This window comes from Podarcis bocagei, assembly GCF_964188305.1.
Source record: "Podarcis bocagei genome assembly, chromosome: 14".
Lineage (NCBI taxonomy): Eukaryota > Metazoa > Chordata > Lepidosauria > Squamata > Lacertidae > Podarcis > Podarcis bocagei.
Window position 1 is genome coordinate 2,304,783 of NC_138139.1, and position 224,007 is coordinate 2,528,789.

At 44.6% G+C, this 224,007-nt stretch overlaps 6 protein-coding genes and 1 long non-coding RNA gene across 26 annotated transcripts in view; 3 read left to right on the top strand and 4 right to left on the bottom strand.

Annotated features, from left to right (window-relative positions):
- Positions 1–2,165: 2,165 nt before the first annotated feature.
- Positions 2,166–62,107, bottom strand: LRRC49 (leucine rich repeat containing 49). 10 transcript variants are annotated; one of them, XM_081170595.1, is made up of 17 exons: positions 61,851–62,107; positions 58,123–58,185; positions 55,391–55,478; positions 53,563–53,757; positions 51,705–51,795; positions 50,504–50,707; positions 45,789–45,855; positions 43,281–43,424; positions 39,365–39,426; positions 34,671–34,818; positions 30,618–30,701; positions 29,482–29,636; positions 18,189–18,426; positions 14,964–15,149; positions 10,690–10,799; positions 7,457–7,610; positions 2,166–2,848 (listed from the first exon to the last, which is right to left on the bottom strand). In XM_081170595.1, exons 1-17 carry the CDS (start codon positions 61,908–61,910, stop codon positions 2,642–2,644), a joined length of 2,256 nt encoding a protein of 751 aa, XP_081026721.1. In that variant the 5' UTR covers positions 61,911–62,107; the 3' UTR covers positions 2,166–2,641. The 10 variants fall into 10 exon arrangements, with proteins under 10 accessions (XP_081026721.1, XP_081026718.1, XP_081026715.1 ...); XM_081170592.1 differs by having other exon boundaries at positions 2,166–2,477; positions 61,851–62,006; XM_081170589.1 differs by having other exon boundaries at positions 53,563–53,703; positions 61,851–62,005.
- A 3,687-nt stretch (positions 62,108–65,794) lies between these two features.
- Positions 65,795–85,819, top strand: LARP6 (La ribonucleoprotein 6, translational regulator). 4 transcript variants are annotated; one of them, XM_081170631.1, is made up of 4 exons: positions 80,142–80,402; positions 80,788–80,835; positions 82,647–82,842; positions 84,252–85,819. In XM_081170631.1, exons 1-4 carry the CDS (start codon positions 80,368–80,370, stop codon positions 85,341–85,343), a joined length of 1,371 nt encoding a protein of 456 aa, XP_081026757.1. In that variant the 5' UTR covers positions 80,142–80,367; the 3' UTR covers positions 85,344–85,819. The 4 variants fall into 4 exon arrangements, with proteins under 4 accessions (XP_081026756.1, XP_081026758.1, XP_081026757.1 ...); XM_081170630.1 differs by lacking the exons at positions 80,142–80,402; positions 80,788–80,835 and adding an exon at positions 65,795–66,039; XM_081170632.1 differs by lacking the exons at positions 80,142–80,402; positions 80,788–80,835 and adding an exon at positions 67,524–67,713.
- A 1,805-nt stretch (positions 85,820–87,624) lies between these two features.
- LOC308573589 lies at positions 87,625–96,615 on the top strand. The gene is made up of 5 exons (XR_014002115.1): positions 87,625–87,741; positions 89,093–89,168; positions 90,351–90,429; positions 91,813–91,902; positions 96,497–96,615. It is a non-coding gene; the product is annotated as an uncharacterized lncRNA (long non-coding RNA).
- Positions 96,616–101,085: 4,470 nt separating this feature from the next.
- MAPDA (N6-Methyl-AMP deaminase) lies at positions 101,086–113,365 on the bottom strand. Of its 3 annotated transcripts, XM_081170697.1 has the most exons (11): positions 113,309–113,365; positions 112,489–112,593; positions 111,593–111,618; positions 110,742–110,802; positions 109,464–109,551; positions 108,409–108,490; positions 107,637–107,763; positions 106,459–106,539; positions 103,003–103,141; positions 102,319–102,419; positions 101,086–101,386 (listed from the first exon to the last, which is right to left on the bottom strand). In XM_081170697.1, exons 1-11 carry the CDS (start codon positions 113,360–113,362, stop codon positions 101,198–101,200), a joined length of 1,053 nt encoding a protein of 350 aa, XP_081026823.1. In that variant the 5' UTR covers positions 113,363–113,365; the 3' UTR covers positions 101,086–101,197. The 3 variants fall into 3 exon arrangements, with proteins under 3 accessions (XP_081026823.1, XP_081026822.1, XP_081026821.1); XM_081170696.1 differs by lacking the exons at positions 111,593–111,618; positions 112,489–112,593; positions 113,309–113,365 and adding an exon at positions 111,130–111,252 and having other exon boundaries at positions 107,667–107,763; XM_081170695.1 differs by lacking the exons at positions 111,593–111,618; positions 112,489–112,593; positions 113,309–113,365 and adding an exon at positions 111,130–111,251.
- Positions 113,366–115,085: 1,720 nt separating this feature from the next.
- TM2D3 (TM2 domain containing 3) lies at positions 115,086–122,601 on the bottom strand. 2 transcript variants are annotated; one of them, XM_081170707.1, is made up of 6 exons: positions 122,459–122,601; positions 120,775–120,870; positions 118,709–118,866; positions 116,667–116,841; positions 116,295–116,370; positions 115,086–115,911 (listed from the first exon to the last, which is right to left on the bottom strand). In XM_081170707.1, exons 1-6 carry the CDS (start codon positions 122,547–122,549, stop codon positions 115,746–115,748), a joined length of 762 nt encoding a protein of 253 aa, XP_081026833.1. In that variant the 5' UTR covers positions 122,550–122,601; the 3' UTR covers positions 115,086–115,745. The 2 variants fall into 2 exon arrangements, with proteins under 2 accessions (XP_081026833.1, XP_081026832.1); XM_081170706.1 differs by having other exon boundaries at positions 118,709–118,881.
- Positions 122,602–125,694: 3,093 nt separating this feature from the next.
- TARS3 (threonyl-tRNA synthetase 3) lies at positions 125,695–155,354 on the bottom strand. Of its 2 annotated transcripts, none has more exons than XM_081170555.1 (19): positions 155,040–155,354; positions 153,788–153,877; positions 147,820–148,010; positions 147,251–147,374; positions 145,944–146,065; positions 144,841–144,958; positions 143,075–143,139; positions 140,675–140,753; positions 138,118–138,264; positions 137,221–137,319; positions 136,128–136,294; positions 133,517–133,679; positions 132,595–132,732; positions 131,839–131,916; positions 131,632–131,732; positions 130,638–130,742; positions 129,843–129,915; positions 128,439–128,553; positions 125,695–127,273 (listed from the first exon to the last, which is right to left on the bottom strand). In XM_081170555.1, the coding sequence occupies exons 1-19, from the start codon at positions 155,322–155,324 to the stop codon at positions 127,125–127,127; spliced, it is 2,409 nt and encodes an 802-aa protein (XP_081026681.1). In that variant the 5' UTR covers positions 155,325–155,354; the 3' UTR covers positions 125,695–127,124. The 2 variants fall into 2 exon arrangements, with proteins under 2 accessions (XP_081026681.1, XP_081026682.1); XM_081170556.1 differs by lacking the exon at positions 155,040–155,354 and adding an exon at positions 154,067–154,085.
- Positions 155,355–158,868: 3,514 nt separating this feature from the next.
- Positions 158,869–224,007, top strand: part of TJP1 (tight junction protein 1) — a 378,072-nt gene continuing 312,933 nt past the window's right edge. For all 4 annotated transcript variants that reach the window (XM_081170487.1, XM_081170489.1, XM_081170490.1 and 1 more), the window contains exons 1-2: positions 158,869–159,226; positions 162,163–162,316. In XM_081170487.1, coding sequence (XP_081026613.1) covers positions 158,884–159,226; positions 162,163–162,316 — 497 coding nt within the window. In that variant the 5' untranslated portion in view covers positions 158,869–158,883. The remainder of the gene's footprint in view (positions 159,227–162,162; positions 162,317–224,007) is intronic.

A 224,007-nucleotide genomic window follows, 5' to 3' on the forward strand; every position in this document is an offset into this window, starting at 1 on the left:
ACAACACCCTAGTGGTCCCAGGCCCTAAGGAAGTTAGATTGGCTTCAACCAGAGCCAGGGCCTTTTCAGCACTGGCCCCAACTTGGTGGAACGCTCTGTCTCATGAGACCAGGGCCCTGCAGGATCTGATCTCTTTCCGCAGGGCCTGTTGTTCCGCCTGGCCTTTGGATTGGAGCCAATTTGATTCCCTCCGCCCCCTTTTTCTTTTTTCTTTTCCTTCTCCTGCAATGAGGCTCCATTTTAATATTTTAATGTTCCATTATTTTAATGTTGTATTTTATTTTTGTTTTTAAGTTGTAATCACTCATCTTGTTTTTATTATTGCTTGTAAGCCGCTCTGAGCCCGGCCTTGGCTGGGGAGGGCGGGGTATAAATAAAAAATTATTATTATTATTATTATTATAAGTTATTGTTGGAGTGGCATACAAAAGATGAACAAGTTAAATCTGTGATGATAGATTGGGCAAGAGACGTTGGACATCACATAATGCTTGATGATTGGGAAAGACTGTGGAAGGGGTTAAGTTCACCGCATGTACTGTGTTAAAGGAAAATATAATGAAAATGATGTATAGATGGTATTTGACCCCTGTTAAATTAGCTAAGATTTATCATAACTGTGATAATTTATGTTGGAAATGTAAGGAAAAAGAAGGAACTTTTTATCACATGTGGTGGACCTGCCCCAAGGTGAAAGACTTCTGGGAAAAGATTTATAATGAATTGAAAAAAATGTTGAAATATATATTTATAAAGAAACCCGAGGCCTTTCTTCTTGGAATAATTGGTCGGGAATTGCCCAAGAAATATGTTAAATTATTTTTGTATGCCACAACTGCTGCTAGAATTTTACTAGCTAAAAAGTGGAAAACCCAAGAATTACCAACTGTGGAAGAATGGCAGATGAAGATGATGGATTTTTCGGAGCTAGCCGACCTAACTGGAAGAGTCCGTGATCAGAAGGAGGAGGAGTATCAGGAAGAATGGACAAAATTTAATGATTATTTAGCTAAATTTGTTAAGTTAAATTAATTGGAAACAGCTTGCGGGTATTAGATTGGCTTAGGATTTTTTATAAGTTAAGTGTTGAATTAATATGTTTAATTTCAAATTGAAAAGATATAAGGATGTTAAACGATTAAGTTAAGTTTATAAGAATTCTGATTTGGAAAACCGTTAAAAGGATATACACTGAAATTTAACCAAGGGGAAGCGAGGAAGTTGTTTAACAATGTTAATAAGTATAACTTTAAAAAGGTTATGATTTATGTTTGTTTATAATTTTGTGAAAATTAATTTAAAAAATTGGGGGGGGGAATACAGTGTGTTACACTCTGAAGGAGAATTATATGAAATTGATGTATCACTGGTATTTAACTTCCAGCAAATTAGCTATGATGTACAAAAAAGAGTCTAAAACGTGCTGGAAATGTAAAGAAAAAGAGGGTACTTTTTATCATGTGTGGTGGTCATGTAAGATGATAAAAGATGATAAATGATATATAATGAACTGGAAAAAATGTTGAAGATAACTTTTCCTAATAAACCAGAAGCTTTTCTTTTAGGCATTATAGGACCAGAGATCCCGAAGGACCAGACAAAACTATTTATGTATGTGCCCACGGCCAGGCGGACTCTGTTAGCCCAGCAACGGAAGGAGGGTACAACTCTGACCAAGGAAGAGTGGCAGTTAAAATTGGTGAACTACACCGAGCTGGCAAAACTTAGAGGAATAATTAGAAACCAGGAAGAGGAGGTCTTTAATAAAGAATGGGAAAAGTTTATAGTTTATTTGAAAAGCTATTGTAAACAATTACATACATTTGTAGGATTGACAGAAAACTTGTAGTAAAAATTTGAACTATGGATTGACAAAGGATTTATAAAAAATTGAGTTATGAAAGAGATGAAGAGGGGGAAATCATTACATTAAAATCCACAATGCGGGGGGGGGGGGAGAAGTCAAAAGCGATTATATGTTTACATATTTAATTCATTTGTTTATGCAAAATAGAAAATGCAAAAATAAAATCTATTTTAAAAAAATCCCTGATTTTTTTCTTAGTATTTGCAGGATCTATTAGTACCTTTTGCTACTGAATCCTTAAGCTTAGCATTGCAGGGTGCCATTGTAACCAAATGAAAGCAATTCTCTAAAGATCAAATTTGGGGTTTACAAAAAGAATAATTTATTGATTTTTCAATCCCCCCCAATCCAGTATTTCCATCCGAGAGGTTCTGCCCCAACTCAAACAACAATAGTGCCAAATCAGGAAAACGACTGAAAGGATGGGAATAAGAGAGAGTGGGACTTTTTACCTGGTAATTTGAGTGCTCTAGCAAAAAAGAACAGCAGCATCAGCAACAAAAAACAGCCTGTAAACCACAGCACAGATACCAAGTTACCTGCATATTGCTGCTTTAAGCTGGTGTATAGACACATGGGTGTATATTTGAACAAGGAAAAAGAACTCCATCTGAAAATGCAAAAGAGGGAACATTTTACGGTGAAAATGAGGCTTCTTCAATGGAATATATACACACACATACACACTGTCCTAGAATGATGGTAATTTTTACACTATTTTAGGCCTTTGTGGAAAATGTAGGGTGGCCCTGAAGGGCAGAGGAAGCCATGTCCCTACGATTTCTGACTGGCGATCCGTTGCAGGCAGAGCTTCATGTAGGAATCCTTATTGCGAATCTCAATCACTGCGTCTCTGACGAGTTCAATGAACATCTGAGGCCAGAGCTTCTGCAAGGACTCATTCTTCATATTGATGTCAGCCGCTTCCTTCACCAAGTCTTGGATGTAGGAATGGCAGAAGTCCTTCCTGTCCTTCGCTTCCTATGCAAAAGAACCATTTTCAAGGGTGAAGGTCAGGAAACAAATTCATCCAGAGCAGCTGAGCTTAATTTAAAAAATGCCAGAGACATAAGAGTGAAACGGGCTGATATGTTGGTCCTCAGTGAACAACAAGGAACACCAAAGGATCTGTTTTGAGAGCAGGTTCTGCTGGGGTAAGAGAACACAAGTGTTTTGAGCATTGCCAAGCTCCCTTTGGCAGAAGAGAAAGGAAGCTATTTTTCAACTTATAAAGCAAGCCAAGGTAGGCTAAAAACAAAAATATTCTAGTCACTTCAGACAGCAACCTGCTGTCAAAATATTTTCCACTTCAAATGAATATACAAAATGTTAGCCCAGTTCAAATGTCAATATCAAAGCAAGGTGTGGCCATTAGTGCCATGTGCTCTCCCTTGCTTGGCAAATGTTTGTTTGTTTGTTTATTGTTTGGAATATTTATAAAGCACTAAACACTACAAAATACCACAGCAGTGTACAATAAACAACATTTCTTTGTACAAAAATACAAACAAATCTATCATCAATTTACTGTTTTCTCTTTTTACTTTTCCACGAATAATAATAATAATAATAATAATAATAATAATAATTATTATTATTATTATTATTATTATTATTATTATTATTATTATTATTATTATTATTATTATTCCCTGCTCATCCGGTTGGGGGTGGCACTGGAAACAGTGAAAAATAATTGCAACAGGAGAAAAAGAATCAAACACCAAAATGCATTTTCAAAATCTGTAGTCAGGGGGACTGTGAGGCATGTACATATCAAGCTTGCATATGCCCTTCCAGACCTTATACCAACATCTCCCTCAGTCCCAATTTCCTTTTCTCTCCATGGTTTTAAGAGACAAATAGTCAAAAGCAAACTTCCCCAACAGACCTAATGTTAATATCTTGCAAAAATCAATGTGAGCAAAAGGAAATATGGAGCGCCTCTTGTATTTCATTTTGCTTAAACAATAGCAGCGAAGTCCAAAACACATGTACTCTAAAGTAAGTCCTATTGAATTCACTGAGGCTTTCTCACAGGTAAGTAGGGTAATAATAATTTAAATATTTGTACCCCACTCATCTGACTGGCTTGCCCTAGCCACTCTGGGTTGCTTCCAACACATATAAAAACATAATTCACGCAAAAGCTATAGCTGGGTATTTGGTGGGAAACCCACCCAGCAGGTATTCAAATTCAGCTACCTGGGAATCACATTCCATCATAGGCTTCTATGGTCCTCGCACGGTGCAACAGTGGTGAATGCCTGTAAGATGTCTATGCAGGCCACAATGCGTTTCTTTATAACACATATCCCCTCTGCCCTCAAGGTCTTCAACGCCAAAGTTATAGCTCAGTTGCTCTACGGAATTCCAGTCTGGATGCCAGCGTTTACCCAGCTGGTAGAACGAGTGCAGGCAGCTTTCCATTTTAAGATTTTTGCTGTCCCACGTTGTGTACCCTATGCAGCCTTGTGTCTAGAGGGAGGTCAACACAAGGTAGAGACCATAGCCTGGGCGAGATTTCTCACATGCTGGCTAAACATCTGCCTCACAACAGATAGAGATCCTCTCCCTAGTGAAGTTTTGCTAGATCCCTTTCTTTCCCCAGGGCTACAACGGTACAGCAACTATGGAATCTTTGCGATCAATGTCCCCACCATCTGCCAAGGCTACAATAAAAACTTAGGTTGTGGGACATTGAACGCCAGGAACTAACAGCAGCAGCAGAGAAAACATGCTCCCCTCTTAACTTTCAACTTTCTTGGGCACATGAAATTAACCACAATTATCTTGAATTTTTGCTTAATCCTCAAGAAAGAAGGGCATTTTAATTCAGATCCTTCAAACCTCCTATGGAGAAGGTTCTCGGAAATGGTGGAAGGAGAAGAATTTGCCCATGTGAAGACCATCAGGTGGAAACTCTTACACATATGGTTCTTAAATGTAAACTATATGTTGATCTCTGCCAGCAGTTCCAAATGGAAACCAGAGTTAGAGGTCATACATTTTCTATTATTGGGGAATAATCAGGAGCTCACCAAGTTAGTGGCTAAATATCTTTATCTGGTTTTTTGTCGTCAAAACACATTGCAGACGTCTGATCTCCCTGGAGACCTAGAGATGTAATGTTAAATTGCTTTGCCTCTTTCATTTGACAAGTGTTTTGTGTCACTGAGAAGGCAGTAATCCCGTACTGATTTGTATGGATGTTTGTATGTGATGCCAATAAAAGGTTTGATGATGATGATATAAAAACATAATAAAACATCAAACATTAAAAACTTCCCAATACAGGACTGCCGTCAGATGTCTTCTAAAGGTTATATTATTATATAGCAAGGATTGCAGGCTTTAAAAAGCAACGATGTGTGTTTCTTTTAGTGCCACAGTTGGCAGGAATGTATTTGGATGTAACTATTAACAACACTGGTGTGTATTTCTTGAAGCGGGCAGTCATTAATCATTTGGATGCAGCAACTTCTACTGTCAATACTGTTGGAAGTCTATTGTTATGAAAAAGTTTGTTAGGCAGTGTACTTTAATATTGTGCCATAGAGCACCATTTCCCATTATTATGTATTGAATTTGTATCTCTGAATTCTCTCTCTACACCCACCCACCAGTATTCCTTCTGTGTCGGGACACATTTTTTGATCAATGAGATCTAGAAAATCAAGCAATTCGGCCTCCACTGATGAGTGGGGAGGGGAGAATCTATTGTTGTGACACTGAAGCTTTCTTGTTCAATTATTCTAATCCCCTTCTATGAAGGCTTTCCACAAAGCCCTATGACAATTGGCTCTTTGGAAGCTGCCACAATGTTTAATCCAACTGATTTATAGCCCAGCTGAAAATGTGAGGTCATGACTTGCTCCTGCAAACCACATAGAACTGTTTTTAATGGGTAGTAGAAGAGAGGGAAAATCCCTCCCAGCTGCCTCGATCTGAAAATGTAACATTAACTTGCTGCCCTCAAGGGTGAGCTACCCGTCATATTTATGATGATAGTTTGCAGTTGATGACAAGCTGAACTGGCAGTTACTCTTCTTCTTACTTGTTCCCATAGGATGTTTGGTAAAATCCACAGCAGGGGTGGCCTATGTGGTGCCCTTCAGATGCTGGACTCCAACTCCCATCAGCCCTAGCAATGCACCCATGGTCAAGGATGATGGGAGTTGGAGTCCAACAACACCTAGAGGGCTCCATGTTGGATACCCCTGATCTACAGGCACATGTGGAACATTGCCTTTCCACACACATTGCCACACACACACACACACACACACACACACAAAACCGCTGCAATTTACCAGTTGCGAGATTCCTCAAGGGACTTTATTTTGCTACATAGTCTTTTCTTGAGACGTGATGGAATCATAAAGTGAAGCCTTGTTATTAGCTTGTCTTGCATACTATTTACTGCTTCAAATCCCTGTGTTACACAGCCTCACTTTTCTTGATCTTTATAAGAATTCTGTACACATGGCTCTGGGAGTGGGGAAGGGCCTCTGTTCATAATTGACCTTGGCCATAAAAAGCACTAACTGGCCTCAGCTTCAGGCCCACCTATTAATATACAAAAGGTGGTCTCATGTCCTGGCCACATGCAGGCTAGACTACTGCAGTATGTTATGAAGTGGGCTGCCTTTGAAGGCTACTCAGATCCTACAAGTGGTGAAGAAAAAGGAATGTAGACTACCGTGCCCTCTTTTGGTGGTGGGTTGTTTTTTTAGAGGAGTTTTTACATAATGTTTTAATCTGTCTTCTATCTTCTACTACTTTTTTGCCTATATCCAGGCAATTCTAAACACAATTGCCTGGATATACGTGCTGTTGCACCCAATGGGATTTAGGACATGTGTAAGACCATACTGTTAGCCACTCAGAGGTCTCCCCTAAACAACACACATTTCTCAATGACAAACGAATTAACTGTTCCCCACCAAGGGCCCCTAAGTGCTGCAGTTGGAAAGCAGTTGGGAGTGTCTGGAGGGGCACTAAGCCTGCTGGAAATCTAGAAGGCTACCAAGGCACTTGGTGGAGTAGGTAGTAGAAGATACCATACCTTTCTCATACACTTTGGCTGCCCCCCCCCCAATCCCACACCACCAACTGATTGAACGGTGAATTTTAAACCTGGGAACTCTCTTTGCTGAAAGGTGGTCAATAAAAATAAATACATCTGTATTTGCTCATTCCCAACTGCACATCTGCACCAAATATATAACAGCAGCTTTCTGCCCGTGAAAACCTAACCTGTTTATATTCATTTTACAGCAGAACAAAGAAGGAGAAAGAGAAGGTCTTTGGGTATATCCAGCCTGTGCTGAATATCTCCATTTACAACAAACGTGCATATGCCAGCTTTATGAATATTTTTAATAGTGCTACTGCTAGGTTGCAGAGCAGGAGGTATTGGTTATGTTCCAGTTAAATCTTGAAATAAACTGTTTCACTAGATAGAAGTCAACTGTGCTGTTTGAAGCAGAAGAAAATATATCATAAACCCATTAAAAAGTAAATGAGCTACTGTAACAAAAACAGTTGGGAATTTTTTTAGTGTCTGCTCCACCTGGAACTCCTTACCTCCAGCTTTTCTGTCTGGGAATCTCTCGTGGTGTAATTCAGCGCCAGCCGACTGGCATTCTCTCCTCCCAGCTTTCGGCGATCATTGCCATCCTCACTGGCAGTCCCCAATTTCTTCCCCTTTGCTTCCAAAAGATAACACAATTGTTTCTTCCTAAGGACAGGCAAGGCAGAAGGGAGAGAGATTTACAGAGCTAAAATATTGTAGCTTGGCCATTGCCTGAGTAACCTTTCATTTGTGCTTGCCCATTCAAATTCATGGGTTCCTGGTTACAGAATATCTTGCGGCCCGATTCATGCAAGGTATTCCTCTGTTATCTCAGAACTGCAGCCCCTCGATAGATGTGTTTGACAGATACAGTGGTACCTCTGGTTGCGAATGGGATCCGTTCCGGAGGCCCGTTCGCATGTGCAAGCAACGAAATCCAGAAGTAACGGGTACTTCCAGGTTGCCACGGGACACAACCTGACAGAACGTAACATGAAGCAAACGTAACATGAGGTATGACTGTACTGTAAATGAGTCTCAGAGAGAGAGAGAGAGAAGTAGGGGTGGGGTTTGGGAAATCTAAACACATTGGTGATGGACCAAAATGAAAACTGAAAAAAGGAGTAGTGAAACTAAACATTTTCTTTATTTAATTTTATATGAATGTTTCTATCTTGCCCTTCTGGTTCCCATGCCATCACGCAGGGCAACCGACAACATTTTAAAATAAAAATACATTAACATATATATTAAAATACAAAGAATAAAAACAACACAAATATAAAAAACATAACAAATCCATTTAAAGAAACATCAGATATCAGCCAGCAAAAAATGTCCAGAGAGGAAGCCATCCATTTAACAGGGCAAGGTTTTCCACAATACTGATGCATCCACTATCAAGGCCCTATCTCGAGTCATCATCAACCATGTCTCCACCCGAAGTGGGACCCAAAGAAAGACCCTTCCTAGTGATCTTAGGGAGCTGGAAGAATAGCAGGGGAGGAGGCCGTCTCTTAGGAACTTTGGGTTCCACCCATTATTGATGACAACACACTGTAAACCCCCAGACCTCAGTGGTTCCACCAAGACAGGTGAGCCTAATTGAAGTTATGAAGCTGCTTTATCTTAACATTAGGATAATAATGCTCTATGAGCACAGCTTTGGAACTTTTGTGTTAAGTGGTTTATTAGATCTTCTAAATAAATAAAGGGAGGGTGGCTGTTTTTAATTCTGCCTTTCTACAGGAGTCATCTGTCAGGGAAGAGTTAAGAGTTAGAAGTTCCCAGTTTCCCAGATGGAGAAAGCTTTCCCCAAGGGGGGTGGAGAGCAGTGAAGCTAATAGAAGAGAGCAACAGGAACAACAGGGAGGGACAGGATGTTCCCAGGAAAAGCAAGGGTTCAGTTCTAGCTCAGAGTCGGAGGAGGGGAGATGCAAACCAGCTCTAGCGGGAAAGCGAAAGGAGCGGCGCCTTCGCCATTTTGAGAGTGGCTGGTCACGGAATAAAATAAGTGAAATAAGTGACTCTGAGGAATAATAGTTAAAGATAAGAACCTAAAAGCAGGAAAGTTGGGGAAAGAACAGTTTGTACTACCTGTGAAAGGGATATCTAAAGGTAAAGGGACCCCTGACCGTTAGGTCCAGTCGCAGACGACTCTGGGGTTGTGGCGCTCATCTCGCTTTAATGGCAGAGCGAGCCAGTGTACAGCTTCTGAGTCATGTGGCCAACACGACTAAGCTGCTTCTGGCGAACCAGTGAAGCATGGAAACGCCGTTTACCTTCCCGCCAGAGCGGTACCTATTTATCTACTTACACTTTGACGTGCTTTTGAACTGCTAGGTTGGCAGGAGCTGGGACTGAGCAACGGGAGCTCATCCCGTTGCAGGGATTTGAACCGCCGACCTTCTGATCGGCAAGCCCTAGGCTCTGTGGTTTAACCCACAGCGCCACCTGCATCCCAGGAACATAATCTGCCATCATTATGGGAAGATATTGCCACCTTGTGGTTGTAGGCAAAATCTGGAACTGAAGTCTCCAGGGAAAAGGAATGAAGAAGTCTCCACTGAAGCAGCACAATGATGGCAGACACATGCGCACTAGATTTCCATGCAAAATTAAAAAGGAAGTGGAAATTGCTGGTTTGTGTATTTGTCTGTGATCAGGAATGAAAATCATTCAAGCAGATACGAGAGTTATTCATTTATGTTGTGGGCGGGGGCTTTAAGTCCACAAACAATGCATAATTAATTAATTATGTTCACATTGTTTGACGTTTCCTTTACACTGTAATGAATGTAAGTTACATACATTAACTAGCATACTGTGAGAAAAATAACGTAGTATTTGGCAGAAACCATCTGCAGCAGAATGGAAACAGCCATTTCTGATGAATCTCTACTTGAAAGTCAACATACCAGAACAGCAGAGTTAAAGAAGGAGTAAGCACAACCTTACAGATAGCACAATTCTGAACAATTGCACCAAAACAGGATGGTCTTCATGGCAGTCAAGGGGAGATGTACCTCTCTAAGGAGGACCTTCCGTTTTGTGGGTATCACAAAAGAAGGTGGTTCTCTGCCAGGACCCTATTTGTTGTGCATCAGGGGACTTGAAGGATGATCTCTAGGGTGGAATGGCGTTCTCATGCAGGCTCATGAGGGGGGAGGCAAACTAAACAAAATCAGTCCGCCTGTCCCACTACTGTACTGTCTATTCCAAATGTCTTCAGAGATGCTCTCGTAGCCCTCCTTCAGGCAGGGGTGAAGGAAGGCTAACCGGCCCCCGGTGCTGGGTGTCAGGGGGTGGGGCAAGCCGTCCGGCGACCATGCATGTGCACCATACGTATGGCGCATGCACAGCGTCGCTACATGAGCCAACGGGCGCTACATGAGCCAACGGAGCTGCAAAGCCGCACGCAGCCAATGGCTAGCGGGTAGGCTTGTCTTTGCACGCCGCTTTGCAGCTCCCCCCTTTCCCCAGCTCGCTGTAGGCTTGGGAGTCGCGGGGGGGGGCCAGAATGTCAGCCCCGTCAGGATGGCACCCAGAGTGCGCTGCACCCGCCTTGCTCCGCCTCTGCCTCCAGGGACATCCGCAGGAGGCTTCTTTTTGTGCATACAAAGAAGCTGCCCCTCTGTTAAATTGAATGGGGAAGCACAATCCCGGGGGAGCTCTATGTGTATGCAACCAATCATAGCCTTGGCATACAAAGCAAAATGACTCTCATGTGTGTATTTATATTTACCTGCAATCTCCGAGGAATGAAAGCAGGCGGCAGTAGGGTACATCTGAAGATGCTACATATGCTAAGACACCAAAGAGATTTTCGGCCATGACCATGTCATTCTGGGTAACCTGCAGAAGGGGAAAGATGGAGGGGTCAAAGTGGCACCATCTGGGCCATGGTAATACACAATGGGCCACAGACCTCACTGCTCTGGTTGAATTCAAACATATTTTACACAGGCATCCATTTGGTGAGGTTTGGACAGCTGAAGGGCTTGTGTTAACTTACATGTTTAATTTAAGATTCATGTACTGATAGTCACTCTATCCACAATATGAACTGAGTGAGGTCTACTCTTATTATTAGAAATCTCTGTTTATTGTTATTAATGTCTTTTTTCCTTCCTCTTCTTTTCATTTTAATTCATTTTTTTCTTTTCTTGTTAAATTTTCAAACAAAGCAATTAATAAAAAGACACCAAGTGATCTCCACTTCAAAGTGCTCTCCATTTCACCAGAAAGGTTTTGCACAAGTTTCAAAAAATGACTGGGTTTGGCAGTCATGGTTTCTGGTAGCCAATGAAGGTCAGCACCTCAGCACCTGCAAAGGCAAGCAAGCATGTCCCTTCTGTACCCACAGCTGAGAGTGCAGTTTTGCAAGAGGGGAGCAGCTGGTCACCTTTGTGTGTGCCTGTTCCCCCACCTTCCCTCCAGCCCATAACAAGAGCCTAACATCCTGGTGCCATTTTGACAGAGGCCTCCTTGTATTGCTGGTGGCCTTTTCTCCTATAGTAGATTGCGTTGGTTAGAGAATTTTACTGCAGAATTTTACTCCAAAATTAAAATGAAAGGTTGCCACTGGATACTGTATTTGTGGGCTCCCTGGTTTAATAACTCAGTAAAATGTCTCCCACTTGTATAGATGCATTGCAGGGGGTGGGGCTAGTTGACCCTAGCCCCCCCCCAACTCCACAATTCTATGATTTGAAAACTGCTTTCTTTTGCATGGCCTGTGCCCATTCTTACTTAGCATTAACGAGTGTGCTGCAGCATGCACAAGTACTTTGCAAGCTTCCTCCTTTCACTTTCACAACCGCCATTGCATACAGGGCATAATTACCTCCATTTTACAGACAAAGAACTAAAACTGACTATCATTTTGCCTGACGCCGCACAGCAAGACTGCAACCAAACTGGCAATTAGTGCAAATAACAATACATAGTGTTTCAAAGCATATCACACAATCATTCTTACAACAACCGTAAGAGTAGAATTTTTATCACCTCCAGATAGAGTGGCTGGGACTTGGGCCTGATTCTATGAGCTCACTGCATTACTCATAGATCCACCTATGGAGCATCCTTCCCCAAAATAAATAAATATAATAATAATGATAATAATAATAATAATAATAATAATAATAATAATAATAATAATAATAATAATAATAATAATAAATTGTTGCTGTTGCTGTTAATTTATTTATACCCAGCCCCTCTGGCTAGGTTTCCCCAGCCACTCTGGGAGGCTTCCAACAAAGGATTAAAAATACATTAAAACATCAGTCATTAAAAACTTCCCTAAACAGGGCTGCGTTGAGATGTCCTCTAAACGTCAAGATGGTTGTTTATTGCCTTGGCATCTGATGGGAGGGCGTTCCACAGGGCGGGCACCACTACCGAGAAGGCCCTTTGCCTGGTTCCCTGTAAGCTCACTTCTCGCAGGGAGGGAACCGCCAGAAGGCCCTCGGTGCTGAACCTCAGTGTCCGGGTAGAACGATGAGGGTGGAGACGCTCCTTCATATGGTGCCATAGCCTTTATAATATCTTTCAAAAGCACGTTACCTACACACTCTCTCTGCAGAGCCATTATTCTCCCCCCTCATATTGCAGACTTAGCTGCAGGGATCCTCCAGCTCACATACCGTATTTTTCGCACCATAGGACGCACTTTTTCCCTCCTAAAAAGCATGGGAAAATGTGTGTGCGTCCTACGGAACGAATGCAGGGGGGAGGCAGGCGGGAAAAGCCCCCAAGAGCCGCACACAAGCTCCATGCGCTCTTGTGGGCTTTTCCACAGGAGGGAGAAGGGACTGACTGGCGGCATCAGTCCCTTCTCCCACCTCCCAGAAAAGCCAGGAGAAGCCGCAATCTCTTTAAAGGGGTTGTGCGGCTTCTGCGGGCTTTTGGGAGAGGTGAGGGAATCCCCCCACCTCCCAGAAAAGCCAGGAGAAGCCGCGATCTCTTTAAAGGGGTTGCACGGCTTCTGCAGGCTTTTGGGAGAGGTGAGGGAATCCCCCCACCTCCCAGTAAAGCCAGGAAAGCCCTGTGCAACCCCTCCGCCAAGGAGAGGCTGCACAGGGCTAAAGGGGAAAACAAACAGCGAGCAGAATCCATCCAGCTCGCTGCCTTGGCTTGATCCATAGCTGCGCGCAACCCCTCCGCCAAGGAGAGGCTGCACAAGGCTAAAGGGGAAGCCAAAACAGTGAGTGGGATCCATCCCGCTCGCTGCCTTCGCTTGTTCCATAGCTGCACGCAACCCCTCCGGCAAGGAGAGGCTGCACGGGGCTATGGATTCTTTAGCCCCACGCAGCCTCTCCCAGGAGGGAGAGGCTGCACGGGGCTAAAGGGGAAGCCAAAACAGCGAGCAGAATCCATCCCGCTCGCTGCCTTGCCTTGATCCATAGCTGCGCGCAACCCCTCCGCCAAGGAGAGGCTGCACGGGGCTATGGATTCTTTAGCCCCACGCAGCCTCTCCCAGGAGGGAGAGGCTGCACGGGGCTAAAGGGGAAGCCAAAACAGCGAGCAGAATCCTTCCCGCTCGCTGCCTTGGCTTGATCCATAGCTGCGCGCAACCCCTCCGCCAAGGAGAGGCTGCACGGGGCTAAAGGGGAAGCCAAAACAGTGAGTGGGATCCATCCCGCTCGCTGCCCTGGCTTGTTCCATAGCTGCACGCAACCCCTCCAGCAGGGAGAGGTTGTGTGCAGCCTGTACGCTGCTCTTTGGGGCTGCGGGGGGGGGGGAGAGATTTTTTTTCTTGAATTCCCCCCCCCCTAAAAACTGGGTGCGCCCTATGGTCCGGTGCGCCCTATGGTGCGAAAAATACGGTATTTTCTTCTCCCTCCTCCAATATGGCTGCAAGGAAGAGAGTGGAAGCTTCCACTTCCATTTTAGATTCACTACAATTTAACCCAACTGCATTTATCCATTGCATGGTTAATCTTAAGTCTGAATTGCTGAAACAAGCCAGCTCCATAAGCCAAGGCTTAACACTGGCTTGTTTCCACAGAACAGGGGTAGGGAACCTGGCTGGCTATCCGTATGCTGCTGGGCTACAAAGCAGCCCATCCTCTGGCCCTGCTGCTGACCAGGCTGGACAGTGTGAAGGGTAGATGGAGTCCAACAACTAAGACAGACTGAAAAGGCAGGCATTCATTTTGCTTGATAGTACAAGATGGCTCTACAATGTTCTCATAAATATAAGTTATGCTTAGCTAAGAAAAATGTCCAAACTGAGGTATTAGAAATTTCATGGCATGTTCTGCTTTATAAGGTCCTGAGTTACTATAGGGTAACTATTCCCTGGCTTTCTTTCTCCTCCCTCTGGGAGGTTTCAGTTGAGTTTAGTGATCCCCCCCCCCCACTCCATGGTTAATGCATGCCAGAAAAGAATTGGAAAGTAAATCTTCCCATTTGTACTCCTAGGTATATATTTCATTAGTTATCTAATATAAGCCCAGTTTGTAACAAATTATAAACAATGGTTTCCAATTATCAGTTAATTTAAGGCTTTCCTGTATGACCAATATAACCAATTAAACATACTGAACTTAACAAAAGATAAAATAGTTTTGCAAAACAAAAACAAAAAAAAAATTGCAGCACAGATCCTAATTTATTTATTTTTTGCTTCCTGACCTCCGGATTTCTTGCTTAGCTTCTACAATGACTTCATTTTTTTCTTTTTTTGCTGTTGGAATGACAGCTGGCTCAACAGACAGATCTGTCGCCTTGTGGAACACCAGAAATATGGCTCAGATAAACAACCAATTCATGTAAGCAATGCAAAAGAGGCAGGAAAAACTCTTGCACGTCCTCTGTAACTGGGGCTCCTTGGAGATGAGACAGCCCTGTTGTGGGACTCCTGCAATCATACTGAGATTGTTTTACACTGTGAATAGACCTCTCACACAAGCAATTTCTCTTGCAGAAGTGAGTCAGTGATAAGACCAACTGAACCAGCTCTAAGGTGTCTGAATGCCCCCCCCCCTTGAAAATGCTGCCTATTCTTACCTCCATTCCATTTATTTTTTGCAGGTTGAAATGGCCCAGTCTAAACATCACGTAATACTTCCACAGGGTGAAGGTGACAACTGGATTTCCTTGAGCATCAACTGTTAGCTGCTCAAGGCGGCGAAGTTGGGCTAAGGCATTGAACTGTTTCAACACAGCAAGGTTGTTCTCCTTAAATTTCAGGTGCTGTAAAGAAACAAGCAAAACAAGAAGGCAGGCAGCATTAGACATTTAGTGGAAGATACAATGATTGCAAGGGGCTGGGTGGCCATTTTGAGAAATATCAGACAGCACCAGATTGGCTGTGCTAGTCAAAGGTCTCTACTCGCTTTGACATTAGGCCTTTGCACTGAGACCCAGCACAACGTACCTAATAGGGCAATAGCCAAGACCAGCCAACCATTAGCCAGATGCTGAGGGATGTGGAGCAGACATAGCCGGGTACCACACATCCTGACCTGTGCACCAGCCTGCTGCCGTCAAGTGCAATGGGGGATGCTCTCCCATTGCCAGTGGCGAAGATTTACCGTATTTTTCGCTCCATAGGGCGCACCTGACCATAGGGCGCACCTAGTATTTAGAGGAGGAAAATACGGAAAAAAATATTCTGAATCAAATGTTGCACTAAACTATTTAAAGGAGCAAAGCGGGCGGCTCCTGTCCGCTTTGCTGCTTTAAACTGAGCCTCAGAGGAGGGTAGGAAGGGGAACCATGGCTTATCTAAGTCCAGTTAATAATGCTGAGCCTGACTTATGGCCATCAAGATTAGCCTGGCCGTCTCAGTGGAAATCTGGGGAGGCTGGGGTGGACTTTCAGTGGTCAAAGTGTGGTTGTGTCTTCCTGCCCGGCATCTATTTCCTGCCCTCTTTCCCCCCTGTACCCCCGCACCCTGCTTCGAGGGAAGGAAGCGGAGCCATGGATCCTCTGCTCGCAACTGCAGTGGATTCCCTCCACTTTGAAGCAGGAAAGTGGGAGAGGAGCTGCTTACACGAGTGTAAGCTGCTCCCCTCCCACATTGCCGCTTCAAAGGGAGCCCGGGAGGAGGGAATCCGCTGCAGCTTCCCCCACTTCCCGCAGAAGCCGCGCGCTCTTTAAAGAGGCTGCGCGGCTTCTCCTGGCTTTTCTGGGAGGTGGGGGATTCCCCCACCTCGTAGAAAAGCCTGCAGGAGCCGCACAGCCTTTAAAGAGGGCGCCGCTCTTGGGGGCTTTTCCCCCAGGAGGGAGAAGGGACTGATGCGGCCAGTCAGTCCCTTCTCCCTCCTGGAGAAAAGCCCGCAAGAGCGCACAAAGCTTGTGTGCGGCTCTTGAGGGCTTTTCCCGCCTGCCTCCCCCCTGCATTCGCTCCATAGGACGCACACACATTTTCCCTTGCTTTTTAGGAGGGAAAAAGTGCGTCCTATGGTGCGAAAAATACGGTAACTGCCAGCCAAGGCAGCTTCTGTATAAGGAGTGGATATGTCATCTCATCCTTTGCCTCAGACAGCAAATCATCTTGAGCCGGACCTGGCAATAAACCAAGGTCCTGGGACTCTTGCAGGGAGTATTCATGAGCTGGACAGGACCTTTATTAGACCCTGGAATCACTCAGCACATGCTGACACCCACATCCAAGCAGGGAGCCCACTAAACAGCCTCTGCCCAGTATACCTGAAGGAGCATCTCCACCCCCATTGCTCAGTCCGGACACTGAGGTCCAGCTCCAAGGGCCTTCTGGCGGTTGCCTCACTGTGAGAAGTGAAGCTACAGGGAACCAGGCAGAGGACCTTCTCGGTAGTGGTGCCCGCCCTGTAGAATGCCCTCCCGTCAAGGAAAGAAACAACTATCTGACTTTTAGAAGACATCTGAAGGCAGCCGTTTAGGGAAGTTTTTAATGTTTGATGTTTTGTTGCATTATTATTATTATTATTATTATTATTATTATTATTATTCTGTTGGGATCTGCCCAGAGTGGCTGGGAAAACCCAGCCAGATGGACGGGGGAACAAATATATTATTATTATTATTATTAATTATTATTATTATTACTACTACTACTGCTCACCCCTGGACCTCCTCCTCTTCTTTGCTGTTCACCTGCTCTCTCCAAGCACACATGTACAAATACGAGCAAGGAGGTAGAGCTTCCTCTACTCGCCTTGTCTCTCTCTTCTAGGCATGCAAAAGGAGCAGTGGTGGTACAGACTAGATGGCTAGAAGGCTACAATGGCTTGTTTCTGGATATTTCCATGCTTGATTGCCCAAGTTAGCGCGCAAACTTCTACTTAAACACACATGACTATGTGTGGGTGTAGTCCGGGTGCCAATTTATCTATGCAGTGATGTAATCTGCTCTTCACTTAATTATTTTCTATGGCTGAGAAGAGCAAACTTCAGTCATTCCATCATAGCAGTCATCAGCAATTGCCAAATTCTGCTTTTACAAGTTTGCCCAATCTTGAGCACAACTACTTGCCACATAATGTCTCAGGAGGCCACCTGAGAACATTCACACATTTTCTGCTACAATGTGAATGTCTGTCATCCATGGGTTGTATGGTAAATTATCTGCTGCATGTGGTATGCCACACAAATAAGAGAGACAGACAAGCTAAGTCAAATGACATCCACAAAAGGTAGAAGGTAAAACTGGTTGGCTGTGGGTTCAGGACAAGAAAAAGAAAAGTACTTCTTGCCTTGCCACAAGACGTGGCACCGGTCATAAATCAGAAAGTTTTAAAGGGGAATTATACTACTTCATGGAGAAGGAGATCTGTTCATCACTGTTAGCCATGATGGCTAAACAGAATTTATCTCTTTATCCCACCTCCAAGGAGCTCTCAGTAGTGTACAGGGTGCTCCCTCCCTCACAGCAAGCCTGTCAGGCTGAGAGAATGTGACTGGCCAAAGTCACCAAGTGAGCCTCATGGCCATGGGTCTCCTCAGCCTGAGTCAAATGGTCAAACTACTAAACCCTGGTTCCGCATTCCACAATTAGAGGCAGTGTGCTACTAAATATCAGATACTGGGGAGTACTGAAGGCAGAGTGTTATTGCCCTCATGTTCTGCTTGTGGGCTTTTCCAGAGGCATCTTGATGTCCACTGTGGGAAACAGAAGGCTGAACTAAATGGAGTCTTGGCCTGATCCAGAAGGGCATCTTGTAGGTTCTTTTCTTGAACCAAATTAGACATTTGGACATCCTGCCTCTTGTCCCAGATTGCTAAAAGATCAAGAAGAAAACTTCTTACTAGAGAATTGGGAAATCTGATCCTCAGTTTTGGCAACACTGGAACAATTTCATCAAAGTCTATGAAATTAAAGGAGATTGTGGTGATGCTCCCAGCCGTCTGTACACTCCAATTTCGATCAAGGGATTCCAGAGCTCCAGAGCCATATAGGTACACGGTGTCACCTTCTATCTCTACCAAGTGTGAATCGAGGACAGGCAGCCCTTGCGTGCCTTTGTTCAAAAGTGAATCAAGAGACCTGCAAGGAGAAATAAAACAGTCTTTTAAAGGCAAGCCCTACCGATTGAGGCAGTGGAAGACACGAGTGCCTGGCGTGCTCTGGTCCATGGGGTCACGAAGAGTCGGACACGACTAAATAACTAAACTACAATGATGTATATACAGAAATAATGCATTGAAATGAACTCACTTGCAGGATTTGAGTAAAACACTTACAATGGACAAATATAAATAGAAAACACAAATATGAGGTAAAAATGTTAAGAATAGATTAAGAATACTATTTTAATTTTAGTATATAAGGTATATAAAATTATAAGCAGAACAAACAAATATGTTATAAACCAGAAAGGGAAGCTGGGGGAAGTCTTGGGGGGGGCAGGTGTGAATTGAAATTGTAAAAAGCAATTTGAATTTTTGAATATGTTAAAACTTGTTGAAAAATCATAATAAAAATATTATTTTTTAAAAAATGGATTGGAATCCAGCCCCGAAACCAGTAGGGGGTGGTTTCAGGAAGATGGGAAAGGGGGAGTCATTGTTCATCCTCACCACCACTCCTGTGAACTCACCCCCAAACCGTGAACAGCAATCCAAGTGTCCTGTTCTAGGCTGGATGGAACCCTATGCAGAAACACTTCTGTTAATAGCTGGGGATGCACTTCAACGCTTGGTTGTATGCATCTACTTGGGGGTATAATACGGATATATCTTACATGGCTTTTGAGAGAATATATATGAAATACTTCCAACAGTAATATGCTTCACAGATGTTGTATTAGGAATAGTCTTATTAAGCTTGCTCACTACCCAGTTCTGAAGTTCTTGCTTATTTAACATAAAACATTTTTATCTAATTTTCCCTGTCAAATATTTGGGAGTATCGTAATGTACAATATGTCTAAGCACTTACTGGAAGAATCCAACCTTTGTGCCAACATTAAAAAAAAATTGGCATCAACATCAATTGGGCATATTTATAGAAATCTAAAGGAATCTAGGCACTACTCAGAGAATGTTCATTGTGCATTAAGTTTACTTTCCTTGTACTGGCTCAGTTCCTCAATTTTATCACGTACAGAGCTTTTTTAAAAAAAGAAATTCCAGAGAACAGTAGAACAATGATACTGAAAATAAGTTTGGTTGTGTTGATTTTTATAATTAAAAAATCAAGCATCGCCTCTCTGAACTTGACCTATTATACCATGACACAGTCTTTGCCAACAGGGGGCCCTCCAGATGTTTTAGACTATGGTTTCTATCAGCCCCAAACAGCATGGAGGACACCCCGTTGGCAAAGGCTGCCATCGTAAGTGTAAAGTTATGGTGGGGGAGTGACTGAAATTTTATTTTATGTTTCAGTTTGCTGTGCTACTTAGCATATTGGAGGAAAGTGTCGCATGGTCTTTCCTAATCTACGTATGATCCATGTCAACACCTGGGACCTTCTCAGTGTCTTCCCATGAACTACAGACCCTCCCGTGCATCTGGACTCCATTACACTAATGCTACTAAAAATCTGTCTGTTTCTGAATAAATATGAGATTAGACACATGCTTGCTGTATCATAGATTCTAGTTGTTCGCCCCCTTGCCAAAACTCAAGGGATTATCTTTGTTCTTTGGAAAGAATATGGGTACCGAAACTCTCTCTTGGGCACAGCAGGGAGTGAGAATGGTGTCTGGAGGGAGCAGTTATCTCCTACCCCAGGTTCCTCAGGGGGAGAGGTGCAAAGTGAAGGCAAGGGCAGATTATCACGGGGCAGGGAGGGACTTTTATAGTGGACTCCTGTAGGTCCCTCCTTTGGCCAGCAAAAGGTGAGAATCTCTGCTTATCTTCCCTTAGTCCCAGTTTCTGGGGGCCACAACAGGCTCAAATCCTGGCACTTACTTAAAGCAACAGCTTCTACCTGTATGTGCTCAGCAGTTTAATATAAAGGGGATGATCTGTTATTCTATTACCTACAGAATTCTGATTTATAGAAATTCTACAGAGATTAAGAAATGTGAGACAACGCCCTGACAAAGGCCTCAAGTTGTGGAGAGGAGACAAGCCCTGACAGCCCCCCCCCAAAGTTGGTTACTCTAACACAGGCTGCCTTTAATAGTCTTCCTTCAGAGTAAATGGTGCCATGAACTGCAGGCCCACTTACCAAAGAGAGGGAAATAATTAAAAACTCGCTGCCTGGAAAATGCCCAGGATCATTGTAAACTCTGCAAGACTGTAGCCCAGCAAATAGTTCAGCTTATTTTGTAAGTAGTATTTTTGCCACTTTATTTTGAGAGGGGAAAAGGCAGAGTGATTCTTCCAAAATCTTCTCCTATAAAAGAAAATTACAGCTTCCAGAAAGAACGTGGAAACTTATTTTACATGTTATATTTTATTATAGACAGCTTGGCTAAAGAACCACAGCGTTCACAATCAGGAAATTACTAAGAATAAACCAGCTTCACAGCCCATCCGAAAGTAAGTAAAAGAAAACTTTACACAAAGAACTTTGCTTTAACTGGATAGAGGGGGAAATCTCTTAATACTACACTAATGCAGAGTTCTTGGGGCAAGGAAAGGGGTGGAATTATTAACATTAATAGATGCTACTGTAGGATGCAATGTTTTTACAAAATAAAACTTCATACAGATGACAGATACTGAAAAAAGGCCACTATAAAATATATCAGGATAATTTGTTCCATTTTGTTGCGAAGTTTAAAGAAACTTAATGTTAGAATTGCCGTATTTTTCGCTCTATAACACGCACCTGACCATAACATGCTCATCGTTTTTAGAGGAGGAAAACAAGGGGGGGGATTCTGAATGAAACAGTGGATGTATCATTTTTGTGCCTCATGCTGTGGCCACAGACATGTGATCTGATGGTGAATTTGGGGTGACCCAATGCAAAGATCCTGAGGATCCATGTGGATCCATGCTTTGTAACCACGTTTTCGCACCATTGCGGCCCCAGGCAACAGTGGGTGCGTGATTTTTTTGGTGCAGGCTGTAGCCATGGACATGTAATGTGATCTCATGGTGAATTTGGGGTGACCCAATGCAAAGATCCTGAGGATCCATGTGGATCCATGCTTTGTAACCACATTTTAAGTGGGGAGGGAAGGAAAAACACAGAAGGGACAAGGAGCACGAGAAGGGTGTGCAGAGAAGCAGCTGGCTAAGAATGCAGGAGAGGGGTTTAAAGGGAGGGAGGAAAGGAAGGCAAAAGTTTCCCCCCACCCACCCACCCAAGCCAGCCCTCTCTCTCTCTCTCTCTCTCCCACCTGCATGTTTTCCAGCTGCCTGCGAGTCCCTAAAATGCTTCCCTGGACTCAGCAGCACCGGAGCACGGAGAGGAATTAGAAGAAAGGACTCGATCCTTTCCTTTCCCCTCTGCTTGCCTGGAGGGGAGGGGATTTGCCTGCTCTTTGTTCCGTTTGAGCAAACAGCAACCGAAAGAGAAGAGGGTGGGCAGTAAGACCCTGAGGCAGAATGCAGGAAAGCAACAGCTTCCTCTCTCACGCGATCGGATTTTTGCCTGATTTTTGCCCCTGCACTCCCACACATTCGCTCAATAACACGCACAGACATTTCCCCTTACTTTTTAGGAGAAAAAATATGTGTGTTATAGAGAGAAAAGTACAGTAAATATGCATATGGGAGGGGGAGTCAAAGCAAGGCATGCTGGGATTTATTCACATTTCTGCCCTGCTCCAGTATAAAGTGGGGCTCTGTCACTTCCTCACCTGCCTTTCCTCCCTGAATTCCACTGCTGGAGGCTTCCCCACTTGGGTCAGCTCACCTCCACTCTGACAGCTGAGCCTGGGGAAAGGGGGTTTGAATTTATCTGAATGCACAAAGTGCTTTTCTTTAAGATACTCATTTGAAACATTTCTAGAGCACCCTTCATCCAAGAGATGTTAGGGCAGGGCATAATGGGGAAGATGAATAAAGCTATTCCAGACAGATACAAAAACAACCAAAAAGTAGAACATCAACTCTCATAATGCCATAGCAAAACGGCATTTTGCCATCTTTCAGAGGCAGGATGCCATTGAATACCTGCTTGCAGATTTCCTGCCAACATAAAGCTGTGGACCCTTTCAAGTAGGCTGCTGGAAAAGATGCATTCGTGGTCTGATCCTGTGGATGCTTCTTATGTTTTTTTTAATTTATTTGCATTTCTAGCTCACCTTTTCCACCCATGAGCTCAAGGTGGCGTACATAGTTCTCCCCCTCCTTATTTAGTCCCCACAACAACCCTATGAAGTAGGTCAGGCTGAGAAGCAGGGACTGGCCCAAGGTGACCCAGTGGGCTGCATGGCCAAGTGGGGATTGGAACCCCTGTCTCCAAGGTCCGAGTCCAACACTCTCACCACGACCCCGCCCTGCTTCTCTCATGTTCTGCAGCAAAGCAGGGCACATCATCAAGGCGGGTCCCCCATTTCTCAGCCAGGACTAAGACGGAGCCAGCATTGCATTTGAGCTGTCCCGCAAGGAGGAACTTGCCATTCCCATGTATGAACTTATGGAAAGGAGTTCAGACATTTCTGCCTCACCTTTATGTCAACAAGAATTCCAGTCTCACAAAGTTTCCATTTAAGAATCCTAAAAGAAGCACTGGTGCCATTAGTTCAAAGATTTTTTTGTCTCATTTTTTTTCTTTTAAAAAAAGCTTAAATAAATTACAATTATTGGCTTTGGCAGGCATACTCAAAGCTATATGAGAAAAATAACCCAAAATAATTCCAGAAATTATCTTATGAATCATCAACAAAGTAAGAGTTAAAGAACAGTTTCTGTTAAAATAACACAGGTGCAGGCGTCAACCAGGGAAGCAGACGGTTCAATTTGTGGAGAGCTCTTCAGAGAAGCCTGTGTTTATGAAGTCTATTCATGCACAAAGAATTAACAGCTTCATTCAGCTGATTTTGCATTATCCGTTTGTTTGTTTGATCTTATTAAACTCACTGTATATTTTGAAAACATGCTGCCAGCGGGGAAGGGAGAGAGGGAAAAAATCTGGACTTAAATACCAATGAAAAAACAGTATTTTGGAAGACTGAGGGATCATATACTCTATTACAGTGGTACCTTGGGTTAAGAACTTAATTCGTTCCGGAGGTCCGTTCCTAACCTGAAACTGTTCTTAACCTGAAGCACCACTTTAGCTAATGGGGCCTCCCGCTGCTGCCGCGCCGCTGGAGCACGATTTCTGTTCTTATCCTGAAGCAAAGTTCTTAACCTGAAGCACTATTTCAGGGTTAGAGGAGTCTAACCTGAAGCATCTGTAACCTGAAGTGTCTGTAACCCGAGGTACCACTGTAACACTTTTTAAATCCAAATACTAAAATCACAAATTTAAAATACAGCACACTTACACTCTCTTGCAGCTTCCCTCCAGATGTTGGTGGGCTCACAACCCCCATCACCCCAGGAAGCAACGCCAATGGCCAGGGATGAAGGGAGCTGGAGTCCAGCAACATCCAGGTGGCTGCTGGATGGATCAAGGGAACACTTTCAGCAGAACTTCACTGGTATTTCTGTAGATGAATTCCTACCATCTATGAAAGTATAGAATCAAGGAACTGAAGAGCTGGAAGGGATCCCCAAGGGACATCTAGTCCCACCCCTGCAACGCAGGAATTTCAGCTAAAGCATCCATGACAGATGGCCGTCCAACCTCTCCTTCAAAATCTCCAAGGAAGGAAAGTCCACAACCTCCCGAGGGAGACCGTTCCACTGTCAAACAGTCAGAAATCCCTTCTGAATGTTTAGCCAGAATCCATTGGTTAGGATCCTATCCTCCAGAGGAGGAGAAAACAAGCTTGTTCCCTCTTCTATGTGACAGCCCTTGAGATATTTGAAGATGGCTATCCTATCTCCTCTCAGTCCTCTCTTTTCCAGGCTAAACATACCCAGTTCCTTCAAGCGCTCCTCTTTAAGGCTTGGTCTCCCTCCTCTGCACATGCTCCAGCTGGTCATCACCCTTCTTAAACTGCCATGCCCAGAACTGGTGCACCAGTATTCCAAGAGTAGTCCGACCAAGGCAGAGTGAAACCCACTGTAAATTTATTGTTTTTCTAAAGTAAATGTTTTACTGTGTATGTTCTACCTTTGTCCTTTCTCTTTAAGAAAATTTAAATTTAAAAAATGGAGATGTGATGGGGGTACAAACCGGATACAAAGAGATGAAGACCAATGGCCTACAAACATATTGCCTGTCACTTTAAAAATGAAACTTTCAAATGGAATGACCAACTCTCCATAACACACATTCATAGAATAAAAGTAGATTGCACAATACATGAAAACACCACAAGAGATAACCTGAATAATAAAGAAGATTGCCCAAATCAGATAGCTCATGCAGCAGAGCATAAGACTCTTAATCTCAGGGTTGTGGGTTCAAGACCCAGGTTGGGCAAAAAGATTCCTGCACTGCAGGGGGCTGAACTAGATGATCCTCATGGTCCCTTCCAGCTAAACAATTCTATGATCAGTTGCACCTGGAGATGGAGGAACTCAATTACTGAATAAATAGCAAGCCTCTGTGGTCAGACTAGTTACTTGAGCTACCTAGATCCATGTATTCGCCTCAAAACTCTCTGTAATGCACTAGCGCTTTACTTAAAGCCAATGATATCTGATGGAAAATTGTCTGTTGCTTCATTCTTCACAGAAAAATTGCTTTTCATAAGCTAATTATTAACAATGAATGACTGTCATTTGTAAATAAATCCTGGCAGTTTCAATTTTTAAAATTTTATTACCGTATCTAAAGATCTGGCACATAGAAGATGGAGCAAGCTTGTTTTCTCCTGCTCCGGAGGGTAGGACCAAAACCAATGGCTTCAAGTTATAAGAAAGGAGATTCCGACTTAACATCTGGAAGAGCTTTCTGACAGTCAGAGCTGTGTGACAGTAGAAGGGTCTCCTTCGGAAGGTGGTGGACACTCCTTCCTTGGAGGTTTCAAAGCAGAGGCGCCCGCTCACCAGTATTGTTGACGAGCAGCAGCCGCTCCATCGGCTGTCACCGCAGAGCTCCCGGGCGGCGTGCACCACGCACTGAGGCCCATCGTCCGAGGCCAGGACGGCGGGCAGGCTACGCACGCGGAGCGCCAGGCGGCAGCGCTGAGCTGGGAGCCAAGCTCTGGCTAAAGCCTCGCGAAGCACCTGTCACAATGCCCATGGTGCAGCCCAGACCCGCTGCCCACCCGCCAGCCTCTCCGCCCATGGCCGTGCCAGGTTTACCTCAGGGCATGGACAACAAGGAACTTCCTGCAGCCAATCTGAAACTGCACCAGCCTCACCTCCTGCCCAGAGGCGCCCATGGCTTTGGATTGGCTGCAGGAGCTTCCTGGAGCCAAACCGAAGCCATGCCAGTGTTGCGGAAGTCAGTCCACGCGCGGCAAGGCACCTGCGGCTTATTTTCAAGGAAATGCCACGCCGGTTTAGCTCAGGGCAGGGACTGACCGAGCAGGCGGCAGGGTCTGGGGACCGGATTTACGAGCCTGGTGGGCCGCATCCAGCCCCCGGGCCATAGTTTGCCGACCCCTACTCTATGGCATGCAAACTAAACATTTTCTGTTGTAAGTTAACTTTTCTGAAGTGAATTAACCTAATTTGCACAGAGAAATTGTCCAGTTCAACATTTTCTGGAAAACACAAATCACTGCTTATAGCAGACTGTGCTTTTGAATTGTGTGGATGAATTTGGGGGGAGACTGCAGGTGTGTGGAATGGTGGAAGACTGTGGCAAGTTGGACGGTATAGCCTTCAGCTATTCTCTTAATCACAAGATCATTTTACTCAATTTTATCTTATAATTATAAGCTCCTTTTCCTTGCTGTCATTTGCTGTTCCTATTTTTAGGGTTTTAATGCAGATTTCTTTTGGGGTCTGTGTGTTTATTTTAATGTAGTTTATAGAGAAGGAGGGGGCTGGAAAGTGAGCCGCCTTGAGGACTTCACACCAGAAGACAATATAACTTTCCCTAAATAAAGAAGAAGAAAATTCTTGATACATTACAATAGCCTAACCCTTTAATTCCTATTGCAAATAGAATTTTAAAATGCACAAACATAGAACAGCAAATGAAAAATACCCTAAAATTCCTGGTACTCTGAACGCTTATAGAGAATTCTCTGGTTTACTTTAGCAAAAGACCAAAGGTGTATACTTCTCATACTTTTTGTGGACCTCTGATTATTTAAATTCCGCCGCTACCTTTATAAACAACAGAAAGACGGGGATATCGAAAACAAGCTGAATCAAAGAGTCACAAAAAGCTTAAACTCCAATTCCAAAGGATCACTAATACCGGAGAATGCACAAAGACGCACACTAATGTTGCCTAAACCTTTGAAAGATGTTTCAAACTGATGAAACAGCCCAAATTACACACACAGAACACCACTCTGTAATATACATCAGTGTAATGGAAACTTTCTGCTGGGGGACAAAGTCTTTGACAAAACTAGTGCTCCCACCCACACTCCCCACTGCTAACAAATCTCCTCCATTCATTTTAAGAGGAATTTGACCATCCAGTTGCATAATGCCTCGGGCAGTACTTTTATCCCACATTCCATAATTAATGTTGAATGACAAAATTTAGTGGGAGTAATAGGGCATGTAATAATATTTAGAGAGAGAGAGAGAGAGAGAGAGAGAGAGAGAGAGAGAGAGATGATTACCAAACTTCCTCCAGCCAGGAACCAGAAACCAAGGTTCCACATGTGGTTCTCTGAGGGCCTCTAGTGGCCAATGGCAGAATCACATCCCACTTCAGTACAGTGGTGCCTCGCAAGACGAAATTAATTCGTTCCGCGAGTCTCTTCGTCTAGCGGTTTTTTCGTCTTGCGAAGCAACCCTATTAGCAGCTTAGCGGATTAGTGCTATTAGCGGTTTAGCGGCTATTAAAGGCTTAGCGGCTATTAAAGGCTTAGCGGATTAGCGGCTAAAACGCTATTAGAATCATAGAATCATAGAATCATAGAGTTGGAAGAGACCACAAGGGCCATCGAGTCCAACCCCCTGCCAAGCAGGAAACACCATCAGAGCACTCCTATTAGCGGCTTAGCGGCTTAGAAAAAGGGGGGGAGCAAAAAAAAAATCGGAACACTCGCAAGACGTTTTCATCTTGCAAAGCAAGCCCATAGGGAAAATCGTCTTGCGAAGCAGCTCAAAAACGGAAAACCCTTTCGTCTAGCGGGTTTTCCGTCTTGCGAGGCATTCGTCTTGCGGGGCACCACTGTAATAGAGAAAGACCATCTCCCATGGTAACATGGGGAGGGAAGCATGTGACTCTTGATTCCCTTTCTGCTCCATCTCCACAGGGCAATCTGCAGGAGGGGGGGGGGCAGGATTAAACTCTAAGCAAGATGCCCCAGGGTTGGGAAATTCTGGAACAAGAGGGAGATAGACTGAAATTGCAGAGTTTTGAGAAACTAAAAAATAAAGTGCGAGATTGGCTTCATTATTATCAGATAATGGAGGCATATAATTCGGACAAGAAAATTGGTTTCCAGGTGGAAAAATCAAAATTAGAAACAGAACTGTTAGAACCCAAAACTAAGATTTTGTCAAGGATGTACAACCTGCTGTTGAAATGGAATACTCAGGACGAAACGGTGAAATCTGTTATGATTAAATGGGCACAAGATGTTGGACATAATATAATGATGGCTGACTGGGAACAGTTATGGACCACAGGTATGAAGTTTACGGCATGTAATGCCTTAAGAGAGAATATTATGAAAATGGTATATAGGTGGTACATGACCCCAGACAAGCTTGCAAAAATCTATCATTTGCCCGATAATAAATGTTGGAAATGTAAAGAAACTGAAGGTACATTCTTTCACCTTTGGTGGACGTGCCCAAGGATTAAGGCTTTCTGGGAGATGATCTATAATGAATTGAAAAAAGTATTTAAATATACTTTCTTGAAGAAACCAGAGGCCTTTCTCCTGGGCATAGTCGGCCAATTGGTGCCAAAGAAGGACAGAACTTTTTTTTATGTATGCCACAACAGCAGCAAGAATACTCATTGCAAAGTATTGGAAGACACAAGATCTACCCACCCTGGAAGAATGGCAGATGAAGGTGATTGACTATATGGAACTGGCGGAAATGACTGGCAGAATCCGAGACCAGGGAGAAGAGTTGGTGAAAGAAGACTGGAAGAAATTTAAAGACTATTTACAGAAATATTGTAAAATTAATGAATGTTAGAATGATGTTGGATAGAAACTAAGTGGTTTTTAGCTGCAATACTATAAGGGAATATGAAAAATGGATTACTAATAGGTAAAGATTTAATGTTACAATATTTTAAGATTAAAGATTAGGATAAACAAAGAGGGGAAGGATTTGCTGAACCAACAAACTGAATTGGAATACAAAAAAGGGAGGCGTGAGGAGGTCCGGGAAACAAGCTAATGAAAAATAAGTAATGGAAAGATTGAGTTGTTTTTAATTACTTTTATTTTGTATTTTTCTTTTTTTTCTTTTTATTTTGTAATATTTTGAAAATCTTAATAAATATCTTATATAAAAAAACAAGATGCCCCAGGGTTTCACCTCCAATTTTGGGTTGTTTGTTGTCCCCTCTCCCCAGTACAAGATCCCATGCCTCATGGCTGAGGCTGCTGTTGGGCTGTAGCCTTCCCCACTTCATTGTGGATTTTCTGGATTCTTCCCCCAAGAAGACATTGAAGTCCAGCTGACTATTTGATTTTGGCTGCTAGAGCCGGAAAAAGGGGAGGAAGTAGCGGGGCAGCGGAAGCAAGAGAATTAAAGTGAAGGATTTTTATTTGCTGATTTCTTTTCTTTTCAGAAGGTGAATATAATAGCAGGGAAGAGAGCAATTCAGAAGCTATGAGTGAGACAAGGGAAAAATCAGACCGTAAAGAGAATGAATAGCAAGCTGTCTGTTTGGGATGGCAGGAAATGAAATTAGGGAAACACAGAGAGGAAGAGGAGGAGGAACTTTCCAGCTGCTCATGGGGACTTCCTGCCTGGGCGGCTCTAAGAGGCTGCGTAGCCCTTGTTGGTCAGGAAAACAAGGCCTCCATACCTGGCTTCCTCGGGAAATACATATGGAGTACTCCTGCTGTTCTGAGAAGATTCGTTGTCTTCGTTGTTTTCTTGGCTGGAAGGCAGGTGGGCAGAGCGGTTCTGTTGGCTTTCCCACTGATGGGCAATATTGCTAATGGTTAATCGTTTCTTTTCCTGAAATGAGATACAAATATACAGTTTGAGAAAAGAGTTTGCTAAAGTAAAACAAAACGGCATTCTGGAAACTAAGATCAAAGAAATGGAATTATAGCAATCAGAAAATTATGTTGATTTCAGTTGGCTATCTGTTTGCTCTCAACACCGATTATTCCATCGGTGGCTTTTAACTAAGATAGACCCCCGACAATCAGAGGCTGCTAGACCCTCAATGACAGTTGCTGGGTCGTTTGTGGGCTCCCCATAAGCCTGTGAGAAGTAGGAGGCCATGGCCTGTTCCAGAGAGGCTCTTGTGTTCTTATGGGTAAGACAGTAGGAAGCATGGGCAGACTGGATCAAATACTCTATAGCAGGAGTTCCCAGTTGGCCAAGTTCTGTGGAACCCGTTTCTCAAAAGCCAAGCCATGGACCCCCTACATTTTCAAATGTTGATATCTCTGTGGTCGTTTTTGTTATGTGAGACTGGTTCCGCCATACCCTCCCACATGTCCCAGAGCAAAGCCAGGCCGCGTCTTCCAGGCCATGCTTCCGCATGAGTCACACGACCTGCACAAGAGCATGGCACCCAAAAACAAGATGTCCCATGCCTTTGACGGGTATGTGTCTGGGTGGGTTATGCGGCCCTCCAAGACGGAACACTTTATAGGAACACAGGAAGCTGCCTTATATGGAGTCTGATCACTGGTCCATCGAGCTCAGTGCTGGAAGTACCTCTCCAGGATTTCAGACAGGATTCTCTCCCAGCCCAACCTAGAGATGCAGTGGATTGAACCTGGGACCTTCTGCAAGAAGAGCAGGTGCTTTACCACTGATCATTCTTCCCCTGCGATGGAGGATGCCATGTGGTTTGTTTCCAGCAGGGAAGGAGCAGCCATAACAAGGAGACACAGCTACCGGGGGGGGGGGGGATAAGTGAAGGGAGGGAAGGGCCCGGTTCTCTTCCATTTGCATCACACAAAGGAGGCCACCGCTTGGTACCTTCAGTAAGGTCTGCTTGTGGCTTTCACGCCTCTTCTCTTCCTCTTTTCGTAAGGCAACAGATGCCATGCGCCTTTCTTCTTCCTGGGTTAAAATAAAACAGAACACTTTGCGGTGAGACTCACGACGGTACTAGTCAAACTTTGCAAGGAGTCAGTCCATAGCAGGGTAGGGGATCTAAAAGTAACAGGGAAGTCATACTGGATTTTGTAAAAACACTGAAGTCATGAACAAGCTTTCAAGTTCCACAGAACAGTGTGTCCAGCTGCTAAGCAAAAAAAAAAGAAACAAAGTATCCCTACTGGGTAGACTGTGTAATTCAATTAAAAGAAGTCCAAGCATTCCCATATTTTCCAAGTAACAAAGCAATGCTCACAATGAAATGAAATATTAAAAGGTTCTTAATAACAATAATAAAAATATGTATACCCTGCCCATCTGACTGGATTGCCCCAGCCACTCTGGGCAGCTTCCAGAATATATAAAAACATAATAAAACATTAAACATTAAAAACTCCCCTATACATGGCTGCCTTCAGATGCCTTCTAAAGGTTGTATAGTTACTTATCTCCTTGACAACTGATAGGAGGGCATTCCACTGGGAGGGTGCCACTATCTCACTACATAGTGAGGGAACCACCAGAAGGCCCTTGGAGCTGGGCCTCCGTGTCCAGGCTGAGCGATGGGGGTGGAGAAGCTCCTTCAGGGATACTGGGCCAAGACCGTTTAGAGCTTTAAAGGTCAGCACCAATGTGCTAAGAAATGTATTGGGAGCCAGCAAAGATCCTTTAGGACCAGTGTTATATGGTCCAGGCAGCCAATCCCAGTCACCAGTCTAGCTGCCGCATTCTGGATTAGTTGTAGTTTCCAGGTCATCTTCAAAGGTAGCCCCACACAGAGCGCATTGCAGTAGTCCAAGCAAGAGATAACTAGAGCATGCACCACTCTGGCAAGACAGTGCGCAGGCAGGTAGGGTCTCAGCCTGCGTACCAGATAGAGCTGGTAGACAGCTGCCCTGGACATAGAACTGACCTGCATCTCCATGGGCAGTTGTGAGTCCAAAATGACTCCCAGGCTGCGCACCTGGTCCTTCAGTGGCACAGTTACCCCATTCAGGACCAGAGAGTCCCCCACACCTGCCTACCCCATGTCCCCCAGAAACAGTACCTCTGTCTTGTCAGGATGCAACCTCAATCCATCGACTGCAACCCAACTTCCAACAGCCTCCAGACGCTCACACAGGATGTTTACTGCCTTAACAGGTTCCGATTTAAATGAAAGGTAGAGCTGGGTATCATCTGTATACGGATGAACACCCAGCCCAAACCCCCTGATGATCTCTCTCAGAGGCTTCATATAGATGTTAAAAAGCAGGGGGGGCAGGACAGAGTTCTGAGGCACCCCACGTAAGAGCCGAGGGGTCTGAAGACTCATCCCCCAACACCACTTTCTGGACACAGCCCAGGAGGAAGGAGCGGAACCACGGCATAACATTGCCCCCAGCTGGCTTCCCCAGAAGAATACCATGGTCAATGGTATCAAAAGCCAGAACTAGGAAACAGCTTTTCCCTCTGTTCCTCGTCTACCGAGATCATCAACCATCTTCCATTATTGGAAAAACTGAAACAAGAGGCCAAAAGAAACCTGACAATTTTAATGCAGTCTGGTGTGACAGTTATGGTAGAACAGTACTAATAGTTTACAGCACAGTTGTGCGTGCATGAAAGGCATATTTCAATTTTCCACCTTCCCCCTCCCTATAAATTTTTATAAATTCTAATTGTTATTGATAAAGGTAAAGGTACCCCTGCCTGTACGGGCCAGTCTTGACAGACTCTAGGGTTGCGCGCTCATCTCACTCTAAAGGCCAGAAGCCAGCGCTGTCCGCAGACACTTCCGGGTCACATGGCCAGCGTGACGAAGCTGCTCTGACAAACCGGCACCAGAGCAGCACACGGAAACGCCGTTTACCTTCCCGCTATAAAGCGGTACCTATTTATCTATTTGCACTTAAGGGTGCTTTTGAACTGCTAGGTGGGCAGGAGCTGGGACCGAAGGACGGGAGCTCACCCCGCCGCGGGGATTCGAACAGCCGACCATGCGATCGGCAAGCCCTAGGCGCTGAGGTTTTACCCACAGCGCCACCCGCGTCCCCCAATTGTTATTGATACAAAGTACCTTTTACTTACAGTCACCAATCTAAGCATTAGACAAAGTATACATAATTTCATATCTGTAATAATTGTAAGTTTTGGTATATACACTTTGACACAACTTTGTTAATACATTCAGAAATATATATACCTCAATGCAACCATGAATGAATAAAAACTATGTTACCATAAAATATATTAAAAGGTTCTCCAATGCAAGTATCTTGTGGCTCTTAATTTTAGATTTATTTTATTCATTTATATACATCTTGGATGTTTAATAAAAAGCCTCAAAATACATTTTTATTAAGAGAAAGTTCTAGAAAGAAGAAAATCTGTATGGCCGGATAGACCCTGCATATTAAATGCAATGAGAGTATTCAGCAGGTGGTTTGTTTAAAAAAGAAAATCCTTGCTGTCAAATTTATTCAGGACATACCTAATCTGACATTTTCATTGTATTTATTTATTTGCAGCAGTTGTAAGGATGCCTGTTGAGAGATGGTAATTATAGTAATGTTGGCATTTCCAACATTTTTAACTAAGCTGTTAAATAGGCTGCTAAAAGAGCCATTGGTTCAAAGTAATGCCTGTGTAGCTGCATCATACCTTTGGGATGGAGGAATTGTTTGGTGCAAGGTTCATACAAACATCTTTGGTGGGAATGTAAGACAGCTACTAAGTTTCAGAGTCATTTCTTTCACTGTAAAGTTGAACTGGACCTATTATTTCTCTTCTGGGGAGCAAATAAAGCCATCCTCTATAAATGGTTAATGATCCATCTTCTCACAGCTGAGCAAATGGAGATAACCTTTCTCTGGAAAAGGGATCAACAATCCGCCCCTCCAAAGGTGGTATGACAGGAAGCTTTCTCTGTCACACTTACCCAATGATGTAGCCTAGCCCAAAGTGAAATAAGAAGTGACGGGTTCTAGGAAGACTAGTTCCTTCCTCTTATATTAATTCCAGTCCAGGAGAACAGGCTGTCTCTCTCTCTTAATGCCTTAATGGTGAGGTGTTTATATTCTTGACATGGGAGGGAGTTTTTCTTTCATTCGTTTGTCTCTTTCTGTGGGGGCTATTTGTATTCTTGTGTCTTTATGCAGTACAATAAGCTCACAATTTAAACAGGGATTGGGTTCAATGGTGGGTGGGATTGCCAACGCCATTTCCCCCAGAACTCAGCCCCTTTCTATTTTTTTATATTTATATACTTATATTTTTTGCCATATGTGTTAAGCTGAATGAGCACAAGTTAAATGTGTGTAAGTTGTGGGTTTACTGTACACAAAGGCTGGTTTCAAAAACAGCTTACCATGCAATTGGGACTGCTGCTTGTGCTCATTTATAATATTTATGTGTTATATGTTGGCTTTCTACTTCAGAGTGGCTTTCAACAAAAATACCAGTAAAATTAAAATGCTGAATATAAAATGCAAACTTAACAACAGTGAAGAGAAGATGCATCTTAACTAAAGTTCCCAGTGCTTATTTATGGGAAGGGGATTCCATAATTTGGGAGGAGACTGCTCTCTCCAGCTCTACCTGCCTAAATTCTGAAAGAGCCAATACCCAGAGAAGAGCCTCAGAGAATGATCTTATGGAATGGGAAACTCATACTGACACAGACAGTCCTTCTGCTGTCTTATCCCAAACATAAATTCAATGAGTGTAGACCTCACTCCTTATGGGGTTGTCAATAAGACAAATCAGAGGAGATTGCTAAGCATTTTGTATATAGAAAATAGTAAAAATATTCTTGGTAACTGTAGTAAGTTTTTTAAAAATAATAAAAAACACAAAACCTGCTGGCACTGTGAATAGTCTGGTTAAATAAAACTCCTTGCTTATTTCAAGGTTTAACCCATCACAGAGTTTTCCCCGCGGAGTTTCTCTTACTGTGATCTTCTTCATATCTAGCTGTCGGAGCTGCATCATATGGTGGAGAACAGTATGCTTGTAAAACGCCTCTTGCGCTATTGGGTTGCCATCTAGGGTGATGTCTGAAAGGGATGCAGAATCAGCAAGGCACAAGATGTCATCAAAACTAGGTGAAAAGCAAAAGGAATGGAACACAAGTCACGGATCTCAAACATACAATCATCAATTTCTATGACTATTAACCTTAAAATAACCATTATTGATATCATTCCACTAATTAAAAGTAAGCAGTAACAATACTATTCCCCCCATTAAACAGAGAAAGGTGAATTTTTGCAATAACTGGTCAAGCTTTTTTGACATATTTGGTTTTATGTGACTTTCAAACTTAATGGGATGTTTCAGTTAACTTTCACAATATTCACTGGTTTTCTGTTGTAAAGGTTTGAAATGTGTGAATTGGGTTATATCCAGATCTGCTCCTGAGGGATGTCATATCAGTTACATCTATCACTGTCATGGTTTCAATCACTCAAATGTTTATCATGGCTGAGTGACCAATAAACAAAGCACCAACGCAGTTGGGAATGAAATATGCTCAGGAGAGGGCTGGCTGTTTCAGTTGCCCTTTTTTTAAAAAAAGGAAATATATCAAAAAGTTTACATGTTTCCTCTGCACCTCTGCTTCTTTCTCCTGGACCCGCAAGCTTGTCTTTCCCATTCTCCCAATGTCAAATTTGCCCAACAACACCAATGCAGCGGGGTGGGGGCAGGGGGTAGCATAGGGCTCTCCCATGCAATAGGATCCTGAACTGAACAAAATACAAAGTCTCAGCAGTGAACGAGCGCAAGTAAAGGTAGGGGCTCAGATAATGGCAGGAGGGTGCAAAGGCCAAAGAGATACGTATGTGAGACCACTGGTTCAGAGGGGATTGAACTGCAAACCTTCTGGCCTGTTTGCTTGTCCCACTGTGGTAAGGGAGGGGGACACACCCTCAGGCATGCAGGAATGGCGGCTGTTGTTGATGATTTAAGCGGGAACCCAGAGGTCCTCCAGGTGCAGTGGCTCAGGGGATGAGGCCCAATGCCAAATGGTAAATTGGGGATGAAGTCCATTATTTACTGCTCCCGGCCATCAAATTCCAGTGCAAATCCTCTATCTAATTTCCCCAAACAGATGGCCAGCTGGCAGAGACAAAAATAAGGTATTTAAAATACACATCAGTTTTTAGTTATAGGTTTCTATCTGTTTTTAGTTTATTGTTGATTTTAAATTTCTTGAACTTTTAAAATTATTGTCAGTTCTTTTTACTGATGATTTTATTATTTTTTTGAAAACCGCTTTGAGGGTTGTTGTTTTTACAATCAGTGTATAAAATTTATGAAATAGATAGAAGTAACAGTAGAAATGACCTTCAGTTACTTTTATCAATAATTTATATTAATTGTTGTTGTTGTTGAAATTTGTATGCCGCCCTTCATCTGCTGATCTCAGGGCAGTTCACAACATAAAAATACAATAGCTCTTTAGAAGAAGCAACTTTTCTGGATCTCTCTCAGCTACACAAAATATAAATGCTTTTTTCTCCTCTGTTGTGCTAGATTAACTTTTGCAGAGAAATAAAATATTAATCTAATATAAATGAATACACTTGACCTTAAAAGCTAGGGTTGAGTGTATTAAACACCTGCTACATCTTCCCTGAGGAATCCTAGACCTTCCCGTGATTTCCCCCATAAGTGGAAAGAGGGCTGTGACCCCACTCTTGCCTCTGCCCCCCTTCCTCTTCATGCTGATGGGGGAGGAGCCCCCCAGCTCACTTTCTCTTCTTTTTCTCCTGCCTCAGTAGGGATTACCTCTTTCACCTGCACTTCCTTTCCCCTTCTGTTCTAGCAGCAGCCTGGCTGGCCTCCCCCGGCTTCCCCAGGTGCTGCCCTCGCAAGGTACCCAAGGCTGGGGCAGAGGGCAGTCACTCCTGGTTGTGCCTTCCCTGGGGTTTCAGCTTAAGCAGGTCTGCAACATATCTTTAAAAATGCTGCCATTCTTAGTGCATAATCCCTGCTTTAAAAATACTGCTTTATACACAAAAACAATGGCAAAATTGTGCAGCCTGAGGTGGAACCTTCACTACTTCAGGTGCTCTCCTGTGGTACATAGGCTCACAAGTAGGAGGAGAAATAATGCATGAAAGCCTAGAGATACAGAGAGATAGAAACAAAGATAAATGGGGGAAATACCAACGGGGAATACTGAAGGAATACAAGAGAGGGCTAGTCACAGAGAAGGAAAGATGGGGGGCCGACCTCTGTTGGAAAGAAGATTCCCTCTTTCTGATGTACACATTTACCTGGACAAACTAACCCAGAAGGAGCATGGCCAGAGGTACTACTCCTCTTCCCTCATACACACACCCTCAATTATTACATCTCTATTTGAAGTGTCAAGAACTTAAGCTTCTACTTTAAAGAAAAACATAATATTAATGAACCATCACTTTTTATTTAAGCACATCATGGCTATCTCAAAAATGATTCGCCTAGAAAGTACCATATTTTTCGCTCTATAGGACACACTTTTTCCCCTCCAAAAATTAAGGGGAAATGTGTGTGCGTCCTATGGAGCGAATGGAGCGAATGCAGGCTCCTTGGCTTCAGCAATAGCAACGCGAAGCCTCCGAAGCACAGAGGGAGCACTCCCTCCACGCACCGACCCCTCTCGCTCTCCAGGCTTCAGGGACAGCCACCTGAAGCCTTTGGAGTGCAGCGCAAGTTCCCGCTGCGTTCCGGAGGCTTTGGGTTCCTTTCGCTGAAGCCGAGAGAGTCTTGCTCTCCTGGCTTCAGCAGAGAGGGAGAGCTGCACAGCGCCCCTTCAGCGAAGCGGGAGGAGAAATGGAAGGGGTTCCGTTTCTCCTGTTGCTTCGCTGATGGAGCGCTGAGCAGAGAGGGGGAGAATTTTTTTTCCCTTGTTCTCCCCCTCTAAAACAAGGTGCGTCCTATGGTCGGGTGCGTCCTATAGAGCGGAAAATACGGCAAGTTTTGCATGTGACAACAGAATGGCAAGCAAACAGCAAGAACATAACTTGGGTTACTTCCATGAACAGAGCTGATGAAACAGTTTCCTGTGAGGTGACTGCATCCCTCTTAGAGCATTTGGAAGAGCTAAACCCTCCTGAGTCCAGCGTGACATCACAGGAGAATGACCCCTCCAACTTCACAGCACAAGAAACAGTTAGCAAACTCAGGAAAGGGCCATTTAAGTTCAGCCCCAGTCTAGACATTGCAGTTTTCTTTTTTCTAATTCACAGTCTCCCTTCCCCAAGTACAGAACTACCACCACCACAGCGGAACTTTGCTTGAGAGAAACTGGGACACTGGAAAAATGATGTTCAGTTACACTGAGCAGAAAGTAATTCTCACTGACTGCAGGGTTTACATCCTAAAGGCAGAGCAATATACCTCTGCAGTCTTTCAACTGCTGAGCCCAGCCAAACACTCCCCCCCCCAAAAAAAAAAGTCAAATCAGGGTAGGATTTATGTATCATTCAAAGTGAAACAATCCAAACCATAAAGGAGGGCGGGGCAGATTAAGCTGGAGTGTTGGTAGATGGCTGTGTTCATGTCTAAATAATGCTGCCAAATCCAATCTATGGAAGGATATGCACTGAATGTGAAGTTTAGGTTCTCAGCACTGTTGCAATACATAAACCCCTAAGTACTGAAAACTCTACCCAGCAAGTGGCACATATCCTTCCACAGTTTAAACTGCAGCCAACAAGCAACACTTTCAAAACAAAAGAGTTACCATTTTCACTTCCCCATTCCACTTCTCCAGAACATAAGCACAATAAAACAAACAGCAGTAGTTCCACGTGGTTAAATTCCACTGAGAGCAATTAAGACCCCTTGCCTGCCTCCCCCACCCTCCCAATGTGTGAGTAATTGCCGCAATCCCAGGCTGAATATCCTGCAGTGAGGAATCGCTGCAACACGTAATTGCCTCTGAGAAAGGATGTTAGACATACTAAATTGTGATCAAGGGGGAAGTGCATCCAGGAAAGAATACATTCACTAATTTTGAAAACAGGCTTAATTAAATGCTGCAGCCCAAATTATATAAAAACAGAATAAAGGAGGGGGTGGGGAGAATAAGATTCAGAAAATGCAGCTCTTATTAAGAAAAAAGGTGTTTTACTCCTGATTTCATAACTAGGTTGAAGAGTAGCATAGAAAGGAACAAGCTGCATCTTAGTAACTAAAAAAAGGATGCTCAATGACCTCCACAAATGGAAGCCTGTAACTTCAATTAAAGAGACATCAATTTACATGACAGTCTGGAGCAAATATAACAGGCTGTATAATCTAAACCCAGTTAGGGCATTTTTAAAATGAGAATAATAGTGATTCACAAACTAATTCAGATTAACATTGACTCTGCAGTATCAATATCCGGGCTTTCTACTTAAGTATGGTAATGACATATTTTAAAACAGAAGAGAAACATTTCTTCTCTGTGCACTTAGAAAAAAAGATTAAAGGTTTTGCTAAATTTTGGGTTCATAGTTGTTCTCTTTCTCATATACTGTATCATTTGTCTACCAGTCAGACAAAAGTAACCACTGGCAAATATTTAATTTTAAATGGATAGTGGTAATAAGTGAGGCACTGAGAGAGCAAACGGATTCTCTCCCCGCCCACCAGCAGTTTCTGCTTACCGAGATATATTGTTAAAGCTGAGGAAGAGACGTTGGAGGCAGGGCAAAGTATCCACATCTTTCTAGAACGAGAGAGAGAGAAAACACCAAATTCAGCATCTGAAGGACAGCATGCTCTACACGCTCTTGCTTCTCTGGAGGATGAAACATGCCTACTGCAATTTACTGTAACCTTGCTGCAGTGCCAACTGCTGTCGAACACGCGGCTCCATCCCTCTGTGGTGCATAGATCCTCTTGGAAAATAAGCTGGACTGCTTGCAACAGAAAGTGTTGAGCAAACGAGAGGGAAGACGCAGCAGCAGTAGATGCTGGCCTCTTTTTGAACAGGCTTCTCAAAAAAGGAGCTGAGGTGCTGACTCAGGGTTTCAGCTGCAGGGGAAAGCAGGCCACTATGAAACGGCAAGCAAAATAAAATCCAATTTTGTAGTCATGCTGTTGTCTAAAGCATCAAAGTGCTAACTCATGCATGCAGCTGTCCAACCAGCAGCAAGCAATACTGAAATGTGCTCTGCAGACATTTCCCTGCTTCCTCAAGTAGGTTAACGAGTTGGAGTCCCACCACAGACAACACAGAAATGCACTCCAGAACTCACAAAATGGTTATCAGTTTGTAATGCACAGCCTTTGTGGGAACACAGGGAAGGTATATATTATTATTATTATTACAGTGGTACCTCGGGTTACATACACTTCAGGTTACATACGCTTCAGGTTACAGACTCTGCTAACCCAGAAATATTACCTTGGGTTAAGAACTTTGCTTCAGGATGAGAACAGAAATCGTGCTCCAGCGGCGTGGCGGCAGCAGGAGGCCCCATTAGCTAAAGTGGTGCTTCAGCTCAAGAACAGTTTCAGGTTAAGAACGGACCTCCAGAATGAATTAAGTACTTAACCCGAGGTACCACTGTATTATTATTACTATTAACAACAACAACAATATCACTTTAACAATCCATCCAATTCTTCCATGAGTCAGAGACGTTTATTTTTGCCATTGCCACCACCAAACTGATTAGTTCAGCGGGTGAGGCAACTCTCCAACTTGCAATGAGTGGATACAAATACACCAAGATAATGTTGATAATGATAACGATGATTTATTAAATTTCTATACCACCCTTCATCCAAGGATCACAGGGCAGTTTACAATATAAAAACACAAAAATGTATAACATAGTAACATACAAAAACAATAACCAAGGGGTCTCCTTGGCTTTCAGGAGCGGGACAAATATGTGGGCCATGATATGGGCCAGTCCATGGTGTTTCTCACCCACATCATGATAGGCAAGATTGTTGATTTTCTGGAACACACAAAAACCCCTTCCCTACACAATGTGAAAAGCAAGACTCATTTTGTCATGCAGATGTTTCATTCTCACCACCACAAGGTCTATGCTCAAGATAACAAGGATTAGTCGCTTCTTAAACAATTGTCCTGAGCGCACAGTCTAGATGGCTAATGTAGCAAAAGGTAGATTCTAACAGACAATGCAGCAATTTCAATCTATTTATACCCCCAACTCTCTAGCTGGATAAACTCCCAGAGTGTCTTACAAATAAAAAAAGTTCTTGCCCTCAGGCTTATAATCTTAAAAGCTGTGATATTAAAGGGAAAAGGGTCAAAGAGGGGAAGAAGAAAACGGGCAAACTCTAATACCAAATTCTTAATGTTATAAGATCCTCAGGACCAGCTTAGAACACTGTAGTGTAGAGGAAAAACAAACACTGCCAGCAAGGAGAAAACTATCACAGCAATGAATGGCCTGGACAATTTTGTCCCTCTCTGATGTGCTGATTTTCTACTCAAATGGACTTCATGGACCACATCTCTCCATATGAACCAATCCAGACCCTGCAATCATCATCTGAGACCCTTCTTCATGTGCCTCCTCCGGGAGAGGTACAGAGGGTGGCAACACAAGAACAGGCCTTTTCTGTGGTGGCTCCCCACTTGTAGAATGCTCTCCCCAGGGAGGCTTGCCTGGAGCCTTTGCTATATATCTTTAGGCGACAGGCGAAAACCTTCTCCCAGGTCTTTGGCTAATTAAACAATTTTTTAACTATTGGGGGGGGGGGGTCTCTCTCTTTCGCCTTTCCCTGCTGTCCAACTCAGACCACCACTCCTTTTCTCTGAGCCATGCTCTTCTGCAATCCTCCTTTCCCAAAACCTCTTCCTTTCCTTGGTGTATGGATATCTAACCTCTGCTTCTCTTCCTTGCCTAGAACCTTCAGCTTTCCCTCTTCTTACTCAAGAACAATACAGTTCAGACAATGGCCGTCAGACACCTTCTGTCTGCCCTGACTTTCCATGACTTTAAGATTCCAAGGTTTGCAGCAATTCAAACATCCCTTAGGTATTGTCAGGCCTGGTCGTTGTCCTCTTCAGATCACCACACAAACGCTTCTTGTTCTTTTATAAAACTTTTTATTGCGTATTAACAAAACAATCTTATAAACGGTTCTTAACTACAGTATTCTTCCTCAACTATTCTTCCTAACTATACAGCTCCCAAGTTAAAACAGTACAACGCATCATCAGAGATCTACAACCTCTCCTGGACAATGACAGTTCTCTTTCTCAAGCTCTGGGAGGAAGACCTTTCATTGCCTACAGACAGCCACCCAATCTTAAACAACTCCTAACCCACAATAATACTACAACCAGACTTAACACGGACACTGGCACCAGAGCCTGCAATAAACCCAGATGCCAACTTTGCTGCCACATACACCCGGACAACACCATTACTGGCCCCAACAACATCACACATACCATCTCGGGACTATTTAATTGCTCATCGTCTAACATTGTGTATGCCATCAAATGCCAACAGTGTCCTTCAGCTTTCTATATTGGACAAACAGGCCAAACCTTACGCCAAAGAATAAACGGACATAAATCTGACATCAAGAATCACAAAACAGAGAAACCAGTAGGAGAACACTTCAATCTCCCAGGACATTCTATACAAGATCTCAAAGTAGCTGTTTTACTACAAAGGAATTTCAGAAATAGACTGGAAAGAGAAGCTGCTGAATTGCAACTCATTACCAAACTCAAAACCATGGAGAGACCTGGTCTGAACAAAGACATTGGATTCTTATCTCATTATACATGACTAAGCCATTTTTCACCTTCTCACCCCTTGCCTTTTCCTGTAAGACCTATTGCAGTCGTTAAGAGTCGTCAACAGGCTCATCTCAGCTATCTGCCAATCTCCCATTCCCACCACCCTTCTGAGTAATACCCCTCCCCACCTTCTCACTACATAGAAGGATCTGGCAACTTCTGTTTCAGTGTATCTGAAGAAGTGTGCATGCACACGAAAGCTTATACCAAGAACTAACTTAGTTGGTCTTTAAGGTGCTACAGGAAGGAATTTTTTTATTCTTTCTCAGCGTCACTTATTTCAGCTACCTTCTGAGCTCTGCTTCTTGGTGACCAGCCACTCTCAAAATGGCGAAGGGGCCCTTCCCTTTGCTTTCCTGCTCTTTTTCCTACCCTCCTGGCTAGAGCTGGCTTGTATCTCCCCTCCTCCCAATCTGAGCTAGAACTGAACCCTTGCCTTTCCTGGGAACAGCCGGTCCCTCCCTCTTGTTCCTCATGCTCTCTTCTGTTAGATTCACTGCTCTCCTTCCCCCCTTGGAGAAAGCTTTCTCCCTCTGGGAAACTGGAAACTTCTAACTCTTCCCTGACAGGTATATCACTTTATAGATCTCCTGCAAAATATGTATTCATAGGCTCTCTCTTCAACTGAAGACTATACATGACAATATACATTGATACCCAAAAAAAATCCACCAAAAGAAACTTAATTTTTTTGAATCAATTTGTTTTAAAATTCCAAAAGCAATATAGTTCATTCAAATTATAGCATTTTTTTCTAGAGCAAATGGATTCAGTTCACTTACCACAATTCTGATCTGATTATATCTAAGATTAAGTTCCGTCAGTGAATCTAGTCCGTTCAGGTTTTCAATGTATGTTAAGCAATTCCGGGCAAGATTCAGCACTCTGAGGTCACTTAAATGGTGGAGATTTTCTATGATAGCAATCTGTAAAAGAGAAGATGAGGAAGAATGAGGATTGTATCAGTTGAGCCCAACCCTTCTTTCCCCCCTCTAAGAATGACACCATTAAACAAGCAGCTTCTCTTCTAAGCCTGAACTGTGGAGGCGAAAAAGTGAAATGTTTATGGTCACACCCCTATGCACACTTACATGGGAGTAAGCTCCACTAAGCACTGTAGGACTTACTTCCAAGCAACCATGCAAAGGATAAGTTAATTGTAGAGCACCAACTACTTAAGAAGCAAATAACTGAAATAATAGGGTTAGCAAGCAGTACAGCTGACGTCACACAGAAATGGAGAACAGGAACAAGTGGCTAAGAATGAAGACTGGAACTCTCCAAAGATGGCTTCTTGCTAGGAGTCCCTGCAGTGCCTCCTTTCAAAAGAGCAGAAGCATTTATCAGATCAGCAGAAATCTGGGATTCATAAAGAATTCATAGAGATGTTATTTATGAACTTCTTCTGTCAGTGTTAATGGAATTCCTTCCTATCACAGCTTTCCTTCTTTCCTTTTTAAAACACACACAAACTATCTATAGATCTACACACAGACACACACACATATATGTTTTTATAAAATTATGTTAACTAAAGTAGAAACAAAGCATTAGATGAAACAGAGCTCAAATATTACAGTACGGTTTGAGCACACACAAGATTAAGCATGATTTTCTCAGCTTATCCTTCTCACTCATCCTTCCCCAACAACTAATACTCAGGATACTCCCCTCTGTACACATGAATTCCTTTTAGTAAAAAGCACCATGAATGTTAATCCCTTTTGAAGCTATCTAAGCCAGTGACCATCAATACAGTTTAAGACAGCAAATTCCATAAATTAATTATGTATTGTGTGAAGAGGGATCTTCTTCTCTCTACCCTGATCCTACTAGAAATCAACTTCTTTGGCCGGCCTTGTTGTATGATGACACAAGAGAAATCTAATCTTTCCCTATTGTTTTGAATAAATTGATGGGCAGTTTTCCATGTTTTGGTGGGCTGCCATTTCTGCCAGGCCCAGGGTTCACTGCTGCTCCCAATACTTCCTGGGGAGGGCTCTTGAGCAAGACACCTTCCATGCTTCACCTTCACCCTGTCCCTCAGCAAGTGAGCCTGCTTGTTGCAACAGGTCCAGGAGGGAACTCTTCTCCATCAGCCTCCTATGGGCCCTTAGCAGGTGCTCAACTCTGCTGATCCTTGATGCCAGCCCTGTACATGAACTGACTAACACTTTTTGGTAGTCAGGTGGGTTCTGTTGCAATTTTAATGGCAGACTCTAATCATAAGGTCACAGAAAATATAGCCATGTTCCTGGGCATTGTCGGCCAATTGGTGCCAAAGAAGGATTGAACTTTTTTTATGTATGCTGCAACAGCAGCAAGAATACTCATTGCAAAGTATTGGAAGACACAAGATTTACCCACTCTGGAAGTATGGCAGATGAAGGTGATCGACTACATGGAATTGGCAGAAATGACTGGCAGAATCCGAGACCAGGGAGAAGAGTTGGTGAAAGAAGACTGGAAGAAATTTAAAGACTATTTACAGAAATATTGTAAAATTAATGAATGTTAGAAGGATGTTGGATAGAAACTAAGGGGTTTCCAGCTGTAATGCTTTAGGAGATACGAAAAAAAGGTTTATAAATGGGTAAAAGCTTAATGGTAAGGATTTGCTGAACTAACAAATTGAAGTGGAATACAAAGAAGGGAGGTATGAGGAGGTCTGGGGAAATAAGCGTAAGGAAGATATGTTACGGAAAATTATCTGTTTTTAACTGTTTTTATGTTGTATTTTGTATTTTGTTTCTTTTTATTTTATTTTTTTTCATTGTTATATTTTAGAAAACTTTAATAAATATCTTTGGGGGGGGAGAAAAGGGAGGGTCTTTGATAGGCACAGAAAAAAGAGATGGCACCTGAAGAGTAATGAAAGGATACTTCGAGGAGAATGTGCCACCACACTAAAGGCCCAGATTCTACAAGGTCGGATGGACGTCCTAATAAGATGATATCTGATTTTGTAAACATTAGGTGTGCTCCCCCAAACCACTGGATGTGTTTTTCGAAATAAAAAGCCCCCAAACACTTTAACTCTTCAATATAGTGAAGGAGCAGGTGGTTATCTAGTCATCTGACAGCCCTAACGAAATGAATGATACACTAGACTCCACAGGCTGATGGCATAATTAACTCAATGTAAGATTCTGAAAAACTATGCAAAGTTAAGTTCCTTCAATTTAGCAAGTCTCATGAAAACAAAGGGGAGATGCAAAGCAGCACCACACCTAAAAAGCCAGCAACAGGTACCCCATGGTACAAACTGAAAAAGATTTATCACATTATACCTGATTTCCATGAAGGTCCAAGACATCAAGGCTTACAAGGTTATCCAGGTTTGATATTCTCCTTATTCTGAAACATTCAAGCATTCAAGAAGTATTTTTATTTCAAGGAGGGGAAATTTATTCCCATTTGACCCCTGCCCAGGCTTTAATCTGCTATGGGCTTCTGTCCAGCATAACCAACCACTTGAGGATCTAATCCCAAGCAGAATGCCAGTGCATCCCAGAACCTCCAGCATACGCAGGTCCCCAATGTGAAGGCAAGGACAGTGGGATTCAACCACAGATCTACCCCTGCTGCTAACGTAAATGGTAAAGCCAACATGCTGAACAGAGGCAGAAAAAAAGGGAAGACCTCCATACACCAGCTTGAAATTGTATGGATTCTGGAAGTGGAGTGCTTAGCAAGAAGGTGGATACAGGACAAGATGCAACAGCAAACTTGGGAAAACAGCAGCTTCTGAGACTTCTTGCAGTATTAAGCACTCCAATAAAGGAGAGTGAAATTATGAATCTCCTAGCAATCTGTTCCTGACTAGCACCAGGAACTCACCCTCCTCCAATCCAAGGGTGGTTAGAAGTAAATAAAGAAGAAAGCCCCACTTAATTCATAGTTACTTGTGGTTTGTCCCATATTCAGACATGCATTAACAGCCGCAACTGAACAACCTCCCCTCCGAGTTTGAGGCATCTCGAGTGTGTGGAAGAGGATCTTGCATTTCTCCTCCACTCTCACCCGGTTCCTGGTTGAGACCAGCAGGAGTGGTGAGTAAAGCTTGGAAAGAGTCTCAGAGGAAAATGTTGGGATTTGCAGGAGCTGCTCACTCCTAGGGAGGTGGTGTGCCCTTCTGCACTGCTGGGGGGAGGGAGCCTCACAGAAGGAGGACGATTTCCTCAGGCTCCCCTCACGCAAGACAGGGAAAAGCTGGCAGGGCAAAGTTGGGACTCTTTCTGAGGTTAGCTCCTGCTCCTAGACTATCCCAGCCCTGATATTCTCAGATAGTACGGAGTCTTTATCATGTATAGTTTGGCTTGCTCTCTAGCAGAGTGCAAGCTGGTATAAGATACTGTTTTTCTACTTGTTCGATGTTTTATGATGTTTTTATATACAGTGGTACCTCGGTTTAAGAACAGCCCTGTTTACGAACTATTCGGTATATGAATTCTGCAAAATCGGAAGTAGTGTTCCAGTTAGCAAACTTTACCTCGGTCTACGAACAGAAGCTGAATGGTAGAAGGGCACCAGCAGCGGGAGGCCTCATTAGAGAAAGCGTGCCTCAGTTTAAGAACGGCTTTGGTTTAAGAACAGACTTCCAGAACGGATTACGTTTGTAAACCAAAGTACCACTGTATTCTGTATGCCACCCAGAGGGATATTAATAATAATAATCTTATTCTTATTATTTTTTATTATTCAAAGCCAATATGTACATTTCTGCCATCAACTGGAAAAATATGCAAAGCTTATTAGGGTCTTGAAATATGCATGCTGTTGATTTCACCATTTTTTTAAAAAATGTATTTTTTTATTAAAGATTTCTTGGTTTACAAAAGTATGTGCAATATCTCTTTTTCCAAGTTACATTTTCTACAGATCAGTTTCATTTGTTGAGACATTAGTGTTACATTAGTAAGAAAAGTGGGAAAGAGGTGGGGGGAACGGTAATGGGGTTGGGGTCAGGAGGCAAGGTTTCTATTTTACTTAATGTATGTGCAGGGTTTTGTGTCAGCATCGCTTGTGCAGGTAATAATAATAATAATAATAATAATAATAATAATAATAATAATAATAATAATAATAATAATTAATAATTTATTATTTATATCCCGCCCATCTGGCTGGGTTTCTCCAGCCATTCTGGGCAGCTTCCAACAGAACACTAAAATACAATAACTTTTAAACATTAAAAGCTTCCCTAAACAGGGCTGCCTTCAGATGTCTTCTAACAGTTTGGTAGTTATTTTTCTCTTTGACATCTGGTGGGAGGGTGTTAGACAGGGCAGGTGCCACTACCAAGAAGGCCCTCTGCCTGGTTCCCTGTAACTTGTATGTGCGGGGTTTTGTGTCAGCGTCGCTTGTGCAGGTTCTCTTTACTATTCACTTGTGTTCCTTTGGTGGTGAGAGAGGTTGGGGTTGGCCTAGGGTGTGGTTGTTTGTGATTGGCTGTGGTGAACTCCATGTGTGAGTGGGGTGGCTGGGTGGTTTTGGATCAGGTTAGCCATATTGATTCATATGCTATTGGTGGATTCTTGTCATTGTCTTGTTGAGCTGTATATGTGATAAAAGGGAGCCACACCGGGGTGAAGGCGTCTTCTTCTATTTGTCCCCGTGTCAGTTTCAGTTTATTGGTTAATTTTTCTAGTAAGGCTGTTTCCCATACTACTTGGTACCATTGGTCCATGCTTACTCCTGACATGTTTCTCCAGTGTCTGGTTATGATGTTTCTGGCTGCTGAGAGTAGGTGGGTGATGAGTTCTTTGTGATGTGAGTGGGAATTATTGTCTTGGAAGACATTTAGTAGGGCCAATTCTGGGATGATTTCTAATACTTGCTTGGTTATTTTACATATTACTCATAAGGCTGTTGTCCAGAATAGTTGGATTTTGGGGCATTCCACCACATGTGCCTGTGGAGGTGCACCCTCTCCAGCATTTTGATGAGGTTCCTGGGTGTATTAGTGCTAATTTCCTCGGTGTTAGGTACAACCTGTGAGTTTCAGAGTGAGTTCTTTCCTTTTCGTTGATATGGATTTAAAGGGAGGTTTAGACCAAATTCTGGTCCACTGAGTGGGGTTAATCTCATAGCCTATGTCGTCTTCCCATTGTTTTTTGATTACGTCTAGGGTGTTTGTGGGATTTTGGAGTAGTATTTTGTATATTGCGGATACCATCCCTTTGCCGTTTCCCTTTGTTGTTAGGAGGTGGTTTTCGAAGGTTGTCAGGGGCCTAGTTGCTGCTGATTTTACTACTGGATTGTTTAAGAGGGCATGTAATTGGTGGTGTGTTAGCCAGGGCATTTGGGCGTCTTCTAGTTTGTCTTGTATTTCTTGTGTTGATAAGGGTTTGTTATTTTTATAGAAGTCTGTTAGGCGATATAAGCCTTTGGTTTGCCAGGTTTTTATCTGGAGGTTTTGTGCTGTGTGATGAAATAATGGGTGGTGTGCCAAGGGAATTAGTGGGGCTGGGGCTGGGGACAGTTTACCTTTCCATGCTTTAAGCATGGTCTGTATGCACCTGTTTAGTGTTGTGGGAATTTTCCTCCGTTTGGGAGGAATGGGTATGCTGTGGTGCAGGTATTTTCAATTGTGTCCCTCTCCAGGTGTATTCATTGTTTTGTCTCATCTTCTAGTATATATGGGATTATGTGACGTACTTGGTTGGCAATATAATATGCTTCTATGTTGGGGATTTCCCATCGTCCTTCTGAGGAGGGGAGGTGCAGGTATTTGGGGCCATTTACGGAGTTGGGCTGGGGGAATCCAGGTTGGGAGGGTTTGGAATAGGTAGGTTAGTTTTGGGAGGGTGATCGTTTTTATCATGGCTATTTTGTCCGAAAGAGTGAAGTTCATGTTGTTCCATCTCTTTAGGTCTTTGTTAATTTGTCGTCACAAGGGGTTGTAGTTGTGGAGCTATAATTTATTGAGGTTTCTGGTTATTTGTACCCCCTAGGTATCTGAACTTGGTGGGGCAAAATTTTACCTTGGCGACGTTAGCACAGGCATAGGAAACTCGGCCCTCCAGGTGTTTTGGAACTACAACTCCCATCATCCCTGACCACAAGTCCTGTTAGCTAGGGATGATGGGAATTGTAGTCCCAAAATATCTGGAAGGCCAAGTTTGACTATGCCTGTGTTAGCGAGTTCTTTTTGGATGTGAGGAGGGGTGCTGAAGCACATAGCTTCCAACTTTGCAAAATTCACCTGTTGGCCCGACACCATTGCAAATGTAATGAGCTCTCTGATTAGGGAGGTTGCTGTGTTTATGGGGTCTGGTGTTGACACCATTAGGTCATCTGCAAAGAGACCTAATTTATAGGTTCAGTTTCACCCATGTTGTCAGTTTACACTTCACTGTACTGTAGAAGTAGCCAAGACTTTTGATAGCACAGGTCATGCACTGAATTTGGGCAAAGCATGCCTGTGTGCGTATAATTACATAATTTGGCCCAACATTAATGGTCTTTGTCTAATAGCCGACCAATTCTGTCTACTCCATTTGCTTCTACACTCCTTCCCACTGGCAGCCCACGTTCCCACTTGCCCTGGGCTTTGTATGCTTCTGAGAAGTTGGAAGAACATACCATAATATTTTGGCAGCTGAGGTAATGACTTTTGAGGGTTCGTTTCAAGGTACACCTATGGAGATTTCAAAATCTACAGTCTGCATTCACCCCAGGTTGTGTTCTTGCTTGGGGAGCAAATTGGCAAAACTGCTATGCTTTTTCTCATATCCACAAATTCTGTACCTTATTTTGATACCACAGTCACCTCTGTATTGTCATATGTCCCAATTAGTCAGGGCTGGCTTTGACTTTGCAAGCAGACAGCTAGGTAAGTCGTGATTCCCAAGCAATAAGAAGTAGATTATGTTGCATTCCGTCTCTGCCAACCGTAGGGGGACTTATTTGACATTACAGTGAACACACCCTATGCAAGTTTCACAGAGAACACTAGAAAAGTGTTTTTTTTAAGTATGTCAAGGTCCCCTCCCTTTTTTACCTGTTATTTCCTAACAAAAGGACACGGAGGGACCTTAGTGTGGTAAGGCCGCTGATTTCCTCTATCTGATTATCATACAGATCTAAGAAAACAAGATGCTGCAAATTAGAGATATTCTGGATCCGTGTTATGCAGTTATGCTGGAAGCTCAGCAGACGAAGGTGCTCTTCTCCATCAATAATTGGGCAAACAGTCAGCTTCTGTCTAGGAGGGGGAAAGTTTTAAGAAATGTTTAGTACAGGTGACAACAAACACAGGGAATCACTTCTAATAGCAAACTCAAGCAAAGTGTTGGCATGACTGAAGCAGTGAGAAAAAAGGTAGAGGTATCAGCATAGGGAAAGTCCAAGGTTTTCAAAACCACAAAAATATCTGAAGAAGTGTGCATGCACACGACAGCTCATACCAAGAACTAACTTAGTTGGTCTTTAAGGTGCTACTGGAAGGAATTTTTTTATTTTGACTATGGCAGACCAACACGGCTACCTATCTGTAACAAAAATATCAGGAAGTCAAAAAGATTGCAATGAGGACAGAGCATGCACTGTAGCCATGAGTACCCATTAAAAGAGAAAACCAGAAAACCAGGGGGAAGTGGCAATGCAAAGGACCTGATTTCCTAAACAGGTAAACTCCAGTTCTGAGGGGACATTTTGCCCTCAAATATTCCATAGTACTTTATTCAAACTTCCGCTGTTGTTTACATCCATGATTTTTCTATCAGCTTTCTCCATCCCTGCTTTATTCAATCTTTTGCTGTTATTTTAACCACCACTTTTCCCCACCCCTCGATGTTTCTCCCTTCTCACTCCCATGCCATGTCCACTGCTGTTGTGCAACCTTCCTTCTCTTTTGTTTCCCTCCACCACCCCGACTTCATGGAAATCCAGGATTGTGATATGGCACTACAAATCCTCCTATGGGGGTTGTGCAGCCTTACCTTTTTATGTACATAGGAATAAAATCACTGAAGTTCTTAATACTAGCCACTGCTCATGATTTTCCCAGACAGACTAACAGTGCAATTCTATTCTAGTCAGAAATAAGTACCACTGAATTCAAATGGGGCTTACTCCCAGGTAAATGGGATTATGGCTGTGGCCTAAGGCTGAAATCCTATGAGTATGTGTGATATCATAACTCCTTCTATGTAAACATGTACATTACTGTGAAAAGCATCACCCACCAATTCTATTTTTACCTTTCAAGGGTCAGCCTGTCAGAATGCTGCATTTTCTCTTCTGCAGTTCGGTGCACTAGGGGAAAAGCAGTGTTCCCATAAGTGATATTATCTAATAGAAAAATAAACATTTAAAGGAATTTAACTTTAAAAAAACACACATATTACCATTTTACTGTCCAATGATGCACATGCCTAACTAGCTCTAGCAACAAACATGAGAGACTTGATGCCAAGGTTGCAATGCCAGAGTTAAGGAAGGGGATGTGCTCCTTGTGCGCCAGTCGGAAGCAGTTTTGTTGGGAAATGCTTGTAAGTGACATGGCAATATGGCACATGGAAGGAAAGTATGTATATTCTAATTTCACATCTATGCTTATAAGGTCCAAATTAGCCATGACTATACAGGAAAGAGAAGTCAGGGTTATTGTGGAAATATTATTCCTCTTGTTGGGCAGGGCAAACTATGCATCTAAGTGTATAGCTACAATCAGCAAGTAGGCCCTGTTGGTAGTTCTGCCTCTAACTGCTGCCCAGCTCACATGACAGCTCACATGACAGGGCCTTCTTGGTGGTGGTTCCATCTGTGGAATACCCTCCCTGGTGAGGCGCATCTGTCTGTCTCACTCCGCAGGCATTTGAAGGCTTATAGGCACTGGCCAAAGCAACCATGAAATTAATAACTGTGAGGGTATGTATGTTCCATTTATGATATGTGGGGTATAACATTACATAAAAACATTGATGATGATGATGATAATGTGAACCAGCATGGTATGACTCCATAGCCTTCCCCAACCTTAGGATGTTTTGCACTATAGTTTCCATTATCCCTGGTCACTGGTGACACTGGCTGGGGCTAATGCAAGCATAGACAAACTCAACCATCCAGATGTTTTCAGACTACAATTCCCACCATCCCTGACCACTGGTCCTGTTAGCTAGGGACAGTGGGAGTTGTAGTCCCAACACATCTGGAGGGCCAAGTTTGCCTATGCCTGGGCTAATGGGAGTTTGTGCCTTCTTAATGTTTCAGACTACAAGTTAGGGAAGGCCTGATTAAGAGTGTCAGACTGGGGAGCTGCAGGTTCAAATCCCTGCTCTGTCATGAATCTTACCGACCAATCACAATTTATCAGTCTAACCTGCATCATGGGATTGTTCTAAGGATAAAGCATGACTGGGGTGAGGAGATCCATGGAAGACTTAAATATATTACTTAACTATAATAATTAAATATAATACTGATGAATATAAATATTATATGAACTGGAATAAACAAGCATTGGAAGATATGAGAAAGGTGGAAAGGAAGATGCAGTGCCCGTTATGCGAAGAGGAGCAGAGGCACAGAACAGGGCTGAGATCTTTGCACAGGTGCCCAACGTTCAACCCAGCTTCATACCCAGCATGAAACCTAGCAATAATAATTGTATTATTTATTCATTCATTCATTCATTCATTCATTCATTCATTCAATTTATCAGAAGATCCAAAGGTAGTGGGATACAACTAATAGTTGTACATATTAGTTACTGCCTCAGATAATGAAGGTAGTACACAGGTATTGTGGCTAGTTACCAATGACAGCCTTACCATCCATGTATTTGTCTAATCCCCCTTTAATGCCATCCAAGTTGGTCACCCTCACAACGTCTTGCAATAGCAAAATTCCTTCTGTCCAGCCTGAATTTACCACCATTCACTTTCACTGGATGCCCCTACTGGGTTCTAGTTCTATGAATCATAGAAAAATTTCTGTTTCTCCATATCGGCCACATCATGCTCACCTCTATCATGTCCTCCTTTACCTGTCTTTCAACAGACGCCAAATGTTTGGAGGCCTGCTTTATCCACCACATCAGTGCTCATCACTTACCTGAAATATTTGGACTAGCATTATGGCAGCCCTGTTGAAGTCTGTATTTTGAAGGGTTAGGAAAGGAGGAATCTCCAAATGTTGCCAGAGAGCCTGCACCATATTTCACCTCCATGCTGGGAATATCTGCAAAATTTGGTGCTACAGGGACATACAACTTTTTACTGCGTGATAAAGGACTTAATCTTCCATCGGCTGGGGGGGAAATATATATATAAGGGTTATGACAGTGCTGCTCATCAAAATACAGAACTACAGTTGCAGTCCTCTGCACTCCTTGGCACACTAACTTGGGATGAAGTCCCTTTGAAATCAGCAGGTATGCTATAATTTATCAGCTATACGTGAGAATTTCACAAACTACCGTATTTTGCGCCCCATAAGACGCTCCGGCCCATAGGACGCACCTAGTTTTTTGGGGGGGAAATAAAGGGGAAAAAAATTATTTCCCCCCCAGGTGCGGGGCTGGAAGAACCAGGTCGGGGAACAGTGGGAAGGCACGCTCTGCCTCCCCGCTGTCCCCCGAGCTTGTGGGGCTGGCGATGGGCAGAGCTGTGCTGATCCCGGGATGGCAGGCAGCTCTGCGCCGCCATCCGGAGCGGGGCGGGACTTAGCGCCCCGCTCCGGATGGCGGCGCAGAGCTGCGCTGGTCCCAGGACCGCAGGCAGCTCTGCGCGGCCACCGGGAGTGGGGCGGAGCTTAGCGCCCCGCTCCGGATGGCAGCGCAGAGCTGCGCTGGTCCCAGGACCGCAGTCAGCTCTGCGCGGCCACCGGGAGCGGGGCGGAGCTTAGCGCCCCACTCCGGATGGCTGCGCAGAGCTGCGCTGGTCCCAGGACCGCAGTCAGCTCTGCGCGGCCACCGGGAGCGGGGCGGAGCTTCGCCCCCGGCTCCCAGTGGCCGCGCAGAGCTGCGCTGATCCCAGGACTGCAGGCAGCTCTGCGCAACCCTCGGAGCCGGTCTCCCGAGGGTTGCGCAGAGCTTCCTGAAGCCTGGAGAGCGAGAGGGGTCGGTGCGCACCGACCCCCCTCGCTCTCCAGGCTTCAGCGAAAGCCTGCATTCGCCCCATAAGACGCAGGCACATTTCCCCTTCATTTTTGGAGGGGAAAAAGTGCGTCTTATGGGGCGAAAAATACGGTACCATACTTGCTATGACCACAGTCTCCCTCCATGTGTTATAGACTCAACTTCTACATGCATAGGAGAGAGCCTACATGAGTAGAAAAGGCTCCACAGTATGGAAGTTACCCCTCCAACTCATGGAAAGAAACAGAGACTGCAGTCAGGGGCAGAGCTAGAATGATAATCTCCTATCCCCCTCATCGAGCAGATCATTATTATTATTACAGTTATTCACTGCTTACTACATCCAGTGACTCAAAGCGGCATACATATGTAAAAAGTATATACAAACGCTTAACACAACACCAAAATAATAAAACACCAGTATTTCCTAGAACATGCATGTCAAATGTGGATGATCTGTGACTTTGGAAGCCCATGCAAAAGTTTTAAGAACCTGTTTGGACTGGGGCTCCCCAACACATCCCCACTGGGTGTGTTAGCCGCCCTTTTATGTGTCTGCTGCAGGCAACATCAATGCAACAGCAGTAAATTCACAGTAACTGTATCTGCCGTGTGGATCTCAAAGTGGTCCTAAACTAGAAAAAAATCTATGGTTTGCCTGCAGACAGCTTTGCTACCTATTTCAAGAAACAGTGAGAAATTAAATTACAAATAATGAAAATATGCTACAGCTGTAAAAACATTTATTCTTTTCATGGTTGGCATGCAAACTTTAAGAAAGAGGAGTCAGTCTCACAATGTTACCTTGTTTTCCTGAATAATTCTTTTCAAGATCATGCTGCAAGAATCTGTTATGAAGATACGGCTGCTCTTTGTGTAATCTGAACTCAAGCTGCAACAGAAATTATTACAACATACCATTATACGTCAATGAGAACAAATGAGAAAGTAAGAAAAACGTGGATCTGCATGTATTGGGACTGCAATAAGGCTGCAATCATACACACATTTTTCTGGAAATAAGTTCCACTTAACTCAGTAGGACTTACCATACTTCTGAACATACAGGCATAGATAGGATTGCACTGTGACCTTGGTTTCAGATGTAGACTGGAAATTTCATATAGCAGCCCAATGATACATTGGTGTGGTTGGGAAGTTCAGTCCAGGCACAGGAAACTGGATACAGAGAACTACTTCCATATGTGGAAGGGCCATAACTCAGTGGTAGAGCTTTGAGGGCAAAATGCCCCAGGTTCCACCCAGGTAGGGGTGGAAAAGTCCCCTGAATGAGATTCTGGAGAGCCGCTGGTGGTGGTCTATGTAGACCAGGGGTGGCCAACTCCCAAGAGACTGCAATCTACTCATAGAGTTAAAAACTGGCAGTGATCTACCCCCTTTTGGGGGGTTCAGGTCAAAGTTGTTGAACTTTTCTTAGGGAGGAGGAAAGCCCAGTTTTTTAGGGGTTCAGGTCAAGAATGTTGAGCTTTTTTCAGGCGACCCAAACTTGTTGAGCTTCTTTGTGGGGAGCCACTGATCTACCAGTGATCTACCACAGACGTCCAGTGATCTACCGGTAGATCACGATCTACCTGTTGGACGTGCCTGATGTAGACAATACACACAAAGACAATATAAATGGACCAATCTGTTTCAGTATAAGGCAGCTTCCTATTGTCCTATCCATAGTTCTATGAAATTGTACCCCTTCCCCTCACCACACCTATAACCAACCATGTGTATGATGTAGAATACCAATGTACACTTCTATGTCAGTATCACATTTCATAATATTCACAACAGGGGGCAGTCAATGCCTCACTGTGCATGTGGGATTCCCTTACAGTTTGGGACAGAGAAGTAGATGTACAGTAAATCTGCAATTTGCACTCACTTTACATGCGCAATCGCAACATTATCTGGAGGGAATAAATAAGCAACAGAGAGCAGAGTCTCTTCGTTTATTTATTTCCACAGACACACATGTACACCCAGAGGATTTCCCTTGCTTACCATGCTTTGGGGAGATCATGACAGGGCCCTGGGAAGCTCCCAGAACCCTTGCACCTCCTTCCCAGAGGCTGAGAAGCAAGGTGGCACCTCACCTACTGGGCTTTGGGAAGGAGACGCAAGGGTTCTGGGATGCTGCCCTTGTACCACCTTCCCAGAGCCCAGTGAGCAGCTCTCCATCTTGGGGTGAGAGGGGGCAGTTCCAGGGTTTCCTGAATTTGAGCAATTTTGCAATTCAGCACAGACCCCTAGAATCGAACCCCCACATGAGTTGTAGGCCCACTGTATATTAATAAGCTGATTTAATGCTATGCCTCATGCTGCTCAGATAGACCATTAGTGCATTGCGTTTGAATGTTTTATACTTTTATTTTTTCTTTCTCTTAAGAAAAAAATGCTTCTTTTTAAAGACATGCAGACAGGATATCTTCATAATATCTATTAAGCTGTTCCCAGATAGGTAACTGAAAGAAAGGAGTGGTTTACTGGAGCACACGGTTAATATGAGGCTGTGTACTCGTAGATACAGTATACATTTAAAAGACAACCAAGTGGTGCTAGTAAAGAAATTGAAAAAGGAGTTGGCAGCAATGTGCCCTGCCTGGATCACATACCAGGGCAATAAAAATCAGTAGCCAAGTGAAGTGCTGCTGGCTATTCTCACCAGTGATACAGCGTATATACCGTATTTTTCGCCCCATAGGACGCACTTTTCCCCCTCCAAACATGAAGAGGAAATGTGTGTGCGTCCTATGGGGCAAATGCAGGCTTCGCATAGATCTCCGTAAGCCGTGGGAGCCCGCGCCAGGCTCCCACGGCTTGCGGAGAGTTGCCTCCATGCTGAAGCCTGGGCACGCTGAGCTCAGCACGCCCAGGCTTCGCGCAGCTCTCCGCAAGGCGCGGGAGCCCAGCACCGGGCTCCCACGGCTTGTGGAGAGTTGCCTGTTCTGGGGGCTGGGGTCGGGGGAAGCTCGGGCTTCCCCCTGCCCCAGCCCTGCGCCTGGGGGGGAAATAATTTTTTTTCTTTATTTTCCCCCCCCCAAAAAAAAAAATTGGTGCGCCTTATGGGACGGTGCGTCCTATAGGGCGAAAAATACGGTAGATATTTCATGTTCTGGATCACTATTACTATTGCTATTATTATATTTATATGCTGCCCATCTGACTGGACTGCCCCCAGCCACTCAGGGTAACTCACAGGGTGACAACAAAATATATAAAGCACAATAAAACATCAAACATTTGATCAGCCATTGTCAACCTGGAGCCCTCCAGATGTTTTGGACTACAATACTCATCAGCTCCAATCACTACTGCCAAACTTGCTGGGGCTAATGATTGTTGTAGTCCAAAACATCTGGAGGACACTAGATTGACAAAGGCTACATTAGATCATATGCACAGTTACAAATCATATGGGAAATTTCATTGAAAGCATTCTAATCTATCATTTGATGACACAAAACATCAAATACACTGGACAACTGTGTAGAGCTGTATTTCAATAATAAAAAATCAGGTCTCACAGGCTTGGTTCTTTCTGCTGCTGATGTACTCTGGAGAACCAGCTGAAGCCCATAATTGTTGGCCTGGAAATTGAAGAGGTATTAATAACTTTCAGGAATATATAATTTAAATAACAGAAGGTGAAGAATGCTAGAAAATCAGAGACACTCTATAATCTAATAATCTGAAATAAGAGATGGAAGATTGCTAATGAATCTGCCACCACATCCAGTGACCAGTTTTTGACCACATGTCATATAACAAACATTCCAATGTATGCTAAAGAAAGATTAAAACCTCATATAGATATATATGAATTTAAATGCAATGGAAATAAAAATTGGAACATAAATAATGATCTGTATGTGGTCACTATATGAATTTTACTGTTTAATTGTTTTTAATGATTTTTAAAAAATACGTTTCTATTTTAGTTGTAAGCTGGCTTGAGTCCCTATTAGGAAAAAAGGCGGGATATACTAATAATAATAATACAGTAATAATTACAGGTGAAGGTGATAACATACACTAGTGGTCAAAATTGTGGAAACCTTTTGGAAAAAGTGTATTTCCAAGGTTTGATGGCTCATAACACCACATATTTTTGGAGTAATACCATAAAATGATATAATCAATGCAAAGATAATTTAATGAAGAATGTAATGCAACAAAGTTTGTTCAATTTTCTGTATTCTATCAAATGTTATAGCCAAGTAACCAGAAAAAGGAAGCACAACTTGCTTAGGTTGATATACAGTAGCTTTCCTTCATTTGAATGTAGCCAATGAGCAGGAGTGTTTAGAGAGCCAATCGGGTATCATCTTGTTTTGGCAACGATTCAATCAATGTCACAGTAGGATTCAGCTACTGATGCTATGTATGGAGATGAGAGGAGGACATTTTCAGTTGGTTGATTCTTTTGTGTTCTTTCATTTAGTGAGCTTGTAAAACATAATAAAATTAAAGAAATGGTACAAAGAGTTGACTGGTCACCCAGAAAGCGATGTGAAATAGTACTATTAAGTAAACAAGGCTACAGTTATGAAGTAATCAGAAGAAAAATTGGTGGAAACTTAACCAAAGGTGGCATTTCTAATTTTTTGAAGAGGTATCAGGAGACTCAGCCACTACAAAATCAGACTGGTAAAGGCAGGAAAAGGTGCACAGCAGCAAGTGATGATAGAAGAAATGAGAGACTGTGCCTACGTGACAGAAGAAAATCATCTGGGTGTATACAAGATGACATGGTGCAAGGTAATGTGAAGTTGAGTGCAAGGACTGTTCAACACAGACTGCAGGAATATTGTCTAAATGCTAGAATTCCAAGGAAAAGGTCATCGTTATCTCTCAAACAAAGATTCAGAAGATGAAACTGGGCATGTTAACTGGACAGCGGACCAATGGGACAGTGTTATTTGGACTGATGAGACCCAAATCTCCTTGCTTGGTAGTGATGGCATGAAATACGTGAGGAGAAGAATTGGAGAAGATTTACATCCTACTTGCATTACATCTACCGTGAAACACTCAGTTAGCGTTATGATCTGGGGTTGTGAGTGCCTGTGTGAGTGCCTGGAGGCGGTTGGAGGATGGATGGCGGCTAACAGATTGAGGTTGAATCCTGACAAGACAGAAGTACTGTTTTTGGGGGACAGGGAGCGGGTTGGTGTGGGGGATTCCCTGGTCTTGAATGGGGTAACTGTGCCCCTGAAGGACCAGGTGCATAGCCTGGGAGTCATTTTGGACTCACAGCTGTCCATGGAGGCGCAGGTTAACTCTGTGTCCAGGGCAGCTGTCTACCAGCTCCACCTGGTACACAGGCTAAGACCCTACCTGCCCGCGAACTGTCTCGCCAGAGTGGTGCATGCTCTAGTTATCTCACGCTTGGACTACTGCAACGCGCTCTACGTGGGGCTACCTTTGAAGGTGACCCGGAAACTGCAATTAATCCAGAATGCGCCGGCAGCAAGACTGGTGACTGGGAGTGGCCGCCGGGACCACATAACACCGGTTCTGAGAGATCTGCATTGGCTCCCAGTACGTTTCCGAGCACGATTCAAAGTGTTGGTGCTGACCTTTAAAGCCCTAAACGGCCTCGGTCCTGTATACCTGAAGGAGCGTCTCCACCCCCATCGTTCAGCCCGAACACTGAGATCCAGCGCCGAGGGCCTTCTGGCGGTTCCCTCATTGCGAGAAATGAGGCTACAGGGAACCAGACAGAGGGCCTTCTCGGTAGTGGCGCCCGCCCTGTGGAACGCCCTCCCATCAGATGTCAAAGAGATAAATAATTACCTGACATTCAGAAGACATCTTAAGGCAGCCCTGTTCAGGGAAGTTTTTAATATGTAACGCTGTACTGTTTTTAACACTGATTGGGAGCCACCCAGAGTGGCTGGGGAAACTCAGCCAGATGGGCGGGGTATAAATAATAAATTATTATTATTATTATTATAAAAGGTGTGGGCAGAATTTGCGTCATTAATGGGAATGTAAATTACATTATGTTGCAAGCCATCCTGTAAGGGCTTTGTTCTAAAAAGCAAGGTGCAAATATTTTAAAACAAAGAAACAGGTAAACCTGGAAATACATCAGTGGTGGTGGCCATGAGCAAAAGTCATTTACATTTTTAAAAGGGGATAACCTTTTGCACACACAAGAACATCAATAAAGTTTTCTGCTCCCTGCTGCACAACATTTCATTACCACATAGATCATCCAACAGCATGCACATTTTTTACTTTTGAGCAAGGGGTGGGGGGTTTTATGGCATTTGCTTGACTCCAATAATAGACCATTCCCCCCGCAAAAAAGGGGGGGTCTTCCTAAAACCTGCATGCAATTAAAGCAACACATCTACTGTGAAACACTCAGTTAGTGTTATGATCTGGGGTTGTATGACAGCAAAAGAATGACAGCAGAATTTGCATCATTAATGGGAATGTAAATTCCCAGAAATACATGGCCCAGACCTTAACCCAACTGAAAATCTATGGAGCCGACTAAAGAAACTTGTTAGTCAGAACCAACCCAGCAATAAAACCCAATTAATACAGGCAATAATTCAATCTTGGTTTAACATTATTACAGCTGCAGAACTAAAAAATTTGATTCACTGCATGGGAAGGCATTGTAAGGCCGTAATCAAAGCTAAAGGTTACCAAACTAAATATTAACTGACATGGTGAAAATTTTTGTATATCTCATTTGTTCTATGTGTTTCACATTTCTTTTTTATGACTGCTGTTGTAATAAATAATCCTTCATAAAAGTTATTGCATTACATTCTTCATTAAATTATCTTTCCATTGATATATAATTTTATGGTATTACTCCAAAAATAAGTGGTGTTATAAGCTATCAAACCTCGGAAATACACTTTTCCCAAAAGGTTTCCACAATTCTGGCCACTAGTGCACACATAATAACAATAAATACAGATGTATGTGTATTTATTATTACATTCATTTGCATTATTATTATTATTATTATTATTGTTCTATTTATATCCTGCCTTTTCCAGCACCTTACTTGTGTTTGCATCCATATAAATAAGGATGAGAAAACGTTATATAGGTAGATGAATATTAAATATATGGATTCAAAAGCGTTAAATACACAAATGCAGGAGGGCCCGTGAGGCGAACCCCGCCCCCCCCCCGGACTGCAGGCGCGGCTCTGCCTCTCCCTTTGTGTCTCCTCAGAGCGGACTCTGGAGAGGGAGGCGCCCCCCCCCCGCCCCCCGCTTACCGAGACGGCGTGTCCCGGTCGGGCCCCGGCGACGGCCGGCCGGCACTTGCTGGGCACCATGGCAACGGGCTCCTCCTCCTCCTCCTCCCGCGGCGGCGGCGGCGGCGCCCAAACCCCTCCGGGCGACGGACGCCTCCTCCCGCTCCCCTTCGGCCGGAAGCCACCCGGCAGTCGCCATAGCAACCGCAGCGCTTCCGGACAAGGCCCCGCCCTCCCGCTTCCTCCTTTCTCTCGAGGCGACCTTGCCGGGGCGGGGCCTCTCGACTTTCCCGGACTCCAACTCCCATCAGCCCTCAGCACCGGCAGCGCTTGGCTGAGGCTGATGGGAGTTGGAGTCCGTCAGCCACCGGGAGGGCTACCCGCCGCCTTTAAAGACGTCGGCCTTCACGGGGACTCTCAGTGGCGCCCCAAGAATCATAGACTCGTAGAGTTGGAGGGGACCCCGAGGGCCATCTAGTCCAACCCCCTGCGATGCAGGAATCCTGACACGTGCCAGTCTCCCATCTAATTGAAAAGCCTGCTGCACCCTGCTTAGCTTGGGAAATATGCTAGCAGTTTTGTTGTCCGCTGCAAGAGAAAGAGGCCATTAAACTTAATAAATTGTTGTTGTTGGCATCCATCTGTCTCAGGAGATAAAGGAGGAGTGCACTTTCGGCAGTGAAGACAAACTTGGAAGGTTACAGCACCAGCTTTGACTGTAGAGACAGGAGAGACATGTTTTGTTGCCGCTGGGGCAGGTGAAGGTATCCGCTTGTGCCGCTGCAGATGCACCGGGGAATTTCTTCTCTCTACACTCCTCTCAGTGGTCATTCCTCCTGTGGTCACTGCTGTGGATACACAACATGTCTGTCTCCAGGTGCTGCCAGGGATTCCCACATGACAGGGTTAATGCTCCCTGCCCTCTTGTCATGTTAGCAGACATCTTTGCCTGAAGCCATCTTCCCTTCCAGAGCGGGTCCTTGAGGATCCTGCCGTCTTCCATTCTGCGGACATGACCAACTCAGCATATATGTCTCTGAGACAGAAGTGCAAGCATGCTGGTAATGTGAGCGTGGAAGAGCACATCTTTGTTTGTAGTTCTGTCCTGCCATGTGATGCCCAGAATCTTCCTGATGTAGCGCATGTGGAAGAGGTCGAGGCATTGCTCCTGCGGCCAAATGTCAGGTGCAACCAGCTAAGTCACAAAGGGAGTGAGGCGACACCTCCTGGCCACCCTTTTAGCAACATTCACATGGAAGCTGGAGGTGTGGATTGCATGAGGCACCTGCCTTGCTCCACCCCTATGGCAAGGGCTGGGAAACATGTGGCCCGCCAGATGTTGCTGGATTCCTAGCAGGCCCTGGCCTCCGTGGCCAATACTCAGGGATGGGGGAGCTGGGCTTCAGCAGCATCTGCAGAAGATGCCATTGCGTTATTTAAGGACATCGGAAGAATCTGCTGGATTTAGTTGAGATTCCTGCACTGCAGGAGGTTGGACTAGATGACCTTTGGAGTCCCTTCCAGCTCTACAATTCTATTATCTAGTCCAGCATCCTCTTCTCCCAGTAGCTGACCAGATGCCTGTGGGAAACAACAAGGAGGGCCTGAGCACAAAAACTGCTTCCCCTCCTGTAGTTTCCAGCAAGGAGTACTCAGAAGCATTGCTTCCTTCAGTTTTGGAGGCAGAGCACAGCCATCGCTGCTACCAACCATGGATAGACCTCTCCTCCGTGAGAGGAGGTCCAGGCCTTTCCAAGTTGGTGACCATCACTGCCTTTTCTGGGAGGTAGTTCCATAGTTTAAATGTGCACTACATGAAAAAATACTATCTTTTATCAGTCCTGAATCTTTCAACATTCAACTTAATTGAAAGTCCACAAGTTGTAGGTAAAGGTAAAGGACCCCTGGACAGTTAAGACTAGTCAAATTTGACTATGGGGTAGAGCGCTCATCTCTGGTGTTCGTCTGCTGACAGCTTTCCAAGTCATCAAAACCATCAAGCCTCTTGAGCTTGATGATCCTAAGGTCAGCAATTCAAATCCACACAATGGGGTGAGCTCCTGTGGCTTTGTCCCAACTCCTGGCAGCCTAGCAGTTCAAAAGCATACCATCGCGAGTAGATAAGTAGGTACCGAAGTTGTAGCGCTATGGGAGGCAGAAAAACTTTTCTTCATCCCTATTCTACCTGCCAGGCATAATTTTATAAACTTCTATTATGTCACCTCTTTCTTGTCTTTTCTCTGAACAAAAATGTCCCACTTGATCATTTTCACTGCCCTTTTCTGAACCAAGTTTGCCAGCTCTACAATATCCAAATGTAACCGTACAATCAACTTGTGTAATAGCATTACATCAGCAGTTGCATTTTCTGTTCCTTTCCTGTGATAGCATGGAATTTGCCTTTCTCACAGCTGCTGCACACCAGGTCAACATCTTCAGATGTCCACTATGACCCTAAGGGCTCATTCCTGTCAGTTGCTGTCAGTTCAGATCCTATGAAGTTGAGGGGTTTTGCCCCAATATGTTATCACTTGACACTGGTTTAGATTGAATCACATCACCATTTTACTGCCTTTTCACTCCGTTTGGATAGATCATTTTGGAGGTCTTCACAATATCTTTTTGTTTCAACCTGAACATTTTAGTATTGAAACTTGGCCACCTCACTGCTCACCCCAACGCTCTCTCCATTCCAATATCTGACAAACTATTCCTGCTTCTAGCTTCTTAACCAATTCCTGGTCCGCAAGAGGACCTCTCCTCTTATTCCATGATTACTGCGAATCTTACTCATCAGTGAAAGTTTATTGAAAGTCCAAGCACACTATGTCAGCCAGATCACAGCTGTCTGTATGCTGGTTGATGCCCTCAAACACCTGGACTAGGTTCCTGAGACTTGCTTCAGATAGCCCAGGTGGGGTTTGGAGGGGGGCTGAATTGTGGGGACCTGACCATCTGCCTGCCCCTAGAGCCACCATTGCTAGTTCCATCCCTGGTCAGCCCGGTGTGGTGTCGGGGTTAGACTCGGACGTGAGAGAGACCAGGAGTCGCCTGAAGCTGCTCCAGTCGCTGCCTCGCCGGGTTGTGGCGGGGATTAAACCCGAGGAGCGGGGAGAGCCCTGGGCTCCAGGCCAGGGGGACGACCTGGCGCGGCTGCCTCGGACGCGGCTGGAGGAGGCGGGCGGGCGGGCAGCGGCGGCTGGAGGGCGGCTCCTCCGAGGAGGCGGAGGGGGACGCGGCGCCTCCCGGCTCAGCTGGCGCGGCAGGCGGAGGCTCCGGGCGCGGCATGGCGGAGGCGGGCGGGCGGCGGGCCGGGGGCGCCGGCCCCGTGGAGATCCGCGTCGCCGCGGCGCCCGATGCCCGGCTCGACGACGAGGAGGACGAGGACGCGCGCCTGAGCCTCGAGCCCGCGGGCAGCGGCAGCTGCAGCGAAGACGAGGCCGGGCGGGGCGGCGGCGGCGGCGGCGGCGGGAGGTCCAGGTAGGGACGGGGCGCCCGGCGGGGGAGCCCCGCTTGCCCGGGCCTGCCTTCCTCCATCTCCCGCTTCGGGGCTGGCTTGGCCTGCGTGGACTCCGCATTCAGCAGGGCTGGAAGTGAGCTGCGCGTCCCGGGGCTGACAGGGTCCCCGGGCAGGCGCCTGGCGGCGACCTCGCTCCCAAGCGGGCTGCTACTTTGCAACTGCAGAGCGAGGGGCATGTGGCGCAGGCGGGAGTCCGCTCCGGAACCTGCTCCCGGCCTTTCCCCTCCAGCCCCGGGTTGGCTGGGCTAGAGCAACGCAGTTCTGCTCTTCTGCTTGACTCGCGGTATTTGGGGGATGATCCAAACGGCGCTATTAGTCCGCAATAGTGAACAATAGTGAATCCACCAGCGAAGTCTCCCGCTCCTGCTGGGGAGGTAGGACTCGACGTCTAGGATTTCTGCATTTGGGGAATGGAGAGGTGTCAGCCCTTGTGATGGGCTTTTGCAAAGGAAAAAGCCCGATGGCAAGGGGAAAGTCGCAAACTCTCCTCTACAGAAAGTGGGAGAGGAGGCAAAGAAAGAAAGAAGTTTTTCTCCCACGAGCTTCCATAGGAAGTTCAGCGGTTTCCATCTATGATGGAGGGGAGCTCGCCCCGGAGAGCAGGCGGGTGAATCGGTGGAGCCGCTGGCTAAGCCCCCAGACCTGTGTTAGCTACAAGGAGGCAGTTGGGATCCAGCTCAGAGTGACCAGGCAATGTGCGCAGTCCCCCTTTTAGGCACGCGTGGCCGGGTGTCTGTGATGATTGCATTGGCTATAATGCACTTCACCTCATATTCCATCCACACAGTAACTAGCACTAATTCAATGCACAAAGAAGACATTTCTATTTTTGGTATCTTTGGACCAAAGGAGATGCGATGCTGAGTGGTATCAGGATTCTTTTAAAAAGAAATGGTGGCAGGTGTGTGTGTGTGTGTGTGTGTGTGTGTGTGTGTGTGGTACTCCATTAGGTCCACAGAATATCAAGAGAGGAGGCTTAAGTCTTTCCTCCCCTTCCATGAACCCCCCCACCCCCAACTCGAAGTGTCAAAATCTGCTCACTATCCATGGCCATAGCAGACTGTCTTATTAAACCAAGTCAGACCATCCTTCAGTCCCCCGAGCTCCTTCCTTAGGGGCTTCAGCCTGAGACCTCCTGCGCGGAGAGCATGGGCTCTGCGCTGAACGATGCCCTTCTCCGACAAACTCCGCCATGATTGCTAAAGATGCATTTGGTGTCACATCCAGTTTGGCTCTGCCAAGATGTGAAGAGAATGAGGTCCATAAAAAAAACCCAAAACCCAGTCCTCCTTATTGGGCATGGGGCGCCCTTTCCGTGAAAACATTTCTACCCCAATTCCTCCCTGTCCTGTCCCCTCACATTTGCCCCTCTCCAATTGCGCAGTCTGGGAACTCCCAGCATTCCCTTCCCTCTGCTGTGCAGAAAACAACTGTTTAGCCAACACTGGAACTGTTCACATTGGCAAAACTGCTGCCACCTGCCTTCCACCGCCAAGGAAGGAACAGAATCTCAGCCCTTAGTTCAGAACCCGTTCTGTCAGCGATGGGGAATCCGTGACTCCCCCTCCCAGTGACATCCCACCCAGCCTGGCCAATTGTCAGGGGTGGTGGGCAGAGGGTCGCCCCCACAGTTCCGTTGACTCTGCATGCAGTTGGGGAAGCGGTGCGCACGTAGCTTTTGCCACAATCCTTATCCATCCTGGTGCTCTGCTTTGATGTGTTTCCTTCCCAAAGCAGCTTTGATTCGAATTGAGGGAAAGAACGACGTCGCGTTTTAAGCAGGCCATGTGTGCACAGCCTCAGAGTGTTGCAGCATCTGGAAGAGAGAATAACATCCTCCTCCCCGCGCGCCCCCCCGTCGGGCCCGCCTTCCCTTGCCCCCCCCCCCTTGCATGATGTTTTGCTATTGCTCCATATTCTCTCCTGCTATAGATGCTGTTAAAACACCCCCTTCCACAAACAACGCAGAGGCTCCCCTGCCAAGGGGCACGCGGGCTAGCTTCTCCCCCGGCAGGGAGCGGGCGGGTGCCCCGCATCCTCAAGGGGATCCTAGCGCAGCAGCTGACGCAGGCGCCGCGTGACGCGACCCAAGAGGCTCCCAAATCCTGCAGGAAGCTGGGCGCAACTGGAGCCGGATGTTGCACCAAGCGGCGCTCGCCCTGTCCTCCTCCTCCTCCGCTCCAGCCCATGCGATGCTGCAAAGTCGCCTTTGGCCGGGAGCCCGGGAGACGAGGTTCCCCCCACCCCGCCCCCAGGGGAGAGGAAGGGATCTCCTGCTGACCTGGCACTGGCGGGGGGGGGGGCTGCGCCAGCTGAGCGCCTGTAATCTGATGCCCCCGAGGAGGAGAGGATGAGCAGAAGGAGGTGACCTCCGTTACTTTTCCATCCCTCGAAATCCGCCTGGCTCTGCTCCCTGGTGCGCTGGGAGGGTGTCAGCAGCCACCTTCGGATGGCGAGGAGAGTTGAAATCCAGCAACATCTGGAGGGCTGCACCTTCGCCAGCCTTATTACCGCTGTTGTCCTCCAAGGGGGGGGGGCTTTGGAGGTCCTTTAGTCCTACCAGCTGCTCAATGCAGGATCCACAGTTACAGCCTCCATGACAGATGGACCCCCGGCCTCTGCTTAAATACCTCCAGTGTACTATCTAGTTAGATATTCTAAGATAACATAAGTAGAATTATTTGTAAGTACCAAATTGGCCTAGGAGTTAAATATGTTAAATTGTATAACATTATGGATAGAGAACACTATGAAGAGAGAGAAAGATGTTAATTGAATAAGTTAATTTTATTCGAAATTAGATATTGGAAAACTGCTACAATGAGTTATATGGAAACTCAGCTAGGGGGACTCGAGGAAATCATCCAATAATGATAATTAAATTGGGATGTTAACAGTTAGGATATATGTTTGTTCATTTGTCTTTTTTATATTGCAATGTTTTTCTTTTATGTTTGTTATAAATTTGGAAAATTAATTTAAAGAATGGGGGGGGGGAATTAAATACCTCTAGTGAAGGGAGTTTGCCCCACTGTCAAACATCACCACTAAGATGCTCTGCCTCATGTTGAGCCCAGATTTGGTTCCCTGCCTTTCCCATACATGGAACATATCTGTATTGTCTACATAACAACCATTCAGATGTTTGAAGTCAGCTTATCCTCTGTACCCTTAATGTTCTCTTCTCCAGGTTAGATATACCCAGCTCTTGCAACCATTCCTTGTAAGGCTTCTGGACCAGGAACCCCGTGGCCCATCTAGTCTAGCCCAGCATCCTGCTTACCATGGTGCCAAACCAAATGAATGCCTCTAGGAAGCCCATAATTGGGCCCCAGAGTGAACCCCTCTGTTACTTCCTAGCACTTTATCTTCCCTTGCTAGATGTGCAGGTTCCACTCCTTCCTGAATTTGCCTGATTCACTTTTGAAGCTATCTAAGCTAATAGCCAGCACCACCGCTTGGAACAGTGAACACAGAAACCTTTTCCTAAGAGAAAGTAGCTTCCTTGATGAAATGTTATGGAAGAAATATAGTAAGATGAATGAATCAAGAAAGGAAAGTCATAGATTTAGGGAAATTGTGTCATAACAAGGTGATCTAAAGTACATAACAAACAGCAGACACAACGACTTCTAATTCTATTGCAAATTCAGTTCAGGGTCATTAATCTTGAGAAGTGAATTTATGATTCTCCTGTGCAAGAGAGGGATGGGCAGTGGTGCCAGGGCAGGACTTGGGGGCAGATGCACAGTGCCCCACCTGTCCAAATGAGCAGGAGGACTCCCAAGGGCAGTAGGACCAGCTTATCACATTTTGAAGTGGGGGGGGGGAGGGAGGGAGAGAAACTGAAACCATTAAATCCAAAGTCTAAAATCACCTAACTGCACCACTGGGGACACCAAGACCTGTCACCTTCCACACCCTTTAACTGGAGATTGCACCGGACTACAATTTACAAATCCACTTCAAACCATGGGTTCTTTAACTATAACTCATATCAATGTGGCTATGACTTTCATTTCAGGGAGTGTATGAGTCTCTGCTTGCTATCTCCAAATGACACTTGGAGAATGGGGGTGTTTGGCTGTGCTGGATGTATGGGTGTGTGTTGCAGTCTTATGCAGGCACGCACGCACGCACGCATATGAACGAGTGACCTGCTGGGCACCTGTTTCCATCAAGACTCTGGAGCAGTGGGCAGGTGGTTGTTTTCATGGTGGAGGAAAAAAGATTAGGGTGGCTGCATCACTCAGAGATTAGTGAAATAGGGCAGGACGGCCTGTTAGGAAGCTGCTGTTAATTAGTGTGATTGGCTTGTTGAAGTCTCCCTCTGGACTGTGACGCACTACTGGCTGCTTGCAAGGAGTCACCTAGAAATAAATGGATCTGGAAGATCCTAGGCATAATCTTGGATTGCCGCTGTCTTAATGAGCTGGCGCTGGGCATCCCCCATAGCACTGGCGTAGAATAGTAGCTCTGCAGCATTCTGTGCCTGTCTCTCCCTTCTTCCCCTACTACTGGTTTCACTTGACTTTTGAATAGGTTTCAATCATGCATACATTTGGAGGGTGTGTAGCATTGCAGGGGAAGGGACAGGGAGAGATCTAAATGAACTCTGGATAATGTTTACCCAGTAACCAGGACTCTGGGGTCCGAAGCAGAATAGTTTTTGCTCAGTAAGTAGGAGGCACATCCAGAAGTCCCACCTGGGCTTGCTAACATGGCCCAGCATAGAACTAACTGATAGCCGTAACCCAAATCAAAATGGTGTGTGTGACCTGAAAAACTTTCTGGTAGGCTACAGAATTGTTGCGAGGGGGTGCCAGAAGAAAGGGTCTCTCTCATTCTTGTCCCACCAGCATCCAAATCATGTTTGGTTAGAAAATAAAGAGGAGCCTCCACACAGTGGCTCTCCCACCCAAGAGAGTCCCTCCTTTTCCATAGTTCAAACCATGTTCAAGGTGGCTTTCAACATGAAAAATATATGTAATTACAACATAAGAAAAGTAGTCATAAGGAATAAATAAAACATCAACAAAACACACAAACAAATCCAACAATTTACACATACAAAAAAATTATATCAATAAAAAACCCTAAACACTACCCCTGCCCAATGCAGACACCAGCAGAAGAATTTCCCTTTTTTACGGTGGCCTTTTGCGACACTATGCTGACTTGCAGACAGCTCTCTGCATTTGTAAGAAATAGCTGCTGTCCCCCTGTGACACCATTCCCTTGCTGGGTGGAAGTCCTTGATGCACTTGGACTGCAAGGGGCTTACTTCTGAGTAGACATGGCAGAGGGTTGACCTGAAGCAGTACCATCTCCTTGTTGGAAAGTATGACTCAGAACAAAGAGATTTTCAGGGGTACTAAGGAGATTATGGCCCTTCTTAGACTCTCTGTACACACATACCCTGTATATCCTTCCTCGTTTCTGGCAATTGCAAAAATAGCATGCTAACAGGGTGAGATTGGATGCCCCATCAACCTCACCACCCCAGGACCACCTTAGTGCCTGCAGGAAACTACATGCAACATTTTCTATCCTGAATTCTGCTTAATTCAGTAAATAAGCTATACTGGTGTATGTTGCATTTGTGTAGAAACTAGGCTTGGGTACCATCGTGGTAACTTTGTGAACCTGGACGCTAATGGGATTTCATTAACTTATTTTATTTTTGGCATTTCTTACCCACCCTTCACCCTAAGGTCCCAGAGTGGGTCATGTTAGCTAAATTACAACCACAAATTAGTGAATAATCAGCAAACTATAAAACAACAACATCTATATATCATCTATATAATCTATGTAATCTATATCTATATGATCTATATCTATATCTAAGGTAAAGGGCCCCTGGATGGTTAAGACCAGTCAAGGGCGACTATGGGGTTGTAGCTCTCATCTCGCTTTCAGGCCAAGGGAGCCAGTGTTTGTCCACAGAAAGCTTTCCAGATTGTGTGGCCAGCAGGACTAAACCGCTTCTGGCTCAACAGAACACTGTGCCAAGTGCCAGAGTGCACGGAAATGCCATTTACCTTTCCGCCCCAGCGGTACCTATTTATCTACTTGCACTGGTGTGCTTTCAAACTGCTAGGTTGGCAGGAGCTGGGATAGAGCAAAGGGAGCTCACTCCGTCACAGGGATTCGAACTACCAACCTTCCAATCGGCAAGCCCAAGAGGCTCAGTGGTTTAGACCACAGCGCCACCCATGTCACTATCTATATCTATTTCTAGAAGAAAAGGTGCCAGAACTCACAATGAATGTGAGTTCCTGCTGAAAAAAAGCCATACACACATAAAAAATTCCACTGTTGAAAGGAACGACAACTAGAGAACATTTTTCCTGCTCTTTTACCCTGATCCCTTAAGACCCTCCTGTGTCTCTTTCCACTCTTGGAAGGAAAAAGGAAATGCTTGCGACTTTTACATGTGCTTTGGAGAAGGACATGACACCAGTGTTTCCAGCCCAGTTGAGCAGGGAAGTGTTATACACGTGTGGTCTGCACTTCCCTCTCTTGAAAAGTAAAATAACAGCTGTTTCTAACCTCCTTTACCAAGTCAAGATGTTGCTTTCCCTTCCGGCTGCCACCTTTGTAGAGCTGTCATTTGCAAAATGCAGCTGTTAATTCCCAAATTATATTTTGGCTGTTTTAGAAATGAGTACGCAACTACTGATATAAAGTTGAAGTGTTTGTGTGTGTGTTTCTCTCTCATTGGCTGGGGCAAACAAAATTGTCTCAAACCCTTTAAACAAAAGTTGAGAAGGAATCCTAGTGACTCAATGGCAGAGCACCAGACAGCTTCTGGTTCAATCTCAAGAAGCTCCGCAACTTGAAAGGGCCAGGCAGCTGGCGATGAGAGAGGGCTGTTTCTTCCTCACCCCCAGGAAAGTCAGCTGTCAATCAGAGTGGAAAATCCCAGGCTAGAAAAACAGTCTACACTGGCAAGAGGCAACTTCCTAGTGCATAGCGCACAAGTGTCCCGTTTTAGGTGGGACATCCCAGATGGACAGGAGCCACCCAATCCTGGATGTCCCATTATGACTCCTGTGTTCTGGCCACACCAGCGTGTGGGACCCAAAGACAGGCGTTTTTTTTGTCCTGCCCTGTGGTGTGAGTCAGTTGGCTCACACCAGAGTGAGGAGGGCAGGAGGGTAGCAGCTTCTCCCTTGGGTGCCAGTTGACGCAACTTTGGTCAAGGCCTTGGAGGAGGAAGAGGAGGCCACAGAGGAGGAGGTTGCGGGGGAAGGTGGAGGGAAGGAAGGGTGGCCTTGGGGTGGCAGTGGCAGCGAAGGAGCAAGTGGGCAAAGGAGCCGGCAGCGAGATGGTGGAGGGGGGTGCCCCGATTTGCCCTCCTGAAATGTGGGGGCGGGTATGCTAATGGCAGCTCTTTAAGAAACAAGGCAGTGAAGAGTCCATGGCATTAAAGGTTTCCATTCTTTTGAAGTCCAGGCGTAACAGCTCACTCAGCTGGTTTCTGCACTGGATTGGGCAGGTTATACATATATGAAAAATAAAAAGAATAGTTGTATCCAGTATAAAATTATAAGTGCACAAGGTAAAACAAGACATGAAAAAATAACAATTGTTAAGATACACCTGTGTAAAAAAGAGAAAAGAATAAAAAGAATTTTTAAAAAGACAAAAGAGGAAAAAAAGAAGAAAACATAAACATTACAAGATCGTTATTTCACTTATCCTAAACCTAACCTAATACAGTGTATAAAAATGATTTCTAAATATCATTAAATTTGTCCATGGCAAGTCTATGTTTGTATGCAACTTGTTCATGTGTTGCAAGTTTATACTGTACATATTTTTTTCCCCATTCATTGAAGGGAACCTCATTTTTTTCTTCCAGTTCATCAATACCTGTATTTTTGCCATAGTAAGGGTGCAGAGAGTCCATTCATATTGTCCCTTTGTTAGGTTCCATGTATTTGGTATATAATTCAAAATGATATTTTCTTCTGCAAATCTAAGAGTTTTCCATAAAGTCACATTAATCCTTTCTATTACCCTCTGCCAATGTAGGACATTGTAAGAACATATATTTTAAAGAAGCATTGTCCTTGTTACATCTTCAGCAGCTCAATGTCTTAGATAACCCTTTCATGAACAAATGTAATGGAATCCAGTAAATTCTAAATATTATTTATTTGTTGTATGAGTCTTAGTTTAAGGTCTAGAGACACCCCTGTTAGAGAATACAGTTTCCCATTGCTTGGTCGAGATTGAGACTTCAAGTTCTTTCTTACACTTCCTCCCTTAATATCTGTATTTCAAACTGGTTTGCTGCTAAAAAAAAAACATTTGTATAAGGTGATAGTGGGGTGTATTTGTTACATAAGAGTTAATGTTAAGCTACTGGTCCATAAGTGGTAGTTAGCCAATGCTTTATCTGAACATATTGCCATTGAGCATTTAAGGGTACAGTGGTACCTCGCAAGACGAATGCCTCGCAAGATGAAAGAGTTTTCCGTTTTTTGAGTCGTTCCGCAAGACGAATTTCCCTATGGGCTTGCTTCACAAGACGAAACGTCTTGCGAGTTCTTGCGAATTTGTTTCCTTTTTCTTAAAGCCACTAAGCCGTTAATAGCCGCTAAGCCGTTAATAGCCGCTAATGGCTGCTAAGCCGCTAATAGCCGTGCTTCGCAAGACGAAAAAACCGCAAGACGAAGAGACTCGCGGAATGGATTAATTTCGTCTTGCGAGGCACCACTGTAATTCATATTACCCTTAACATAACTCTTAACATAGAGTATACATAAAATTCATCCTTCTCGTCTATCAATTGGCCTAACATTAATATGGCCGAATTTATTCAGCTCTTCCATATCCCCATTTATTTCCCTATTTTTAGAGTCTGCTCTCCCCACATAGTCATTTTAGTGTGGGAGAAAAGGTCAAATTATTTTTTTTGGACATGTGTTGCCATATTTTTCAAATTGATGAAAATGTTTCAATAGCATCTCAGGTATTATTAATGTGTTCCCCATCTTTCTAGAGGGTATACATAGCAGTATTCCAAGATAACCTAGTTTGGACAGTTATTATCAGTTATGGGTCTCCAGAATTGTGTATTTTACAGTAAGTATGCATGGTGATATAATAACTTCTTATTTTATAAATTTATTTCTATACCAAAGTATCATACGATATTTCAACCCACTCGTGGATTATCACCTTGTTGTGGTGAGTGGGCTTGCGTGTTCCTATGACTCCTGTGAGTGAAGCCGTTGGGAATCTCATACTCCCAGCAGGGTCACCTAAGGCGGTAAGGTCAAAGGGAAGGAGCTAGACAAAGAATGATCCAAGAAGTCCTCAACGGCAGAACAGGCAGGTGATAACAAGCAGTGTGTTAAAACGGATGTGAAGGTGGATGAAGGCTGCAGCAGATAGGAATCTACCAGTTTGTTGTGACTACTTCACGCCATCGGAACAGAGCCCTACTGCGAAGACTGCGCATTGGTCAGCATGCACTGATCTACACACATAAAACAAATTCACGCACAGGTGTCTTCCAAAAACCCAACCCAAACCCCAAAAGTCCCATGGCAATCGGCAAATGGTAACAGGGGCAGGATTGTGAAATCTGGAAGCCCCTAGTCATGAACCGGCACATGGGTGGTGGATACAGATTCTGTCATTCTGACTCAAGGAACGAGGCAGTTGAGCAGCTCGGCAGCTGTATCCATGACTGAGCAGCCCTTTTTAGGATCCACTCTGCTCACCCTGAAAAGGGGGAGGGGCTAGAAAAGGTGCCCTAAACATAGTCTGCTTCCCTTTTTCCCTGATTGGATTACAGCACCCAGTGGAGTCACCACCTAACGGTCGTAAAAGACAATTGAACTTTGTAACATGGAATATACAGACTTCGTAACATGTCAGATAACACAGACAGTGAGCATCCTGAACGCAGAGCTGCCATCATTGCAAGACAGATGTGACGTTTTAACATTGATATTGGAGCGCTTCAAGAGACTCAAAGAGCAGGCGAGGAACAACTGAAGGAAGAAAAAGGAGGCTACACTTTCTTCTGGAAAGGTCTATCTAACATCAAATAGCTCCGCTATCAAAAACGATATCTTGTGAAGCTTCTGTCAGAAGTCCCTACCAGCATTAATGAGCAACTCTCAACCCTTCGAATAAAGCTCACCAAAAACCAACAGGCTACTATTATAAGCGCTTATGCACCAACACTGGATGCCAATGAAGACATTAAAGAAAATTTTTACTCTCAGCTGGATACCGTCCTATCAGAGACGCCTAAGGAAGATAAAATTATCCTCCTGGGTGATTTTAATGCAAGAGTTGGGCGAGATTTTGATCTGTGGCCTGGGACTGTTGGAAAAGAGGAGTTGGCAGCAGCAACCAGAATGGAATTTTACTTTTGATGGTATGTGCAGCGTACAACCTTGTTATTACCAACACACTCTTTTGACAGAAAAATAAATTTAAAACTTCATGGAGGCATCCTCGGTCAAACCATTGGCACCTCTTAGACTATGCTATTGTCTGTGCTAAAGATTGCCATGATGTGCTCCTTACCAGAGCTATGACAAGCACCGACAACTGTTGGACTGATCACTGACTAATACGCTCCACGATGGCTATCAAGATTATACCTCAATGCAGGCTTCAAGGAAGGAAACCAAGGCACAAAATGAACACTCAAGCCCTTCAAGATCCCATTAAATGGGACTGCTTCCAAACGACTCTTAAGGACCATCTGCTTTCAGAATTCCCTGATAACATCTAGGAACACTGGACCAAGCTAAAAACATCCATTATTGCAGCCAGTGAACAAATGAGTGGATACCAAACCAAGAAACACCAGGACTGGTTTGATGAGAATGACAGTGAGATTGAACGCATGATTGACAAGAAAAGGAAGACCTTTCAGATCTGGCAAAGAGGTAGAAACTGCGCCACTAAGAAAAAAACCTATGCCAACGCTAAGGCTGAGGTTCAAAGAAGAACAAGAGAACTAAAGAACACCTGGTGGGCAAAAAAAGCTCAAGAGATCCAGCACTTAGCCGACACTCATGATGCACAGAGTTTCTTTAAAGCCACAAAGACCATCTATGGGCCAATAAATCATGACATATGCCCCCTACGCTCAGCAGACGGTACCACACTTCTAAAAGATAAAATAGCTATTTCACTGCGCTGGAAAGAGCATTACCAACATCTTAACCGCAACTCCCCTGTAGCTGCTGAGGTCCTCTCACAAATTCCACAAAACCCAGTTAGAGATCAGCTTGCAGTATCTCCAAATCTGGGAGAGCTGTGTATAGCTATTAACCAAATGAAAAACAACAAAGCCAGTGGACCTGATGGGATACCTGCCGAAATCTTCAAAGTGGGTGGAATTGAATTTACACAACTTCACAAGTTCATCAAAAAAAATCTGAGAAAGAGAAGAAATCCCAGCCGACTTTAGAGATGCCATAATTATCAATCTCTTTTAAAAAGGTGACAGAACTGATTGCGGAAACTATCAAGGCATCTCTCTATTAGCTGCGGCCGGCAAAATTCTTGCAAGGATCTTAGCAAACCGTCTCGTAACAATATCCGAGGTGACCCTTCCTGAATCCCAAAATGGTTTTTGACCTTCTAGGGGACAGTGGACATGATTTTCACTGCTCGACAGCTTCAAGAAAAATGCAGAGAGCAAAACCAACCCCTGTATATGGCGTTTATTGACCTGACCAAGGCTTTCGACACCGTAAATTGTAATGCCCTGTGGACTGTCCTTCTGAAAATTGGCTGCCCAGATAAATTAGTAAACATCATCCGGCCCCCCCATGATAATATGCCAGCAACAAACGCAGATAACAATGGCTCTCAAAATGAACCATTCACAGTGGGATCAGGAGTTACACAGGGTTGTGTTATTGCCCCAACTCTATTCATTATTTTCATTGCCATGATCCTACACCAATAGTCAGCATGGATTTCTGAAAAATAAGTCATGTCAGACTAACCTGATCTCGTTTTTTGACAGAATTACAAGCCTGGTAGATGAAGGGAACGCAGTGGATGTAGCCTACCTTGATTTCAGCAAGGCATTTGACAAGGTGCCCCATGATATTCTTGTAAAGAAGCTGGTAAAATGCGGTCTTGACTATGCTACCACTCAGTGGATTTGTAACTGGCTGACTGACCGAACCCAAAGGGTGCTCATCAATGGTTCCTCTTCATCCTGGAGAAGAGTGACTAGTGGGGTGCCACAGGGTTCTGTCTTGGGCCCGGTCTTATTCAACATCTTTATCAACGACTTGGATGATGGACTCAAGGGCATCCTGATCAAATTTGCAGATGACACCAAACTGGGAGGGGTGGCTAACACCCCAGAGGACAGGATCACACTTCAAAACGACCTTGACAGATTAGAGAACTGGGCCAAAACAAACAAGATGAACTTTAACAGGGAGAAATGTAAAGTATTGCACTTGGGCAAAAAAAATGAGAGGCACAAATACAAGATGGGGGACACCTGGCTTGAGAGCAGTACATGTGAAAAGGATCTAGGAGTCTTGGTTGACCACAAACTTGACATGAGCCAACAGTGTGACGCAGCAGCTAAAAAAGCCAATGCAATTCTGGGCTGCATCAATAGGAGTATAGCATCTAGATCAAGGGAAGTAATAGTGCCACTGTATTCTGCTCTGGTCAGACTTCACCTGGAGTACTGTGTCCAGTTCTGGGCACCACAATTCAAGAAGGACACTGACAAACTGGAACGTGTCCAGAGGAGGGCAACCAAAATGGTCAAAGGCCTGGAAACGATGCCTTATGAGGTACGGCTAAGGGAGCTGGGCATGTTTAGCCTGGAGAAGAGGAGGTTAAGGGGTGATATGATAACCATGTTCAAATATATAAAAGGATGTCACATAGAGGAGGGAGAAAGGTTGTTTTCTGCTGCTCCAGAGAAGTGGACACGGAGCAATGGATCCAAACTACAAGAAAGAAGATTCCACCTAAACATTAGGAAGAACTTCTTGACAGTAAGAGCTGTTCGACAGTGGAATTTGCTGCCAAGGAGTGTGGTGGAGTCTCCTACTTTGGAGGTCTTTAAGCAGAGGCTTGACAACCATATGTCAGGAGTGCTCTGATGGTGTTTCCTGCTTGGCAGGGGGTTGGACTCAATGGCCCTTGTGGTCTCTTCCAACTCTATGATTCTATGATTCTTTGTCGAAGGGAAACTCCCCACCAGAATAGAAATCATATATTGAACAGATGGAAAGCTCTTCAATCTGAGCAGGCTGAAAGCAAAGAGTAAGGTTACCGTATCTTCCATCATAGAGCTTCAGTATGCTGATGACAACGTAGTGTATGCACGCTCAGAGGATGACCTCCAAACCATCCTAAATATCTTTCAGAAGCTTACGAAAAGCTTGACCTATCACTCAACATACCAAAAACCAAAGTGCTAGACCAACAAGTACAAAATAACCCCTCTGCAGTGCCACAAATCCAACTCAATGGTGTAACGCTGGAAAACGTCAATCACTTCTACCTAGGCCATTATCTTTCCACAAGGGTCAACATTGATGCCGAAATCCAGCATCGCCTGAGCTCTGCGAGTGCGGCTTTCTCCCAATTGAAGTGCAGCGTGTTTGAGGACTGGAACATTCACAGGGAAACCAAAATGCTTGTTTACAAAGCTATTATACTACCAACCTTACTGTATGCTTGTGAAACATGGACCACTTATCAAGGCCATCTCCAACTCCTTGAAAGATTCCATCAACGATGTTTCCAAAAAAAATTACACATCACTTGGAAAGACAGGCAAACTAATATCAGTGAACTGGAAGAAGCAAAGATCACCAGTGTTGAAGCAATGATTCTTCAACATCAACTTCATTGGACTGGTCATGTTGTACGGATGCCTGATGATCGTCTTCCAAAGCAACTACTCTATTCCGAATTTAAAAATGGAAAGCATAATGCTGGTGGTCAACGAAAGAGGTTTAAAGACTGTCTCAGAGCAAATCTAAAAAAGTGTAGTATAAACACTGACAACTGGGAAACACTGGCCTGCGAGCGCTCCAATTGGAGAACAGCCTTTACCAAAGGCTTTGAAGACGCTCAAAGAGGTCTTTGCACGCTCAAACGTGCAAAGAGGAAGGCACGCTTGGCAAATCCACACCATGATCAAGTCCCATCCGGAAACCAATGTCCCCACTGTGGTAGGAAGTGTGGATCCAGAATTGGCCTCCATAGTCACTTATGGACTCATTGTTAAAACCATGTTTATGGAAGACAATCTTACTCGGCTACAAGGGATCACCAAAGAAGAATGATATTTCAAGGAAGTGTACATTATACTATAAAAGATATTTTTTTAAAAAAAACCAATAATAAAAACATAAGGAGAACCTGCTGGATGGAGCCAGTGGCCTGTCTAGTCCAGCAACCTGGCCAGCCAGATACCTGAAACTTGCAAGCTGGACTCAGATACCAACTTGAATAAAATATTGGGGCGGGGGGCCCACCTGCATAATTGATTACAATTTGTGGTACATGCACACCATTTGAATGGCATTGTCCATCAACTTTGGGGGGCCCTGACCCCCTCAAATATTTTATTGGGGGGAAGCAAAGGCCCCTAGGAGGTGGCTCCTATGTCTGGACCAAGCACAACAGCCTTCTCCCCTCCTGTGGTTTCCAGCAGCTAGTATTCACAAGCATTCCCTTGACCAACTGATCAAAAACTGAAGACCCTGTCAGTACAAAAAATAAAAATAAAAAATAGAATAAAATCCTTCAAGAAACACCTGAAAATCAAAAGCGAGGATTCCTGTGCTGAATCTCAGTTGGAAGGGACCAGTGCCACCAAATGTCCAGCTTCTAGTTGAAGCCAGCTGGGCCTCTGTAACATGGGGGACAACCTCCAGAAGATCTCCATCGTAGAGCTGGGATACAAGAGCTCAGGCAACCCAAGCCCCTCTGTATTCTGCTTCTGCCCAGTGCGGCAGATGGAGCCTCCCTTTTGAAATGTCAGGAATGCATCTGCTATTGAATCCATGTGTGTATGTGAGCAGTGGAGCGGGTGGAGCAGGAGAACCCCCAATGCCTCCACAGAGCCTAGCAATCTGCATTTGAAATATCCAGTGGGGGGTGGTAAGGGAAGAGGAGGGGTGCAAAATGATGGAGACAACGAAATCCAAAAAAGAAATGATCAAGGAGCCAGAAAAACAACCACGTTAGATTGTGACTCATCTGCCTGTGAGTCATCAGACAATCCAAACACAGACACACGTCAAGGCTAATCCTATGTTCTTTGCCTCTCCAAAGCTGCTGAGGCACAAGAGTATATTGCACTCTTCAGTGTGATATATTCGAAAAACACAATCTATGTTTTTAAATGGGGGGGGGGAGAGCAGTATTCAGCATCTTTCCTCTCTTTTTTTCCAGACCAAGTGACACTTGTAAGACAACAGCACTTGATGAATCATATCTCTGGTGGGCCATCTCTTTATCAAGACCTGGCATAATTCCATCACTTAACAAAGTGGTTTTTACTGCCCTTGAGGACTAGAGAGAGGTGACTAAAACATGTGGTTTTTGTTCGCAGAAGATGTAGTGATGGACAAGGCTGTCAGTGGGTGCTGTTAATATTAGGAAGGGGCTTTCTCTGAACTGTTTCTGACGCCTGCTTAAAAACTTTTATAGCCTACCCAGACATGTAATTCATATATGTGTGTGTGTGTGTGTGTGTGTGTGTGTGTGTGTGTGTGTGTGTGTTTAAAGGGTTGACTTTGAGCACCCTCTCTCTGTCTCTCTCCCTCTCTCTATATATATGGGGGGAGACACCCACATGTCTCCTGTTTTAAAAGCACACTTCCATGTATCTGGGGATTTTATCAGTATTTTCTTTGGAATATTTCATATTGTTTTATGTAAAGCACTTAGAGACTTTTGTTGATTAAAAGGTATATAAATAGCCACAAAAATAGCCACGATGGCCGTATGCCCCCGCCAGTCTTGGGCCTGCTTAGGGGCACAAGAGGTGAGAGGGCTGGTCCTCTTAAATCCTGCTTGTGAGCTCTCCAAAGGGAGAGGCTTGTTCACTGTGAGAACAGATGGGCCTGGGTCTAATCCAGTCCTAGGGCTCTTATTGGGCTCTTATATAGGATTGGTAATTGGTACATTACATGGTTCTACATAAGTTGCAGGATTTAGTGTTTCTTGGCTTTGGATTTCTGCAAAGTAAAAATGTGTTTTTCTGGGCCTGACATCAGTAAGTCAAGCAAGCTTGTCAACCCTGTGAAGTGCACAGATTTTATTATTATTACCACTACGTCATCATTCCCAGGGCTGGCAATCATGTCCAGTTCTCCCTCTAATACATGGATTTCACATTCTTTCTTTCTGCTCTGTCACATTGGGACACGTGAATGAAAATGGACAACCTCATAAGACTTTGGTTACCATCTAGAATTGCTACTGTTCATTCATGTTCTACATACCGTACTTGATTCTTACAGACTTTATTCTTGGCAACCCATTGCATTTCATTGATTTTGTTTTCCTTTGGGCCTGATTTATGGTGCCTTGTTTTCTTCTTTTAATTTTAAAATATGGTTGCAGTGCCACTCAAACGGGTGTAGAATAGCAAAGTGCTATTGAAGCTTTTCAGTGCTAGCATTGCCTTTGAATTAGAAGCTTCCACTTGTGGCTTTTAAAAGTACAAAGGTTTAGAAGTACTAAATCAGTCACTTCTAGTTCCCTGCAGGAGAGTCATAATGGCTGCTCTCCTACCACTTTTATTTTTTATTTTTTTATTGTGAAATAGTTATTTTGGAGTAGCAAAAAGACAGTATATCACAGTAAAGATAAAGAAAAACAAAACCAGTAATTAATCTGGATCAGGAACTGACAGGCAAAGGAGCAATTAAGCAGTAACAGCACTGTCACACTAAACAGGAAGCAACAGCAAATAGAAGCTACAAATGGGAGACTAATAATTAACATTTCTCAGAACATTGCTTGAACAAGGCTTAATTCTGAGGAACCATCATAGTAGGACCATTGTTGCATAGCTGCATATTAAGTGTCACATGAAACCATCATTTTAGTTTCCTATTCAGGTGATTCCATTAAAAGAAATGCTTCTGTAGGTCAGAAGGACTCTCTTCTGAAAGGAGCCTTGCAAGAATGATTCCACCTTGCAGCAATATTTCCCTTGGAAGAAGCAGAAATGCAGGTGTAAAATTGTAATAAGACATCCAGGTGTGTTGAGCAATATCGTCTTCTTTTCTCTCTCTTCCTAGTGGTGGTGAGAATGATGGGGATGACTTTGGCCACAACTGGAAACCTCCGGAGCAGGAGCTGATCGTGAAGCTGGTGGCCCAGATTGAGTATTACTTCTCAGATGAAAACCTTGAAAAAGATGCCTTTCTCCTGAAGCATGTTCGGAGGAACAAGATGGGATACGTCAGTGTCAAGCTCCTGACATCTTTCAAAAAGGTGAGTTTTGTTGCATGGTGGCTGCAAAGTGTTGCTTCAACCAGAGGGGCCAGCAGAGTCCGTTCAGGCTATGCTCCTATATGCATATGGTTTTCCCTTCCTGTCCCTTTCCACTTGTGTGTCAGCCCAGAACTTGGATACCAGAGGGCATTTCCACGATAAGAAAGCTTTGCTGTCTTTCAATTACCGTATTTTTCGCTCTATAACACGCATCCGACCATAACACACACACGTAGTTTTTAGAGGAGGAAAACAAGAAAAAAAATATTCTAAACGAAACAGTGGATGTATGATTTTTGTGGTTCATGCTGTGGCCACAGACATGTGATCTGACAGTGAGTTTGGAGTAGCCCAATGCAAAAATCCTGAGGATCCATGTGGATCCATGCTTTGTAACCACGTTTTTGCACCACTGCGGCCCCAGGCAACAGTGGGTGCGTGATTTCTTTGGTGCAAGATGTAGCCATGGACATGCTATGTGATCTGATGGTGAATTTGGGGTGACCCAGTGCAAAAATCCTGAGGTTCCATGTGGATCCGTGCTTTGTAACCACGTTTTAAGTGGGGAGGGAAGGAAAAGCACTCAAGGGACAAGGAGCATGCGTGGGGTGTGTGGAGAAGGATGCTTCTAATAATGCAGAAGAGGGGTATAAGGGGAGAAGGCTCCTCTCCTCTCCCGCTTTGCTCCTTTAAAGAAGCAGGCTCTCTGTCCCTCTCTCCTCCCCACTGAGCAGCTCTTCTCCTGCTTTGCTGTTTCAAAGCGAGCCACGGAGGAGGGAAGGAAGGGGAACCATGGATCCTCTGCTCACGACTGCAGCAGACCCCCCCCCCCGCCACCCGTAGGCATTCCCTCCATAACACGCACAGACATTTCCCCTTACTTTCTAGGAGGAAAAAAGTGAGTGTTATGGTGCAAAAAATACGGTACATGGGCCATGCAGGCAGCTTAAAGCTGCAGGAGGCAGTCATAGAATCATAGAGTTGGATTCCTGCAATGCAGGAATGCAGTCCTGGCTGTCTTGCAGGATATGCAGCTGGCCCGGCACAGAGCCACTGAGTGTCCTGCTGCTCCCTCCAGCAGCCTGAAGTAGGTTGTGTGCGCCTGTGTCCCTTGGTCTTCCAGGCTAATGGCAAATTATGCAAGTGAACTTATGGCTATGTCATACTATTCTGGTGTTTTATTTGTTTGTTTGTTTGTTTGTTTGTTTGTTTGTTCAAATTTCTATAGTACCCTTGACCTGAGGATCACAGGGCTGTTTACAATATAAAACCACAAAAGACATAACATAGAAAGAAACGAAAACAATACCCTCAACAGTTTAAAGGACCATAGATAGTTCAAGTAGCCAAAGGCCTGGGAGAAGAGGAATGTTTTTGCCTTTTATCAATGAGCTACCTTTCCCTTACAGGTAAAACACTTGACCCGTGACTGGAGAACCACATCTTATGCCCTGAAATATTCTGATGTTTTGGAGCTGAATGAAGACAACAGGAAGGTCCGTCGTAACACTCCTGTCCCTGTCTTCCCTAGCGAGAATCTCCCAAGCAAGATGCTGCTTGTCTATGACATCTGCTTGGTTTCTGATCTCCATCCTCCAGATGGAGGACAAGAGAATGGATGTGTTCAAGAGAAGATAATGGAGCATCTCCTCAAAGCATTTGTCAGGTTTGGCGTCATCTCATCGGTTCGCATCCTCAAGCCTGGTCGGGATCTTCCACCAGATATCAAGAGATTCAGCAGCCGATACAGCCAAGTGGGAACCAAAGAATGTGCGATCATCGAGTTTGAAGAGGTAGATGCTGCTATCAAAGCTCACGAGTCTATGTGCATCAGGGACAATGAAACTGCCATGAAGGTTATCCTCATTGGAATGAAGCCTCCAAAAAAGAAGGTCCTCAAAGACAAGAACCGTGAAGAAGACTCCAGCAAGGCTCTCAGCAAAACGCGTTCAGTGAACAAGAGGGTTGAAGAACTTCAGTTCATTGGTGATGAATCTTCAGCCAACAGCTCCTCCGAGCCTGAGAGCAACCCAGCATCACCCATGTCTGGGCGCAGAAGCAACTCTTCCAACAAATTGAGTCTTTCTGCCTACCAGAACAATCATCTTAGCCCAAACGTGTCTCCAAGATCCAGCCCTTGGAGCAGCCCTTCTGCACTGCGTAAAGTGTCCAGGATGTCCCCACTTGCTGGAGAAGGAAGGCTTAGCCTGAGCACCAGCCCTGAGACATCAAGGAGATGCATGGATTATTCATCGGACAGTAGTGTTACTCCTTCCAGCAGCCCGTGGGTGCAGAGGAGGCGGCAAGCTCAGACTCTGACACAAGAGAAAAGTCCTGTAGGCAGCCCAGTGCAGAGTCCCAAAATACCGACTGCAGTTGGGTTACCCGTTGGCGTTCTGCGTCTGCCCAGGGGCCCTGATGGTACGAAGGGATTCTATAACTGCCACGAAAGGAACAGGCCCACAAAGAACGAAGAAGCTTCGTGTGGTGCATTAAACTGATGGACTATTCCAGTGTTGTCCTCCTCTAGGACTTCCATCATTGTAGTATTTTCCTTTTTTTAAAAAAAAAAAAGCTTTTCTATCTGTGTAGCTTTGTATGTTTATATTCGCACTTAAATCTATATGTTGTCTTCATTTTATTTTATTTTGGCTGAAATCTCAGCTGTGCTGCATTTTACTTCTCTTTTTTATACCAGGAATAACCAAACATTTTAGGGGGGAAACCTTTTTATTTTGCAAAGTGCAAATATATTTTAGTGTGTGCAATGGTCAGAGTTGTACCCATTATTTTAACAGTATGTCGAAGCCTCTCTTGTATGTAATCTTTGAAAGGAACTCTGGAGTTTCTGATATATTGCTAGCGTTGATGGTCAAAAAGACAATTCTGAGTGTTTTTTTAGACAAAAAGTGTATTGGTATGAATAAAAAGCCACAAACATTAAAAAATGTTTATCTCCTGGCTCATCAGGCTTCAAGCAGGTGTGGATTGGAGTGTGGAATGTATAAAACTGTTTTCAGCCATGGGTTTGCTTTGTCTTCCCCTGCCCCGCAGGACCCTTGAGGGCTGCAGAGAATACTGGGTTCAGCAAAACTAATATGAAGTGCATTTTGGGGCCCTGCTATGATGGAAAATATTTACACAAATTCTGAGGGAATCTGTAAACACTTGAACCAAAATTTGCTACATTCATCTAGGTTGGAGGTGGGGGAAGTTATTGGATCACTGTGGCACATTCTAGGGTAGGCCATTAGTTTGTGTGGGGTCACCTGGTTATTGGGACCTAGACATCGCCCACCTGCATAAGCTGAGAATGCCCCTGAGTGGGCATGGCTGTGTATTTCAGAGAGAAACCAGCAACAGTGGGGTTGTTTTTATTCAGGTAAGCTGTTCATGATCCTTGATAAGATTTTGTTCTGAGGGATCTAAAGGTTACTGGGAAATACAGTTGGGGAAAGTGATGTGGCAGACTGCAGGACGTGAGAAGCTTATGTGTCAGACTTTGGGGAATTAGATCCCTTCCCCGGTGGCAGTGAATGAGAAGATCAAACAAAAGGAGCGTTCTTATCAGAGTTTCTTTAATAGTCACAGCAAGAGACACAGCAATGCATATCTCCCTAAAAAATGGTGTTGCTCCCAGTGAAGGTTCATCCCCCCCCATCTCCATTAATCTATGCCACTCCTACGTCGGGTAATCTGAGCTTGTTGCTGTTACGCTTTTTGTTCTATCACTCTCAAAGCCCGTCTAGTCTTAGGCGAAGGGGGTCAGGAATGCTGTCCAAGGACACTGAATCTGCCAGCTCTCTCTCTCCTGGTGGTTCCTCTTCTAGCTGCTCCTCACCCACTATTTCCCAGCTTCCCCCCTCTAGACTATGCCCTTCTGCAAACCGCTGTTCTGCATCAATACTGTCCTCCTGCCCTTGGGAAGGTTCAGGAGAAGGGGTTGGGGCTCCCACCATTCCTCCTCAGTCCACTCCCTGACACCATGGAGGAAAAACAACTACCCTGCCCCACTACGGAATGGATGGCAGGGCCAGCCAAGGAAGTTTTGCTGCTAGAGGCAAAGCAGAAAATGCTGCCCCCGCTGCTCTTATGTGTGCACCTGCCACCCCCAACGCCTCTACTGCCATGAACCCACTGCTAATGGTTTTTTTTCCAGCCGGAACACACTGGATTCAGAACTCAGTTCTGGCACCTCTCTGGTGGGTGCCATTGCCATTCTAAGAGAACAAGGGAGGGTGTTCATGGTGAATTCCGGCACCTCATTTTCTAGAAAAATAGTGCTGCCCACTGCCATCAGCGCACAGCAGAGAAGCCAGCAAGCAGAGGAGGCTCTCCACAAGGCTGGATCTGCCAGCCGCCTGCAGCAACGGCCTCACCTCACCTCATGAGCAGGCGACCTTTGAGATGCCTTCCCATTCTGATTCTAGAGCAAGGGAGGGAGCCCTTTTCAGCCCAGGACCACCTTCCCTCATGGGAAGCCTTCTGGGGGCCACATGCCAGGAGCAGCAGGGCCAGAGGCAACAGTGGGCAAAACAACAGATGCAGCTCTTAGCCGTTGGTAAGGCCAGTTGCATTCCAGCTACGTCTGGCCTGGAGGGGGCTTAGGGAAGGTCTGGGGCGACAGATAGTGAGGTCTGGGCCCACAGGCTTCTGTGTTCTGCTGCTTGTGAATAAACAGCTTTTCTTCTGCTCCAGCCTCCTAATAAGTCTTGGTACCCCATGGGTCCAGCCTGGCAGTGAAGCCACACAGCACAATGGCCAATCAGCTTCAGGCAGGAGCCATTGTGAGATCATGGGTAATACGTATGTAGGGTAATAGTGGTATTAAGAATAATAATAATCAGACCTAGGGCCAGCCAAGTGCTGGGATGAACACAATATGGCTTTCCCCTACAGGTAAGTGTCATCTGCTCAGATGAGGTGCCTTCACACTGGGGACCTCCCTGCTTCTGGGACTGTGATAGAGGATCTCTAAAGCAGGGTGGGGGACCTGCCAGGGTCATCCAGATGTTGCAGGATGACAGCTCCCATCCCTGCTGACCACTGGCCATGCTGGCTGAGGCTCAGGGTCATCTTACCCATAGAGGTGCGGGGCACCCGGGCTCCCAGGGGCGCCAGGCCAAGAGTTTGGGGCCCGAGGGTTGAGTCCAGGGAAGAGCCCGCCCACTGGTTGGAGCAGGCTCTTCTACTGCGGGTGGCTCTGCGGTGCAAGTTCGGGGGGGACTGAGCCAGTGAGACGCTGAGGCAGCTGGCCGGCTCCACCCTGGGACTGGGCAACCTGGGGGGGGGGCGGACTGGGTGGATCTTTGCACCCCAGCACTGCATATGCTTAAGACAACCCTGCTGAGGCTGGTGAGAATTAGAGTGCAGCAGAATCTGGAGAGAACCACTTTGGTGCTCTCTTCTAAAGGCTGACTGCCGAGGAGAGGACCCTTCTGTTTGGGGCCTGCTTGTGGCTTTCCCACCAGGATCCGGTTGGCACTGTGAGAACGGGATGGTGGACAGGCCTGATCCAGCAGGGTTTGTGGGTTGTGGTGGGAGTGTAGGAAGCATCTGGTTGAGAGCGCTTGCATTAAGGCGCCACCCGTGTCAGCAGTACCTGGACCATGAATGGTTGACAAATAAATCACCTCAAGTATTAAGGATGTTTCCCATGTGTTGCTTTGCCAAACTCAGCTGGCAAGTGCCGAGGGAACTTTACCCAAAACAGGGACCCTAAGAAATGGGGGGGGGGGGAGGTGTCAACATGATAGTTGAAACTCCCAGGCTTTGCAGAAGTACAAAATCTTTAGGGAGGTAGCAACCTGACCCTCACCCAAAAAAATCACACAGCCCAATGAAACCCAATGAAGCCTGCTCAGTGGCCACAGAATGTTAAATACTGTTCCAGGTGAAATGTGGGTTTGGAGTGGGGAGTTATGGGGAGGGGAGATATAGTTCATGCCAGGAATAATTCTATATTTTTCTCTTTTACTAAATTAATGGGTTCCTGCCCTGACCTCTTCCTCCCCACCCCACCCCATAACAGCATTGTTAGTTGTTTCTTTTTGAGTGGCGTATCTGCCTGTGAAATTTCATTGGTGTGCTTAGAGATGGTCAACAAGGCATCTGGGGAAGGGGGAGGAGACTGCCCTGCTGGGTGGGCACAGCCTTTCTGGATTTCTATTGTAGCAGGTGTAGGACTCATTTGTCAGAAAAGAACAGGAAAGCTAAGCCCTGCTTGTCCTCTGTCATGCCTGTTTCACAGAGCTTACCTGCCTCCCTATGCCATCGCCCCACAATATGGCACCCACAGGCCCGCCTGCCTCTACGTTCCTAGTCCTGTAAGTATGGATTCCCCTCCCCCTACTTGGTTGTTGTCTTGGCCTTGGTGTAGCTCCAAGCCTAGACAACTGCATTATGAGCTCAATGTAGGGCTGCCCTTGAAGAGTGTTTGGGAGGCAATCTGTTTCCTGGCTGGGTTGGGTGACCAAAAGTGCACATTGCCCATGGCTGAAAGTCTGGATTATTTCTGGATTATTTCCCTCTGCCATATACAGGGAATGACCATCTTGCTCTCAACCAAAACATATGAAACTGCTGATGCACACACCTCTTTTGGCCCCAGAAGCGGGCGGAATGGGCTTACATGGAACTGCTGACACATACGATAACACAGAACACAACCCCCGTACTGTACTTGACATGGCCAGCTCTATGGTTTGGGGCTCTGAATGTTTAAAGGACTGTCCCTGCCCTGAGACTGTCTCCTTGTGTCTACAAGTCTAATGGCTTTGAAATGTTTTTCCTGACTCAGCCGGGACCCAATTTGCAAGACAAGCTTCCAATGTAGGAACCTCTTGGCATAACTGCAAACTTCAATGTGTGTTTTCCTGAAGATGCGTAATCAACTTGGATATCTTTTATAAGCTTGGTTTGTTCTCTCGCTCTTTCTCTCTCTCTCACCCCAACAAGTACTGATAATTTATTCTGTTTTCCTCAAAGTAAGCTTGTATATAAAGCTGCCATTGATCCACCCACCTTAGTACAGTATTGTCTACTCTGACTGGCAGTGGCTCTCCAGAAATGGGAAGCTATTTAGGTGGTGATGCTGGCGGGGACTGACCCTGACACCTTCTATGTGCAAAGTCAATTGTTACCACAGATGTAGCTATAGACCCTCTCCATAATGGAGGTGATTATGATGAACACAGTAGTGCAATTTTTGAAAATTAATTACATGTTAAAAAGAACAACACAAAAGATTATTACTGAAGGAGTTTGGGGAAAGCATGTTGGGAGAGGCCCGTGGCTCAGGGGCAGAGCTTCCGCCCTGCATGCGGAAGGTTCCTGGTTCAATCCCTGGCATTACCATGGAGGCCGGGAGAGAGTCCTGCCTGAAACCCTGGAGAGCTGCTGCCAGCCAGTGTAGACATTAGTGAGCTAGATGGGAAGGGGGCAGATGGGCCAACTTGGTACAAGGCAGCTTCCTGTATTCCTAATTTTATTTTATTGTCTCCTTGAAGATTGTAGACTACCATGGATTCATGAGAGAATGCATTAAACACCGGGGAGCCATGATCATTGATCTGAGTGAGGCTACAGGTAAAAGCCTTATTAGGGTTAAGCCGATGTCTTGAAGGTGCCTTCATCCCTTGTTGCCACCCAAAAGCCATAGCAGGCGATTCCCAGGAACTCCTTGCCAAGGTTTCTGCAAACATCTTGTACTTGAGGCATGTTTGTTTGGATTGAAACTGGAAACACAGTTCACTCTCCGCTACAAATTGCCCTGGAGATTTGAAAACAGGATAATGCACCTTGATATAAGTTCATAATGTTTTGTGCTTTAAAAAGTAATGTATGTTTATTATTCTCTCATAGGAATATGTTCTGTTTTTAAAAACCCTAATTACTCATTTTAAAGAGTAGTGATTTTTAATGATGCAAGTTTATGTGAATTCTGTTAGCTGGGCTTAAATTTTGTTCTCTTGCTTTGTGCTGCTGAGTCTGAAGACCAATGTAATAAAAGATACTTGATTCTGCTCTCCAAGTTTTCAGACAAGGAGTCTTTCCAAGGCCAGGGATCCCAGGGATTGAACCTGAAGCCTTCTGCAGACAGTGCATTCTCCCACTGACCTGCAGCCAATTGTTGTTGGCATCTGTCTGTCTCAAGAGACAATGGAGTGCACCTCTGGGGGTGAAGTCATGCTGCTTCATTAGCAGCATTAGTGACCTCCCTGGGCGCAAGCCTGAGCAGTGTGTAGGGAGGTTCTGGCTGCCCAGACGACAAGATCCCCTCTTGGCCTCGGTGATGTGATCCAAAGGAAAGCAGAACAATGCCTTTGGCACCAGCTTGCGTTGCCAGTGTGATATTTGCTTTGCTGACAAGTATGCAGGCAGTGCATGAGTAGAGGCAGGCCAATGGCAAGGCAACAGGTCTCCCCAGGTTCTGACCACAGTTTCCACCACCTCCAGCAAGAGAGATTAACTGCTTTGGAGGAAGAGCTGCAGCCAAGTAGAAGGTCCCAGGTTCCACCCCTGGCAGCTCCAGAGAGCGTTGTGAGAGTCCCCTGCTTGAAATCCTGGAAAGCAGGCCCCTCTCCTGATGGCCAGGGCTGCCCCTGGGTCTCACTTGTATAAGGCAGTCATTTCTGTACTGCTCTGTGTGGGACCCAAAGCTCATGGAGAAGCAAGCTGTCCTCAGGTGCTGACTCTGCGAGCCCCTCCATCCTGTGCTCAGGCTGCACATAGGGATAAATAAAACCATCTATCCTAAAGACACTGTGGTCTCTCTTGACCTTCATTCCAAGGAAAGTGAACCCCAAGTAAAGCGAGTGCTTGGAAGCCTTGGAGTCTCTTGTTGTTTGGAGATTGGGGGGCATGTATTATGAAGATCAGAGTGCAGCACCCTCAATTCATTCCTAAGGAGAATATTTTTTCTTCCATACATGGGAAACTATGCTAAACTCGTCACTTTCCTTTCTTCAGGACCTGGCCTTACGTGGGAACAAAAGTGGATCAATTATGTCAATGTTGTCAACTCCGTCAAGCCCTGGAGAGCAGCTGGCAAACCCTTTGGTCAGTGCCTGGGTCTCTCCCTCCTTTCTCACTCTCTTTTCTTTCTTTCAGATGACACTGCGTGTGGTTTTCAATGCTAGCTCTGCCTGCACAAAACAGCCCCCTTCAAGATATGACTGGCTTGGTTTTATTAATTTCAGCAGAGCTACTTTGAGTAGGATTAGCTGATTTTAACTAATTTTAAAATGTTTTTTAAAAAAATTTTCTTTGGATTTTTTGTATGTGGGGGGTGGGGGTGGGATGGATGTTTGGTTGGGCTTGGGGAATTATTATTTTTTTTATTTTGATGTTTTTGTAATTTCTACATTTTTTTGTTTGTATTGTTTTATTGGTTTTGTTTGTGTGTTTAAGGTGTTATTTTGTTTTTAGGGGGAGGGTTCAGGGCTGCCGGGGAGTGGGCCCCAGCCCACAAAATGGCTGGGGCATGTTCCACAGGGGGGGATGCACTGGGACAACCGATCTTGGTGATCACGGGTAGGAGGAGGAGTTACGCTAAGACCAGACCATGTCATTACAGAGGAGGCAGGTTTAGTCGTTGTCTGAGGACTATCCCTGCCTCCGGGTCTGGTCCTGACCGGATGGATACTAGAATCAGCAAGGGATACCCACGTGACCTGAAGGTGCTGCTGTGCAATGCCAGGTCAATGATTCGTAAGACCACTGCCATCCATGACTTGATCATGGATGGAGGATTTGACCTGGCATGTGTAACAGAGACTTGGTTGGATGAAGCAGATGGGCCTGTCCTTGCCGCTGCTTGTCCACCAGGTTTCTCTTACGCACAGCAACCCAGGTCACGTGGGCGGGGAGGGGGGTTGCAGTGATTTTTAGGAAGTCATTAGTTTGCACCAGGCGTCCTATTGGGAAGACCCAGTTTTCTGAGTGCATGTTCTGGAAGTTGGGCAATAGGGGCAGTACAGGATTCCTTTTGGTGTACCGACCTCCCCGCTGCACCAAGGATTCCCTGCCCGAGCTGCTTCAGGTCGTGGCGGATGTTCTCCTGGAGACACCTAGCCTGGTCGTCCTAGGGGATTTTAACATCCATGCCGACACGACCTTACAAGGGGCCGCTCGGGACTTCGTGGAAAGCATGGCCTCCATGGGGCTGTCCCTGAATAAGTCTGGCCCAACCCATAGCCGTGGACATGCCTTGGACCTGGTGTTTACCTCTATGGATGTTGGTGATCTGACACTAAGTAAAAGCGAAATGAAAGAAGTGCCATGGTCAGATCACTTCCTGGTGCAACTGGACTTCTCTGCGACCCATCCCCTCTGCAGGGAGGTGGGACCAATTCGGATGGTCCGCCCCCGCCACTTAATGGATCCAAATGGTTTCCAGAGAGTGGTAGGGGATGCTTTATCCCATGTTGATGGCCTTTCAGCCGATTCCCTGGTGGCCCGCTGGAATGTGGAGTTAACCAGGGCTATTGACTGTTTGGCTCCGAAGCGCCCTCTCCGATTGCATGGAGCCCGGACAGCCCCGTGGTTTTCCACGGATCTGAGGGCAATGAAACAATCGTTGAGACGGCTAGAGCGCCGGTGGCGGATAACTCATTCCGAATCTGACCGGACACAGGTTAGAGCTCAACGTCGAGCCTACCAAGTGGCGATAGCGACGGCGAAGAAGAATTTCTTCACCGCCTCTATTGCATCTGCAGAAAACAGCAGCAGGAGACTTTTTCAGGTGGTTCACAATTTAGCGGAACCACCTGCAACATCGGGGCCCAGTACGGGCCACATGTTCTCCTGCAATGATTTTGCAAAGTTTTTTGCAGATAAAATCGCCCAGATTCGGGAAGAAGTAGACTCCACCGTGAGAGCAGGGCCGGGGCGGGAGACTGCTAGAGTTCTGTCTAGTCAAGTTGAGTGGGATCAATTCCAATCTGTTACCTCCGAGGATGTGGACAGGCTGCTTGGACGAGTGAAACCAACCACCTGTCTCCTGGATCCTTGCCCATCCTGGCTTATAAAAGCTAGCCGGGAAGGACTCGGCGATGGGCTTCGTGGGGTGGTGAATGCTTCCCTCCGTGAGGGAGCCTTCCCAGACCCGCTGAAAGAGGCGGTTATTAAACCGCTTCTTAAAAAACCATCTTTAGATGCGGCCACGATGGCCAACTATCGACCAGTCTCAAATCTTCCATTCCTGGGCAAGGTGATTGAGCGAGTGGTTGCTGAACAACTCCAGGCACGCCTGGAAGAAGCGGACCATTTGGATCCCTTCCAGTCGGGATTCAGGCCTCATCATGGGACTGAAACTGCCTTGGTCGCACTGGTTGACGATCTCCGGCGGGCTAGGGACAAAGGTGAGAGCTGTTTCCTAGTTCTGCTGGATCTCTCAGCGGCGTTTGATACCATCGACCATACCATCCTTCTGGACCGTCTTGAGGGGCTGGGAGCTGGGGGCACTGTTATACAGTGGTTCCGCTCCTTCCTCCTGGGCCGTGTTCAGAAAGTGGTGGTGGGGGATGAGTGTTCAGACCCTTGGGCCCTCACTTGTGGGGTGCCTCAGGGTTCTGTCCTCTCCCCCATGCTTTTTAACATCTATATGAAGCCGCTGGGAGAGATCATCAGGAGGTTTGGGCTGGGTGTTCATCAGTATGCGGATGACACCCAGCTCTACCTCTCTTTTAAATCAGAACCAGTGAAGGCGGTGAAGGTCCTGTCTGAGTGTCTGGAGGCGGTTGGAGGATGGATGGCGGCTAACAGATTGAGGTTGAACCCTGACAAGACAGAAGTACTGTTTTTGGGGGACAGGAGGCGGGCAGGTGTGGAGGATTCCCTGGTCCTGAATGGGGTAACTGTGCCCCTGAAGGACCAGGTGCGCAGCCTGGGAGTCATTTTGGACTCACAGCTGTCCATGGAGGCACAGGTCAAATCTGTGTCCAGGGCAGCTGTTTACCAGCTCCATCTGGTACGTAGGCTGAGACCCTATCTGCCTGCGGACTGTCTCGCCAGAGTGGTGCATGCTCTGGTTATCTCCCGCTTGGACTACTGCAATGCGCTCTACGTGGGGCTACCTTTGAAGGTGACGCGGAAACTACAACTAATCCAGAATGCGGCAGCTAGACTGGTGACTGGGAGCGGCCGCCGAGACCATATAACACCGGTCTTGAAAGACCTGCATTGGCTCCCAGTACGTTTCCGAGCACAATTCAAAGTGTTGGTGCTGACCTTTAAAGCCCTAAATGGCCTCGGTCCAGTATACCTGAAGGAGCGTCTCCACCCCCATCATTCTGCCCGGACGCTGAGGTCCAGCGCCGAGGGCCTTCTGGCGGTTCCCTCACTGCGAGAAGCAAAGCTACAGGGAACCAGGCAGAGGGCCTTCTCGGTAGTGGCGCCCGCCCTGTGGAACGCCCTTCCAGCAGATGTCAAAGCGATAAACAACTACCTGACATTCAGGAGACATCTTAAGGCAGCCCTGTTCAGGGAAGTTTTTAACGTGTGACATTTTACTGTATTTTTGGTTTTTATAGAGTGGCTGGGGAGGCCCAGCCAGATGGGCGGGGTATAAATAATAAATTATTATTATTATTATTATTATACCACATGCAGGTTCTTGGAGTGGGTTTGGGCCAGTTCACACATGCATGCCCAACACTCAAGCAATGCCTCCGCCTGTGCGAATGGGGTCACAGGACTTCCTCTGTGTGAAGGATCATGACTAGCTTGGACTAGGGAGGCCTGGGTTCAAGCACATGAAGGCTATGCTTTGCCTCCACAGCCAGAGGCAGCAATGCTTCTGAGTATCAGTCACTGGAGAGCACAAGAGAAGGCTCCTGTGCTCAGGCCTCGCTTGCGGGTTTCCCCCCCCCCCCGGCACCTGGTTGGCCCCTGGGCAGCAGGCTCTTCTTAGGTGGCTTTGGGCAAGTCATGCGCTCCCCTGACAGGGTTCTTGCAAGGATAAAGAGTGATATAAGCCACATGTGCACCATCTTGAGTTCCTTGCAGGCAGGTGGGATAGAAGAGTGAAAAACAAAGAATGAAATGTGATATATTTGATAGGAACAGAGGGGGCTGCCTTATACTAAATCAGGCTATTTTGGCTGCATAGCCCAGTATTATTGACTCTGACTGGCAGCCGCTTTCCAGAGTCTGAGATAGAGATAGGTCTATCTCCATTACCTGGTGTTTGGTTACTTTCATTCAGGACTGAATGGTGGGGGGGGGGGAGTGAAGGTGGACAAGGATCTGGAAAGCAAATCCTATCAGTAAAAGCTATTAGGAATACTATTGCAGGGGTGTTGGAGTAGATGGCTTCTAAGGCTCCATCTAGCATGACACCCTTGCAAAGCTTGCAGACCTAAGTCAAGGGCAAGGAAACTGGCAGCTGCATACGCCCTCAGTATGCCCTCCTTGCCCCAATTTTAGGCTTGAACAAAGCCTTTATAAAAGGCTGCTTGAGCGCCTACTGGCAGTGCTGATGGCCATTTCCAGAGAGGCAACAGTGGGGTGGGAGCAGGATCCCTTTCTGTGCACCTGCAACCCTCTGCTGGATGGATGAAGTCTGGTAAGAAGCCTCCCTAGCCCTTCTTCTCTTGGGGCTTTGGCTGTGAATTCTTTCATACAATTTGCAACTCTTTTTGGTATTTTGTAGTGTGTGACCGACTCTGGCTCTGGACCAGTTAAAAGGCAAGAAAGCAAGATAAGGAAGAAAGAAAAGACCTAGACAGCTTCTAAGCTCTTTGTGCTTTTATTAAACTTGCCAGCACCAAATGAGAATGTTTTGCTGGGGTTAAGCTTGAACCTGCAAGTGGTAAAATGAAAACAAACCAGAGCAAGAGCAGTCATTAGACAAGAGTGGATCAATGTTTACCGTAAACGCAGCCCTCTTAAGCATTCCTGAATGGGCCTTTGCTCTCTGGAATGTTCTGTGCTCCTGGCATTTACTCATTCCCTTTTCAGGGAGATGTCACACATAAGGTTATTACAACAAGCAGAGTTTACAAAAGCAAAAGGTTACAGTAGGATGGAAAAGACAACCTCTCTGTTTAGAAAAAGCTGTTGTTGCTGCTTCTCCTCCTCCACCCTTTCGACAGAAAACGAGGGCTCTATGAGGGAGGGGCCACCAGGGGAGTGGGACGCCATGAATTTATTTCTCTCCACAAAGGGCAAAGGTGGTCCTTCCATCTGCATATCAATCTGGCCGCTTCCACTGCAGCCTTTAAGATGCCCATTCACAGCTCCCATTATTTCCTTTGGGCCTCACTGTTGTACAACGGGCATTCTTATCCTGCATTTTAATGCCACCTGCTTAAGCGCCTCTTAGACGTCTCTCTCTTTGCTGACACTTCTCTTCTTTAGCATCTGGGACTGGGATCTTGCACATTAAGCTCAGAAGAGGAGTGTGTGTGTGGGGGGGGACACTCTAGAAATAACAAATCTCCAACCTGACAGAGGCAGCTCACACTTTTAACATGCTTCTGATCTCATTGCCCTCCCTACAGCAGAGAACAGAAAGGAGCCTCAGCCACCTTCTGCCTGCTTTAAGAACATTCCATCCCAGGATAAGGTCTGCTAAATTTTCCAGTTAGGCAAAACTAGCATATCAACTTTTGCCCTGACACATTCATTTTCTACAGGCAGGGAGCTTTAACATCTGGGCCATTCAAAGACATGAGCTGCATACAGACCGGCTTCACCAGCTAATCCTTCTGAATGTATAAACTGACTCAGAAAACACTCTGCACTCTTTGCAGATGAGCTAATGGTGTCAACACCAGACCCCATAAACACAGCAACCTCCCTAATCAGAGAGCTCATTACATTTGCAATGGTGTCGGGCCAACAGGTGAATTTTGCAAAGTTGGAAGCTATGTGCTTCAGCACCCCTCCTCACATCCAAAAAGAACTCGCTAACACAGGCATAGTCAAACTTGGCCTTCCAGATGTTTTGGGACTACAACTCCCATCATCCCTAGCTAACAGGACTCGTGGTCAGGGATGATGGGAGTTGTAGTCCCAAAACATCTGGAGGCGCTAACGTCGCCAAGGTAAAATTTTGCCACACCAAGTTCAGATACCTAGGGGTACAAATAACCAGAAACCTCAATAAATTATAGCTCCACAACTACAACCCCTTGTGACGACAAATTAACAAAGACCTAAAGAGATGGACACGGGTGGTGCTGTGGGCAAAACCTCAGTGCCTAGGACTTGCCGATCGTATGGTCGGCGGTTCGAATCCTCGCGGCGGGGTGAGCTCCCGTCCTTCGGTCCCAGCTCCTGCCCACCTAGCAGTTTGAAAGCACCCTTAAGTGCAAGTAGATAAATAGGTACCGCTTTATAGCGGGAAGGTAAACGGCGTTTCCGTGTGCTGCGCTGGTGCTGGCTCGCCAGAGCAGCTTCGTCACGCTGGCCATGTGACCCGGAAGTGTCTTCGGACAGCAAGTATTAGAAATCACCCCAGAATTGGCCCTACTAAACATCTTCCAAGACAATAATTCCCACTTGCATCACAAAGAACTCATCACCCACCCACTCTCAGCAGCCAGAAACATCATAACCAGACACTGGAGAAACCTGTCAGGAGTAAGCATGGACCAATGGTACCAAGTAGTATGGGAAACAGCCTTACTAGAAAAATTAACCAATAAACTGAAACTGACACGGGGACAAATAGAAGAAGGGGTGTGGCTCCCTTTTATCACATATACAGCCCAACAAGACAATGACAAGAATCCACCAATAGCATATGAATCAATATGGCTAACCTGATCCAAAACCACCCAGCCACCCCACTCACACATGGAGTTCACCACAGCCAATCACAAACAACCACACCCTAGGCCAACCCCAACCTCTCTCACCACCAAAGGAACACAAGTGAATAGTAAAGAGGGTGAATGAAACGATCGTTGAGATGGCTAGAGCACCGGTGGCGGCTAACTCATTCTGAAGCTGACCGGACACAGGTTAGAGCTCAATGTCGAGCCTACCAAGTGGCGGTAGCAACGGCGAAGAAGACTTTCTTCACCGCCTCTATTGCATCTGCGGAAAACAGCAGCAGGAGACTCTTTCAGGTGGTTCGCAATTTAGCGGAACCACCTGCGACATCGGGGCCCAGTATGGGCCACATGATCTCCTGCAATGATTTTGCAAAGTTTTTTGCAGATAAAGTCGCTCAGATTCGGGAAGAGATAGATTCCACCGTAGGAGCAGGGCCGGGGTGGGAGAGTGCTAGAGTCCTGTCTAGTCAAGTTGCGAGGGATCAGTTCCAATCTGTTACCCCCAAGGATGTGGACAGGCTGCTTGGACGAGTGAAACCAACCACCTGTCTCCTTGATCCTTGCCCATCCTGGCTTATAAAAGCTAGCCGGGAAGGGCTGGGCGATGGGCTCTGTGGGGTGGTGAATGCTTCCCTCTGTGATGGAGCCTTCCCAGACCCGCTGAAAGAGGCAGCTATCAAACCACTTCTTAAAAAAACATCTTTAGATGCTGCCAATATGGCCAACTATCGCCCAGTCTCAAATCTTCCATTCTTGGGCAAGGTGATTGAGCGAGTGGTTGCTGAAAAACTCCAGGCACGCCTGGAAGAAGCAGACCATTTGGATCCCTTCCAGTCAGGATTCAGGCCTCATCATGGGACTGAAACTGCCTTGGTCACACTGGCTGATGATCTCCGGCAGGTTAGAATCATAGAATCATAGAGTTGGAAGAGACCACAAGGGCCATCGAGTCCAACCCCCTGCCAAGCAGGAAACACCTGCTTGTTAGAGACAAAGGTTAGAGACAAAGGTGAGAGCAGTTTCCTAGTTCTGCTGGATCTCTCAGTGGCTTTTGACACCATCGACCATAACACCCTTCTGGACCGTCTAGAGGGGCTGCGAGCTGGGGGCACTGTTATACAGTGGTTCCGCTCCTTCCTCCTGGGCCGTGTTCAGAAAGTGGTGGGGGGGGGGATGAGTGTTCAGACCCCTGGGCTCTCACTTGTGGGGTGCCTCAGGGTTCTGTCCTCTACCCTGTGCTTTTCAACATCTATATGCGGCCGCTGGGAGAGATCAGGGGGTTTGGGCTGGGTGTTCATCAGTATGCGGATGATACCCAGCTCTACCTCTCTTTCAAATCAGAACCAGTGAAGGTGGTGAAGGTCCTGTGTGTCTGGAGATGGTTGGAGGATGGATGGCAGCTAACAGATTGAGGCTGAATCCTGACAAGACAGAAGTACTGTTTTGGGGGGACAGGAGGCGGGCAGGTGTGGAGGACTCCCTGGTCCTGAATGGGGTAACTGGGCCCCTGAAGGACCAGGTGCGTAGCCTGGGAGTCATTCTGGACTCACAGCTGTCCATGGAGGTGCAGGTCAATTCTGTGTCCAGGGCAGCTGTCTACCAGCTCCATCTGGTAAGCAGGTTGAGACCCTACTGCCCACGGACTGTCTCGCCAGAGTGGAGCATGCTCCAGTTATCTTTCGCTTGGACTACTGCAATGTGCTCTGCGTGGGGCTACCTTTGAAGATGACCTGGAAACTACAACTAATCCAGAATGCGGCAGCTAGACAGGTGACTGGGAGCGGCTGTCTTGAAAGACCTACACTGGCTCCCAGTACATTTCCAAGCACAATTGAAAGTGTTGATATTGACCTTTAAAGTCCTAAATGGCCTCGGTCCAGTATACCTGAAGGAGTGTCTCCACCTCCATCGTTCTGCCTGGACACTGAGGTCCAGCGCCAAGGGCCTTCTGGCGGTTCCCTCCCTGCAAGAAGCCAAGTTACAGGGAACCAGGCAGAGGGCCTTCTCGGTAGTGGCACCTGCCCTGTGGAACGCCCTCCCCCCAGATGTCAAAGAGAAAAATAACTACCAAACTTTTAGAAGACATCTGAAGGCAGCCCTGTTTAGGGAAGCTTTTAATGTTTAAAAGTTATTGTATTTTAGTGTTCTGTTGGAAGCCGCCCAGAATGGCTGGGGAAACCCAGCCAGATGGGCGGGGTATAAATAATAAGTTGTTATTATTATTATTATTATTATTATTATTATTATTATTATTATTATTATTATTACCTGCACAAGCGACGCTGACACAAAACCCCGCACATACATTAAGTAAAATAGAAACATCGCCACCTGACCCCACCCCACTTACTGTTCCCCCACCTCTTTCCCCCTTTTCTTCCTAATGCAACACTAATGTCTCAACAAATGAAACTGATCTGTAGAAAATGTAACTTGGAAAAAGAGATGTTGCACATACTTTTGTAAAGTAAGAAATCTTTAATAAAAAATACGTTGTTGTTTTTTAAAAACAACAACACTCTGCGCATGCAGCGTGAGTGCCATAGTTGTTGGCGGTCTGATATGGCTATTCAAAGCACAGATGCTTTCAGTTGATGCCACTGCTCCTTCAGTTTCGTCTTTGTATGACTGGAAGCAAAAATGCAGTTGATGGCATTGTAGGAGATTTCCCAGATCTGTGCCTTGGACAGTCGGAATGTGTCCGCAAGCAGCTGGTACTCCTGGCTCAGGTCAGTCGCAAAAACCCCCTTGTCGTCCGTCTGGCAGTAAAAGAAAATGGTGAAAGGGTTAATTTTATGGGCTTTGGGCACTTAAAGGACTGCATCACAGACTATTTTCCTAGCCAACAATGTAGTCTGCCTTCCAAAAATACTTTATATATAAACTTTTTGTTCCTGATGTCCCTGCCGAGGGCTGTTGCTTGTGAGGCTGGAAGGGCGTGGGGTGTGGGGTGTGGGAGGTGCCGGAAAGGCCATTATGAGATGGCTCAACCACGAGGGGCAAGCAGAACTTCCATGCCCCGGGGCAGCAGACCTGTGAATGCTGCTTGCTAGATACCAAGTAGAGGGAAGGCTGTTGCCTTCATGCCCTGTTCATGGACTTCCTGGAGTAAAGGTTGGAGTGTTGGGCTAGGACCTGGGAGACCAGGGTTCGAATCCCCACTCGACCATGAAGCGCACTGGGTGACCTTGGGCCTTTCAGCCTAGCCTAACTCACAGGGTTGTTGTGCGGAGTAAAAATGAGGACGCCACCTTGAGCTTATTGGAGAGGAAAAGTGGGCTATCAGTGTAATAAATAAATATCATTTGATTGGCTATTGTGGGAAATCAGAACGCTGCAACAGATGGCTCCTCCTGATCTGGCAGGGCTCATCTTCTTCTGACAGAGAAGCAAGGCTATTACAACATGTCAATGGGGGGGTGTCTCCCTATGCAGTGGTGTCCAAACTTTTTTCAAAGAGGGCCAGATTTGATGAAGTGAAGGGCCATGAGCTTTTTTTTAGGATTGAAGTTGTTGAGGTTTTTTTTTAGGATTTTACCCCAGGAAATAAACTGCCACAGGGGCCAGATTAAACCGACCGGCGGGCAGATTAGGCCCCCGAAACAGACTTTGGACATGCCTGCCCTATTGTTTTTGAAGAGGTTCTCCACCCTGACATCTTTGTGTGTCTGGATAACGCAGAGTGCCTTACGCAAAGCACGATGGGATGACCCAGGTTGTACCAGAATCCGAAGTGGTGTTGGTCGCTAGAAGGCACCGTCTGGCTTTTGAGGTTTGACGTCAGGCAGAGTTCTGAGGAAGACGAGAGAAGTCTGGTTCAGAAGGGGTCAAACGAGGAGAGCAAGCATGGGAAGGCCAGCCAAAGCACTTGCCCTAAAGCGGACATGGTCACCTCGCACGAGCAAAGTATAGCAGTGAAGACAAAGAAGCAGACCCTAGTGTGAAGGCCTTGGCGTTGCTCAAATTGTGTCTGCGGACTCAACGTGAGATGGTGTCAGTAGTGGCATGTGGCCCAGCCCACCTCAGACCTCCTGGGAGGAAGCACTGGCTTGAGAGGCTTCCACATGGAAACTGGCCCTGCATTAAAGAAAGGCTTTTCCCAGTGGAAGTGTCCCCAAATCCCCTTGTGAAGCTAGAAACAGCATGTCTGGTGTGGACGTTGTGAAGAAGGAAGAAGAGAACCAATGGCGCTCAGCACCAGCCACCTTCCTCCCCTCCTCTCACCAGGGACTGGCCTCCACCGGGCCTGAGAAAATGCTGCTGCAGCCACAGTTGTCATGGTAACCGCAGTTGAGCTCTGCCAACCAAAGGCGAAATGGCAAAGGAAAAGTGAATCCCAAGGACCCTCTATCTTTCCTTCAACACCTTTCCTTACCTAGGGGTGTGCGATTTTGCCGAACCAGCTGCACAAGATCCCCTGAGGCCAATGATGAAGAATGAAGAAATGTACCGTGTCCAATTCTGTCAGGTGGCAGGCCCAGGAGAAGCCTGGTCTCCTCTTCCTGGTTTGGGATCTGAGAGAAGACACATGGATTAACTATGCACTGTCTTTTGACCGTCCTGAACCCACCATTCAGCTTTGCTGGAGGACCCTCTTGGGTTCTAGTATCTTGAGGAAGGAAGAACCCTCCCCCCCCATGTTGCTCTTCTGCCCACTGTGCATAATCCGATGGGCCTCTGCTGTGATGCCCTGGCGCTCACCTTCATCCCCTCAATGCATTTGGTCACCCACTGCACACCTTTTCAAGTTCTATGAGCTGAAATAACCAGACCAACCAACCAAAACAAGAGCCCCATAAGATCGATTGCAGGTTTTTTGGAAATAGTACGTAGTATATAAATGTTTGTTTTATTAAAACGCAAAATCAAGTGTACAATAAAATCATCACAGAAAACATGTGTGAAATGTTGAAGCAGAGATGGGTACAGAGACATCAGTCAATACATTCCATAGTTTTGGCAAAAGAGAAATTCTAACAGGTCTGTAAAAATCAAAACACCATAAAGATGGATACCCCTTATTTCCCAGAGGGATGAGGAGCCTTTCCAGCAAAGCTCAGTTTGTGAAGCTCTACATGTATTCCTCCATTTCACTGCATTATTCACAGCTATTTATAGGGGAGGCAGGGAAAGCTACGTGCTCTGGTCCCAATCCTGATCAATATTTGTAATGCGTATGGGTTGCTCATGCGTAAGTTGCCGCCTCTCCAGGCTTTGTTGCCTTGCTAAACCTTTCAGTCTGGGCAGTCCTTCACTTCGTGGCTGCCTCAGTCGCTAGCAGAATCCGTCAGTGGGCGTTTCTTAAATCTTTTCCAACATAAAAGTTGTTTGACACCCAGTCTCCTCCTACTCTCTCTGCGCGGAAGTCTTCTGCGCAGGGTGGGCGTGGGTAGCGGAGGACCCGTGCTCTCCCTGCTGGTGTCCGGTGAAGAGTCCTGGAGCCCTCTCGCCGATTCCCCCATCAGCCCCTCTATATCCCTGGTGTTGCGCTGATTTGCTTCCCCATCTGTGGAGCTGCTTCTCTCCCTGCTGGGCCCTTCTCCAGCATCATTTGAGAGCCTTCCCTCCGCCTCTAGCTCCGATGTCAGTTCCCTGACAATATTGCATCCATCACTACTATTAAAAAAAGCCTAGACATATTAAATGCAATCGCACACTGAATGCAAATAATTGTTTGTCCCTCTCCAAAATCAATTAGGATCCATCACCTCTCAGTTGAAGGTAGACTAGTCCTCTTGGTTAACCTGTTCTGCTAAGTTCCATTTGTCCCTCACCATCTCCCTTTGAACACAGAAATATCAGCAGGGAAATGATAGGGGGGGGGAGGGACAAAAACTGGAGACTGAAAAAAGGAGGGGAGGAATGCCTAACGAGGTATAGAACAAAAAAAAAAGACAAAATCTGAAATCAGTTGTGTACAGCTGATGAACATGATTGCGAAAATGTATAAATTATTGTCGAAATTTTAAATGCAAGAACAAATTAAAGTATGCATGATCAAATGGGTGAGAAATTGTGGGTATAACATACAAATGGAACAGCGGTGAAATGTGTGGACTAAAGGGTTAAAATAGACACTGTGTTATAAAAGGAAACTTTAATAAAACGATGTACCATTGATATTTAACACCTGAGAAACTATTTAGAATGTATAAAATATCCCCAATACTTGTTGGAAATGTAAAGAACATGAAGGGACAGTCTATCACGCTTGGTGGACATGTGAAAAAAGCCAATAACTTTAGGTACACATAAACAGAAGACAGGAGTGCCTGGCGTGCTCTGGTCCAGGGGGTCATGAAGAGTCAGACACGACTAAACGACTAAACAACAACAACTCATAAACAATGATAGGGAGAATTTTGAAGGCTAACTTTCAATTGAACCCAGAACTCTTCCTGCTGGGACTTATGGATATACAAAAAAGAAAAAGGGGGGAAAAAGACTATGGAACGTTGTTCCAATATATGATTAGGACAGTGAAACTTATATACACAAAGATTGAAAGATTAATCATTACCAACAATGGAGGAATGGTTATTAAAATTATTAGACTTAGCTGAGATGGCAAAATTGACATGCTTAATCAGAGAAAAGTCACTGTTAAGTTATTAAAGATTGGAAAGCTCTCATAGACCTTTTGCATGAAATAATGGCATTTTGGTTTGAAGGCTGAAGATAATGTTGGTTTATAGAAAGTAGTCATGCTGGGGATTATATTGGAGTGGATGAGTTGAATAATGTTTATATATTTTGCTGACAGATGAAGAATTGTAAGTTCCTTAGTTTCTTAACTTTAATTTTCTTGTTCTCTCTCTCTTCCTTTCTTTTGTATCTGTGTTTTTTATCTAAAGTAATGTTTTAGTCTGAATAAAAAAGATATGTGATAATAAACTTTGTATCTCTCTTTTTAAATTCTAATAAAATTGATTCAAACAAGAAGTAGATGATATACCCACAGACAGGTACTCCAGCTTGCCGTTTCACGCTGCCAGCTTGAAGGAGGAAATACAAAGGTTTGGGAAAAGATCAAGGATCCCTCCATTGCCTCCTCCTCTCCCCTCCACTGTCACCTGGGGGCAGCCATATCCTCAGACCATGGGTAGGCAAACTAAGGCCTGGGGGCCAGATCCGGCCCAATCGCCTTCTAAATCCGGCACGTGGATGGTCTGGGAATCAGCGTGTTTTTACATGAGTAGAATGTGTGCTTTTATTTAAAATGCATCTCTGGGTTATTTGTGTGGCATAGGAATTCGTTCATCCCCACCCCTCCAAATATAGTCCACCCCCTCAAGGTCTGAGGGACAGTGGACCAGCCCCCTGCTGAAAAAGTTTGCTGACCCCTGCCTCAGACTGTCCCAGTGGGAGAGACAGAAAGCAGGAGGGCTAACTCCATCAGGGACCTCCTTCCCTGAACTAGGCCGGCTGGCCAATACAGGAACGGCTATTTAGAAACTGGTGCCTCCGCTTTGATTTTCCTCTTCCCTCCCTGTCCCTTTCCCCTTGCGTGTTGTGTTTTTTAGATTGTAAGCCTTGTAGCAAGCCACTAACAGGTACTACTAATTTATTTATTTATTGCCCATGCACAGTTCCCATGTGGCCAGTGCAAACTGAACAAGTGGCCCCTACACAGGCGGGACTGTCACACTGCGGCTTTGCAGCAGAAGCGGAGGCCATGGTGGCCTGCCAGTGCTGCGCTGATGGCAAAGACAACCTGCCTTCCAGGTGACACAGGGAACCCTACACACATCACTTAAAAATAAATAAATCCTGGTGCCACATTTAGCCTGAGAAGCTGCTCAGTGAGCAAGTCCCTGCAGCAGAATGTTACCTCCGAAAGATGCAATGCCAGCTTCAGCCCGGCTTTTTTCGCTTCTAAGAGAGGCTCCAGAAAGTCCTTGCCATGACCTGCCTTGAAGGTAAAGCAAAAATATAACTTAGGAAAGAAGTTTACATAATTATGCAAGTCGTGGAGAATGTGGAGAGAGAAAAGTCCCCCCCCCCCACTTCATAAGGCTAGAACTCGTGGGCAGCCAGAGAAACCGAAGGTTGGGAGGATTCAGGACAAAGCGCCTCTTCAAACAGCACAGAGTTAAACTATGGAAATTAAAGGTAAAGGGACCCCTGACCACTAGGTCCAGTCGTGGCCGACTCTGGGGCTGCGGCGCTCATCTCGCTTTATTGGCCGAGGGAGCCGGCGTACAGCTTCCAGGTCATGTGGCCAGCATGACTAAGCCGCTTCTGGCGAAACAGAGCAGCGCACGGAAACACCGTTTACCTTCCCACCGGAGCGGTACCTATTTATCTACTTGCACTTTGACGTGCTTTTGAACTGCTAGGTTGGCAGGAGCAGGGACCGAGCAACAGGAGCTCACCCCGTCACGGGGATTCGAACCGCCGACCTTCTGATTGGCAAGCCCTAGGCTCTGTGGTTTAACCCACAGCGCCACCTGCGTCCCTAAACTATGGAACTTGGGTGGCTTTAAAAAAGGAGTTGGACAAATTCATGGAGGAGGAGGAGGAGGGGGGGGCTCTGAGGGCTCCTGGCCATGAGGGCTCTGCTCTGCCTCCAGAGTCCAGAGGCAGGAATGCTTCTGAATGCCAGTTCCTGGAGGCGAGTCTTGTGCTCAAATCCTGCTTGCAGCTTTGGCACAGGCACCTGGTTGGCCACTGTGAGAACAGGATGCTGGGCTAAATGGGCCATTGGCCTGATCCTGCAGGCTCTTCTTAGGTTCTTAAGATACAGGTGAACAGAAGCCTTAACACAGCCTCCACCAACCTGGTGCCCTCCGGCTGTTTTGCATTACTACTCTGCTCAGCTTGAGCCAGCACAGTCCCAGCATCCACTTCTTTGTTTATTTCCCGCCATTCACCCAAAGGTCCCAAGGCAGGTCACAACAGTCATGGTTTAAAGCAGGTTGGCGAAGGCTGGCTTGAATCATGATAGAAACATATGATAATTTGGGCAATGGCAGAGGTGATTATTTCTTCTTTTTAAAGAAAGCTTACTGAAGGGTTTCCACTGAGGTCCAAGCCTACCACCACTCCATCTGTGGAAAGCAGGAAATCTTCGGCCAGTTTGACTGTTTCCTTTGCAGCTGTTTGTCCTCCTCTTCTATCCACAGATAACAGAAACCTAGAATATAGATAGCCATATTATTGCAGAAGTAACAACCATTAGCTCACAAATGAGGATTGTGATGTAGGGACTGGTCCAGGTTGAAAACTGTACAGCGGCAGCCAACTTCTTTTCCTGCTCAAGTGAATGCAATTAGCTCCTCTTGCAGAAAAGGCCAGGGAGACAGGGAAAACACCAGATAAGCTCTGGGTGGGAATCCTTCCCTGGAGATTCAGCACTAGAATCAGTGACATTTAAAACAAAAGGAGTCTGGTTTACAAACTTAAGTAAAGGTAAAGGTACCCCTGACCGTTAGGTCCAGTCGCGGACGACTCTGAGGATGCGCACTCATCTCGTTCTATAGGCTGAGGGAGCCAGCGTTTGTCCGCAGACAGCTTCTGGGTCATGTGACCAGAAAGACTAAGCCGCTTCTGGCGAACCAGAGCAGCGCATGAAAACGCTGTTTACCTTCCCGCTGGAGCGGTACCTATTTATCTACTTGCACTTTGATGTGCTTTTGACGTGCTAGGTGGGCAGGAGGTGGGACCGAGCAACGGGAGCTCACCCTGTCGCGGGGATTCGAACTGCTGACATTCCAATCGGCAAGCCCAAGGCTCAGTGGTTTAGACCACAGCGCCACCCATGTATCGCTTACAAACTTACCTAACATCTATATCCAAGCCATCTTCCTTGCATTGCCTTACACCCTCAAGTACAGCTTCCACATAGGTCCTTTTGGTCATACCTATGAAGAGAAGATCTGTATTCCTTTCAAACAGAAGGTATAAAGTGTTTGTGACACACACACACAAAACCCTAGGGTTTTGTTTCCTCGACCTCAGCCATACCCCAATCCATATATCACTAAAGGTCAGGTCACAACTGACCCACCCCCCCTGGCTTTCTTTTCACAGCACTCAAGCGCAGATGCAGGCTGGACATTTGCCAAGCCAGGGTTGCACTACTGCAGAAAGCCACTGGGGTCAAAAAATGGCGGGGCTTTAGCTCCACCCTGAAAGCCAGGAGGTTCCAGGAAAGGGCACAAGATGAGGCTATTCATACCCGGCCCAGTCCAGTCCGGCCCACTGCACCAAAAACTTCTCCATGCCATTTAGTTATTAAGATGTGTGCTCTCGTATAGTCTCGTCTCTTCAGCTTGTGAGATGCCTTGTGTATAGCAATGTAGAAAGCTGGTCTATCCCAATTAAAAAGGGAAATGAAATGAAATAAATAAAATCTATTCCCAATAGTCATGGACTGCTTTTCACCCTAGATGAGGAATCTAGGTGGGGAACCTCCATCAGCCCTGGCCTCCCCTCTGGCCCCCAAGGGCATTTTAGGGAAGCCTTATGATGTCAGCTGTCGAGCGGGTGAGGGAGGGGCTTCAAGGCAAGGACCTGGAGCTTGAAGTGCTCCCCCCTGACCTCAGCTGGTCGGGGGGGGGGGAGAACATGCCTTGCTCAAGAAGGGGGGAGCACTTCTCCCTCACACAGCTGCCCTTTTCAACTGATGTTTTCATAATAATTTATTTTATTTGTAGTTTTGCTGAGTGTTTTTTAAAAAAATGCAAGCAACCTTGAGTATGTTTTCTGTAAAGTGAAAAATAAATTGTTTCATGGAATGCATGTATGTGGAAAGCAATGCCCCATCTTGGAAGGGAGTGGCTGTAGTGGCAAAGAGCAGGCAATTATAAATTGAAAGGGGAATCCATTTGTCACCCGTGGTCGGCTCATCTCTGGGCGTGCTCCTTAGCTCTAGGTACTTGACTCCATCAGCAGCAAATTCCTGGACAACATCTTTCATTACCTGAAATTATAGCGGTATTTTGAACCTAAAGGATATTCACAAAGCACACTGCCATCGTTTCAAAGCTTTAACACACATTCCCCCCAGGGAAAAATCAAATCTCAAATTCACTCACATACCTGGTTCCATGAATCTATTTTTCAGAAATAATTCTTTTATCATCATGAAATATAAATATATGCAAAATCTAGGATATAAAAGTTATGCTTCATATACAATTCATTTACAACCCTAACACTTCAAAAATATTGTAATGTGAATTGTGAAATAGTAGGACATGAGTTTGTATTCATCTCCACGCCTCTAAAAAGACTCCATCCATTAAGAATTCTTTTTATTAATGATTGGAATTCAGCTACCTACCACTTCACCAATTTTTAATAATTGCTCCAGCTGCCAAACCTTATTTAATCACACCTTACTTGCTAATATTTTTCTGTTTCTTCAGTTCTTTGCAATGATCAGCTGTCCAACACACAAGTCAGACTCAAATCCTGTTCAGCCAGTAAGCTCACTGGGTGATCTTTGGCCAGTGATGATCACCGAGTCTAAACCTGCTCTGCTCCAAGGATAACGTCTGAGCTGGGAAGGGCAAGAGATGGCTGCGTGCCCCACTCTGAGCTCCTTAAAGGGAAAGGTGGAAGAAAAGCAGAAATATATGTAAGTAATACACCCAGAATACAAAACACAAAACAACCCCATGCGTGGCCAGTGATTGATTCCTTTTCATCATCAGCAAAAGACTAATTCTATTCTATTCTTTGTATTTACTTTCTGCATTTCTATTCCACCTTCTTTCCTCCAAAGAGCTCACAGTGGTCTGGCTAGTTCTCCCCACCCCATTTCATCCCCCCAACATCCCTGTGCTACGCAAGGCTGAGAGGCAGCAACTGGCCAAAGGCCACACACCAAGCTTCATGGCTGAGTAGAGATTTGAACCCTGGTCCAACACTCGAAGCACCACACCAGGGGTTGGCAACCTAAGGCCCATAGGCCACAAGCGGCCCATGGGGATCATTTAACTAGCCCATGGATCCCCCCCACCCGCTCAGTTGGCTCCTGTGCGCCACGCTAAACCAGCGCGGAGCAGAGCAGGGACCACCTTCTGCGATGCTGGCCGGCTTCCCATTGGCTGCAGGAAGCTCCATGCGATGAGAGCACACATTAAAATTAAGTTTGAGTTAGTGTACCATTAATATGTCTTCAGTCCTATTGGTAATCTGATGGATGATCTGGAACATCTGAAAACACCTAAAGAAAGAAAAGAGAGTTGCAATGAATAGGAATTCATCAAAACAAAGGGAAAAGTGGCACACTCCCCCAAAATCGTCTTTTTGAACTCGTTTCCAGAGATCACCTTTGTTTCAAATAGATTTCTGCATTTATCATGCATCCCTTCCCACACGCATGCACCTCTGAATTCAATGTACACATAAAAGGAATATTAAATATATAAATGATATAAATATAAATAAATATAAATTATAAAAAGGAAGACAATTTGTCCTCAGCATTATAATCTAAAAAGACTCAGCACAAAAGGAAAATGGATAGGGAGGGAGGAGGAAAGAAACAAACCTAAAGTTCAAGCTCTTACAAGTTGTTCTAATGACCAGCTGAGATGAAAGCATTCAAGGAACAGAGCTGGTCCCTTGGATGCCAATGCAGAGGTCCTCATCTCTTCTCTGCTACAGCCTGACGCTGCCACTTAAGAGCACATGGAGGAGTTAATTATGCAGCGCAGGAGGAACAGGAGTGCCAAAGAGTTTGGTTGGGAATTAGGGGGTGAGGGTGCAGAATCAGGTCTGTGCTTCATCTGAAGATCAGCTGCTGATGCTAACACATGCAACCTTGCACAAGGCCGAAGTTGCAGCACAGGGATTTCTCCTTGCATCTAAAGAGCAGCACACATCCATCTGACCAACAGGTGCAGAGGGTGGGATTGGGATATGTTGTGGGAGGAGGCAGCCAGGCAGATGCTTCACCTAATAAATTCCAGCGCGGGCCCTTCCTTTAAGGCTCAGGCTTGAGACATACTCACTCTTCCAGGCTTCTTCTCTTGCCCTTGTCATAGAATCATAGAATCATAGAATCATAGAGTTGGAAGAGACCACCAGGGCCATCGAGTCCAACCCCCTGCCAAGCAGGAAACACCATCAGAGCACTCCTGACATATGGTTGTCAAGCCTCTGCTTAAAGACCTCCAAAGTAGGAGACTCCACCACACTCCTTGGCAGCAAATTCCACTGTCGAACAGCTCTTACTGTCAGGAAGTTCTTCCTAATGTTTAGGTGGAATCTTCTTTCTTGTAGTTTGGATCCATTGCTCCGTGTCCGCTTCTCTGGAGCAGCAGAAAACAACCTTTCTCCCTCCTCTATGTGACATCCTTTTATATATTTGAACATGGCTATCATATCACCCCTTAACCTCCTCTTCTCCAGGCTAAACATGCCCAGCTCCCTTAGCCGTTCCTCATAAGGCATCGTTTCCAGGCCTTTGACCATTTTGGTTGCCCTCCTCTGGACACGTTCCAGTTTGTCAGTGTCCTTCTTGAATTGTGGTGCCCAGAACTGGACACAGTACTCCAGGTGTGGTCTGACCAGAGCAGAATACAGTGGCACTATTACTTCCCTTGATCTAGATGCTATACTCCTATTGATGCAGCCCAGAATTGCATTGGCTTTTTTAGCTGCCGCGTCACACTGTTGGCTCATGTCAAGTTTGTGGTCAACCAAGACTCCTAGATCCTTTTCACATGTACTGCTCTCAAGCCAGGTGTCACCCATCTTGTATTTGTGCCTCTCATTTTTTTTGCCCAAGTGCAATACTTTACATTTCTCCCTGTTAAAATTCATCTTGTTTGTTTTGGCCCAGTTCTCTAATCTGTCAAGGTCGTTTTGAAGTGTGATCCTGTCCTCTGGGGTGTTAGCCAATCACGTCAATCACGGTCATTCCATGAGGAACCTGAAGGTCTGCTTTCTGGGCCATCAATTTCTTCATGGTAGCAGAACTGATGGAGCCATTCAGGTGGGCGTGCAGCTCCTGATTCAGAAGCAAATACGTGCTCAACTCTCCCCAAATTTCATTAGAAACATTTTAAAAACACCCCCTTCCCCCCTACCAGTTCCCTCTCTTCCTTAACCTTAAGCTGTCAGTTCTTATTTCTGGCCGCCTACACAACTCAAGAGCAGGGGACTTTTGTTTAGGGCCGCATTCTCCTCTTGACAGCCTTCTGGGGGCCACAAGAAGTAGAAGGGTTGGATCAACAACAGTTGATAGCTTCAAGATGCTTCGCAGGAAGAAATTCCCCAATGGGATATATAAATTCTCTCTCATCATCCATCGGAACTGACTGGCAATGGGTTCATGAAAGACAAAAATAATTCTTTTTTACAGAACAAACCATTCACTTACAGAATTAACTGCGTGCCGTGAGGGTCACTCCCTCGGGAGGCTAAAACATGGAGGGCTAGCAAGTCGTGTAAGAAGCTCAGTGAAGGGACTGGGAACCCGGCCTCGCCCGAGCTCCTTCCAGGCGGAGACCCGCCCCTGAGGCCGGGCCCTGGGCCCAGGTGCTCCCGGGAAGGCGGCGGGCGACTCTCGGGCCTCGCCCCTTCCTTCTCGGCCTGCCGCCTTCTCCCGCGCCTCCTTTCAACCCCGCAGCCGGGCCGGGGAGCTCCGGCCTCTCCCTCCCCGCCACACCGCCCGCCTCTCGCCTTGCCCAAGGCCGCAGGCCCCTCTCCCGCCCCGGCCTCACCACTTTGGGCAGCTCCCGGTAGAAGCCGCGCGCTCCCGGGGGCTCCGCCGCCATCGCCGCGCCTCGCCCCGGCAGCAGCGCCGCCTCCCGGCCCCGCGCCGCCCACTCCCCGGGCGCTTCCTCGGAGGCGATCCAAGGCAGGCTCGCTAAAGGAGCCGGATCCGAGAAGCAGCAGTTCTGCCAAAGGACCCTCTTGCACGTGCACTCTTTTGCAAAGTGACTCTCAGATCACGTATCACATCCGCTTGGCTGTGCGACTGTGGCACCAAAATATGGGTCAGTCCCACAGATGCTCTGGGTTTTTTTACAGCCCCCCCCCCCGTGCATCATTACACCAGAAAGACCACCGGCCAGAGGTTTGCTGCATCACCACTGCACACAAAAACTGAGCATCCACGTGGCTTTACAGGAGGCCAGGCAGGGCTGCTGCTTTGGTGCTCAGCATGAGTGGAGAAAAGGCCCGCAGTCTCCATCCTCAGCAATGGCTGGGAGAGGTAAAGGTAAGACTCCGGGAGAGCTAAGGCCTGTCGAATTTGATACTGGGGTGCCATCTCAGTTTTCAGGCCGAGGGAGCCCCTAATGGCTGGGAGAACAGAGCTGCAAGTGCAGTTGTGAAAGACATGGGAGTCTTCCGCCCCTTTCTCCCATCAGCCTTAGGTTTTTGCCCCACCGATTCTTATTCTTACAGGATACAGTGGTACCCCAGGTTACATAAGCTTCAGGCTACAGATTCTGCTAACCCAGAAATAGTACCTCGGGTTAAGAACAGTACCTCTTCAGGATGAGAACAGAAATCGTGCTCCGGCGGCTAAAGTGGTGCTTCAGGTTAAGAAGAGTTTCAGGTTAAGTACAGACCTCTGGAACGAATTAAGTTCGTAACCCGAGGTACCACTGTATGGGAGTCATAATGTTAACTTTGGGTCCTCCCAAGTTTTATATCTGAGGACAAAGCAGCAGAAGTCTCTGTGTTAATTTAATGGCTCTAGCCAAGTCTGCTTTTCTATACAGTACTTGCCTCCCAACCACCCTATCTTTGATCAGCATTGCTGTGGCAGGCGTCTGGTGGGCTATAAATACAAGTGAAACTCAAAAAATTAGAATATTGTGGAAAAGTTCATTTATTTCAGTAATTCAACTTAAAAGGTGAAACTAATATATGAGATAGTCTCATGACATGCAAAGCGAGATATGTCAAGCCTTTATTTGTTACAATTGTGATGTACGCCATAAACACAATTATAACAAATAAAGGCTTGACATATCTCGCTTTGCATGTCATGAGACTATCTCATATTAGTTTCACCTTTTAAGTTGAATTACTGAAATAAATGAACTTTTCCACAATATTCTAATTTTTTGAGTTTCACTTGTAAAAGGCTTCACTGTACAGCTTAAGAAGAAGAAGAGTTTGGATTTGATATCCCGCCTTTCACTCCCCTTCAGGAGTCTCAAAGCGGCTAACATTCTCCTTTCCCTTCCTCCCCCACAACAAACACTCTGTGAGGTGAGTGGGGCTGAGAGACTTCAAAGAAGTGTGACTGGCCCAAGGTCACCCAGCAGCTGCAGGTGGAGGAGCGGAGACGCGAACCCGGTTTCCCAGATTACGTGACTACCGCTCCTAACCACTACACCACACTGGCTCTTAAGTCCAGGTGTATGCCCCTCCACTATACAAATGGCGGATTGAGCAGATGAGACCAATGGGTCCAATGGTAAAAAAGGTGCCGTACACGGAAGTGAGCCCATTAGGAAAAGGAAAAGCATTATAGGAAATATGTGTGGTGAAAGAAAATTTTATTACAGTCATTGTATTAGAAGACTCAACTTCTAAGGTTATCTAGCAATAACAATGTAACATTCAGTCCTGCAGGAGCCAAAGTATCAAGTTAAATTAACACATACACTGCATGTACCGTTCTCGGAAATAAAAAATAACTGAATGCAGGAGATAAACACATGTAATAAAAATTTAAAATCTGCTGCTCAATGGATTTACTCAGGGGGTAACAGAAAGATACTTTCTCTCCTTTTCTTCCTCTTCTTTATTTTCTTCCTTTTTTCTTATTTCTCTCCTCTAGATTATTTTGGCTTTTATTGTATTTTATGTTGAAAACATTTAATAAAAATTGATGATAAAAAGGGAACTTGCTAGACATGTAGTGAATTAGTTTACATCTGTCCAAGAAACAGAACTGCACAACTTAAAACACCTTTTTTCATAGAAAAAAAATTAAGTGCATTTAAAAAGCCAAAAAGAAACAAACTCCAGAAAAAGCCCCATCATCCAATGATCCATTCATTTATTTCACCTTAAGTTAAAGGCAGTCTAAGTACAGATGCTGTACATTAAATATATGTGAAATATGGAACAAGTTCTCCTAGGTGTGTTTGTGTGTTTCCAAGTGCAATCCATCTCTGACGTTTCTTGCATTGATGGTTAGATGTAAAGTGAGCCGTCAGCAGGGCCCACATAACCAACGCCTATGAGCAGTACATCTATGAGAGTCCAGATTCCCAGGCCTCCAAAGCTGAAAAGTTTGCCCAGACCTTCTCTCCACTGGCCCAAGTAGAAACGGTCAGCTCCAAAACCGCCAAGTGTGATGCTGCAAATACAACACAATTATGTCTGAGAAGCTGTCCAAATCCAGACATCCATTACTGATGCCAGCAGCAAAGCATTTAAATTATTTGTACCTGACAAATAGCATAATGAAGTTGATTAACACTGACTTTAAAAATCATCTACTTTAAATGAGCCTACTAGTGAAATAATTTTTTTTAAAATGAAAACTTTGCACTTATTTTTACAGTTTAACACAAAATACTGGTAGAATCCCATTCTGCTTTCAAGACTCAGGACAGGCAGCATGCTTCAGAACTGCCTGAAGACAAAATAAAGTAACCAGGCTCCCTTGACCAGCTTAACCAAACATCCAGTCCAAAAAAGACAGTATTTTATTTAGAAAGCAGGTAATCCTATTCCTACCTTAAAGCCAAGGCAGTTGACCATTTATAGCCTCCTGTCCAGTTGCAATAAAGCATCTTGGGGAAAGTACGGTTACCTTAAAATAAACAGACATTGAAATCATAAAGCCAAGACCACAAACAGGAATAGTGCTGCAGTGTGTGCTTTGAAATTATCTTAATTGATCTTATTGCAAAATCTGTGACAAATACTTTACAGCCCTGATTTAAGAGTGATATAGGCTCATCTGTTATCAGTGTTGCATCTTTCCCCTTTTTATTCATTAGTATTATTTTTTGCATTTCTCCCAGGTCTGGTATTTTTGCCCCCAAAACATCTGTTAGAATTTTATAGAATTCTTCAGGGACACCATCTTGCTCAGGCATTGCTTACCCAGACAATGAATATGATCCCGCACCGTGCAATTGGCACTATATCGTTCTCGTGGACAAGAGACCGTTTTGCAGTTTGTAGGATTGGAGCAGACATAATCTGATGGAGGGAGCTGCCAGCAAAGCTGGCAAGTCATGTTGATTGTGAAAGTTTCTGGGCGATTGTTTTTCTCATCCTGCATGAGAATCAGAAATCTTAACTCACCCTTCCAGAAATAATACACAGGTTAACCAGAGAGCACTTACTGGAGTGTGACAGAATCACCAAATACACTTGATTTTTTGGAAGCTGAGAGCACCTAAGTTCTAGATACTTTTACTAAATTAAGCAAGCACAAAGTCAAACACATGAGCTGTTATGTGCCAAAAAAGAAAAGTCCTGTGGGAATATACTGAAGCATAAGCTTTCCTGGATTAGACTTCAACAGGTACATGAAGGTTCACCCTCAGCTGGTGTAGCTGCATGCATTATTTGAGGAAACTGATTGTCTAGACTCATTCCAATCTGGGTTAGTGACTGACTCTACCTTGGGTGCCCTAATGAGGGAAGGACCTGGCTGCTTCTGCTTGATCTCCCACCTGCTTCTGATACAAAGGAGCATGGCATCTGCCTATACTCTCTGAAAGAAACGAGTATCAGGGGCATTGCTCTGGTTTCCTCTTCAGGGACAGTTCCAGCAGACGGCATTTAATAGTGTTTCTCAGCCCCTAGGCTCTTGAGCTGTGAGGTGCCACAGTGCACTATGTAGTCCCCAATGCTATTTAACATCTATATGAAGCCATTAGGAGTGGTCATTAGGAGATATGGAGCAAGGTGTCATCAGTACACTGATAAACCCAGCTCTCTTTCGCCGTAACATCTGAATCAGCAGAGGCTGTGCAAGCCCTGGGTCAGTGCCTGGGTGCAGTGGTGGGCTGGATAGCAGCCAACAGACTGAGTCTGAATCTTGACAGGACCAATGCACAATTTGTGAACACTTATTGAGTCCGTGTAATTGGTCAATTGCCTGCTTTGGGTAGAGAATGAAATTCCTCTGAAGGAGTGGGCTTGTTGTCCGGGGGTCTCCTGGATCCATCTGTCACTAAGGTGACCTTAGTGGCTAGGAGTGCCTTCTAACAGCTTTGGCCATTTATAGACTGTGGCAGCTGGACCATCGTAGGTCATGCACCAAGGACCTCCCAATTGGTTTAGACCAGGGGTGGCCAACTCTCAAGAGGCTGCAATCTACTTTCAGAATTAAAAACTACCCCCGTTTTTTTGAAGTTCAGCTCAAAGTTGTTGAGCTATTTTTAGGGAGTAAAGCCCTGTTTTGGGGCTGAGGTTAAAGGCAGGGGACAAAGGGGTAAAGTCACTCACAAAAAGATCGCTATGGATGAAAACAGCAGCACAGAGGAAGCTCCGTCTTCCCTTCCAGAGATCAAACAACAATAGAGGGTGGGGCAAGGCAAGAGTCAGTTTTAGCGACGCTAAGGAAAGGGAGCCAGAGATCTACCAAAACCTCACTGGGATCTACCAGCAGATCGCGATTGACCGGTTGACATCCCTGGTTGAGACCATCTATATAATCTTTTCAGCACTTGTTAACAACCTTCTTCTGCTTTCAACAAAACTTTGAAGTAGAGATTTTTATTCCAGTCTTTATCAGCACTGGATCAGAAACTGTATTTGTTTTGATTGCTGGTGCTTTTACTGTTTATCGCTTTGGGAAGAGTCTGTAAAACAGGATATGTCTTTTGGGGAAAAAATAATCTATAAATGCACATATGAAATGTTATAAGGGGTCATAGCAGCCAAACCCTACTGCTAACCACAAGCTGAGGTCTCTGTAATTAAAGTACAGAATTGAATCTTCCCCCTATCAGATAGAAAGCAAATGTCTAGGCCCAACAGAATATCCCTTTCATCTATATCTAGCATCTCCTGAATAAGGTATCTATTCAATTACATATTTTACAAAGTAATTATTCTCCTTCAAACAAGTAAGGTGTAGTATTTCCGCAAGATTCATGTTCATATTACAAATGAACAAGCATTCTACTTACAACACAGTGGACCTGGGATCTGGCTTTACATTCAAAAACAGCAGTTTTGCCATAGATACAGGAGCAATTTGTTTCACAGTCCATACATCCTGGAGGCAGTCTGCTGCACAGTCCATTACTAGGGCATTGGGTCATATACGATGGGGTCGCTGTGGCTTCTGAAGAATTAAAATCTGGTGAGAACAAAAGTTTCAGTATTCCCTAGAAAAAAGCTAGGGAACAAAATATCTGAAATTCCTAGGTTGCGGAACACAAATGCCTAAGCAACTACTTTTTCCTAACCTGCTCAATTTACATTTCACCTATTTTAGTAATGTGCAGCCTATGCATGTTTACCCAGGAGTAAGATCCACTATAAGGCCCAAATAATTTAATGGGTCTCCCTTATATGTAAGTTATTTTTAGGATTAGGAAGATATGACTGTCTTAAACTGAGCCAGAACTTTAGACCATCTAGCTCAGTATTGTCTACACTACAATGCCCTGTGGCCTTCTAAATATGGTTGGAATCCAATCCTGATTAGTCCCAACCAGCAAGCCTAATGGTCAGGGTTGCTGAGAGCTGTACTCCAGCAATATCTGGAGGGTCTACAGTGACAGGTGTCTTTCCCAGCCTTGCATGAAGAAGAAGAAGAAGAGTTTGGATTTGATATCCCGCCTTTCACTCCCTTTAAGGTGTCTCAAAGCTGCTAACATTCTCCTTTCCCTTCCTCCCCCACAACAAACACTCTGTGAGGTGAGTGGGGCTGAGAGACTTCAAAGAAGTGTGATGGCCCAAGGTCACCCAGCAGCTGCATGTGGAGGAGCGGAGATGCGAACCCGGTTCCCCAGATTACGAGACTACTGCTCTTAACCACTACACCACACTGGCTCTCTGATGGGCACAGAACTGGGGACCTTTTGCATAACCCCAGCATTTTTCACAATTCAGATACATTTCTATGGGGAAAGTTATGGGTCACATTCAAATGAAAAGGCAAGTGACTGACTCACAGGCTATATAGAATTAAGTATATCAGTACTCAAACAAACAAAAAAGTCAGGTAAGCATTGAGAAATATTACTGGATTATCATTTTGAAACACGAAGCGTATTTAAGTACCATAGCTACTACACAAATAGGAGCTGCATCCATGGAGAGGGATGGACTCACACAAGGGAAAGTGAAAAGAGAAAGTACTCTGGCATTTATCGATGCCATATGGTAATAGTATTTGTAATCACATGCATGAGTATTTATTCAGACCTGCTCACAATAATTCATGCTGGTTCCTTTGCTCAATTGGTGGCAACACCTTTCAGTTTCATTAGTGTTCTTTGGCTCTTAGTAGGAGATAATCAACAGCTTCTTTATCTGCAGGGTACAATTGTTTTGTTTCCAAATGAAAGACCTCCTTCATTTTTAAGTTCAAGAAAATTATTTTTGTTTCCTTGAGCCACTCAATGGGCTTTATCCACAGAAAAAGCTTTTGCTTCTAGTGTTAGAAATGCCTCCGAGTTAAGTGCTTTTGGGAAACAACAACAGGAGTGGGAAACAGCAAACCCAGAGGCATCTGGTTGGTCACTGCGGGAAACAGCATGCTGGACTAGATGAACCCTTGATCAGATCCAGCAGGGCTCTTCTTATGTTTGTGTTTCCTGTACAGGGGACCAAACAGTCCATTTCCCTCCCATTAAGGGCCACATTATATAGTATGCACAAGTGGAACACGCCCATGTGGAACAGATTGTTGGTGGCAGCTTGGGGCAGTGTTCACAAGAGAGACTCTGAGTTGCAAAATACTATGATCTTAAGGATCAAGATATAACAGAATGGTGTGTCTTCTCTCATTAGCAAATGTAAAGCTCTAATTTCCTAGCTATTTCTTACATTTGAGAATTTGTTTCTAGAAATTAGGGGGTTTTTTTTTACATGGAGGAAGTGGGATGGAGAGTCCTTCAGAAATAAGCTGTTCTGTAGGCAAATATATCTCACAAACCTCTAAAGATCTGTGTAGAGTAAGGTTTACAAAGACATACATTTTAATTCTAAGAAGTACAAGACGGAATGGAAAAAAAATACGTACCTGATACTTTTGACACTGGAATGTGTGTGCTTGTAGGTACTATTGCAACCTTTGCCAGCTGAGCTTGTGGATGAGAGTGTTCTAAGCTCAGTGATCCTGGGGGTGGGGTGGGGGGAAAGAAACACAAAATACTAACAGGATTCAAAGCATGTTTAGTTACAATTTGGAAGCAACAGTGTGGTCCAGAGCATCAGGCTTGGGTTCAAATCCCTTGTGTGTTCAAAAGAAAGTGGTGCTGGTAAGATAAAGTGGCTTGAATTGCTCAGTACACTCCTCCTCTAGAGGCTAGTTGCCAACGCTGTACTGAGTGACTTTCTCTGCCCAGGGAACTATTACTCTGTAATAGTGCTGTCCCTCAGAATGTATTTCTCATCTTCCTCACCCTAACCCAGGACCTCCAGTCCAAGGAGTAGTACTGTGATCTTTCCACACTTATTTCAATTTGCATTTTAAAAGTGTGGGTAGTTCAGACCCATGAGCCGGTAAGCATCACTACTTTGAATTAAGGTGCTGAATTGCGAAGAAGAGAGAGAAGAAACACTGCCTGGTATTTGCACCTTTGACAACAGGTGTCTCAGATCTTTCAAGGCCTCTTAATGATGCACAGCACAACAACTGAGACGCTTGTCTGTGCTGGACATTACTTGTTAAAAAAAGTCCTACAGTAGCAAGACTGGATAAGACCTTGTGGCGTTCCTCAGACCTTGTGGGGGGGCCGGACTATATTTTGGGCAAAAATAATAATGAACAAATTCCTATGCCCTACGGATAACCCAGAGATGCATTTTAAATAAAAGCACACATTCTACTCATGTAAAAACACGCTGATTCCTGGACCATCCGCAGGTCGGACTGAGAAGGCAACTGGGTCGCATCTGGCCCCCGGGCCTTAGGTTGCCTACCCCTGTCCTAAAGCAACACTGCCAATCACAGCAAAGGATAGCAGTGAGAAGCCCCAAAGACTGACTTGAATATAATAGGTTTGCAGTTCCTCATAACCAGATTCGGGAATAACGTAAGAAGGGCCCTGACGGATCACAAGAAAGACCCGTCTGGTCCAGCACCCTGTTCTTGGAGTGGTGCACCAGATGCCTATGGGAAGCCTGGGATCCGAGCACAGCATTCTCCCCAACCGCAGTTCCCAGCAACGGGTATTCAGAGGCATACCCTTTAATCTAGCTTTGTAAATTAGCCCCCTCACTCCCTGCATGCAATTCCTGGTCACCTATGGCGACCAGGTCATACTGAAACACAAGAAAGGCTGTGTCTGCCCCATATCCTGAAGTAACAAAACCCAGGTGTATATTAACAAAATAAAAACATTGCTCCCCCCCCTACTTCATTTCGCTCTCCTTTCTTGCTTGTTTCTCCGCCCCACTCCCATCACCCCAATGCCAGTTTCTATAGTGTAAGCCTGTTGGGGCAGAGAATGACACAGCACCAGGCGCGAGGCTGAAGGAGGCTGTTCTGCCCGGGGAAGCGAGCCAAGGCTGGCGGGACAGGCTTCAGGGCAAACGCCAGCGCCGCACAGCCCGGGAACATTCCCCGGAGAGAGAGGCCCCGGGGCCAGGGAGCCTCCCGGCAGAGGCCCGGCCGCCCCCTGAGCGCGTGCAGAGTGCAAGGGCCCCAGCGCCTCTTCGGCGTGAATTGGTGGGTCTACGAAGCGGCCCGGCCTGCCACTCACCCCGCCCGGAGAGGACGTAGAGCTGCGAGAGGAAGAGGGCGACGCGGCACAGCCTCTCCAGCGCCCGCAGCGCCGCCACCGCCGCCGCCATCTTGGCCTCATCCGGGGACTCCGCTCGGCTCCGCCCCCGCCGGCACGTCCCGCCCCCGCTGCGCTCTACGCAGGCGCGAACCCCGAGAGCCCGCGGGGCAGGCCGGCCGTGCTCTCTGCTGCCGCCACGAGGCCGGGAGCAGCGTGGCCCGTCTTAGCAGCAGGCGCCAGAGGGGAGAGGAGCCAAGGACTGGAGAGCTGGAAGAGACCCCGGGGTCATCTAGTCCGACCCCATGCAATGCCCCACGTGGGGCTCCAACCCATGACTCCGAGACTGAGAGATGCTCCACACACCCAGGTGACACATCCAGGCACCCAGGTATCATCTGCTTCCATTTACAGCCCTCCTGTCGGAGCAGCGGAGAAACCCCTTAAAAACCTCCTGCCTGCGTCTCAAAGGCAGGAGAAGTAAAGGACTAATAAACAGAATGATGGCGCCTGGCGAGGCTTCCTGAGGAGCCACCCCCTTCCTCCTCCTTGTCCTGCAGGGGATGGATGGCAGGAAGGAAGCCCACCCAGGAGGCGCTGGAAGGCAGCAGGGACTGGGGGGAGTGGAAGGTGGCTCTGGCACAGGCCGGGCTGCCTGCTCCCTTAGTCTGGAGAACATCAAGAAGGGAGGGAGAGACCTGCCTGGCCCCATCCGTGGTAGAAGAAACAAGCCGCCAATTAATTGCAGCATCAAGGGGAGACTGGCCCGGCCAGAACGGGACATAAATATCCCCTTATAGCTCCCCACTTTGGTTTTTTTTATATAATATTTATTGAGATTTTACAAACATTAAGAAGTTTCAAAGTTTAGACTTAACAAATGTTATTCTTAGAACAAAGAATAACCTTAAAAAAGAAAAAAAGAACTACAAAAGTACAAAAACAGAACACATGAAAAATACAAAATAGAAAACAGTTAACAAAAAGAATGCATGTGTGCCTTAGCAATGTTTGCCTCGATTGAAAAGGGAAAAAACCTCACGATTATTTATTCAAGAAATGTTTGCCTTTAATTTTTTTAAAATGAAAAAGATCAATTTCATCTCTTATACTTCATTTACTAGTTTCCTGACCTCCTCACACCTCCCTTTTTGTATTCCAGTTCAGATATTTAATTCAGCAAATCCTTACCCTGTCATTTATCTTTACTCAGTATCTTAACCTATTATAACCATGTGTTTATAACTATTGTCAATCCATATTTACATATTCTTGATAATCTTTTTACCAATACCACTTATTTTCCATCCGACATCATTTTAACATTCCTTAATTTTACAGTATTTCTGCAAGTAGTCTTTAAATTTCTTCCAGTCTTCTTCCACCGACTCTTCTCCCTGGTCACGGATTCTGCCAGTCATTTCTGCCAATTCCATGTAGTCGATCACCTTCATCTGCCATTCTTCCAGAGTGGGTAAATCTTTTGTCTACCAATACTTTGCAATCAGTATTCTTGCTGCAGTTGTTGCATACATAAAAAAGGTTCTATCCTTCTTTGGCACCAATTGGCTGACCATGCCCAGGAGAAAGGCCTCTGGTTTCTTCAGAAAGGTATATTTAAATACCTTTTTCATTTCATTATAGATCATCTCCCAGAAAGCCTTAATCTTTGGGCACGTCCACCAAAGGTGAAAGAATGTACCTTCTGTTTCTTTACATTTCCAGCATTTATTATAGGGCAAATGATAGATTTTTGCAAGCTTGACTGGTGTCATGTACCACCTGTATATCATTTTCATAATATTCTCTCTTAAGGCATTACATGCCGTAAATTTCATACCTGTGGTCCACAACTGTTCCCAGTCAGCAAACATAATGTTATGTCCAACATCCTGTGCCCATTTAATCATAACAGATTTAACCGTTTCATCCTGAGTGTTCCATTTTAACAGCAAGTTATACATTCTTGAAAGTATCTTTGTATTGGGATCTAGCAATTCTGTTTCCAACTTTGATTTTTCCACCTGGAAGCCATTTTTTTTGTCCAAATTATATACCTCTCTTATTTGATAATAATGAAGCCAATCTCACACTCTATCTTTTAATTTCTCAAAACTCTGCAATTTCAATTTATCTCCTTCTTGCTCCAAGATCTCCCAATATTTTGGCCACTTGGCCTCCATATTGAGCCTTTTCTGAGCTTTTGCCTCCATCGGTGACAACCACCTTGGGGTTTTGTTTTCAAGTAAGTCCTTATATCGTATCCAGACATTAAACAGTGCTTTCCTGATATAGCTCCCCACTTTGTTCTGGGCCTGTGGAACTGATACCCCACCTCCTCTACCTTTCCTCTCCCCTTGTGCGTGTTGTCCTTTTAGTTTGAAAGTCAGACCTGATTCAAGCAGGACCCTTTTTTAAAAAATCATGAGCCACTTGGGGAGACAACTGCTTGAGAAACAGGATAAAAATCTAGGAAACAGGCACTTCACACCTCCTCTTGCTCCCAAGTGTACTGATTTGAACTTCATGAATTCCATTTAAGCCAACATGACTAGCAACCAGGGGAACTCCTCTTCCCATGTTTTGTCTGATCCCCTAAAGCCATTTAAATTAGGATGTTTACCACATCTTGATGCAGCAGATTCAGTAAGTAATTGGGCATGTTGTGTGAAATAGTACTGTTGTCTTTCTGGACGCTGTCCACTAATTGAAAACCTCGAGGAGTTCAAGCACTGAGGGGAGCAGAAGGCCCTAACTGCTTTTTTGTACTATGCATAATAGTACAAACTTCAGTTAATTAGGTTTTTCACCCCAGGCATCAAAGACCAGCCCACACTGGTTCAGGGGCTACACATAAAGAAACACCTCAATAATTTGTCTAGAAGAATTGTGTCTTTGTAAAGTGCCACCATTTTTTAAAAGCTAAGCAAAAAACACGTCCATATTTTAAAAGATGTAGCAATCAAGATTATCATTTTCTCAAATATGAAGCATGAAGTGCTGGTTTTCCTTTTGCCCCTGTGCAAGGCACTGACATATCAAATCAGTATTGTAGCTTTCTCTATGCAGGAACACTGCACATTTAAATAATAATAATAATAATAATAATAATAATAATAATAATAATAATGTATACTTTAAGGTACAATATTGATAATTCTGACTTGAATGCATTATTTCAAAGAAGAAAGTTACTCATAGAAAAAAGAGGCAACTCATGCTGATTATAATGTAATTTTATTCAAAAGCTTCTATGTGGGCTTATTCATTGCTCTAAAGTGGGGGAAGCAACTCTAATTTGCCAGAGTTTGCTTTTAAAAAAATAAGAACACGTTATAAGGATCAATCCATCAGGAAGTGCACACCCAATGAAATGGACCAAATAACCTGTTCCGTTTCAATGAGACTCCAGCAGGACTTCCTGATGGATTGTGCCCGCAAAGCGACAATGCTATGTAAATATGGAGATCTCCCATTTGTGCTACACAGAACTGTGGCATAACCTTACATATAAGCCAGTTCTCGGCACAATGTAGAACTTGACACCAGTGAAAGGCTATTTGAGTTCCACACTTGGGAGTCACTCTTCACTTGACTGATGCATCAGGGAGTCTTTTCCTTTCAACCCAGACGCTATTGTTTTGCAACATGACCTCTAAACATAAAGGCAACTCCAACATATTGATGAGAGAATCTAATATGAACAGGTGAGGTTGCCACAAATAAGATTGCTCAGACAGGCTCAAAATAACTCGCACACTAGCTCACAAAAAGTTGCATTTTGAGGATATGCTACTCTCCTCAGAAAGCAGTAGCAGTAACAGAACTTCTGTATGAACCTCCCCAGGCCTTTCATTCTATGAAAGGGAGATTTGCTGTGTAATTTTGAAGTGTTTTTTTAAAGCAAGATGCCTGTGGTATCTAATAATGCGTCTTCTTCTTTTTACAGTTTATACAACAGCTTCAAGGAGTTTTGTGTCACCTTAAAGACTAACAAATTTATTATGCTATAAACTTTCATGGACTACCATCAACTTCTGCAGATGCAAGAAGCTGATAACCTGAGTAACAGGTGTTGAGTTATGGTTCAACTTGTGCCATAATAAATAAATAAATAAAAATGTTAGGGATGCATTCAACTAAATTATATTCAGAGGAGACCCCTTGAAATTAATTGGCCTGTTAGTTTGTCTATTATTTTCACTGCATCTACTATGAGTATTTACAGCATTTATATACTGTCTTTTTGTCAGTTTACAATTTTAAAGCACTAAAACAAATAATATAAAATGTAAACTGTGGAGAAGGCTCTGAAGTTGTCTTTGCCTGCTCCCATCACACGATTCTTCCTTCCTGTAAGACTAACCCTGAACACAACCCTAAGTCTTTAAGGTAACACAAGCCTCTTGGTTGTCTTTGCTACCCATCTGGAAATTGTTTCAAAAGAACCTGCATCACCTACATGTTTAGTTTTCTGAATGTCATGATGTACTATAGCATCAAACTACGGCCTTGATGGAGGGCTGCAGCCCTAAATGCACTTGCCAGGAAGTAAAGCCCACCAAGCATAGTGGAGCTAAATTCAAGGTGAACACATTTATGATAGAGCCAATATTTCACCTTTCAGTACACTCTCCATTAGCAATAACTAGAATTCCTCTTCTGCATGTAAAGTGTGTGATGCTTTCAATGCCTTTAGCTTTTCAATGGCAGATGTGACTGAAACTTCTCCATGGACCTTGTTGTCTCTTGTTCGCACATTCACAGCATTATTAGTTTTCTCCTTTTCTCCAACCACTGCAAGAAACAACGCAGAGCAATGTTACTTGGCACACAGCCACAATGCCTTGTACTGCGACAATGCTACACACTTACTCAATAAGATGTCCTACTGGATTCAGTAGGGTAATTTCTGAGCAATGCTGTGGCTCACACTAAGATTTATGAGGCCCATGAAAATCCACAGATGTACTTTTTCAGAATATATCCTGTGGCTATAATTTATTTACTCACATGAACTATCAATTCATGTACTTCTCTCTCAAACATATATAATTTATACACACAGTGTGTACTGCCTTCTATTGTGATGATGCTTTGGTCTCCCTTTTCTACTCTCGCCAATCAACAAAGGCCTTGTGCACTGACAGATTGTTACACTGCTCAATGGTTCAATTGTTACGAACATTCTATATCACCACTGGAGCTCAACAAATGCCTAGCAAGTTCTTATATCCAGCTACTAAACTCAGAGAACTTACAGCCAATAGTGGTTTCTACTGGCCAGTACTTACTTTGGAGAAAAAATTAGTAAAGCCACTGTTTTCCTACAAATTTACATGTTTCTGTGCCAGTGTGGTGTAGTGGTTAGGAGCGGTAGTCTCGTAATCTGGGGAACCGGGTTCGCGTCTCCGCTCCTCCACATGCAGCAGCTGGGTGACCTTGGGCCAGTCACACTTCTTGGAAGTCTCTCAGCCCCACTCACCTCACAGAGTGTTTGTTGTGGGGGAGGAAGGGAAAGGAGACTGTTATCCGCTTTGAGACTCCTTAAAGGGAGTGAAAGGCGGGATATCAAATCCAAACTCTTTAATTAAAATCTCTGACCAAAAAAAGGAAAGCTAAACTCACAAGAAAACATTCAGATTCAAGAAGCATTTGTTAGTGCAGTTTTTCCCTAGGCTATGTGCTTTGCTCTTATATGTTTAGAAGCGCACCTTGCAAATAAACTATTAAGTAGCCCAATGAAGTCAGAGAAGAGCTAAATAGCCCCTGAACCTATTAAGACTTAGTATGTTATCCAAACATGAAAACTGGGGCAAGCTACCCTGAAACTGGCAGTAAATGAGGGACAGAACTTTTCCCTCTACCCAACAAGAACATTCTCTACTTGTGTCAACCATATTGGGTTTTTCATTCTGAGTAAGGTGGGAGGCAAGAATGATGAACGAAAAGTCATAGATACCAAAAATAAAATTATACTGAGCCAGTTGTGCGTTTCTTATCTTCTTGTTTAAGGTGCAGCTTTGATCTAGATCAACATCAGCCATGAATCCAGCTGCAAAAAAGTCACTGCAAATCTTAAAAAAAAAAAGACAATGTAAAAATGTGTTACATTTTACAATTTGGTAACATTTCTGTGCCAAATGATATATTCCGACGTATCTTGAGAAGCAGACTTTTCAAAGCTCCAAGGCTTTTCAGGGCAATCTGTACACTGAGAAACCTCTGCGTGTCTGCCACAAAAGCCCCTGCGTTGCAAGGTATATTTCTGGGGTGTGTGTTCTAAATGGGCCCTCTCCATTCAAATAGGGCACCTACCACGTTATGTTGGGCCACATCATTGGCCTAGGTCTAGTGGGAGTACATTTGAGAAGCCTCCCTGTGGTGGTTCGTTGGCAGGGAAACTCTCTAAAGGCAAAGAAGCTGACCTTCTGGGAAGCTTGGCCATTATGATCAAACCTCTCAGCGCAGAAGGGTCATCAGCCCCCAAAGAATCCCAGAGTTCCTTGCAACACAGTTTAAAAACAGCTGCTGGGTAACACGCTTAGGTCTAAGTAACATTACTTACAGGCTTATGCTGACTCAGACCACTGACCCACCTAGCTCAGTGTTGTCTACCCAGAGCAACAACGGCTCTCCAGAAAAGGGCTGTGTTCCCAGGGCTACACAGTGATGCTGCTGATTTAACTGGGGACCTTCTGCAAGCAAAGCACATGCTCTGGCAGAAGGAAATTCCACAGAGTTCAAGGCAGAAGCATGCGGAGGGTTGTATACATGCAGCCTCTATTCCTGAAGTTCTAAACATCACAACAGTGAACAATTATCTCCTTTACATAATATACTTTAAAAATTTCTATTTAAAACAAAAACAACAACAAAATACATGTAGGAAACAAAGTACAATTGCACAGCAGAGAGGCTGGAAACAGTAGGAGGGATAAAAATACTAGCAGCAAAGATTCCCAAGCCATATTCAAGTCTTCGGAAATGTCATTAAAGTTTAGCAGAGTGAACACCTGCAGATCTGAACCAACTTTTAAAAAGGGTACAACTCGGCTGAAAATTACAGTAATTCAGGATTTTATAACTATATATAACTACACTTGACCTTAGCCAAAATGCTGAGAAGCTCAGTAGTCGAGGATTTGCCTTGCAAGGAGAAGGTCCCAGATTCAATTTCCAGCATCTCCAGATAAGATTGGGAGAGACGGAGGCCTGAAAGGCTGGAGAGCTGCTGCCAGCCAGTGTAGAGAATACTGAGCTAGAAGGACTAATGGTTTGATTAAATACAAGGCAGCTTCCTATGTTATACCTGAACAAAACCAAAACACTTCAGTTGTTGTGCAGTTGACACTTCTGCTCTTACCTGTTGAGCATATTCTTCACAGGTGTGACCGACAGGAACTACCATGACCTGCCGAGGAGAAAGCCAAAAGGGCCTGGCCAAAATAAGAACCTCAGTGAATATGCAGCTATTATAAACTTTTTTTCCACACAGCGTTAATCGCAGTTGCTTACACGTCACACGCATACATGCAGACATACTTTGCATTATGGAAACATATTGTGTCTGTGCTCATGTTTGCACTACAAACTTCGTAGTGTGTTTCTCAGACTCAATTTATATAAAATGCAGATCACAGGTAAGTAATTACTTGTGCAAGTAGTCTATACGCCCCCAACCATCTTGCATAAAAAATGCTTACCCTCTGCCAACCCATGCTCATGCAGCACTCGCTTGCCAGCAGCCAGTGTTCTGGCAGAGTGTGCTGCTGGCGTGCAAACATCCACTGTGACAAAAGCATTTCACGGGGGGGGGGGGAATGGATGTTTTACTGCTGGCTAACGCCATAGGAACATTGGGCCTTACTGTTTTATGTTTGGAGCAGCTGAAATGCTGCTCAGGAGCTTCTGCCTGAGCTTCTACCCCAGCCGGGCACTTGGGGGGGGGGTTAGACTACAACTCCCACCAACTCCAGGAAGGGAGGGAGCTGTAGTACAAAGCATCTGGAGGGCACCAGGGTAGCAAAGGCCACATTGTGACAGGATGAAATTGTTCTAAAAACGGTATTTCTGCGAAAATTAAACTTTGTGTTCAAGACCACAGGGTGCTTTCTACTCTCTGCAACTTTCAGAACTGCTTCCAGTTACTGCTACGCACCATTTTCCACCATAGTTTTCTGCCAGAATGGCAATCATTCGCTCCACCGAGCCCAAAATAGCTCTATGGATTATCACTGGCCTCTTCTTGTCATCTCCATCTTTTCTGTGAAAGAATGGAAGTTAAAAAGTGGAAAAATTTAATACAAGCTTATCTTGATTTGAATCTGGTTTCACCCCTCTTTTACCAGAGTTAATTCTAGCACATTAAAAGGCATGGCTTCTAATTACATTACATTACTGAATTACAACTTCTCACAAGGAAGGAGTTGGGAAGAGTGCCATTTCAACAAGTTGCATCCCACTGACAGATCATACAACACTTTGCATCACCAATCTATTCTGAAAACCTTGAGGCTCTCTTGAGCCTGCTGAAAACTCTTCCCTTGTTCATGATTAGTTCTGTTTTGGTGAAAGAAGGATTGGCCCTCAGATAATTTAGTTTACTGTTAGTACATATTATATTGCTTTAAGGTATTCACAGGTCTTTATTTATGTACTTCAGATTGTTGCAATCCTTACAATAATCCTCTGAAATAAGAGAGCAATTTTATCTCCTTATAGCACATGTGGTAGTCAGTGCTGATGTGGCTCACCTCAAATCAGACTTTGAGCTCGTCCACACGGGCCCTTGTCCTGTGCTTTCTAACCATGGGCCTGAAAGGTTGTGCCTCGGCCCCATCACTTTCCCCCAGAAAACCCGCACTTTGGTGATAAATCAGAACAAAGAGCAACCTCTGGAAAACATGATTCAGCGCTAAACCATGGGTTTTCCTGGGGGAAAGCAGTGGGGCAAACGGAAGTGTGGATGAGCCCTTACTGTGCTCAGTTACTATGCCACACCAATGCTCCAGACATTTAAGCATTTCTTCAGCTTGTTGCCTAGTACCTCCAAGTCCATTTACAGCCTCCTCTGATCCCTTGTTTCCTTGTTTTAGGCTCTACATATTTAAGCAGATCAGCTCAAGTCCTAAAAGACTCTTATGCAAACTTACCCCACATAAGTAAGATTAAATCTGATAGGTAGCTGGAAGTCAAGCTGGATAGTAGCACACTGATGGTACCGACCAATAGCATCTCTGATGTTAATATCAATCTGCAAAGGACAACAATGGCAAAATTATAGTTTGCGCTTTGCCATTTATCCTCCACCTGTAGGCTTCAGTAAGAGCATGAGTACAAAAGCATGAATATTTACTAACCTTGGGACCATAAAATGCTCCGTCTCCCAGATTTAGCTTCCAGGGCTCCCCCAAGTCATCCAGGCTGTTCTGGAGTTGCTAAGAATAAATCAGAAGAGCAGTTCTTCATTTACATTATTTTGTTGTATTCCTTACAACGATCCTCCAAAATAAATTGGGAAGCGGATAGTACTGATTGCGGCTCACCTGAAGTTAGACTTCTTACAGCTTAGCCCCCATGGCACACCAATGCTTAAAACATCTAACCATCCTCTGATCCATGTGTCCTCATGCTCTTCCTTGCTAGTTTAAATGCCAGAAATATAAGAACTGTTGCTATGACTGCTTCCGCTTCTACTTCTTATTTCTTACCTGTCCTTTACCATAAGGTCCCAAGGCAGGTTAAAGCAATTTAACAGTTCAAAACAAATTAGTCGGTCATTCACACACACACACACACACACACACACACACAGAGAGAGAGAGAGAGAGAGAGAGAGAGAGAGAGAGGCATTGACCAATCTGTGCAGGGGTTATGTCCCTCACCCCTGTCTCTGCCCCCCTTTCCGGCCATTTCCGAGTTGCCATGATCATGTATCCATCAGATATTCATAAATACGTAAAAACACACACACACACACACACAGAGAGAGAGAGAGAGAGAGAGAGAGAGAGAGAGAGAGAGAGAGAGACAGAGACGTCTTATGGAAACTGCATAATAAAGGTGCCACACAAAGTCGCTGTATTCTCTTTTTTAGAGTAGCAGAATTAAATTACCCTCTCTGCCTGGTCCCAGATCTCCTTTTCCCCTAGAAAGTTGACGGGCCTTGTGGAAAGATGTAGTTGGAAGGTAAAACCGAAGACAGCATATACAGACTGCAAGAAGTTCAAGCAGCCTTTCATCTCTTCTTCAATCTGAAATTTAAAATGCAAATAAATTTACAGTGGAGATGTGTGTGGGATGGGATTTAATGGGTAGGAGACGATGTAGTAATTGCAATCTATCCCTCCAGGTGCCCACATGTGTGGGCTGAACAGAGTTTTAAAATCCCATCCTTGGCAGCAAAATTAAAAGCATAGGAATTAGGCTGAAAAACCTTGATTTGAGCAAGTTCAGCTATGAAGTAAGGAGGGTTCCTCCTTTTTACCCTGCTTAAGAATATATCATGCTACAACTCGTAAAAGTAGTTTAAAAATATTATTTACTTACTTTGTATGCACTGGTTTACAGCAAAGGCAGCAGTTAAAACTATGCAGGCACTTTTATTTACAGTATAACCAGCTAGCTTTGGGTATGTGCATAACCAACTTTAGAGCTAGAGTGAGCTGAGGCATGTCTGCATATATCACCGGTCAAAGGAAGAGAAGGGGTGGAACAGGGAGTACTACGTGCTCCTTCTTCTCTAGCAAAGGAGGGGAAATGACATCACACAGAGCCATCTCTGCTAATTGTAGTTCTATGGTCTGAATGTCTACCTATCAGCCTGTGGCTGATAAAAGTCTGTGGATTTAGTCCCTTCTCATGCTAACAAGCAAGAACATGCACAGGTTTGGTTTGGTTAGGAAGCCCTTTCACAACAGCTGCCGTCTATTTAGCGCTCAGACCACACAGGGACTAGTTTATCATGAACTGTTTTATCATTAAAAAAAACAGTGAAGGCATCCCTCTACTGTGGCAACCCCAACGTAAGTGCACTACCTGCTCCATTGTGCAAAAGATATGGGCGTCGTCCTGTTGGAAGCGCCTGACCCGAGTCAAACCGCTTAGGGTCCCTGAAAGCTCATTTCGGTGAAGAACTCCAAAGTCAGCAAGTCTTAAAGGCATCTCCCTCCAGGACCGGGGACGATGGGCAAACATCAAGCTAGAGACATGAAATAGTTATTAGATCCAAGCATGGTTACTTGACCTATTTATTCACATGCCTCCTGTGTGTCCTGCCCTTTGTCCAGATGGGTTTTCCCACATTTTATCCTCACAATAATCTTGTGAGAAGGGCAAACCAAGAGATGGTGATTGTCTCAGGGTCACCCAGTGGGTTTCATGCCATAGGGTCAAAATACCTACAATATGGAGATATGCAGCCAGTTCTCCTGACATTTTTAATTTTTTTATTACAGTTGCTAAACCAAACAATGCTTCGCCCATGCCATTTCCCCCGCCTAAATCCTGCGCCCACCTGTCATTAAACCTTGCAGGCATGTATGTTTTCTCAATTGCAGAGTAATATGGGGGGGGGGGAAGAGAGGAAGGCACACCAATGAAAGGTCAACCCCTGTAACAACACGGCCGGTCTGAAGAAAAGTCCACCGCCGCTATTTCTGTTTTAATACAGAAGTGAACATGTTGATAAGATGATACTTCCGAGTTGGTGGGTTGGTGACCTTCTGGCAGCCTGCTGCCGTCCATTGCCCAAAGAATGGCTCTGGGCCCCCCTTGCATCATCTGGGTGGACTTCAATGTCACTCTAACGGGACTGTTCTGTCAGCATGAGCATATCTGCTAGCCAGATGAAACAAGTTTGCCTCTCCTCCCTCTGTACACTGGGGTTTGGTGGTTCTTCCAACGCTCCAGAGAAGTGCTAGAAACAGAGATATGAAAGCTAGGAGCTAAATGGCACCTTAAACCTTAAATGGGCCCCACAATGGAGTATCAAGGTGTGCTTTTTATAACAAGAATACAAAGCTGAAAATGAATGAACTGCAGCTAAAAACTTATGTTCATTTATTACATAGTCTAGTCCTCATCTGAAGACTGCAAAAAACAAAGCCATACTTCCCATGCCCACCCCCCTTATATTCTTACGAGGGTCCCTTCTTCAGTCTTCAGAGATTGGCTGGAAGTGGGGAGGCAGAAAAAGGTCCTCCTTTTCTTCCAGGAGTGGTGGTTTTAATCTGAAATCTTAGGTTCAATACTGCACCCAAAGCTCAGAAACTGCTCAAATTAATGAAATTCCATCACAGAACATGCCTACAACAAGGGGAGTTTCGAACGCTACTCCACAGCAAATCTGGAGAGAAGCAGGGGTATTGACTAGAGGGAGCCAGCAGTAAATCACATTGAGCCAGTTGGAGTTAAGTCTTTATTAGGAAAAATAGGATCTGCCTAGGAGCGTCAGGCCTAATGAGCACAGCAATTCAAGTCTGGCAGGTCTTACCCCCATGCAGCAATTGCTGAGACTGAAGGTCCCTGCCTCCCCACAGCTGCCTGTCCCCTCTGTAATCTAAGACGGTGCCTACGTGAAGCTAACTTCTCTGCCACCCTCTTCATGCCTCTCCTGGTTCTTGGAGACTGGGGGGAGAGGAGCTGGTCGTAGCAGAAGGGAGAGACACCCGTGCCTCTTCACCAGCCTGACTCCTCTCTGCCTCTTGGCCTCCCTCCTCTCCAGCTTCAGCTTCTGCCTCTGATTCTGGACTTCTTCTCACAAACTCCCCCCCCTCACTAAGCCTTGTTAGTGCTTCTGCTTCTAACACCTCCCCTTCCCAGTCTTCTCCCTCTGACCACCCATCACTGTCCCACCACCCCTTTCCGGGCTCGGAACCTTCTTCCCTTGGGGGTTCCCCTGCTGGCACCTCCCACCATCCCTCTGCATCCAGCCAGTGTGGGGGGGGGGAGCCCTGTTGTGCTAGAGGGAATCCTGGCACTGGCTTCCGCTAGCACATCTGGTTTGTTGAAATTGGCCCTCTAAAAAACCAAGATGCTGCAGAGCTGGAGCCTCACCCACAGCCTGTCTTGAAGTGCACTCTGGGTGTAATGCGGGGGAATTAGAAAGGGGGACAGCTAGCAAGGAGACAGAAGAAAGCAAGAGGGCACAGGGGCCAGGAGAGAGAGAAGGCACACACTCATAGAAGTCTGGCCCAGCAAGAGATCTTCTTGAGCAAAGGTGGAGAGTATTTTCAGCCCAAGGGGTCACATTCCCTTCTGGGGGCCACATAACAGTGGTGGGTGTGGCCAGAGTAATATGTAAAAGTTACATTTGCACAGTAGTTCCTGCGCATGCGTGCACACACACGCACACGCGCCTATCCTACAGGGGAGCCAAAGTGTTTATTAGAGTTCAAGGGCCCAATCCAGGCAGGAAAAAACACTCAAGCAGCGTGTGAAGCAGGGCCTGTAGCAGATGTGGCTGAGGAAGGGCTGTGGCCTGAGGAAGAGTCCCAAAGGCCAGAGAGACTTGGAGGGGCCTCACCCCTGCTCTTGAATGCGCATGCCCCCCCCCCCCCCATTACGACTTATTTTTATTTAATCCAAACTAAAATAAATTTCCAATAGTTCAAAATAATTGGGAGTAATAATGAAAAGAACCACAAACCAGTGTCCAGGGCAGTTCATTGGCTTAAGGGCAAACATTTCCTTCTCGGCCTCAAAAGAGAACATGTTGTCACTGTAGTGCTGCCAGTGGCCAGAAGCCTCCCACAGTTTACTGTTGTAGATATTAGGAGACACAACCTCTGTGAAGTTACGCCGGTGATATTCTTCCTGCACAAGGAAACCAAATTCTTAATAAGCAGTAGGCAAACACACACAAACCAATTCTTGCTCTTTAAAGTATTTGCATTATTAATGATTTGATTTATTCCCAGCCTTCACCCTAAGGTCCCAAGTCAGGTCACAATTTAAAGTACAGTACTAAAAACGCTACTAAAAAACTAAATGAAAAACTAAAATGGTACTAAAAAACCACATCAAATGCCAGGCAGAGGTACATCCTTGTCACCTTAATTTATACCACACTTGCAAACAGGAATAGCCTTGCTGATCAGACCATTTAATAAGCATGTCGATACTTCTAGACTCAAAGCTCATACCTGCTTAGAATTTATAACGCTTTTATCCTACCCTTCCTCAAAAAGTGTTGAGAGGGTGGGTACACACACTCCAAATTTCATCCTCACAGTAACCCTGTGAGGTAGGTTAGGTGAACAGATGGTGACTGAGCCAGAATTACGCACTAAGCTTCATGGCAGAGTGGGAATTTAAAGCTGGGCCACTCTAACCCTACCCAGCCCTTGCTCTTCAGTGGCACCACCTACAAAATGTCAGGGTTTGTAGAGTTCCTGCTCTGGGCTCCAGCCCATCAGCCATGCCACTTTCTAGAATACTCCATTCCGCACCCCAACAGCCAGCCAGCACCTTGTAGCCTCTGAGCCTGCTCAGACCTCACTGGGCTGTCCTTTGGAGTCCCCCTCTTTAGGGTTTCTTTTCTCCTATAGCTTGTTTTGTACTTCTGAAAGCCTCAAGCCAGCTGGCATTTGCTTCTTCCAGGTGGGCAACACTGTTTGGGTTAAATAAAGATTCAGGCCATAACAACCATATAATTAAATAAATAAGTAGCAACCAATGTCCATTTCTCTGCAGGGAAAAAAATATTTTATAACAATTTCAAATTAGTAAATGTCACTTACTTTGATAAAATCCATGAGTATATTATAAATAAAGGCACCTCTGGGCAGAAAGAAACAACTTCCTGGACTCAGTTCATGGAAGAAGAAGAGTTCTTGTTCCTGTACCCGCACAATCAAACATCAGAAGTTAAAAGAAGGCAGAAATGAGGCTTCTGGTCTCTGCAGGGAAGTCCAGAGATTCCTGGAATCTCGGAAAAAAAGGTTTTGAAAAGATACTGCTGTACATGGGGATGGGGGGGGGTGTAAAAATGTTCTTTTTTACTAATGTTAATGTGGAATTAAATTGTGAAAAAGAATAAAAAAAAATTAACAAAAAGAAGACGACAAATAATCATTACTCTGTGCAGTCATGCAATGCAAACATGTCATTCAACGGACTTATTTTTCAACAGTGAAATCAAGCTGGCATGGAGGTGGATTTCCACTCTCTGCTGCCAAAAACTTTCCCTTTCAGCAGCACCTTGCAAGGTGCTTTGAAATCCCTACTTCAAGACTTCAATATATATTGCACATGGGCTCAAATTTGGCCCTCAAGACAGGTCTGGATAAGAGAGCCAAAAAGGTTCCTCCTCCTCGCTTCTCTTTTAACCCTCATGTCAGAAAGCTGCTTGACACTTGAACACAGCTGCACAATGCTGGAGTGCCCATTGTTTCAGTCTTGAGACAACCCCCACGCCTGAAAACACGGCAACTGTTCTGCAGTGTACACTTTTAGCAGTTCTAGGGAGCCAAAGCAATAAAAGGACTCGTATGTCACATCAAAAACCAACATTTATTGCTGCATTTGTTGCATATGTATTGCATCTGACAAAGAAACTAGTCCACAAAGGCTTCTGCCGCAATAAATCTGTTAGATAAAAAAGGTTTCAAAGCCAAGAGAATGCATACAAACCATACTTTGCCAATTTTCCTGTGATCACGATTTTTGGCTTCCTCCTGGACCTTCTCCCACTCTTTCATCATTTTGTTTTCCGGAAAAGATATTCCATAAATTCTCTGCAGTGTTTCCATGTCAGCCTTTCCCTCCCAATAAGTGGAGGAATTCTGTTGTTGAAAGAGTTACCCCAAATGTAAGTACATTGCAAGAAAAAAATGTAATCTGAGCCATTTGTGGGAAATAAACCATCTCAGATTGCCCAGTAATTCCTTATGAAACTAAGCCTGCAATCCTGTGCATTATTTACTTCTGCTTAAACCCCACTGAATACAGTCTGACAGTGATATTCATTCCTTTAGGTCTCCTGCTGCCCCCATATGCTTGGAACTTCCTCTGAAAGCACCTGTGAGATGCAGCCCCTCTCCCTCCAAACCCACCTTTTCTGCAGGGAAGCTCAAAGAAGCGCTAGGAGCGACCAAGTCACCAGGGATCCCATCTGCCCAAATAAATTAGTGGCTCCCACCTACTGAGGTGACAGATGTCCCAAAGGTTACAAGAATACCTAGAAGAAACCTTCTGCAGCAGACACTAGCTAAAGGTTTACAAAGAAATTTGTCACTTGAAGCTTTTAGGGTTAGATCTTTTCTCTCAGGCTCACAAGTTGATGTGAACTCAATTCAGTAAATAATCATTTAAAAGGTTTGATTTCTTTATTACATTAAATGTTAATAAATATTTCATTTCAGTCTGCTCAGAATCAGAGACTCTGGTGAGAACTCAGTTGAGATACTCCAGTGGAAGAGGAGTGGTGGAAAGAATTTTGGCTTAAACCACCTTCTGTCTGCTCAAACAAGAGAAATCTCACTGAAGCCAGTTCATGGCTGGTACTTTATGCCTAGGCAGCTTTCATTTACCTTGTGTGGCCAGCAGCTCACCCATGTGCTGGAGGGGTGTTAAATTACTGGCACCTATAGAGACATGTGGGACGCGGGTGGCGCTGTGGGTTAAACCACAGACCCTAGGACTTGCCAATCAGAAGGTTGGCGGTTCGAATCCCCGCGACAGGGTGAGCTCCTGCTCCTGCCAACCTAGCAGTTCGAAAGCACGTCAAAGTGCAAGTAGATAAATAGGTACTGCTCCGGCGGGAACGTAAACGGCGTTTCCGTGTGCTGCTCTGGTTCGCCAGAAGCGGCTTAGTCCTGCTGGCCACATGACCCGGAAGCTGTACGCCGGCTCCCTCGGCCAATAAAACGAGATGAACACCGCAACCCCAGAGTTGGTCATGACTGGACCTAATGGTCAGGGGTCCCTTTACCTTTATGTGGCGGGACTGCCCTAAGGTTGCAGAATTTTGGTGTAAATTCTTCAGTGACCATTTCTTTAATTACAAAAGACAGTAACTCCATCACCTTATTTATATTATTGAATCACAGAGAAGGAAGCAGATTTACAAAGTAAAGAGCTTACCTTACATTTATTAACACTACACAGGCAGCTTTCGCAAAATTTTGGAAGACATTTGGTTTGCCTACTTTAGAATACTGGTTTACAAAAGTATGGCAGACAGTCCTCCTCAAAAAGATTTCTCATTAAACTAAAAGTACCCAGAGGACCAATTACAAATAACTTTTCTTTTGCCAAATGGTATCATTTTATTTCATATACAAATGAGGAAGCTCGTGGCCAGATGGTTCTTTCGGCATTTGCCAAGATATGGATCTTGTAATTCCAAGAACAGAAAGTGGGGTTCTTATATTTGTTTTTCATAACAAGCCAGCAAACATAATGATAAATGTATATATATCATAACTCTGCTATGACCAACCGTTTATACAAATATACACTGCAAGTTTCTCCCCTCCTGTTTGTGAAGGTACTGGTTATTATTTGCTTCTCCCCCCCCCCCCCCCCGTTTCTCTTTGACCCTGTATCTTGTTTCTTTCTATTTTCCTTAAAAAAATCAACAAAAGTATTTTGAAAATAACAAAAATTCAGTGGTTTACACATCAACCACCACATTCAATTCTATCAATACGAAAAGTCCCCACCTCAAAAAAACAATGTTTAATATACAGTGGTACCTCGGGTTAAGAACTTAATTCGTTCTGGAGGTCGATTCTTAACCTGAAACTGTTCTTAACCTGAAGCACCACTTTAGCTAATGGGGCCTGCCACTGCTGCTGCGCCGCCAGAGCACAATTTCTGTTCTCACCCTGAAGCAAAGTTCTTAACCCGAGGTACTATTTCTGGGTTAGCGGAGTCTGTAACCTGAAGCGTCTATAACCTGAAGCGTCTCTAACCCGAGGTACCACTGTAGTTATAGGGATTGCAAAGCTGAGGCAATATTATTATTTGTTTGTTCTGAAATAGAAAAAAGTGTTTAAACAGCCAAGCAATACAACAGCCTTTGGAAGATGAGTGGGCCGTCACACAGTACCATACAAACTGCATTCCATATTATTTGAGGTACAGTTCAAGTTTACTGCGAAGCAACCCCATTTCAACACAAGGGAGCTTACTCCCTGCTATAAGGGTGTTTCACTCTTGAAAATCCTAATCTTTAAAGGGCTTGCTTACCTTAAAAATCTTTAAGGCCTTAATTTTCCCAGTATGCCTCACGTGAGGGCCTCTGCATAAGTCAATCAGCGGACCACACCTATCAGAAGATTATAAAGGTTAAGATGCAATTAGAAAAAATCAGGTTCCCAGTTCATTTAAGTCTATAGCCAAACAAAAGGTAATCCACTCTGAACTTTGTCACACATGCAGTTGTGTTCATCTGAACTTCTTGCACTTAAAATGAACCTGAGGCATCACACCAAGCCCTGGTTTGTGCTTCCAAAAATGTGACTGGGAACCAGGCTTTGTGGCTGCTTGTTGGCTTCTGTTTTGCATCCTTGCAGTGCTTGTTCTCAGGTGTGCCCCTCTCCATGGCGCAGCAGCTTCTAAGGTGGAGCAACAGCTTATAACTACGGCTTTTCAGTTCAGACATTCCAAAATGCATCTCAAAACCACGGTCTACAAAATCCACCTCAAACCAAAGCTTCCATTTCTGATTGCATTGCACAAACTCTTGACGTAGGGATCATAATGAATCTTTTTTATGCTTCCCTTTAGCGTGATGTATGAACCTGTACGTGTATATTGTATATTACAGATTATATGTTTAATTGAAACAAAAGAACTTCACGAAACTGCATTTACAGTGGTACCTTGGGTTAAGTATGTACCGTATTTTTCGCCCTATAAGACACACTTTTTCCCCTCCAAAAATGAAGGGGAAATGTGTGTGCGTCTTATGGGGCGAATGCAGACTCCTTGGCTTCGCGTTGCTTCCGCTGAAGCCAGGAGAGTCTGCTCTTTGAGGCTGGCGGTGGGGGAAAGCAGCGCTTCCCCCATCGCCAGCCCCAGAGTATGGGGGGCAGCGGGAAGGTGCGCGACGCCTTCCCGCTACTCTCCAACCCTCCTTTGGGCTTTTGCGGGAGGTGGGGGAATTCCCCCACCTCCCGCAAAAGCAGGCAAAAGCCGCACGCTCTTTAAAGGGGCTCCGCGGCTTCTGCTGGCTTTTCTACGGGGGGGGGGATTCCCCCACCTCCTAGAAAAGCCTGCAGGAGCCGTGCACCCTTTAAAGAGCGTGCCGCTCTTGGGGGCTTTTCCCCAAGGAGGGAGAAGGGACTGACTGGCCGAATCAGTCCCTTCTCCCTCCTTTGGGCTTTTGCGGGAGATGGGGGAATTCCCCCACCTCCCGCAAAAGCAGGCAAAAGCCGTGCGCTCTTTAAAGGGGCTCCGCGGCTTCTGCTGGCTTTTCTACGAGGGGGGGAATTCCCCCACCTCCTAGAAAAGCCTGCAGGAGCCGTGCACCCTTTAAAGAGCAAGCGGCTCTTGGGGGCTTTTCCCCAAGGAGGGAGAAGGGACTGACTGGCCGAGACAGTCCCTTCTCCCTCCTTTGGGCTTTTGCGGGAGGTGGGAGAATTCCCCCCCCCCGTAGAAAAGCCAGCAGAAGGGAGGAGGTCTTGGAGTAGCGCACAGGCTGCGTGCAGCCTGTCTGCTGCTCCCAGAGCTGCGGGGGGGGGGGAATCATATTTTTTTCCTTGATTTCCCCCCCTGAAAACTAGGTGCGTCCTATGGACCGGTGCGTCCTATAGGGCGAAAAATACGGTAATTCGTTCCGGAGGTCCGTTCTTAACCTGAAACTGTTCTTAACCTGAAGCACCACTTTAGTTAATGGGGCTTCCCGCTGCTGCCGCACGATTTCTGTTCTCATCTTGAAGCAAAGTTCTTAACCTGAGGTAATATTTCTGGGTTAGTGGAGTCTGTAACCTGAAGCGTCTGTAACCTGAAGCATACGTAACCCGAGGTACCACTACACTGATCCTTGCCTCACCTGAACCTCCTTTTGTAGAGTTTAGATTGTCAGATCTGTGCAGCAGCAACCTGCCTTTTGCTTACCATAATGCACCATGTACACTGATGGTGTGATCAAAGAACCATCACAGAATTGTAGAGTTGGAAGGGACCTTGGGGGTCATCTAGTCCAACCCCCTGCGATGTGGGAATCTGAGTCAAAGCATCCATGTCAGATGGCCATTCTGCTTAAAAACCTCCAAGGAAGGGGAGTCCACAACATCCTGAAGGAGACTGTTCCACTGCCAAACAGCTCTTACTGTCAGAAAGTTTTCCCTGATGTTTAGTTGGAATCACCTTTCATGTAACTTGAAGCCACTGGTTTGGGTAGGGTACTACCCTCCAGATCAGGAGAAAACAAGCTTGTTCCCTCCTCCATGATGTATGTTATAAGCAATAATAATAAAGCAACTATGTTCTCATTATATATACAGTATATATTTTTTTCTAAATTTGAGCATATAATTTTCTCTCAAAATTTAAAACTACATACATCTTACAAATGCCTTCTTCCTAAGAATTAAAAAAAATAGCACATTTGAAAGTTTGAGTCAAAACTGCGCATCCTTTTACCTGTACACTGTAGTTGTTGGTGTGTCAACCTTGTCATTCAAAATTCGGCATTTAAACTGGTTATACTATGCAGAAGAGGAGCAAAAAGGTAAGGGAGGAAACAAAATGAGAATTTGAATTTTCTTGAACAAGCATGAAGCCATATACTAGCCTTCTGCAACCTGGTGCCCTGGAGATGTCATACAACTCTTATCACCTCTACTGAGTGTGGCCATTGGTCAGGCATGATGGGAGTTGCAGTCTGGGCTGCCTTATTCTGGCAGACCACTGGCCTACCTCACTTCCTATTCCGACAAGCAGCAGCTCCAGGGTGTTACTGTTGAATCTTTGTGAGCATCTTTTCAAACTCACAAGGTGTCCTGCATGTTCCTCTGCGTGCTCCACTCTGAAAGTTGTCAAGCCTTTTGCGGAGACAATCACTGATGCAATAAACTCACCTCATGCCCATGGTTCAGGCAGTAAGGTTTATTGCCCGCTTACAGCTTAATGGTTCTGTACATCACTGGCCCATAAATCAGTCACTAGCATGCTGCTAGGACGGTCTGCACCGGGAGATGGTTCTCCCCCTCCCAGCAGGGAGAAGAGGAGAGAGAGAGAAATGAACAAACTCAGCTCTTGATCTCAGTCTCTGTATCTGGGCCCAAAGAGACACTGTGCAGAACCTCATACTTCTGACCCTGAAGCCACCTGCATCTAGATTGTTTACATTGCACTGTGCAGATAAGGAATGGCTACTAGTTTCCGTTTCACATATACCTACAGTTACTCCATATCCTTTTGTAATTGAAAATGCCAAAGATTGAGCCTAGGACCTTCTGCCTCTAGAGTACGGTCCCTCCTACATTCTTATTTAAAAGGGGCACAGCAGCCGCCTTATTGTGCAGCCCTTGCAAGATTTCTGGATGCCTTGCTAAGAGCTTCTGGACTTCTTTCTTCAGACATAGCCTGGGAAGATTGACACTCCTACCAGCCAGAGAGTATGTTACGAAACATGCAGGGGAAGCTAGACAGGGAAGAGATGGTTTGGCTGCATATTAGCTATATTAAGCACAGCTTCTTTCAGGACACAATTTCATCACGAATTAAAGAAGATGGTGAGGTCACCAGGGCCAAAGTAACTGCAGGCTAAAGCAGTCTCCTGCTTCTCAAACCAAGAAATGCTAACAGAAGCTTCTGCTCTGAAATAACTACAGGCTTAAGCTACACACGGCCACTCACGGTGACTTTCTCTTCCTGCCCCAAGCAACATTTCAGGGAAAAAAGAGACTTTGTAGGACAGGGCTACGGAAGAGTTCTGTGGGCACGTACCTGATATGCAGAGCAAGGAGCATAAAAAATGGTTTGCAGCCTCTTGGGCAGGGAAGAGGAAACAGACAACTGAGAAGAAAACACTATTATCCCTAGAGTGGGATGGGGAACCTGTGGCCCTCCATAAGTTGGTGGGCTCAAACTCCCACCATCTCTGCCCACTGACTATGCTGGGAGGAGGGGGGGTTATGTAAGCTGGAAGTCCAACAACGCTGGAAGAGCCCCAGGTTCCCTATCTGTTAAGAAAGGAGAAAAGCAGCATTGAAAATATTTGCCCCTTTCCTGCCTGCTGTGGCCCTTGCACCCCTGACTGTGGAAAGTCAATGGTTTTGAGGGAGTATCTGCATTTACATGCTGTGGAAACAGCCAGCATGAGCAAGTACTAGTCTTCAGATTCCAAAGTTCAGAGCAATGTTTGCAGTGGATGATTTTGAACATTAGCAAACCCAGAGACTTACCTTAAACATATCCAGCAGGATTTCTTTGCGAACTTCTAGCCTTTCAAAAGGCTGCTTCTCTTTTATGATGTTTTTACACAGATTCTCCAGGGTTGGAAATTCTGTACTAGATACACCTCTAGAAAAAAGAAAGGCCAATGATCTTAAAGTAAAAGAGCATGCAGAGCAGCATGAAAGTTTAGCATCCTCCATTACAAGCTGAAAATCCTATGCAGTTCTTTTTTTCACCATTGTATGGCAGTTTAAAGAAGATGGTCTTATTTATGACTAAAGTTCCTTTAAATTATAAACATGCAGCACAGCCCTAACCATGTCTACTCAGAAGTAAGCACTACTGAATGCAATGGGGCTTCCTCCCAGATAACTGGGGTTAAGGTGGCAGCCTTAGTTTCTATACATTTAAATATATAAATAATGATGCATTTAAAGGGCAAACATTTTAATGAGCAATATAGACTTTTAATATTGATTTAATCATCTTGGATTTTGGGGACAGTGGCAAGGTTGATGTTTAGACACCAGGAAAATAATTGTTTATTTCCACATCTGTATGACCATTTAGCTCGCTTAGCTTTACTCTGCACACCTTACTGTGGTATGTTGTATTTTTGTTCTGGAGTGCCTTTGATCATTGTAAACCACCTTGGATACTATTGTTGGAAAAGCAAGGTATAAGGATTTTAATAAATAAAATACATTTTAAAATGTATGCAATCAAGACATTCAAGTGGCAAAGCTTTGCCTGGGCCATCATCTGAGCCTGCAGGTGGGGAGATTTTGCAGGCGTCAATTTTCCCTGAAAATAAAATAAAAAATAGCTCCCAACACACAGGAAAAAATAGCATAGTATGAAATTCTATAACCAATGGTTCTTTCATTAAGAATAGTCATATTTTGCCTCTACATTTCCACTGGTGAAAGGAAATGCAGGCACCAACACCTCCTTTGCAGAACACATGACTGCTACTGTGTACTGATGCTATGGTGAAGATAGTAAATATTCTAATGTAGTTTTAAGGAAGAGGTTACATTAAAACCCAAGTTTATACTTCATTTGTGCTATACCAACTCCAAAATGCCAACACTTGTTGACAAAACAATACCTGTTTTCAATGTACATGTCATAATAAAAACCATTCTCAATGGGAGGTCCATAGCACAAGCATCCACCATAATAATTTTCCATTGCTTCTCCAAGAATGTGAGCACTAGAATGCCAATAAACCTGCATGCAAAGATAAAAAATAGATCATGAGGCAATTAATTATTAGTAAGTTCCCTATTCCCCTCACAGATAGATTAGAGCTGAGCAACACACAATCAAATATTTACATTTTCCAATATGAAACCTTTGCCTGTACCATGCCCCATGTATCAGAGATGGGCAGATTTCACAATCTGTTCCCCCACCTCGAACCCTAAGGTCCATCAACCAGAGCCAGATGAAAAATGTTCACTCACAGAGTAGAGCCAATCACCTACTTGCCACCTTGAGCCAACTTCTGGGATAACATGTGGATTTGTATATCTGAGTTGCTTCAGATCAGGGGTTCAAACACAGAATTAGCTAGCAAAAATGCCTGATCAAAAGCAATCTCTTAGCATTCAAGTGTTGTAGGTAAAGAACAACAAGGTTGAGATAGAAAATTATCACCACAGATTATTATTTTTTGGTTACTCTCAATTTTACTTGCTAAAATATTAGGGATCAAAAACTCCAATCAGCTGCACATCACTCAAAGCTCTATTAGTTGGTCCTGATCTACCTGATCCATGCCATACATGATCACCTGTACATGGTTAGATAAGGCTGGCTCACATCCTAGTCTACAATATGTAACCTTTTACTTCCATCATCCCTTCTCTATTTCCACACTGCTGCTATGTGCCATCACCATACTAAATTCCACAGAGGGGACGTGGCTGCCACTGGCTGCTGGCATCTGGGTGAGGAGAGGAGCGGGCAGTATGTGGACTGTGCCTGCTGTTGTCCCCTGGCAAGCCCCAGCTCAGCCTCTCAGTGCCAGCCCCAGTCTGGGCAGCATCGCCTCTGAAGCTCGGCTGCCTGGGTCTCAAAAGCACCAGGTGAGGGAGGAAGGTGGTGCCGCCTCTGATGGGCCACAGGCTCTCGTCCTGGGCTGTCCTCGATTGACTCTGGCTTCCTTCTCACTGCCCACCCTCCTGGCGACATACCAGTGAGGGGCAGCCTCCCCCAATATTTTACTGAAGTTGGTGCCATTGCCAGGCAGCCAGTGGGAAAGCCGGGGGGGGGGGGTGCTGGCCTGCAATGGCACCCACCTCGTTCCGGCTGAAAAAAAGCCTTGCCTGTACAAGGACTTCCTTTGCTGGATCAGGACTTTTGTTTTCAAATTATTTTACAAAGAGAGAGATAAAAAAAAAGTTTACGTACAGCTTGAGCTTCTTCACTATCAAAGGTGAGCAGCTCCAAGGAAGAGTCTCTTTCCATCGGCCGATCTAAATCCCACAGTTCACCATTCACTTTGGCTATGATGGCATTATCAGCAAGTCCACGACTAAAGAGAGCAAAGGCATGCTAAAAATGTCACCTCTAAAAAACCTGCCAGAGATGTCCTCCTTTTGAGGCCATCAAACTTTTAATTCTACAGTTGCTGAGAGATGGGCTTGATGGTAGGTCAGAGAGAAAGGTACAGATGTTAAAGCTTAATTGTACATAAAATAGATGTGCAAAAAAGATAGTTTAAGCTTTAACTTGCACACAAAGTATTTTTAGCATTTCCCCCTCTCTAATCACAGCTATTATATATTTCTCTCTACGTGCTTTTTTCTGTGTGTACATGCATACATAAAATCATTAATCCAACCCCCTGCAACACAGGAATCCTGCCCACCACCATCCCTGGGTGGGCTCAAAACACTATCCTTCTGGTTAACAGCCAGACCCACTGACCCACTGCGCCATCTGAGGATGACAAAAACCCTGTCTGCAAGGAAAATTACCTAATTCGTAGAGCTAGCTGATGTGGAGTTGTTTTCCAGGATTCCCCCTCCATCTTCCTCCCGTCAACAAGAGTGATTTTGATAGGTCTGCTTTGGCTGGATGCTCTGGAACCAAGGAGAGCATCGTGCTCTTTCTTCAGTGCTTCATATAACTTCAGCCTTTCTTTGATGAAGCTTGGTTCCTGCTGTAGCTGTTAAAAAGTGTGCAGGGCAGAATGTCAGTGCAGGCCTTCAACACAAATAGGGCATGGAGAACGCATGTGAAATATTAATATTAATATTATTAATAATAATAATATCTATATGTCACCCATCTGACTGGGTTGCACCAGTTACTCTGGGCGGCTTCCAGCAAACTATAAAAACAAACTAAAACATCAATCATTAATAACTTCCCTATACAGGGAAGTTCCAATGGGAGCTGCACAATTGCATGGAAGCTCCCATTCACTGCAAATTCCCACCACCAATCACTTTCACACCTTTTCTAGACTGTATCAATAGTAGCTGTAAACACATGGGTCAGAATCGTGAACAGCTGGGACTTCATTTGACATTTCCAAATGACATTTTCAAACTGCTGTAGTTGAAAAGGAAAGTCATTATTTAGTCTAAAAGTGGCTTATATTGTTCCCTGTCAAATGGAAATGGCAAAGGCAAAAATACAAATGCGAGCTCCAGCCGTACATGCAGCTCCCATCCTCCTATATGTGTAGCTCCTCCGGACCATGATATAGAATCTCCTATAACTTTCATCCTAGCTAAGTGATAACTCATGCCTTCTTTTTAGCTAGCTGGTCCTTATATTGGACAGCACTGGACATTCGTAAAGCTCATATGTTTTAGGGTTAAGTTCCACAGAATAGAGCAAACACCATTTATTGCTGCTCATCTTCAAGACTACTTACTGAAAACTGGGAATCTGCAGATAATCATAGTCCACCTCTTGAAATCACAATTTGTATTGTAGTGGTATTCCTGTGCCTGGGTTGCAACCACCTCAGGCTGTGCACGGAAACTACTCCAAGCAAAAGATCCAAGACTGGGGAAGAGGGTTGATCCTTTCCTCCCAGCACTGTTTTCCTGATGACTTCTATCCACCCAGCAGTTATTCTTGAATCCTAATATTGTAGAACTGGAAAGAACCACAAGGACCATTGCATCCAACCCTCTGCAGTGTCAGAATCCTTTTGCCCAACTTGGTGCTTGAACATACAACCTGAGATTATCATAGAATCCTAGAGTTGGAAGAGACCACAAGGGCCATCGAGTCCAACCCCCTGCCAAGCAGGAAACACCATCAGAGCACTCCTGACATATGGATGTCAAGCCTCTGCTTAAAGACCTCCAAAAAAGGAGACTCCACCACACTCCTTGGCAGCAAATTCCACTGTCGAACAGCTCTTACTGTCAGGAAGTTCTTCCTAATGTTTAGGTGGAATCTTCTTTCTTGTAGTTTGGATCCATTGCTCCGTGTCCGCTTCTCTGGAGCAGCAGAAAACAACCTTTCTCCCTCCTCTATGTGACATCCTTTTATATATTTGAACATGGCTATCATATCACCCCTTAACCTCCTCTTCTCCAGGCTAAACATGCCCAGCTCCCTTAACCGTTCCTCATAAGGCATTCGTTTCCAGGCCTTTGACCATTTTGGTTGCCCTCTTCTGGACACGTTCCAGTTTGTCAGTGTCCTTCCTGAATTGTGGTGCCCAGAACTGGACACAGTACTCCAGGTGAGGTCTGACCAGAGCAGAATACAGTGGCACTATTACTTCCCTTGATCTAGATGCTATACTCCTATTGATGAGGCCCAGAATTGCATTGGCTTTTTTAGCTGCCGCATCACACTGTTGGCTCATGTCAAGTTTGTGGTCAACCAAGACTCCTAGATCCTTTTCACATGTACTGCTCTCAAGCCAGGTGTCACCCATCTTGTATTTGTGCCTCTCTTTTTTTTGCCCAAGTGCAATACTTTACATTTCTCCCTGTTAAAATTCATCTTGTTTGTTTTGGCCCAGTTTTCTAATCTGTCAAGGTCGTTTTGAAGTGTGTTCCTGTCCTCTGGGGTGTTAGCCACCCCTCCCAGTTTAGTGTCATCTGCAAATTTGATCAGGATGCCCTTGAGTCCATCATCCAAGTCGTTGATAAAGATGTTGAATAAGACCGGGCCCAAGACAGAACCCTGTGGCACCCCACTAGTCACTCTTCTCCAGGATGAAGAGGAACCATTGATGAGCACCCTTTGGGTTCGGTCAGTCAGCCAGTTACAAATCCACTGAGTGGTAGCATAGTCAAGACCGCATTTTACCAGCTTCTTTACAAGAATATCATGGGGCACCTTGTCAAATGCCTTACTGAAATCAAGGTAGGCTATATCCACTGAGTTCCCTTCATCTACCAGGCTTGTAATTCTGTCAAAAAACGAGATCAGGTTAGTCTGACATGACTTATTTTTCAGAAATCCATGCTGACTATTGGTGATCACAGCATTCCTTTCTAGGTGCTCACAGACTGTTTGCTTAATGATCTGCTCCAGAATCTTCCCCGCTATTGATGTCAGACTGACTGGGCGGTAATTATTTGGGTCCTCTCTTTCCCCCTTTTTGAAAATAGGGACAACATTTGCCCTCCTCCAGTCTGCCGGGACTTCGCCTGTTCTCCAGGAATTCTCAAAGATGACTGCCAGTGGTTCTGAGATCACATCTGCCAGTTCTTTTAATACTCTTGGATGCAGTTCATCTGGCCCTGGAGACTTGAATACATCTAAACTAGCCAAGTATTCTTGTACTACCTCCTTAGTTATTCTGGGCTGTGTTTCCTTTGCTGAATCATTTGCTCCAAATTCTTCAGGTCGGGCATTGTTTTCTTTATCGGAGAAGACTGAGGCAAAGAAGGCATTGAGGAGTTCAGCCCATTCTGTGTCCCCTGTTTGCATTTCACCATCTTCTCCTCTGAGTGACCCCACTGTTTCTTTGTTCTTCCTTTTGCTACGAACATACCCATAAAAGCCTTTTTTGTTGCTTTTAACCTCTCTAGCAAGCCTGAGTTCATTCTGTGCTTTAGCTTTTCTGACTTTGTGTCTACACGTGCTGGCTATTTGTTTGAATTCCTCTTTGGTGGTTTCCCCCATTTTCCATTTTTTGTACACATCCTTTTTTAATCTTAACTCAGTTAAAAGTTCTTTAGATAGCCACCCTGGCTTCTTTAGGCACCTTCCATGTTTCCGTCTCATTGGTATTGCCTGACATTGTGCTTTTATTATCTCCCTCTTAACAAACTCCCAGCCATCATGAACTCCCTTTCCTTTTAGTATTACTGTCCATGGGATCTCACCCAGCACTTCCCTAAGTTTTATGAAGTCGGCTTTCTTAAAGTCAAGAAATTGAGTCCTAGTATGCTTGGCTGCTCCTTTCCACTGTATAGTAAACTTCAGAAGAGCATGATCACTCGCGCCTAATGATCCTTCCACTTCTACCCCACTAACCAGGTCATCAACATTGGTTAGGACCAGATCTAAAATGGCTGTTCCTCTTGTTGCTTCTCCCACTTTCTGGACAATGAAGTTGTCTGCAAGGCCAGTGAGGAATCTGTTTGACCTTATGCTCTTGGCTGAGTTTGACATCCAACAAATATCCGGGTAATTGAAGTCCCCCATTACTACTATCTCCCTTCCTTTTGCATGCTTGGCCATCTGTTCCAGGAAGGCATCATCTATGTCCTCCGTTTGGCTTGGGGATCTATAGTAAACTCCCACAATGAGGTCTCTGTTATTCTTCTCTTCCTTAATTTTGACCCAAATGCTCTCAATTTGGCTTTGAGGTTCTAAATCTTGGATCTCTTCACAGGTATACACATCCCTGACATATAACACCACTCCTCCTCCTTTCTTGTCTGGTCTGTTTCTCCGAAATAGATTGTATCCCTCCATTATTACATTCCAATCGTGGGACTTATCCCACCAGGTTTCAGTGATGCCTATTATGTCATATTTAGTTTGCTGTACTAAGAGCTCAAGCTCATCTTGTTTATTTCCCATGCTTTGCGCATTAGTGTACAGACATTGAAGTCCATTAATCATTCCCCCATGTCTCTTATTTAAGGATTTTTTCCTCCCACCACTAGGTCTGCGTGCTGTTTGCTCCATTTGGTCTATGACATTTGGATGATCATCTTCATCAATTGATAGACTCCTACCTTCAGGAGCACTGTCTCCCTCCCCCACATTAGTCAGTTTAAAGCCCTCCTGATGAGGTTTCTGAGATTTTTGGCAAAAACATTTCTCCCAACCGTTGTGAGGTGCAGCCCATCGCTTGCCAGAAGTCCATCTTCAAGAAACTGCAGTCCGTGATCTAAGAATCCAAACCGTTCCTGTTTACACCATTTGCGAAGCCAGCTGTTCACTTCCACTATTTTTCCCTCTCTCCCTGGGCCACGTCGTTCAACTGGGAGGACAGATGAGATGACAATTTGTGCATTTAATTGCTTCAATTTCCTGCCCAGAGCCTCGTAGTCTCCTTTGATCTTCTGGAGGCTATTGCTTGCAGTGTCATTGGTTCCCACATGAACCAAGAGGAAGGGGTATTTGTCAGTGGGTTTTATGATTCCTTGCAGTCGTTCAGTTACATCTTGGATCTTAGCCCCGGGGAGACAGCACACTTCCCGAGACATCTTGTCAGGCCCACAGATCACTGCTTCTGTTCCCCTCAGTAGGGAATCCCCTATCACCACTACACGCCTCCTCTTAGGTTTGGTCGGGGTTCTTCCATGAGCTGTCCGTTCCAAGGTCGCCTGCACATTCCCTGAGGACTGACTTTGCTGCTCGTCTTCATATACCTGATCGACTGAAATGAGGGAGAGATCCTCAGATGGAGTCTGCTCTTCGTCTTCCATGCTAGGGGAGAGGACCTCAAAGCGATTGTGTATTTCTAAACAATCAGAGCGAACCCTGGGCCTCCTACTTCTTTGAGTCACGTTTCTCCATATATCTGGCTCCTGTGTTGATGAACTAGCCTCCTTCTCAGGGGAGTCCCCTGTCTCCTCCTTGGTGGAGACGGTGTGCTCTGTTGCTTCCAAGAAGAGTTCCAGATCTCTAATTCTTTGGAGCGTAGCTACACGTTCCTCCAGTTGCTGGACTTTGTCTTTTAAGAGGGCAATCAACATGCAATTGCTGCAGGTAAAGCTGCCTGCAACCTTTGGCAAGATGGCAAACATTGCGCAGGAACCGCAGGCGACTGCAGCTGTTCCCTCCCCCTCCATCTTGAGAACGTCGTTGGGGTGGCTACAGCGGTCCTCCATCATAAAAAGCGTGAAGACAGGACAAATAACTCCCCCCACAAAAAACCTAGGTCTCCCCCAACAAACGTTTGAGACTAGCGCCCCTAAATCTAAAAGATGGATCAAACAGCGCGCGCCGCTGCCCTGCTACCTCTGATAAGCTCCTCCCACAGCTAATCACCTTCCTCAACAGAAACCCTGCCCCCTCTGACCTTTGCACAGGGAGAACAGCTAATCAGCCACAAAGAAACACACACACAAGAAAACCCTTTTTGCTCCTTCTTCAACTGCTGCCCTGCTACCTCATGATTAAGAGCCTCATGAGCTAAAAAGAGAATCATAGAATCCTAGAGTTGGAAGAGACCACAAGGGCCATCGAGTCCAACCCCCTGCCAAGCAGGAAACACCATCAGAGCACTCCTGACATATGGTTGTCAAGCCTCTGCTTAAAGACCTCCAAAGAAGGAGACTCCACCACACTCCTTGGCAGCAAATTCCACTGTCGAACAGCTCTTACTGTCAGGAAGTTCTTCCTAATGTTTAGGTGGAATCTTCTTTCTTGTAGTTTGGATCCATCCTTTCTTGTAGAGGAAAGTTAAGGTCAAGGATCCCCACTGCCTCATCTAGTCAGCCACAACAGAGACAAAGACAATACCAAGAGTGGCTACCTGGACACCCTAAAAAGTTCACATACCTCACTTCTACATCCATCAGCAGCTTGACTTTCCTTCTTCTCCCTTTTATGTTTACTCTGGTGAACAGCAAGGTTTGCATTGGGAGGATCCTAAGTAAAGAAAACGTAGAACTACATTATATAAAAAAAATTGCCAATCCAAATGCCAGAATTAAAGTCAAAGCAAAAAAAGGGGTCAGAATTAGTAATTAAAAACACAAAAACAGAGAGGGAGTCAAGGAAGTTAATTTCCAAAGCTCAAATCTCTGAACTGTAATGCCAATTACATTACTAAAGTACCATGTATTCTAGAGATACTGTACTTCAGATCAGTCATTAACCGTTACAGGGCCTGCTGTGCCTGTAGAGATCAATATGGAAGAGACATGTTATTGCAGCTGGGGAAAATAAAGGGGGTGGGGTGGATATGTATATAATGTTATAGGTTTGGGGGGGCCCTAAACCCTAGAAATTAATAAATGGTAGGATTTTGATTAATTGGGATGTGGATGAAAGTACAAGCGGCAGAACACTGCCAGACAAGGAATGCCTGGGCTGGCCTAGCAAAGAGAAAATCTGTTAACAGGACAAGATGGCCCAAGGAGATAGAAGTTGCCAAGGTGTGTTGGAGATGACAGGAAGAGAGAGGTTTTGAGCAAAGTGTTCTGGGAAGAAGGAGAAGAAGGAGGAATAAAGAGTGGGATCCATCTTGGGCAGGCTGGGGGCGACGCCTTGGTCTCCAGGGCTGCCCTGCTGTGGGGGTCAAGCCCCTCTTGAGAGGACCATGCTGTAAGATCGGGACTCCCTCCGTGCACACCAAAGGTGTAAATAGGGGAATAAACCATCATTCTAAAAGCCACGACAGTCTCCGCCCTGTCTCCATTCGCCAAAGGACTGCAGACCCCCAGGGAGCGCCCGGACCCCCAGGAATCTTGCCGCGGCTCGGCAGAGGGGGGCGGGGGGGGCGCCCCACTTTTGTAGCAATAATCCTGTCACTGTTGGTATGGGACTGCAACTTGGCCCCCTTGGAAGCAGGTGCGCGCAGCTCCAGCTGAAGAAGCCGAAGGGAAGCGCCGGGACCCCGCCCTCCTCTCCCCGATGCTCCAGCCGAGGCGCCGGCCTCGCCGGGGGGCGCCAGGTGACCCGGGGGGGGGGTCCTCCGAAGGGAGCCCCGGCCCCGGCGGACCCAAGGCGCGCTTGACCCGAACGGGGCTCCGCTCTCTCCCGGAGCGGCCCCTGCCCGCCCCCGCCAGGCCGCCTTCTCCTCACCCACCTGCGCGGCCGCCCGAGGCTCCGGCGGAGGCCTGGTCCCGGCGCGGGCCAGCTCCGCTCCGAGGCTCCGCCGCAGGTGCCCCAGGCGGTAGCGGAGCTTCTCGTTCTCGGCCCGCAGCGCCTGCAGCCCCGGGCTCGCCTCCGGCAGCAGAGGCCCGGCCAGGCCGCCGTCGGGCCAGCGCTCCGGCTCCTTCAGGCGCGCGATCTCGGCCGCCAAGCAGCGGACCTCCTGCTCCTGCCGCGCCAGGCGGGACGCGACGCCCTCGGCCCAGGCGGCCGCCGCCATCGCCCTCGCCCTCGCCCTCGCCCGCTCCGCGGCCCGGCCTCGCAGCGAGGAGGAGGAGGGGGGGGGAGAAGGGGCGGCGGCTTCGTCCTCCCTCTCGACGTGTGGAATTCAGACACGTGGGGTTAATGAATTCAGTAAATGAGGCCAGGGCGAAAAAGAGAGAGAGAGTCTAATGCATAGGATTATTATTATTATTATTAATATTAAAGAATACATTCCTTATTTGAGGCTGATGCCTGTTCCTCCCATGAACACAGGGACACCCTAAGGAAAAGGGGGACATTCCGGGTTCAAATCAGAAACGGGGATGATGTCGGTAAATCTGGGACTGTCCCTGGAAAATAGGGACCCGTGGAGGGTCTGGAAACTTCAGCTGGCGCAAGAGGCAATGGCCAGATTGCTCACCAGAACAAGGCGGTTGGAGCACCATCCCACCCACCAGTCCTGCCCAGCTGCTTCTGGGCCCAATTCAAAGGGCTGCCTTACGGGGCTGAGGACCTCCATGCCTTAAGAGCCGCCTCTCCCCAAGCAGACCCACCCGGAGCTGCGCTTGTCCTCGGAGGCCCTTCTCTATGTCTGCCCCGCTGAGACGCTCGGAGGGCGGCAACAAGAGGACGGGCCTTTTCTGTGGTGGCTCCCCGATTGTGGAACGCTCTGCCCAGAGAGGCTCGCCTGGCGCCATCATTACTTGTCTTTAGGTGCCAGGCAAAACCATTCCTCTTTACCCAGGCCTATGGCCATTAAATAATCTGAGCCTGCAAAAGTATGGGAGAGTGGACTGTTAAGATGATTATTTTACAATTAGGCTATTTGTCAGTATGCTTATCACTGATGTTATGTGATGTGTTTTTAATGTTGTACACCACTCTGAGATCTTTTGATAAAGGGCGGTATATAAATTGAATAAATAATAATAATAATTAATTGGAATGTTGGCAGAGTTCTATGAAGCAAACAAACAACTTTGGTCCCTATAGAGGCATGTAATAGCAGCCACCAAGCACAAGATGGCGGAATTCTTGAACGTTTGGGTTTTTTAAAAATAACACCAGCCCATAGTTTCTCAGCGATAGCAATGAACATACCTTTCTTGAACCAGTTATCTAGGGAATAGCAGCCCAGCCCTAAACAATCAGTAATTGAGCACTGCCAGGAGATATACTGTAAAAATCAATTGTTTATGTATAAGATCCACATTACCTTTATAAAAAAATAGACTGAAGATCACATTTTTACCTATTGTGTACTGATTTCTCTGATTTCCAAAATTTATGAACTTTGGCACAACTCCACATCTGCCAATAAGATCCTCACTCCTTGCAGCCCCACATGATTTTGTAACGTGAGCCACACATAATATACCACCAATTAGTAACATTTAAAGAGTTCTCCCTTATGCTGACAGAAACCAGTCTAAAGGGTTGGGTGGACCAGATCTTTGTGCATGGAGAGGCACCAAGATGTTTCTCAAGAACTGACTCCTTTTCCAATTTAAGTGAATCCTGGGGCAAAAATTGTAACTGCAAAAGTAGGGAGCATATGATTGATATCATTCCCCTCCGGATGCCCTACTTAGTTTTCAGCAGGCATTTAAAAGCTGAAACATAAGGCCCCAGCTGAACCTTCAGCCAGAGTCTGCTGCCAACCAGACCAATCGGACTGCATTTTCCTGGTCCAGGCCCCACCTAAGGAAATCTTAAGCATCAGTCAGTCTCTCTCCCTCTCCCTCTCCCCTTGTCAGAGCCTGTCACCATGAATGACTGCTATGTAGGCTAGGCTTGTACTCATTTACAAAGCCCTGAGCAACTTAGGCTCAGGGAACCTCTGGGACCTCATTCGCTCAACGGCTGAGATCACCTGCAGGAGCATTGTTGGTAGTCCTTTGAGTTGGCGAGGCTTATTTGACAAGAAGAAAATGAGCCTTTGGTGTCATTGGCCCAGTATGGTGGAACACTGCCAATTCAGCACGCACTTTCTGTGCCAACTTTTAAACACCTGCTGCAAACTTTTCTCTTCCACCAGGCCTATGCAGGCAATTAAGAACACATCTTTCCATAATACTGTACTTAGCTGATTTCTGATTTTAACCTTTTCATGTTTTTGGTTTTCTGGTTTTCTGGACAATTGTTGTAAACCGCTCTGATTTATTTTTTTATCACGAATAGCAGTATAAATATTTTTAGAAATAAAATATAAATATTGTAACATGACAAGGCCTCATGGCTCTGTCAAAGAGGTCACAGAACATTTTATTTTCATTCCAAATACAAACCTTTATATATCATGTCTTCACACATCTCAACAGTTATATGCACTGAGATCATTCTGTTCACATTAGACTCTGTTTCCAAGGGACAGAGCTATCCCAGCACCCTGGCATGACGTTCCAAGCAAGATCAGAAGACATGGGAACCTGTAGGCCAGTCTTCACCAACCTGCTGCCCTCCAGAGTGTGCTGGTGCTGATGGGAGTTGTAGCCTCAAATTTCTGGAGGACAGCAGGTTGCTGAAGTCTGCTGCAGGCTGTATCTCTGCAAGTTATAAATGTGATAGTAACAGCATATGCAGTGGGAAATGGCAGAAATATATGTGAAAGTATATCTTGTGCTGGGGGCTGAAGGTGACAGTCTGATGATGATTGAGGAAGGGAGTTGCCCTGGGCAATAGAGGCAGCATGAATGTCTCAGAAATCCTGGAGAAAGCAAGCAGATCAAAAAACAAGACTGCTGCAGATTGCAGGAATTTACACGTTAAGAGGGGATGTTATACAAGCATGATCCACAGTGAATAATTACTGCTGGCAGCACACCTACATTGGAGCTGTAAGAATCTCTCTTAATCCTAATTCATTAAGTAGACACTATTTATGAGAGTTTTTTTGTATTTTATTTTATTATGGGAGTTGACCTAGTAACCAGCACATATGATAGCCATGCTCAGTGATGAAAGTTACGACTATCAGGCTTCAGGGAGAATTCTTATCATAGGTCTTTCTGTTCATAAATGTGTTGCATGGAACATATTTCCTACAAAATACTACTTAAAAGGAGCAATCATCAATCAATCATACTGTGATTGGGGTGGCAGTCCTCCCAGGGTCAAACTTGCTATAACCCTGAAGACACATCCTCTTGTCTTAACACCATTTTGTCATGGGTGATTCATCTGATATTTTGTCTACTTGAAAAAAAAACATCCTTTTCATCTTAAAAAGAGGGTCTTTTAAAGATTGGTTACAGAATTAAAAAGTAACATTGGCCCAGCTATTTTCCTGTCTCCTTCACTATGGTTGCAGAGATGCTTATTAACGCTTGTAAAGGGATAATTAGTGTAAAGTAATCCTCTTAGGGGACTGAAAGCCCTGGGCGTGGGCTTCCCCCCCTCCCTTTTATAATTTCGACATAGGCCTTTTCTATTCCAGCTGAATTGCAATAACCATAGGCAGGCAATACACCCTTGCACTCCCTCTATCCTTGCATTATGCGGCCATCGCCTGCTAAAGACTGCACAGCCCAGGCGGAGTTGGAATATCTGCATTTATTTTTAGCTTAAATGCAAACATGTTTGGATGGTCGGCTCGCTCTTGGTTTTATAACTGTACAAAACTGACAAAAAAAGATAGCAGAGAGAAGAACCGTTGGCTTGCTGATATCCTAAGCAACCACAGGGAGAGAATCGAAGCAGAGCTGGATGTGCAGAAAGTGCTGTCATATCTGGTTTATGAGAGAGTTTTTTCCTTGGAGGAGTACAAAGACATTTTGTCCCAGGAGTGCTGTGAGAAGCAAGCTGCGTATCTTTTTGAGAAACTGACTTGCAAGGGCCCCAGCGCCTTGTCCACTTTCTGTTCCGTGCTGGAGGAGGTCTGCCCCCAGTTGCTCCTTTCCATTCTCCTTGACTATCAAGGTAAGGTCATAGGTCCTGCTCTGAAATGTTCCAAGTGTGTTATTGGCAGTGCCCTCAAATCTTTCCACCCTAATGGTCTATAATTAGAGGCTACTTTCTCTCATGCTAGGCGTTTGCTCCCTTTATAGCGCTTTGTTAAAGGGAAACCCAGGAGAAGAGAGAAAACTGAGATGCAGAAAGAGAATGTGATATAGATGTAATATAAAGCAGTGTTTGTAATAGAAATAGAAGAAATAGAATTAAGAATAGAAATTCTTAAATGATTTACCTATTTATTATTACATTTATATCCCACTTTTTATCCAAGAAACTGAAGAGGGCATGCACCATTCTTCCTTTCTCCACTTTATTCTAATTAAATTGAGATGATCACTGATGCTGAATAACCCATCAGTTGATGAGAAACTTTCTCAAATTAAAAAAGAAAAAGAAAAAATCAATGATTCATCTGATTATATAGTGGCCACTTTGTTCTATATGTTTAAGTGAGTGTAATTTGCAGTGTAATATTGCCTATGAGACAGGTAGACAGATGGATAGTCAAGTTACATTCATGATAGGTTCTACCACATTTTATTTATTTATTGCGTTTATATCTCACCTTTGGCTTCAATGAGCTCAAGAAGGCTTACATGGTCCTTCCCCTCCTCATTTAACCTTCACAGCAGCCCTGTGAGGCAGGTTAGGTTGAGTGAGAGCTATTGACTGGCCCAAGGTCACTCATGGCTGAATGGGGATTTAAGCCATGGTCTCCCCATTCCTAGTCGGATACCCTAACTGCTATGCCACACCGGCTTTGAGTCATAGGATCAGTACATGAAACTATCCTTGGTTGAGTCATTACATGAAACCATCCTGACAGCTATTACTGAAAAAGGGAATGGTCAGCAGACGGTGGAAGAACAACTGCTAAAAGCAGGCTGCCAGCTCCAAGTACATGTAAATGCAACATAGCATCAGGGGCAGCTCTATTACATATCATAAAGAGATTTTGCAGGTCAACCCACAACACCTAAATCAGAATAACTGGATTGCTGCATTTGACTGAAGTCTTAATCCCATTTTCATCAGGGAAACTGGATCAGTTTCTCCTGTGCATCTTTACTCAGAAGCCTGTCCCATTGTATTCAGTGGTCTACTTTTATATGTGCTTCGAGTGCAGCCTATTTTAGCTCAAGCAGGCTGGGGACATGTGGATTTTGGTTTCATGGCACTCATGTTGCTTGGGGTTGGGAGGCTGATTTATCCCAAAATCATACATAGCCTGTGAGTTTATTGTATTGATTGCACACATCTCAAACAGAAACTTAAACGACCCAAAAGGCTTTCTATAGTAACAGCTACATTTCAGTAACCAAATGCACAGCAAGGTGTGCTGATTAAAAAATAACACACCAACATTAACTTCACTTCTGAAATAGCCACTGCTTCCTCTGCCATTATTTCACACTTGTAAACTTAATTACCTTTAAAATTGACAGTTGCAAATCCAATTATGCAATAAGGTGACGGGCCGTTTACCATAATTTATCTATGAACAGACCACTATGCATCTCTCTCTGTTTCCTTCTTATGATTTACTGGACAGTTTTATGATGCTGACAAGGATGCAAATGCAAGAAATTGTGTTTTCCAAATATCCAAGTGAATTCTCACAGGCGCTGATACAGTGTGTTCCATGTTGCCCCTGGGGACAGAGTAGGGAATCACATTAAGGAGTAAATGGGGGGGGGGAGCCTCTAGAGCAACGCTAGAATAGTTTGCAGATCATGTTTCTATCCTTCATTCACTACTTCCTCACCATTGCCATTTTGCTTTCTAAATTTTGTCCAACCTTTGAATGAAGGCACTTTTTTGTGAGGGCATCTAGATAAAAATATTATTGTGAATTCTTCACTTCCCTGAGCAGTGAGAAGTTCCAGGGTGGAGCCGCTCAGCGGAAGTTTACTTTGGACACACTGTGCCTGGACCAGCGTCCCATTCCCACAGCGCTCAGCCAGATGCCTCTGGAAAGCCCACAAGCGGCGCAGGAGGACAACAGCACTCCTGCTTGTGTTCCAAATAATGGTATTCAGAGGCATACTGTGTCCAATATGGGAGATAATATACAGTCATCATTTCAAATAGCCATTGATAACCACATCCAGTGGCGTAGCGTGGGGGGTGCAGGGGGGGCCGGCCGCACCGGGCGCAAAATCTGGGGGTTAGGGTTAGGGGGCGCAAATCCATGGGTTAGGGGGCGCAAATCCACGGGTTAGGGGACACAAATTATTTGCCTTGCCCCGGGTGCTGACAACCCACGCTACGCCACTGACCACATCAGTGGAACCTACATGCAGGTAAACAGGGCACTTCTACAGTGTTGGATATATTCTACACTGCTACAAATGAGGTCCCCCAATCCCAGCGCCTTACATCTCTCTGGGTGTCCTTATCTCTCCTAACCTGTTATTTCTTCACACACACCCCTTAGGAGTGCATCATCCTCTGCCCCTTAGCTGTTTCTGTGTTTATGATGGCAGAAGAGAGAGACACCCCCCCCCCCCAGTGTTGGATGGTTATTCCATAGGCCATAGCTTAGTGTTGGTGTGCTGCTTTGCATGCAGGAGAATCCAGGATCATCCCATGACATCTCCAGGTTAAAATATCAGGTAGTAGAATGTGGGAAGCGCCTCTGTATTTCTCTGCCTCTGTCTACCTGAGACCCTGGATAACTGGTGTCAGAGGAGACAATATAGGGCTAGACAGCTCTTTGTTTCTCATTGCACTTCTCTGCTTGTTATTGGTATTGTTAAACAGAGCTGAAAAGTGTGTGAAAAACTGCATAATTGTCTAACAAATCTGTCATAACAAATCTACATGACTGGTTTTCCATTGAACTAGAGTGACTTTGAATCGAGCACCAATAATCAAAGGAACTCTTTGTTCTAATCCAGGTGTGCTGACCAGGAGTTTCGCAGGCACATATTTCAATAATACAAAACTGAGGACAGTGCCAGATATGGACATTCATGAACCCAGCGAAGCCAGCGACCAGGAAGGAAACCCTTTGCCTGAGGATCACATAAATTTTTCCTTTGACAAACACAGGTAAAAAGTTCTACACTTGTTTCATTTTGTTCTGCTTTAGTCAATCACAGAATGCTTTCTTGCTGACCTCTGAATATTCATTGGATAGGAGGAGTTTCTTACTCTTTTCCTCCCTACAATATGTCTAAGTAAAGGAAGATGTGGAAAAAAGCAGCCTTGCATTGTGTGCATGCCTGTGTGCATTATGTGTGTGTGCATTATGCCAAGATACTGGATCTAAGAGACAGCTGTATCGCTTCTAGAGGGCCAGGTTGCCACTATGTCCAGAAATGTCCTTCAACAGCTTTGGCTGGTGCATGGTCTGTAACCTTGAAAAAGCAGGTCAGGCCCACGGGGGTGGGGGCTGGGGGTAGCTTTGAATAGTTGGTTGGTTGGGAGCACAGGACAAGGCCTTCCTTGTGATGGTGCCAACCCAATTCACAAGAAGGCTTGTCTCTCTACCCATGAGGTCTGCACCACTGAGAAGACATCTCTTTATAAACACACCGCTGAGATTTAACTGATTCCCTGTTTAAATGATGACTAGTCTCTGGTTGCTGTTTCAGTTCATTATGAATGTTTTATTTTACGTGATTGATTTGATCTTGTTCTTAATACACTGCTATTGATTGTAATATGCTTTGAGGTCCTTGAGCATGGTGAAAAAGGGGAATGACTGAATGTCATTACAAGCACACCCCCACACCCCCACACCCCCACACATACACCCTTAGGGCCCAGATCCCCCAGTAAATCATTTACACTAAGTCAGGGATCATAGAATCATAGAATCCTAGAGTTGGAAGAGACCACAAGGGCCATCGAGTCCAACCCCCTGCCAAGCAGGAAACACCATCAGAGCACTCCTGACATATGGTTGTCAAGCCTCTGCTTAAAGACCTCCAAAGTAGGAGACTCCACCACACTCCTTGGCAGCAAATTCCACTGTCAAACAGCTCTTACTGTCAGGAAGTTCTTCCTAATGTTTAGGTGGAATCTTCTTTCTTGTAGTTTGGATCCATTGCTCCGTGTCCGCTTCTCTGGAGCAGCAGAAAACAACCTTTCTCCCTCCTCTATATGACATCCTTTTATATATTTGAACATGGCTATCATATCACCCCTTAACCTCCTCTTCTCCAGGCTAAACATGCCCAGCTCCCTTAGCCGTTCCTCATAAGGCATCGTTTCCAGGCCTTTGACCATTTTGGTTGCCCTCCTCTGGACACGTTCCAGTTTGTCAGTGTCCTTCTTGAACTGTGGTGCCCAGAACTGGACACAGTACTCCAGGTGAGGTCTGACCAGAGCAGAATACAGTGGCACTATTACTTCCCTTGATCTAGATGCTATACTCCTATTGATGCAGCCCAGAATTGCATTGGCTTTTTTAGCTGCCGCGTCACACTGTTGGCTCATGTCAAGTTTGTGGCCAACCAAGACTCCTAGATCCTTTTCACATGTACTGCTCTCAAGCCAGGTGTCGCCCATCTTGTATTTGTGCCTCTCATTTTTTTTTGCCCAAGTGCAATACTTTACATTTCTCCCTGTTAAAGTTCATCTTGTTTGTTTTGGCCCAGTTCTCTAATCTGTCAAGGTCGTTTTGAAGTGTGATCCTGTCCTCTGGGGTGTTAGCCACCCCTCCCAGTTTGGTGTCATCTGCAAATTTGATCAGGATGCCCTTGAGTCCATCATCCAAGTCATTGATAAAGATGTTGAATAAGACCGGGCCCAAGACAGAACCCTGTGGCACCCCACTAGTCACTCTTCTCCAGGATGAAGAGGAACCGTTGATGAGCACCCTTTGGGTTCGGTCAGTCAGCCAGTTACAAATCCACTGAGTGGTAGCATAGTCAAGACCGCATTTTACCAGCTTCTTTACAAGAATATCATGGGGCACCTTGTCAAAAGCCTTGCTGAAATCAAGGTAGGCTACATCCACTGCATTCCCTTCATCTACCAGGCTTGTAATTCTGTCAAAAAACGAGATCGGGTTAGTCTGACATGACTTGTTTTTTAGAAATCCATGCTGACTATTGGTGATCACAGCATTCCTTTCTAGGTGCTCACAGACTGTTTGCTTAATGATCTGCTCCAGAATCTTCCCTGGTATTGATGTCAGACTGACTGGGCAATAATTATTTGGGTCCTCTCTTTTCCCCTTTTTGAAAATAGGGACAACATTTGCCCTCCTCCAGTCTGCCGGGACTTCGCCTGTTCTCCAGGAATTCTCAAAGATGACTGCCAGTGGTTCTGAGATCACATCTGCCAGTTCTTTTAATACTCTTATTAAAAGAGTATTAAATGGTGTATTAGATGGTGCTGTCTGAGCCTCCAGACTGCAGGGGGCGGCATAGTGAGGCTGTGTTGCTCACCTAACCTCTGTCTGACGGAGTCTGTGTAGTATCCTGAACTGCAGAAGGCGAGGGGCGTGACAGCAGAGAGGCTGGCGCAGTGCAAACCCACCAGCGGAGCCAATCCATTGCTCCTGCCAATACATTTGCACTGTGCCCACCTCACCACCATGTCCTTCCCCATCTCCATCCCAGGATGCAACAGCAGTTCGGCCAGATGCAGGTCAGGTGAGCAATGCAGCCCCACTACATTGTCCACTTTTGCCTCCCATCGGCCCCAGTCACTGTAGCCAATGACCAAACGTGATAGTCCTGGCTAGCTGCAGCCTGGGGTGCCACAGGTTACCCATCCCTCCCTTGACCGACCTGTGAATTCCCTTCTGTTTCAAGGTGGATTTGTGGATGTTCATATACAGTCATACCTCGGGTTACGAATGTTGCGGGTTGTGTGTTTTCGGGTTGTGGACCGTGCCAAACATGGAAGTACTGGAACGGGTTACTTCCGGGTTTCAGGGCTCACGCATGTGCAGAAACACAAAATGACATCATGCACAGAAGCACTGAATCGCGACACGTGCGAGCCAGATGTGGCGCTTCAGGCTGCGAACACTGTGGGTTGCGAACGTGCCTCCTGCACGGATCACGTTCGCAACCCAATGTATGACTATATTCAAGTACTCTGTTTTTGAGTCTCTACTCAAGCCAGGATTATTTTCATGCTTTAGTTGGTGATTTAAAAAAAAAGAAATAATTGAATTTGGCAATTTTGCATCTATACACATAAATATTCAATTTATATATTGTATTTTTTAAATAAATAAAGATCTATTCTCTTTTTTGTCACTGTAGACAGCCACCCTATAAACCATTGTTTTAAAAAAGAAATTATATAGTGTGCTAGGCAAAATGTAGTGACTTGTGTGTATAAAGAACAATATCTCCAACCAGTAACTGATCTGAACAGTCTCTGTTGTTGAAATTCTAACCTTTGCTCACTGTGTTTAATTTCTTGTTCTTCATGTTGTGCGCAGCTGAGATGAAGACATATTCACTCTACAGGGCTGTGCTTATTATATCACAATGTAAGGTCACTTACAGAAGCAAACTAATTATAAAATGCCCAAATGCTTTCTTTAAAAGAAAAGAAATGGATAAATTGAGAGTCAACTGTCAAACTGATGTACGGTGGGAATGCTTAGTAGCACTAAAATAAATAAATCAAATTAAGCCACCACAACATACATTAGGCTGTGATCCAACCTTCCTTTTCAGTTGAGTTTGTGTTTCCATTGCATAGGGGTTTAATTGGAGGGTACACAATCTTGGTGTCCTTCTTTTGTCTATTGGCCCTGGTTCAGAGATTTGTGTAGGGAAACAAGCTCCTTCCACCATTTGCCCCTGTTTGCAAGAGGCTTGTTAAAATTCAAAAGTACTTTGACGGTTAAAATGGGGGATGCAAAACTGATGAAACAATATTGTTAGGCATTCCCCACTTTTCCAAACACTGAGATGTTCCAGGGGTAGTGCTACTGGGTTCAGTTTCCTTTTGAGATGGCCTTGGAGCCTTGGGCTATCTTTGCAATATTTGTTTTATTTACAAAATAAGTAGAACACAAGTGGAGGCAAAGAGACTTGTCTACTACAGGCAGAAGGTCTCCCAGAGAGTAATTTGGGTAATACCATCCTCAGACTGCACTCCCTAAGCTGGAGTGATGCCACTTCCAAACACCATTCCAAACTGCCCCCCTCAAAAACTCACTGAGAGAGTTCCAAATATCCGAATATCCTGATCCACTGAAATGCCCACCACTATGGATAGCTGAAGGAAGTGGGTCGGTGTGATGGCCTGGGAATCTGATTCAGAATCTGAACCTGAGGAGTCCCAGCCTGTACAGGAGTCCCCGCCTCCAGGGCCGGCTGAGCCAGGGCAGGGCCTTGAATCTGAAGCGCCTGCACCTGTGCCGGATCCTCAGGAGCAGACACCAGATGTATCCACTCTGGCTCCGGAGGTGATTGAGGACCCATTGCCGGCAGGCGCGCCTCTCCCAGCCCTTTCAGGGGAAGGTGAAGCTGCCCCTGGGTCCAGTAAGCCACCGGCCTCTCCTGAGCTGCAGAGGCACAGGGCAGAGAGGCGAAGGTAACTGGGTTCTCTCAGGAGGAGTGCTCGCCTTAAGGCCAGGAGAGGCAGGTCACCTGTGGGCTGGGACCGCCCCTGGCCTCAGAGAAGATAAAGGCCAGTCAGCCCGGAGCAAGAGAAAATTTCTGCAAGGCATAAATGCAATAAACGTGCAGCAAAGGACCAAATTAAATACAGTCAAACCTCGTTCTGCATCCGCTTCGGCGAACATCAGTGGCAAACCTGGAAGTACCAGGACGGGTTACTTCTGGGTTCGCCGCTTGCACATGCACAGAAGCGCTTAATTGTGCCGCATGCGTACGCAGGCGCGGCACTTCGACATGCGTCATTTTTGGCTTGCGGACGGGCCTACGGAATGGATCCTGTAAAAGCATTTGCTGACGACTTGATAATAGCAATGAAGAACCCAAGAGAAAGTGTGCCAACAGTTATGAAGATTAACGAATTTGGGTCAGTTGCAGGCTTCAAATTAAATAAACATAAAACCAAAATGTTAGTCAAAAACATGAAAGAAGAGGATAAAAGAGAATTACAATAGTTTACAGGCCTTACGATTAGCAAGAAAATCAAATATTTAGGTATATGGATAACAGCTAAAAATATAAATTTGTACAAAGCTAACTATATACCAATCTGGAAAGAGATAAAAAGAAATTTGGAAATATGGGACAGGTTAAAATTATCATTCTGGGGTAAGATCTCAACAATAAAAATGAATGTGTTGCCCAAAATACTATTCCCCCCCAAGCCATTCCAGTAGTAGGAAGCACAAGACATTTTAAAACCTGGCAGAAGGACATAAGAAAATTTATTTGGCAGGGCAAAAGACCTAGAATTAGTTATAAACTCCTGGTGGATAGCAGAGAATCAGGAGGCTTTGCCCTGCCAAATCTTGAGCTGTATTATGAGGCTGCATGTCTATGTTGGATCAAGGAGTGGCTGATCTTAAAAAACACAGATACAGTTACCTTGGGTTAAGAACTTAATTCATTCCAGAGGTCCGTTCTTAACCTGAAACCGTTCTTAACCTGAGGTACCACTTTAGCTAATGGGGCCTCCTGCTGCCGCCGCACCACCAGAGCGTGATTTCTGTTCTCATCCTGAAGCAAAGTTCTTAACCCAAGGTACTATTTTTAGATTAGTGGAGTCTGTAACCTGAAGTGTCTGTAACCTGTATAACCTGAAGTGTCTGTAACCCGAGGTACCACTGTATATTAGATCTAGAGGACTTCAACAACAGTTTTGGCTGGCACGCCTATCTCTGTTATGAGAAAGCAAGGGTTTATGCAGTCTGGGTAAAAAAATAAGGGTATTTTGGAGCAAAAACCACCATGGTGGTTGTCACCAACAGAGGCCATGACTGCATAAAAGGTTAACATGGGAGGAAGATAATAAATTAAAACTTACATTTTTTGATGAGATAAAAAATAAAGTGACAGGCTGGCTAGAGTACCATCAAATATTTGATCTATTTAAACAAGATAAAAAGAAGGGATTCAGTAAAGAGCTTTCAAGATTTGAGAAAGACCTGATATACAATGACCAGAAAACTCTATCGAAAATGTACAAAATTTTACTAGAATGGTCGGTAAAGGACGAGGAGGTAAAGTGAGCTATGGTGAAGTGGGCAGTGGACTTAGGTCATACTATACAGTTGTCAGAGTGGGTGAAATCAATCATATTTGCTTCATCTGTTAAGAAAAGCTTTCACATATCTACTTATAAAATGAGAAACTCCAGATGGAATGATATCTTAAATAACATGTAGCCATTTACAAAAATATAAAAAGACATCTTTTTGAAGAAAATGTAACTCAGAGCCAAGCACATACGCCACCCCGACAGCCCTGCATAAATTTAAACAGTGTGGAAAACCAAGGTAACTGTTTCTCCTGCCAACCAGGCAACCAATTGGAAGCTACCAATCTTGTCTATAAATATAACTATAAGGTGACTATGGCATCAATACAAATATGAGGAAATCTTGATGAAATTGCAACCTTATTTGAAAAAAAAGCAAGTAACTGCTAATAACAGTTAGAGACACTGTCTATTTTTATGAGGGAAACAACTGATATTCTGGTCTTAATTGGTGAAAAATAACTTACCATCTTGTGTCTATTACTCCCCTCCCCCCCCCTTTTTTTGGAGATGTGGAGGCTCATTTTGAACAGTTGATAGAATCTTCAGGTTGGATCCAACGTAGCACTGAGTTAGAATTACTTAGCAGCATATTCGTTCCACTGGGGAAATGTTTTGGGCCGGCAGAGCAAGAGTAGTGCAAGAGAATGCTCAAGCAGGTTGGTGGTAATTTTGTTACATAATAGACTGTGCAATCTGTTGCGCAGCTACTTTCCACTAGTGCCGCTCTTGCATTGTGTCCCTTTGTTGCACAACAGGAGCCCTTGCGCTAGAAGGCGGAGAGCGCTGAATGCAGCCCATGGAGTTGGAAGGGTCCCTGAAAGCCAGCCAGCCCAACCCCACTTGTCAGCAATGCATAACAGGGAGTTTGGGCAATAATCTTTGATTTGAGGCGAAGAGTGTCACAGGTGTATTGTTATCATGGCCAGCCAGCCCAAGAGTGAAGCCTCGGGCTGCGGAATCCCGGGCACCTCACCCGCCCCTGCCACTGCCGTCAGGTTTGTGCGGCCGGGCTGCCATCTCATGGGAGTTCCACAGCATCTCGCAGAACTCACTCAGAGTGACCATTATAACTGTGTGACCTCAGTAAGCGAGGCGGGGGGGGGGGAGAGATGGCACCGGCGAGTTTCACCTCAGGTGGCAAAATGGGATGAGCCACCCATGAGCCTTATGTTCACCTGTGAAATGTTGTAAGGTATGTAATAAAGCTTTTCAAAAAAATACTTTGAAGAGTGAATCCAAGCAATAGAAGTAGGAAACTGTGTGGTGGTTAAAAACAAAGATGAAGAATGTTGGAGGGAGCAGGGATGGAGTCCGGATAGTTTCTTTTTTTAAGCGTGAGATATGTTCATGAGTTACCAATTGCCATAGTAACCTAATCCAGTTTACATAATTCTGCATTTGATTATTCCCTTCCTGACAGAGAGCAGCAAGCCTGCCTCATTGCTCTTCTTCCTCTTGCTTTGAATCAAGGCTAGTCTTGTGGGTGAATGACCCCCTCCTGCACCAACAGAGGCTCCTCATAAGGGTTCAGTGTAACTTCCCCTTGCATGGTAGATTATCTCCCAATTAGCGACAGTAGGGATGTCACAAGATGTTGAACAGGGATGCTCACCGAAGTGAACACTGCCTGCTTCATCCTGCAGGTAGATTCAGAGTGTGCCACACGGCCACTCCAAAAGAATACCTGCCCCAAATCTGTTTGCATGCATGCACTCTCTTGCAGCTTTAGAGGTAGAGATTGTGCAAGGTGGCAGATCAGGCAGCATCATAATCCATGCCTTGGAGAGTGTTGTCAGGAGCTACATTAAACAATTCTGTACAGTGGTGCCCCGCAAGACGAATGCCTCGCAAGACGAAAAACTCGCTAGACGAAAGCGTTTTTCGGTTTTGCGTTGCTTTGCTAGACGAATTTCCCTATGGGCTTGCTTCGCAAGACGAAAACATCTTGCGCTTTTTTCTTAAAGCTGCTTGAAGAGGCGCAGTTGCGACGGGCCAGGTAGAAAATGCGCCCCCCCTTTTTTTTTACCCAGGGGATAACTGAAGTCTTATAAATAAGTAAGTATAAAAATAATTTTCACAAAAGTTATGCTGACAAATAATTTTATTTCAAGGCTTGAACCGCATCTGGATATAAAGACAAAATGGAAAATATAGATAAACAATAGTGCTTTTTAAAAATACATAGGGAAAATGATTATTTTCCCTCATAAGTTACCATTATGACTATCATCAAGTCATTCAGAAGAATCAAGGAAAGGGAGAGAAAAACAGGATAATGTCAAGGATGCATTGAAGTATTTTCTTCCATTTAGTGCTTTCAGCCTTGAGCTGGTCGACAACATAATTGTCAACTGCAGAACCACATAGAGCAGCTCTACTTGATATTTTCCACGTAATATAGTTTTCTTTATGTAAGTTAGAATTTTCATGGCTAGGAATGTGATCCTTTAATTTTCTCCATCCTTTCTGTATACTCCATCCTGGATGATCTGTTAATGCACTCACATTAGTCATAACTCCCCCTTAGAGAACAAAACAAAACAAAAAAGGTACAAAATAAAGCGATTGCTTAACTTGGCTCCAACACAACCAGTCTCGTTTATGTTTTTAGCCATTTTTCATTATTACAGTAAAAAGACGACTTGGAAATGAATTATTGTCCTTATCACTCGGAACATTCATTGGTACTTCGAAGTCCAGAACTTTTAAAAGCCTCTCAGTATCATTTCTATTCTTCTTATTAATTAATCCAATATTGATTTGTGGCTGTGAGGCAGGGATTATTTCAACTGAAGATTCTGCATTATTATCTTCAGATTGTTGAGAAGGCGTTTGTTGTTCCACGGCTCGCTCTGTTGATTGGTCGCCAGTTTCTTCGATAGCATTACCTCTATAACGGAAGGTCCTGATTCAGCAAGGTGATTAACAGGGTTGACTTGTTGTTGACTTCTGACTACAAGTGCAGTAATAGATTTTGATTGTTTTACAGCTTCATCTTGTTGTTTAGTGTGTTTTCTCTTTGATGCACCACTTTCGAACTTCCTCCCTATGGTACTCATGTCTGTGCTCTACAGAACTGATCTGAAAAAATATTTATATAACGTATTTTTTTTTATAATGTATTATAATTTTAAATACATTTTACAATAAATACATTATTCATTTTTAAATGTATTATACAATTTTTAATAGTTCAATAATGTATTTAAAAATCTATTTTTAAGTAGACAAATTTGACTATTAATTATAATTAAATTATAATTAAAACTTCTCCATCTTCTTATTCTACTCTTAAAAAAGATGTATGCTTGTGAGAAAGCCACTATTGCTCATAAGCCACTACTTCTTTAAAAAAAATTGTTTCCACCAAATTTTATCCTCATTGAGCTATATGTACTCCTCGGGTGTAAGTAATATTCCTGGCCTAGTCAACAAAATTTTAAACAAATGGCCACATCTTCATCAATTTTTCATCATTAAAAAAAAAAAAAATTAGCGATAAGAAAGCCAACACACTTATCTTTAAGGTACGTGTGGTTTTAATTTTTGGCAAACAAGATTTCAAACAAAAACTCACCAACTTTTAACAGCATGAAAAACATGGTCCACCATCACGTTTGCGGCGCCCTGGTTGTTGGGGCCTTGGTCGCCTCCACCCACCCGGCGCCCCTTCCGCGCTCCTCTGCGGAGCCCATTGCAGGCCCCGGGCGCCCCGGACGCCGGGAAGCTTTTCTCTGGCGCTGCCAGCCAGGGCCCCAGGGAAACCGCCCACCGCCGCCTTTGCGCCTCCGCGTTTGCCCCAGTGCATCGCTTGCGGTTGTGAATATGCTGACCGAGGCCCCCTTTGGAATTGGGGGCCCGGGCCAAGTGGCCCATATGGCCCCCCCTCTGTCTGGGCCTGTATATACTGTATATATTAAAAATCAGCTTGAGTTGCGTGACTCAAACTGGGCGTACTAGACCCAATTTTTTTAAGCAATGTGGACTAAAGTCATTTCTGGGGCCCTTCTGGGATGAGGGGTCCCGAAGCTTTCATAGTTGTTGTTGGTGTTTTTTTTTTAATATAAGATATTTATTGAGATTTTCAAGAAATTACAAAATAAAAAGAAAAAAGAAAAATACAAAATAAAAATAGTTAAAAACAACTCAGTCTTTCCGTCACATATTTTTCATTTGCTTATTTCCCGGACCTGCTCACGCCTCCCTTTTCTGTATTCCAGTTCAGTTTGTTAGTTCAGCAAATCCCTCCCCTCTTTGTTTATCCTAGTCTTCAATCTTAAAATATTATAACATTGGATTTTTACCTATTAATAGTCCATTTTCTCATATTCCCTTATAACATTACAGCTATAAACCACTTAGTTTCTATCCAACATCATTCTATCATTCATTAATTTTACAATATTTCTGTAAATGGTCTTTAAACTTTTTCCAATCTTCTTCCACCGACTCTTCTCCCTGGTCTCGGATTCTGCCAGTCATTTCTGCCAGTTCCATATAGTCCATCACCTTCATCTGCCATTCTTCCAAGGTGGGTAGATCTTGTGTCTTCCAATACTTTGTGATAAGTATTCTTGCTGCTGTTGTGGCATACATAAAGAAAGTTCTATCCTTCTTTGGCACCAATTGGCTGACAATGCCCAGGAGAAAGGCCTCTGGTTTCTTCAGGAAGGTATATTTAAATACCTTTTTCATTTCATTATAGATCATCTCCCAGAAAGCCTTAATCCTTGGGCACGACCACCAAAGGTGAAAGAATGTACCTTCAGTTTCTTGACATTTCCAACATTTATTATCGGGCAAATGATAGATTTTTGCAAGCTTGACTGGTGTCATAGCTTTCATAGTTGATTCCCCCCCCCCCACCTGTGTTTTCATTTGTTCAAACTGAGCATTAATAAAAGCTATTCAAGTTAATAAATGAAAGAAATAACATTTCTTCCATTCCAGAAGAATAGAAGTGTAGAAATTTATCTTGTTCTTCAATCTGAAGAGCAGAAATTCGCCTAGACAAGCAAACTTTCCCCTCTCTCTTTAGTATTATGAAGAGGAAAGCAAGCACTGGAGAACTCGCTTCTTCTCTGGTTGATGGATATGTTTAGGCTGGTCTCTTCCTTGCACCTGTGAAAAGCAGGGGTTGCATTGTTAACAACAGAACAAACACATAACCACCAGTTTCTGTTTAAGATGTTTATTAGCTCATCATTATCAAGAGTGGTATCAGTTTTGTTTGATGATTTGACCACTAGATGGTACTATATTAATATAATTAAGTAACTTGGATACTGTAATAGTCATTCAAAGCATATCTTCAACACTCAGGGCTGGATCGAGGGAAGGGGGGCACCACATAAATTTTCCATTGGCAGATTTTTAACATCAATGGTCACAAATTGCTCAGCTGAACATTCATTTTCTCATTTGAAATATATTAAAAATCCCAACAGAACAACTATGCAGCAAGGAAGGCTGGATGCCTTATCTCTACTATGTGTAGAAGCAAATGCATTACATAAGATTAGTTTTGAGGATCTGATCAAGCACTTTGCAATTAGAAAAAGTTGCAGAAAAAGTTTAAAATATAAATAAAGTGGAAGTATACAAAAATAAACATTATTTTCCATCTTACTGTAGGTTTTATTTATTGTGGTTTATTATTGTTAATAAGTTGAATTAGATATATATGGGGGCACCGAAATCATTTAAGTGCTTAGGGCCTCTAAAGGTCGTAATCCAGCCCTGTTAACATTTGTTTTCTGCAAAAAACTTTTTTTTATTCTCTGCTATGCTCCTACGTGACTGATTCCATCAGTGTGTTTTGTTTCCACTTCCTTAAGCAGAGGAAGATTCTAAAGACTGGAGCACTGAGGAAGAGTGAGTGATAGGTGCTTTTCCTTCCACTGCTTCTACTTTCCTTCCGGGATCACAGTGGGTTGGACTAGCTGACTCTCAGGGTCCCCTCCAACTGTACAGTTCTGTGGTTCTATGATCACGTACAGGACAGGAGGAAGGGTGTGGATCTCTCAACCCAGGGAGGTGCATGTTCTGTCACTGTGTCAGGGGAAAGTACATTGCCTTGTGGGGCTGATATGACACCCCCCCCCAATGCTCTCTCCATTCAATACATACACAGTAGGAAGGAATAGGGAGTGATGGGAAAGGAAGTGTTACTCGTGCTCCTTAGAAAAGGATGGGAACCATTTCCAGTCCAAGGGGCTGCGTTCCCTCATGGGCCATCTTCCAAGGACTACATGCCAGTGTTGGGCAGAACGAGCCAAAGTGGGTGGCTCTAGAGGACAAAGTGGGCAGAGCAATGGGTACAACTCTTATTTTTGTATAGGAGGCTATATTCTAAACAAGCAAAAATCAAAGGTTTCTTGACAGCCATATGTCAGGAGTGCTCTGATGGTGTTTCCTGCTTGGCAGGGGGTTGGACTCGATGGCCCTTGTGGTCTCTTCCAACTCTATGATTCTATGATTCTACTCACACCCACATCTCTTCATCCTTCCTCCAGGCAAGAAAGAGGCTTTATCACAGTTCTACGGTGGTGCCTTGCAAGACGAAATTAATCCGTTCCGCAAGTCTCTTCGTCTTGCAGTTTTTTCGTCTTGCGAAGCACGGCTATTAGCGGCTTAGCAGCTATTAGCGGCTTAGCGGCTATTAACGGCTTAGCAGCTTTAAGAAAAAGGAAACAAACTTGCAAGAACTCGCAAGACATTTCGTCTTGCGAAGCAAGCCCATAGGGAAATTCGTCTTGCGGAACGACTCAAAAAACGGAAAACTCTTTCGTCTAGCGAGTTTTTCGTCTTGCGAGGCATTCGTCTTGCGGGGCACCACTGTATCTTTATTTTGGAGGACAGAGTGTTAATAATGGAGAAGAAATTGCCATTTCTCACTTAAGGCAGGTTCTCTGTGTGCCCATTTGGTCATATCACTTGGCTTTTAAATGATGCAACTTGGACACATACATTAGGCGTACCTCTAATTTGCACTCCTCTAAAGCAAACAACAGGGGCAGGAGTACTAGCAAAAAAAAGAAAAAAGTCAAGCCTTGTCTTTCTGTTCAGAATGCATGGATGTAGTTCTATGAGGATATCCTTGCAGTCTGTTCCTCGTCAAGATCCCTCGTGTGGGGTATCTCCCCACCCCAGCAGATAATATTCCAAGCCAATGTCATTCAGAATGGAAGAAGGTAGAAAAGCCTCTTCCTTGCCAAAAGCTAATAAAATACATTTTCTGCCTTTCTCTAAACAACTCCATCTCTATATGACCCATCTCTTCTGCCAGAGCAAACATTGCACAATTACCAACATCCCTGATCTGTCCTGTTATTTGGGGGTTTAAATGCTGTGTGGTTCCTAGTGCAAAGTCAGCAGTTAAGATCAGCAGCTGGCAAGCCTGTAAGTGGTTTCTGGGGGGAAATTTGCATCTTCATTTTAGCTCCGTAAATATGCAATGATGATGGCTGTAACACTGATCTGGAGTGTAGTAGTTTCCTTTCATAGCCTGAGACACGTGATTCACTCGCAGCAACAACGAAGGCTGTCCTTGCATTACCCAGTATGGATGTTGCTCTGGGGAAGGCTCTGGCTCTGGTTTCACCCATGGTTAGGTCAAGGTGAATGGCTGAAAGAGGAAGGCATTTGTCTCTGTTTGCTACCTTGAACAGCTGTGCCAAGATTATGCTCAGCACTACAGAGGCAAAGAGGAGGGAGGAGCTGGTAATCCTATCGGGATGTATATCCTTCCCTGGATCTCTCCTGAAAGGAATACTCATCCTGTCCTTTTGGGTTTGCTTCTATATGCCATGGATATACAAAACTGCTGCTATTTCACACTGTCTTCCCACATTTAAAAAAGTTTTCTTTAAATATTGTTTTCAACTACTGTAATTATATTTAACAAAATTTTTTTAGAAAGGGATAGCTTAATTATACCTTATAGTGTCCCCTGAATTCAACTGGGCTCATGCCCATGTAAGTGTGTTTAATACTGTAGCCTTTCTTTCTTTCTTTCTTTCTTTCTTTCTTTCTTTCTTTCTTCCCCATCCTTCAACCTCAGGCCCCAGACCAGGTTACAAGATTAAAACACAGTATTAAAAATGGTTTAAAACAACTTACAATCACAGAAATAAGATGGATCCTAAAAAATCATTTAATTCATTTTTATACCACTTTTCAAGAGAAAGCCTTTCCAAGGTGTCTAGCAATATTATTTTCTTTACCACTCCCACACCCACCCACCCACCCTTTATTTATTCTTATATGTTACATTTGTATCCCATTCTTTTCTCTAAGGAGTTCAAGGTGGCCTACATGGTTCTCCCCCCCCCCATTTAATCCTGGTGCGCGCTAGGTTAGGCTGAGATTGGCCCAAGGTCACCCAGTGAGATTCATGGTCAAGCAGGAATTTGAGCCCTGGTCTCCGAGGTATTAATATGACACTCTAACCACTACACTACACTGTCTCTCATGAGATAATTGTGTGATTGTGGCCTGTTACAACACAATTTAAAACAATTCCAAGCAATAAAGAGTGGTTGAGAAGAAACATACTGCACTGAAGATCAGTCATAAAAACACTGATGGAGCATCCCTTAACCTCCATTTGCGGTGGCAGCTGCCATCTCAGAAGGCAAACAGATAGGTCTTTTGCTGGAACTGAAATGCCAAGAAAGTGCCTCCAGTTGGATGGCATTTCACAGTCATGGCACCACCACAGAGAAGGCTCCATTTATGCAACCACCCAGTATATCTCCTCTGGTGATGAGGCATTGAAAAGAGCCTCCCTCTGAGGACTTGGGCAGGTGGCCACACACAGAGGTCTTTCCAGGTTAATACCAGCACCTTAAATGCAGCCAATGTAGATATGAGTGATAAATGTGCAAGTAATAAATAGTTAAAACAGCAAAAAGGAAGGTAGTAAAATACACCATCATAAAACCTCTAAAGCAGAAATGACGAACCAGCTTGGAAGCAATAATTCCGACTCTTTGGTGAACGCAAAATAGATATTGCATGCTTTTAATCAGGTTCCCTGTCCTCCCGCACACTTGCCACCCCTGTCACACTGACAGATCTGTAAACATCATGGATCTGCTGCTTCCCAGTAGTGCATAAACATGGAGCTGGGGCATGAATCATTACGGATCCTCCTAATTTTTACAAGAGAACCTCTCCAAACCACTATCAAAACCAGCAATGCCTCCATGTTTCCAGATGTAGTCTCTGATTTTTTATAACCTTAGTTTTAAAAAATCTTACATGGAAATCATGAAGATCTATGAGGACATGTGCCTTGTATCGTGTTTGTGTGATTTTCACTATATAGGCAATCACTGGGAGCTTGAATTTGATGGTGGTTTGGGGGGGCTCCATGTATTTTTTTCTTAAATTATTATTAAAATAATTCAACATTAATACATACATGTTATGAATATACAAACATACATTTCATACAATCCTTAAGAATATTCAGACATATTCAGACACTTAATCCCACAAGTACTTCCTTTTCCCACCACCATCCCTCACCCCTAACCCAACCCTTGTGATAAACTTCCAATCTACTCAGTTGCAATCTATTTCCACTTCTATTACTTTCTTTCACATACTTTTAAACCAATTTTCTGCTTCTTTTTCTGTTTCACATTGTTATCCAACTTATTTAGTATTTCAGTATTTATAACGGAACTTGTTTATTCTAATAGGAGTTCTGATTTTTCAATATAATTTTGCAAGTATCCTTTAAACACCTTCCAGTCCTTGTCTATTTTCTCTTTTGATATCCTTCCAATTTCTCCCATTATTTTGGATATATTGTAATACTCCAATAATTTGGCAAGCCACTCTGTTTTTGTTGGTATAATACCACTTTTCCAATTTTTTGCAACCAATAGCCTTGTGGCTACTGTTGCATATAAATATAATGTCTTGTCTTCTTTCTTTAGACTTCCTGGTACTATTCCCAATAGAAAACCTTCTGATGTTTTCCTAAATGAATATCTAAACATTTTTTTCATTTCATTGTGTATTCTTTCCCAAATTTGTTTGATTTTTAAACAATTCCACCATATATGCATCATAGTACCTTTTTCAGTGTTGCATCGCCAGCAGACATCGCTACAATTTTTATTCATTTTTGCTATTCTTTCAGGTATTAAATACCATCTATGTTGTATTTTAAGGTAATTTTCTTTCAATAAATAACACATAGTGAATTTCATATCTTCTTTCCACAATTTTCCCCATTGTTCGAGCATAATATTTTGCCTAATATCTTGCGCCCATTTAATCATGGATGCTTTAACCAGTTCATCCTTGGTTTCCCACTCTAAGATCAGATTATATAATTTAGATATATATTTTTTATTTTTCTTGTGTTAAATATTTATTGAATTTTGATATTTCTTTTTCAAATCCTATATTTTTGTCTTTCGCTAATCTATACTTAATTTGAATATATTGGAACCAATCACTAATATGAGCTTTAATTTCTGTATAATCCTTTAATTCCAATTCTCCGTATTCTTCCTTTAATACAGTTTTATAAGTAGCCCAATTTTCTTTCATATTTAATTTTTTCACTGCGACAATTTCTGCCGGCGATGGCCACCAAGGAGTTTTCGGTTCTAGGAGTCTTTTATATTTCTCCCATATTTTGTATATAGACTTTCTGACTATATGCCCTAGGAAGCCTTTATGTACTTTGACTTTTTCATCTATTAGATAGGCATGCCATCCAAATCTCGTCTCTACTCCCTCTAAATACAATACATCCGAATTGTCTAATTTAATCCATTATTTTAGGGGGGGGGCTCCATGTAAAATAATCCAAATTAAAGATTTCACACTGGATCTAACTTTTACCCAAGCCCCTTGGAAGAACAAGGGCTGTGTCTGAGTACCTACTTTCTCTCTGCTTGTCAGGGATGGGTGGGACCTACCAGGTGGGGTGGTGTCCGCAACATTCTTTCAAAATCCCCCAAAGAATGGACTACAGTGAGGAGGTAGATTTATGCCCATTGCCCCTGATTCCCATGCCCAATTGCAACTTGCCCTATAGCCAAGTCTGAGCATCCATAACTGAAACAATCACCTATAGTTTTTGTGATTTTTGTTGTTGTTATAGCACCCTTCAAGTGGAAGTCCCAGGCTGGGTTACACCAATTAGAATACAATGTCAAGATTAAAACACCTTACAATCACAGAACTAAGGTGGGTCCTGAAAATATGCCTTTTGGGTGTTAAAAGCCAGTGTAAAGAGGTGAATCTGCAGCATTTGCAGAAACTGCACAATCAAGATGTTGGAAGCAGCTCTGCAGGGAGCAAGTTCTGCAAATTAGGGCTGAGCACATGTTTTCTCCAGGGCATAGAATCATAGAATCATAGAGTTGGAAGAGACCACAAGGGCCATCGAGTCCAACCCCCTGCCAAGCAGGAAACACCATCAGAGCACTCCTGACATATGGTTGTCAAGCCTCTGCTTAAAGACCTCCAAAGTAGGAGACTCCACCACACTCCTTGGCAGCAAATTCCACTGTCAAACAGCTCTTACTGTCAGGATGTTCTTCCTAATGTTTAGGTGGAATCTTCTTTCTTGTAGTTTGGATCCATTGCTCCGTGTCCGCTTCTCTGGAGCAGCAGAAAACAACCTTTCTCCCTCCTCTATGTGACATCCTTTTATATATTTGAACATGGCTATCATATCACCCCTTAACCTCCTCTTCTCCAGGCTAAACATGCCCAGCTCCCTTAGCCGTTCCTCATAAGGCATCGTTTCCAGGCCTTTGACCATTTTGGTTGCCCTCCTCTGGACACGTTCCAGTTTGTCAGTGTCCTTCTTGAACTGTGGTGCCCAGAACTGGACACAGTACTCCAGGTGAGGTCTGACCAGAGCAGAATACAGTGGCACTATTACTTCCCTTGATCTAGATGCTATACTCCTATTGATGCAGCCCAGAATTGCATTGGCTTTTTTAGCTGCCGCGTCACACTGTTGGCTCATGTCAAGTTTGTGGTCAACCAAGACTCCTAGATCCTTTTCACATGTACTGCTCTCAAGCCAGGTGTCCCCCATCTTGTATTTGTGCCTCTCATTTTTTTTGCCCAAGTGCAATACTTTACATTTCTCCCTGTTAAAATTCATCTTGTTTGTTTTTGCCCAGTTCTCTAATCTGCCAAGGTCGTTTTGAAGTGTGATCCTGTCCTCTGGGGTGTTAGCCACCCCTCCCAGTTTTGTGTCACCTGCAAATTTGATCAGGATGCCCTTGAGTCCATCATCCAAGTCGTTGATAAAGATGTTGAATAAGACCGGGCCCAAGACAGAACCCTGTGGCACCCCACTAGTCACTCTTCTCCAGGATGAAGAGGAACCATTGATGAGCACCCTTTGGGTTCGGTCAGTCAGCCAGTTACAAATCCACCGAGTGGTAGCAGAGTCAAGACCGCATTTTACCAGCTTCTTTACAAGAATATCATGGGGCACCTTGTCAAATGCCTTGCTGAAATCAAGGTAGGCTACATCCCCTGTGTTCCCTTCATCACCACCCCTGAGTTTCTGAGGGCAGGGGGACAACTAGGAGCCTCCCTCTGAGAGGAGGTCGTCAGGGAAGGAGGTGGTCTTCCCAGAACTGGGGACCGGAGTCTATTAGGGGTGGCTTTTCCCTGGCTCCCCTCCCTCTGTCCCTCACCCCACCCCATGCTGAATTTGAGATTGTAAGCTCCTCAGGGCAGCGGCCTGCCCTCTTGTATTCTGTAAAGAGCTATGCAAACAAATAAATCCAAGATCTCCAAGTCCACAAACAGATTGTGCAAGGTATTAAATTTTGAAATGCTATATAATCCTTTTAAACATAATGTTTTTAATCTTTTTAAACAGGATGCATTAACCCTGCTTTCCCCTGCACATGCTCCTCTCTAGGCATGACATGAAGTGGAGTGTCAGATGAGGGGAGGGGGGAGAGAAGTGTTTATGTTCTAAATTAGTTCATTCTTATTGGGCTTTAACAAAGCCAGAGGGCAAAAGAAGTGGAATATATAATTAGTTCATTTGAAAAGCAAGGTGTGTGTGTCCCCCTGCGGATGCCTGTGCTTTAGCGGGGAAGATTTAACATCCTTAACTGAATGCTAATACCTGTCAGTTCTCAAGAGAAATGTAACATTTCTTAAGCAGACCCAGCACTGGTTTGCATCAGAAATGCCATGCTATTCAAAAGTGACCTAAATAAATTTTCACCTCCCTGTTGCCATCTTCTCCTGGTAGACTTTCCTTTGTCTACCATTTGTCACAGATGGTGAAGGTCAAGGTTCAAGCCGTGCCAGGAGAGGGGGGCTGAGGGGAAAAAGGGCTGCCAGCAACCACAGTGTAAATGCAGACGCTGAAAAGGCTCTGAGCACAAGGCCCCTGGGCTGAATTGCAGGATGAGGGGAGGAATCATACGCTAATCTATATTTATAGCTACAGATTGAAATCTTTGAGCAAATTAAGACGGTGGATGCCTGGCTGGGGCCTCACTGGCTCTGTACTTTTGCAGAATGCCCAGCAGCTGTCAGCAAAGTGATGACCAAAATGAACCCTAGATTTAACAGAGATACAAGAGACATGAGGCCTAGTGGCTAGGGCAGGCATAGGCAACCTTCGGCCCTCCAGATGTTTTGAACTACAATTCCCATCATCCCTGACCACTGGTCTTGTTAGCTAGAGATCATGGGAGTTGTAGGCCAAAACTTCTGGAGGACCGAAGGTTGCCTGTGCCTGGGCTAGAGTGAAATAAAAGGTCTGCCTGTGGTGTGTGGTGCTGTGGGTTAAATGCTGTGGGACGCGGGTGGCACTGTGGGTTAAACCACAGAGTTTAGGACTTGCCGATTAGAAGGTTGGCGGTTCGAATCCCCGCAACGGGGTGAGCTCCCGTTGCTCGGTCCCTGCTCCTGCCAACCTAGCAGTTCGAAAGCATGTCAAAGTGCAAGTAGATAAATAGGTACCGCTCCGGTGAAAAGGTAAATGGCCTTTCCGTGCGCTGCTTTGGTTTTCCAGAAGCAGCTTAGTCATGCTGGCCACATGAAGCTGTATGCCGGCTCCCTCAGCCAGTAAAGCCAGATGAGCGCCGCAACCCCAGAGTTGGCCACGACTGGACCTAATGGTCAGGGGTCCCTTTACCTGTGGTGTGTGGTGCATAATGGCCCCTGTTTCACACATGTGAGTCATCTCTGAGCTGCTTCTCAGAATACCTACGTGGTGCCACATCTTGCTTCAAATTGCTCCTCAAAATTCACTGTTCATTAAACCTTTGGCACAACCCCCAGATGCCATCCTGGACTGTAACTCAGACTATGAAGGAACCACATCTTGCTTCCATTATCATATATACTAATTTCAAATGCATTCACAGAGTGCCCATCCCCATAGCCCAGTGATGGCAAACCTTTTAGAGACCGAGAGCCCAAACTGCAACCCAAAACTCACTTATTTATTGCAAAGTGCCAACGCGGCAATTAAACCTGAATACTGACATTTTAGTTTAGAAAAAGCAACTCATACATTAACATCTTTTGTCTTAAAAGAAAAAACACAACAATAGATCTTTCAATGATACAAACAACTTTTTACTGAAAGGTAAAAGTTTACATTTGGCATGCTTTTGAACAATTAATGTGATTTTTTGCTGTTGTACGCATGCTGATAGTTTGTCTAACCTTGCTGAACTCAAGGCGGCTTACTCCCGAGTAGGAACAACAGACTGGTGGGAGGCCCTGGCGCATCAAAAGTTGATGCCTGCTCAGCCCCTTGCTTGCCCACCAGGGTTACCAGGGCTCTCAATGCGCCCGAGAGCAGAGAAGGCGGGTCAGGCACAACCAGGCAAGATGGTGGGGAGGCGGAGCAAGCCCAGAGGCGGCCGTCAGGCTTGGCTGTGGTGGCAGGTGGACTTGAGTAGCGGAGGCGCAGGCTTTGGGCGGAGTGGCAGTTTCCTGGCACAAGCCCTCCTCTTATCCCCCCCCCCCCGGCGCGGCACTGAGGGTGAAAACGGTGCCCTAGCAGCGCTGGCACCATGCTGGAAGCGGCCAGGAGCCTCCTGCAGTGCTGGAGCGCCAGTTTCACCCCTTGGCTACGGCCCTGCTGGGGAGACAGCACGCGTGCCCTCTGAGTGCCCCCCTGGCACGCATGCCACAGGTTCGCCACCACTGCTATAGCCCAAATCACTGTGGTATCAAACCTGTCCTTTAATTTCTCAGACGTTTTCTTCCCCCACAACAGAGACTTCTGTTTTTCTGCCTCATTTGCAGGCCTCTTTATAATTTATTTGTAATTTTGTTTTTTTTTTTTTAAAAAAATTTTTTATTGCGTTTCTTTTCATAGATTTACAAAATTGTTTACATGGCAAGATACAAGAAACATTTTTTGTATATATGTATAAGAAAGAATAAAAACAAGAAAAAATGTTATGAAACTTTCCTTAACATCCTTCAGCATTTCACTTTTGGACCTCCTCACATCCTCTCAGCATTGCGTTCATTATTCTAACCAGTTCAGCAATTTGTTATCTTGTTTCCCATCTTATTGTACCTTTAAATATATTATGTTACCAATTTCAAAAATTTGTAATTTAATTTTAAGACTCTTAATAAACATAATATTTTGTTTCAAATATGTCTCGTTTTTTCCATCAATGCTTACTTTATCATTTGCTTAAAATAAAATGCAGAAGCATAGTATTTCTTAATCGTGCGCTATCTTAACATTCAAACAACTTATAATGTTTTTGCAAATAGTCCTTAAATTTTTTCCAGTCCTCCTCCATTGTTTCTTCGCTCAGATCTCGGATTCTGCCAGTCATTTCTGCCAACTCCATGTAGTCCATCAACTGCGTCTGCCAGTCCTCCAGTGTGGGTAAATCTGGTGTTTTCCAGAACTTAGCGATGAGAATCCTAGCTGCTGTGGTTGCATACATAAACAAGGTTCTGTCCTTCTTTGGCACCTTCCGATCCACCATGCCCAGGAGAAAGGCCTCTGGTTTCTTAGAAAAGGTATATTTAAATACCTTTTTCAGCTCATTATGTATCATTTCCCAAAAGGCCTTTACTTTCGGGCAGGTCCACCAGAGGTGAAAGAATGTCCCTTCTGCCTCCTTGCATTTCCAACACTTATTATCAGAAAGATGATATATTTTAGCCAACTTGACTGGGGTCATGTACCACCGGTATACCATTTTCATAATGTTCTCTTTCAAGGCACTACATGCCGTGAATTTCATACCGGTGTTCCATAACCTTTCCCAGTCTTCAGACATAATGTTGTGTCCCACATCCTGTGCCCATTTTATCATAGCAGATTTAACTGTCTCATCCTGTGTGTTCCATTTAAGCAGCAAGTCATACATTCTCGAAAGTACCTTAATCTTTGGTTCTAGCAACTCCGTCTCCAGTTTCGATTTTTCCAACTGGAAACCCACTTTTCTGTCCATTTTGAATACCTCTTGAATTTGAGCATAATGTAGCCAGTCTCGCACCTTACCTTTTAATTTGTCCTGGCTTTGGAGCTTCCAATTATCTCCAACTCTTTCAATCAGTTCCCAATACTTTGGCCAGTAGGCCTCCATATTGGGTTTTTTTTTTGAAATCTTGGCTTCCACAGGTGATAGCCACCTCGGGGTCTTGCTTTCTAATAAATCCTTGTACTTCGTCCAGACGGCAAAAATTGATTTTCTGACAATATGGTTTTTGAACAATTTATGCACCTTCGCCTTGTCATACCACAAGTATGCATGCCAACCATACACGTTGTCAAACCCTTCCAGATCTAGGACATCGGTGTTTTCCAACAGGAACCAATCCTTCAACCAGCAGAAGGCTGCAGCTTCATAGTACAACCTTAGGTCCGGCAGGGCAAACCCCCCTCTTTCTTTTGAGTCGGTTAGTATTTTGAATTTTATTCGGGGCTTTTTGCCCTGCCAGACAAACTTAGAAATATCCTTCTGCCATTTTCCAAAACATTCCATTCTGTCCACGACCTGAAGGGTTTGAAATAAGAACAGCATTTTTGGCAAAACACACATCTTTATAGCTGCGATTCGGCCTGACAAGGTAAGTTTCAATCTTGACCAAATATCCAGATCCTTTTTAATTTCCAACCAACATTTTTCATAATTATCTTTAAAAAGATTTAAATTTTTGGTGGACAAATATACCCCCAGGTATTTCACTTTCTTAACCACACTTAGCTCTGTCTCTTTCTGATACCCCTCTATCTCTGTAGATGTCAAATTTTTGACCAAAACCTTAGTTTTTTGTTTATTTAACTTGAATCCCGCCACCCGACCAAACTCCAGGATAAGTTCCAAAACTCTTTTTGTGCTAGATACTGGCTCCTGTACTGTCAAAACTAGGTCATCTGCAAAGGCTTTCAGTTTGTATTGTTTCGCTCCGACCTCTATACCTTGCACCAACTGGTCCTCCCTAATCATATTCAGCAATACCTCCAGAACAGAGATAAATAGCAGAGGGGATAAAGGGCACCCCTGTCGTGTCCCTTTTTCAATTAGAAGTTCATCCGACACCACATTGTTCACTATCAACTTGGCTTTTTGCTCTGAATAAATTGCTTCTAGTCCATTTTCAAACCCCCGTCCCACTCCCATCCCCTTCAAGTTTTTCTTCATAAACATCCAAGAAATGTTGTCAAATGCTTTCTCCGCATCAATAAAGATTAAAGCAGCCCTTGTGTTTCTAATTCTCAACAACTCCAATATATCAATGATGTTCCTGGTGTTATCAGACATGTGTCTACCAGGGAGAAAGCCTGCTTGGTCCTTGTGAATTACTTCGTTTAAAACGTTTTTAAGTCTACTTGCTAAAATGTCTGCAAATATTTTGTAATCCACATTCAGGAGTGAGATGGGACGGTAGTTCTTAAGCTGAGTCTTTTCCTTCTCTGACTTAGGAATCAATGTGATGAATGCTTCTTTCCACGTTTCCGGTGCCCTTCTCCCCTCCATAATCTGGTTGCAAACCTCCAGCAACGGTTGTATCAAACAATCCTTCAAAGTCTTATAATATTTGGAGGTGAGACCATCTGGGCCTGGAGATTTGCCAAGTTGCATATTTTGTATGGCACCTTCAATTTCCTGTTGAGTTATTTTACTGTTGAGAGTTGATCTTTTATCTTGACTTATTTTGGATAGTCCATTTGTCCTCAAAAATTGGTCTATTTCCGATTCTTTCTGAGGCCCCTGTGCATATAGTTCTTTGAAATATCTGTGGAAGCACTTTCTTATTTCTTCTGGTTTCTGAACTATTTTTCCTTGAATCTCCAAGTTTGTGACCGTGTTTAGCTTTTGTCTTTTTTTCAATTGCCAAGCTAGCAACTTTCCACATTTATTTGCTGATTCAAACGATCTCTGCTTCATTTGTTTGATTTTCCACTCAATCTCTTGATTAATCAATTTCGAATATTGTGCTTGATGGAATTTGATCTCTCTTAGCACCTCCTTTGACTTCGGATTAGTTCTCAGCTTTTTCTCTCCTTCACTTATTTTCTCTAGAATTTTTTCCTTTTTTCCATTCCAAAATTTTCTCTTTATTGTATTCTGTTGTATCAGAAACCCTCTCATTACAGCTTTGCTAGCGTCCCAGATTATTCTTTTCTCCACCGTAGTATTCAAATTTATTTCAAAGTAGTCCTTTAGCGTTTTTTGGGCCTTCTTAACAATCTCTTGATCTCTTAGCAAGGTGTCATTCATTCTCCATCTGAAGGATCCAGTTGGGAAAAGTCTCAATTCCATTTTTAAGGCATTATGGTCGGAGCAGGTTTTTGGGCAGATTTCCACTTTTCTCGTTTTCGGAGCCAGCCCTCTGGATATCCAAATTTGGTCGATTCGTGTCCATGACAAGTGGGCCTCAGAAAAGAAAGTTCCTTCTTTACCCAAGGGGTTCCTTGTCCTCCAAATGTCAATCAAGTCCATATTGTCTGTCATCTCAAAGAAAGTTTTAGGGAGTCTGCCGTCTGTTGTTAAGTTTTGATTTTGAGATTTGTCCATATTTGTAGACACCACCCCATTCATGTCTCCCATCACAATAATATTTGCATAGTCCAGATAGTCCATCATTGTCTCATGCAGCTTCTTGTAGAATTCTGATTTTCCATCATTTGGCGCGTAGATTCCTAATATCAAAATCTTTTCCCCTTGTGTTTGGATTTCAATTGCGAGGATTCTTCCATGATCATCTTTAAATAAAAATTTTGGCGACAGGTTCTCCTTTGCATAAATTACAACACCTCTTTTTTTAACTTTATCTGATGAGATAAATTCTTGGCCAAGTCTTTTATTGATTAATACTTTCCTGTGGAGCCTAGTCACATGTGTTTCTTGCAAACATATTACATCCAATTGTTCTTTTTTTAGGATATGAAATATCCTTCTCCTTTTTTCCGGAGAATTCCCGCCATTTATGTTCCAACTAAGTAGCTGCAGAGACATCCTGTTCTAATTAAGATGTTCTTAAGATGGGGTGTCTTTCTTTTGTTCAGATCCCGAAGGTATAGGCGTTGGCCCACTTCCGGGCGGTGCTGGTGCTGGTAAAACTGGAAGCCAATCCGCTCCTTTTTGGAGATCTTCTCCGTGATCGTGAAGGAACCTTTGGTTATCTTCAGGTGTTCTTATTTTAACCTTCCTTTCTTTGTAGGTGAAGGATAATCCCTGTGGAAACTCCCACCTATAGGGAATTGCGTTGTGTCTCAGCAATTTTGCTAATTCTGTATAGGTGGCTCTAAGGTCCAGCAGCTGCCTCGGAATATCTCTGTAAATTTCCACTCTTTTGTCTTGTATTTCAATTGCTTTTTTGAAATGAAGGCCTAGGATCTTGTCTCTCTCTTCCTTTGTTCTTAAAATTATCAAGCAGTCTCTGGATCTGTCTTTCCTTACCAGTCTTCCCAATCTGTATGCCGAGACAATCCTAAAATCCGTGTCTTCCTTTAAACCCCAGAACTTCGAGAATTCCTGTGTTAAGTATCCAATCAAGTCTCCTTGCTCGAGTTCTGGAATACCTCTCAATTTGATGTTGCTCTCACGATTTTTCAGTTCCACCATTGACAGATAGACTTGTTGTTCACCCACCTGTTTGTGCAGGGGCCTAACTTCTCCTTTTATTTCTTCAACCTCTTTTTGTAGGACTCCCACTTTCTGGATTGCTTCTCCAGCTAATTCTCGATTTTCCGCTGTTGCTCCTTGCAATTTCTCTATGGCTTGCGTGTGCTGGGAAACTTGGTCAGTCAGTTTTTGGATCGAGGAAGTTGCTTTATCTATCTTCACAGACTGATCGTCCACCTTCTGATTTAAACTTGATAGTTGCTCCAATATTTGTTTTAATAGTGTGTCTGACCCACCTGCTGCCATATCTTCCTCAGTGGACTTCTCAGTTATTTCCCCTTGTTCTCTATGAGACACCAGTACAGCTGGAACCGACGATCGGCGTCCTTGGGTCAATGTTGTTTGTACAAATTGTGCTGGTCTTCTTTCCTTTTCCTTTTCTTTTTCCTTAGCCTCTTTAGATTCCTTTGCTTTAGACGCTCTTGTTCTCCCTGCACCACTCATTACACATCTGTCAATGTTCAAGGTCAAATTGTCTATTGTTCCATGGGAAAGACAAATTCAGGAGTAAACAGCCAGTGAGATGGAATTCAAAACAAAAGTCAGTTCCCAGGATTTTATAATCCGAAAGCCCTGTAGGGGGAGTGCCACCCGGTTTCAAAGACAAAGAAGGAAGTAATCCGCCATTAAAGCTCCAAATTGTTTCAGAACAGTAAATTCATTAATCCAAAAGTCCCTTCATAAATTCAAGATCTCCCAAAGCACCTTTTATAAATCGACAGAGTTCCACAAAAGGTGCTTGTAACAGTATCCCAATCAGACTTTTCTGCTCAAATGTAACAATTACTTTCTAGCACAGTTTGCAACTGTTTCCGCAGTTTGACACAGTCTCTCTCTCTGGCAGCCCGACAATCTGGCTCTTTAAAAATACAGCCCAAAGAAGAAAAAAGATAGGAGGAAAGTGACCATCTGCTGCTTCTTTTAGTCAATGTCCATTTCCACCTTCAGATCAATAAAATAGGCAGATTTTGTAGCACGAAAAAGTTTAAACTTCCCAAAGTCCCGTTTCAAATGCTTCCGTTTCTAAAAGCTTTGCTTTGATCTTGTCAGCAATGTCGGAAGACGGACTTCCCTTTTCTCGTCTCCCGCTTTCAGCCAAATTAGCCGAATTTCTTTTGCCAAATTTTAAACCCCTTTACTCACGGGTATGTTGCTTGCAGTTTAGCGTTGATTTTAGGAAGAAGGATCAGCGCTCATCTGTAACAGCCGCGCGGCTTCGCTTCCGCGGAAAGAGCGATGAACTCACAGCACCGCTACCCCTCCTTCACTCCGGGTCTCCTTACGGGGTCCCTTCTGTGCTTTCGGAGCAGCTTCTGGTGCCCGCCGAGTCCCACGGCCACGGGCTCACTCTACCCGTGGTTTATCTTAATGGGTCGTCGCTATGCCGCAGCGAACGACCCTTTTCCGCGGAGCCCCTCTTCAGAGCCCGAAGAGGACCGCCATTACAGTTTCGCGCCGCCCCCGGAAGTCATAATTTATTTGTAATTTTGATGGGTGCCAGGTTGGTCTTACCTTGGTAATCTCGTGAGGTGTCTTTGTTTGTGTTTTCTTTCCAATAATCATTTCTTCTGAAATCTGCAGCTTCCCTGCTGCCTCTCTGCTTCCTGACTGAAAAACAAGCCCCTCGTGGGAGGCACTCCTTGGTAATATCTTTCCATGTGCTTCAGTTGAAGTGTGATGGGTGGAGGAAGAAGGGGATTAGAGTTAGAAGTGGGCTGAGGAATGGGGGATAGATTACAGAAAGTAGCCTATATAGGTATTTGTTTGGGGTAACATGGACCATTTGGTTCCTAGCCAGTTAGTCCTGGTCTCAGCTGGCCGGGGGGGGGGGGGCGGCCTTGTTTAAAAATAGGCCGTCCCTTCTGTCAGTGAGACAGTGTCAAGCGCCTTTCTGACACTTGTGTTGGGGTGTAATCATATAAGGTCTATAAACAATGTTGTCAGTATTATTAACAACATTACTGGCTTGGTGGAGTGTTAGGATGGGGGTGTGGGTGTTGGTATGTTCTTGCACCACCTTTATGTTCGTAAGAACAAGTCTTGCTGAAGCTTAACTGGCATGGCTTTTGCTAGGGTACAGCCCGTCTCCCTAACCTTTGGAGTTCTCTGAAATTTCTCTACAAGATTATACATAAAGGTCATCCGGTTGATATTGTATACTCAGACTTTCAAAATGCTTTTGATACAACCTCACCAAGGACGTCTGAGTAGTAAGCTTAGCACTCAAGGAAGAAGATAGAAAGGCCTCTTATGGATCAGTATCTGTTTAAGAAACAGAGAGCAGAGAGAAGGAATAAATGGACAATTCTCCCAATGGAAGGATGTGGAAAATGGACTCCCCAAGGATAAGTATTAGGACCTGAGATTTTTAACTTCTTTTTTAACATTTTTAAAATTCATTTTCACTTTTAACATTTACCATCATACATAAATCATAATTATTTAAAACAGGATTCTCAGAATCCTGGAACCCCCCCCCCCCCCAGTTTCCCCAGATATTCTTTTCAAACGGCATCGTATCATATTCCCCATATTTTCTTAAAACTCATTTTCTTATCATAGTTCTCGCTTCATTGCAAGTGTTTTCAAAATCCTGTCAATGTTTTCAGTTGTTTACAGAGTTCTTTCAAATAACTTAGAAAATTTCCCCATTCTTTGTTAAATTTATTGTCCTCTTGATCTCTGGTTTTCTGGGTCATTTTTGCCAGTTCGGCATAGTCCATCATCTTTATCTGCCATTCTTCTTTTGTAGGTAGATTGTCCTTCCATCTTTGGGCAAGCAGCATCTGCGCTGCTGTTGTAGCATACATAAATAGTCTCTTCTGATCATTAGGTATTTCTGGACCTAAAATACCTAGTAGGAAAGCTTCAGGGTTTTAGGTAATTTTAAACCTTTTTTTTACAAAGGTAATTTTAAACTCATTATAAATAATTTCCCAATATACCCCCCCCTTTTTTTTTGCATGTCCACCACATGTGGTAAAATGTGCCTTCTTTTTCTGTGATTATTAACTTTTTCATAGATGATCTAGAGATGGGGTGAGCAGTGAAGCAGCTAAGTTTGCTGATGATACCAAATTGTTCAGAGTGGTTAAAACAAGTAGAAACTGTGAGGCGTTCCAAAAGGATTTCTCCAAACTGGGTGAATGGGCAGTAAAATGGCAAATATAATGCAAGCAAGTGTAATGTTGTGCATTGGGAAACAAATCCTAATTTCACATATATATCGAAATGAAATCGGAACTGGTGGTTACTATTCAGGCATGAGACTGATGGGTTATCTCGCTGAAGATATTGACCTAGCTGAGAAAAAAGGTGAATTCCATGTTAGGAATCATTATTAAAGGGGGATTAAAAATAAAACTGCCAATATCATAATGCCATTATACAAATCTGTGGTGTGACCACGTATGGAATAGTATGTACAGTTTTGGTTGCCTTTCCTCAAAAAGGGTACAGTGGTACCTTGGGTTGCAGATGTTTCAGGTTACAGACGCTTCAGGTTACAGACTCCACTAACCCAGAAATAGTACCTTGGGTTAAGAACTTTGCTTCAGGATGAGAACAGAAATCGTGCTCCGGCGGCATGGCAGCAGCGGGAGGCCCCATTAGCTAAAGTGGTGTTTCAGGTTAAGAACAGTTTCAGGTTAAGAACGGACCTCTGGAACGAATTAAGTTCTTAACCCGAGGTACCACTGTATTGTAGAGTTGGAAACAGTTCAGAAAAGGCCATCAGAAATGATCAAGAGGCTGGAGCAATGCTCTTGTGAAGAAAGGTTACAACATTTGGGACTTTTTAGGTATGGTGAGGACGCAATATGGGTGTACAAGAACATGATGTGGCAAAAGTGGGCATGGAGAAAGGTTAATTCCTCTCTCATAATCCTAGAACTGTGGCCATCCCATGAAGCTGCATGTTGGAAGAGAAAAGGCAGGGCAGATCAAAGAGCATCTCCTTCACAAGTGCATAGTTAAACTATGGAATCTGCCCTCACAGGTTGCAGTACTTGCCAGCAACGGGGATGTTTTAAAGGGGATTTAGGTAAATTCATAGTAGGCCTTTGTTCTAGCTGATGACAAGAGTTGTGCGCTGGGTGGCTGACCTGCATTCTTATTTCATCATGAAAATAAAATATTGTGGTAGCAATGCACATTGCAGAAGCAGTGCATGAACTGGATCCCGTCTGGTGGGCTGGAACAAGAGAACTGAGTCAACATTTGAAAGCTTTGCTTGCCTCGGCGCCTATAGCTAATGCTTGTTTGCCAATGAGCAGCTTTTCTCTCCCCCCCTGTGTCGCAAGCTGACCCAAAGAACTCCCCTGGCTCACTAGGTGTCAATTTAGTAAAGTGGAAGTACCAGGAATACCTAGAGTAAGATGTCAGCTGCTTTTGCACTTCCTCAATATATTTTTGGTATATGATCCTGCAGCGAATATTTGGCACTTTTCCTTGCATTTTTAAAAAAACTTTGCAGGTTGCATTCTATTCTTCTGCAAGTTACATTTGTTAGGTTTTTCCATGAGGTGTTAGATAATGGTCCCTCTGCTGGCACCAGCCTTCCCCAATCTGGTGCCCTCCAAATGTTACTGGGCTCCAACTCCCATCAGCCCCAGGCAAGATGGAAGTTGTAGTCCAGCATTTGGAAGGTACTCAGCTGGGGGAGGCGGATTTATGCCTATACAAATATTGGAAGCTTATGGAGGCCAGGCTTTCGTTCACTTCTGCATAGAACTGGGCAATGACCTTACACTGAGCTTTCAGGGAGGGGGAAAGATGAAATTACTGATTAAATATTAATAAGAATAAAATCTGCAGAGCAGGCTTACATGCAGGGTTTCTGTTTTATCTACTCTGGCTGCATACATGTTACACTTGGGGGGCGGGAACCATGTACTGTACGAGTGTCTTCTTTCTTGTCTTGAAATGGAGACCACAAACAGTTTCCAGATGCATGCATTGAACTGCAGAAAGACACCTTCACAGCTGAACCTAGCTTCAGGAATAAGCATTCTACCTTTGTTTCAAATGGTGGTAGAGTAGTGGACCCGTGTTAGTGTAGCACCCTGCTTGTGGTTAACGCTTAGCTGGAATGAAATATTCAACGCAGCAATAGAGAAATTAAAATAATTATTTATTTGTCAGACAAATAAATGAGAGGCACAGTGGTATATGGTTACCAAGCTCTGGCCTGGCCTCCTGCCATTATGGCCAGCCCTTATATTCCCTTAATCCAGCCCCCTTTGCTCCTCCTTTGGCTGCCTCTGTCCAATCAGCCTGGCTGGATTTCCTATTGGCTGATTGCTATAACCAATCCTAAAAGATACACCCATATCCTCCTGTCCTTATATGGAACACAAAGAGCTATATATTGTTACATCTATAAATGACAAATAAGTAGTAATATATCTTACATGTGTCTCAACAAGGAATCTTAATTACCAGCTCACCTCTTGCCCTCCTTGCCCTATTGCCTTCTAAAACAAATGGTTAATCTTAAATTTTTATCTTAAACATATGTCAAGGATCTTGAGTTTCACATCAATATTGAAAGATCTCCTTCATTTGAAGGTTTCCAAACAAATGCCTGACAACTAATATATCAGGACAGCTTGGATGGCGTCTTCCTGTCTAGCAGGGGGGCTTAGACTGGTAGCTGACTTAATTTCAAAATACAACTCTTACAACTATATGAAATCTAGCATTTCTTAAATCCTTTGCATAATTACATTTAAGACAATATATTTAATACACAACACAGGTAGCCTCTTAAAAAGAATAAGGTCTTTGTAAAAAAAGGAACTCAGTTTAAAACAGTTTCAGAAGAAACCTCTTTAGTTTACATCTTCCCCCCCCTTCTCCAGCCAGTTGCTTTGTTTCCATTAGCTCTTCCCAACATTTATTGCCCTTAAACTCTCTCTCTTTAAGAAAGAAACAGCTTTAAAAGACTTCCCAAAATTTCTGCCAGCTAGATGCTTCTCCATTTGGCCTTTAACCTTGGAAAGAAGATCTGGCTCATTTTACTGGGAGGCACATTGGCATTATTTTACTATTTACTCATTCCTAATTATATTTATCTCTGCCTTTGTTATCTTCTGTAACATGTAGGGTCAGTGTCCTTACTCAGTCTGTAATTTCAGCTTTTACGACTTTGAGAATTGTTTTCTGCTATCAATCAAAAGGGGCCCCTTGTCTAAGAGGAAAACACTGTCAGTGTTTTCTTAAGCAGCTAGCCTTCTTGCCTGGCATGAAACTTTTGAAAATCTAAGCTCTCTCTTTAATATACAAGTCCTGATCAAACATTAATAAAATGCAGGCTTATGCCTGATGCCTCATTCCCCCCTTTCAAGCTCAAGGACCTTCGTCCCAAGTGTCCTTGATAGCTTGACCTTCATCATATTCCTGAGGTAAAGCTCTGTATAGGGCCATGATATGAGGTAGAGTTTCATTTGAAACCATCTTGCTAATTGTACTTCTAAAACATGAAATGATACATGGCATCATACATAAAACCATTACCACTACTGTCAAGAAAAACAAGCAAGACAATAATATCCCTTTGAGTCCTGTGACATTAGGTAACCAATTGGTGAGCCATCCCATATCCCATCCTTCCCATGTTTGTACTGGGACATGTGCTATATTCTCCATCTTTGTGGCCAACACACGGATTGCCTCACCATTATCTGAAATGTTAAAGCAACAGGCATTCCCTGTCAAGTTCAAGACTCCACATAGGCCTCCCTGCTTGGCAAGTACATAATCCATTCCCATTTTCAGCTGCAAAATGGCGGCTCTACTTTCATCCAACTGTTGTGCAATAAGTCTCAAACTCTGGGCCGTTGCATTGGTTACAAGTTCCACTACTGCTTGCAATCGAATTATTCTGTTTAGATTATAAATAGGATCCCGTGTCCCTTGTATGAGCTCACCAGGATTCCAGGAGGCAGGATCATAATAGGCTATAATGCGCTCTGGTGGCCAATCATCAGTACCGCTCCAACTTTGGGTACTTCCTCCTGCTATACGAGAAATATCAGCGTTTCTTCGTGTTCGCTTGGCCAAATTAGTGGGCATAATCCACATTGGTGGTAATACCCATCCCAGGAAACAAGTCCCACTCCATTTGGAGGGGAGTTTCTTGTATGCCCATTCTCCACATATCCACCACAACCATCGGGTCTGAGGTTTTTGGTACGTGGAGTACAGAAGGCGAAATATCAAAAGAGGTAGAGAGTTCACAGTGCAGTATGTTAGATTGCCTTTTTCTGTCACAGTTATGTTCCATACCACTTTCCATGCATGAATAAAAGGAGGTGCACAGGGCAAGGTATTCCGAGTTCGATAGGTAGTACCGTTTGCCCAGGTTTAACTATTCTTAATATAATCCCAAGTATAGTGACAATGAGAAGAGCCTATCATGGTAGAATCAGCTGCATCTGATGATTTATGTACACAGAATTCCCCTTGTACAGGTATAACTCGTAATGGTTTAGTTGAGTTCCATCCGGGGAAATTCTGTACTTCTGTTTGGTGTGGTATTTCGCTTACCATACCAATGGCATCTAATGGTATCGGTAATAAGGGCATACCTCCCTCTGAATCATCTGGCCCAAGAGAGCAAACAAGGCAATTGGTCCTATTTGCAACATTGGCTACCATTTCAGCTAAACCTACCCACATATTGTGGTCATGGCGGAATCCATATTTAGTCAATTTGGCCAGATTCAAGGACCCTTCCCCTTCCCAAGGGATCAGGATTAATAATAAAATCATGTTGATGTCTAGCATATGCATTCCTTCCACAAAAGATTACCTTATTGTGATAGCATAAAACTATTAGTCCCAATATAATTCCCCCAGTGACAGAAATGGGGAACCACCAAGACCAAAACATATATCCCGAGGATCCCCAATGAGTAATATCTCTGATAATTGTTCCACAAGGGGGGGGGCATTCAATTAATTGTATAAGAGAATCTTTCCTTTCACAGTCGCTGGTTCAGACGCTCCTCAAGCTTCAGGCGTGCGCAAGTCAGCCAGCTTCCAGGTTGTGGCTGCAGCAGGCCGGTCGTCTAATGTTGCCCGTGACCTAGCCCGTTCCCGGTAGGGCTAAATACAGGGGTTTTTGGAGAGAGTCAGTTTAAGAGGATTAGAGGGGTCACCTTTGCACGTCCAACTGCCTTCGGACTTCTTCAAACGGGAGTGATGAATCCAGGGGGTCACCTCAGCTACCTTCACCGCTGTTGGAGTAGAGAGCAAGACGGTGTAAGGTCCACGCCACTTAGGTGCAAGTGGATCACGTTTCCACTCTTTCACCCATATGCTATGCCAGCCTGGAGCTGATGAATCGGCACGGCAATGCTGCACGGCGTGCGCTCGAGGGCCCACCTGTTAAGAGAAACAAAAACACGGGAGAGAGATTGCACTTGTCCCTGTGTCACATGGTCTCCTATTTGTTTAAGATCAGCTGAAATATCCTGAACAAAGGAGGGCGGTCTCCCATACAGGAGCTCAAAAGGTGACAACTTTCATGGAACTTTGAAGTGTCAGGCATAGCCCTACTGGCTTTAGCCCAAACGTAGCAGAGTTTTCCTGCACAGCGAGGAAGCTAGTTGCGGCAGTAATGACTAGTCAGCTAGACTCAGAATAACTATTTACAGGATTTATTAAAAGGAAAAATAAAACCAGCAGAGTTTCTGCATACAAAGCAAAGCAAAATAAATCCTCTTTCTTTCTCTCTCTCTCAAAACCATACACAGCACTTCTAACTCCTAACACACCTCACACCAAACTGAGCTAACAATCCCTTGATAACAGAGTTGAGTGCTGCTCGTTAACCAATCAGAGTGAGTAGTTTCTAGGTCAAGCAGACCTGGGCTTTCTGCCAAGAGTAAATTGACACCAGCTTGAGTTAATTGGTGAAGCTAGAATCTGCAAGTTTCCCACGAGAACCAATTAACAGAAACTGAAACAGAAACTGAACACCCCCTCACAGATTCTGCTGAACAATTAACACCAAATACACCTATGTAGGAGATTATTTTTCCAGCAAACCTAAACCCTTGCACATTCGCTTGTTCTTTATCTTTGCCAATGGTTTAGTTAACACATCTGCTACATTTTCTTCACTTGACACATAAGTACAGGTGATTACATTGTCTTGTACACAGCAACGTACATTTTGGTATTTTACAGAGATATGTTTGGAACGCGATTTGAAACCCTCTGTTTTACTTAAGGTTATACAAGCTTGATTATCAATGTAAACTTGTACTGGTTCTCCACAATTTACATTTAAATCTGCTAACAAATGCTTGAAATAAATCACCTCGTTGCACAATTCACTCAATGCGGCATACTCTGATTCCGTTGATGACACACTTACAACGTCTTGCTTGCGTGACCGCCAGCTGATTAAAGCTCCACCGACCATTATGACTAGTCCTGTGACAGATTTTCTATCCGGCAAATTTCCCCAGTCGCTATCACAGTAGCAACTCAACATTTCGTCCTCGGAAGAATTTAATTGTACCATATAGCCAATTGTCTGTTTGAGATATCTCAGAACTTGTTTTACCCCTTTCCAGGCATTTAGTGTGGGTTTTGAGACCAATCTACTTAATATGCCTACTGCGTAGCTAATATCAGGTCTGGACCACTGTGCTATATACAATAAACTTCCAATTACAGAATGATATACATCAGGGTGTTCAAATTCAGGACTCTCATCTATATGAAGTGTTTTTATGAAACCTGGATCCATAGGCACCGCTGCCCCTTTGCAATCCTGCATCCTGTATGTAGTCAGTAGTTGTTTAACTTTGTTCTGCTGACTAATTAGGCAGCTGCCATCTTGGGCCCAGCACACTTCCAACCCTAGATATGTCCTAACCGGGCCTAAGTCCTTCACTTTGAACTTACTGGACAATTGCTTGGCAAACCTTTTAGTTTGTTTATCTGTTTTACAGGCATACAATACATCATCTACATAAATCAGACAAAACTCTTGATCACTGCCTGTACCACGTACATAAACACAATTGTCAGCTGTACTCTGCTTGAAACCAAATGACACTAAGGCCTCATGGAAACATCTGTTCCAAGATCTTGCAGCCTGTTTGAGACCGTATAGAGCTTTGTTTAATTTCAACACTCTATTGGAACCTGTCTCATAACCAGGCGGTTCGGCTAGATACAGGTCTTCTGATATTGATGCATGTAAATATGCAGTCTGAATGTCAAAATGGTTTAACAGGAGTTTTCTCTTTGCTCCAAGCGTTAAAATCAGCCTTACACTGTCCCCCTTAGCAGTAGGGGAAAAAGTCTCGTCATAATCTTTTCCAGGCCTCTGAGAATATCCTTGAGCCACTAAACGAGCTTTGTATTTGTACTCTCCTGTCACCAGAGGTTTAAGTTTGTACACCCACCTGCAGCCTACAATCTTTGCCCCCTCAGGCGCTGCTACTGGTGTAAAAACCTTGTGTTCATTCAGAGAGGACATCTCTTCCTCCATTGCCTGTTTCCAGAGCTCTGCCTCCTCTTTTGGTAACTTTAACACCTCCTGAAAACTCTTGGGCTCTGCACTTACACTAAACACATTTGCAGTATCAGGAGAAAAACGCACCGGAGGCACTCCTTTGTTTTGTCTTTTAGATCTTCTGGGAGAAAATTTTTCTTCTGACCCACTTTCCTCCTCAGAACTACGACCTCTCTTTTGTTGCTTAGCAACTGGTCTTTGGCTAACTCCACTTTCTTGAGAGCTCTTATCTGAACTTTCCTCCCCCTCAGACTCTGACTCTCTGTGTCTACCTTCAGAGTCATGAAGCTCCTGGGAAGGTTCAAACCAAACCTCAGTATTGGCATGTAGTCTCTCCCAGCCACTATGTTCACAAAAACTGGCATTCCTGGAGATCACAATGCCATTTGTCCCTTCAGCAAAGCGGAAACCTTTTCCCAGCTCCTGGTAACCCACAAACACTAACTGTTTGGTCTTAGGATCTCCCTTCTTTCTCATTTGTTTCGGAATTAATACCCAGGCTTTTGATCCAAACACATGCAAATGGTCAATTTTAGGTTTTTTCTGAAACAATTTAAAGTACGGGGTTGTACCTATTGTTTGATGAAAGAGCCTATTTTGGAGATAACACGCGGTGAGCATGCTCTCCCCCCAATAAGACATGGGCAAATCAGCATCTTCAAGCATGGCAAACATCATATCTTGTAAAGATCTGTTTTTTCGTTCTGCAACGCCATTCTCCTCTGGGGAAAAAGCGTTCGTTTTTCTATGCCCAATGCCACGCTTTTGCAACCAATCTCTAAAGGCATTTGACATAAATTCGCCACCTCTGTCCGTCTGAATCCTTTGGAGTTTAACAGACAGAAATCTTTCCACAGATGCCACCCAGCCTTTAAACTTAGTGAACACGTCACCCTTATTCTTCATGGGAAAAACCCAAGAATAACGCGTGGCGTCATCCACAATTGTTAGTGAAAAGCGCGATCCACCCCTGCTTACAGCAAATGGACCAATTACGTCCATGTGAACCAGCTGTAGCGGTGCCTCACTAACTCTGTCGCTTCTGGGGTAAGAGACTCTGTGGGTTTTAACCTTTTTACAGACATTACAATCAAGGTACTTGTTACAACTCTTTAAATTACCCCCATCAGCCAATTCAGACATTTTTAGTACACTTTTCCAGCAAGCATGCCCCATTTTCCTATGCAATAAGTGCACACAGTTGTCATGTATAGCTTTGTTATTCACTGCAGGCTGAGATTTACTGACTACTGCTGCAACTTGAGATCCTGCTTTAAGCCAAAACAAGCCTCCCTCTGACTTAGCAGTGCCTAAAATCTCACCAGCCTTCTTAATAATGCAACTGTCTCCTTCAAAATACACTTTAAACCCAGCTTTTAGCAAACAATCTACAGACATCAGATTGCTCCTTAATGACGGCACACAAAGTACATTTTGCAGGCATTCACGAAGACAAGGAACAAAAACTGCACCCCCCGAAATCACTTCGGATGTACTTCCGTCTGCTAGAGCCACCTGGCTGCGCTGTGCTGAGTTCTTGGAAACAAACAATTCATCTGAATTCACGATGTGGCGAGATGCTCCCGAATCGACCACCCAGACCGCTTGTTTCTCATCAGCAATCTTGACCTCGCCGGTCACCAGCTGAGCCGACTGTTTTCGTTTGAAGAATTTCCTTTTACGCTGCTGCTGCTGCTGATCTCGTCTCTGCTCCTGCACCGGCAACTGAGACTTGACCAACTCCGGACATTGTCGTTTTAGATGCGCTGAAGACCCACATCGGAAACAACGCCTAACAGCAAACGCTGACTCCTCACCAGTACGCTGCTTTTGCTTCACCTCTGGCACGGCATGAGAACTCCTTCCAAACCGTCCACCTGTAGAAGTCTCTGCAGCCAACGACCTTTCTTGCCTCTTCTGCCATTCTTCAATCAAACGCCCAGTAACGTAACTGACTGATAAATCATGCTCCTGTATGCCTTCTAGAGACAAAACTAAATTATCCCAGCTTTCCGGGAGAGAACTCAAAATAATAGCCACCTTCTCCTGCTGGTCTAGTGCACAGTCTCTTTCCTGTAGCGCAGAAAACTTTAACTGTAAACTGTGTAGGTGTTCTTGCATTGTAACCCCAGGCTGTAACATTGCCTTGTACAATGCCTTGCGAATGAACAGCTTGGAAACCGCTGTCTCACGCACATGGAGTTCTTTAAGTGCTTGCCACACACCTCTAGCTGTCTTGATTCCCCTCACATACGGCAACTGGGAATCTTCCAGCCCCAAGACAATTGTGGCCCTTGCTCTTTGGTCTTTATCGAGGTCTTCATCATCAGGCTTCGTAGGAAACTTACTCACCACTTGCCAGAGACGATCCCTCTGCAGCACTGCCTGCATGCGTTCCGACCACAGCAAGTAATTGGAGTCATTCAGACGCTCAAAAGCCATCTGAACTGGTTGTGAGGTCATCTTGAGAGCGATGTCCCTGGAACCCGGAACCAGCTACTCACGGCCACCGAGAGAGAAAACAGGAACCACAGCACCCAGCACTCACACGCTGCAGCTGTTGTCCTTGTGTCCGCTGCGTCACCAGCTCACCACGGTCAGGAACCAGCCAGGAACAACAACCTCTGGAACTACTGGAACCAACGCCGTTGATGCTGACACCACCGCAACTCAGGCTGGCAGCACAATGCCCATAACCTCATGGAACTTTGAAGTGTCAGGCATAGCCCTACTGGCTTTAGCCCAAACGTAGCAGAGTTTTCCTGCACAGCGAGGAAGCTAGTTGCGGCAGTAATGACTAGTCAGCTAGACTCAGAATAACTATTTACAGGATTTATTAAAAGGAAAAATAAAACCAGCAGAGTTTCTGCATACAAAGCAAAGCAAAATAAATCCTCTTTCTTTCTCTCTCTCTCAAAACCATACACAGCACTTCTAACTCCTAACACACCTCACACCAAACTGAGCTAACAATCCCTTGATAACAGAGTTGAGTGCTGCTCGTTAACCAATCAGAGTGAGTAGTTTCTAGGTCAAGCAGACCTGGGCTTTCTGCCAAGAGTAAATTGACACCAGCTTGAGTTAATTGGTGAAGCTAGAATCTGCAAGTTTCCCACGAGAACCAATTAACAGAAACTGAAACAGAAACTGAACAAACTTAAGTCTTTTTGTGGGTGCACACCGAACACGAAACAGTGTTATGGGTAACACATCTACCCATCCCAATCCCGTTTCCTGGGTTAATTTTGCCAATTGGGTTTTCAGAGTCCGATTCATTCTTTCAGTTTTCCCTGAACTCTGAGGCCTATAGGCTGCATGCAGTCTCCATTTCACTTGTAGGACTCGACATACTTCTTGTACTACTTGATCAATGAACGCTGGCCCATTATCACTTCCAATGCATCTAGGTAATCCAAACCTCGGGATCAATTCAGTCAGGAGTCTCTTAGTTACCTCTCGTGCCTTTTCAGTTCGGGTGGGAAAAGCTTCAACCCATCCGGTAAGAGTATCTACAAACACAAGGAGATACTTGAATCCCTTAGAAGGGACCAGCTCTGTGAAGTCCACAATTAGGCTTTCCATGGGGACATATCCCACATGTTGGATTCCAGGAGGTTGTACCGGTCCCTGCCTGGGATTGTTTTTAGCACAAAGAACACATTTCTGTGAAATGCAAGTTGCTAATTGTGATAGGTTAATAATATACAACTTCCGACTGAGACTCTCTCTGGTTGCAGTACCGCCAAGGTGAGTAGATTCATGATAATTTCTTACAATTGTGCCTGCTAGATGATGAGGTACATAAATCCTATTGTCCGGCAGGATCATCCAACCGTCCTTCACAACTGCTCCTTCCTGTTCAGCCCACTTCCTCTCTTCTGGGGTATAGTGAGGTTTAACTTCTTCTGGAACTACCTCTGGTATGAGAGCTGCTATAAATCCTCCCACAGGCTTTTGGGCTGCCTCTCGGGCTGCTATGTCAGCAGCATGATTTCCTCTGGTTATTGGATCCCTTCCTCGTCCATGACCTTTGCAGTGCATTACAGCAATCTGTTCTGGAGCCCATACTGCTTCTAACAGGATTTCTACTTCAGGTCCATATTTCAAGGCCTTCCCGTGGGCTCCTATTAGACCTCTTTCTTTCCATAGAGCACCATGTGCATGCAGGGTTAAGAAGGCATATTTAGAATCAGTATAGATGTTTGCCTTACATCCGGCTGCCAATTGCAGAGCTCTAGTTAAACCTATAAGTTCAGCTTTTTGTGCTGAGGTGCCAGCAGGCAAAGCTTCAGCTTCCACAACTTCCTCATTGGTGACCACAGCATATCCTGCTCGTCTGGCACCTTCATGCAGGTAACTGCTACCATCAGTATAATATACAACATCTGGATTTTTCAATGGTTCATCTTTCAGATCGGGTCTACTGGAATAAACTTCATCCATTATTTGGAGACAATCATGTGATTCTTCATCATCTACCTCTGGTAGGGGCAGCAAAGTCGCTGGATTGAGCATATTCACTACTCGTAGATGAATCCTGGGATTTTCACACAATAGGCCTTGGTACCTAGCCATCCTTGGGTTCGTTAGCCAATAACTACCCTTATATTCCATGAGCGTCAGAACAGCATGAGGTACATTCACATACATCGTCTGGCCGAAGGTAAATTTATCAGCTTCTTTGACAAGGCTTGCAGTGGCCGCTACTGCCCTTAGGCATGGAGGCCATCCTTTTGCTACTGAGTCCAATTGTTTTGACAAATAAGCTACTGGACGGTTCCAACTTCCTAATCTCTGGGTCAGGACTGCCGCTGCAATCCCATTCTGTTCATGTACATACAGCTGAAAGGGTTTTTCCGAATTAGGCAGTCCAAGGGCTGGGGCCTCCATAAGTCGTTGTTTGATAACTAAAAAGGCTTGTTGCTGCTCAGGTCCCCATACGAATGGGTCCTTTTCTGCACCTCGAGTGCTTTCATGTAAGGGTTTGGCCAGACTGCTGAAATCAGGTATCCATAGTCTACAAAACCCTGCTGTTCCCAGGAATCCTCTGAGTTGTTTCCTTGTGGTAGGTTCCTTGATAAGGCAAATAGCTTCTTTCCTCTCTGGTCTCAATGCTCGTTGTTGGTGTGAGATGTCAAAGCCCAAATATTTGACCTTTTCTAAACATAACTGTGCCTTTTTCTGGGAAACTCGGTAGCCAGCTTGCCAGAGCAAGTGGAGCAGTTCCTCTGTACCTTCTTTACAGGTCTCAAAATCCTTTGCTGCTAGTATAAGGTCATCTACATATTGCAGAACCACCTTTTCTCCAGGTATTGAGGGGTAACTTGTTAGATCCTTCGCCAAGGCAGTGCCAAATAAAGTTGGGGAATTTTTGAATCCCTGGGGCAATCTCGTCCAAGTTAGCTGGCCTTTTGTTCCTGTTAAAGGGTCTTCCCACTGGAAGGCAAATATAGGTTGGCTCTGTGGTGCCAGCCGGCAACAGAAGAATGCATCTTTCAAGTCCAATACAGTAAAAAATGTTGCTTCTGGTGGGATCAAACTCAGCAAGGTATATGGGTTTGGTACATTTGGGTGCAAGGTCTCGATAGCCTGGTTTACGAGCCTCAAGTCCTGCACTGGCCTGTATTCATCTGTTCCAGGTTTTCGAACAGGCAAAAGGGGTGTGTTCCATTCTGATTGGCAGGGCTTAAGCAGACCATATTTTAATAGGCGGTCCAAATGTTTCTGGATGCCCTCTGCTGCTCGCCGGGGTAAAGGATATTGCTTTACAGATACAGGGGTAGCCATAGGTTTTAAGGTTACTACAATTGGAGCTATATTCTTGGCCATTCCTGGTGGGCTATTTTCGGCCCATACTCCTGGTGGCACCTGTAGAGTTCGGAGGAGCTTGTTTAACTCTGTATCCAATGTGGGTTGGACTTGCAGGGCTGACATTAGGCGCCATGATTGTTCCTTAGGTACTGAGAGGGAGATTATTCCTGCTGCCTTTGATGGCAGTTTCATTTCTGGACCTCGAGGAGTGAAGGTGATTTGGGCCTGCAATTTGGACAGCATATCTCTACCTAAGAGAGGTATTGGACACTCAGGTATATACAAAAACTGATGGGTTAAACGATGTCCCCCAATCTGGCATTCCAAAGGTTGGAGGAAAGACCTCTTAGCTGACTGACCAGTGGCACTTTTAATGACTACACTTTTGGATGCCTTTTTCTGCAATAGTTCTGGGAGTACTGAGTATTCAGCCCCAGTATCAATCATAAAGTCTATTAAATGGCTCCCTAATTGAATCGTGACCGTGGGCTCCTGGAAGCCTAACTTTATGGAGTCCGGTCTTTCCTAGTCTTGGGTAAAATCCTCCTCTGCCAGTCCAATGACATTGTCCCTACTCCGTCCTTGTCCAGGTCTCTGATATCTTCCATCTCGGATCATTCCCCGTCCCCGTCCCTGGTTTCTTGGGCCGGAGCCTGGGCCTGGGCCTGGGCCTGGGCGTACTTCTTCCAACCTCAGGGGTTCAGGACACTCCCGCTTCCAATGACCCTCCTTCTTGCAATTCGCACATTGATTCCTTCCCAGTGGTGGATTCCTTCCCCGCCCTCTTCCTCCATTTAAGGGGCGGTAGTCTTGCTTCACTGCTGTGGCTAGCATTACCATCTTTTCCTTCTGCCACTTCTTCTTCTCTTGCTTCTCAGCCTCATCCCTATTCCGATAAACTCGGCGTGCAATGGCCATAATTTGGCTCATCAGCATCCCTTCCCATCCTTCTGATTTCTGAATTTTCTTACGAATGTCAGAAGCGCACTGGGCCACAAATGTAGCAGTAATCATTCTGCTGTTTTCAGGGGCTTCAGGGTCAAAAGGAGTCCATATACGATAGGCTTCTTGCAGCCTCTCTAAAAAGTCTCCTGGACTCTCATTTGGTTTCTGTTCTACTTCTGAGACTTTAGACATATTAGTGGGCTTCTGGCATGCCCTGCGGATACCTTGCACAAGCGTCTGGCGGTAAGTGGTAAGTCTGGCCAGGTGAATTGCATTGTTTGGATCCCAATTAGGATCTTCCAAGGGAAAGTTGTCTTGGAGATGACGGTCAATATTAAAAATATTTCCCACTCTGGCCTGCTCACGCAAATATATCTGTGCCTTTTCAATTATGTCTCTCCTTTCCTCAGTGGTGAACAGAGTATTCAGGAGCTGGCGGCAATCTGTCCAAGTAGGACTATGAGTATTTATTATTGAAGTCACCAAGTCCATCATAGCCTGAGGTTTTTCTGCGAAAGATGGGGTGTGTGTTTTCCAATTCATCAGATCCGTAGTTGTGAATGGAATGTACTGGAGGGTCGAAGTTCGAGGTGGCCGTGGTCCGAGTTGCCCGTTAACCAGCACAGGCTCCTCAAGTGCATCAAATACTCTTCTGAGAGGGGCTACTACGTGATCTTTCTCTTCGCTTTGCTCTAGGGGCCTCAAATCATAGGGGATGGTATTTGTCCCAAGGCGTTCTTTTAGCAGCCTTATACGCCTGGCTGTATTGCTTGCTGACCGATTAAGGTCTCCCTGTAACTTCTGTAATAATTCTCTAGGATTTGGATGTACAGGAGTTTGGGGTAGGCAATCAGTTGTTCCACTAAAAGAGACTGTAGATGGAGTTCTACTGGGACTCACAGATGGAATAACCGCTTCTGCTTGGGCTTTATTATAGGCCTCCAATGCCTCCTGAAGATATTTATCATAATCTATCAAGGAATCAAGTTCTGTGACTCCAGCCCCATTATTCATTCCACTTTCTTGCCTTGGGGTTACAACTGGTGGAGTGTTTGGATTAGGCTCCCTTTGATGTGGAGCATAGGGTGGAGGTGGAAGCAGCTCTTCCTCTGGTCCCTCAAAAATGGGTTTGAGTTTATTTGGCAAGATTCCTTTCCTAGCTTCGGCTTTTACAGCCAATAATTTGCATCGTTGGACTTTGCATTCCCTTATCCATGGAGGATTTTTATTTAATGTGCTCAGCCAGGAATCTATATATGAAAATTGTTCTGGGCACCCTCCAGTTTCTTTGGCGATGTTAGACCAAAGTTTGCTTACTAAATTTATATCAAAGGTTCCTTGAGATGGCCATTCAGTATTTTGCTTCGGCCACTCTAATTCACATAACGTTCTCAGGCGCTCTGGCGTCATTTTGACTCCATACGCCCCTGAGAAGGCTTTCTTAAAATTATTTAACATACATTCAAGAGGTGTATTTTCCCCTTTTGAACCCCCAACTCCCATTGTATGGCCCTGTGAAGTATCCACTCAGTCACTCACACACACGCTTCGTGGGTTTCCTTGCCTGGTGAAGTCACCTTACCAGGAACCGAAGTACTGCCCACTCCACACTCAGGTCAGCTACAGATTGCTCTGTACTTTCTCACACATACAATGCGCTAGATACTTCACCACACACTCTACCTCCCAACTTTCCTTTTCCCTACACCAGATCACCACCTGATGTACCCAACCACCTAGCGTACTCAGTTCCCACTTACTGAGACGCAGAAGTTTGATCAAGACTTCTCTTCCTCCCAATTAATTGGAGGGCCAAAAATCCCTTTGTGCACTTACCCTTGGTTGGTTCCGTTTCCCCCCGGTCCGTCGCCGCCAGTGAGCAGGGTATCAGACAGACGAGACTTCTGCGTTCCCCCTGGAAAAATTTACCAGTGCGCGCTTGGGTAAGCAGTTTAGAGATCCTCTCTCTTGTACCCTGCCCAATAGGGCGAAGGGGCTGCGTTCCAGCAGACCACTTATCCGAGTCACGGCACCATAAAATGTAGCACCCTGCTTGTGGTTAACGCTTAGCTGGAATGAAATATTCAACGCAGCAATAGAGAAATTAAAATAATTATTTATTTGTCAGACAAATAAATGAGAGGCACAGTGGTATATGGTTACCAAGCTCTGGCCTGGCCTCCTGCCATTATGGCCAGCCCTTATATTCCCTTAATCCAGCCCCCTTTGCTCCTCCTTTGGCTGCCTCTGTCCAATCAGCCTGGTTGGATTTCCTATTGGCTGATTGCTATAACCAATCCTAAAAGATACACCCATATCCTCCTGTCCTTATATGGAACACAAAGAGCTATATATTGTTACATCTATAAATGACAAATAAGTAGTAATATATCTTACATGTGTCTCAACAAGGAATCTTAATTACCAGCTCACCTCTTGCCCTCCTTGCCCTATTGCCTTCTAAAACAAATGGTTAATCTTAAATTTTTATCTTAAACATATGTCAAGGATCTTGAGTTTCACATCAATATTGAAAGATCTCCTTCATTTGAAGGTTTCCAAACAAATGCCTGACAACTAATATATCAGGACAGCTTGGATGGCGTCTTCCTGTCTAGCAGGGGGGCTTAGACTGGTAGCTGACTTAATTTCAAAATACAACTCTTACAACTATATGAAATCTAGCATTTCTTAAATCCTTTGCATAATTACATTTAAGACAATATATTTAATACACAACACAGGTAGCCTCTTAAAAAGAATAAGGTCTTTGTAAAAAAAGGAACTCAGTTTAAAACAGTTTCAGAAGAAACCTCTTTAGTTTACATCTCCCCCCCCCCTTCTCCAGCCAGTTGCTTTGTTTCCATTAGCTCTTCCCAACATTTATTGCCCTTAAACTCTCTCTCTTTAAGAAAGAAACAGCTTTAAAAGACTTCCCAAAATTTCTGCCAGCTAGATGCTTCTCCATTTGGCCTTTAACCTTGGAAAGAAGATCTGGCTCATTTTACTGGGAGGCACATTGGCATTATTTTACTATTTACTCATTCCTAATTATATTTATCTCTGCCTTTGTTATCTTCTGTAACATGTAGGGTCAGTGTCCTTACTCAGTCTGTAATTTCAGCTTTTACGACTTTGAGAATTGTTTTCTGCTATCAATCAAAAGGGGCCCCTTGTCTAAGAGGAAAACACTGTCAGTGTTTTCTTAAGCAGCTAGCCTTCTTGCCTGGCATGAAACTTTTGAAAATCTAAGCTCTCTCTTTAATATACAAGTCCTGATCAAACATTAATAAAATGCAGGCTTATGCCTGATGCCTCATTAGCTTTAATCATAATGGTGGTTCGTAACAGTAAACCTTGGTTAACAGATACAGAGAAATGTGGGGGAGGGATTTGTGCACAAGGGAGCAGCAGGTGGAGAGAGAGAGGCAGTTCGCAAGATTGGGAACCTAGGAGCTGCGTTGTATCAGATCACACTATTTGCGCATCTGGCCCAGGACCGTTCTCTCTCTCTGCCAGCAGCTCTTCAGGGTCTCTGACAGAGGTACTGCCCACTACCTGCATCAGGGTCCTTTAGACTAGATGCTGGGGGCTTAGCTATCAAGCTGGCATCCCTGCCTGCAAAGCCAGTGTGCTACAGCTGAGCGACGGCCCCTCCTTTCCTCTCAGCTTCTGACAAAGCCAAGCCAGCCATTGCTGAAGGCAAAATTCATGGTACTTTTACCACTCAGCTATAGTTCCTGTTTATAGGTCTGCAGCCTATTGTTAACCCTTTCAAAATGACCCTTTCAGAGTCTCATTCTGGTGTAAACACCAAGTCGGAGAGTAGCTGTGCAGAGATATTCTCCACCCCAGCCTTTTCCACATTCATGATAATGTCTGCAGAGTCCAGCTGCAGTGCTTTCTTCAGAACACATGGCTGTTCTCCTTCAGGTTGAATATGTAAAAAGAATCTTTGATGGTGGGTGGCAAGGGCCATCTCAGCACTGACTCGCCATCTCCTATTTGTTCTTTTTTACTCTGAAGAAGTCCCATTGTGTTCAGTGGTGCCTATTCTTTTCTTCATAAGGAAGCCATTCCATAACTCTGACTGTCATCCATTTTGTTAGTTTCCCACTCGTTCGTGCAATCCCCCTTTTCAAAACAAACATATCAGACTAGATTTCAGTTTATCTCCACAGGTGCAGTGCACCCAGGGAGTGCCATTTTAAGGATCTGACGTAAAAAAGACCTTAGTTTTGTGGATTTTAAAATCAACTTTTGAGTCTTCAAGAGAATAGTCAATATTGACCCTCCCCCCTTTTACCCTAACGTTACTGAATAATAGCTTTTATTATGATTTAAATACCACCAAATATCTTAAATATGTTTTCTGATAGATCTGGGGCAGTAAATCCCTTCTGGACATCTATCTCTGGAATTACATTGAGAGGAATAAACAGCTGTCGGGAATATAAATGCTAAATCATCAGAATGCTGACTCAGTGCTGCAGAAATCACAATATGTTCGTACAGTGCGGAGGTAACATGTCAGATAGCGGCTACTCAAATTTCCCTGCTTTGGACAGCTGTAAACACCAAATAAAAAGCTGGAACCTGAGCATGGAATTAAAAGCAAACAGTGAAGTAAGCTTTTTAAAACTTTAGCTTCTGCTAAATGCAAATATAAATGGCTGACATGAATAATCATTCAATTTCCATAGCAATTCTACACTACATGTTAAATGTATTACAAGATTATATCATGGTTCCTCCTTCATCCCACATCATGGGAATTGTAGTTTGGTGAGGATGCTGAGAATTCTCTGGGTATATTCATACCTACAAATACCTTCCATTTCAGCACCAGTATTTTACTCCTCCAGAAGTAAAATACTTCATGTCAGGAGGTGAAGGCACACTAAAATAACAGTAGTTGTTTATTTTCCACTGCACTGGTACTGCAGAGCACACAAGAGAAATATTGTACTGTACTGCTGTTGGATTTTTTAAAATAAAAAACCTGTTGTCTGAGAGGCTAAGTGCAAATGCATCCTGGTGTAAGCCACCCAAGATGAGCCATGAACTGGGAACCAGTAATTGCACCAGGGGATTAAATTTGAGATGAAGACAGAAGTCAGGGCCAGAGAGCAGGTTGGGATTGATGGGCAAAATAGAAGGCTGGACCCAAAGTACAACCCAAGGATACAGGAACACATCAAAGCTGAAGAAGCCTGTGTTGCTTTTGCAAGGCTTTTTTTTTAAAAAAAAAATTTTATTAAGTTTTCAATTTTACATTTCAAACTAAACATTTTACAAACTTTAAAATATCCAATGACTTCCCTTCTCCTTCCATGGTTCATTTTATGTATCATACATTCCTGCATATTTTACTATAACCATTCAAATCAGTTTTCCACTTTTACATCCATCAAAAAAAAATTACTCTGTTTTTTTTATCTTAATGTTGTGGATGACAGCCGTCTTATGAATCACTGACCTGGCATTGCACAACAGCACCTTCAGGTCATGTGGTTGATTCTTGTTTCCTTCCGGTCAAGACCCGGAGACAGGGATAGTCTTCAAACAATGACTAAACCTGCCTCCTCGGTAATGACATGGTCTGGTCTTAGCGTAACTCCTCCTCCTCCCCGTGATCACTGAGAGCAGATGTCCCAGTGCATTCCCCCCCCCCCCCGCCCCGGTGGAACCTGCCCCATCCATTGAACTTGTTTGAAGACAAGTTTAGAGTTCTGTGTGACCCTTGACATGAGAGCTGACAAAAGCAAGCCAAGATACAAGGTGAGCAGATGAGTGGAAGGAAACAAATGTCTGCGAACATTGACATGGTTGGTCAAACATGGATCAAACCATGGCAAACAAAAACCACCAAACCCTTGACCTGAACCCCCCTCCCCCAAAATGACTCTGCTTGAACCTCTCTTCAAGACCAGACAGCCACAGACACGACTTCTGGCATTTTAAAATGTGTCCCTCAACAGAAAAAAATGCCTAGCCCACCCCTGCCCTATGGAGTCATGTCTCACTTAAACTATTCCTCTCTATAGCTACAAAAGATGTATTGGGCAACGTCCTGATATGACCTTAAAGTTTGACCAAAGTTGGTGCTGGGGGTGCTGCACACTGAAGCGAGTGCCCGTTTGTGAACCAAATCAGCTTCCCCTCAAGTCATTCATCAAACAACTTTTCCAAAGTCTCTTTGCATCCTCAAAACTGTTTTGCAAAGAAGAAACTGCTGATCTCTCCCTTCTGCATGTCTCGTCTCTGATCTCTGGGTAATTATTTGTGTAATATAGCTCCCTTGGGGACAGCAATCCAAACCTTGTCGAGGGGATGCTCGCTCGGCCTTTGAGATGAGGTGCTGCTGTCTGTGCCCTCAGCCCTTTGGCCTCGATGAAAAGGGAAGATGAGCCTGTATCTTTGGAACATTTGGCTTTGGGCATGTACTGAGCAAGGCTGGACATGTAAAGGAGATCAGTTTTTGTTTGTTTGTTTACAGGGACACACTCAGAATTAGGTAAGCTCTCTCTTTGCAAAATGGTAAAAATTCTGCTAGAAATTAGAAGTGCTGGTTTGCTGGTTTCGGGAAGTCAGTGGATCTGGAAATGAAAGATTAAAGAACACAATTTAGTGGCATAAAGAAGTTTTCTTCAATCGAGAGAGGGCTGAAGGGTATTATAGGGATGACCCAGGGGGCCTTAGCCCCTGTTCTTTTGCCCCTTCTTCCACTGCTTTTATTTTTTTAAACTAACTTTGCTTATGAAGTGGCATTCCCTTGCAAGTCATCCTAAATTTGCACCTACAAGTATAAATCAGCATATGAAACTGTTATGCAAATCTGTATCTACCCAGAGCCTTTTAAAGGACTAAGCAGTGTCCCTGGAGAGGACTGACCCATTGAGCTTGCTTTGGCCATCTTATCTCCAAGCACAATTCCCCTCATCACTGGAACACCCCCAGCAACCTGTGTTCTGCTCCGGAGGCCTGATGTTTCCTTTTTCTTTGGGCTTCATTGATCCTGTGGTATCTTTGGCATGACTAAGCAGCCCTGGAAATCAGCAAAGGAGCTGGGAGATCTTCACATTTTAATCCAGAGGCAGTGTGGAACTCACTCTGAGAAAGGGTCATCTCCTTTTGTTAGCTGTCATAAATAGCCCTTACACTGTTGTGCCAGAGTCTCCCGGCTTCAAGCCATTCAGCCATTATTAATTCACAATGTAGTTCCTGCCATCTCTGTGGCCAGCAAACCTTTGCTATGTTATTGCACCTCAAAGTAGAATGGATTTAATTTGATAGTCTTTCCTTCACAGCAGGGAACCCTGGAAACTGTAGTTTCTGTGGAGGTGGATGCTGATCTCTTCTCTGCATCCTCACCCAGGTACAGTTCTCAGAAGTTTTTCGGGAACCCATGACCCATGAACCCTGAACCCTGAACTGACCCATGAACCCTGAACCCTGAAATAAAACCAATATAGGTTTACGGTGCAAATTGCACAGCCCTGTGACCAGCTGTATAGTTAAGGCAGCTGGCTTTTACAGCACTGTATTCTTACATAGCCTGAGATTTTTCTTCATCATACATTCATGGACATTTTTGTCCTGGTAGCTTGAAATTTGGCATGGTTAATCTGTCTGAAGAAGGGTATAAGATGATAGATTTCAGAACATTCTGATGAAAGTTGCCTGAGTTGTAACAGTTTAAACATTTCCCCCCCAACTACTGATGGCATTTATGTACCCCCCTCTCTTTCTTTCTCTCTCTCTCTCTCTCTCTCTCTCTCTCTCTCTCTCTCTCTCTCTCTCTCTCTGTGTGTGTGTGTGCATCTGTTCGAAACAGGCCTTAAATTTCTCCTTTTGGCAGTTAAGAATATGCCAAAAATTCAAGGTTATTACAAAGGTCTCCCTTTTGCTTTTTTGGTGAAAATCCAGAGTTTATTCCTAACATTACCAAGTTTCAAAGTACTGTACCTATTTTAATCCAGCACCAAATTAAGGGCAAGTTAAATAGCACATGCATGTCTGGCAAATTGAAGCTTACCTGGTGGAGCCTTCATCCTGAAAGAATAATTTCCATTGCTAGCATTGTCAAGTTGCAGTAGCAAAAGCCATTAGGTGGAGAAACAGGAGCTGTTCCCTTTGTGTGGGTGTGGGTGCTGCTGCCGCCTGTCTCTGCAATGGCTTGTGTAGGGCTGCTATGTGTGTTTGCAGATGTGTTGCTTACAAGATCCTAGACACAGGCCTTCAGCACAAAACTTTTCCTCCATATGTAATTTATTTGCATAGGTTTTCATATGCAGATTTAGGCTTTTGAGCAAATTAAGGTAATAGATGGTTGGCATCTCACTAGCTCTGCCCTTTGTAGCATACTCAGCTATCCTGTAAGCAACTTGCCTTTATTTGTTTACATGTATAGGAGGGAGAGAAGATCTGCTGCCCAGGACAAAAGACTTACGCTTTTGTGTGTTTGTGTGACATGCTTCATCTCTGGTTGCAATGCACACCTCCTGTTCTCTGCTCTTGCACGAATTTTCATGGATGGCTCAAAAAGCCTTAGAGACTCTCAAAGCTTTTCTGTTATAATGGTGTGGCCACTGCTTATTAAAGCAAGATAAAAAGCAGAAGAGAACCACTTTAAAACCAAATGTGTGTGTGTCAAGTGCGCGTTTTAATTTAACTCTCCTCCCTCCCAATTTTATTGGCAAGACGGTAATGTGGGGATCTTGTGCAATGTGTTGAGTAGGTAACTGTGTCCAGGCTTTGACATCTGGCACTGGGATCAGCAGGATCCTGTGAGTTTGAAATAATTTAACCTCTTGCCCTAATCTCGGTTTGCGCTGAGAAGCCTTTGTAGCTGCTGCAGTGCCTCAGAATTAGCCAAGGATTTCTTATGTGATGGTCACACTAATCCTTCCAGCCAGGAACATACCTTCCTGGAGATCAAGGGAATGTTCTAAATACAGAGAGTTCTTTCCCTCCCTCTCTCCTTGTAGTCCTTCCTAAGTCAAAAGATGTTTTCCCTTTTTGCTGACCCCACTGCCGTCTTGCAGTGACCAGGACATGGAGTGAGAAGCACAGTCTTGCCAGCTAAGGAGCCAGAACAGGTTCTTGGTTCTAAGGTGGATGCTGGTGATCAGGGGACCACCAAACCCAAGACAGAAAAAAGATCCCACAGCGCCAGGGCAAGTAGAAACAGAGTCAGCAGGATTCTCTCGTGACCTCCACCCCCACCAACGAGTAATTCATCACCAGCTCCCTCAAACCTGGCGCCAACCCAACCCCAACGCAATGCACCTCTTCATCCCTCCTGAGAGCTGGACAAGATCACATAGGGTTTGTGTTCATTACACTAACACAATAATTTCCAAGTGAGAGCAGGAGTGTGCCTGTGGCATGTAGGTTGAGCCCTTTTTAATTTCTGGGGTGTAGCGGATCGCACCACTACTACCAATTGAGGTGGATCCCCCTCCCTATAATTCGATATTCTACTCTATAACCACCATGGTTTTTAACCATCTTGTGGTTATTGTGTGAAGTAAAACTTTGATACTTGGAGACTCAGGCAGAAGTTGAACAAATAAGAAAGATTTATTTTACAGAACAAAGTTAGTAGAACAAAAGATTTGTCAGGTAATAAAATTGTTCCAGGAAACAGTTTAACTCTTTTATAATTATACTAAATTTAGTGAATGTTACAGGCCTCTTGGGATGTGGGTGGCACTGTGGGTTAAACCACAGAGCCCAGGGCTTGCCGAATAGAAGGTTGGCGGTTTGAATCCCCACTACGGGGTGAGCTCCCGTTGCTCGGTCCCTGCTCCTGCCAACCTAGCAGTTTGAAAACATGTCAAAGTGCAAGTAGATAAATAGGTACTGCTCCGGCAGGAAGGTAAACAGCATTTCCGTGTACTGCTCTGGTTTTGCCAGAAGCGGCTTAGTCATGCTGGCCACATGACCCGGAAAAACTGTCTGCAGATAAACGCCAGCTCCCTTGGCCAGTAAAGCGAGATGAGCACCGCAACCCCAGAATCATCCATGACTGGACTTAACGGACTGCACTTAATGGTCAGGGGTCCCTTTACCTTTTCCTACAGGCCTCTAAACGAAGTAGTAAGCACACAGCTTTTTTTAAACCTCAGTTGCTTATGTTCAGTTATTACTCTTCTTCAAAATAAAAAAATTCCTTCCAGTAGCACCTTAAAGACCAACTAAGTTAGTTCTTGGTATGAGCTTTCGTGTGCATGCACACTTCTTCAGATACACTTCTTCAGATACACTTCTTCAGATACTGTGTATCTGAAGAAGTGTGCATGCACACGAAAGCTCATACCAAGAACTAACTTAGTTGGTCTTTAAGGTGCTACTGGAAGGAATTTTTTTATTTTGACTATGGCAGACCAACACGGCTACCTATCTACTACTCTTCTTCAGTTAGATGTTACAAGTTTCTAGACTAGCTTAGTTTATTTCGAGTTATTTCACTTCTGTTCCTTAATTTAGTTCTTACATAGGTGTCACAGCTTAAGACTTTTGACAAGCCCACTCCTGAGGTACTTCAAATAGCACAGCACAGCCAGGGGGGTCAACCACACCCTTCCTAACTGGTCTGGGAGTCTCATTTTTCTGGAAGATCTCTCCCCTCCCGACTGGAAGGAGAACCAAGGAGACGCATTTCCACAGCTTCTGCCCTCCTGGCACTGGACTGGGTGGGAGGATTTCGACCTCTCTGCCTTGATGTAATTCCTACTGCAGATCATTCTGCTGGTGGTAGCAAAATCTCGGAAGGTCCTTGGCAGGTCATTTAAATAGGTTTGGGGGCTGGACCCAGCCGATGAGCTGGCAGTTCATCATCACCCTTGGTTAAAAAGTTCACTGCCACAATCCAGGCAGAAATTCTGGTGAGGACGACTGGGCAAGCACCCCAAAAGCTATCATCAAGCATTTGAGCTAACTTCTAGGGGCCAAGGTCCCTTTGGCCCTGCCAATGAAATATTTGAGGGGGCTGCCCCCAAGTTTACGGGCATTCAGATGATATCTGTGTGCTGTGTCATGTGATCAGTTACGAGGGGTGGGGCATACTTGCCCCCCAAATATTTTATTCAAGTTGGCACCCCTGTCATCAAGCACTGCTGTCTGTTAACCAAGATCACATGTGATCATAAGAAGGTGGTTTCTGAAGCACGTAATCCCAAACTATTTCTGCCACAAATACTGAAAACATTTTTGAATGCCAGTGCTGCAGATTATTTTTTTTTAAAAAAGATTGGCACAGAGACATTTGCTGCTGTAGAGAAATTGTAGGCTGTTGCATTAACTAATAACAATAGGTGAATAAATCAGTTTGCTTGCTTCCTTTCCTGGCTGCCAGTCTGATAAACCTGCAATCAAGTTGGCAGCAGCTGGCTATGGCTACATTTTTGTTTTCATCCTCCATTTTGACATCTCTGCATTTGCTCCCCGCCATAAAAGTCCATGCTCAGTTCTAAGTTCTCTTTGCTGTTCCCCTATAAACTATATCCACATTCATAATTCACAGACTCCTCTGGGAAAAGGATCTCTTCTTTATCTGTCCCCCTCTGCTTTTAAAGAAAATTGAATCATATTTTCAAAAACCAGCTGCGCCCAGATTCTAATGCTCTGCTTGTGTGTAAAACTCACTTCCAGGAAATAGATCGATAAAGGGGTTTTGCTCCTACTGTCTTGGCAGGTGGATGGAGGCAGTGGGGGAGGAGCCTGTGGGAGGCAGGCTCTGTTCACCCTCCATGTGTGCTCCCCCATTGCGCACCTCCATACCAGCTGCCTAGTCTACTGGGAAGCACAAGCACTTGCCCTGCCTTGGGCACCTGCAACCTGTGCTATGCCACTGTGTGTGGTATTTCTGATGTGTGTGAGCATGTCTGTGAATGGGATGTTTTAGCCCTGACCACTGCCAGTATGCAGACCCCCCACTACTCCCCCCACATGGCATTTGGCTTGGTGTGTGTGTGCGGTTCTCCTTCCCTGCTTTAGCCCAGTATAGGCTGCTTTGGCTGACAGTAATTCTCTGAGGTGTACGACAGAACAGGTCTCTTTGCCTTGCTACCATTTAAATGGGAAATGCTGGAGAATTGACCTGTTTTGGCCTTGTAAATAAGCAAAGCATGGTTCCCTGTGCTGTCTCTGTCCTCCGCTCCTCAGCGGGCTCACTGTGGTTCCATCCAAAAGGCTACAATCTGCTACACAACTGAATGCACATAAGTTCCATTGATTTCACTAGGAAATAAACATGCATAACCATACACTGGATTGCAGCCAAGTTCTGAAAGGCTGAAGACAGAAATGTTGTCTTTAATGGCAAGAATGTGAAGAGCTACTAGGAAACTTCAAGGTCTCCTTAATAAAACCCCACACAACTCTCACACACATATACACAGCATCCAAATTAAAATGTAGAAAATAAATGTTTGGATTTCCCCCCTGCCCCTAATAAATGCCAACAGGGATCAAAAGTTTTAAAAATCTGATTACTAGAATAAAGTTTGCTAATGAGATTCAGAGAGACAGAAAGAGTATAAAGGTGTTAAGTGTATGTAGTGTGGATTAGAAGAGAAAAAAGAATAGAAAAGTTAAAAAGTGAAGTTAAATTCTGTTCAAGGAGGGGGAAAAAACATTTTGAGAACCTTGCAAGGTTCATTGAGCACCAGCAAATACTTCACATATCTTTTGTAATTTTTGATTTGCATTTTTAAATGATTGACCAATTCATTAAATCTGTACCCAGCCATTCCACCAAATATTGCTCAAGGTGTCCACCAATAACATGCCAAGTAAAATGCAAAAAACCAAAACAGATGGGTAGGTCATCAATAAAACCAATCAAAACAACCACCAATGGGATAATATTTCTCATTTATTCATACTCAGATCATGTGATTGTGCTGTGTGTCATGCAGTCTACAATGTCAGGCACCAGTTATTTGCACCCCCAGGGAATATGGACACATCAGGCCAGAATCCACCTGTCCACCGTAAGCCAATCCTGTGCCATTGTCAGGTATGTGGTCTGCTGAGTTTTCTCAGTCTGTGTAAAATGTTGCTGAGAGAAGGCATACCCTCCAACATTTCTCCACTGAAAATTGAAATAATAATAATAATAATAATAATAATAATAATATACCCTGCCCAACTGACTAGGTTGCCCCAGCCACTCTGGGTGGCTTCCAACATACAATATAGAAGAACATAATAAAATATTAAACATTTAAAAGCTTCCCTATAGAGGGCTGCCCTCAGGGGTCGCATAACTCCATACCCTCCAACATTTCCCTGATGAAAATAGGGTTGTCCTAAGGAAAAGTGGGACATTCTGGGATCAAATCAGAAAACAGGATGGCTTCTGTTAATCTGGGACTGTCCCTGAAAAATAGGGGCACTTGGAGGGTCTGGAGAAGGTTCCAAGCCAGTCTGCCAGGTCTCAGCTGGAATCAAGCTCTAGACAGTGAGGTTCTAGGATCTGGGAGTGGGAAAAGAAACAGGCTGGCGTCATGGGTTGCCACAGCTGCATGTCTGCCAAGGGAGCGCATCCCCACCCACGCAGGGGGACCACTAAGGAGAGCCTTCCAGACTTGCTGCAGGGAAGAGGTGGATTTATGAAGGAAAGGGGCTGCTGCAGAGGGAGCCTTGCCAAAGGACATAGATGCAGTACTGTGGGGGAGGGAGAGATGGCTTTCAATTCAACTGGATCAGACGGAGAAGTGGGTTCAAAATAGGAAGACTCCAAGGAGCGGTGGAGGATCAGGCATTATTTATTTTAAGGTGTTTGAAAATTGTGCTGATTGTAATATATATAATTGTCTGGCATATTAACTGTCAATGATGGAAAAGCAGGATATAAATATTTTAAAGAAAGGAAACAAATACAAATACTAAAAAATATTTTTACGATGAAAAGAACTGGCTCATCACAACGGTTAAGTAACAGCTTGCTCCTATGCAAGCACATTGATTGGGGGGGGGCTCTGCCTAGCTGGGGCTGCAGGAGAGATTTTAAACTCCTGACTTTTCTCCACTCTGCAGAACTATATACTCAAACACGCAGCTCCTTTATCCATGCCACCTTAAAAATCTCTGCATTTAATTGGATGCCAGGATTGGACACGCACCCTCCTATCTGTTCTGAACAGGGAAGAACTTCCTTCTGTGAGTAGGTGGTGGCTGATGTTGAGGCTTCTCCCCACATTGATGGTGGGGCAGGGGAGGGGGGCAAAACCAGTCCATTCTGTGGCATTGTCTCTTTTTCTTCTATTAGGTGTGGCAACCATTTTTTGGTTTTGTGCTATGGCCTATGGGAGCAGTCTTGCTAAAGACTCCCATGACACTTTCTCAAAATTGCAAATGTATCCACTGATCCAAAAATAATAAATAAATAAATGAGCCAAATATTTTTTTAAAAAAATAGTTTGTGCTTCATGTAGTAAGAACAGCATGGCTCTTGTTCGTCTCTTGTTCCTCCCTAGGAGTTTCCAAGAGATCATACCCTCAGCCATCTTCTGCTAATATTAAGGCAATTCCTCTCTTGCTCCTGATTATAACAAATCCTATTACATTAATGTTCATTGTAACTTTAACCTGATTAACTGTGGGACTCTTAACAGTCTACTGTTTTTAATGGAAGTGCTTTTCCTTACAATTTACAAGGTTTTTCAAGATGAATCAAGCATTCAAAACCAGAATCTGACCTATCACTGACCTGCAAATAGGATTTGGAAGTGGTTCTTTTTTCTCTGTGTTCAAATGGCATCAAAAACCACACTCTAGGTATTATAGAAAACTAGTAAAATCTACAACAAAATGTTGCTGTGTGGAAGATTCCTTCCATTCTCCCTCCCTTCAGTTTTCCATCTCTTGCCATTCCATGACCACTGAGCACACCCAGTTCTCATGGGGTAGTTTTTGAGGGATTCCCACTCCAAACCTTTTTGTTTTCTTCTTGCACTCCTGTAGACCTTGCCAATACCCCCCTCTCTCTCTATGTGTGTGTGTGTTGTGTTGTGTTGTGTTGTGTCCTTTCATTTGTATAAGCAATGGCACTCTCCCCCTGAATTAGTATATGCCATCATGGGGTGTGAATCACCTTTCCATTAGAATTCAGTTTGCAATATTGCTGATACAAACAATATTGTTGTTGGTATCCGTTAGTCTGAAGAGACAATGGAGTGTGCCTCCAGGGGTAAAGCTGAATCACTGCTTTGTAGCACCAAAGTCCTGGGGCACAAGCCTGGGCAGCATATATAGAGGTCCTGGGCTGCCCAAATGACAGGACCTCTTAGCCTCCTCTTGGCCTCACTGATGGAGTCCAAAGGAAAGCAGGGCAAGACATTGGGCAAATGCTTGGCTGCAGGAGTTGCTGGAAGGAGGTGTACAAGGCACCATCCAAACATCTTAGGGACTCCGCTCCGGATTTGTGTAGGGTTTACTCCTTGGCTTTTTCCCGAAGATATCCTGCAAGACAGTGGAAGTTCAGGATCAGAGTTTTTCTCCTCCTCCTCCTCCTCAAAGAGCTCCCTTCCCAGGTTGACAAGCCCCATCTTCCCCTCACTTCCCTCTGCAGCACGTGCAGAAACTGCCTTCCTGACCATTGGGCCTACCATTGGTCTTGTCGACTCAAACTGCTGGAGCCTGTCTTCACATGCAGGGGAAGCCCCTAACTCACTGAGGGTTTGAGACCCATCAGCTCCCCTCCCCTGGTTTAGCTGGCCCATTGAAGCCTTTCCTGGGGTGTATGGAGTGTTAGGGGAAGGGTGGGGGACACATCCTGCTCCTTCTGGGGTAGTTTGCTACCTTTGGTTCCTTCCCTGCACTCAGCTCTCCCCTGTGGCTCCTAGGAGCTGTCATCATGCGACAGCAGCCACACACCAAGAGCTTGGTGTGGACAGAAAATAACTGAACGCATTGAATCATATACTGTAGTTGGTGGAGTTTTGGGAGACCATATAGCTCAATGCAAGAAATCCACAGCCAGAACAATCCCAGGAGGTGGCTGACACACTCACTAGGTATGTGTATAGATGCTAGGAGAGGAGATATTTATTAGATATTAGCCTTCCTTCTTCACATTTGTGAGTTCAGCAGAGTGCATCCATTTGCAGCTTAAAAGGGAAGCTTTCATGGGCTAATTTTAACCTTTCTTTTCTGAAGCAGTGAATCTTCAGAAAAGAAGAAGCCCTTTCACTCAGATCAGAACGCACCCACCTCTTCAAGGGTGGCTAAATACTGAGGTTCCATATGTAAAACTCGCTGGGAACTAATGGTAGCAAACTTACCATTTTGCTTGCTGTGGCTGGCGTTCTACAGTCCAATATTCATTAACTGTATCACGATGGTTCTCTGTTTTGCTTAGTTCAGTAACATTTTATACACTTCCACACAGCTCCTTGCTTTGAGTACTGGTCACTAACCATAATAAAAGGAATAGATTGACAGACGGATGATTATGATTTGTTATTTATGAAATGCCTCCCACACATATGTCTCAAGGCAATGTATAATGACGACAAAAGCAAATGAATTTTAAAAGTAGCCACCCATGGCAGAGCCCCGTTCACGTAGCTGGGAGAGCTACATACGCCGAAGTGTTGTTTGGTTCCACATTCAGGTTATAGCTGCAAAGCACAGGTGATCGTAGTGGCAGTGGAAGGATTACAATAATATGGGGCTATTCTCAGCGCTAATGAGATTTGGAGTGCTGAGGACAGAGACCCAGAGGGGAGAGGGCAGCGCCAGGCCTCAAAGGATGGCAGTGGCAAAGGTAGCTGCTCCCTCCGGTTCCTGGCACGGCTGTGGGACAGAGCTGCGGCATGGCTCTTCGCTAGCAGCAGCAGCAGCAGCAGGAGAGCCCCAGCCTCATGGGACGGGGCCAAGGGAAGAGCCCAGCAGCCCCCTGCTGAGCAGGGGCAAAGGAACACAGGTCCCAGGTAATGGGGGGGGCAGCAGCTGTAAGGGTAGTGGGGACTTGGAAAGTTAGAGGGAGGGTGGCTGGGGTGGGGGTGGGGAGCAGAGCTGGAGGAGCTCCAGGCAGGCGCAGGGCAAGAAGAGGACGCATGGAGGACCAGCTGCTAGGGAAGCAATGGCAGAGCCGTGTGTGTCTCTGTGTGCCTGCGTGCTTTAGAGAGCAGAGGAGAGAGAAATCCTGGGCACATAGGAGAAAGCTGCTGGAAGGGACTCTCCTGAAAGGACCTGCGTGTGTAAGGTTCAGACCAAGGTCATGCTGAGATCTGTGGGGAAAGGTGTGTGTAGAAAACAAGCAGCCCTTGGGTAGCCTTTATGTGACCCCGGGGGGGGGGGAGTGAGAGGAGAGCTTTGTTTCTGAACAGTGTGTGTGGGTTGTGTGGATGGGCAGTGCAATTGAAGGTAAGAGTTAAAAGCCTGCATGCAAACACGGCTGGCCTAAGGCAGAGTCAGGCGGCTGCATAAGGCAGCCAATTTGGGGCTTAATGAAAGAGCAGCAAGCAGCGGGTTATTTTTACTATGTTCTACTCCAGGGCGAGATTTTCACACGATACATGAAACGCCCTGTGGTGCCACTTTATACAGTCATGGCTTCCTCCAAAGAATCCTGGGAGCTATAGTTTGTTAAGGGTCAGGAGATTCCCGTTCCCCTCCCAGAGCTACAGGTCGCAGAATCATAGATCATAGAATGATAGAGTTGGAAGGGACCCTGGGGAAATCTAGTCCAGCCCCCTGCAATGCAGGAATCTTTCGCCCCACATGGGGCTGGAACCCACAGCCCTGAGACCAAGAGTCTCATGCTGTACAGAATGATCAATCCCTCTTCCCAGGGAACTCTGGTTACTGTGGCTCTGGGAGTGGAATGGGGGGGGGGGTCTCCTAGGAACACTCAGCTCCCTTAACACACTATTATTCCCAGACCTATTTGTGGAAGCCAAGCCTGTTTAAAGTGACATCATAGTGCTTTAAGTGTATGTTGTGAATGTGGCCTCAGTTTCAGGTGACAAAAATCACTTGGCCAGTCTTGGGTGTTATATACTTTGACTTGGGGAGCAGGACACTCTTTGATATTCCGCCTCAGGCAGCAAAGTATCTTGGCTAGCCCTGAATTTATGCCTAGAGCTCCTGCTATCCATGTACAGATCTGTGTGTGGGGGGGGGGTATGTTA

What these genes read in the sequence shown, in the direction of transcription:
- LRRC49 (XM_081170595.1), bottom strand. Translation starts at nt 61,910, where the DNA reads ATGGTGCCCAGCAAGTGCCGGCCGGCCGTCGCCGGGGCCCGACCGGGA. An exon ending in GACCGGGACACGCCGTCTCG is followed by an intron (nt 58,186 to 61,850) that starts GTAAGCGGGGGG and finishes TTCAATTTCCAG; the next exon opens with GCCAACAATTATGGGCTTCA. An exon ending in CTTTTGTTAGGAAATAACAG is followed by an intron (nt 45,856 to 50,503) that starts GTAAAAAAGGGA and finishes TGAATGTTTCAG; the next exon opens with AATAAGGAGAATATCAAACC.
- LARP6 (XM_081170630.1), top strand. Translation starts at nt 65,810, where the DNA reads ATGGCAAGGGGAAAGTCGCAAACTCTCCTCTACAGAAAGTGGGAGAGG. An exon ending in ATCCAGCTCAGAGTGACCAG is followed by an intron (nt 66,040 to 82,646) that starts GCAATGTGCGCA and finishes CTCTCTTCCTAG; the next exon opens with TGGTGGTGAGAATGATGGGG. An exon ending in TCCTGACATCTTTCAAAAAG is followed by an intron (nt 82,843 to 84,251) that starts GTGAGTTTTGTT and finishes TTTCCCTTACAG; the next exon opens with GTAAAACACTTGACCCGTGA.
- MAPDA (XM_081170697.1), bottom strand. Translation starts at nt 113,362, where the DNA reads ATGGCGGCGGAGCCCCCGGGAGCGCGCGGCTTCTACCGGGAGCTGCCC. An exon ending in GGACTGAAGACATATTAATG is followed by an intron (nt 109,552 to 110,741) that starts GTACACTAACTC and finishes CTATAATTTCAG; the next exon opens with GTAATGAAAGATGTTGTCCA. An exon ending in GGCTTGGATATAGATGTTAG is followed by an intron (nt 107,764 to 108,408) that starts GTAAGTTTGTAA and finishes TCTATATTCTAG; the next exon opens with GTTTCTGTTATCTGTGGATA.
- TM2D3 (XM_081170706.1), bottom strand. Translation starts at nt 122,549, where the DNA reads ATGGCGGCGGCGGTGGCGGCGCTGCGGGCGCTGGAGAGGCTGTGCCGC. An exon ending in CTACGTCCTCTCCGGGCGGG is followed by an intron (nt 120,871 to 122,458) that starts GTGAGTGGCAGG and finishes CCCCACCCCCAG; the next exon opens with GATCACTGAGCTTAGAACAC. An exon ending in TCAACTGCCTTGGCTTTAAG is followed by an intron (nt 115,912 to 116,294) that starts GTAGGAATAGGA and finishes TTGTATTTGCAG; the next exon opens with CATCACACTTGGCGGTTTTG.
- TARS3 (XM_081170555.1), bottom strand. Translation starts at nt 155,324, where the DNA reads ATGGCGGCGGCCGCCTGGGCCGAGGGCGTCGCGTCCCGCCTGGCGCGG. An exon ending in CTGATGGATGTAGAAGTGAG is followed by an intron (nt 148,011 to 153,787) that starts GTATGTGAACTT and finishes ACTTTTTAACAG; the next exon opens with CTACAGCAGGAACCAAGCTT. An exon ending in ATAGTGAAGAAGCTCAAGCT is followed by an intron (nt 146,066 to 147,250) that starts GTACGTAAACTT and finishes CTTTGCATGCAG; the next exon opens with GTTTATTGGCATTCTAGTGC.